General features: G+C 50.6%; 7 protein-coding genes across 9 annotated transcripts; 3 read left to right on the top strand and 4 right to left on the bottom strand.

Annotated features, from left to right (window-relative positions):
- Positions 1–102426: 102426 nt before the first annotated feature.
- CHMP4B (charged multivesicular body protein 4B) lies at positions 102427–126489 on the bottom strand. The gene is made up of 5 exons (XM_084217908.1): positions 126174–126489; positions 107330–107507; positions 106522–106636; positions 105900–106026; positions 102427–103251 (listed from the first exon to the last, which is right to left on the bottom strand). Exons 1-5 carry the CDS (start codon positions 126367–126369, stop codon positions 103184–103186), a joined length of 684 nt encoding a protein of 227 aa, XP_084074034.1. The 5' UTR covers positions 126370–126489; the 3' UTR covers positions 102427–103183.
- Positions 126490–131277: 4788 nt separating this feature from the next.
- On the bottom strand, positions 131278–151487 carry ZNF341 (zinc finger protein 341). The gene is made up of 15 exons (XM_084218004.1): positions 151449–151487; positions 147449–147559; positions 146190–146377; positions 145027–145179; positions 143888–144121; positions 142444–142639; positions 141842–141926; positions 140650–140840; positions 139566–139753; positions 138375–138583; positions 136094–136190; positions 135228–135360; positions 134329–134440; positions 133465–133535; positions 131278–132256 (listed from the first exon to the last, which is right to left on the bottom strand). Exons 1-15 carry the CDS (start codon positions 151477–151479, stop codon positions 131757–131759), a joined length of 2499 nt encoding a protein of 832 aa, XP_084074130.1. The 5' UTR covers positions 151480–151487; the 3' UTR covers positions 131278–131756.
- A 450-nt stretch (positions 151488–151937) lies between these two features.
- Positions 151938–159246, top strand: PXMP4 (peroxisomal membrane protein 4). The gene is made up of 4 exons (XM_084217862.1): positions 151938–152072; positions 152412–152474; positions 152990–153188; positions 154103–159246. Exons 1-4 carry the CDS (start codon positions 151942–151944, stop codon positions 154364–154366), a joined length of 657 nt encoding a protein of 218 aa, XP_084073988.1. The 5' UTR covers positions 151938–151941; the 3' UTR covers positions 154367–159246.
- A 5359-nt stretch (positions 159247–164605) lies between these two features.
- On the top strand, positions 164606–168194 carry E2F1 (E2F transcription factor 1; the record flags this gene model as incomplete). The annotated part of the gene is made up of 7 exons (XM_084217882.1): positions 164606–164800; positions 165482–165572; positions 166163–166382; positions 166724–166911; positions 166998–167107; positions 167192–167396; positions 167695–168194. 7 exons carry the CDS (start codon positions 164606–164608, stop codon positions 167943–167945), a joined length of 1260 nt encoding a protein of 419 aa, XP_084074008.1. The 3' UTR covers positions 167946–168194.
- A 7177-nt stretch (positions 168195–175371) lies between these two features.
- Positions 175372–205778, top strand: NECAB3 (N-terminal EF-hand calcium binding protein 3; the record flags this gene model as incomplete). The annotated part of the gene is made up of 13 exons (XM_084218061.1): positions 175372–175464; positions 180352–180376; positions 181174–181282; positions 187021–187046; positions 188042–188139; positions 200469–200605; positions 201170–201291; positions 201685–201764; positions 202248–202301; positions 203154–203266; positions 204685–204762; positions 204998–205089; positions 205750–205778. 13 exons carry the CDS (start codon positions 175372–175374, stop codon positions 205776–205778), a joined length of 1056 nt encoding a protein of 351 aa, XP_084074187.1.
- Positions 197570–198679, bottom strand: ACTL10 (actin like 10; the record flags this gene model as incomplete). The annotated part of the gene is made up of 1 exon (XM_084218031.1): positions 197570–198679. One exon carries the CDS (start codon positions 198677–198679, stop codon positions 197570–197572), a length of 1110 nt encoding a protein of 369 aa, XP_084074157.1.
- A 2072-nt stretch (positions 205779–207850) lies between the features above and the next one.
- CBFA2T2 (CBFA2/RUNX1 partner transcriptional co-repressor 2) lies at positions 207851–267219 on the bottom strand. 3 transcript variants are annotated; one of them, XM_084217930.1, is made up of 11 exons: positions 267166–267219; positions 224682–224825; positions 221364–221605; positions 219723–219812; positions 218821–219002; positions 217956–218209; positions 217204–217289; positions 215657–215852; positions 213355–213426; positions 212617–212807; positions 207851–210274 (listed from the first exon to the last, which is right to left on the bottom strand). In XM_084217930.1, the coding sequence occupies exons 1-11, from the start codon at positions 267191–267193 to the stop codon at positions 209987–209989; spliced, it is 1773 nt and encodes a 590-aa protein (XP_084074056.1). In that variant the 5' UTR covers positions 267194–267219; the 3' UTR covers positions 207851–209986. The 3 variants fall into 3 exon arrangements, with proteins under 3 accessions (XP_084074056.1, XP_084074057.1, XP_084074058.1); XM_084217931.1 differs by having other exon boundaries at positions 213355–213423; XM_084217932.1 differs by lacking the exon at positions 267166–267219 and adding an exon at positions 245770–245904.
- Positions 267220–284166: the final 16947 nt, after the last annotated feature.

Raw genomic sequence — 284166 nt, 5'->3', positions numbered from 1 at the left:
ACCTGAGACAGGAGAGGAAGAGAAAAAAGAGATGTGGGGGGACTCCATTGTCTCATTTCTCTTCACAGAGAAAAGCAAGGCACAACTTCCCAAGAAATTTCTGGGCTTCACATTCTCTGAACCTCAGAGAATGAAAAAACAATTTTTATCTCATTTCCTGCTCCTGTGTTGTTCACAAGTGGAATGCCTGGTGGAAGGTTGTTTACCTGAAGGGAATTGATAATTGGATTGTGGTGTGAGTGTTTTGATTCACTGACCAGTTGGATCCAGGTGTGTGTTGGGACTGTCACAGACAGTCAGGAGATGAGTGCAGTTGTGTGCAGAGTTGAGTGCTTTGCAGATTCAGATTAGATATAATGGAATGCAGTATAGAATAATATAGTATAATAAAGTAATTAATTAGCCCTCTGATAAGATGGAGTCCTCATCATCATTCTTCTCCTTCATTGGGGGCAAAAATATCTACTATACTCCAAGAGTGCAATGACATCTCCAAGGGACAGCACTGACATCCTGGGACAGGGGTGTAGATGGCCTTAGCAGCTGGTCTGCAGGCCAAACAACTGAGTTAGCAGAATAAGAAATTGATAAAATATGAGTTTATCCGCAGTAAAGAAGAAAGTAAGGCTGTTAGCATGGAAACCAATAAAATAGACACATAAGGGATGTTTGCAATTAGAGGATACGTGCCTTAGTGAGCAGCCTATGTGCCTAAATAATTTGTTGTAAACTCTTACCACTTAATTATTGATGTTAATTGCTTTGTACCAATAAAATAAAATATTGCTTTGTCCAGTGACTACAATGAGCTGTTTTGATGTAACTAATGACTGAAGATCACGCTTTGTTAAGGGTATAAAACTTAAGAACAATTTGTAATAAAGAGATGCCATTGTTGTCTGTGCACAAGTGTGTGTGTGTGTCGTGTGTCCATCTCAATAGTGACAGAGGGAGCTTGGGAGCATCCCAGCACTGCTCTGGCACAGCTGGGGGAGGACTGGGCAGGCTTGCAGAGAGAAAATCCAGGCACTCCCTTGCAGCCCTGTGTCGTGGTGTTGTGAGGTGAGATATGAGAATTTGACTCCAAGTTCTCAGAAGGCTGATGATTTATATTATATTATATTATATTATATTATATTATATTATATTATATTATATTATATTATATTATATTATATTATATTATATTATATTATATTATATTATATTATATTATATTATATTATATTATATTATATTACTATTCTAAAGAAAGAGAAAGGAGACATCAGAAGGCAAAAACAGGATTGATAATAAAAACCTGTGACTTCTCAGAGAGTCTGACACAGCTGGACTGGGATTGGTCATTAATTAAAACAATTCACATGCTGGGATAAACAATCTCCAAATCACATTCCAAAGCAGCAAAACAGGGAGGAGCTGAAGCTTCCCAGCTTCCCAGGAGAAAAAATCCTGGCACAGGGATTTTTCAGAAAATATCAGAGTGACAGCCCTGCTCTTCAGGATGGTCCAGCTGCAGCTCCATCCCCACTTTGTCTGTTGGGTTCTGGGGAAACACTTCCAACAAATAACAGGAATTGAGGCCACCCTCCTTGCAGGGACCCTGGGGACCTCCTTCTTCTCCTCTCTGAGCTCAGCTGGGGCCATGCCCTGTGCCAGAGCTGCCGTGGGCAGAGGGCTGGGGAAGCACAGGAAAGGAATTCTCTGGGTCCTGCTGGCAGCTCATCCCTTGGGTTCAGCCCCTTCCTCTGCAGCTTGGGCCCAGTTCTCATACACAGAAGCCTGAATTCTGTGCCCTGGCCTCTGCCACCCCTCAGTTTGAAGAGCATTTCATCTCAAATCTCAACTCTGTGATCTCACTCCCCATTCCCTCTTTGATCCTGCTGGCTCCCTGTTTCTTTCCCTAACACAGGAGCACATTTAGCAGCTCAGGAGGAGCTAATGGAAAGGTTTCTCTATCATTCTCAGAGCCATTAGTGCTCACATCTTCCCTCTCAGTAGGGCACATTTGTATGTTTAATTTAAGAAGGTTATCTGTCAAAAGTGATATCTCAAGGTAGCACTGAGCTGGATAAATATGTCAGAAACAATAGCTCGTGCTGAGAGGAACAAATGTTCAGAAAATTCATTCTTTGGAAGATCTCAGGACTGAGAAAATCAGGCCAGACTGGCACCTCTGCCTCAGAGCCACTCCCTGCTGCCCCCCATCCCCTCTGGCACCCTGAGAGCAGCGAGGGGCACAGGAAGCAGTGCCTGGGCAGGGCAGGGATCCCCCCTGGCACATGGACTCAGCTCTTGTAGGAAATGGTCAAGGGGAATGGGATTTACACAGAAAGGGTTGGGCTTGGCTTTAGAACCCAGGGATTGGGTCCTGGCAGTGGTGTTTGCTATCAAAGCTGTGCGGGCACCTCTGACAGGTACAGGTGGAGATATCTCCTAGTGATCAAGTGCACCAAAGATCAGGGAATCACAGAAGGTCCTGAGCTGGGAAGGACCCCCAGGATCACCCAGGGCAGCCCCAGCCCTGCCCAGACCCCCCAACAGCCCCACCCTGGGCACCCCTGGCAGCTCCTGGAGCTCCGGCAGCCTCGGGGCCGGGACCATTCCCTGGGGAGCCTGGGCAGTGCCAGCACCTCTGGGGAAGAACCTTCCCTGATCTCCAGCCTGAGCCTCCCTGGCACAGCTCCAGCCATGCCCTGGGTCCTGTCCCTGTCACAGAGAGCAGAGATCAGAACTGCCCCTCTGCTGACCCTCATGAGGAAATTGAAAACCCCAATGAGGTCTCCCCTCAGTCTCCTCTCCTCCAGGCTGAACAAACCAAGTGCTCCCCATAATGTTTCTCCTCCAGACCCTTCCCTGTCCTCGTGGCCTCATTTGGACACTCTCTTAGAGTTTAATGTCTTTTTTATGTTGTGTTGTCCCTGGAAATGTTCTGGTCCAAATTTGTGCCCAGACACAACCATTGTCTACTGGCCCAATGACTTCTGAGCCACAAAAAAAAGCCAAACAGTAAATCAGATGGACTTGTCCCAAAGAGAGAAACCAGGAACTGTGGCTGTCCCATGGCCACAGACAGTCTGGAGTCATGGAAAGCCCCCCACTCCCAGGAACTGACCCTGGCAGGACTGGTTTGCAGTGCTGCAAGCCCATGTTTTCCAGTAGCCATCCCACAGCTGCTTCATTCCATCCCTCTGCATCCATCCCATCCAGCTGCACCCATTCCATCCCTCTGCATCCATTCCTCCCTTCTACATCCATTCCTTTCCTCTGCATCCATTCCTTTCCTCTGCATCCATCCCATCCCTCTGCATCCATTCCATCCCTCTGCATCCATCCCATCCATCTGCATCCATCCCATTCAGCTGCATCCATCCCATCCCTCTGCATCCATTCCTCTGTATCCAATCCATCCCTCTGCATCCATTCCACCCATCTGCATCCATTCCATTCCTCTGCATCCATCCCACCCATCTGCATCCATCCCATCCTCTGCATCCATCCCATCCATCTGCACCATTCCTTCCCTCTGCATCCATCCCATCCCTCTGCATCCATCCCATCCTCTGCATCCATTCCATCCATCCCATCCCTCTGTACTCATCCCATCCACCCCATCCCCCTGCTCTGGGCTGCCTCAGCCCCTGGAGCTGTCTGGGTCCCACCTGCACTGCCCCCAGCAGAAGGTGGGTGCAGGCTCTGGAACTCCTCTGCATCCCCAGGTGTTACTGAACAGGAAGAACCAGCCCTGAGTGGCAGAGAGCTCTTCTGAAGTAGGAAACAGCAAGGAGAATGTGGAATTCTCTGGTGTTGATGTGAAAAAATTCCTCTCTAAAGCTGGCAAGAAAAGGGGACACGTCCTCCTCTTTAATCCCACCCTAAGACAGGGGAATTAAATACATCCACAGCAAATAAAGTAAGGGACAACAAGGCTGGCAGAGATGAGCAGCCCCTCCTGTTTCCAGGGCAGAGCATGACCCCTGTGAGCAGTGCTGAGCAGTGAATCCCACCCTGGGGAAAGCAGGAGCAGCCCCAGCCCCAGCACAGACAAAGCCAGTTTGGCTTTTGAAGATGAATCCCTTCATCCCAGAGGTGGGCAGGCTAATGACAAGAAATACCAGAGTTAAAGGAGGCAATCTCTTCAATCAGGTGAGTGATTAAAATCGGGCTTTGAAGAGCCCAAAGGTCCCCTCTGCTGCTGTCAAAAATGGAGAGGAAAAAAGGCAGCCCTGGGTAAGGCTGAGCTCTTCAAAGAGTTCCCAGCTGCTGGAGAGCTCTGCAGCCCCACTGCTCTGCAGGTGCCAAATCCACACCAGCCTCTTCCTGCCCTGACACAGCCTGGACACAGCACATTCACCAGCTGGAGGATGCTCCTGGGAGAGGCAAGCCCAGTGTGCAGGGGCAGAAATGTCTGTATGTCCTGCTTCCCCCCCTGAGAGCTTGGAGCTCCAAACCCACGTTTGGCTGCTGGTAAATGCTGGATTTGGGGGATCTAACACCAGATAAAAGATGCTGTAGGTGCATCAGGAAAGGCACTGCAGGCTGCATCAGATTCACTCAGGGCCACCCAGGGCACTTTTGTGCTGCTTTATCCCAGCCCAGTCACTCAGTGTGGCCATGCCTGTCCCCCTGGTGCCACATAATGGCTGATTTTGCCTTCCAGAGCTGCAGGAAGGTGGCCAGATGCTGCAAAGAGACTGGCATCAAGCTGGAGCTGCAGGAGGATGCTCAGGATTGGATTTCATGGATGGGGAGAGAGGCTCATCCAGCTGCAGCCACTGCAGGGCTCAGGAGGGAACAGCCTGCTCCTGGCAGGACCAGTGGTGGGGAAGGTGGAAATGTCCTCCAGGGGTGTCAGAATCTCTTTGTTCCTCCAGTGGGAGCTGGGATGATGTCCCAGGTTGTAAGATGTGTCTGGGGCTGTGTGTTCTGTCCCCACCTGTCAGAGCTGGGCAGCTCTCTGCTGTTCATGGGGCAGATTTCTTTATCTCTCCCACAGCCCATCCTCCCTCCAGCAGATCTTTTCTACCTGACCCACAGGGGGTCAGCTCCTATTCTGACTCTGGCAGTGCTTTGGTTTTCTCTTTTGTACTATTGCATTTGTGGTTTTAGTTTTCCTAATAAAGAACTGTTATTCCTGCTCCCATATCTTTGCCTGAGAGCCCCTTAATTTCAAAATTACAATAATTCAGAGGGAGGGGGCTTACATTTTCCATTTCAAAGCAGGCTCCTGTCTTCCTTAGCAGACACCTGTCCTTTCAAACCAAGACAGATGAGCAGTTAGGATCAATTTCCCATGATTAGGCAGGGCTTACATTTTGATTTTACAGAAGTGAAATAGCCCTAAGGTGGAAAAATGTTGTTATTCTGCCCCTGCATGTCCCTTTGCTCTCAGAGAGAGCTCAGCCTGATCCCTGGGCTGCCACAGGAAGGGTTTGTTGGTTCCAGTGCAGCTGCTGGAAGGGAGGTTCATCTACTGCTGGCAGCTGATGGAAAACTCCCAGATATTACTTCTGGGGAGACTTGCTGTAAATTTATGTCTTCTGTTATAAAACTCACATCTGCCAGGAATGCACAGCACAGGAAAGCAGTGTCAGCACACAAACAGAGTGGAAGGCATGAAATAATCAGTGCTCCTAACAACAGCTTTGGAAGTAGGAGATGGATTGGGCTCTGTCAGAGCCTGTCAAATACAACAGGATTCAAATAATTCCGAGCTGCAAGGGGCTGCCTCAGTCTGGGGATTGAAATGGCAACAATAATCTGGGCTGAAGGAAACCCTTGGCCAGCCCAAACCTTCCTCCATGCTCTCAGTTGCTTGCTGAATTTCACAGGGAGAAGTTCTTCCATGACTCCAAACCTTTTTAATTCTGCACACAAAAATAAAACCCATAAATAAGAATGAAAATTAAAACATTCCCTGACAGGACCATGGGCAGGGATGAGCTCCTTGGGAAGTGCTTAGGGATTTGCAGCTGCATGAGCAACCTGGGCTAGTGGAAGGTAGAAGCACCAAAATAAATGTTCTCTCTTTTGTTCTCTAATAATTCCCACTCTTTTATTTTCTCTTTTTTTGGCCATTTCTGATTTTTTCACAGAACCTCAAGGTGCCCACAGAAAGGAGTGGAATGAGATGGGCTTTAAGGTCCCTTCCAACCCAAACCATTCCATATTTCTATGATATAAAACTCCTATAAAACTCCAGGTACTTCTGTTCCTTTAACTGCATTTCCTTGTGACCCAAAGTTTCTCAGAGCAGCAAAGAAAAAGAAAAAAAGGGAGCTGGCTGCAAAGACTTGCAGGAAAACCTGGCTGACCAGGCAAGCAAATGCTGGATTAAGCCTAATATGGATAAATTCACATGGTGCATGTGCATGAGGATAAATGGGATGCTAATCAGCAATTCTGTATTTCCAACATTGGGCTCTGTGCATGCAGGATGGAATCTGTGAAAAACTCAGAAAGGGCCAAAAATAAGAGAAAGAAAAGAGTGGGAATTAGTAGGGAACAAAAGAGAGAAGATTTATTTTGGTGCTTTCTGCCACTGCATGAATTCATGGCTTCCCAGCATCTCCAGAGCTGGGCACAGTCTGGGCCCCCTGTTTGGAAAAGAGCAAAGTGGAAATGAAAGATGTCCAGGGGAAAGCAGCAAAAGTCATCAAAGCCATGAAACAGCTCCCAAATGAGAAGCAAGCAAACAGATGAGGACCTTTCAGGATGGGAAACAGAAAATTGGAACAGACAGGCACAGAAGATGGAATGAGACACAAAGACAGGAGGGAGGAAATGACTCACTGTGGTCTATTGGAATGCAAGAATTTGGGACCACAAAGTGGAATCAGTAATTGGAAGGTTCAAAATGGGCTTCAGGAGGCCCTCTTCACACATCCCAGAGCTCAAGGTTCAAAACAGGTCTCAAGAGGCTCTTTCCAAACATCCCAGAGCTCAGCTGGGGCTCTTTTCCCTGCAGGAACCTGCAGAGAGGACATTTGAGATGGGTTCAAAAAGCAGCTGGGCAAGTTCACAGAAGAAGAATCCACTGAAGGCCTTTAAATTCAACAAAAAGCTGAGCCAGTGGCTCGGGGAGAGCACGAGCTGCAGGTCCCAGGCTCTTGGGACAGGGATCAAAGGAGGCACCCCTGGATCTGCTCCCTCTCACTACTGGCAGAGGCAGACACAGCTCCCTGGGTTTTTGGTTCCATCTAACACAGCTGAGCTTAACTGAGAGAGCCCAGGAACAATCTCTGATGTTTAAAATCACTTTATTACAAATTCCTCTCCTTGTGCTCAGGTTTTAGGCTGGCACACATCCTCTGCTGTGCTCTCAGCAGGGATTTGAGCACGAGCAAGGCTGGAGGTTTGGGATGCAGGTGGGCAGGAGAGGTGGGGCACAGCTCTGGCTGTGGGGCAGCATCTCCCCTGCTGCTTCCCAAGAACTTCTCCAGCCCCCACGAGGAGCAGCTCAGCCATCCTCTGACCCTCTGAGCTGTAACCAACCTCTAGGGACAGGCAGTGACAGCTCAGTGTGGCAGGGTTTATCCTGCAGAGCAATGGCTCCTTGTTTCTCCCTGAAGAAACCCAACCTCAGCTTGGGGTTTTACATCCCCACAGGGTGAAGGGGGAGCAGGAGAGATGGGAAACAATAATTCATTTAAATACATGTTTGAATCAAAGCCTGTAAATTACCCTAAGTGATGTTTTAACAAGACACCATTGCAAGAGCTGAGCAATGTTTCTGTCATTACTCTGCGGTGTGGTTTTGTTTTTATTTAACAACCAAAATACAGGACTCAATTTACAGGGCTTTAGCCATGGTAGATGAATTTTTATGGGATAAATTCACACTCCAGCTTTGCTATCAGGTTGCAATACGAGGAGCTGGGCCTTTTTATTATTATTAGACCAGGCTGTCAAAAGCAGTTATACTGCTCTCCTAAAACTGGATGCAAAATCACTTGCTTCTGTGCAGCATCAATAAAAATGGGGCTTCTCTTACTGCTAGAGCTCAGTTTTTAATTTTATTTTATTTCTGTTGGGAAAGTTGGGATCACAGTCTCAGCTTCCCCTTCTTTCACCCAAACAAAGTCACTCCTGCAGAGGCTCTTCAGGCAGAGCAAAGTGGGGCTGGCTTTGCACAGAACCTGAGGAACCACAGAAATGGGGGGTGATGGAGCTCTCTGGCCCAAGATCCTTCTCCAGGCAGGATCAGAATCAACACCAGACCAGCTGAGGCACAACTTCACCCAGCTGAGCCTTAAAAACCTCCATGGACAGTGATCCTGTGGCCTCTCCAGGGTTTGTCCCAGGGCTGCACTCTCCTCACTGAAAAAAAAATGACTGAAAGTGAATTTGGGACAAAAAAAGTCAGCATCTTCTAATTAAATAATATTTCTAGTATTCCTAGCACCTCTCCTGGTGCAAAAACCAACTGGTTGTTGGACTTGACCTGTGAGGAGAAGAAATGCATAGAAAGAAGAAATAATGGAAGAAGGAATATTCACTTTGGTGTGTCAGTCAGCAAGTGGAAAGAAGGTGCCTGAAGCAGCTGGAGAGGTCTGAATGACCAGGCAAACTGGGGTTACTGAGTGGGAACTCAAACCTGCCCTAGAAAATTCCCATCAGCAGAAACTCGGTCTGGGCAGGGCAGCACAGAGGTCAGGAAACAAAGGAATGTTCAGTGCAAAGGTTTTCACCTCCTGCTTGCACAGACACCAGCCCAAAAGCAAGGGGCTCACCTTGAAATCAGAGTTAAAGGGCAGTGTGCAGTGCAGGCTGGCTGCAGAGTGAACAGCACCACAGCTGGCACATCCTGCTCCTCTGCACAAAACTGGCTTGGACCTGAGAATCACAGAATGGGCTGGGCTGGAAGGGACCCCAAAGCCCCCCTGCCTGTCCCATGGGCAGGGACAGTTTCACTATCCCAGCTGTCCAGCCTGGCCTTGGGCACTGCCAGGGATCCAGGGGCAGCCACAGCTGCTCTGGGCAACCTGTGCCAGGGCCTGCCCACCCTCACAGGGAACAATTCCTGCCCAATATCCCATCTTTTTCACCCTAAGGCCATTCCCCTTGTCCTGTCACTCCATGCCTTTGCACAAACTCCTTCTCCATCTACCCTAGCAAAGGCATTATCATTAATCAAATTAGGTGTAAGAACCTAAGTAAAAACATGCATAGCAATTTATGCAGATTGCTGTGTAAGCTCTTAAAATGCTGGGCTGAGGAAAAACCAAACCAACAACACCAACACAAAATAAAACCTGCAGCTTTCTTTGCTCTAATTAAATCCATCCTGCTCTGCCTGCAGGTGCACAGAGCCTCCTGTTCATCTCTTTCTGTGATCAGACCCCGTGCAAAATGACAAATTAATAACTTGAATAACAACAGTTCAACAGGAACAGCCTGATTACAAATCTTGATAGAAAGAGGCATTGTTGCAGGAGTGGTTTCTGTTTAAAATGCAGTAAATCAGATGTCTCTGAAGGGAGGAAAGTGCAGTTTAAAAACGTATTTAAATGAAGGAAAGGTAAATAGGGGAGGCAGTGCCCATTTCTCTTATTATATGAGCACAATCCAGCAACAGAAAAACCTCAGCAGAGGAGCTGCTTCAATTTACTGTTATCAGAGGGGATTAGAGCTGAAGATCCCTGATAACCACAAGAGCTTTCCTGTGTTATTAACTAAGCTTGGCAGTATTTTTCCTCCTTCAGAACACAAATGAAAAACCTCTTTATTTGCAATGCACATTGGACATTTCCTGCTTTAATGCAGCATTTCTCCACTGCAGTACCAGCAGGAACTTCGGCTCCCACTGTGCTGCTCAGGAGCCAAGTCCCACCTGGTGAGAAGCCAGGGAGTGGGGAGCTCTTCTCCTGGCCCAGGGCCTGAATTTCACCCCAAAGCCAAAGGATGCAGCCCTGACATTCCCAAATTCGTTCCTAGTGTGGAGCAAGGAGAAGAAATCTCTGTGGTCTGTGATGGAGTTAAGGAGGAGAGGCAGCCTCTCCCTGGCCAGCAATGCTTTAACTACAGAATAACAGAATTATTTGGGTTTGAAGGGACCTGAAAGACCAGCTCAGTCCAAGCCCTGCCACGGGCAGAAACAGCTGCTTTTGTAGGATAGCAGCTCCACAGCCAAGGAAAATGCTCCAAGGGGCGCAGCTGGAGCAGGAGCAAGGAGGTCCCATGTCAGGAGCATGGAGCAGAGCCCTCCCACCCTGCTCCAGCACCAGGAGCAGCTATGGCATTCACATTCTCTGAAAAATCCCTTCACCCTGGGTTTTTCTGCTGAGAAGACTCAGAGAAAAGGAAAACAATTGTGATCTCATTTGCTTCTCCTGTGTTGTGCTCACGTGTGGAATGTGTTTGGAGATTGTTCACCCACAGGTGATTGTTCCATTGGGTTCTGCTAGGAGTTGTTTTCACTCTTTGGCCACTCAGGGCCAAGCTGTGTCAGGGCTCTGGAGAGAGTCAGGAGTTTTCATTATTATCTTTGTAGCATTCACTAAGTATCCTTTCTGTATTCTTCAGTACAGTAGTATAGTATTCTTTAATATTATAAAGTATTATAAAGTAATAAATTATCCTTCTGAGAATATGGAGTCAGATTCACCATTCCTGCCTTCATCTGGGGGGAACCCAAACACAGTAAGGAGCCTCCAGGACTGAAGGTGCTGCCTGAGGGTGCAGCCCCTTCCTCAAGGCCAATGGCTGTCACAAGCCACTGGTCTGCTGGTGGGGGAACCACGATCTTCCAGAAGCTTCTCCAGCAACGGAGCTGCTTGGTGGCACGGGCACAGAGGCCAAGCAATGGTCAGTGTGAGGGTTTCCAGCTCCCTGCTTGCACAGCCACCAGCTCAAAAGCAAGGGACTCATCCTGAAATCAGAGTTAAAGGCCAATGTGCAGTGCAGGCTGGCTGCAGAGTGAACAGCACCAAAGCTGGCACATCCTGCTCCCCAACACAAAATGGAGGCAGTGTTCAGTGCAAAGGCTTCCAGCTCCCTGCTTGCACAGCCACCAGCCCAAAAGCAAGGGACACACACATAACCACCCCAACAAACACTTGTAGAATCACCCACGACAAAGAAGTGGGAAGGAGATTTGTGTGAAGTTCTGGGGAGAAGGTTTATTCCAGCCCTGCACAAATGAGTCCAGGAACAAAGACAGAAGAACAGTGGCGGATCCAGGTTTAAATATGGGGGGACAGGGCGGTGGAGCAGAGCACCAGGGCCAATGGGCTGAGGGCTCAGGGTGGTGCAGAGGCGGGACAAGGGGTGGCAGCCAATAGGGTGAAGGGGCAGGACACTGCAGCAATATGGGGCCAATGGGTAAGCAGGGGAGGAAGAATATTCTAGGGCATGTACATAAAAGGAAAAAGGGGCGGAGAGAGCAATGGCCCAACCAGGGAGGTAGAACTGGAGTATATTTGCATATACAACAAGGCATCCTGGGAGAGGCTCTGCTCAGTCGCCCTGGACAGGGCAGATTTCTCCAGCTTAGGGTCTGTCTGTCCCTCTAAGGGACCCAAAAGGACCTTTGTACTGTAGGCCCACCAGCCTCCCCAGCAGTCACCTCTGCATGCCTTGGGTGGATCTCGCTCTTGGGTTGCATGGCAGCCTGTGGATCTGGACCAGCACAAACCTGTTCCCACTGCCCTGTTCCCTGTCTGCTTTATCCCTTCCCTTCCTCCCACCTGAGGGGACTATGAGGAAAATCTTTGTGAAGGGCAGAAGCCTTTAAAGCTGCAAAAGCAATGAGACTCAGCATAGCTAAAATCTTTCTTTTCTCTGCCTTGCGCAGCCTGGATTGTCCCTTATCCCAAACATTTCCAGTGATGGGAAGAGCACAGACCTTGCTCAGCCTTTACTAAACGCTTACCCATGTCTTTGACAGGAGTCACCTGGCTATAAGGAAAAAGCTGTGGGAATCTGGAGTATGTCATGAGCTCTGCACACCAGAAAAGCATTAACTTTATGTAAGAGAACAAGAAAGACCCACGCCAGCCTTCCTAGTGCTCCACAGAGCCATGACAGTTTTCCACAGGGCTGGAAAAAGCCCTTTCCTTGATATGTCTTTGCCATTCAATGTAAAAGTTGAAACACCTCAGGGTGGTTCCCTGACTAAGAGGAGAGCAGGGAAGGGACTGACAGAAGAGGCAGAATTTCATGTTTTAAAGGTGAAAAAAGAGAATCACAGAACCCTGGAATGGGTTGGGTTGGAAAGGACCTTGAAGACTGTCTCACTGCTGTGTGCAGGAGAGCCATCCACTAGAGCAGGGTGCTCAGAGCCCCATCCAGCCTGGCCTTGGGCACTTCCAGAAGGAGATCAGCAGCTGTTTGGCAGAGGGGAGGGGGGATTAACAACTAATCAGCTCCCAGAAAGGTCAGAGCACAGCTGCTGCGCACACACCCACGGTCTGGAAGAGGGCACACACTGCCCAGAGAATGTTTGGGACAGACAGGGATGGACATGGAGCTGGAGGGATCCCTCCCTTCCCAACCCACCCCAGCATTAGCCCTGGCATTTGCTGTGGCTGCCATGTGCCATGACCCAACTGTCCTGAGCTCAGTGGACTGGGAAGCCCAACCTCAGGCTTGGAGAGGAGGGAAGATGGGGCAGGAAGAGGTGGATGGGGACCACCCCCACCAGGAGCCTCCTGGACAGTGCAAATGAACAGAAACAGATCCCCTTGGAGGCAAAAAAAGGCTGGGTCAGCCTCCCTCAAGGCTCTGCCCAACAGTTCCTGCCTAGGATGCTTCTTCATGGAACATCCGCTGTCCTCAGAGCAAGCCAGGTTCTTAATTAGTGAAGTGCTAATCAAGAGTGCAGGAGCAGGACATGTGTGGATGCAGCAGCCCAGGGAGGCCATGCAGGGCTGCTGGGGGAAGCTTTGCTCCAGAGCCAGCTTAATTTAGGAGCTGTGCAACAAAACAGTGGCATAAACAGGAGCTGGACACGAACAATTACCAGGAGCTCATTCCAGCAAAATGCAAAATACGGATTTTTTCCATCCCTTTTATGTCTCCATCTCTATTCCCACAGCAGCTCTATTTAAAAGATGGTGCTTGGCTACAGAACGTGGTGTTAAACAAGGCAATTTGCTGAAAGGCTCTTGCTCTGCTTCTGTGCCTGGGGCCTGGGATTTAGGGATGTGCCTGGCTCTGTCCTGAGCTGGGTTTGAGGGATCTGTCTGCACCTCCCCATGGTGAAGAGCCAGCCCCAGGTCAGACATGGCACTGGGACAGGGTGGTTCTCCACCATTTCCACATGTTTTCAGGTAATTTCAGATGGTTTCTTTTGTTTTCAGATTATCTTTCTCACTGTGGCAAATTTTTCCATGGGAGAAAATGGAGGGGCTGATGAGCCTGGGGTGCAGCCCACGTTCCTCCCCAGACCATGACTCCTGGCACTGTGTTCCTAAAAAGATTCATAGAAGCCTCTGGTCCTGGATCCAGGGGTTGTGAATTGAGCTTCATTTTTCTCATGTAACAGAGGCTGTAATTTGGGGATTTTCAGGGAAAGCCAACGTTTCAGAGGGAATGCAGCACTCAAGGAGGCAGATGATGATGGAAGGAGACCCAGCAGCCAGACACCAGGTCCCTCAGACCCATCCAGGGCACAGCCACCCAGGCTTGGAGCCACCCAAGCTGCAAGATTCCTGTCTGTCCTCCAGCACTGCAGTATCATTCCTGCAATTCTCTCAGGTGCAGGAACAAGCCCAGAGAGGCAAAGAAATAAATTCTGCAGACAGCTGAGGGGGGTTTAAGCTGTAGCATTAAAAATTTATCTCTCAGATTAATGCTCACCTGCTGTCCAGTCCTGTCCAGCCCCTTGGGTATCTCGTTCTCTTTTTAAAGGTCAATTTTATCCACAGGCCAGTCTGGAACAGGGTGTGTTCAGAGAGCTTAATTAGAGACGTGCTGCAGAGATGGTGAGAAAGAAACCCCTGGACAACACTGTCCTCGTGTCCCTAGGGCTCCAGCCTCTTTCCAGCCAGCCTCTCTTCTGCAGGAGCAGAGAGATGCTGCCTGAATTTGGGGAGAGATTGAACATCCTGAGCTGGACCCCCAGGATCCCCCAGGGCAGCCCCAGCCCTGCCCAGACCCCCCCACAGCCCCACCCTGGGCACCCCTGGCAGCGCTGTCCCAACGCTCCTGGAGCTCCGGCAGCCTCGGGGCCGGGACCATTCCCTGGGGAGCCTGGGCAGTGCCAGCACCCTCTGGGGAAGAACCTTCCCCTGATATCCTTTGGTTCCCCTTTGTTCCAGGAACTCCCACTCCACCAGCTTTTGGAAGGAACTTCCCAGACCTTCTAAAATCCTCTCTTTAAGGTACCAGCGGCCCCATGTCGAGGCTGCAGGTTGGAAGTATTTATAAATGTGGGATTCACATTCTCTCAACCTGAGAGAAGCAGTGAGAGACGCAGAGAAGAGAATGATCAAAACAGTTCTCATCTCATTTGCTGCTCCTGTGTTGTGCCAAAGCAGAATCAAGGTGGAGATGGTTTACCCAGAGTGATGGTGTTTGGTTTCCTTGGCCTGTCAGGGCCAAATGTGTGCAGACTGTGGTCAGCAGGCAGTCACGAGATTCTGGGCAGTGCAGTTGAGTGCTTGGCAGATTCAGTTTAGATGTAGTGTAATATAGTATAGAATAATATAGTATAATAAAGTAATTAATTAGCCTTCTGATAAGATGGAGTCCTCCTCATCTTGCTCCCTGCCATGGGGGCTGCTTTGATCCGATATTTAAACACTTAAAACACTCAAAAACCTTATTTAAACCACTTAAAGCACTTGAAAAGTGTTGCCTACAGGTCTCTATCAAGGTCCTGGATCCTCACTGGGAGAGCCAGAGCAGCCCCATCCCACCTGCCTGACCCCTCCCTCCCATGACTGAGCCTCAGCCCTTCACTCCAAAAAAACAAATTCCCATCTACCTCCAGATGTGCCTTTAAATTCCTATTCTGAGGCTGAGCACCAGCCCAAACCCCCATGGACCTGATGCCAAAGGCCTAGATGGAGGATGGAAAATTTTTCTGGGAAAAATGATTCCCTTGGAAAGCACCCCACCACATTTCACTGCTCCCAGCTGTGAGGCACCCAGCACTGCCCTGCAGGAGCCAGGAGCATCAGCACAGCCACGTATCCCAGCTGGTTTTCCATGGGAGAAATGCAGGGGGAGAAAGACAAGTGTACAACACCCTGCTGGCCTGGGAGCACTCCCCAGCTCCCTTCCCTGTGCTGCCCTTTCTCCCCTCCTGAGGGGCTCACGACCATCACCCAGTGCTCCTGGCCCTCAGGGTGAGTGGCCAGGCATGGAACAGAGGGGAAGAGGATGAGGAAGGCAGCAGCCAGGAGAGTTTGGGCAGGCAGAGCGAATTTCCATCTGCTGCCCAGTGCCCCCATCAGCACAGAGCCCTGGGGCCTGAGGCTTCCTTGAGCTTTGTGTCAAGGTTCTGACTCAGCCTCTCACCCCTGCTATGCCCTGGCTCTGGAATTCAATAATGTGCTTTTCAGGAGCTATAAAACTTGTGTTCCTGCCTGTTTTCCTGAAGTTTGAAATACCCACCTGAAATCTAATACAAGGGGGGAAATCTTATTTGTCTTGGTTTGGAAAGACAGGTGCCTGATAAAGAAGGCAGGAGCCTCCCCTGAAATGGAGAATGCAAACCCTCCCCACCCCTCCAAATTGCTATGAATTTTAAATTAAGGGGCTCTCAGGCAAAAAATATGGGAGCAGGAAATAGCAGTTCTTTAATAGGGAAGGGAAAAAATTAAAATTATAAAATACAACAATGCAATACACTGGAACAACACTGTTCTAGTTCTGACAGAGTCAGAACTCAACCTGACACCCTGTGGGCCAGGGTGTTGGTAGCAGTCCAGTTGGAAAAGGGGCTGCAGCCCTCCTGGAGTGTCAGAGGTGGTTCTGTTGGAGCAGGGGGGTCCTGTAGGAAAGGGGTGTATTCTTCCTCTGCAGATCCATGGGAGTAGAAGCAGCTGCTGTTCCTCTGGGGAGTCCAGTGGAGAAAGAGCTGCCTGGTGTGTCAGAATCTCCAGATTATATCTGGGTAGGAATGCTTGGCTCCTCCCTCTGGGCGGAGCATCTCACAATGGGATGCTGTAGTTCTTATCAGTCATGTGGTGACATTCAATAGCCCCTTATCAGCAGATGTCCCCCTGTTGATTATGATCACTCAGGAAGAGAGATAAGGAGAATTGCCCACTTGACACCAGACACCTGCCATACACATGGCAATAGAATACGTCTTGCCTTGCAATCTGGAACATTATTATGGAGCCACAATGTTGTAAATTGAGCAGGAATTCTCTTCCCCTCTCCCTGCTGAGCACGAGCTCTTTCATTCAGCCCAGCCTCCCAGCAAGGAGCTGGGAACAAACCCAGGAGAGGTAAATCACAGCAGGTCCCACAGAGCCTTGGAGAACAAGGACAGGAGGAGATTGTGCTGGTGTTTTGTTTGTCTTTGTGCTGCCACCCTGCTGATTTGTGTTCAGCCTGGATGGTCCCTGGGGGACCTGCCAGCTCAGGATTCTCTGTCCCCACAGTGAGTCCTGAGGGAATCATCAACTCCTGGGAGATTCTGGTTGGACAAGGGACCCCTCTGACCTTTTCCATGCTGTGTGCTGTCCCCCAGCTTCCTCTTTCCCCATTTCTTTGGATGGCAGTGGAAATCCCACTGTGGAGAGCGAATCCCCAAGGGCTGGGAGGGGGAAAAGCAGCAGCAAACCCAGGACACCCCTGCAGAGACCATAATTTCTGGAGACAGATGTGCCCATGTGGTGCTCCAAGTGCAGCAGAAATGACAGTATTACTTTATACCTGTGTATATGGAGATATTTGCTCACAGAAATATCACCCAGCTCCTTTATTCAGAGTCCAGGCCTGAGTTTTGTGTTCATATTCCCTGAAAAAAGCAGGGAAACGTCAACTTTTGGAAGAACATTGGAAGACTTCAAAGAAAATGATCCATTTTGAGATCCAGACGTGGACTTAGTGGAGCAAGACCAGAAAAGGGCCACAAACAATTCCCAGAGCAGGAAGGAATGTTAACAATCACCCAGACTTTTTAAATAACAAACATGACACAAACTGCTGGCAAAAACAAATACATGAGCAGAAAAAGTAGCCAAATTCATTAAATAAATTATCCATTACATTTTATTCCTCCTTCAGCTCTATTAATTGTTCCAGAACAACATCTATGCAGCCACAGATAAGGCTGAATTATAAATATTTGTCAAAAAGAAGTGAAAGAATGTAAGCCTCCTGCAAGTATTCAATCAGTGGAAGTAATCTATAAATACAGTGCTGTGTTGTATAATTACATTGATAAACTTAATGCAGCAGGCCAACAGCAAACACTCACAATTAGCTACTTATTTATAAATGAGCTAAGGATCAATAACCACTCATTGAGCTCAATGGGCAAAATATTCCAATTATTATTGCTGCTCTTAATCCGAGAGTTTGTACAACAACAGCAAATTCAGGTATTTCCTGATTTATTTTCTACCCACCAGAGATCTGCAGCATTGAGACAGAGGTGGTTTTATATTTATCAGCTCTCCATGGATTCTTCTCTGCATCAATTAGTTTGATTTTTGAACCAAGGTAAACTTTCTGCATCTGCTGCTTCTGCAGGAAGAGATTCCCAGCTGAAAGTGCCCACAGACCCTGAGGAGCCTCCTCTGGATCTTGGGTCTATCACCCAGGAGGAGATCCTGGGAGAGACAATAAAATTGCTTCCTTCCTCACCATCTACAATTGAGGATTTTACTGCCCTTTGTAGATTTTCGAGGCATTCATTTTCTCCAAAATAAGGAAAAAAAAAAAAAAGGCAAAACCCATCTCTAACAGACCATATTCCACCATGTGTCTCCTCATTCCAGCCTTTGGAGCAGCTTCCACCCATGTGGTGGTACTATTCTAAAAGGGGCAAAAATAGTAAAACTTTTGATTCTTAGATTCTAAAATTCTAAACGTTTAAAATTCTAAAGTTTAAAATTCTAAAGTTTAAAATCTAAAAATTCTAAAATTCTAAGGTTCTAAAAGCATTAAACTCACTAAAATTCTATATTTTACAGTACTTGGAGGCTGCTGTCTCTGTTAGGAGTGTCCATGGCAGGAATGCAAAATTCTAAGGTTCTAAAAGTATTAAACTCACTAAAATTCTGTATTTTACAGTACTTGGAGGCTGCTGTCTCTGTTAGGAGTGTCCATGGCAGGAATGCAAAATTCTAAGGTTCTAAAAGTATTAAACTCACTAAAATTCTGTATTTTACTGTACTTGGAGGCTGCTGTCTCTGTTAGGAGTGTGCATGGCAGGAATGCCTTGTTTGTTTCTGGGGTGGAAATGCCTTGTTTGTTTCTGGGGGTGGGAATGCCTTGTTTGTTTCTGGGGTGGGAATGCCTTTTTAGTTTCTGGGGGTGGGAATGCCTTGTTTCTGGGGGCGCTTCTGTTGAGTGCTGTTCTAGGTGCTCTCTCTGCAGCAAGGTTGGATCCCCTGGTTTTCCTTGGCAAGTGCAGATTCCCTGGATCTCCCAGTCCCAGCCTGGCAGGCAGCAGGATGTGTTTGCAGAGAATCTGAAGTGGCAGCTTAGCCACTCATCCGTGTGAAACATCCCTTCTCTTCCGGAGAAGAGCAGCCAGGGCTGTGCCCTTTGGTGTTCCCCAGTTTGCTCCCAGCACAAAGCCAAGGGTTCAGCAGCACCCCCAGCCCCAGCCCAGAGCTGGAGGCAGCTGAGGCAGGGGGGACAGGCAGGGGAATGTGCCTCAGGGATTGCTGAGGGTGCAGCATGACAGAAGGGTGGGTTTGGAAGGCTCCAGGATGTCCTGGTTTGGGGAAGTCAGGCAGGGTCCCACATCATGGATTAGCACCTCTGCAGGTAAGAGCCCTGCTGTGCTTCCATCACGGGTGTTTTCCCAGAACCTGCTGAGCCCTGGCACCCCTCAGCTGGCTGCCAGAGCTTTACAGGGGATTAAGGACCTGAGACAGCAGCAGCCCCAGCTGTGGGGAAAAACTGATCTGTGTCAGTTCTTTCCTTGGGGTCACCATTTGTGACGGTGCTCACAGGGGTCCCAGGATGAGGGAAGAGATGAGAATCTTGACTCCATGTTCAGAAGGCTGATTTATTATTTTATGATATATATTATATTAAAACTATACTAAAAGAATAGAAGGAAGGATTTAATCAGAAGGCTGGCTAAGAATAGAAAAGGAATGAATAACAAAGGCTCAGACTGACCAAGACAGTCTGGACAGCTGGACTGTGATTGGCCATTAATTGGAAACAACCACATGAGACCAATCCCAGATCCACCTGTTGCATCCCACAGCAGCAGACAATCATTGTTCACATTTTGTTCCTGAGGCCTCTCAGCTTCTCAGGAGGAAAAATCCTAAGGAAAGGATTTTTCATAAAACATGTCGGTGACACTGATCTGCTCCTCAAGTCCCAGCAGCTTCCTTCTCTGCAGAGCTTTAGGAATATCCAAAGGGAAAAATCCCTGAACACCCTGCTGATGGAGCAGAGACCACCCTGGGGTGAGCCCTCAGCACCCAGGCGCCTGCATGACTCTGCTCCCCTCAGCAGGAAACCAAGAAATCACCACAAGGAAATGGGGTTTTTTTTAAAAAATGTGCACACACATGATGTGCCTCAAAGCGAAGTCACTGGGCTGGGTTATGAAAGCTGGAGAACTGGCAGGAAAACAGTCACTGCTGTGGGGTCAGCAGGGTGTCACCCCAAAACTGGGACAGTTTCTGCACCAGTCACTGCTGCCCCAGCAGCCTTGTTCTGCACATCAGAAAGATCACAGGAGCAAAGAGTCCTTTAGGATGGAAAATCCTTCCAAGACCATCCAGTCCAACTGCTCCCCCAGCCCTGCCATGGCCACCAGTAACCCATGTCCCCAAGGGCCACATCTGTCACTGACATGTTTTATGAAAAATCCTTTCCTTAGGATTTTTCCTCCTGAGAAGCTGAGAGGCCTCAGGAACAAAATGTGAGCAATGATTGTCTGCTGCTGTGGGATGCAACAGGTGGATCTGGGATTGGTCTCATGGAGTTGTTTCCAATTAATGGCCAATCACAGTCCAGTTGTCTCAGACTGTTTCGATCAGTCTGAACCTTTGTTATTCATTCCTTTTCTATTCTTAGCCAGCCTTCTGATGGAATCCTTTCTTCTATTCTTTTAGTATAGTTTTAATATAATATATATCATAAAATAATAAATCAAGCCTTCTGAACATGGAGTCAACTTTCTCATCTCTTCCTTCATCCTGGGACCCCTGTGATCACCATCACACCACATCCAGAAGTTGTTTGAAGCCCTGCAGGGATGGTGACTCCACCACTGCCCTGTGAGGCTGTTCCAATGCCTGACCACCCGTTTGGATGAGATTTCTCTTAATATCCAATGTAAACCTTCTCTGGTGCGTCCTGAGGCCGTTTCCTCTTTCCCTGCCCCCAGACCCGAGTGTCCACCTGCATTTGCAGTGATGGTTCCTGACCAGCATCTCTGTTTCTGGTGGCTCTGACTTCCCTGCTGGCAAACAAAGCTGCTGACAGCGTGGGGAAGATTAAACCCCCACCAGAACTCCCCATCTTTTTAGATCCTGCTTGAAGCAGACCAGAGGCCACAGTGCCTCATGCAGAGCAGCTCCTCTTCCATGGCTCAAAGCCCCCTGACCTCCCCACGGGGTCTGGGACCTTTCACAAGGGTGGGTGGTGAAAGGACAAGGGGGGATGGTTTTAAACTAGAAGAGGAATGATTTGAAAGGTCCTCCTTGTGAGGGTGGGCAGGCCCTGGCACAGGTGTCCAGAGCAGCTGTGGCTGCCCCTGGATCCCTGGAAATGTCCAAGGACAGGCTGGACAGGGCTGGGATTATCAGAAAAGCAGGCAACCCCCAAGGAGGGGAGAAAGAGTGATGGATCTGACTCCATCTTATCAGAAGGCTAATTAATTACTTTATTATACTATATTACATTACATCTGAACTGAATCTGCCAAGCACTCAACTGCACTCCCTGCCCAGCATCTCGTGACTGTCAGTGACAGTCCCAACACACACCTGGATCCAGCTGGTCAGTAAATCAAAACACTCACACCACAATCCAATTATCAATTCCCTTCAGGTAAACAACCTTCCACCAGGCATTCCACTTGTGAACAACACAGGAGCAGCAAATGAGATAAGAATTGTTTTTTTCTTTCTCTGAGGTTCAGAGAATGTGAATCCCAGAAATTTCTTGGGGAGTTGGTCCTTGCTTTTCTCTGTGAAGAGAAATGTGGCTACACTTGGAGCACCCTGGGGCAGTGGAAGGTGTCCCTGTCCATGGCAGGGGTGGAACAAGGGCTGCTCTAAACCCCTTCCAAGCCAAACCATTCAGTGATTCCATGAAATTGTCCTTGTTCTCCCCTCACCATGGAGAGCAGGGCTTCCTGAGGGTCTGTGGCAGGTTGACCCTGGCTGACTGCCTGGTGCCCACTCAGTCACTCCATCACTCCCTTTCCCACTGGGACAGGGAGAGAATGAGATGGAGCACAAGCAGCAGGGTGAGATAAGGCAGGTTGAATTCAGTACAAGACAGAAATAAGCAGAGATTGGCATGCTAAAGAGGAAAAAGGTCAGTCTCTACTTCCAGCAGTGATATTCAGACTCTTCAGTGGCACTGGGTGCAATTCCAGGGTCTCCTGGCTGTGGGCAGAAACCTCCTGCCCATCCTTCATCCTGCTCTTTTTCCTTCCCATCCCAGCATGGACCAGGAAAGAGGGCAGAGACTTGCCAGGGAAGGGCTTGTGGCACCATCCCTTGGCCTCTTGGGGCTTTTTTCTTCTGAAAATGTGGGCACAGCCCTGGCTGGTGGGGCGGGAAGGCAGCTGGGGTCAGGCTCAGGCTCTCCAGGCTCCTCAGTGGGATGAAGGGAGGCAGCAGGACCAGCCTGGCACAGAATCCACTCCAGTGCTCCTGCGTCGTCTTGGGAGGAATTCACGGGTTGGTAACGGGCCCCAAGTGGGGAACAAGTGTCATTCCAGCTGTAATGGAAGTGCTTTAGTCCCCAAAAAACCCAGCCTGCCTTTAAAAAGAAGCATGAGATGGATTCATTCCAGGATTACTCAAATACCTTGCTTTGGGGGAATATCCTTCACTTCTCTTTTAACTTTAATATCACATTAGAGACTGCTGGCTGGGATGGTGGAGGCTGTATCCTGAATTCTTTATTGCCAGGCTCTGAGAGCTGGTGGAGTGTTTTGGATAATAGAAATGAATAATGTATCATGCACTCATTGCCTACCAGACTGATTTGTTTACTAATAATTTAGTTTAAAGTACATTATTGTTTTACTACTCACACACTGATTTACTTCCTAACATCGACTAAACAGATATCATTAAACAAGACTAATTTTTAACTCTAAAAAGATATTGTTTACAATTTGCTCCTTGGAAGGCAATTGGTCTCAGCTGCATAAACTTGTCTCCAGGATTATGTGTCCAAAGTGTTCTTTAAGCCATCTCTGGGACATTTCCAGACTTTGTGTGGTACCCAGGGTTCATTCCAGCCCTGGTTGCTCAGTTCCTCAGCAGAGGAACTCAGTAAAAGCAAGAGGAGCCCATCATTGCAGAGCTCTCCAAGCCACTGTCACAGGAGCAAGGCTGAGGCTCCATGGTGAGCTTTTCCCTGCAGTGACTCTGGTTCCTGGCAGGAGCAGCTCGTGCATCATTCCAGATCCCTGCCCACAGCTCTGCAGAGCCCCTCACACCTGGGACCTTCAGCAGCCTGAGCAACAGCTGCTGGGCTTGGGAAATGCAGGAGCAGAATCTTCTGAGGGGCTGGGAGCACAAACCCTGAGAGGAACCCCTGAGGGAGCTGGGGGTGCTCAGCCTGCAGAAAAGGAGACTCAGGGCTGCCCTCATCACTCTCACAGCTCCTGAAAGGTGCCTGTGCTCAGCTGGGCTGGGCTCTGTCTGCAGCAGCACTGACACAGCCAGAGCACACAGCCTCAGGCTGCACCAAGGGAAATACAGGCTGGAGATTGGGAAAAAGCTTTTCATGGAAAGGGTGATAAAGTTCTGGAATGTTCTGCCCGGGGAGGTGGTGCAGTCCCCATCCCTGGGTGTGTTTAACAAAGCCTGGATGTGGCACTGGGGGCCAGGGTTGAGTTGAGGGGTTGGGGCTGGGTTGGACTCGATGATCTTGAAGGTCTCTCCCAGCCCAGGGATTCTGTGATTCTGTGAGTTCTTCAGCCTTTGAAACCTTTCTCTCTAGCTCAGCCTGTGGAATAAATACAGAGGCTACAGCCAAAGGGATGGAATGAGGGTTAGGATTGTTGCTGATAACCCTGACACCTGTTTGCAGCCATTTCACTGCAGCTCAGCTGACTTGGTACTGATGCCATGAAGGAAAAGATCTCAGTCACAAGTTTCATTCCCTGTGGGACCAAGGGTGATAAATTCATCCCTGATCCTTGCAGTTATTCCATATTTTAGCTCCCCAACCTATGGAGAAAGGTGAATCAACTGGGGCTTCTCAGCATAAACCAGAGGAGACAGAAGAAGGGGAGGATGCAGAAGCACTCTTTAAAGATGCTGCAAAGAAAGAGAATGAGTGTTTTCCACTTGTGTGGATGGCATGAAACCATTCATTTCAAATACAGTATGAAATCCACTTTACTCACCAGGAACTTTAAGAAAATTGTTGCAGGCAGTAGAGGACTGCAGGAGATTGGTGCAAGCTCAGTGAATCCTTCATGGGAGGCTGCAAGGAGTGTCTGGAGCAGCATCTTTGGGGTGAGATGGGGCTGAAACCTGGCTCAGCTCCAGAATTCCCCACAGCCTTTTCCCAAGCTCCTGCATCCCTGGTTGGGGAGCCCAGTTCTGGATCTCTGGGGTGTGGGAGTGTCAGTGCCTCCAGAAACCTGGCTTCAAAAAGAAACAAATGCACTCTGAATTATTTGTACCTTCCATACTTACATTTGTGAATTCAAACTATGCTGGAAGAGGGTTCTGGAGGAACCCTCCAGAGGCTGGGGATGCTCAGCCTCCATCTGCTCCTACCTGAGCTCTGAGGGGGATTTGGAGAAGGGCTGGGGTCTGTGCAGTGTGGACAACATTCACTCAAGGTAAAGGGGTCAAAGGATGTTTGCTGGAGATGGAAAATTTCCTCTCTGTTGCTATAAGACATGAAATAAAATTATACACACGCTGGAACTTCTAAGGTAAAAAAGGGGAAGTTTATTTTCTGACTCCAACATTTATAGACTTTCAGAAAAGAATGCAAAACAATAATTATTTACATAAAAGTGTGTGAAAAATTGCATTACAAGGATGTAAACATCAGAAGGCTTAGAAGAACAGGGTGACACCTCTCAACTGTTAATTTGTGACAAAGAGGAGCTGAGGGGTTACAAACCCTCAGAATTGACTCCCCAGCCAGACTTTGCAAGTTCTCCAGAGAAAACTGGCACAAGGTGCTGGGCTACTGTGGTTATTAATTGTTGTGGTGTTGATGTGAGGGTCCCCAGGATGAGGTGAGAGATGAAAATTTGACTCCAAGTTCTCAGAAGGCTGATTTATTATTTTATGATATTATGTTATATTAAAAGAAAATTAGATACTAAAACTATACTAAAGAAAGAGAAAGGAGACATCAGAAAGGTAGAAAGGAAAGAATAATAAAATCTTGTGACTGACCAGAGTCCTGACACAGCTGGACTGGGATTGGTCATTAAGTAAAAACAATTCACATGGAACCAATCAAAGGTGCACCTGTTGGTGAACTCCAAACCACATTCCAGATGAGCAAAAATATGGAGAAGCTGAAGCTTCCCAGGAGAAGAAATCCTGGCGAAGGGATTTTTCATAAAAGATGACAGTGACAGGCTACAGAGAGCCCAGAGCAGGCAACCTTCTTTTAAGATTCCTGTTAGACTTGGAGGAGTTAACAGTGTCAGAGCAGAGGGGAGCATCCCAACATTGCTCTCAGGGATAAGAGCTGGGAAGAGATTGCAGAGCTTACAGGATGAGAAAGAAATTAAACCACAGCACACAAAACCCCAATATCCCCGCTGCAGGCTCATCCACTCAGTGAAACCAATCTAATTTGTTGGACTCTTTATTCCCAGAGCCTCCTGAGACCTTGGAGTAACAGAATGGAACTCCCTGGGGAGAAGAGAAAGTTTCCAGCCCGGAGGAGCAAAAGGGATGTCACATTTATTTAAAAAGAGAGAGGGGACAGTGACACAGGAGGGAATCCTGGGTGCCTGCAAGCCCTGCCAGGCAGATCCCAGAGGACAAGTGGGTTTTACTGAGCCAGCTCTGATACCACCAAAGGAGGAGCCCTGTGTGGTGGCAGTGGTGGGAAAGGTGTTGGTGCAAATGTGAAACAAGAGCTGGAGCAGCCATTCCCAACCTCTCCCTGATGGGCAGCACAGATCCCCTTTGGAGAGATCAGCTGTGGAGGAGAACAGCCCAGGGAACACAGAGCAAAGGGCTGGGCTGCTTCCTGAGCCATGGGGATAAAGGAGGGATGTGCTGGGAGTGAGGGGGGCAGGAGGGAGCAGCCTGGAGGAGGTGGAGTGCCTGGTTTTGCCTCTGTCAAGGTTGGGATTGGAGCCCTCAAGACAGTATTTTGTGTTCAGACTCAAGTGTTTATTATTTCTTGTCTATATCACAGACTTACAAGCCATGGGTTCTGCAGTATTTCACTAACAAGGTACAAAATAACTGTCTTTCTCTACAAGGTCTTTTAAGGCTAAATTATCCAATTAAGAAATGACACCTAAATTATTTTCACTTTTAACCCAATAACCAACCACCCATGGCCTGCAATGTGAACTTTTTTATCCAATTATACAAAACCACCCAAACCCATGGAGAAAAAGGTGAAGAAGAAGGAGAAGAACAACCAGCCACTGCCCCAAAACCTCCATCTTGCTTTATATATATTACTATATTCTAAACCCTTAAACTCTGAGTTTCCCACCCTGTGATATCACACACTTCTATTCAAACTCCACACCCACAATCCCAGTTCTGTCATTCCATTTTGGAAGCTTCTCCACAGCCTCAGGTCAATGCAGTGTTCTCCTGGAGGTGCCTGTCAGCGCAGAAAATCTGAAATTCTCAGCATCCAGGGCTCCAACAGTGCAGGAAGTCCCCCAGGCAGCAGAAGCATCCAGAAGTTTGCTTGTGGGCCAGCTGGTGTGGGAAAGCACTGAGAGAAAAACACTCCAGGCTATGAAAATGATTTCCTTAACCTGCTGAGACAACAGGCCTGCCATGGATCACAGGGAAGGGGCTGGCTGGGCAGCCAGGCACATTCCCATGGGCACTCCTGGGAGCTGCCATGGACATGCCCTCAGGGCACAGAAGGGATCACTGCCTGCCCTGCAGACTGTGACTGTACAGGGACAGGAGCTTCCAGGGGGTGGCCACAGCCCCAAAGTGATTATTCAGGATTTGTGACTGTCCTTTCTCAGAGCTCTGCACCCCTTCAGCTGCACCTGAATCCAACTCCACGTGTGCTGGAGATCCATGATCTCCCGTTCCAAGTCTAGCTCAGGTGAATTTTTGATATCTCACAGCCTCTCTTGCACCCCTGGTTCAGTGTCTGATCACCCTCAGCATGATTTTCTTTTCCCTTTCTATCTATAGACAATTCCCCCTGATCCCACTTGTGGACTCTGACCTCTCCCCCATGGACCTCTGGGAAGTGCCACCTCATCCCCCTCCTGTCAGGCCACTGCAGATTATGATGAGATCTCAGCTTCCTCTTTTCTTCTTCAGGCTGAACAGACACAGCCCCCTCAGCCTCTCCACCCCTGACCATTTTATTCTCCATGCCTGTTGTCCCAGATTGCAAGGCAAGATGTGTTCTCTTTACCATCTGTATGGCAGTTGTCTTCTGTAATTGAGCAGTTTTCTTATCTCTTCCACACCCACTCCTCCCTCAGGGACACCCCTGCTGATAACAGGCCATTGAATGTCCCTGCATGGCTGATAAGGACTACAGCATCCCATTGGCAGATGTGAGCCCAGAGGGAGGAGCCAAGCATTCCTACCCAGATATAATCTGGAGATTCTGGAACACCAGCACAGCCTCTCCACTGCATTCCCAGAGGAACAGCAGCTGCCTCTGCCCCTGGATCTTCAGAGGCAGACTGCACCTTTCTCCAGGATCCCTGCTCCAGCAGAACCACCCCTGGCACTGCAGGAGGGCTGCAGCCACAATTCCAATGGCCCTGCTGCCAGCACCCACAGGGTGTCAGGCTGTGTTCTGACTCTGGCAGTGTTGTTCCAGTGTACTGCATTGTTTATTTTATCCTTTATTTTCTTCCCTAATAAAGAACTGCTATTTCCTGTTGCCATATCTTTGCCTGAGAGCCTCTTAATTTAAAATTTATAGCAATTCCCCCTTAATTTAAAATTTATAGCAATTTGGAATGGGGGGATTTACATTTTCCATTTCAGGGGAGGCTCCTGCCTTCCTTAGCAGACACCTGGCTGTCCAAACCCAAGACACCTGTCCATTTTATTCTCCATCCCTGACCATTTTGATGGCTGGACCCCCCGAACTTGCACTGGGATCCAAGAGGGCAAGGATCCCTTTCCTTGCCATGCTGCCACCCTCACTAACTAACTCACTAGCTTTTGCAGGGCTCAGTGTCCCTTTATCCCTGACTTGTCCACCAGCAGCTCCAGCACCTTTTCCTGCAAATCTTTCCCTGGATCCAGCAGTGTCAGCTCCTGCTGTTCCTCCCAGGATTTTGCTTTTTTGTTAACTGACCTTTCTGATGCTCCCAGCAGCCCATTCCTACAGCTGGCCAGGTCCCCATGGCTAGTAGCCCTGTCCTCAGGCCCCCACCCATCCCCAAAATGTGGGGGAGCTGTTCCAAGGTCTGTGCTGCCAAGCTGAGAGGTTTTTATTCTGAAACAGCTACAAGAACATTGCTATGTTTCCATACAATTTAAAACAGAAACTAATAAGATTATTTTTAATTGAAATGGAGTCGGCATTCTGTGCTCCAAACTCTGCACAAACCAAAATTTCTGAAGCCTGACCTGTTGGTGTATCTAAATCTGCCTTCCCTCATTCAGACAGAGCTGCTCACATTAATACATTATTCAGTGGTTCAGTCCTTCTGTCCACGAGCCAAACCCATTTTTGCAAATGTATTCATTGCTCCCTCCTGTTTGTTGACTTGTTATGTGAAGGACATTCAGCCTGGGAGGAGGATTTAGGAACATTTTGCTTTGTTTGCCAAAGAGAGGGTGCAGATTTTACTCAGAGCCTGGCTGAGACACTCTGAGCTCAGTCCCACCCTGACATGAACCTGTCCCATGTCACTGCCAGGGAGGATTGAGCCCTGAGGAATTCCTGAGCTTGGCCTCAGCCCTTGTTGTCCATGTATTGGAGAAAATCTTGGATTGTGTTTCCATTATATTCACATCAGATTCCTTCATTTAGCCATTGAAGCATTTTACCCTTCCCTGGTTATCTGACTGTGATATTTGGGAAACTTTTGAAATGCTGCTTTTAAAATCTCGGGTCAGGAAATACCCAGGATTTACCCTCCCACAGAAAGATAAACGATAATGTGCAAAAAGAAAATAATCACATTTCCATTTAATAGAAATGTCCTTTCTGGATCCTCTGGGACATCTACAGCTCTGGGGGTATCTGGGCAGGCCTCCCTCCCCCTGGAGCCTCTGTCCCAAAGAACATCTGGATCCCACCTGTGGCAGCAGGGAGGGATGTGCACAGCCCCACACACCCCAGTCACTGTCCCCAGCAGAGAGGTGGCAGCAATTTGGCCTTGAGTTGTCGCTGGAGCTCTGCCCTCCCTCCTGCCTGGGGCTGCAAAAGCTCTCAGGTGAAAGATTTACAATGTTTTGGAGAGACAGGGTTATCCTTCACGAGACAGAAACAGTGACAAGCTGGGTTGTTTCATCTTCATTCCTCTCCTGAAATCCCTCTTGATTCATTACACTTTGTCCTTCCCGTTGCTGTAATGAAATAAAAATGTTTATGTTGATATATAAAGATAGCAACATTGATTTTCCTTTCTGCAGTAGATTTGATTACTATCAAGCTCCCAAAGCCTTCCCCGGGTCTTTCTTTATTTTATTGCAACACCTTTTCAAACTCACAGCTTTTTCCTAATTGTGTTTTGTGCTGAGAGAAGCATGTGGAAGGGCTGGAGAGGGAAGCAGGTGAGCTCTCAGAGGGGCCCTTTCCTGCATTAAGATGTTGAGGTGCTCTGATTTTACCAAGACGCTGCTCCGAAAATTCCATATTTGCAAAGACTGGAGATGAAATTATAAATATGAGACTGCGAGCAAAGTTATTTCAGATTTATTATTGCTGCTTCTGGATTTTCATTTCATCTCTGATCCCTGGGGGTTTTAGAGGTTTACCAATATTGTGACACTATTTGTATTCCTGTCTCAGTGCAGGATACCTGCAATGTGCTTGTAGGAAGGGATGAGCAGCTGTGGGGAAAATATCCAGGTGCCTTAAATATGATTAAAACCAGAGGAAGGTTTAAAGTTTAGACAGCATGTTCTGTGTTAAACCAGAAGAGGAAATTCCAGCCTGGAAATCTCTGGGAGGACATAGGATTTGATATTTGCAACTGAATTTTACACCTGGGTCTCTGGAGGTTCCTTCTTCACCCCCACTCTGTCCTGTGGCACAGGGACAGCAGAGGCTGAGGCTGTGCTGGTGCAATATTTCCAGTCCTGAAGAGGCAAAAAGCACTGGGAGCTCAAACAGAGCCTGTGCTGTTCCAGAGCAGGACACAGAAATCACCCCCAGGCTCCGGGACAATCTCCAGCACAGCTGCTCTGCTGCCAGGGCTAAGCTGGTCCTACAGCAAAGCCTGCCTTGTTAAGCTGCTTAGAGTTATTGATTACTGAGGCAGAATGTTCATTATTCTGGAATCCATGGAAAGGCTGCTTGTTTCCATTTTTTCCCAACGACCAGCATTCCCCAATTAATCTTGGCTTTGTTGTGAATGCAGGAAAGATTCCTCGTAACCACTGCAGGAATTGATTTTTGGGTTTCAGTGTGTTTCTGTTCAGCACAACTTCACCCTTTCCTTGTTTGCCTCAAAAAAAAAAAAAAAAAAAAAAAAAAAAGGGATGTGCATGAAGCTGGAGCAGGCTTTTCCCTCCAGGTGTTCATTTAGTGGTTTAAAGATCAGTTTCCCAACAGTGCCTGGAAGCACATGTTTGAATAAGGCTGGATTCAAAATGTTTGTGGGATTCAGCTGCTTCCTCAGTGAGCTTTCTTGGAAGATCCTGGATGAGCCTTCCCAATCCATCAGCACTGAATGTTAAATGTGCATTAATATGGGACTGATGGCCACACATCCTTCTTGGGAATCCTGTCATTCTTCCATGGCCCTACAGAAGCAATTCCACAAGTTTCTCCTAAAGTCCTTTTGTTTTCCAAAAAATCACTCACATTAAAATCAGTCACATGAAATCTCAGCATGCCAGCAGAAGTTTCAGAACATTTCCAAGAAGAGTCACTCTGCTGCTTCCCTGTAGCTCCTTCACAGCCTGGAAAGGTGCTGGGAGATCTCCACACAACCTTCTCTTCTCCAGGCTGAGCAGCCCCAGCTCTCCCAGCCTGTCTCCAGAGAGGGGTGCACACCTGAGGGAGGCTCTGAGCAGCCCCACACCTGCTGACAGGCAGGGTTTTCAGTACTGGGGTGTTGGGGAGATAAATGCTGGTGTCTCTTGGCTGTTTCTGCCTCTAAGACCCACTAAGGGTAGTGACAATCTGAAATTTCAACTCAAGAATTGCACCTTCACCAACCTAACCCTGAGCTACACACCCCTCTCAGTACTTCTTGTCTCCAGATGCAGCTGAATGCCCAGGAAACTCCTCCAGCATGAAACCCTTTGTTATTAGCCCAGGAGAGGCTGCTAATGGAGCATTGTTAGGGCCGTGTGAAAAATGCCTATTTTATGATTGGCTTTTCGCAAATATTAAAATGAATATTATATGTGTTTGTACTGGTTTAGGGCAAATTTAGGAGAAAACCTCCCTGAGAGCAAACCCACACAGTCCCTCCCCCCAATGGGTTGGGGAAGGATTCCTCAGAGAGAAGTGGAAAGAACCTGTTTATTGAACAGCACAGCACCCCCAGCACACACAGTGAACAATACCAGGTGACACCACCCTGTCACTGCTCTGAGAAAGGTGACAAATCCAGAAAGTCTCTCTGGGGGTGGTCGCTCTGTTATCAGTCCCTCCAGCACTGGGGCAGCTGCTGCAGCCACAAGGTGCAAACTCTTGGTGTGTCCCAGACCGGAGCAGGCTTGAGTGGCTCCAAGAAAGGGAAAGAAAAACACTCCAGGGAAAAAAATTGGACTGCTGAGCTAAACTATCTAATGAGCAGGAGCAAAAAGCAGAAGCAAAAAGCAAAAGCAGCACTGTGTACTGCCCTGTCTGTGTGTCCCACCAGCCATGGGGGAGCAGGCTGATAATAAAACTAAACTAAACTAAACTAAACTAAACTAAACTAAACTAAACTAAACTAAACTAAACTAAACTAAACTAAACTAAACTAAACTAAACTAAACTTTCCCTCTTCAGAGCCAGTCTTGAAGGCACAGAACAGAATATCCAGCATGAACAGAACACACAACTGGGGATACAAGCATCACAACGTCACCCTGGGACAGTGTTATATTGCAAAGTTTTGCTGTGTTAATTTTCTTAAGTAGTGTGTTAAATATAGTTTTAGGTTATAACACAATGTTAAAGTAGAAACTATGCTATGTGAGATACTTTTTTTAAGAGAGGACTTGCAGTGAGGTAGCAGCCACAGTACACCTATACCTTTCAGAGAAAAAGAATTTATTGCTCTCTCATCAAGTTCTTCCCACCTCACTCCTCCCTGAAGACACCGTCAGGATTCAGAGGAAGAAGCTGACACTTCCCAGACAAAATCCTCTGTTTGAATGAAATTTATGCATCATGGATGGGGTGTATGAATATGCAACAGGCTGTTGCTTTTAAGGGTTAATCCTTCGTTAATGTGGGTCCTTTTTTGGGCTTATTTTGCCCAGAAAAGGTACCTGGACTGTCCATAACTCTTTGTTTCTATTGTCTCATATTGTCCTAAATCCTAATTGTCCAAACTTTTATTACTCTAATTATATTACTATTTTTATAACCATTTTATCACTATTAAACTTTTTAAATTTTAAAAACAAGTGATTGGTGTTTTTCACAGGCTGCTTTTCATCCCCCACCACTCTGGCAGAGATGCTTTGGCTCACAGAATCCTGTGGTTTTCCTGGCTCTGGGTTGGGCACAAACCCCTCGCTAAGCTGAGAGATGTCTTTTCTGTAAAGTTAATTACTGTAGAAAATCCACCAATACAAAGGGCATAATGCAATTATTTGGAATTGATTTCTAATAAGCTTATGAATAGACACATGGGCAAGTTCAAGTTTGCTGAGGGAGTTTATAATAATAGCTGTCACATTCCCATTAGCTTCCATCCCAGGGGATTTCACAGCACTCTGCAAATCCTGAACTCACGTTCCTAAAGAGGAAGTGTTGCCCAACACTCACTTGCCTTTTCCTGCAAGGAATTAAATCTGCATTTAATTCCCCTTTTCACCACCAGCACAATCCTTCATGAGTCTTCCAAGAAAGCAGAGAAGAAAAAACCATGTGTTCCATCTGCAGGAGACTGGGAGGAGGCACCCAACGAGGACCAGCAGGGGCAGGAAGGTGCAAAACAAGGTGAGAGCCTGAGCTTTCACAAGGATGTCAGGGTTGCTGTTGGCCTTTCCTGTCCAGGGCAGCCTGGCCCTAGGAGAGATTTCATGACAAAATCTAAATAAAGCTGGCGCACCCAAGTGAAACTGAAGCATTCCTTCCCCCTACAATAAATATCTCCTCCCCTGTAAGGAACATGGAATCAGGGCTTTATTTATTTTTCCTTCTGAGATGAGCTTCACATAGGTTTGCAGACCAGGAAAAGCAGCATCAGCATAGAGAGGATTGTGCTGGAATAAATCCATTTTTTCATCTGGCATTCCCCACATTTATTTGGCCTCCTGTTCTAGACTTTTTTAGTTGTTTTTTTTTTTTTAAGAGTTGCAGTGGACATGAAATAAACCTGACCCTTTCTAATTTATATTCATCTCAGTTGATGCCATTTGCAGAAGAGTTTTCACTTTCTAAGCACACCAGATTATAATTAATAGACTAGATAATTGCACCATCAGGCCTGCCGTTTTGCATGAATGGGGATGTGTTACTTTAACATTTTAAAACTTCCCAGATTGTTTCAGACATATGGGGATTTTAGAATGTTTACTGTGCCAGGCTGCTAAAGGACCAGGCTTAACTGAAGTTATTGTAATCATGCCATTGTTTTCGAAAAACCCTGAAAAAAATAGACATTGTAAAGAAATATTGACAGCTGAAACAGATTCCAGGATGAGAACTGGGAAATTGCTCCATTAGAGCACGTGTGTATTACAACATTAGGCAATTATTGAATTAACAGATGGCAGAGGCTGCTCAGAGCCCAGCAAGTGGAGCCCAGCAGCAAGGGAGGAAGGGAAAGTCAGATGCTAATGCAGGCAGGAGCCTGAATAGCCCCTCAATCACTGGCCCCTGGGAATTGCAGGGGTTAAAGGGATGCCTTGGTCTCCCAGCAGCAATAAAGTGATGAATCACTCACTAATGGAAATCTGTGCCTTCCCCCAGTCCCCCTGTTTATGGCAAAGTGGTCCCCAGAAGGTGATTTCCCCTGGTTCCCCCAGCAGCAGAGGAAAAACAGTGAGCAAAGAGAGGGGAGGGCGAGAAGGCGAAGTCACAAAAGGGGATAACGTGGGATCTGGCCAGGTGTGAGTCTGGGAATGCTCACCTGGGACACAGCAGGGCCCAGGTCACCCCAACCCCTCTCCTGGAGGGATCCCAGCCCCAGCCTGCAGTGACACTGCCATCTCTGTTCCTTGGAATATTCCCCTTTCACTGCAGCAAAGAGTGTAAGGCTGGGGAGTTGCCACAAATCCCTGGAAGCAGGAGAAGCTTAAAACCTCCTGGGAATACCCTGTGGACACAATTCCTGGCCCTGTTATAAATACATATATTGTTGGCTTTTCACAAATATTGAGATAAATTCTATATGTATTATGTTTAAATAACTTTGGTTTTATTTCTACTGTGAAAAAAACTTAGACATAGTCACAGCTGATGGAGTTATCAGTGAACTGTTTGGTCAAGATAACATCCAGTGAACATATAATGAAGACCCTACTATTAATATACCAACTATCAGCAACTGCTGTCTAAAAAAAGTATAGACCAAAGCCCAAACGAGAAGAAAGAATAAAAGAAAGAATAATCTAATAAAGAAAACAGACCAAAACCACAGCCAAGAAACATGGATAATCTAAAGAGGCACACCCAAGGAAGGGCCATGCAAAATAGTTCCTAGAATATGTAAAGTAGTCTGTGGAAAAATATAAATATGCATGAGTCTATAAATATACAACAAGCTAATCTAATAGAAAAACTATTTAAGAAGTATCTACAAAGTTAACAGTGTGCTCTTAGCTGAATGCCAAGCACCTGGTGGTTTTAACCCTTTGCTTTATTTCTGTCTCCTACTGTCTTTTTTTTTTTAACTTTTGTCTTGGTTTGAAAAGACAGGTGCCTGCTAAGGAAGGCAGGAGCCTTCCCTGAAATGGAAAATGCAAACCCCAGCTGCTGTTCCTCTGGGAATCCAGTGGGAAGCTGTGCTGGTGTTCCAGAATCTCCAGATTATATCTGGGTAGGAATGCTTGGCTCCTCCCTCTGGCTCACATCTCCCAGTGGGATGCTGTAGCTCTTATCAGCCATGCAGGGACATTCAATAGCCTGTTATCAGCAGGGGTCCCCTCCTGAGGGAGGATTGGGTGTGGAAGAGATAAGGAGAATTGCCCACTTGACTAAAGACAACTGCCATACAGATGGCAAAGAGAATACATCTTGCCTTGAAATCTGGGACAACTTTTTAAATTTTACCAGAAAAGTAAACCTTGATTTTCACAGCCCTGCTCTGGACATGGAGGAGGTGGAGGAGGATTTTGAGCCTGGGCCCAGCCCTGTCCCCTCCAGGAGAGGAACTCTGCTCCTGCCTCTGCAGTTCCACGTGGGAAATGATTAAGTTTATATGCATTGATTGTTACAGTGACAGTGATAGTGCCTTGTGTACTTCACTGTACACAACAATTGATAAACAAGGCCATCAAAGAAGTTTTTTCTATCCGAGAGAGGGGGAAATGTGGGAAATGAATTTGTAGAGAATTCTCAAAGCCTGACAGAAGGGCCCACACAGTGTGCATCTGTATGCAAACTTTGAGATAAGAAATGCTGACTTAGAAATGCCATGGAATGGACAGACATTGTTGAGAGAGAAATGGATCTAGAAACAAGTTTCAAAAGTGGCCTTGCAAATAAGACTAAATACTTTGGAGAAATAGAACTATGAAAGATGCAGTGTAGTGGGACCCATGAGGGGGGATTTTACATGATTGGCTTTAAGGCATTTACAGCATGGTGTGGCTAAAGCTGACAGGCCAAGAAATGCTTTCAGTGTATTGTAATTAAGAAATAGTTGGCTTCTGATTGTGATGGTGCGAGTTATAACATCTGTATTGTCTCACCCTTCTCATGAAACTGAAAATGGAATAAAAGTTTTTAAAATACCTCTTTCACCCCATCTCTGGGTCAGGAAAGGGCTGAATCTGGCAGTTCCTCAGCTGGGAGGAGCTTTAGTACTTGTGAATTCCAACAGCAAAAGACTGAGAAAGGCTCCTTAGCCTGGAGGAAGGATCAGGAGCTTGGGAAGTGGCTTTGCCCAGGGAACAGTGAATTGTTTGTACAAAGCTTCACAGCTGGAAAAGTGGGATTTACCATGGAGGCACCCAGGGCCTCTCCTTGGGCTGCCTGTAACCACAGCACTGCCCTGGGCACGTGGCTCATCCCCTAAATCCCCTCAGGCAGCAAGAAAATTCAGATTGACACCAACTTCTTGAGCAGTTTATAACCCCAGGCCTCTACTTTCAGCATGAGAAGTTTTGCATTAAGTAGAAAAGTGTGCATTGAGCCACATGAAGTATTTAAGAGCTGGATTTTTGGGAGATGGACAGTGAGTGTTTTTTCAGCTCTCCCAAGCTCAACAGTTCCTTGAAAAAGTTTGGCTGTCACATGAAAAAAGAAATCAATCATTCACACCATTTTAGCAATTATCCCCCTTTTTAGATTTAATTTGTCAGAATTGGAACCCTGGAGTTCGATTCAAACCCAAAATAGATGTTACATTGTTCTGGACTTTTTAATATTTACTGATTTCAAATTCTATAAAATACAAGTAAAAGTCCTCTTTTTTGCCATTTTTTTCCCCCACTCCTGAAATGTCTGGTCTGCACACAGAGCTCCCCTGGATGGCAGCAGGGATTAAACATAACCTTTGCCTGCAGGAGCCTTTGGGTGTTAAGAAAATTAAAATTAAATTGACAATGGGGGGTTGCAGCCAGTCCAGCCTGACCCTCCCCTAGCACAGCCTCCTGTCATTAATATCTTATACCTACAATTAACTTTGATCTTTTGATTTAAAGATGAGCCACAGCTTGGCTTACAACTCAGAACTCTTTCCCTCTGCCAGGCAGGGCCTGGGGATGAATTATCTGTGAGGAAAACATGGAAAACAAAAACACTTTGGGGAGCCCAAATCCTGTTTGAGTGGTGCCATGGAAACTCAGGCATGCTGAGGGCCAGGTTCCCAAAGGGATGGGGGGTTCAGGGATGCAGATGGATGGGAGCAGAGGCACAGCAGGCAGGGAAAAGGATGGTTTAAAATGCAGATGCAACAGGAAGAGCTCAGCTGCAGCTCAGGGATCTCAGGCTGTGACCTGAGAGCTGTGGGCAGGGGACAGGGGTAGAGGGCCCTGAGCCAGGGCAGAGCAGTCCACAAGGCTCTTAAAAAATTACTGTCACCCACACAGCTGCACAACCCACAATTCCCAAGTGTTTGCTGCTCCACCCAAAGCTGAAGTAGAATCCACAGGTTGAAAATTCCTGGTCTGGCCCATTTGGAAGACCCAGACTCCAGCAAGAAGGGCAAAACAACCCTAATGATCCTTCTCCCCAAAGAAATTATTTATGCTTACAGAGAAAGTAGAAATTGAATTGGGCATTATGAAAAATTCTCTGTGTAGCTGCAACTACAACCCAGATAATTCATTTAGGCTAAATATACGGCTGTAATTGAAAAATCCAAATAAGGGATACATATGCATTGATCCATATGATTTAAATCAAGCTATAAAACATCAACATTATCCAGCAAAAGCTGCTGAGGAAACAGCAGCCAAGCAGAATATGAAATTCCAGGGAGACCATTGCACTGGTTGGGAGGAGGACTTAATTGATTTTGACAAAGAAACCTATTTGCTGTTTAATTGATTCCTACTCTAAATTCCTAGCACTTCCAGAGCTAGCAGAGAGAAGCAGCAGAATAGTGATTACCCAGAGCAAATTACAGCTGGCCAGGGCTGGAGTACTTCAGGTCTGGTAATTCTCTATTTACCAAATTACTGCTGTGGATTTTCAGAGAAACACTGAAATGAGCTCATAGAAGCACACAAATCAGCCCGAGTTACAGGAGGGTTGAAAGAGCTGCCCAGGCCCCAGCAGGACATGGGGAGAAGCAGTAAAATCCTCACTTTATCCCAAAAGTATCCCTGGACCTCTTTGGGGTAACAAGAGCTGTGTGTGCTGGGAAGGAAGGGCTCACAAATTGTGCCAGTGCTGTAAAATCCTCCTGCAATCCCTTCCCAGCTTTGACAGATTCCTGTGTGACACTTCTGCAGGAGCTGCCACCACCTGACTGAGCTCCAGGGTGTCCTCCCTGCTCAGCAGCCCCAGCAGTGGCAGCACATCTGGGTCCAGCTGTGCAACCTGCTCCTCTCACATCTCCAGTGCCTCCCCAGGCACTTCATGGGCACCACTGAGCCTCTGCCCTCCCACCAGGGATGGGAGGATGATTTTCTTCTCATCTTAAACCAGAGAAGCCACCCCTGCAAGTCAGGCACTGCCTCACACCCAGGTCACCACAGACAGTGAGGGTGTGAAGGTGCTCAGCAAAGTCATGGAAATGGGAAAAGGAGCTCAGAAATGGCTCAGGACCTCAAAAATGGGATAAGGGACAGAAATGGGAACAGGATCTCAACTCTGCTCTCAGAACAGCCTCAGGTTGTGCCAGGAGAGCTTTAGGCTGGAGACCTGGAAAAGCTTCTTCATGGAAAGCCTTGGAACCTTGGGACAGTGGTGGAGTCACCACCTGTGGAAGGTTCAAAAAGAAAAAAAAAGAGCAGATTTCACAGTCTGGGTTAGGAGATGGTGTTTGGTCAAAGGTGACTTGAGGGTCCTGAAAGTCATTTCCAACCTTACAGATGCTGTGACTTGCAGCATCACAGGGAATGCACAGCTGGACTCTGGGGGTGCAGAGCTGCCAAGCCCAGCTGCATGGGCCCTGTCCTCTGCTAATTCCAGCTGTGCCCAACGAGGATGCCCAGTTCCTCCTGCTGCTGCCAGCCCTGGAAGCACAAACCAGCACCCCAGGGCATCACCTCGCTGTTTATAACCCCCTGTTTCCCCAGGGCCTCCCTGACAGCGCCCAAGGGACTCAGGGCAGAGATTCCTCCCTTGAGAAATCCCCTCCCATCTCAGAGGCTCTCCCCCTCCCAGCTCACCCCTCTGTCACACAGGGCCAGGCAGAGCTGGGGTTGGCACCCACAGGGAAACAAAGGTCCATGGAAAGCCAGGATAGGAATGTGACAATCACAGCCTGGACAGAGAGAATAAACCACTGGCTTTGTTCCAAAATAATTAAAGGAAGCATGTTTGGAAGTGTTAAGAGGCAGGTTGGACCTAGGAAAATACTATTTTATTTTATTTTATTATTTGTTATATTACCTGGCAGGAGGGTGTAAGCAGAAAAGGGTCGTGTCACCATGATATTTTCTGAAAAATCTCTTCACCAGGATTTCTTCTGGGAAGCTGAGAAGCCTCAGAAAAGAATGAAAACAATAATGATCTGATTGCTTGGAATGTGGTCTGGAGATCATTTACCAGCATCTTTGATTGGTTCCATGTGAATTGTTTTTAATTAATGACCAATCACTATCAGCTGTGTCAGACTGAGGAGTCAGTCATGAGCTTTAATTATCATTCTTGTTTAGCCTTCTGATGTATCCTTTCTCTTTCTTTAGTGTAGTTTGGGCTGGAGCCCAGGCTGGCATGGCCAGTACCAGCTTGAGAAGGAGACAGGAGGTGGCAGGAGGCAGGGAGCACTCCTGCACCTTTTTTAGGTGGTTTCTATCTCTAGACCTGTCCCAAAGGGATGAGGGGACAGGGACAGGACCATGATAGCTGGGGTGATAACAGGGGTACAGAACTTCTCATATTCTTAGAACCCTCCCAATCCCTCAATCACCTCGCAGATAGAATGAAAGAGTGGATAGAACTTCCCAACCCCAAAATCCCCTTCAGTTTGCAGACAACAGAGCTTTTCCCCAACCTTATCCCAAAAGCCAACAGACCAAACTAACTCACACGTAACACCCGGAAAATATTTAAAAATCCAATGTAAAAAACCTTTAAATCCCCCTTAGAGAACCTTCCATTATTTCTAACAAGTGCATTAGAAACTTGGGAATAAACTTCGTTCTGATCATTGTTTAATCTGTGCCTGACCCCTCTGGGAAAGCAAAGGTTGTTCCACATCCTTCCAATCCCACAGGAAGCAGCACTCCAGGGCTTGTCCTGCTGTGTTCAAACACTGCACTGTGGGTTAGTCAGCAGCAGGTTTGTTCTAGGACTGAGAACAGTATGAGCAGGAAAGAAACAGAAATGTTAAAAAGTAAAACTAAAAGTCAAAAGCCAAGCAGAGCCTTACTTGAGGGTGGCCCTGGAGCTGCAGGGTTGTCCATCAAAATCCAGCGTGGGCACAAAGGGAGCTGGGAACAATTTAGCTCCCAGTGCTTTTAGGAAAGCACAGTAGGATCATCCTCTGCTGGGGATCAGTGAGGCAGGACACAGCCAACAGGAGACATCACAAGCAAAACTACTTCAAACTCCTAAAATGGCTTTTTTCTATTCCACAAAGTGGCACAGGTGCTCCCAATCCATCTCTCACAAGGTAAACATTGCATTTGGGCTGTAATTTGTTTATCAGATGTATTTCCAGCTGTAATTACCCCTTGGAGGCAGCTAAATGAGGATGGCATTTCAGGTGACCTTCAGCTCCCAGCTGCAGTCACCCTGGCAGGGAGGGATGGAGCAGGGAGGGGAGGCAGCACAGGGCTCCCCAGGTGAGAGCAGCCAGGTGTTCCTCCAGAATCAGCAGCTCCAGGCAGAGTGGGGTTTTAGGGAGGACAGCAGGCACAAACCCAAAATGCTGGATTTCTCTGCCAGGAAAAAGGCCACTGCAGTTTCCTCAGCTGGGAGTGTGGAATTTGCAGGCAACCCCAGCAAGGGAAGAGAGGTGAGAATCTTGACTCCATGTTTCAGAAGGCTGATTTATTATTTTATGATTTATATTATATTAAAAGAAAATTATATACTAAAACTATACTAAAGAAAGAGAAAAGAGATGTCAGAAGGCTAGCAAAGAATGCTAATAAAATCTTGTGACTAACCAGAGTCCCAACACAGCTGGACCACAATTGGTCATCAAGTAAAAACAATCCACATGAGACCAATCAAAGATGCACCTGTTGGTGAACCATCTCCAGACCACATCCCACAGCCACAGTTATTGTTTACATTTCTTTTCTGAGGCTTCTCAGCAGAAAATCCTGGCAAAAGGATTTTCATAAAATATCTCAGTGACAGGGAGAGCTCAGGATTTGTTTCCTTTTAGAAAATCCTGCAAAGCCAAAATGAACGACACTCACAGGCTGAGATGGTAAAAAAAGCCATGTTTATTTCCAGACCTTGATATTTACAGAATTCCAAAAGGGACCATGGATTGGAGGATGAAATTGCCACCTCTCCAACCACACTGGTCAGACCAACAGTCCATCAATTCTCTCCTCCTCCAGAAAGGAATGCAAAACAATCATTATTTATATGGAAAGTGCACGAGAAACTCCATTACAAAAATGTAACAACAGAATATTCACATTTAAAGTAACATCTTCTGTTGTTCTTAGAAGAACTTTAGAAGAACAGGATGACACAGGTGTGTGAGGAGGACACCACCCTGCAGGATGGTCCAGGCACTGTAAACTTTTTGGGGTGCCCTTGCAGAGGAATGGGGTTTTCCCCAACATTCCCTTGCCAAATAGCAGAGATGGTGTTTTGCCTTGCACTGAGACACCCAGTGAGTCACCTTGATAAGAGACACACACAGTTGCCCTTAAAACAACTGTACAAAAGGAATTTCCAGTTCCCTTCCATCTGGTTCCTCTCTTGCTCTCCAGTTTTCTGCACCTTGCCCCAGGTCAGCCCATCCCAGTCCATTCCCTGCTTCCTCAAACTCCCTGAATTCTCACCTTTAATCCCAATCAGTTTTGGGGGGTTTTCCACTGGTTTTCCATCCAACCCTCCTGGTGGCTCCTTCTCCAGGTCTCTCTGCTTTCCCACTCCACCTCACCCTTCCCAGCTGTTTCTGTCCCAGATAATCTCCTTACAGCCCCCTTGGCAGAGCCAGGCAGGACTCTGTACCTCCTGCAGTCCTGCACCAAACTCCTGCCACTGTGAAGCAAGATTAACAAAAACATGAATTATTAAAAAGTGAAATGCATGCAGAGAATGGCACAAAGCCAGCCCTGTCAGCATCCAGCAGGTCAGTCACCCCCTGGATCACCTCTCCTGCTGGAGAAGCCAAAACCATTGGAGGATCTGAGTAAATACAGGAATCAGAGGGACTCCAGGAAGTCAATGCTGCAAAGGAACTGCTCCTGCAAATGGACTTTCTGTTGGGAAGGATGAAAGTTTGACAAGGAAGTCTCACAGATATGTGTGCTTAGCAGAAAGATTTTTAAATGTGGAGGCTGATGAAGGAATAGAGATGGAAGCAAGTTTTGATATAGAAGAAAAGAATTACTGAGCCAGTCTTACTGGGTAACCAAGGAGGCAAAGGGTGTGTTAGTTAAAGGGGATTTTATGGCTTAGAGCAAAGGATAAACCCACCCCAAACAAGAAGATGTTTTTACCAAGCAGGAAGAGAGCACAGGCAAACAAGCCTGCCAATGTGGCAAGTAGAAACAAGGTCTCAGAATTTTCCACTGCAAGAAAACTGAATAACAACTTCTGGCTTACACTGTAATGTACTGACTTTAGTGATTGGAGAACAGTAACATGAATATGGTAATGAGAGCAGTTATGATAGGCTAGAGGTAATAGTCAAGGCATAGATTGGTTCTACTGTATTGAGATGCTCAGCAAAGAAAAGTCTATAATGCATTGTAACAAAACCAAAGGGTCTCCAGGCCTGCCTGCAGCTGGAGCTGACAGCTGTGGGCACAGCTCTGTCACCCACCACCCTGGGCTGCTGTAACTCTTGGATACAATAAACTGCATTTTGGAGAGCCCCTGGAGTCCCACATCCCTCATTTCAGCTCTTACAATTTTCCTTCCCCCGGGGCAGCTGCAGTGGCCAGAGGCAGCAGGGCAGGGCTGTGCTCTGCACCCCCAGCAGCAGCTGGGCTCTGTTCCTGCAGCCCAGCATCGACCAAGGCAGCAGCCTGTCAGTGCTGCAGGCACCAGGGGCTTCAACAAGCCCTGCCAAGATCGTTTGGAGCTGTCACAAGCTCACACTCACTTTGTAAAGCAGTCTGAAGCAGATTTATTGACCCCACACTGCAGGGGACTGGGGGAAGGAAAGCAAAGGGATGCTCCAAGTCCTGCCAGGACCTGCCATGAGCATCTGAGCAGGGGAAGAGCTGAATGCTGCTGGAAAAGCACTGGAATGCTTCACCAGGTGTCCCAGGGTGACATTATGATGCTTGTATCCCCAGTCATTGTTCTGTTCATGCTGGATATTCTGTTCTGTGCCTTCAAGACTGGCTCTGAAGAGGAAAAGTTTTGTTTTGTTTTATTATCAGCCTGCTCCCCATGGCTGGTGGGACACACAGATGAGGCAGTACACAGTGCTGCTTTTGCTTTTTGCTTTGCTCCTGCTTTTTGCTTCTGCTCATTAGATAGTTTAGCTCAGCAGTCCAATTTTTTTCCCTAGACTGTTTTTCTTTCCCTTTCTTGGAACCACTCAAGCCTGCTCTGGTCTGGGACACACCAAGAGTTTGCACCTTGTGGCTGCAGCAGCTGCCCCAGTGCTGGAGGGGCTGATAACAGAGCGACCACCCCCAGAGAGACTTTCTGGATTTGTCACCTTTCTCAGAGCAGTGACAGGGTGGTGTCACCTGGTATTGTTCATTGTGTGTGCTGGGGGTGCTGTGCTGTCCAATAAACAGGTTCTTTCCACTTCTCTCTGAGGAATCCTTCCCCAACCCATTGGGGGGAGGGCCCCCTTTCGAGGTTATCTCCCAAATTTGCCCTAAACTGGGACAAAATTTGGAGTCCCCAGGGCACTGCAGAGAGATGGCCCTGCAAGCACCTGTGGCCTCTTACACACACCTGTGTTCTCTGGGGCTCCCAAAGCCACTCTGACCTCACCTGGCCCCTGCAGGCTGCCACAGTCCAAAGAGCAGGGAGATGCCTCCAGGGCTTCCCCCAGTGCCCTCAACACTTGACTTCCTCGAATACAAGAGAAATGCAGCAGGAGAGGGAGGGGAGAGGGGAGGGGAGGAAAGCACAGACCCAGGTGAAACCCAGCAGAACAGAGCCCAGACCAGAGCAGTGCCCACAGTCTGATTTTGCTCCCACACTGACCAGCCACAGCAATTTCAACCCATCCCACTCCAAATTAATTCTATGAGCTCTGAACATCCTGAATTTTATGGGAATAAATCACACATGACCCCATTTTCTTCAGGGTGGAAAAAAACCCTCCTTTATTCACATAACTAATTTTTATCCAGTTTTATAGACCTTGTGTGTGACTACCATTGGTCAGGAGCTTTCTTGCCAATTATTAGTTAGTAACAAGTTGTTATTCTGTATTAATTGGTCCCTCAAACCCCAGAATTTACATGCAGGGAAAGTTGTTTGTGAGAGATAGTTTTACACCATTAGATAGAAAAATGAAAATTACTTTATACAGGTGCTGGTTGTTTTTCACCCAGGAATAGATTGTTATGTTAATGAACTGCTCACACCAGGATTGCTTTCACATGGGAGCCTGCAAAGGGCTACCTTGACAAGGCCAGCCACTGATTTCAGGACAGCAAACTTGATTTTATTATTTCTTTATGATTTTTCTACCTTATTGCAACAAATTTTTCCAATCACAAGACCTCGAGGTGACACAGGAATTGGAACCTGACCCTCAGCAGCCCTTCAAACCTGTTTTATACTCAGTGTATCTGCAGCAAGTAATAACACAGCTCTGGAGAAGGGATGACAATATCCAGGAGTGACAGGAAACATGGAAGGGAGAAGGGGAAATTGAGCTCCTTGAAGCAGCTACAGAGCTTTTACTTCCAGCACTTCCCTTTCCCAATCTGCTGCTTTAACCAAGCTGCTTGGGAAACTCTCCTTAGGCCATTCCCTCTGCCAGGTGGGAAAACATGGAAATAGGCTGGTGAATGCCTCCTAAGAAGTGTCAGCCCTAGCCAACAGCAGCACATTGAGTCCCTGACCCACAGCTTTGAGAACAGCAGGGAGGGAAGGAAGAACAGCAGCAGGACATGAATGTGAGAATGAAATTATTAAAATGTTACAAAAACTGGCAGAAGGATGTGGTGGCACCCACCAAAAGTGGAACAAGAAGCAAGTGCCCCTGTGAGGGCATTTAAAGTGTAAATCAGCCCAGAATGAGCTGGCACAGGGGAGGGTGGGACAATCACCAGGGCAATAATTAGCAGAATTAAGGAACGCTGCAGCATTCCCAGGGCTGCTGGGAGCAGAGCAGGTGCCTCAAGGCACAGCTTCCCTGCCAAGGTGTTTGCCTGGGGCTGTCACATCACCAACACATTTCTCACCTCCATCCAAAACTCCTCAAAATAAGCATGGAGACTCATCCAAGCTCGGAGACAATGAAGAACAACCTGGATGCTTTCCCAGAGCTCAGAGGAGCTTCAGCCTTAAACACAGCAGGGAGCCAGTCCATTCATCATTCCCAGCTTCCTCCCACCTTCATCCCCTGCTGCTTCTGCAGCATGGATGAGAGCAGATCAAATTTAAAAGTCAAACTCTTCCCATGTGCAGCTGCTCAGAGTTCTCCCTTCTGGCTGGGTGTAAGAAGTCTCCATGGCTGCCTGAATTTTTTGGATGTTAAACAGGAAAATGGGGAGAGGATTCCACTCCTCAAACAGTAGAACAGGGAGAGGCTTCCACTCCTCAAACTCTGCTTGAGAAGCCTCAAGCTTGAAAGCTCTCACTTCAAGCAGAGCTTTAGGAGCTGCCACAGGAAGGGCCTTTCAGCCCGTGGCAGCTCTTCTGCTACAGGCTCTGTAGCCCTTTTGGAGGCTTTTTTAGATTTACAGGTGCTGGGTTGTTCATCACCAGCTCCAGCACAGGGAGATTCCAGCCACACACAGAGTTCCCAGAGGATCCCACGAGCTGTGGGCTCAGGCAGCCAGGAATGTTCTCAGTAAATGGATTTCATGGCCATGCAAGAACACATCCCACTGATCCACAGGCAGGAGCAGCAGGATTTGCTGGGCTAAGCACTATGTGAGCATAGCTCAGATGTGCTGCACTGACAGATCAATATCAAGTGTGGGAATGCCCAGCCATTCCTTAAAATTCCCTTTTATAATCAGGCAAGTTTAAATTTCAAGCATTCCTAGGTGGTAAGGGACAATTTTGCTGTTGAGAGGAATGGCAGATTTGTCTTTCCAAACAAGCTGTGGGTTTGCTGGTAGATAAAACCAGCACTGAGAGAGAAAAACAATGGGAAGGATTCCACTGATTGATGAATGGAAAAAGATATTTGCCTTTACAAATAAACTGTAGGTTTGCTGATAAATGAAATTAAACATGGAAAGATGAGGAAACAATGAGGAAAACCCTTAAATTCCATAAGAATTAACAATCAAAAGGGAGGGTTATACATCAGAGGGAAATCTTTAGTATGAGGCGTTCTGGGAAGGCTGAACCTCTCAAGTACCTCAGCCATGGGGAAAGAGCAGCTCCTCCACGTACTCCTGGAGCACAGCCAGCTCCCTCTGGCTCCGGGTCAGGACACTGCTGGACAAATCCTGGAAGGAGTTTGGCTCTGAGAAAGCAGCATGCAGCTCCCTGGTGGCACCCAGAGCCTGCTGCAGCTGTTCTGCAGGGATGGCAGCCGCCAGCCCAGGGCAGGTGAGCTGCAGCTGCTGGCTGATCCTGACACTGCATCCCCTGGGGGCAGGCAGGAAGGACCATCAGGAATGAGTCTCTCAGAAATCCAGGGGATGCCCAGAGCCCTTGGCCTCCCTCCCAGGAGGTACCTCAGGCTCTGCAGGGCTTCCATCTCCACTCTCTTTCAGATACTTCCTGCTCCAGTCCAGACACATCTGCTGTAGTTTCTCCTGCCCCTACTGAAGTTTTTGATTAAATCCTTGCTTAAACGCCTCAGTCTGTGGCAGGGGAAGAGCAGAGAGGCAGGACAGACTGATCAGCTGGGGCACTGCAAAGCTCCTCAGCACAGCACAAGCTGCCAGAGCTCCAGGAGGGTTTGCACAGTGCTGCCAGGGATGCCCAGGGTGGAGTTGTTGGGGTTCCTGTGCAGGAGCTGGACTCCATAATCCTTGTGGGTACCTTCCAGCTGAGGATATTCCACAATCCAATGAAAGAAAAAAGGCATGTGTCTGGGTCAGCTGTTTGTCTGGATGGTTCGCTCCGATCGGGCTTCAAAGGACGAGGCTGGACTCTCAGGTTTTTGGTCTTCAAGGTTGTTTATTATTTCTTATCTACAAAGTTTTCTCTCTGCCCAGCTGGGATCTGACCAGCAAGGCAGCCAAAGGCACTCTGACTGCCCACGTGTCCTTTTTATAACAAAACCTACGTAAATCATATTTACCTTTTGTTCCCAATACTTTTCACCCTCGTTGGCAAGTGAACCTTCACCAAGAACCTATAAAAAATATCTGCATCACACAGAAAATGGAAGACATGAAGAAGGAAGAAGAACCACGAGACTGGCCCAAATTCCTCCATCTTGTCTCCATAACCCCCCTGTACCAAAACCTTAAAACCTGTGTTTTACCCTATAATTATATTATTTCTATACCATTTAAACCCCAGTGAGTCTCACATCCTCATATGCAGGTAGCACATCCCTAGAAGGGTCAAAGTTGAGCCACCAGGCACTTTTGGCAACATTCCAAGACCTCCGAGCCCCCCAAGGGTTCTCTGGGTAGCTCTGGACATCCGGAGCGATGTGCTGAATTCCCACAGGCACGGGAAGAGGCCAAACAGGCATTGGCTGCACCTTTTCCCCATAATCCCCCCAGTTTCAGCCAAGTTACAGCTTGGTTCTCACCTGGGTCTCCCTGCAGACAGAACCTCCTCAGGGGATGCTTGGTGTGGGTGGGGTGGGGTGTCTCTCTCTGCTGCTGGGACCACCCAAGGCAGGGGCAGGGACAGGGAGGTGCTGTGGGGTGGGAAGGGTCGCTCTAGGACACAAAATAAAACAAGGTGGACGCTGGACTTGCTGATGTAAAAAAGAGAGCATTTAATTTTTGACTCCAACATTTACAGAATTCTAAAAGTAACAGTGAATTGGAGGGTGGCAGTGCTACTTCTCCAACGACACCGGACAAACTAACAGTTGATCAAATTTCTCTTCTTTCATAAAAGAATACAAAACAATAAAATATTTACATAAAGTGTGTGAGAAAGTTCGTTACAAAAATGTAAACATCAGAAGGCTCAGAAAAACTTTAAAAAACAAAACAACAGGGAAGGGCACAAGCTGTGTGTGAATCCTGCACAGAAGTGATGGGAGGTGACTCCACAGGTCCTGGCAGCTGTTGGTGCTGGGGACATTGGTGACTCCAGCAACTGGGTCAGTCCCAGAGGTGCCAGCTCAGTCTGTGCTGGGAATTCCTCACCCTCCCTGTGCTGATGGCTGCACTGGTGTCTGAAGCCCACAGAACTCCTGTGGAAGAGCAGGAGCACAGCCTGTGGATGCTGTATCCATGACAACAGCTCCTTCCAGCTGACAGCAATTAGAGGTGGCCACTCCAGTGCTGATGGTGGGAATGGGGCTGGAGCACTGGGCTGGGCTTGGGGACTGTGGGACTGTTCCAGATTGCAAGGCAAGATGTATTCTATTGCCATCTGTATGGCAGCTGTCTTTTGTCAAGTGGGCAATCCTCCTTATCTCTCTTCCTGAGTGATCATAATCAACAGGGGCTGATAAGGGGCTATTGAATGTCACCACATGACTGATAAGAACTATAACATCCCATTGTGAGATGCTCCGCCCAGAGGGAGGAGCCAAGCATTCCTACCCAGATATAATCTGGAGATTCTGACACACCACACAGCTCTTCTCCACTGGATTCCCAGAGGAACAGCAGCTGCTTCTACTTTCACAGATCTGCAGAGGAAGAAGACACCCTTTTCCTACAGGACCCCCCTGCTCCAACAGAACCACCCCTGACACTCCAGGAGGACTGCAGCCCTTTTCCAACTGGACTGCTGCCAACACCCTGACCCACAGGGTGTCAGGTTGAGTTCTGACTCTGTCAGTGTTGTTCTAGTGTACTGCATTGGTTTATTTTATAATTTTATTTTTTTCCCTTCCCTATTAAAGAGCTGTTATTTCCTGCTCCCATATTTTTGCCTGAGAGCCCTTTATTTTAAAATTCATAGCAATTTGGAGGGGTGGGGAGGGTTTGCATTCTCCATTTCAGGGGAGGCTCCTGTCTCTTTTAGCAGGCACCTGGCTGTCCAAACCAAGACAGGGACTCCACCCTGCCAGCTGCCTGTGGGCTGACTTTGTCCGAGCCTGTTGGGTTTTGTGTCTCAGCTTTTAAACGCTGTCCATGATTTTGACCTTTTTCCACAACAGGCTTTGGCATCAGCTGGTGCAAAGTGCCAGCTGGGAGCTGGGGTTACTGAGCACGTCCTGCTCAACTCACAGCCCCCTCAGCCAGGGAAATAAGAGTTTCCCAGAGCAGATCTGGCCAGCAGAAGTTGCCAAAGCCTTGGGTTTGCTCCGCTCTGTGGTGTGGCAGAGTTCTTGTGCAGGAGCTGCACTCGAGGCGAGAGCAGGGCTGCCAGGTCAGGCTGGGCTCTGCTCTCCAGCCCATCCAGCCCCTCCTCCAGACACCTGGAGGAAACACATCCAGCAAGGGCATGGAACCTTCTGGAGTGGCTCCAGAGCAGGCACTGAGGTTATCAGAGGGATGGAGCAGATCTGCTCTGATGGAAAGGCTGAGAGAGCTGGGGTTGTTCAGCCTGGAAAAGAGAAGGCTCTGGAGTGATCTAATTCCAACCTTGCAGTGCCTGAAGGAGCCAACAGGAATGATGGAGAGAAACTCTTGACAAGGGCCTGGAGTGACAATAGAAGGAGGAATGGCTTCAGGCTTAGAGGGAGTGGGTTTGGATTGGATATTGGGAAGAAATTCTCTCCTGTGAGGGTGGTCAGGCCCTGGCACAGGGTGCCCAGAGCAGCTGTGGCTGCCCCTGGATCCCTGGAGGTGTCCAAGGCCAGGCTGGATGGGGCTGGGAGCAGCCTGGGACAGTGGAAGGTGTCCCTGCCATGGCAGGGGTGGCACTGGATGGGCTTTAAGGTCCTTCCAACCCATTCTGTGATGATTCTGTGATGAAATAGGCCCTGTCTTCCAGAAGGGGTCTTCCATCAGCACCCCTTGTATCTGGACCAGAACCTCCAAGCAGGCTGTGCCTCTGGACAGGTTCTGGCTGCAGCAGGTGAAGTGGGGCACCCATAGGAGACCCCCCACACCCCTCCAAGAGCATCCTTGGAGACTGATACCAGGCTCAGTGCCTGGATTTGGAGGGTTGGCATGGTCCACGTGCACAGAGGGAGTCACAAAGGAGAAGAGGAGCTCTGGGTGCCCCTCTGCCCCACAAGACACTTGCTTAGAGTGTCCTGGCCTCTTTCAGTCATCTCCATATCATGCCATCAGCAGGTGGCATGTATTTGAAGAGAGTTACCAGCAAACTGTCATAAACACCTCTCAGAAATATTATTTGAAGTCCTTTCCATAAAAAGAAACTGGAGTTTGATATATGTGCAGAGCACAAAGAATGGGCTCCAGCAGCACATTTTGAAAATCACTGCTTTAGGCAATCTCCTTAGCAGCTTGTTAGATGTTTTATAAGTGTCCTTCCCAGCTCCAAAAGAAATAATACCACTAATGATTGTGTCAGATACAAAATAATTTCACAGCCTTTTTTGTCTGCCAGCTTTCCAATTGCAATAAATCACGTGCCCTTCTGTGCAGCTGAAGGAATCCAAATCCCAAGGAGCAGGCAGCTTGGCTAGGAAAGAAAATAAAAATAGGAAGGACACCGGGGCCATTATTTTCCTGTATTAATTCCAGCAATACTTTGTTTGCTTTAGCAAGCCAGGCCTTGCTGAGCTGGGATTCTTGCTCAGCCTGGGATGAGCACTCCTGGGATCCCTTGGAAAGGGCTGGGATTAAACATGGAGAGACATAATGAGGGAATCTGCACAGCCCTGCATGTGTCACCAGCCTGCAGAGTGACTGGTGTCCCTGAGAGCATCCCAGCCCGCAGGGAGGCGTGGAGCTGTGCCAAGCCAGATCTCCTGTCATCCCAGGGAAGGGATGTGCAAGGCTGAGGAGCTGGACAGGGCTTTGAGCAGAGAACTGTGGGGAGCTGAAAGCTCCCTGCAAATCCCCCAGCGCCCAGGACATTGTTGTCTTGCTTTGAACAGACAGGTGTCTGCTAAGGGAGGCAGGAGCTTCTCTTGAAATGAAATATGCAAACCCTTTCCCTCCAAATTATTGTAATTTTGAAATTAAGGGGATCTCAGGCAAAGATATGGGAGTAGGAATAACAGTTCTTTATTAGGAAAATTAAAAATACAAATGCAATAGTACAAACCAGCCCTGCCAGAGTCAGGCAAGCGCTGTCCCCTGTGTGTCAGGGTGGGGGCACAGCCCCATCCCAGGGGGGCTCAGCCCTCCTGCAGTGCCAGCTGTGGTTCTGCTGCAGCAGGATCCTGCACAAGGGGGGAGTTTTCCTCTGCTGCTCCAGGGCTGCTGGAGATGGGCCTGCTCTCCCTCTGGGAATGCAGGGCAGGAGAAAGCTGCTCCTCTGGGAATGCAGGGGGCAAAGGCTGCTGTGCTGTTCCAGGGCAGATTGTATCCAGGTAGGAATGCTTGGCTCCTGCCCTGGGCGCAGCATCTCCCCATGGGATGATGGAATTGGATCAGCCCTGCAGGGACACTCAGTGGCCATGGACAGCAGAGATCTGCTGGAGGGAGGATGGGCTGTGGGAGAGATAAAGAAAACTGCCCCATGAACAGCAGAGAGCTGCCCAGCTCTGACAGGTGGGGACAGAACACACACAGACCTTACAACACAGGACACGGGGTAAGGCCAGAAGTTCTCTGCCCTGGTGCTCCAGAGGTCTGTGGAGCACTTGAGGAGAAGTTTTGTGTGTCCCTTGGCCCCACACTGTCCCCACACCCTGGGGCTGATGGAGCAGGTTTAGTCTCATGACAAATTCCATGTCCTGGCACTCTCTCCACCCAATCCTGCAGTGGCTGCTGCTCTCCCAGCTCACACAGTGATGTCTCCAGTACTTAGGATGCTTCCCCTGCCTGTCTCTCAGCCAGCTGCCCATTTCTTTAACATTTTGTAAGAATTTAATTACCTTTGAAACCTTTTCCGTGCTCTGTAAGACCTGATTGAAATTTAGTAATGGATGTAGAAAGCACAACTTAAACACCCAAAGGAGACAGTTCCTCCGCAGTGTGCAATAACATCTGATCCAGCTGAGCTTCATTCATCCACAGAAATTACAATTTTCCTTATTTGCTGATTGACAGAATTTTTAGAAATTTATTCCAGTCCTGCATGGCCTCTCATTTTCCACTGAAATTCCTGGAGTACCTGGCACCACCAGGGAGATGATCCCACTCAAGGTCTGCCAGGGACCCCTCTCTGGGCAGAGCAGCAGCCTCAGCTCATCACCTACAAAATAAAAAATATAACTCAAATGAGAAGGAAAAACTCAGAAAGCACATGATTAACCAAATTTTTGTGTGTGAGAGTGGATATTTATGTTTTTAATTGTAAAAGCTGTCCCTGAACTCCTGTGCTTTGCCCAGAGGTGAGTGGGTAACTCAGGTGTGATGATCTCCATCTCCCACCCATGGTGTTTCCACTGCTCTGCTCTGGGTTGGGCTCTTCTCTTGAATATTCCCCTGGCACAAGTGGTGCTAAACCCCCACAGAATCCCTGTTCCCTTCATCCATGGTCACTGTCTGGGGTGCCTCACACTGATCCCTCATGGGCCATGGATGGTAGGGGATGGTTCTTCCAGGCAGGAGAAAACCCCAGTAACTGCAGGAGGGGGATAAGAATGGTTGGGGCATTTGGGTGTTTTGAATCCTCCTATTTATTGTCCTTTTTTTGAAAATCACCTGACCGTTACCACCCTTTGAATTGTACTGATTTCAGAAAGAAGCCTCTCATCCCCATGGCTTGAGGCTTTCATGGGACAATGATGATGAAATGTGGAGCCCTGGAGGTCTGGAAACATCATTTCACAGGGGACAACCTGTGCTGTGCCCTTGGCAGGGAGGCACAGGATGGGAGTCATTAATTGTGTGGCTCCAGATGAAGGCTGACTGTCACATTTTATCTTCTTTTTCTACCTGGGTCAGAGTCAGGATTGAAAGTGCTCAAGATGATATTTCATGTTTGGACTCAGATGTTTATTAATTCTTATTTTTATTACAGCCTTACAAGCTGTGGGTTCTACAGCATTTCACTAACAAGGTACAAAATGGCCCCATTTCTATCTCTGTAAGGCCATTTAAGGATAAGCTGTCCAATTAAGAAATGACACCTAAATTATTTTCACTTTTAACCCAATAACTAATCACCCATGTCCCACAATGCAGACTTTTCTGTCCAATTACAAAATACCACCCAAACCCATGGAGAAGACGGAGAAGAAGAAGGAGCAACTGCCCTAAAACCTCTATCTTGCTTTATATACATTACTACATTCTAAACCCTTAAACTATAAGTCTTCCACCCTGTGATATCACACACTTCTATTCAAACTCCACACCCACAATCCCAGTTCTGTCATTCCATTTTGGAAGCTTCTCCACGGCCTCAGGTCAAATGCACTATTCTCTTGAGGGTCTGTGCCTAAAAACACAGAAAGTCTGAAATTCTCTGCACCCGGGGTTCCAACAGTTGAATTCCAGCTGCCCAACCCAAACCCTGAGGCTCTGAACTTCCACAGGACACCTGGAATGTGCTGTCACTTTCAAGTGCAGCTGGGAGATTCATTTCCCCGTGGTTCAATTTACAGTTTAATGACATTGGGGGTCAGGATGGATCACAGCCATCCCCTCTGCCCTGGGGCTGCAACTCCAATGCCAGGCTGAATTCCAGGAAGGTTTTGGGAATATCACAAATTTCAGGAAGGTTTTGGGAATATCACGAATTCCAGGAAGGTTTTGGCAATGTCACCTTGCTGAATTCCAGGAAGGTTTTGGGAATGTCAGGGCTGTGGAAGCAGCAGCCTGTGCACCAGCCCAGCTATTTTGCATTTGAATTTCAGACCTGGAGGCCTGAGGGCTAGAACAGTTTTAATGCTTGGTTCTGCAAATAAACATCCAATCGTATATGGCTACACGATGCCAGGCAGCCAAGATAATTTATAAACGTAGGAATATTATGGGATAACCCCAATGCAATCAAAGGTGACTTCCCTGTAACACTCACATATTGCTTTCCCATGTCCCAGCAGCTTTTTCATTGCTGTTTTTAGTGGCTTGCATTTTTGAAGGCAGAAGTTAAAGCTGTTACAGCTGACTTTGGAGCGATGCCTTCAGCTCCAAAGAGGGATTTTCCAGCAGCCCCATTTCCAAGCCAATGCTGCCATGGCTTCATGGCCATGCTGCCCCAGCATCCTGCAGGATGCTCTGGGAGGTGAAGGTGCATTTTCCTTGCTGTAAATCTCCTTTCTGAGTGCCTGGAGGCTCAGAGCTCCTGGCAGTGGTGAGCTGTGGCATTCATGTTCCCTGAACATGATTCCTTCACCCAGGGTTTTCCTCCTGGGAAGCTCAAAGGCAGCAAGAGGCCTCAGAGAAAAGGAAAACAATTCTGATCTCATTTGCTTCTCCTGTGTTGTGCTCACGTGTGGAATGTGTTTGGAGATTGTTCACCCACAGGTGATTGTTCCATTGGGTTCTGCTGGGAGTTGTTTTCACTCTTTGGCCACTCAGGGCCAAGCTCTGGACTCTGGAGAGAGTCACAAGTTTTCATTATTATCTTTGTAGCATTCACTAAGCATCCTTTCTGTATTCTTTAGTACAGTACAGTGTTCTTTAATATAATATAGAATCATAAAGTAATGAATCAGCCTTCTGAGAACATGGAGTCCTCCTCATCATTCCCTCCTTTGTCAGCATTTACAATAGGGAGCCATGGCCAGGAGCTCCTCTCCTGCTCAATGGGATTGCAGACTTTTCCAGAAATCCCTGTGTTCCAGGAAGGTGCTGGGGTTTTATCCCAGTGGTGCTCTGAAGGAGCCTTTGTTTGCATTATTATCCTGAGCAGTGGGATAGGACTGCCCTACTTTGCCTCCCACAAAAATAGCCCTGAAATAAGGTTTGATCTTTTTCCAGCCACAGAAATAATTGTGAGCTGTTTGCTTCCATGCTCTTCCCAGTCAGTTGTTGGAGCTATTCTAAAATTATTCTTTCAGTGCCTTTTTTTTCTGATGGGGTCACTGAGATTGCTGGTAAATCTCAATACACCTGTCAAAATACCTTTTTTCCCCCCACTAACAGAACACTTTGTATTCTATGTTGCAGCATTAGTGTATTTTAATATGTATCCCTTTCTTTTGCCATTCTCTAAAGTAGTTGGAAGATGCAATTTTCAAATCTTTTATTGTACAGCCTTTTATCAAACTGTCTCTATAGCTGCTGCTTTTTTTTTTTTTTAAATCAGATTTCTCTCTGATAGGATCAGATCTGAAATAATTTCTTACATTCCTTGCATTTCTCATTTCTAAAGCCAGGCATTGCTTTTTTTACACGGTTTCTGTGGGGCTTTTTGAGCCTTTTGTACTTCTTTTCTTCCCTTTTAATATTGATTCTAATGTTTGTCAGACCATTTTATTCCTGCCTTCTTTGTTCTCTGCTTTTTTGATTTTCCTGTTGGTGCTTCCCTATGAGTTTTATAACTAAATTTCTTTAATTTCCACTTGATCTCCTTTCTTTAAGTACTGTTGATATGGAAGAAAAGCAGAAAAAATGTGATAGATTTTCTGCTGGTTTGACATCTAATAAGAGGTGGGACAAAGCACACACTCCAGCTCCTCAGAAATCCTACAGGTTTCTTGTAATGGGAAGAGAATGTGTCTGAAAAATACAAGTGACGTCCAGGGAACATCATCAAGGTGTGGATCCAGTCAAGCAAAATTGGCACCATAAATAAATTGCTTTACAAAGTGCATCTCTGTTTCAGGAATCATAGAATCATGGAATGCCCTGAGCTGGAAGGAACCCACAGAAATCATCCAGTGCAACCCCTGTCCCTGCACAGACACCCCCACAATCCATCCCTTAGAGCATGGTCCAACAGGGAGAGAACTGGAGTGACTTCCAGCAGACTCTGATATATGGTGTATTTAGGTCTGGGTAGAGATGGATCTCTTCACTCCCTTCCCAGAAGAATTCAGCAAGAGGGATTTGTCACACAGCAGGCTGAAATTCCAACTCCAATAATAGACTCGCTGAAGAGTGATGTGAAAAATTAATGAGCAGTTTGGAAAAACTCAGTATCCAGCTGCTGAGGAAGGCTGGGCTGGCTCGTGCCCAGCTGCTGCTGTTTCCATCCCTCATGCTCTGCTTGTTCCTTCCCTTCCTTGCCACCCTCTTTGTTTTGGATCTTTTCTGCACGTCCCCATGCAGCCCAGCTGGGCTGGGGAGGGGAGAGCAGCCCAGGCTCATGGAGGGGCACTCCTAAACCATTCCTCCTTCCCTGTTTATCCATGAAATCTGCATGTGCAGCACTGAGGTGGAACTGAGAGTCTGGGCTGGGCTGTGCTGACACACACAAAGGTATCCTTGCCTCTAGGGGCACCATTTGTGTTTGGAGGTTTTTTCACAACTGCTGGGATTCGTTCCTTGAGCTTTTATTGCAGCATCAGCCTCATGACATGCTTAAGACAATAGGAAGATGGTAAAAGTTCATATATAACCAGGAGCAGCCAAAGATTTCTTTGTTACAGAGCATTTTAAAAACTCTCTAGCCAATAGCACATTGCTAAAGCTTACAGACAATTGTTTTAGCCAATTATTAAAAGCACATGTACACCTGCTGCACACAGTGCTTGCCTGTATGCCTTCTATTAACAATACAATATACCATTATTATACCATTACTATTATATTATTATTACCAATACCATTACCATTATAATATTATTATTATTATTATTGTTGTTGTTGTTATTATTATTATTATTATACACAATACTTCATTATTAAGCTTAAAATCTTCTACTATCTTGCTAAGCATGTTTTCCTGCAGTCTTAAGGTCTATTTAGCCAAGTCTAAAACTCAAAATATTGTTCCATGTCCTTGCTTGCTGTACTATTGTAACTTTTCTACTTTCAGACTTTGCAGCTGCAGCTAGTGCTACGTTTTCTGTTCTTTCTGTTCCTAAGGCCTGCTTTTACAGCTTTCTGAAAACCTTCTTACCTTTACTATTTCCCACAGGGTGATGCCCAAACCTTCCAGGCAGGGCAGGGCAGGCAGCAAGCAGAGAAATGTCAGGATACCATGAGCTGTTGGTGATAAATCCAGTCAGGAGTGGCAGAGCATGGCATGGGACAGTCCCAGCCATGCCAAGGGGTCAGCTGGGGACATGTCCCAGGGTGACTTTGTGATGCTTGTATCCCCAGCTGTGTGTTCTATTCATGCTGGATATTCTGTTCTGTGCCCTCAAGACTGGCTCTGAAGAGGGAAAGTTTTGTTTTGTTTTATTATCAGCCTGCTCCCCATGGCTGGTGGGACACACAGACAGGGCAGTACACAGTGCTGCTTTTGCTTTTTGCTTTGCTCCTGCTTTGCTCCTGCTTTTTGCTTCTGCTCATTAGATAGTTTAGCTCAGCAGTCCAAATTTCCCTGGACTGTTTTTCCTTTCCCTTTTTTGGAACCACTCAAGCCTGCTCTGGACTGAAACCTGGGACACACCAAGAGTTTGCACCTTGTGGCTGCAGCAGCTGCCCCAGTGCTGGAGGGACTGATAACAGAGCCACCACCCCCAGAGAGACTTTCTGGATTTGTCACCTTTCTCAGAGCAGTGACAAGGTGGTGTCACCTGGTATTGTTCATTGTGTGTGCTGGGGGTGCTGTGCTGTTCAATAAACAGGTTCTTTCCACTTCTCTCTGAGGAATCCTTCCCCAACCCATTGGGGGGAGGGACTGTGTGGGTTTGCTTTCTGGAGGGGCCCCTTAGGAGGGTTTCCCCAAATTTGCCCTAAACCAGGACAGGACATCAGCAGGTGAGAGGTGTGGGAGAGCTGACAGAGTAGGTGACAGCCTGGGAGTGCCCTGGAGGGACAGGGATGGCATGAGCTCACTCCAGAGTAGCAAAGCAAAAAGAGCTGCTCTCCTTGCAGTAGCTGCAGCCAGGAAAGGCATGGAATAGTATGGGAACAAATCACACAGACTCCATTTTCTTCATGATGGAAAAAAAACCTATTCTTTATTCACATAACTCCTTTTTATACAGTTTCACAGACCTTGTGTGTGAGTCCCATTGGTCAGGAGCTTTCTTGCCAATTACTTTATTAGTTAATAACCAGTTGTTTTCCTGTATTGACTGATCACTCAAACTCTCAGTGTGTATGTGCAGGGAAAGTAGTTTGTGAGAGATATTTTCATTTTTCTATCTAACAGTGTAAAAACAGTTTATACAGGTGCTGGTTGTTTTTCACCCAGGAATAGATTGTTATGTTAATGAACTGCTCACACCAGGATTGCTTTCACATGGGAACTTGCAAAGGGCTAGCTTGACAAGGCCAGGGACTGATTTTAGGAAAGCAGGCTTGATTTTATTAAGTCTCTCTTTATAATTTTTCTACCTTAGTGCAACAGAATAGTTTTCTTTTTTTTTTTTTCCAAAATACTGAACTTCCCCATCCTTCAGCAGCGTCTCCCCAGAGCCCCCTTGGCTCGAGAGCTGCTCATTTTAAACCATCCTCTCCTCCCTGTTAAGGGGAAAGTGCCAGGGCTCCCAAAGGAAAACTGAGCAGCAATACAACCTTTTAACAGGGCTGTTTTCTGTGTGAGGAAACCAAGCCAGCCACAGAGAAATTGTTCCCTGAGGATCAGGAATATCCTGAGTCCTTCTCTCCGTGTTTCCAAGAATCAACCCCTGCTGCTGATCAGGCACAGCCTCCATCCATTCCAGCTTTCTCATTCAAGAGCCTGCTTAAAAAAGTTATAACTTAGCTGCTGGGGCTGGAAGAAAGGAGGAAGTGACAGGAATGTGTCACACTTGGGAATTCTGCTGGAAGATGCCACTTGCAGACAGCCTCTTCTCCCAGACCTTGGCAAGCCTGGCCTGGCCCTCCCTGAGGACTCATCTAAAGGCAAGAACAAACACTGCACTCGACAATCCCAAGGGAGGAGAGGTTTCCACCACCTTCTCCTGCAACCTCCCCATTCTCTTTAGATGGAAGGAAAAGAATAAAAGGGGAAAAAAATGGATTTTATAAAATCATAGCATGACGTAGCTTTTTCGCTTGGGAGAGAATTTTAGATTTGGTTTCTTTTGCACATCTGCTCCCTTTGTTTAATTGCAAATAACAAACTGGGGCTTCCTTTAGGAAGCCTGGAGGTGACACGTGTCCCAGCTGTGCCAAACATCCATAAAATTTGGGTTTTACCAGAGGTTCCAGTGCCCAAACTGATGGGCAGTGAGACACACCCAGAGTCCTGCTAAGTCCTCACCCCCACATGAGCCTTTTCATCACCCAGGAGTCCAGGATTTCATTTTAAATCATTCTCATGGTTTGGATCAGCTGAGAGGCTGATGAACAGCCCAAAGCCAAAGCTGCCCACATTCTCCTTGCCCCAGCCCTGCTGCATCATGCTCAGAGCAATGATTTACTGAGGGGCAGCTGGCACGGGCCCAAGGAATGCTCTGAGCCCCAGCAGTGCCCAGGAAAACAAATCCTGGCAGAAAATTTATTTCCTTGCAGGCAGAAGAAGCTGGCCCAGAAGATTACAAGCAGGAGCTGCTCTGCAAGTCAGGAGCCATGAAGATATTCAGCCTGAGGAAATTAATGCAGGAGGGCTGCAGTTGTTCAGAGGAGGTTTGGTGAAGGTAAAACTAAGATAAAACAGAGATTTGCTGCTTCTTTCTACCAAACCTCCAGTGGTTGGTGTGTCTGCAAAGCCCTTGCTTTGGTTGAGTGGCACAGGAGCATTTTCCTTCTCTCAAGAGAGGGAGTACAGGAGAAAGAGGTGCTTGTGTGGCAAATCTTGAAATCTTGACATTTCCTGCCAAGCAGTGGATTGCCTGGGCGTCATAATGAAAATTAAAGTTAAAATGAATAAGAATAAGAATAAGAATAAGAATAAGAATAAGAATAAGAATAAGAATAAGAATAAGAATAAGAATAAGAATGGCTCCCTCCTTCTGCAGCAATGGCAGCACAGGTGCCCAAAACCTCGCTGGCCACAAGCTTCCCTGAACTTGGAGAACTGCTGAAGACTCTGAAAAGTCCCTCCACTCCAGACCCCTGCAGCCAAAAACAGCTTTAAGAAAGAAAGACAATAAAATTCCCTTTGAAAAGATCAAAGGGCAAAACGTCACTTAAAAATGCTCAAGGTATTTTAAGGCATTTTTCTTTTAAATCTTTTTTCTCACTCAAAACCATTCACTGAGCCTCACCCTGGGCTGTTCACGCCCTCAGAAACATGGTTTTAAGGCAAACACCCTGTTCATGGCAATGTTTCACCCAGCTCTTGTTTTATAACCAACCAAGCATCAAATTTAGAGATGCAGGAGGCACAAATATCCCTTATCCTGGTGCCAGGAGCTTGGAGCAAGAGCCCTGGGCTCTGCAGTCACTGCTGTGCCTGGAATTAGTGCAGGTTTGCAGGAGCAGGTTGACAGATGCCAGCCCCCCAAATGGCAGCTCTGTGTCTGTCCATGCACAATCCCATTTCTGAATCTCCAACCCCCAATCTCACAGCTCCGGGAGGTTTTGTTATCACATCTTGTCTTCACACTGAAGATCTCCAGGAGATAAGGGCTCAGATGCTGCTGATGTTGGACACCAGCACCATCTGCTCCCCGTCCTTATTCACTCTACATTAAAGACTGGAGAGCTCTCATGAAGGCAGAAGAAAGAAAAAATCATGGATATGTCATCTGGGATTCCTGCTGTTTGCTGGTAATTAAGTTTGTCACAATCTTGACAGAGCTGGGAACAATGGAGGGAATCAGAAAGAAAAGGCAGAGGGAGGGAAAATATAAAAGAGTCACTCTGGAGCTTTTTCCTTCTGATTCTGATGCCAAAGAAAATGATTAAAGGAAATAATGATATCTCATGGTGTTTGCTCTCCAGTTCCACTAGAGATAGGAATTCAGCCTAACAACTTGTCAATTTTTTCTGAAGCTCAGGTAATGTCATTCCAATATTTACTGGGCTGCATACTGGTTCCTGGGGTTTCTATCAACTCCAATCTAGGCCTTCCCTCTTTGTCACACCCCCTTTGTTGTTTTGTCCTAGTTTTAGCCTATCTTTTACTTTGGGGGAGCAAATAAAGCTGAGCCCAGCATGGCAGCAGTGCTGGGCTGAAGGGCACCTCAGCAGAAGGACCTGCCCATCCTCATCTTCCTGCAGGAAAAAGGGATCACTGGAATTCATTTTCATCTCTTGCTGTGCTCACTGCAGCTCATTTGGGTTGGGAAAAGCTTTTAGATCATCAGACAGTGTGCAAGGATGCAGGAGAAACAGGGGGTGCTGGCAGAGCTTCTTTTGGGTGGTGAACCCAAACCGAGGGGCTTTGCCCTGCAGCATCCACAGAGTGCTAGAAGGGCACTGCTTCTCCACTGGAGAGGAATTTCCAGGCTGGAAAGACACATTTCCAGGGAAAACAGCAGCCTTGGCACCAGGAGTAGAGGGTACAGGAATGTGGAGAGGTCATTGCAAACGATCCCCCCAAGCAGTTCTGGAGTTGGCCCCATCCCTGCTCTGTCACAGCCCAGCTCTGGGGCTGCTGCTGGCTCCTCTCTCCCCATGGGATCACTGGTGGGCCTGGAAAGGCTGAGTTCATGCTTGGATCAGATCTCAGATGTCTTTTCCAACCTAAAAATTTCTGTGATTCCTGCTTATTTTCCTTTGGTTTCCTAGACCGAATAATAATAATTTGCTCCTTAGTTAAAAATACAGAGCCTACCAAAATAACTGCAGGAAGTGGAAGTATTCTCTGGAGGAGAAATTCAGTCCATCTCACCTGTGTCCTCAGAGCAAAACTTTAGAGGCATTTCCTCTAAATTTAGAGGCATTTCCTGTGCATTCCCAACTTCATGGCCAGAGTTGAGGCTGGGTTTGAAAAATGTGGACAGCACAGGGCTGCTGCTGGGATGTGCATCTCATGCTGCCCCACCTCCTCCCAAACTGCTACATCTGCAGAGGGTTCTCAGAGTGGACTTAGCAGAGGGCCATGAAAACAGATTTATTTTAGAATATTTTCACTTGCCATTACAATTAATCACCAGAACCCAAGGAAAAGAAGAGCAGTTTATGAAAACATCAAGCAGGGAATGTGCCTGCAGGAACCTGACAAATGGGACAGCCACACAGAGAGATGGTTTAGAATAATCCATTTTCATGCCAGCTCCAGTAAAGAGAACAGGGAAAGACTGAGCAGCATCCTCCCCTCTGACAACCTCCAGAGCATAATTGTGGCCCTCATCTGAAACCTTGCAGTGGCTCCTCAGAGCATTTTTGAAAGACAAGACACCGTATTTCTCAAACTCTGTCTCAAGCAGGAAACTCAAAAGAGTTCCCTCTGCTGTGAAAAAATAAATGTTCCTCTATAAAAGAAGTAAACCCACATTTTTCAAACCCAGCCTCAACTCTGGCCATGAAGTTGGGAATACACAGATAATGCCATCTGAAGTTTTGCTCTGAGGCAGTGGTGAGATGGACTCAGTTTCTCCCCCTTTTCCTTGGGAATGCTTCCACTTCCTTCCACCACCTGCCAGGAAGCAACAGGCTCCTCTGGGGTGTCTCTTTGTAGGGTCGCCATCATTAGGATGTAAGAGAAGTGGGGAGTGGCCGTTTCTAACTCAGGCTGGGTGAAGTGTCCCAACCTCCAAGTTCCCTGTAAGGATGATAAAGAGAACAAAGAGGAAGAGAAGATCCTCTTCTACTGTCTTGGTTTGAACAGATGGGTGTCTGCTAAGGACAGCAGGAGCCTCCCCTGAAATGGAAAATGTAAACCCCCTCCCTCTGAATTGTTATAATTTTGAAATTAAGGGGCTCTCAGGCAAAGATATGGGAATAGGAATAACAGCTCTTTATCAGGAAAATTTAAAATACAAATGCAATAGTACAAACCAGCCCTGCCAGAGCCAGGCAGGCGCTGTCCCCTGTGTGTCAGGGTGGGGGCACAGCCCCATCCCAGGGGGGCTCAGCCCTCCTGCAGTGCCAGCTGTGGTTCTGCTGCAGCAGGATCCTGCACAAGGGGGGAGTTTTCCTCTGCAGCTCCAGGGCTGCTGGAGATGGGCCTGCTCTCCCTCTGGGAATGCAGGGCAGGAGAAAGCTGCTCCTCTGGGAATGCAGGGGGCAAAGGCTGCTGTGCTGTTCCAGGGCAGATTGTATCCAGGTAGGAATGCTTGGCTCCTGCCCTGGGCGCAGCATCTCCCCATGGGATGATGGAATTGGATCAGCCCTGCAGAGACACTCAGTGGCCATGGACAGCAGAGATCTGCTGGAGGGAGGATGGGCTGTGGGGGAGATAAAGAAAACTGCCCCATAAACAGCGGAGAACTGCCCAGCTCTGACAGATAGAACACACACAGACCTTACAACACAGGACATCCAGTGATCCCCACCTTTGGCTCTGTGCAGTGTCAGATACTCACAGCAGAGCAGATGGTTCAGTCCAACAGGAATTCCTTCACACTTTCACTGCACACACAAGAAATGTCTTTTGTGTCCATCCAAAACAATTTCTTTTTTGCGTCCTAGCAGCTGAGCTGTTAAAGCCAAAACAAACAAATGCCCAAAGTGCAGCCCTGCCTTGGGCAATCAGCTCCTGAATGCCCTGAAGGCAGGTGTTTGGGGAAGGCTGGGGGGGTTCTGGAGTTTGCCTCTCTGTGGGACAGAGGGATGGAGCTCCCATGTCCAGGCAGTTCAGGGGAGGATGATTCAGAGCCTCATGCCTCTTGTCCAGTCTCTGTGAGAGGCAGGGGAAAATCAGGCAGATTTCCTCCAAGATCTCATTCCAGCTTTCCAGGAAGCAGAGAGTTTTGTTTTCTTCTACTCTGCTTCTCCAAACCTGTGTGTCCCTTCATCTGCTCCACCCTCTGAGTGCACTCACAGCCAGGCCCAAATAATTAGAAGTGTTTTGTGGCTGGTAATGCAAAAGCTATGAAAGCTCACAGACATATTCTGTGGGGTTGGGGTCGGTTGGAAAGACAGAGAGAGTTTTGGAGGGTCTTTGCTCTCTTTGCTCTTCATCTGCCTCTGGTGACCAACCTGGACAGGTCTTCCTACAGCAACACCCCCCTGTGCCATTACAAGTCCCAGACAGAGCTACTGCTGGGGGAAGGAGGATCTCCATAACCATGAAGTGGAACATTCCTTTCATTCCTTTCATTGACCAGGAGCTCCACAGGTCACCATGAGGAAGTTCATAGCCAGATTCCACCAGGAGTCATTCATAACCAGGAAAAGGCACCCCTGGGACCCCCTGAATGAATTGTGCCTCCTGAATAGATCATTATCCAAAGCATGATGCCTTCTGAACATGCTCCTAGCAGGGAGGCTCCCATGGGACATGCATTTTAAGTGGATACAACAAAATCCTCTCCAGCATTCCCCAGCAAGGAATCCCTCAGCTGGAATCTGCAAAGGGAGGGAGCTCATCGCTCCAGTAGCTGAAATTTAATTTGACCTTAATAATTAAGCTTCCAAATAACAGCTTTCCCATGCCAGCTGAACCATTAAATTCCAGGAGTGGATACAAGCCTTTTTGCACTGAGTGGAGTTTACTCATGTGGAAATTTCCTGGTGCTTTGCTGGACTTGTTATTGATGTGAATTTTGTGGCACTGATTAAAAATGTTTCTTTTCCCTTTCAGACTACAATAGAATCTGTGTGTTGTTTGGTTGGGTGTTTTTAATCCACTTGGCACAAAGAAATTCCTCATTGTTTGAGCTGTGCCTCAGTGATGATGCACAGGAGGTGCAGTTGGAACTGGAGGCACTTCACAGCAGCCTCAGCTGGAGTCTGTGGGGCTGGTAAAAGTCAACAGTGGTGCCTCCAGAACCCCTCAGAGAGTCTTCTCCAGACCTGAGCCTCCTTCTCCAGGATGCACCAGCCAAGGAATGCAGTAGGACCACCGTGGCACCATCACTCCCTGATAGACTCAACCACAGGAAATTAAACCAGAGGGTCTGAAATACCAGATTTGCTCTTGTTCCTTGCTCTACTCAAATGGCAGTGGTTGCCCAACACAGCCAAACACCCTGAGGATGGCTCAGGAATCTTGGCAGCTTTGGAAAAAAACACTTTGCCATCACAGGTGTAAGGCCAGCAGGAAGGCTTCCCTCAAGCAGCTCCTCCTGGATTCCAACCACAGACCTCTTTTTAAATCTAAGTAATTTCAAAGGCACAAGCAAGACCTCTCTAGCTGCTCACACACCTAAATCTGAGTATCTTTACTCACGGAAAAAGTGCACTAATGAAATTGTAATGTATACGTTAATTAATGTACATATTTTCTCAGTAAATTTTGCACAGCTCTAAGTGGCCAAATAAATAATGAATGTCCTGGAATAATTTATGGGAGCTCTGTTTCTTACTGTACATGTTTTAATTACCAATATGGACGCATCTCAATGAATTATTGAAAGTCAAAGAATAAATAATATTAAAATTAAAAAGTACACGGGAAGCAAAGTTCAAATTGATATTTAATTCTACTAACATGCTGCAGTGTAATCCTTGCCCAGTAATTGGCAGCAGGAGAGAAATGTTCCTCCTGGCCAGCTTGAGCTCCATTTCTTCTGGGGGTTTTTGTGCCTCTCAGTGTTGAAATTGATCAGCTAAAGCTACAGAGATGCTTTTCATCATTGGGCCTTCAGAAGGAACTGTTAATTGCATTAATTATGTCCATTCTTCCCTGTGAGAGGGCTGGGGCCCTAGCACAGCTTTCCTGTGGCTGCCCCATCCCTGGAAGTGCCCAAGGCCAGGCTGAATGGGGCTTGGAGCACCCTGGGGTAGGGGAAGGTGTCCACGCTCCTGTGGTGCCCCAACACCAACTTAGAGCATTATCAGCAGCTTTTCACACTCACACAATCCTTCAGCAGAGAATTCACACCACTCAGGGGTTAATTAGTGAAGCTTTAAAATTCCCCTGTGGAGCTAGAAATTGGCACCTGACTTTTACACAGTCAGCCAAAGGCCAGGGATGTTCTGGGCCTCCAAATGCAGTTGTTGCACAATGTGAGCTGGTTTTGCAGCTGGGACCAGAGGTTAGGAACAGCTGGGGAAATGGCCAGTAATTAATGCTGCTGGTCATTAGCACACTTGATTGCTTGCTGCTTATGCACTGCAGAGTAATCCTGTGCAATCTGCTACAAACTGTGGGTTCCTCAAAGGTGCTGCTGTGGCCTTTGGAAGAACTGCCCTGGATGCTTTGCCCAGGGGATGTCTTAAAAATTTCAGCAGGAGCTGTGCCTAAAGGCCTCCATCAGGAGATGTTTGACACACACTGAGAGTGTTCCCTGAGTGGGCACTGAGTCAGTGCCCTCAGCCCAGCAGGAATCCTCCAGCCAAAACTGCTGCTGGCCTGCTCATCCTCCCCTCCCTCAGTGCCCCATGTGGGAACTCTGAATTCATTGCAATCCACTGCCTTTCCCTCCCCCAGCAACCCCATGGACTGGGTGGGGTGATGTGGCATTCACATTCTCTGGAAAAATCCCTTTGCCCAGAGTTTTTCTCCTGGGAAGCTGAGAAGCCTCAGAAAAAAGGAAAACAATTCTGATCTCATTTGCTTCTCCTGTGTTGTGCTCACGTGTGGAATGTGTTTGGAGATTGTTCACCCACAGGTGATTGTTCCATTGGGTTCTGCTGGGAGTTGTTTTCACTCTTTGGCCACTCAGGGCCAAGCTGTGTCAGGGCTCTGGAGAGAGTCAGGAGTTTTCATTATTATCTTTGTAGCATTCAGTAAGTATCCTTTCTGCATTCTTCGGTAGAATAGAATAGAATAGAATAGAATAGAATAGAATAGAATAGAATAGAATAGAATAGAATAGAATAGAATAGAATAGAATAGAATAGAATAGAATAGAATAGAATAGAATAGAATAGAATAGAATAGAATAGTAAATTAACCTTCTAAGAACATGGAGTCAGATTCATCATTCCTGCCTTCATCAGGACATTCCCAGCAAATACAATAGGGTGGTTCACCCCAGCCCCTCTGGCTGCTCAGTCACTCCTCCAGCAGTGGGACCAGGGAGAGAACTATGAGGTGAAAGCTGGAAAACCCTTGGGGTGGGATAAAAACAGTTTTATATGGGAAGCAAAAGCCATGCACAGAAGGAAAGCAAAAAAAATTAATTAATTCACTGCTTCCCAAGGTTGGGCACCTCCAGAAGAGCAGGGTCCCATCTCACAGTGACTTGGGAAGACAAAAACCATCACTCCAAATGTCCTTCACTTGCACTTTCTTTTCCCTCCTTTATATACAGAGCCCTAAGGTCTGGAATATCCCTGGGGTCACTTGTGGTCACCTGTCCTGGCTGTGTCACCTCCAGCCCTTCCCCAGCATGGCCAGAGGAGGAGCAAGAAAGGCCTTGGCTCTGTGCAATCCCTGCTCAGCAATAACAAAAATATCTATATATATACAGAATTTATATCTATATTCATATATATATATATATATATATAATTCTGTAAATATCTGTATTTACCTGCTCAGCAATAACAAAAATTCTGTATATACGCAGAATTATATATATATTTTTATATATATAATTCTGTAAATATCTGTATTATCAACCCTGTGTTCAGCAAAATCCAAACCCAGCCCCAAACCAGCCTCTGGGAAGGGAATTAACTCTACCCCAGCCCAAAGCAGCACCCTGTGGTACCCTGAATGACAGATTAACCCCCAAGATCCACCCTAGGTGGGATGCTCATGGTGACATTGCCTTCCCCACAGTCCAGCCAGGAAATGTCCCACTGGACAGTGCAGCCAAGGCTCATTTCCCTGTAAGGAGCTCCAGTGTCACATCCCACAGCTCCCCTGCTCCATGAGGAGCTCCAGTGCCACATCCTACACATCTCCTGCTCCATAAAAATCTCCATGCCACATCCCACAGCTCCCCTGCTGCATGAGGATCTCCATGCTACATCCCACACCTCTCCTGCTCCATGAGGAGCTCCATGCCACATCCCACAGCTCTTCTGCTCCACCAGGAGCTCCATGCCACATCCCACAGTTCCCCTGCTCCATGAGGAGCTCCAGTGCCACATCCCACACATCTCCTGCTCCATGAGGATCTCCATGCCACATCTCCCACATCTCCTGGTCCACCAGGATCTCCATGCCACATCCCACACCTCCCCTGCTCCAAGCCAAGCAGCCAGGCTGAGCTTGGGCTGAGGTGCCCAGCTGGCACAGCTCAGCTCTGCAGAGCAGCTCTTCCTATCAGGAGCTGATGGGTGATTTAGTCATTTATTGAGTTATTGGCACATGTGGAAAACAGATCAGTGAGCAGGTCCTGGCTTGGAAATGCCAAGTCCAGGTCCCTGCTTGTCTCTTGTGGCTGTAACCATGGGCATCAGGAGCTGCTTGCCCAGGATGAACTGGGGCACCAAGCCCAGTCCCCAGTGAGGGACAGAATTCCCTCTGCCTGCTCACAGAGCACAGGATGGGAGGCCCAACAGAAAAACACCAGGGAATGAGACAGACTGGAAGTGACATTCTTAAATGGTGTCACTTCCAATCTTTGCGCCTGCAGAATGAGAACTATTTTTAAGTTATGTTGGAGATTTGTTTTCAAGCTTTTTCAAGGTATATTAAGCATTTTCCTTTCTGAGATGTCACAGCTTGTGCTTTTGATCCTTTTTATGAGTTGCCTTTGCTTTTTTTCCTTTCTTCTTTCTCCTGTCATATCCCAAACATTCACCAATTTTCCCCACAAAGACAGTATCCACTTATGATTTTTTATAAAAGGGTTTTCTGTGGAAATTCTCAGTAAACAATTAATTCTTTGGCCAGCTCTACAAATGGAAAATACTTGATTGAAAAGCAGCAATATGTAGACATCTCCAACACAGACACACAAAATATCCTTAAGACAATTTTTTTTTCAAACAAAGATAAAATAAAATTGCCACTTGGAAATACACTGAAGGTAAAATCCACCCACAGAATAGGTTGGATTAGGAGGGACCTTAAAGCCCATTTTATTCCAACCCCCTGCCATTGCAGGGATACCTTCCACTGTCCCAGGGTGCTCCAAGCCATGCCCAGACCGGCCTTGGGCACTGCTAGGGATCCAGGGGCAGCCTCAGCTGCTCTGGGCACCCTGTGCCAGGACTGCCCACCCTCACAGGGAACAACTTCTTGTGTATTTCTAACCTAAATTTGCCCTCTTTCAGTTTGATCCCATCCCCCTTGTCCTGTCACTGAAGTTCCCAAGGAAGAGTCGCTCTCCTGCTTCCCTGTAGCTCCTTCACACCCTGGAAAGCTGCTCTGAGGTCTCCTCACAACCTTCTCTTCTCCAGGTTCAACCTTCCCAGCCTGTCCCCATGGACTGCTCCAGTCTCTTTGCCAACCTCTCCACCTGGTTCCTCACAGGACACAACCCATGGCATTGCTCAAGCTCAGCTCATGCACAAGATCCCAGCAGCCCTGACCAGGACAATCCCAGGCACTCCAATTTAGACCCAAAATGCTCAGGATGGTGAGGCTGAACATGAGCCAGCCCAGCCCACATCTCAGTCAATATCCATCATTTCATCCTGGGATGGATTCTTCTCTGCTGACATCCCCTTTTTCACGTGTCCACCTGCAGGACTGAGTGACTATTCCCTCCTGTGTGATTTCCTTTGCTTTCCCAGAGGGGAAGATGGAAAACCAAAGCCCTGGAGAAGAGAGAGATGGGAAATCATCCCCTTTTCACCACCTGGAAGCAACACAAAATTCTGCTGCTCCAAACAACATCTGGGGCTCTTTGCTAAAAAGGAGGTGCAGAACTCAGGGACTGTTCAGCTCCAGACCAAAAATAAAGTCCAGGAAGCAAGTCAGAGTCCTTGCCAGGCTGTCCCCTGCCCCTGGCCAGCCAGGTGACTGGCACTGAATACTGAACTAGAGCATCTCACAGGAACTTTGCCACAGAAATGATAAATCAAGCAGGTTTTTTCAAGTTCCACCTTATCACAGTCTCTCCTCCAGCACTTCCATGGGAAGGAATAATTATTTTGTGCTCACTGCATGTATAATGAATTTTCAGGCATACTTGTTTGATCTATAGCCTTGAAAATAAAAATCCCATTAGTCTAACAAGCTCACCAATTATTTCTTGGGATCACTGAGCCTATTCCTGCAGAGAAAGTTGCATAAAATTGAAAGCGAACAGGGAACAGTGCAATATGTTGTTTTACAGGGTAAAACATTCTAAAACAGTGTTTCACATCATGTTTGGGGGCAGAGGAAAGAGAATTGGAAAGAAGAGTGAGCTTGGGTCTGCCTTAGCTGGGTGGATTTACCTGGGCAGGGAAGAAACACATTTAAATTTGCCTGAATTTAGATATCAACTACTCATGTGTCTATGTCCAAGCTAGCTTTATGTTTTAAAAAAAGGCTTTTCCAGGACACACATTCTCACTTATTTTAGATATTGAAATCCAGAGTGCTGAATGGCACTCCAGAAAAGTTAATTTCTCTCTCTCAGCTCCAAAAAAAGCCTGATTAACTCACTCAGACACAGCTGCCTGCACTGAGATGCACAAAGTTGGGTGATGCAGATTTCCCCTCCCCACCCAATCACCCCCATGAGCTTCTGGGGGCTGTAGAGCCACCCAGAGCCACCCAGCCCAGCTCCCTCCAGACACCAATCTCCAAATTACTCCTGCTGCCCTCTGGGGTGACCACCCACCTCCTCTGCCTTGGCCAAAATAAAAAAATAATTCCAATTGCTCTCAGGAGCTGCCTGAGCTTCAGCTGGATGCTGGTGGCAAGCTGAACCCAGCACACACAGGGGTTCATTCACTGAAGGCAGCAAGAGGCCAAATCCAAGGCAAAGATTCCCAAGGAAGTCTGGAGCATGGAACAAGCTGGGGGTGGGCATGGACAGGACACAGATTCTGTGCCAAAGCATCAGTAAAAAATGTGTGTAGGAGCAAGATTTGGATGTAATCCTGATTTAAACCCCCAACAAGTGATTTATTGCTGGGGGTGTAAATCAGGATTACATCCAAATCTTGCTCCTACACACATTTGATAACTCCTGTATCTACACATTGAGGAAGGCACCAGGAAAGAGGCTGGATGTGGTTGTTCCTCTGTTGAGGTGGCTCCAGGGCTTTCATCAGCCCTTTCTGTGCCACTCTGAGTGTTGGAAGGAGGAGAATGTACCAGAATTCAAAGCACAACTTCATTCTTGCTTGCCCTTCAGGGATGTTGGGAGATGTTTTTTCTGTGGCTCTGGAGGGGCAGAGGAGTCTTGCAGCAGCAGCAACAGCAGGCAGTGATTAGAGAAATGCCTAAAATAGACACGTGTAACTCTGGCATTCCTGACTTCCAGCACTCCCCTCTGCACCCAGAGAGGTGGAAATGACTGCTCAAACACCCATGAAAATGACAAACTAGACAGACCATGAAAACAGAATTGTATTGTCCTGGGGGATGGGTCAGCAGCAAAAATGGACCTTCATGGACAGAAAGGAAGATGTGACTTAATCTAACAGGATAACTACGGTCCTAAAGAATGTGGGGATTGAGCATGAAGAGTTTTCAGGGTTCCACTGCACCACATTGAGACCAGGGTTGTCCCCAGATGCCAGCCCAGCCCTGGGAAGAGCCAGGGCCAGAGGCTGCAGGATCTTGTCCAGGCTCACCCAAACTGCTGCCTTCTGCTGTTACCCCCAGCACATCCCCTTTTCCCGTGCCTTGGAGCATCCACCTGTGTTCCTGCCTGTCCTGGATTGCCAAGCAAATTGTGTTCTCTTTGCCATTTGTATGGCAGCTGTCCTCTGTTCAGTGGGCAGTTTTCCTTATCTCTTCCACATCCAATCCTCCCTCAGGATGGGACACCTGCTGATAACAGGATATTGAATGTCCCTGCATGGCTGATAAGAGCTACAGCATCCCATTGGCAGATGTGAGCCCAGAGGGAGGAGCCAAGCATTCCTACCCAGATATAATCTGGAGATTCTGGAACACCAGCACAGCCTCTCCACTGCATTCCCAGAGGAACAGCAGCTGCCTCTGCCACTGGATCTTCAGAGGCAGACTGCACCTTTCTCCAGGATCCCTGCTCCAGCAGAACCACCCCTGGCACTGCAGGAGGGCTGAGCCACAATTCCAATGGCCCTGCTGCCAGCACCCACAGGGTGTCAGGCTGTGTTCTTACTCTCGCAGTGTTGTTCTAGTGTACTGCATTGTTTATTTTATCCTTTATTTTTTTCCCTGTTAAAGAACTGTTATTCCTGCTCCCATATTTTTTGCCTGAGAGCCCCTTAATTTAAAATTTATAGCAATTCAGAGGGAGGGGGCTTACATTTTCCATTTCAGGGGAGGCTCCTGCCTTCCTTAGCAGACACCTGTCTTTCCAAACCAAGACACTGCCCCTCATCCTGCGCCTCCCTGCAGCTCACAGCTGCTTGTAGCATCCCATGAAGCATCCCCAATGGACTTCTGCAGCTGCTCTTCTGTTCTTTGCAGCTTCAGGGGATCCAGGGGCAGCCACAGCTTCTCTGGACACCCTGTGTCAGGGCCTCACCTCCCTCACCTCCTGGGAGGCAGGAATTCCCTCCCAGTCTCCCATCCATCCCTGCCCTCTGGCAGTGGGAGCCATTCCCTGTGTCCTGTCCCTCCATCCCTTGTCCATAGTCCCTCTACAGCTCTCCTGGAGCCCCTTCAGGCACTGGAAGGAGCTCTGAGCTCTCCCTGAAGCCTTCTCTTAATTTCTGCTGGCCCAACCAGCTACTCTGCTCACTGAAACTCCCAGAGTTCCTGCTTGGTCTCCAAAAAATGTAGCTTTTCATCTTTCTTTCCCCTTTAAATGGCTGTTTATCATTTGCTCTCTATTAGGCTGTCTTCTGTCATCCAGCTTTATTCCTACCTGTGAGTCCAGTTGGGAATCTCCATATTTCCTCTTCCCACTCAAGACCAGAAAACCCCACCAAAACCAGAGAGCCCAGCCCAAGTCCCCTGAGCTCTGCAGCAGACTTGGTTTGACTGCCAAGGTGAGGCTGCTGAATTCTGCCTCTGTTCCAAATATATTATCCCAAACTCAAAAGGTTTCTTGCATAAAACATGAAAATCCAGAATGCCATCTGTGCAATATCATTGGGCTAATTAAGTTGATATTAAATACAATTTGTTTTACCCAACTCATACATTTTTAATTTTAAGCAAGTTACAGAATATTCTGGGTGAAACAAGTGTTACAAAAGCTGTTACTGGAAGCTCCAGCAGCTGAGCTGGAAACACCTGGACTGACCGTGAGGGGGAGAGTCTCAGCAGAAACCTCCAGGAGCTCCTGTTAGCAAAAGAAAAATGATGAAACATCCCTGGTGAAAGTGACCCTGCCCCCATGGGACTCTGGTAGGAAGAACCCTTTGCAGCCAAAAGAAAATTATATTTTTCCAGGAGCAGCCCCAGGGTCTGCCTGAGGGAAAGCTGCCTCTCAGCATCCCCACGAGCCTGTCCAGCCTCTGCCACTTTCTTGGGTGCAAAAAAAGAGTCCAAAAGTCTTGTCATGCACTCCAGAGACAGAGCAAGCAGCCCCTGGGCAGGTCACCCCAGCAGCTCTGCCCTGTGCCTTGTGAGGCTTCATGAGAAACACCTCCATGGGCTGCCCAGCCACCCTCAGCTCCATGGGGAAAGGTGCCACCCCTCCCATGCCCCCAGATCCATGCTGATCAGGGGGAATTCCCTGCCAGGGAGGCACCAAGGGATGGGTGGGAGCTGCTGTGCTGCCCTGCAGTGTGCCCAGCCTCTGCACAATTGTCTTAGGTTAGAAATGGGGCTGTGTATTCTATTTCTGTATCTGTCAGAGCTGGGCAGTTCTCCGCTGTTTATGGGGCAGTTTTCTTTATCTCCCCCACAGCCCATCCTCCCTCCAGCAGATCTCTGCTGTCCATGGCCACTGAGTGTCCCTGCAGGGCTGATCCAATTCCATCATCCCATGGGGAGATGCTGCGCCCAGGGCAGGAGCCAAGCATTCCTACCTGGATACAATCTGCCCTGGAACAGCACAGCAGCCTTTGCCCCCTGCATTCCCAGAGGAGCAGCTTTCTCCTGCCCTGCATTCCCAGAGGGAGAGCAGGCCCATCTCCAGCAGCCCTGGAGCTGCAGAGGAAAACTCCCCCCTTGTGCAGGATCCTGCTGCAGCAGAACCACAGCTGGCACTGCAGGAGGGCTGAGCCCCCATGGGATGGGGCTGTGCCCCCACCCTGACACACAGGGGACAGCGCCTGCCTGACTCTGGCAGGGCTGGTTTGTACTATTGCATTTGTATTTTAAATTTTCCTAGTAAAGAACTGTTATTCCTATTCCCATATCTTTGCTAGTGAGCACCTTAATTTCAAAATTGCAATAACTCATAGGGAGGGATATAGCTCCAGGGCACACAGCAGAGCACATGAAGCCACCGCAGATCCTTGGACATGGTGTCTGCCCAGCTCTGTCACATGGGATCGCCACTGCCAGGGCATGGAAGGACAGCAGGAAGGGTCCCTGCTCTTTGGCCACGTCCCCTGCAGTGCTGCATATTGGGGCAGAATGGCTGGGAAGGAACCTGGGCTGCTGGTCACCCCAGCTGAACACGAGCCCAGGTGGGCAAGGAGAACAATCCCAGCTTGTATCCTAAATTCAGTGACCAGGAACACTAGGACAGTGATTGTCCCCTCTGCTGGCACTGCTGGGGCACTTCGAGTGCTGTGTCCCATTCTGGGCTCCTCAGGGAAAGGCGCTGAGGGGCTGGAGCGTCCAGAGAAGGGAACAGAGCTGGGGAAGGGGCTGGAGCACCAGGAGGGGCTGAGGGAGCTGGGAAGGGGCTCAGCCTGGAGAAGAGGAGGCTCAGGGGTGACCCTGTGGCTCTGCACAGCTCCTGCCAGGAGGGGACAGCCAGGTGAGGGTTGGGCTCTGCTCCAGGGAACAGGGACAGGAGGAGAGGGAACAGCCTCAGGCTGGGCCAGGGTAGGCTTGGGTTGGACATCAGGAGGAATTTCTTCATGCAAAGGCTGGTTTAGCACTGGGAAGGGCTAGAAAAGACCTCCAAGATCATCAAGTCCAATCCTTCCCCAGCACCACCAAGCTGGCAGGGTATAACAGTGAGTCCAAAAGGAGGAATCTAATACAGAATAAAATTGCAAAAATGGTTGTCTCCAGTGGGATGTCTGGGATTCCAGGATGGGCTTTCAGGTTGGATATCTGGAAGGATTCCTTCCTGGAAAGGGTGGTCAGGCACTGGCATGTGCTGCCCAGGGAGGTGTGGGAGTCCCCATCCCTGGGGGTGTCCAAGGAAGGACTGGACATGGCACTCAGTGCTGGGGACAAGGTGGGGATCAGGCACAGCTTGGACTCTGTGACCTTGGAGTTCTTTTCCAACCCAAATGATCCTGGGATTCTGTGAGGGGGTGCTCACATCAGGTACCCCAAACATAACCAGTGCTGGCTTCACCTGTGCTTTCCCTCCCTCCCAACACACCTCTGCTCCCTGTGGCCCCTGGGAAGAGCAGGGATGTGCCTAAACCAGCAAATCCCAGCTGTTAAATGGATCTGGAGCATCAGAGAGGCAGCACAAAGAGAATCCCAAGTGCAGCCACTCCCAGCCATGTCTGCCAGGACTGCAGCTGGTGAGATGGGCACTCCTGGACACACAGCAGCCAGTGGGACCCTCCTCACCCCTCCATACATAACTCCAAGTTCTTGGTGTCAAAGTGCTTTATTTGCCATGGATGGAGGGGAAAAATGCAGGAGAAAAAAAATAAAAGCCAACCTGAGGAAGTCCAAGCAAGAGTTGAGCTCCCTGACTGAAGCTCAGGACATTCTTGTCCCTCGTAATTCTTCCCAAAACCTGCTGAGCCTTGAAAAGGACACTGAAATAGGCTTAATTTTGTGCACAAGTCTCTCACAGCCTCTCCAGTTTTATTGGATCAGCCATCAGGATGCCCACCAGGCTGAGTGAGAGCTCCTGCATTCCCTGGCACCCTGAATTCCAAGGCTAAAGCCAAAGAAAAGAAGCAGAGCAAATGCTGCTCCTTCCCCTTCCCACTCCCACCAGCTGGGCAAGGCAAACCATTCCTGCTGAAATACGATTCTGAATTGGAAAGGGCTCAAAGATTGATGTGTCTCCTGGATGAGAAAGCTGGCAAGAGGGGGAAATATTATTAAAAATGAAGTACATCAATCATTCCACAAATTATACTCCAATACATCCTTCAGGCAGGAAGGTCCCCTGCTTGGTGCCATATTCTCTTTCTTTGGGATTCTCTTCTTTAGGAAGCACGTGGATTGCAGCTGAGTGGATCATTTAAGTGGATCCTGCACATAACAGACAAAAAAACTGTGTGGGGCATGGTTTTGGGACCCAGGAAATCCTCTGACTGCCCTGGAGGACTTGAGACCCTGGCAAGAGGCTCAGAGACCTTGGCACGGAGTCACAGACACCTGTGCCTTTGATTTTAGCCCATGGAAACAATTCCCAACTCTGTGTGAGGAGTTACAAGCCACGAGGGTTTGAGTAGAATGACAGTGAATTTGTCACAGGGTGAAAAAGTAGAATTTTGGGGATTTAGAATGGGGGTTCAAGAGGCAAGATGGAGGAATCTGGGCATGTCCTGTCCTTCTTCTTCTTCTTCTTGTCCTCCATCTTCTGCTGGGATGGTGACACTTCTGGATTGGTTTAGAGACAGACTGTCTAACACAGGTGATGGTTATTGGAAAATTATTGTAAATAAAGTACAGGTGGTTCTTAGTATAAAAAGCCAACACCACCCCAAGGGCAGGGACTGTGCCACAACCCGACCTGCTGGACAGAGCTCAGCAGGTCAGAGAAAGAATGGAACAGATAAGAGAAAATAAACAACCTTGAAAAGCAGAGCTGAGGAACCCTGACTTCTTCTTTGGTCTTGGGGCTGGGAAAAAAGAGACTTTTTAATACCTCAGGAGCCATTTCAGCAACACCAAACCCAAGAGCATGGCTGTGTGGTGTTCTGGGAGGGATGGGAGCCATGATCCCAGCATCTCTGGGCTCCTCTCTGCAGCACAACACACTGAGAAGAGCAGCATGGGCTGCAAGCACTGGGAGGAACCCCTGAGCCATTTCCCTCCTCCTCCCTCCCTGCAGAGGATGTGCTTCCCTTCATCCCCTCAGTCCCAGGGCTTTTACTCCATTGTCATTCCTGCTCTTCAGCTGCATCCCAGTGCTTGTGTTTGTTTTTGACGTTGGGAATGAAAAATCAAAGCCTTCCTGGTGTTTCTGGGCTGGCTGCAAACCCCTCACAGGGATCAGCCAGGTCTGGCACAGCACCCTTGAATTAAGGATACAAACAAGATCTGTTATCACCTTGCTTTTCACATCCAGGTAACTTTTGCAGTTCTTCATTCTTTATTTAAAGGTGAAACTTCCTGTATTTTGTGTCTGCCTGAACTGTTAGAGAAGGAAAATGGTTTGAAGAACATATTATCTTCTTTGGGGTTTTGTTTGGAAACTGAAAGATGCTTTCCCCAGTGGTTTAAAAAGAAAATAACCACAGATGCATGTCACAGTCCTATTTTCTGGAAAATCCCTTTGCCCAGGATTTTCTCCTGGGAAGCTGAGGAGCCTCAGAGAAAAGGAAAACATGATCTTATTTGCTTCTCCTGAGTTGTGCTCATGTGTGGAATGTGTTTGGACATTGTTTACCAACAGATCATTGTTTCATTGTTTTCATGTGAATTGTTTTTACTTATTGGCCAATCAGGGCCAAGATGTGTCAGGGCTCTAGAGAGAGTCAGGAATTTTCATTATTATATTTTTAGCATTCAGTAAGTATCCTTTCTGTATTCTTTAGTATAGTTTAGTATTGTATTCTTTAATATAATATAGTATAATAAAATAATAAATTGGCCTTCTGAGAACATGGAGTCAGATTCATCATTCCTGCCTTCATCTGGGAACCCCGCAAATACAAGAGATGTGCTTTTCAGAGCTGGAATAACACATACAAAAAAAGAAAAAAAAAACCACAAAAGCTTGAAAGGTTAAGTTTCAGGCAAAACACTTGAAAATCAGATTAATAAATCAGGTAGCTTCAGGAGCAGGAGCAGCTGATCTCTGTCCCTTCAGTCAGCTTCTGTGTGATTGTCACCATGATATTTTCTGAAAAATCCTCTTTGCCCAGGATTTTCTCCTGGGAAGCTGAGAAGCCTCAGAGAGGAATGAAAACAATAATGATCTGATTGCTGCTCCTGTGTTTGCTGCTTTGGAACGTGGCTTGGACATTGTTTACCAACAGGTGAATGTTTGATTGGTTCCATGTGAATTGTTTTAATTTAATGACCAATCATGGTCCAGCTGTGTCAAGGCTCTGAGGAGTCACGGGTTTTTCTTTATCATTCTTGTTAAGCCTTCTGATGTATCCTTTCTCTTTCTTTAATATAGTTTTAGTATAGCATTCTTTAATATAATATCGTATCATAAAATAATAAATCAGCCTTCTGAGAACATGGAGTCAAATTCTCATCTCTCACCTTGTCCTGGGGACCTCACAAACACCATGTGATGGTTTTCTTTGCTTCTTTGTGTAGAGGAGCCAAACTAATTCCTTTCCCCTCCATTTCTCCTCTGGCACCAGTGAAAAATTTTCCCCCTCCCCTGCTGCTGGAGTGTTCTGCAGGAGGCTGCTGTGGCTGTGTCAGGGGCACATGCAGCCTGAGGGAGCTGAAAAGTGGGAGCCTGAGAAAGGAAGGAAGGAAGGTCTGCAGCCTCAGGCTGTGTGTAAAATACTCTAAAAACTGCCATGAAAACTGGTCATTCCCTCCTCTCCACCATTAAACACAGCAGATTTCTTTCAGGAATGAGGGTTCTGCCCTCAGCTCAGCCCCTGGGGACTCTCATCACCCACGGAGCCACTCTGAGCATGCAGAGGCCACTGGGACTCCATGGGATGAGGTTTGTGTGGATACAGACCCCAACATCAACCAGAGCTCCCTTCCTGGGCTCCATAAAGCAGATTTAGCTCCTAACCCATCTCTAAAATATCTGCTCCTCATAGCCAGATGAATAATGAACAAATATAAATCACAAGGAATTTATCTGATGATGGCAAGGAGAGAAAGGGATGAATAATTTATTTGATGGATATTATTCATCCATCCATGGAGCCAGCCAAGTAATGAAAACATTTATTCACAAATCACTCTGTTGACAATCGAAAACTTTGTACAAGAAGTAATTCATATGTAGGATTTGACTCCCTAACACCCAAAATAGAGAGCTGACCTTGCAGAGGAGCAAGAAGTGCCAGAGCTGGGTTTATCTTAGACCCATCTCATGCTTTCCATCTCTGGGACTATGGAAAACAGATATCCAGCTCTGAACTATGGAAAATCTGACTTTAACCCACAGTCACCACCAAAAATCATTAAAACATGGCATGTGACTCCCATGAAGGCAGAGATGCTCTTCCTACCAACCCAGCCCCATTCCAGAGTGCAGGAGCTCTCTCCATAAATAAACCACTAGAAGGGCCTAAAAATACCTTTTTTTTTTTCTTCCAGAGGACATTCAGCTGCTTTGCAAGCCTTGTGCAGTTTATTCCATTATCAGAATTCCTTCCTCCATCCCATCTTGGAGCTTCCAGACTGTTTAAATAACCCAAATGTGTCCATATTCCCTCTAAATAACACCAACAGCAGTCAAGCAAAGTTAGAGCTGCCACAGATGAAAACATGCTATTTATGGCCCCCTGAATTCCAGTCACTATTTTATGGCCTCAGCTCCTCTAAAAAGGATCACAAATCTACACAAAGTCCCCAAGTGTAGCTCTGTGCATTTGGGTCCTCCAAGATATTTAAAATCACATGAAGATGGACTGCTCCCTATTGACCATCCAACCAGAGAGGCACAGAAACACACTTTATTCCAACATGACTATGGAATAAATTGCCATCTGCTTCCAAGAAGGAGAAAAGGAAGAATTCCTACGGCCACAGCTCTGGAGCTGGTGAGCCAGAAAACTTGTCATGGTTCAATTAATCTCACAAAAAGAATCAAAATCACGGCTGCCTCTCTGAAATAGATGCAAATCTCTATTCCCCTCTGGTGAAGGAAGCAGGGCTGGCACTCGTGTCTGAGCAGGTTGCTGATGAGATTTTAGTGCTTGTGGGAGAGCACAGTGGCACAAGCCTGGGCATATGGCATTTGTAAGGCACTGTCTCCTCCCAGTGAGATGCTTAGTGCAGGAGATGTGGGAAGGAGAAGGAACAGAGAAGTTCAGGCAGGCTGAGCACATGGCTGGGAGCTCTTTGCAACAAAAGCCCTGGAGAAGACCTAAGTTTGGGGGGAGAAAGGTGGGAGGGATTAGAGGAGCCTGGGATGACTTAGGACACAAGGCTGGGCTTCACATCCAGTTGCCAGCAAAAGCTCAACAAAGGCACCTGTGTTCTCAGGTAAGAAACTGCTCTTGGAACCCCAGACTGGGTTGGGTTGGAAGGACTTTAAAGGTCACCCAGTGCTACCCCTGTCATGGGCAGGGACACCTTCCACTATCCCAGGTGCTCCAAGCCCCATCCAGCCTGGCCTTGGACACTTGCAAGGATCCAGGGGCAGCCACAGCTGCTCTGGGCACCCTGTGCCAGGACCTCCCCACCCAGAGTAAAAAATTTCTTCCCAATATCCAATCTAACCATTCCCCGTGTCCTGTCACTGTCTGCTCCTATGAAAAGCCCCTCTTCCTGTTTTTTATAACCCACTTCAGGCATGGGAAGGGGCTCTGAGGACCCCCAGAACCTTCTCTCCTCCAGGCTGAACATCCCCAGCTCTCCAGGTCTGTCTCTGCAAGTCAGAGGTGCTCCAGCCCTCCCCATCTCCACCAGCAGCAGGACCTCAGCCAAACTCCCAGCCCAGGCACAGGCACTCAGGTTTTGCTCCAGATTAAAGAATCCCTGTGGCTCCTCCTTCCCAGCACCCAAAAGGAGGTCACCCAGAGGGGCCATCCCCAGCCCTACTCAGAGCCAGCCCCAGGAGTGACCAGCCCTCACCCCAAGGAGCTGCTCCCTTCTCCCCCATCCTCAGCCAGGCCATAGTTCCCATGTTTCCATGAAAGTTTTCAGTGGCACAAAAAAAAAGCCACAAAATTAGCAAATTTTCACCTAAAAAATAACCCAGAGCTGGGCTTGGAGCCTTCCCTGGTAGCAGAGCTTTGGCTGAGATACAATTCCCTGCTCCCCACAGGAATAGCTGATCTCTTAGAGAGCAAAACCTGCTTTATCCTCTCCTATTCTCCTACTGAGGGGCCATACTGAATACCAGACACTCCTTCAACCAGAGAGATGCCCCATTCCAACAGCAGCTATCTGGGCAGTCTCTACAGCCCAACACCTTCATTTAATATACAATCCTTCCATTTCTTGAGGCCCTCAGTAGCACTGTACTCAAAGGAGCTACAAAAATAATCACAGTCAATGTTTTGGAGTCTTAACAGAGGCTATGGTACCATTTATAAATGGAATTTTTAATAAAACCACTCCTGTCTGGAGAGCAGGATCTCACTGAGAGCCGAAGAACTTCAGGAAGATTGAAAAGTTCCACCCCCAACCATTCACCTGCTGCACTTCCATTCATTTCCCCCTAATTACCAAACCCAGCACTTCCCATTAGCTCCAATCAAACCTCCAGAGGTGTCTACTAAGCCAGATTGAAGGGAAATTTGCACCACAAGAAAGTTTTATTTAAAGAAGCAGAGAAATCTCCTCCCTCAAGTAAATTCCTCCAGATTCAGCCAGCAGCAGGTGAGCTGAGGGCAAGATCTACCAGCCCTTCTCTGTCCTGATTCCCAGGAGGATGGGATGCTCTGCCTCTGGGCTGACCAAAGGAATGGAAGAGGAAAGGGGGAGTGCCCAGAGCAGGCAACGAAGCTGGAGAGGGGCTGGGAACACAAACCCTGAGAGGAACCCCTGAGGGAGCTGGGGGTGCTCAGCCTGCAGAAAAGGAGACTCAGGGCTGCCCTCATCACTCTCACAGCTCCTGAAAGGTGCCTGTGCTCAGCTGGGCTGGGCTCTGTCTGCAGCAGCACTGACACAACCAGAGCACACAGCCTCAGGCTGCACCAAGGGAAATACAGGCTGGAGATTGGGAAAAAGCTTTTCATGGAAAGGGTGATAAAGTTCTGGAATGTTCTGCCTGGGGAGGTGGTGGAGTCCCCATCCCTGGGTGTGTTTAACAAAGCCTGGATGTGGCACTGGGTGCTGTGTGGCATTCACATTCTCTGAAAAAATCCCATCACCCAGCGTTTTTCTCCTGGGAAGCTGAGAAGCCTCAGAGAAATGGAAAACAATTCTGATCTCATTTGCTTCTCCTGTGTTGTGCTCACATGTGGAATGTGTTTGGAGATTGTTCACCCACAGGTGATTGTTCCATTGGGTTCTGCTGGGAGTTGTTTTCACTCTTTGGCCAGTCAGGGCCAAGCTGTGTCAGGGCTCTGGAGAGAGTCACCAGTTTTCATTATTATCTTTGTAGCATTCAGTAAGTATCCTTTCTGTATTCTTTAGTACAGTATAGTATTCTTTAATATAATACAGTATCATAAAGTAATAAATTAACCTTCTGAGAAAATGGAATCAGATTAATCATCTCTCCCCTCGTCAGGGTTGCCTGCATTTACAATAGGGTGCCAGGCTTTAGCGGAGGTGTTGGGCTGGGTTGGACTCAATGATCTTGAAGGTCTCTTCCAACCTGGTCATTCTGGGAATTCTGTGGGAATTTTTTGTTTATGCAGGTAGCCAAACCAGCCTGGAGGCACCAAACAATATCAGCTAAAGGCATCCTGGGGGTTTTGCTGGATGGGCAGGGTGGTCAGTGATGTCCTGGTGCAGGTTACCTCCAACAGCTCCCTGTATCCAGGCACCTTGCAGTGCTGGGCAGGAGCAGGAGCTGGGCACTGAGGAGAGCCAGCTGTCCTGGAGCTCCATCTAGTGCAAGGTACACTGGCTTTATTCCACATTTGGGGAAGCTCTGGCTCCTGGAGTCACAGGATTTCCAGAAACTTGTGCTTCAGAGTCCCCCCATCAGTAAATGAGTCCATTTGCAGGTGTTGCTGCTGCAGGTGACACCATCAAAGCACAGTTCAAGTGCATTTACAAGGAGGAGGTAGTAAACAGGGATTCTCTGGTTTTTTAAATCCTCTGCATTTAGTTTCATTTTGACTTGGAGGTCGTTGGGGCTGCAAAAGGTGTTGCTCACAAGCACTGCAACATCTGAAAGAGCAGAGCAGCACCAGGGCTGGGGTGGCTGAAGCACAGCTCTGGTTTTCAGAAGGATTCAAGGATTCAGACTTCTCGCATCTTACACCTGCTCCATTGTCTCTGAAAGCCTCCACCACAGCAGAAATGCTTAGAGCCCCAAAAAAAGGTGATTTTCCCTGAAATTCTTGCTGGAAGCTGTCAGCAAACAGGGAACCGCACCATGAGCGTTAGAGGCTGAGCTCTTGGTTTTGCTTTAAGCACAAGTATCAAAATGGGGGAAGAAAAATAAAGAAGCCTTTTTGGAAAAATGGCAATGTTATTTTTCAAAGGACTAAAGGAAAAAGGGGGATGAGATCCTTCTCACTGCTTTTTCCCCAGATGCACTCAGCTGGACACAGAGACCAAGGACCTCTCTCCCCACTACTCTGTGCAAATCCTTTTCCTAAAGCCCCTCTGCCATCCATGCCCACCATAAAAGCCCCAAATCCCAATGTTTTCCCCTCCTCCTGCACAGTTGCTCTTCAGGGAAGCCAAGACTTTGCACATCATTATAATTTTAACCACCCCCAATATTCAGGGAGTTTCAGCTCCTGAGAGGGAGGGGAGATTTAAACAAAGGGAGATGTGTAAATACCTGAATAAAGACATGAATGATTAACAGAAATAACTGTTAATAACTGTTAATTGTTTCCATGCCACTTGCCAAGAAGCATTAAAGAGGCTACAAAGGATTTCCAGTTATTAACAGGTGAGGAGGCAGTGGTGTTAAATGAAGGTCACAGAGTGATTTATACAAAATGCTACAACACTTTTGCTCACTTTTTTATTAAATATCTCTGCAGTGGTATTCCCTGGGAACTCCTGCTTTACACACCTTACAACTGCTCAGCTTTCCATGGAATCACAGGATCATTAAGGTTGGAAAAGACCTCCAGGATCAAATCCAACTTTGACCCAAACACCACCATTCCCACTAAACTGTATTGCCACAAATACTTGTTTTTTGAACACTTCCAGGAAAGGTGACAACAAAATCTGTGGCCAAAATGTTTTGCAGCAAACAGTGGGATAACCCCCAATGCACAACTTCTACTGGAGAAATATCAGGGAAACTCCATGCTGTCAGGCTTGGGAGTTTGAAAACTCTCAAAACCAAGAAAGAAACCAAAGCACAAATGGTTTTTCTTTTATTCCTTGGAATAAAATACCTGTGCTTTCCTGTGCTGATTCCAGGGCTGGAGAGTGCCCTGCAGGATGGGCTCCAGCCAGACACAGTCCCCCATCCCAGGGGGATGCTCCATTTTCTGTCAGCCCATCAGCTGCTGGTTTCATTTGGCCTTGAGCTCCATATGCCTCACAAAACCCTCTTAAAACAACTTCCAGAAATGCTTTTATTCCAAGGATGTTCTGACTTGAATGCCTCTGATTCATCCCCCCCCTCTAAATGACCCTTTTACAGCACAGCCTGAGCAGCCAAAGGGAAGCAGAGTTGTTTTCTCCCTGCTATCACAATCAAGTTGTTTGGTATAAAATGTGGCTGAGAAGTGAATCCATAATGTTCCTGGCCATGTAAGGAAACAGCTATTACCAGGAGGAAAATGCAGGTAGTAACTCTGTGGGTTTTTCTCCACTGGAACTGTAATTAATGTGGAAGCTGTGCACTAAGTGCAGGGAGAAATACAGACTTCACAGCACTGAAAATGCATCTCATTAACACAGAAACTACTGTATCGTCCAAATGCATTATGTTCAGCAAGGAAAAGCTGTGTAATTGAATTCCCACCAAAGCACAGTTCATCTGCATCAAACAGCAGCGTGCTCATCCTGCAGCTCCTTCGGGCTGCTGCTGGAAATGAGGATTAATTAGGATACCTGCTCCTTACTCAGGGAGCAGGCACACACTCTGTGGTCAGGCTTGGGGCTGCAGTGAGAGGCTCTGCTCAAACCCCAGCCAGGCAGAGCAGGGTGACTCCAAAGATTTGTATCTTCTTGCACTCAGGATGCACCAAAGAATCAACATTCTTCTGTCCATGCAGAAAATGCTGGTAAAAAACCCTAACAATTCACAGGAAGGCACCTCTGCTGCATAAATACTTCAGTAATAATTAATAAGTGATTTATGGAATTGGTTTTGAATTATTCTAGGCTGGATTGGCTCGAGTGGCAGGCATGTGTATAAATCATTCTGTGCACAGCACCTCCCAATCCCAACATGCAGCTAATGAACCCTCTGGAGCTGAACATGCTCCTCCTAGGAAGAACCCACTGATCTGCAGCATTTTAATGAGTAAATTATTATTAATTTAAATAAATACATTAATAACTCCCAAATACAGCAGAGGGGAGAGTTTGGGAAGGGGTAGAAGGCATTCAGACAGAAACAGCAGAGATTTGGAGATTTGGAATGGGAAATCTGTGCTTTCACTGAGTAGTCTTTCAGTCAGGTCCTAGTGGGGGATCTGATTGAAATCCAGCTCTTTGCTACAGAACCCCTCATCCATGAGCCCTGGCACTGGGGTGTTTAAGGGCAGCAGGAGCTCATTAAATGCATTTTAGCTCATCATCATCATCATCATCATCATCATCATCATCATCATCATCATCATCATCATCATCATCATCATCATCATCATGCATTCTCCCTTTTCCTCTCCTGTCCCATGTCCACCAGAGCACACAGCTCTCCAGCATCCCACCAGCACAACTTCCAGGCTGAGAAAGCCCTGCAAAGCCAAACCCCAGAGTTGTTCTGGGCAGAGCATCTTGGGACAAAGCAGCACACAGGGAGGAGGTCACCCCATGTAGGTCACTCCACCTCATGCTGGGGTCCTGCTATAATTTTCCTCCACGTTCACCCCAGACTCTGACTCCCAGTCCCCCACAGTGAGAGGACTCAGCCCCCTCAGCATCCCCTTTGGGTGTCATTTTGGCCTGGAGGGGAGGCAGTGGGAGCAATCCATCACCTCAACCTTGGGAAGACCAGCAGGAATATAATTTTAAACTGCAACTTGGGTGAATTTTACCCACTCGAGGTGCCAGGTGTGAAAAACGCCAATCACCTGTTTTAAAATTTAAAAAGGTTAATAGTAATAAAATGGTTATAAAATAAAAATAGTAATACAAATTAGAGCAATAAGAATTTGGACAATCAGAATTAGGACAATAAAAGCAAAGAATTACAAATGTTTGGATGCTTTCCTCTTGAAAGCACACACGCTAACAAAGGATTAACCCTTAAAAGCAGTAGCATGTTGCATATTCATATATCTCACACATGATTCAAAAACTCTTTTCAAACAAAGGGTGTTCTCTGGTTATTGTCAACTTCTCCCCCTTAATCTTGTTGGCACCTCAGAGACGAGAAGGAGGTGGAAGGAGTTTGGTCTTTTCCAATAAGGGGGCAATAATTCTCTCTTTTGGGATCTCAGTGTCTTGTTGCTGTTATCTGTGCAAAGAATTTCTTGATTATCTCATCTCTTTCTTGAGCTAGTTAAAAAGTATTTTAGATAGCATAGTTTCTATTTTAACATTATGTTATAACCTAAAACTCTATTTAACACACTACTTAAGAGAATTAATACAGCATAACTTTCTAACATAATATTCATTTTAATATTTGCAAAAAAGCCAATCATATGATATGCATTTTTTACACCAGGGATGCTGAGCTCTGGCTCATTCTGGCTCCCTAAATATGTGGGACATGATCCCATCACTGCCAGGACCTCACTGTGCTCACCAGTGCCTCAGCTCCCATGCAGCCTGGCACACCCCATTACTTCCCATGCTTCAAATCCCATTATTCAGCTCAAACGAGGAAATAATTTTAATTAAGGAAATTAAAAATGTATTTGCGTTGGAATTTTAAGTAGGTGCTAATTGGAAGGCATGAGAAAGAGCCCTGAGGCCTGTTTGTGTCAGGAGCAGCAGGGGATGGGGAGGGAGGAGGGGAAGGGCCCTCTGCATCCCCTGGGGACAGCAGAGGGTCCCTGGGGAGCAGGGACAGGGCACAAAGGCAGGAGCAGCTGTGAGAAACAACTGCTCACTTTGAAAATTTAAAGAGGTTTATTAAACCTTGGCAAAAATACAACAAAGGACTCCATAAGGAAAAAGCTGCAGCTCTGGGAACTGCCCAGTTCATCTTCAAGGTGGAGCTCAGGCTCTGATACCCCTGGGGGCTGCACCAGCCAGCCCTGGCCCCTCCAAGCTCTGTCAGCCAGCTCTGCTTTGCCATTTCTCAGTGCAGACTGCTTTCTTGTCACTGGATTGGAGTCAGGTGTTGCCCTGCTCACCCCCTGAGCTTTTCCATTCCCACCTGCCCCATGCAAGGGGCACATGTGCACCCCTTCGTTTCACCTGTCCTGGACAGCCCCAGCTGTGTGATGGCAGCAGTACAGGGGGGAAAGGGAACTGTGGGGAGAACAGAGCACATCTAAATACAACAAAATTAACTCTTCATCATTAAAGCCTTTCTTAATATTCACACAATAGTTATCCCCTAATTGCCAGAGCCAATATCTCATTATCTATCTATAACACGGAGCCACCCCCAGCTAAGGAGGGCTCAGGCTGACTCCCCTCCTGAGGGAGGGTGGAGCCAGGGGCCAGCTGGGCTCAGCACGAAAGGAGCAGGCCTCGAGTTGCACCAGGGCAGCTTTAGGGATGTTAGGGAAAATCTCATCATGGGAAGGGCTGTCAAACATTGGCACGGCTGCCCAGGGCAGTGGTGGGGTCTCTGTCCCTGGAGGAATTTCAAACCCCTGTGGATTGATACTTGGGAACATGGTTTAGTGGTGGGCCTGGCAGTGCTGGGAGAACAGCTGGTAGTCAATGATCAGAGAGGGCTTTTCCAGCCTTAATGATTCTGCAGATCTATGAAAAGCAGAAAAGAAGGTGTTGGAAAGTCCTTCAGACAAGCTCTGAAGCCCTGAGGCCACAAGGAGGGATGAGAACATTCCCAAGGTGGCCCAGATCCCCATGGGCTGCAGAGGCCTCTCTTGTCCCCTGCATGGGCAGCCCCAGGGGCTGAGGTTCATCTGGAGGTGCCAGCTCCTGCTTCCATTCCCTCCTTCACTTGACATTGGCACAGCTGCCCAAGGCAGTGCTGGGAGAACAGCTGGTAGTCAATGATCAGAGAGGGCTTTTCCAGCCTTAATGATTTTGCAGATCTATGAAAAGCAGAAAAGAAGGTGTTGGAAAGTCCTTCCAAGAAGCTCTGAAGCCCTGAGGCCACAAGGAGGGATGAGAACATTCCCAAGGCGTCCCAGATCCCCATGGGCTGCAGAGGCCTCTTGTATCCTCATGTGGAGGTGCCAGGTCCTGCCTCCATTCCCTCCTTCACTTGTTGCTGGTCTCCAGCACCACAAGACTCCATCATCACTGTCCCAGCCTTTCCACAGGTGCCACCAACGCATGGGGAGCTCAGCTGAGTGACAGTGCCACGGGGAGGTGGCTTTTGGCCAGAAGGAAGGAGATGCTTCTCATTTTGTGTCCTTGCAGCAGAGACAGCCTAGAGAAGGCTGCCATGCAAAGCTCAGCTTAATGCAGCTGGGTGAGAGTCCTATCAAAAACAGCAGCTAATTAGTTAAGTAATACCCAGCGTTAGTGATGCTGCAGCTCTGCCATCACCCATGTATTTATAATAATAGTGTTCCCACTGTAATAGCATTAATCATCATGGATTTACTAAGAAATTAAGGGGGAAGGGATATTATCTCCCTCGGGAACAGTACTTGACAGCAGCCCTGCTTAGTGCGTGGATTTGGATTGCTTTAATTCTCAATGTCTCACTCATTAATCTGCTTTTCCAAGGGCCCCTCACAGCCACCCCTCTGGGAGTGCAAGCACAGGAGGAAGGAGGCAGGACAAGCAGAGCAAGGACAGGGGGGCTCAGGCAGAGCAGCCCCAGGGAATCCTGGCAGAGGCTCAGCACAGCACCAGGGTTTCCTCATGGGGTGTGAGGGCACGCTTCTCTCCTGCCTTGGTGGGCAGTGTCCACATCTTAGCATCATCTTTTTCCCCAGCCAATCTGCTGTTCTCAGCTCCATGCTTAAAAGACTCTTCTAGCTTTACCTGGGGAGCAAGGAATATTCAGCATCTCTTCCCAACGTTTATAATGAGCACTCAGAGGTTTTATAGAAGCTTTTTTTCCCATAAGCCTTTCTCCTCATCAGGCTTCTGGTGCAGGACACAACAGCAGCTTGTCTGGGCCAGGGAATGCAGTGAGACACCCACAAGGCTCAGGGCCACCACCCTCACCAGAACCCACCCATGATCAAGCACATTGAGCTTCCACCAGCAGCTCCTGTCTGATAAAAATGAAAGCCTGATGTATCTCCTAAAAGTCAAATGATCTGTATAAAATTAAATCCTGATCAAAATCAAAGCTTGATAAAAATTAAAGCTTGAAGTCCGAAGTGACCCAGTGATTTTTACCAGGAGTTCAGCTTTCCTTCATTAGTTTATGGTTGTATGTAAAGACAGACATTTTATCACAACTTGCATTAAACCCCTCTGATGCCTTGCCTGGGAGAGTGGAAATGGCCTGGAAGGTGTTCACCTGCCAGCAGGAAAACAAGCTGCAGGAAAAATGCTCCCAAACCTCGGAAAGCCCTGGAGCCCCCAGAGCTGGTGTCCCCTACACAGGCACCTGGCTGTCCCCAGTGCTGGCCTCCAAGGAAACCTGGGGCTTCCAGAGCTAATGAGTACCTGGATTTATTGTGCCTGTCCTGTGCATCACACAAAGGGCCTGAGGACACTGCGTTCATTTTTTCACCCCAAGTTCTTCATACACAAATAAACACATTTTCCCCTTTTCTTTGCCCATTTTTTTTTCTTTCTTTTTTCTACTTAAGGAGAGGGCTGGGCTGAGATTCATGAGTGCCCAGGGACACCCCCATGCCCTCCCCTAGCCAGACAGGCCATACTGAGGCCTCCCCAGGCCGTTCTCTCCTCCCAGCTGAGCAACCCCAACTCTCTCAGCCTTTCCTCAGAGCAGAGGGGTTCCAGCCCCTGCAGCATCTCTGGGGCCTCCTCTGCACTCCCTCCAACAGCTCCAGGTGCTTCCTGTGCTCACGACCCAAAGCTGGGCAGGGGTGAGCCCCGGAGGGGCTGCAGCTTCATGGGCACCAGCGGGGAATTTTGTGTTATCCCTAGAGAGGAACTAAGCACGCTTGGATGCTGAGGGATAACATGAAAGGAATGAATGTGCTGGGCAGTCCTGCTGCCAGCAGCAGTTCCTTGTGGGGGCTGAAGGGATCTGGCAGGGGCAGATCCTGGGGCTCCCCTTGTCACGGCTCCTAGTACGGAGCGGCTGCAATGGGTGGAAGGGCTGTGTGTGGGTCCATGCCCAGCTCAGCTCAGAGCTCCCTGTGCCATGGGTCCATACCCAGCTCAGAGCCCCCTGTGCTGTGGGTCCATGCCCAGCTCAGAGCCCCCTGTGCTGTGGGTCCATACCCAGCTCAGAGCCCCCTGTGCCGTGGGTCCATGCCCAGCTCAGAGCCCCCTGTGCTGTGACTCCAGGCCCAGCTCAGAACCCCCTGTGCCATGGGTCCATACCCAGCTCAGAGCTCCCTGTGCCATGGGTCCATGCCCAGCTCAGAGCTCCCTGTGCCGTGGGTCCATGCCCAGCTCAGAGCTCCCTGTGCCGTGGGTCCATGCCCAGCTCAGAGCTCCCTGTGCCGTGGGTCCATGCCCAGCTCAGAGCTCCCTGTTCCGTGGGTCCATGCCCAGCTCAGAGCTCCCTGTGCCGTGGGTCCATGCCCAGCTCAGAGCCCCCTGTGCTGTGACTCCAGGCCCAGCTCAGAGCTCCCTGTGCCGTGGGTCCATGCCCAGCTCAGAGCTCCCTGTGCCATGGCTCCATACCCAGCTCAGAGCCCCCTGTGCTGTGGGTCCATACCCAGCTCAGAGCCCCCTGTGCTGTGGGTCCATGCCCAGCTCAGAGCTCCCTGTGCCGTGGCTCCAGGCCCGGTTAGCTCAGCTATGCCTGGCCCCGCTCAGAGCTCCCTGTGCCATGAGTCCATGCCCAGCCCAGCTCAGAGCTCCCTGTGCTCCCACAAGCACAGGCTCCAAAGCAAACCCTGCCCATGGGGACACAGCAGCCATGCTGGTTCCCTGTAGCATCCTGGTGTGCCCACACAACCCAGATTGTCCCCAAGACTTCTGGAGCCTGAGCCCAAGCCAGAGGCCCCACTACTGAGCCTCCCTTCTGGCTCCAGCCCCTCGGGGTGCTGGGGAGCAGGGGCTGCCCACAGCCCAGCACAGCCTTGGTGGCACTGGGGACACTGAGGGAGGAACGGTGGCTGCAGCTCTGCAGGACCATGCAGGCTCAGCCCTGCTCCTTCATGGGCTCCCATGGGCCAGGGCCCGCTGGGGTTTTGCCCAGCAACTGCAGGGGCAGAGAGACATCTGTCAGGGGGACCCCCTGTGCACAGGGACCCCCAGCCCCTGGGTGTCTGTGCCAGCACCCCCAGGGACCTCCAGCCCCAGGAACCCAGAGAAAGTGGAAATCACAACTCTGCAAACACTCCTTGTGCCCAAAGCAAATGGAAAGAGAGCTGTGACAAACAAGGACAATGTATTTACAGAAGAGCAGCAACAACATCGAACTACAGAATGTATTTACAATACATTATAGGAATCTTTATAACAACAACAATCTAGGAAGTGTATTTACAGTAAAAGGATCTATATAGCAATCTAAGAAACGTATTTACAGAAGAACCTAACTACAGCTTATAGAACATATATACAGAAGGGACTGTGCCCATCATCTCTGTCAGTTCTGGAAGAGAGGGAAGCAGCACGGGGCCATTCCCTGCCCTGAGGGCAGTTCCCTGTGCCCCCAGGCTGGCACACGCTGGCACAGTGGGACTCTGCTGCCAGCCCCGAGCCCAGCTGGGCTGGGGCCGGGCCCCAGGCGCTGGACCGGGGCTGTGTGGCCCAAAGCAAGCACAGGGCAGGCCAGGTGGTGCTTGTGCCACCACAAGCCAGAGCCCCCCGGGCACCGTGTCCCTGAGCAGGGCCACCCAGCCCAGCCCCAGCCTGGCAGCAGGGGACCCACCCTGCCTGTGGGCAGGGCATGGCCAGCACCTGCTTGTGCTGCTGCTGGGGCTCCATCTTCAACCCAGGATCATGGGCTGTTCCTCATCTTCCTCATCAATTTCCATGTCCTCCATTTCTTCCTCCATATCAACCTCCATCATCTCCTCCAGCTCCTCTACCTCATCAACCTCCATCTCCTCTACAGTCTCTTCCACATCTACTTCCATACTCTCTTCACTATCCATAGCCACTTATATGTCCTCTTGGGTGTCTCCACCAGACTGTATCAGGAAGATGCCTCAGAGGGAGTCTCTGTTCCACACCAGCACACTTTGCTCCAGCCTGCCCAGGCGGTCAGGGGGTACCCCCCTCCCTGGAATGGCACTGTGTCTTCACTGGGACAGGAGTGCACATTTTTCATCAGTGATTTGCAGGAAATGAGCTTTGGAAGAGGCAGAGATTGAATTGTTCTGGGATGGGAAATGGTTCCGTTTTGGGAAAGGGAAGCCAAACAAACTGCTGCCCCACCGTGGTGTTCCCGTGGGCAGCTCATGGGGAGTGTCCAGGCTCTGCTGCAGGCAGGGCGTGGTGCTGGGAGCACAGCAGCAGGCCAGGCAAAGAGGGAGGTCAGCCCAATCCTTGGCTTTTGGCTTTTTTGCCTGCTCAAGGGTAAAGTCAAAAGACTTGATGTTTTCTGGGGCTGTGAGAGGCCGTGTCTTGGTGTGGACAGAGCAGCCTTTCCCTGGGACTTCTCTCTGAGTTCTGTCACACTGTTCCAGTGTTCCTTTGGTGGCCTCCAGCCTGGACTGCTCCCCACCCTCCCAAAGCTTCTCAGCAGCTCCTGGCTGGAAATGCCAGCAGCTGTCAAAGCCTCTACTCTGCAGGGCTGATTCCCTGGGGACTTTGTCGCATAGACGAGACCAGAGGAGCAGAGCAGAGTCAATGAGGGTCCTGCTTTACTCTCTCTCTCTCACGGTGGGGCACAGGGTATTTCTAAAGTCTTACTAACGAAACTGCAAACCCTGTGGAAGCTGCGGGCCGAGTGCCCCGGCGGGGTGGGAGCGGAGCAGCGGCAGCAGCAGGGGTTTGGTGCTGGAGCAGCCGGAGGTGCGGGGCCGGCCCGGCTGCGGATCCGCAGGCGGAGCGGGCAGGACGGGCCGGGGCAGGGGCCGTGGAGCGGAGCAGCCGAGGCAGGAGGGCGCCGGGTGCGCGGCCCGGGCTCTGCTCCCTGCAGCGAGGGCTGAGCGGGGCTGCAGGGAGGGCAGCGGCAGCGCAGCGGGCGGGCAGGGCCGGCAGGGCTGCGGCAGCCGCGGAGCCTCCAGCGGGGCCGAGCCGAGCCGCCGGGGATCCCCCGGAGCCTCCAGCGGGGCCGAGCCGAGCCCGCGGGGATCCCCCGGAACCTCCAGCGGGGCCGAGACCCTGGGGATCCGCCGGAACCTCCAGCGGGACAGAACCGAGTCCCCAGGGATCCCCCGGAGCCTCCAGCGGGGCCGAGCCGAGCCCCCGGGGATCCCCCGGAGCCTCCAGCGGGGCCGAGCCGAGCCCCCGGGGATCCCCCGGAGCCTCCAGCGGGGCCGAGCCGAGCCCCCGGGGATCCCCCGGAGCCTCCAGCGGGGCCGAGCCGAGCCCCCGGGGATCCCCCGGAGCCTCCAGCGGGGCCGAGCCGAGCCGAGCCCCCGGGGCTGTCCCCGGGGCAGTCCCCGGTGCGGCTCCGGGCAGAGGCTGCCGGGGAGCTCCTGCCTGCCCCGGGGGTGCGCCTGGGGAAAGCTGCCCGGGAAGGGGCCGAGTTCGGGCACTGCTGGGCCACCGGCTCGTTGCGGAGCGCTCTCGGCTGCTGCGGGAGCCCCAGCCCTGCCCTGCCACAGCGCACCCGCCGGGGCTCGGTGCCAGCACCCGGCGCTCCCACAGCGACCCTGCAGCCACCGCGGGCACCGGCACCCGCAGGGCCCAGAGCCCCCGGCCCTGCCCAGCACGGCCAGCGCTGGCCCCTCCACAGAAGTCCTAGGGCCACTCCACAGTGGGACACAGGGATTATAGAATGATCGAATCCTTGACTGGTTTGGCTCGGATGAGACCCTTAAGATCGTCCCATTCCATGCTGAGCGCCCTCCCTGCAGACCGGGTTGCTCAGGGTCCCATTCAGCCTGATGCTGAATGCTCCCAGGGATGGGGCATCCACAGTTTATGCCAATGTCTCACAGCCACACTGGAAAAAAATCATCTTCCTCCCCTCAGTTTTCATCTGTGCCCCCTTCTCCTCTCTCCACAGGCCCTGCTGAACCCTCTGTCCCCATCTTTCCTTTGGGCCTTTCCTCAGCTGCTGTGAGGCCTCCCAGGCTCTCTCACCTGGCCTTTGCTGGCATTCCTTTCTCAGAATCCACCTTCCTCCAAGAATCTTTATGGCTTTTCTCTCTGCTGTCCCAGGCTAAAATCACCCTTCCATCTCCACAGCAGCTCCTCTCCATGTTTCCATACCCATGCAATAACACAGCCCATCTCCACCAGGCTGCTGGGGGCTTAAATACAGAACTGCCTCCATAAATAAATTCCAAAGTAAGCCCTTAGTATGGTTCTGTCCTGGTTTTTTGGACATTGCTAGAAGAGAACATCACCTGTGGGTGAAGTTGGGATGGTTTGTGGGGTGTGGGGGCAGTGGGTGTCACAGAGGAGGACACCCCAATGGGTGGGAGCAGGTCACAGGTGGATTGAAGAAAGCTTTTAAAGGAATTTAAGGTGAAGACTAAATTGAGACCTTAAATTGAGAGTGAACATCAGGAGATGAAGCCTCAGCTGCAGGGTCAGTGTGTGTGCCCATGCTGAGAAGCTGATTGTGGATCAGGGGTGGGAGCAGTGGGACCTTCACCCTGCCTAAGCCAAAACCTTTGGCTCCAGCTGAAGGAACAGATTTGAGGCAGTTCATGCCCACAATGTCACCAAACCCCAGAGCCCCAGCAGGGACAGCCCCAGCCCCTCGCTGGCCGCACAGAAGGGCTGGGAACCCTGTCAGCACGTGTCCAGGAGAAGCTGCAGCGCTCCCTCAGTCTCTATCCCAGCGTTGCCATGGCTCTCCCTGAGCTGGAATTGCTGTTTGGTGGTTGATAAAACAAAAGCACCCCAAACTTTCCAAGGAAAAAGGTGAGCCCTGCTGAGGAGCTGAGTTAGGACCTCCTGACCTTGCAGAGGGGTGGTTTGGCAGGGGAGAATAACATCAGGTGAGGGGTGGAAGAAGTGGGTGAGGGAATATTTGTCACATTTTCTGATAGCAAATGTGTCCTGGAGGGTTTTGCAACTCCAGGACACTGGAGTGAGTCCCTGGGCACAGGGGATGCCCCCACAGCCACCCAGCACTGACAGCCCTGTTCTGGGCAGACATGTGGGAAGAGCATCCCCAAAAGCCCTCCCAGCAAATCACATGCACACACAGCTCCTCTCCCCTTGTCCTTTATTTTCCAGTTTAACTCTGCTCGTGTCCCTTGGCTCCTGGCCAGGGGATGTGGAGGGCACCAAGCTCCCTGCAAACAAAAGGAAGTTCTCCAGGACTGTGCTCACGAGATTATATCGGATTTGTCAATATTTGCTCAGGACTGAGGTGAAACTGAACTGAAGGAAGCTGAAGAATGATATCAGGTAATGGATTGGGAAGTGCTGTGACAGCCCATGGAGGCACCTACTGAGGCATCCCCAGCTGTTCAACTGAAAATGCTCTCTTTTTTTTCCCTTTTTCTTCCTCTTCTTTATATTTTAGCTGAATTTTAACTTTAATTTTGTAGTTTAACTTACATGCCAAGCAGAGCTGCTTCCTGTTGCAATAAAGAGGGTGTTTTGCATTTTATTTCTGTGTCATTGCTGGTCAGGTGGAGCTGATACCAAACCATCTGGCATAAGAGGACGAGAGCCAGGAGAGACCATGCCTGACCCCAGGGACTCTGGCACTGGGAATCACAGAATCCCTTAGGTTGGAAAAGACCTCCATGAACCCGGCCTTGCCAAACCCAGCCCTAGGCAGAAAGGCCCCTCCTCAATCTGTGTGAGCTGTCCCACACTCAGCATCAGCCCCAGCCTTGTTTGGATGCCCCAGCCCCGCTGCCCGTGGCAGCTCCCGGTGTCCCCTCCAGGGACAGGGGCGGGCTGGGCCGTCCCCTCCTGCCGGGGCTGAGGCACTGGGGGACCCCAGCATCTGTCGCCTTCTCCTCCCGCACCGGACCGTGTTCAACACCCTGAACTGCGCAGGGAGGGAAACCCATCCCGGCATTGCCCTCTGCTGGCAAATCCCTCTCGGATGAGCTTTTCCTCCGTTCTGAGTTCTCCCAAAATATCCTGGGGAGCCGCTGCGCTGGCTCTGGATGCACATCTGGGCACCCAGAGTATCCCCAAATCCCGGCTCAGCCAGAGGGACTGGGCGAGGAGGACCTTCCCTGGGGCTTGGAGCAGAGTCAGGAAAACAGCTGAGTGACCAGAAACAGGGACTGGAGCCCTTCAGGGCTGGACCTTCCCTTGGGGAAAAGAGAGCTGGAAATTAAAGTGGGGGAAAATGTTTTTATTAAAGGTGGCAGCCAGTGACGCCATCACAGCAGGGAAATTTAATTTGAAGAAGTTTCATGGTGCTCAGGTGAGAGACACAGAAAGTGGTTTGTTGGGAGATGGTTTTCCAGAGCAGTGGGAGGCTGGGTGATTGACACTGTTATTTAGGATGGGGGTGACCTTGTCAGGGTGGCCTCAGCAGGGTCACCTGTGCCCCATCCCCTTCGGCCCCCCATGAAGGTCGGGGGCTGGCAGAGCACCCCAGGTCAGCCCTGCACTCAGGACAAGCGGCTCGTGCCCAGGAGCTGGGGTTAGTGCCCCCCAAAGCTCAGGGGAAGAGCAGGAGGCTCTGCTGTGCCACCAGCTGTGCTGGTACCCCCACAGCAGGGAAGCATCCGGCTGTCCCACGTTTGTCTGTCTGTCCAGAAAGGCAGCTTTGCCTCCAAGTGTTCGAGTGAGAAATTGCAGGGACCGTCCCGAGCTCCGGCATGGCTTAGAGAGGGGTTTGTGTGTCACTGCAGCGGCTGGGGAGGGGGACACTGGGCAGGAATCCTTCCTGGGAGGGTGGGCAGGCCCTGGCACAGGGTGCCCAGAGCAGCTGTGGCTGCCCCTGGAAGGACAGGATGGACAGGGCTGGGAGCACCCTGGGATAGTGGAAGGTGTCCCTGCCATGGCAGGGGGTGGAATGGGATGGGATTGAAGGTCCCTTCCTAAACAAATCCGAGGATTCTGCAGGCACAGCAGAGAGGATGGGCCAAGGCAGGGCAAGCAGGACAAGATTTTAGGCTGTGTCTCTGCTGGACAGCCCAGTCTAAACCCCACTGGTGCCTGGGACATTTGGGATCCTGAAGCAAGGGTGCTGCCAAGCCAGCACCCTAGAAAGCCCCAGAAGCCTCAGTTCTACCTCATCCCAAAGCCATCTCCTCCCTAATGCCCACAGGGGAGTCCCAGGAGCTGCAGAGGTTTTGGAAAGCTCATTGTGGATGGGGAAGATCTGCCCAAGCCCTGCACTCATGTCCCTGTTCCTGCTGAGCAAACCCCTCTGAAACCTCCTCCCATCACACAGAGGGGGATGGAGCCAGAGCAGGGGAACAGTTCAGCAGAGGGAAGGAGAACACCAAGGATGGCAGGAGGACCCCAAGGACGGCAGGAGGACCCCAAGGACAGGAGGAGAACCCCAAGGATGGCAGGAGTACCCCAAAGAAAACGAGGAGGGTGACATGAGCCAGCCCCAGCCTCAGCTGGATCCACCCCTCCTTTAGTCCCAAGGGACAGCCAGCTCTGGCCACAGCTGACACAGAGGAGGTCACCAGGTTCCCACAGCACAGACAAGGAGAGGGAAACCTCTGATAATGCCCTAAAGCAGGGCCTCAAAACCCTGCCAGCTGAGCAGAGTGGGAGATGTCCAGCTGAGCTGAAGGTCTGGAGCCAGGGGAAGGAGGGAGGGAAGGAGGAAGGAAGGGATGGGGCTGGGCCACTGAGAGCCACAAGATTTGGAAAGCATCACTTTGATTTAATGGGCCTTGATGTTTGAAAATTAAGTTGAGAGCTCTTTTCTTTGCCACAGGGCTGAGCAGCCAGCAGGATTTAGAAGGGCAAGAGCTTTCCAGATGAGCCATGCAATTTTGTCATAAGAACCAAAATAAAGATAAAAATAATGAGCAGGGGAGGGAGGGAGCTGGGCTCACATACAAATGTGAACCTGAGGGTCCTCTCAGCAGCACCCTAATAAAGGGATTAACCTGTTCTATCAATTAGTGGTGTTACACTTCTCAGGTGGAAATAAACTCATCCTTACAGACTAATTCCATAAACACACTGCACTCAGGGCCTTCACTGAGCCCAGTGCTTTTAATGAAAGGAATGAGATTTAAACACAAATGAGATTTAAACACACATCTCTCTGCAAAGGGATTAGGGAAGAGTGGCCACTGCTGTTGGCATCTGTGGGGCTGGAGCCACATTGCCATAATAACTCAAAAGGCTGGGATGCAATGGGGGCACCCCAGAGTGGGGAGTGCATCCCAGGGGAGCTGTGGAGGGATGGAACCCCCGGGAGAACCCACAGCCAGTGCAGCCAAGGGGCTGCCCAGCCCTCTCTGCTGTTTGGGTGCCCTGAGCTGTCAAACCCTCACCTGGCAGTAGCAGCCCAGTGACAGAGGTGTCCCCAGCACCCCAGGATGTGGCCCTGGGGCTGTGCCTGGGGGTGGAGGAGCTGCAGCATCACCGGAGTGCCCTGTGGGATTTTGGGGTGGGGTTTAGCAGAGGGGGCAGGTCTGAGGTAGGGAGAGCAGGAGAGAAGCACAAGCAGCTTAGCCCAGGCTATGAGCTCCAGGCCACCAGGTGTGTCCCTCAGCCTCCCTCCAGAGCCAGCAAGGCACGGGCTCCCAGCTGCAGCTGGGGCACAGCACATCCCACATGGCACCCTGGCACCATCAGCCCTGCAGGACAGCCCAGCACTGGGACACCTGCAGGACTCCAGAGCCTGAGGGTCCAGTTAGGGCTGGGAAAACTGGGAGCAGATGGAACCAGGCAGTAACTTGGGTGAGACAGGGTGGGGCAGAGCCAGGGAGCTGGGATGTGCTGCTGTGAGAGCTGCAGCAGGACTGGGTTGGCAGTCAAACTGGCCCCAGAGCAGGAGCAGGTCCCACGGGTGAGATGTCACAGGAAGGGGGAATGTGACACACGGGGAAGGCACCTGATTTATGGCACTGGCAGCCAGCAGCTCTCACTCACAGGAAATGTCATGTCCTGATATTGCTCCAGGGGACACTTCCCTGCAGGCAGAGCACACAGGGACCTGATGGCATTGTATGGACAAGCTGTGCTGTCCCTCAAAAGCTTCAGTACCAAATTGTAGATGACAGATTTTAGTGAGGACATTGCCCTCAGTGCATGCTGAGAGGCTCCCTGGCATGCTCCTGTACCCACCTGCTTCCATGTGAGGCCAAAGGCTCTCCAGAGAGCTCTCAGCTCCTCAGAATCCCCTACTAACCCACTGCTAACCCACTGCCAACCCACTACTAACCCATCACTAACCCATACACACATTAACAACTCACCAGTGAAGCAGCTGAGCAGCAATTTGCCTTCCCAGTGGCTGATGGAGCCCCCCACCCCCTGCCTCTTCAACACTACACTGAAGTTCAATGTCTGTGCCTTAGAACAGTCCCAGAAGAGCAGGAAAGGCCCACAGGAGAGCCATTTATCCACCTGGGAAGGTAAAGATCCAGCTGGATCCAGTCTGACAGGGCAGTACTGGGCAGAGCTATGGATTCCCATTATTCCTGGAGGGAACAGTGCCCCAGCTGCTGCAGCCCCAGGGGTGATGTCTGCTCTGGTTTATTTATCCTCAGGTTTATATATCCTGGTTCATCCACCTCACCTCAGCCTCTCTGGCCCAGCTTTTCCAAGTGGTCTGTGAGTGTTCACCCTATTCCAGAGGTACAAACACAGATCTTCAGTGTCAGTGGGCTCTGAGCCTTGAGCAGCCACCAAGGAGAGATCTCATTCCTAATTCCCCTGACCCAAATGTGCAGCACAAATACAAAACCCTTCCCTGTCCCTCCCAGGGTTGTGCTTCCCTTGGATCCCAGTACAAATGCCATGTCCTGCCTTCTCCACCTGCACAACAGCCACTCTCTCTGTACTGAAAGCAGGGAAAAGCAGGGATGATGAAACCCTTCAGCCCAGTCTGTGTTTGCACAGAATCCCAGAATGGTTTGGGTTGGAAAGGGGCCTAAAGCCCATCCAGTGCCACCTCTGCCACAGCCAGGGACACCTTCCACTGTCCCAGGGTGCTCCAAGCCCTGTCCAGCCTGGCCTTGGACACTGCCTGGGATCCAGGGGCAGCCACAGCTTTTCACTCTGCTTTAAATGAATCATTCTCACACACCCATACAGCAGTGACAACCCTTTCCACTTTCCCCAGAGGAAAAACCAAGGTTTTTCCCTAAACTGAAAACACCTGGACCCCAGATTTCTGCTTGCCTCCCATAACAGCTCCACAAGAAAATAGTGGCACCGCTGAACTTGAGTTGTTGGGGACAAGTGAACTGAGCTGAGTTTCCCAGCAGGAACTGGAGTGGCTTTGCCAGGAAAAGGGACTGAGTGGCACCCAGCTGGCAGGCACAGCTGCTCCCTCCTGCACTGCCCCATGGTGCTCTGGGCAGGGAAGTTCTGCCCTCAGAACAAGGCAGAAAATGTTCCCTGTAAACATTCCAGCTGTTCACTAAGGCAGGGATAAGGAGTTCAGATACCCAAAGCAGAAAGGTGCTCAGTCCTCAGACATACTGTGAAACTGAAGGAATAAGAACCACCCCATCATGGATTAAAAGGATGAAGAAAGAAGAGGCTGCAGGGGCTGAGGTTGTCATCCCTCAGAGTAACCAGGAAGCCCAACACACACTCCCTGCTGCATCTCCCCTGCTGAGCAGAGCAGGCTCTGTGCTTGGGTACAGCTGAGTGAACAGCAAAGCTTAAAAATTAAATCTTAGAGGGACAGCTTAGTGCCTTATAGCTGACCAGTCCCTGAACAAGTACTAAAAAATTTACTGAAGAATTAAAATATATAAGAAAGCTTTTACAAAAAGCAACTAAACAAAAACAGAGTTTAATCAAATAACATATTAACACTTGTTAACTTTACTTACTTACTTTTACAATACAGCTATACCTATAAATCAACCAAAAAGAAATGTTTAAGTTACTTTAACCAAGTCAACACACTCAGACACCATATGTTTAACCAATTCAAAGACCAACTCTTTAGGACCTATTTAGTCAGTGTACCAGTGCCAACCAAGGAGGGGCCAATACCCAATGGTAACAATTATTAGCACAAAGCTGCCAATGAGACAAATCCCATAACCAATGCCAGGGGCATCACTGGCCCCTCTCTGGGCGGCTGCCTCTGCCACCCCCAGCTCCCAGCTTCCACATCAGGACACTGCACAGCAGGAATGGTGCTGATGGGCTGGGTTTTCCCCTCCCAGCTCCACCTGATTGCTCCTGTTGGGACATTTCACTGCATTTGAGATGCTCCCCTGTAATTCCTAGAATAAAAGAGAGCTGCTTTAACAACATCTCTTAGCACAGTGCACAGTAGAGGTGATTTCCATGATGAAAAACAAACCAAGGGCCCCAGCTCTGTCCCTAAACCTCTTGCTTTGAACTTCATTCAGCTGATTCCTTTTTGGTGTGGGGATTTTTACACAGAACAGAATCCCAGGATCACTGAGGTTGGGAAAGATCTCCAAAGTCACTGAGTCCAACCTGTGACTGATCCCCACCTTGTCACCAGCCCACAGCACTGAGTGCCACATCCAGCTGTTCCTTCAGTATCTCCAGGGATGGGGACTCCACCATTTTCCTGGGCAGCCCCTTCCAAAGCCTGACAAACCTTTCTTCCATGAAGAAATTCCTCCTGATGTCCAACCTGAACCTCCCTTGGCACAGCTTGAGGTTCTCTCCTCTTGTCCTGTCCCTTGTTCCCTGGGAGCAGAGCCCGACCACAGCTCAGCAGGCTTTAGAGTGGATGTCCCTCATGTAGAAAGAGGCCAAACTCCACCTAAAGCAGAGCCAGATCACTTAAACAGGACACAGAACTGACCACAGCAGCCACAGGTGAAAATTAATCGAGATATTTAATACAGTGCAATCCATAGTAGTTTCTTAATTAAAATAATTGTGTGCATGTATCTGAATGGGTTATCAATTATCACAAAAAAGCAATAAACATTGTAGTGCTGTGTAGAAAAATGTACAACTGAACTTGAAACCTTCCCTACTTCCAAGAGAGTGTGGATCAACTGCAGATCATTCTCAGCAATTAAAATGGGCACAGTGACTATGTCGTTGCAGTGACAGACACAGGGCTGGCCACACAGCAGTCAAGGGATATAAATAGACCTGGCAAAGAACTAAAAACCTAAAGCATTCTTGCACCTAAAACACAATAAAGAAGCCAATGGGGGCTTACGACTTTTCCTGGTTTTTAAATGCCTTACAAGACTCCTAGACACACTTAAACTGACTTAAAATTACAGAGTGTTTTGCAGCTTATTTCAATTCAATATATGGCCCAAATTGAAGATGAAGATCCAGCAGTGGCAGGAGCACAGTCCCAAAGCTGAGTGATTTTGCAAATACCTTTTCTACAGAAATTCAACCGTATCGACAGCAGGCAATTCCCCTGCTCCCCCTTCTCTCCTCTGGGCAGACTTTTTTCCATGCTATGCAGAAAACAGCAATGCAGTTCCCACTGCTCTGGGTTAAAATGAAAGATAAAGACATTTTGCTTATGCTTTCTCCTCAACAAAACACATTTGCACCCAGAATAGGTAACCAAAGTCTTTTTTCCAGCCAAGGGCTGCTGTGGTTACATGGTTCCTGCCCAAGCTTCCAGCTCTTTCATGTCATCATCCTCTTCTTCCTCTTTCTTCTTGGCTGCAAAAATCACAAAAGAGAACAAGTGAGTGGGAATCCTGACAGAACCCTCTGTGCCACTGACAAACCAGTAAATGAAGCACCTAAGGCCAGCTGTGCTCAAGAAATACATAAAACCTTTCTGAGCTGAAGTAAAAGGTGCTTTGCTGAAAAAGTCAGCATGGGCCAAACTTCCCGAGTGGAAGAAAACAACAGCTCCCACAGGAAGAAGGCAGTGGGCATGAAAGTTCAAGTGTGATATTTTTCCAAAATTTCCAAGCCTCTTTCAGAGGGATGCAGCTTCTTACAGAAACTCATCTGATGTCTCCAGTATGAATCTCTTCCCCATCCAAATGAAATTCCTTATTCCATCACTGAATACTGAGAATGCAAGAAAATGAGGTGTTTGGGTCAGGTACAGAATGTGGAGGGGCTGGAGAGCCCTGGGAACATCCCACTGCCCTCTCCTCCATCCTGGTTGTTCCAGGGCAGAAAATGCTGCTCTTTGTTATAACCTGACAAATTCAGTTTCATTAACTCAGCAAAAAAGGTTTGAACCCACAAATAGCGGCAATAATTTTGGAAAATGTAAAAAAAACCTTCAAAGAGTGAAACAATTCTTGGTCCAAGTGGTGTGTGTCATTCCAAAAGTAATGTTTACATCAGGAAAACTGAGTCAGCTCCAAGCTCCAGACCCCTCATTTGTACAAGGCTGGAATTTGGTTTTCTATATTAAGCTCCTCTAGCCTCCACTAAACAAAAACAGCTTCTGCCTGAATTTCTCCTGACACCACCAATAACAAAACTCCTCATTCAGGCTGATCTGATTAAAGCCAAAGTCCAGACTGCTCCTGAGAACTGGAAAAGCAGGAAAGCTCGTGGTAATCCTCTCTTCAATGTATTAAAAGGAGGTAACAGAGTCAACTCTACCTCAAAAAAGACACATTATTATTCCCAAAAAGACAATTACACATGAACCTGAATCACTAGGGACAGTATTCCCTTTGGAGGTCTGACCATGGTAATCACAAGCAAACTTTTAATCCCAGTGTTAAGTCAGTTTTAAGTGAAAAACAACTTAGGTTCAAAAAATAAACCCACACAAAATCCCCACTGACAGCAGAATCCAAATTTTTCCCAAGTGCCAGCCTTGGAGGCAGCTTTACTGAAGCAAAAAGTGCCACTTAAATACATTATTGTAATTAATGGAATTCTCATTTTCATCCAAAAGCAGCTTAGCATAAATCCTGTGAAACACAGAGCTTTATGCTTGCAGCTTTTACTACCAAACTTGTACATAATTTGTATTATTTTAGGGAGTTTCCCTAAGTTTTAGGCTGTGGAGCTCCTTAAATATATCCACAATTACAACATCTCTTACTTGTGTGCAACCACAAAATGCAAAGAGTAGATTTGGGTCCAAGACATTGTGTTTTAAGACTATTTAGAGAATAAACCTCATTAAACCAACCAGGCAATAAAAAGGCAATGCACTGGTTCATTTAAACTATTTCTCCTGAATCTGATAAAGTCTCAAGACTTCAGATATTCTGATAAAACTCCCTCCCCTCTCACCAACTCTGGTCAGCAGTTCTGCCTGGCAAAACACAACCAGGAACACACAAAATCAGTGGTGTCAGAATAAGGAACACACAAAATCAGTGGTGTCAGAATGAAAGCAGAATAACACACCAGGAGCAGTGGCACAAAGCAGAACCTGCTCAGGCAGTGCTGCTGCTTCCCACACCCATCCAAGCCTGGAAAGGCAGCAGGATGATTACAGACACACTGACCAACTGGCATTATTTGCATCCACTGCTTTTTTGGAGTTTTTTTCCTGTTCCAAGTAAGGACATGGAATAGAGCTGCAAAGTCTGTAAGTTATTCATCACAGTCAGGCAGATTCAGCAAAATGGGCTTGTAAAGTTTCATATCCCATTAGTGCTGCCAGAGGTGTCCCAGCTCAGCTGAATTCCATGGGGAATGTTCATACAAGAGCAACCAGTTCAAATTTAAGAGCAGCTTTGAAAACCCTCTGTGTAAATACAAACATTTCTTGTCCATCCTTCAGGTAAAATCCTCACACCAGCTAAAATTCCCTGGGTATGTGTGGGCTAGGACTGGGATGACCCTGACTTTGGGGCTGCCTGGGGGGACCCCAAGAGAGGATCCTCCCAAGGCCAGAAAAGCAGGGATCAAATGAAAACCCAAAGGAAACATGGATCCACAGGGGAATGTGAACCTGCCTGGGACTGGATGACCCTGGAGGTCTTTTCCAACTGCAATAATTTTATGAGTTAATTCACTCTGCCCTCCCTTTTACCACCTCAGGTGTCTTGTCAAGATTTCTTCCTTGTTGGCCCAGCAGCACCTGGACAAAGGCTCCCTTCTCCCACACCTCCACTGCACCCTGAACATCATCCAGAGTACCTGGATGAGCTGGAGCAGAAAACAGCAGCTGCTGTGACAGGGAGTGATTTTTGTGCTTCTTCTGAAAGGCAGGTGTCTCTCACAGAGAAATGGCACTGGGTGTGATTTGGGATTCAGAAAGCAATTCCAAGCAAAATATCTGTGCTGCCTGCAGCCAGATCTCCCAAATCCAAGGAGCTGGCAGATGAATAAGCACACTTTTAATGATGCAGGATGTTGTAGTAAAGCTTGATCCATACCTGGCTTGGAGGGTATTGATATTGAGGGCACGTTTGGTAGTGGTACTGTCTCCGGACCACTGATTTCCAGCAAGTTTTTGTCTAGTTCTTCTTGTTCTAGTTCCTCTAGCTCTGCCATGAGTTCATCCTAGGATTTCAAGGAGAAAAAAGAAGGAACTTTAGGTCATATTTATTACCAATCAGATATAGCTGATCATATTATTAAAGAAAACAGCCCAAATGCACAGGGTCAGAGCAAAGTGAGGAGATGAGGAGTCTGATTTTGATGTGATTCCTGTACTTCATCTCTTGGAGGGAAAGCAGAGGAGGGAAGGAGAAATCCAAGTCCAAATATTCTCAGGTAAAGCCATCCAGACCATTCTGAGCATAAAGTCCAGGTCACAGTCTGCAGAAGAGATTTCAGAGCCCAGTCCTGCAGCCAGGCACACAGAACATGCAGATCTCCAGAGAAAGATCTCCTGGGGGACACAATTCCTGCAGGGATTTCAAAGCCATGCAGGTGTGGTGCTCAGGTTAGTGATGGGACTGGCAGTGCTGGGCCAGTGGTTGGACTCCCTGATCTTCCCAACCCAGAGGATTCCATGACTCACTGGTACAAACAGAAGCAAATTAAAAGCCATACCTCATCAAATTCCTCCCCAAATCCTACTGGCTTGGAGATGGCTGTAGAGATCTCATCTGCCAGCTCTTGCTGTTCTGCAATGTCCTGCATTAATTCATCTACTTTATCAATGTCCCTGGAAAAGAAAGGAAAGAATTCAGTATCAGCAGGCACCTTCCCAATCAACACTGCCTTTCCTGGCTTCTGCAGAAATGCCCCACCCCAGTGACATTTCCAAGGCCCTTTCCCAAAATACACTTTGCATGCAAGTCTGGGTTTTATCCCCCTGGTCTCAACACAATTAGAGATGCATTTTTAACTCTTCCTTGTAAGCTTAGCTCCCAGCAGTTATACAGACACCAGGGAGAGCATTTGTTCTGCATCACTGATATTATTAATAATTAGCTCTCTTCCCTGATTCAGCATTATTACATCCATAATATTTACTTGTGAGCAAGCACAATATTCCCATTATGCAGTTTTACCTTTAATTATTGCTACATACACCAACTCCACTGCAGAAAAACAAGTTTTAAGACCTCCCTTGAGGCTTAAAATTCTTGCTGTTACAAGATGGATCTGTAACTGCTGCAGGCTCCCTTTTCCTTTAGACCACACTAGTGCTACCCAACTTTTGGATAAATATAGAAAATCAAACAGTAGTAAACTGAGGAAGCATCATATTTGTGTGTTTTGTTCAATTTTAGTTTAAGTGAGAGCCTTTCACAAGAGGGTTTTGCTGCTCCAGCTCCACCTTTGGCGTGGAACAGCAGATCTGACAAATGCCACACTACAGATCCCGTGGGAGATGCAGGAGGGAGTGACTTACATGTTGTCATGAGCAGCTTTCATAGCCTTAGCAGCAAACCCCATGTTCTTGAGCACTTCAGTGTTGGTGTTGGCATTCTCCAGGGCTTCCCTCTGGAATTCAATTGTTGATAACGTGCCATCTATCTGTGCCAGCTGCTTCTCATACCTCTTCTTGCGCTTCAGGGCCTGCAGGGCAGCTGCACAGCAAAGGACAGGGTGGCACTGGTGAGCTTTGTGCCCAAAACAGCCACTCACACTCTGCACCAAGTGCCACTCAGCACAGAGAAATGTTTAGCAGGTTCTAGTGTTTGTTGCCTACACAGATCAACTGTGCTGCCCAACCCTTGATTTGCCTCCTTCTACAGAGGTGTTCAGAGGTGGTTGCTGCCCTGTGGCTGTCACCTGTCACCTGTCACAGCAGGATGCCAGCCCAGACTCACTCCCAACACACCATGCTACCACAAACAGAAAGCTTCAATATCCAGGCTCATCCACCAAAACCAGCTTTGTTCACCCTCCCCCCATCACAGGAAGGCAGCACTGCTGGTGCAGCTCCTGCCAGATGAGGTTTTTGTGCTGCTGCAGATCCCCCCTCCTGCTGAACCCCTGTTCAAATCCAAGGAGAAATGTTCCCTCAGCTTTGCACTTACATGTGAAATACACATTCTAAAAATGTTGGTATTTATGTATGTTCTGTGTCACTCCTCCTAGAAGGCATTTACACAGCAGCCTGAGCTGAGAGAAGCCCTCACTGAAGGTGGTTTGATCAATTTGCTGCTTGTGAGCACTGGCACAACGTGGGCTGTGCAGGAGGAGCCCCCCCAGGACAGCTCCCACCCCTGGGGACCAGCGTGGGAGGACTGGTCCAACCTGCTCTCCCCACCCAGGGAGCAGCCAGCAGGTGACAGCAGCCCACAGGCAGCTCTTCCCAAGACACCTGGGCAGAAACCATGGCCATGGCCATTCCTGAGACAGACAGGTGTGAAAAACACGTTCACTCTCTTGTAAAAATGTAAGAAGTTTAATAAAGGACTTAAAAAAAAGCTTAAAGAAGTTTAATAGGAGATAAAGATTAGAAAGGAAAGATTATTACAGCTGGGTGTGTCTTGGCACTCAGCTAAGAGCACATTTGCTATTTTTGGAAACACTATACACTATTATTGCTGCATTTTGTTTGTTATATATTTATTAACAATGTTTGTTACACATTTATTAACAATGATGCATAGTAAACTTTTTTCTTCAAATTAGTTTTGAAGTGTTTAGTATGGTCCTTTTTCAGATTTGTTTTTTTTTTAGAGCATTGTTGTATTCTCTGGCTGTGGTTTTAGTCTATTCTTATTATAACTTAGTTTTGGGCTTTGGTCTATATTGTCTTTAGAGGGTGAGTGTTGATAGCTGGTATATCTGTAGTAGGTGTCTTCTTCATATGTTTACTGGATGTTATTTAAATAGGTATTTTAACATAAGCATACTTTTATCAGCTATTTCACTACTATACCTAAGCTTAGTTCTCAACAGAAATAAAAACTGTATCTTTATAGCAAAGTTACTTTAACACCACACATATAAAATCCATTTTAATACCTGCAAAAAGCTAGTATTATAATATGTATGTGTAACCCACAGAGAGCTGTACCAGAGGAGCTCAGTGCCACAGCCCTGGCAGTGTCCAAGGCCAGGCTGGGCAGGGCTCAGAGTAACAAACACCTGGTGGCACATGGAGTAAGGCACAAGTACAGCTTCCCCTGATGGCAGTGCCCTTCCCTCCCTGCTCTGGACTCACCTGTCCTCTCCAGGACAGCCCTGCTCATACCCTGACCCTCACCTGGGCCCCAAGCTGCTGCTCCAGCAAGCTCAGCCACACACACCCTTCATTTCCTCTTCAGGGCTTTGATCTCTCAGAGTGTCACAGCAGAAGCCACTTCATGTGACACAGGACTGGCTCTGCCAAATACCAGGCTTGGCCCTCCCAAAAGCTCAGTCCCACACACCAGGAATGGTGGCAAATAAAAGCTTTACATCTTTACATCTCTGAGAGAGATGCTTTCCTGCTTTCCAGAGCAGGAAATCCTGACAAGAGACAGCTTCCCTGATCTCCCCTTGCAGAGAGAGGGCTGCTAACTCAGGGATGTGATGAATGTGTTTATAAAGTGCCTGCTCTCCCAACAGCTGATGGAGCCCACAGGCACCCCAGGTGTTCTGGCAGATGCCATCCTGAGATGTTGACAGTCAAAGTCCTAAACAGAGCTTCAGTCTGCAACTGGTTATGAATATGCATATGCATATGAATATGCACTTGGTTCATTTCAAATTAACTGATGTGTTAAAGAACAATAAAAAAAAAGCACTTTTTTATAGGAAGGCCCAGCTAAGGATGCCAAGCACATGAAGCAGCTCAGGATTATTCAGGAGAAGCCAGTACAAACACCTCACCTGCTCCAAGAAAAGCCAAGGCACCAAAACAAGCCTCTGCACTTTCTCTCCAGTGGCCAGTAAATCTGCCCAGTGTAACATCCACGTGTGTGACAGGACTGGGAACAGGGGGTTTTCAAAGGACAACGTTTGATCTGCAGAATGAGGCAGAGCACAAACATCCCAAACATTCCAGCTTTATGCCAGATCATCAAGTGATGAGTAACACATTGCTGGGATATTTAGGCTGCTTCATTCTGCACGGATGGTTTAATTAAGGATATAAGAAGTTTTCTTATTCAAAAAGATAAAAACTGTTAATAGCTGTGTTTATATAGTGACAGATGCTGGGGAAATACCCAACAAGGGGATGTGAGAATTTTGTGCCTCATGGAGAACTACTAGCAAAACCACAGATTTGAAGCATTATATAACATGATACAAAGCCAAGTAAAGTGCTACAATTTCTGTACAGCTCCCCACTCCAGCTTTCTCTGGGAACAATTAGAATTTGTTTGCAGTTCATGCTGTGTTTAAAACAAGCTGCTCAGACACCAAACACTACAGAGATCACCACAAGATCTTATCAGGATTGTTGGGAAACTCTGTCCCTCCCATTCCCACCCACACCTCTTGTACACCAGAACTGCACTGCCCTTAAACTGCACATGGATTTGTGTGGTATTTTCTGTTTCCCACCCCTTCAGACCAAGGAAAATACTTATTTTCTCCTCCCTAAGGCCAAAGATCAGGAACCTACTGAAATCTTATGAACAGTCAGAGTAACATGTTTTTTGTCAAGTTTTTATTAAAGTCAAAGCTATAAAAACTTAATCTGAAGGGAATTACATTGGCTCTTTTTCTCAAAGAAAAAAAAACTTTTTCCAAAATCAGAAATAAGTTTAAGTGTTGGAACCCAGGTTGCTGAGAATTTTAGACTTTCTGAGCTGACAGGCACTGACCCCCAAGAGAACACTGCATCTGACCTGAAACCGTAGAGAAAACTTCCAAAATTAAATACAGAATTAAGATCATGAGTGGGTAGTTTGAATAGAAGTGTGTAATATAACATAGTAGAAAACTAAAAAGTTTCAAGAATATAGTAATATATATAAAACAAGACAGAAGTTTTAGGGCAAAGACTAGTCCTTCTTCTTTATCTTCTTCATAAATTTGAGTAGTATTATATAAGTAAATAAAAAAATCCACATTGCAAGCCACAAATAATTAGTTATTAAGTTAAAAGTAAAATTATTTTAAGTGTCATTTCTTAAACAGTTTATCCTTAAAAGACCTTATAGGGAGAGACATACATCTCCATTTTTAACTTATTAGAATTAAGCACTACAAAACTCATGACTTGTAAGATTGTAATATGAATAAGAACTAGTAAACATCTAAGTCAAAAAAAAAAAAAACCTTCTCACACATTTAACCAAAAAAAAAAAACCTCCCAAAAATTCATTAAATAAGCACCAAAGACAGTGGGGTACAAGTGTCCTGTAGCATTGTGCACATGCAAGAATTGGGTGTGTCTGAAATCAGAGTGGGACAGGGCCTCCCTGTGCCCTTCTCAAAGGCTGCTATCACATCCAGCAGCCATGGCAGAGGCTCTCCTCAGCACCCACACCCCAAATGATGCCTTTACTGTTTCCAAGGCACTAATTAGAGGCAGAAATGCAGTGTACAGCCAGCTTTAATTGCTGTGGAGCTGCTTCAGCAGCACCTGTGACCATACACTAGGTTAAAATCATTTATCCTTGGCCAGCCAGAGTTCACTCATGCCCTAGAACGTGTTGTAGAGATCACCCAGCAGAGTTTTGTAGAAACAGCTGATCTCAGCTTTCCAGCAGTGAGACTAACTCCTTATCTTGGAGCCAAAAGCCATGAAGGATTTCCAGGGCCAGCCTCTCCCAGCAGCTCGAGCACAGGGCCTGATATGCAGAGTCCAGCTGGGCTGAACTCCCTCTGCAATATCCCTGGGACACAAAAACCAGCACCAAATATCCCTGGGACACAAAAACCAGCACCAAATATCCCTGGGACACAAAAACCAGCACCAAATATCCCTGGGACACAAAAACCAGCACCAAATATCCCTGGGACACAAAAACCAGCACCAAATATCCCTGGGACACAAAAACCAGCACCATGAGGACCATGAAGCTTACAAAAACTTACTCTGCTAACACCCAGCAATGCTTGCTTTTACAAAATACAGGAGTAAAAGGTTTGTTCATCAGCATAAAGCAGATAAATAATTTTATACCCTGGGTTCCCCAAAAATCTCTTCTTCTGCCACAGCTTAATGGCTGAACTCATTCTGCAATATCCCCCCAACATAAAAACCAGCACCATGAGGACCATGGAGCTTACAAAAACTTACTCTGCTAACACCTAACAACGCTGCTTTTACAAAACATAGGAGTAAAAGGTTTGTTCATCAGCATAAAGCAGACTGCAATGATAATTTTATACTCTGGGTTCCCCAAAAAGCTCCTCTTCTGCCACATCTTAAGGGCTGAACTCACTCTGCAATATCCCTGGGACATAAAAACCAGCACCATGAGGACCATGGAGCTTACAAAACCTTACTCTGCTAACACCCAGCAATACTCCTTTTACAAAATACAGGAGTAAAAGGTTTGTTCATCAGTATAAAGCAGGCTGCAACGATTAATTTTATACTCTGGGTTCCCCAAAAAGCTCTTCTTCTGCCATGGCTCAATGGCTGAACCCACTCTGGAATATCCCCCTGACATAAAAACCAGCTGCTGTAAGAGGGGATTTAACAACCCTCAACGCCAGCAAAAATATCTGATCATTCCATGGGCAGTTTTCACAAGATAAGAGCAAGAAATTGCCAATAAAGAGTGTTTTCCACACCTTCTCCTTACCAGGCACACTGGTGTTTTAACTTGTAAATCCAATGTGCAGCATGAATTGCAAGCACTTAAAAGATCCTCTAAAAAAAAAAACAATCAACAAATAACAAACTTTAGCTGTACTTTATCTGAATTGTTAAAAAAAGCTTTCAGAAAATACATATGACTGAGGGAAAAGCAGTTAGATATATTTGTATATAATTATTATTATAATTGAATTAAAGGTAATATATTTAATACTACCTGGGTGACTTCTGCCATCCATCAGGAGACAGTGAGTAGGTTCAAAATGCCCTTTTCCATATGACATTTTGATATATTAATTATCTTTATTATCAGCTGTGACAAGGATGTTGGAACCAATTTTTACTCATAAAGATTAAAATGATTGCCCCACAGAGCCCTGACCAGTTAAAATGGGTATCAATAGTTTATTACCTCTTTTTCATTGGCAAAGGAATGTAAAATTTCTCTGTGTTAATGAGCATCAGACTGTGATCTCTGCAGTTCCTTTTCACAGAGAAATTCTGACAAAGAAAACACCACATCCAAGAGAGGAATAAAACTGCAGCTGAGTCCAGTGAGATCTGGGCTGGCTGTTTCAATTTCTTGAATGTAAGACCTGCATAAAACTACATTCAAAGAACATTTTCTAAGCTTTTTAACACTTAAAAACCTATTCCTTCCTCTGATTTTTAATTTGGTTTGGGGTTTTTTTGGGGGATGATTGACTGGTTGGGTTTTTTTATTTCCAGTCTTTGATTGAACTATAAAATACTGTTTTAATTGTCTATTTATTTGAATTTCTGTGATAAATACTGTTTTAATTGTCTATTTGTTTGAATTTCTGTGGTATCCCCCCCTGCTGTTTGACCATGGTGATTCCCAAGACTCCAGGGTTTCACTGGGATGTCACCATGAGAGGTGACACCAGTGAGAAGCAGAACTCGTGTCACTGTTTTCAGTCACTCCTCCTGACTGATCAACAACCAGAATTGAAAAGAGCAGAATGACTCAGCCAGACTCTCCTCCTCTGTCAGCAGATCAGTCAGAAAAACATGACTGCTCACCCAGATAATTTCACTTTGTCCTCCAGAAATGCTATCTGTAAGAATTTGATGTATTTTTAATTATTTTAACCCATGTACAGGCAAATTATTATTATTATTAAATGAACTGTTGTAAGTCTGTTGATTTTCTTTGCAATATTTACAGCAGTTTGTTAGTCAAATGAGATGAATGTTCACTGTGATAAACAGCTTCCAGGATAATAAAAATATAATTTTACTACATGGGATTGCACTCAGAGAGGGAAAATTGACTATGAATGTCAGTGGTTTTGTTAAAAATCAACAGCCCTCCTGCAAATAAATATTCCTTACACACTGGAAGGACAGGCAGTGTTTCTGGGATATTTATGTACACAGCAATGCTGTGGAATTAATGCTTTTAAATATTAAAAAAGAGTAGAGCAGCAGATAAAAACCTGGAAAAACAAGGCTTCCTTACAAAACTGCAACTTCAAGTTTTGCTGGCAAAACACATTTCAGCTCAAGAGGAGCAAAGAGCACTGGGAAGAGAAGTCAGGAGTGTCACTGAATTCAAAAATACACCTGACCAAGGTGGAAGTTTGATGATGCCACAGGATTTGTCCCCACACAGTGCAGGTGTCTCCTTCCTCTGCAAAACCCTCCCAAAACTCACACTGACACCTGAAATAGGAGTTTAAATTTTAGTCTAAAATAGAGAGGCTTCTCCTCCAGGGGAAGACACTGCAGTTAATAGCTCTGATTATTCCAGCTGAGGGAAAAAATAACTTCATCTCACAGCTAATTCTTGCATTCTCTCTGGCAGAAATGGCAGCAGCAGAGATGCCAGGGCACAGGGACAGCAGCAATTTTAATATGGCATTAGAGAGTTCCACAGCAGCCTCAGAAAATAATGTGCACCAAATTTCAGCCACACCAAAATAATAAAGAATGCAAGAGCTGCAGAGAAGCTGCCCAAATTGGGGTGCCTTGGCCCCCTGAGCTGCAAGCCCAGGCACTAAATAGGATTGAGATAATCAACTTAATAGTGGAAGAGAATTTTGCATGTTACCCTGTGCATCCATCTGTAATTTGCTCTGCAGAAAGAAGCAGCTTTATTTTTGCTGCTTCTGAAAATCCTATTTCATCTTCCTGGCACTTGCCTTGGCAGCAAATTTCATCAGGAACAACAACCTGGCTGTCCTTGGGATGGGATAAACAAGGGCCACTGAGAGGTGGAAGCAGGAACTGCCTGCCTTGCCTGCAGTGAGGAGCTTTATCCTGGGCAGCAACTGCTCATCTCTCACTGCTGGGACCCAGCAAACTGCCCACAGATCTCCAAAAAAACCCTAAAAAGGGAACTTAAAACCATTGACAAGTTATCCCCCAATAACAGATACATGTGTCTGTGAGCAGATAAAAGGACTGGTGACTACAGACTGATGAAAGTCTGAGTTTTGCCTTGAATAAGAACCTTTCTGCAGAGGTTTGATGGCTCCAGGAGCTGTTACACCACATGTTGGTTCAATAGAGAGGCATCCAGGCCATACACAGGATGGCTCATCCCAGGTGAGTCTCAGAACACAAAATGTCAGAGCTCCAAACATCCAGGTGTGATTAAAGATACAAAAAGGACAGATGTGATTTTAAGGCCCAAAGAGCCAGGTGTGATTTTAAGACCCAAAGAGCCAGGTGTGATTTAAGGTTCAAGCACCCAGGTGTGATTTTAAGGTTCAAAGAGGCAGGTGTGATTTTAAGACCCAAACAGCCAGGTGTGATTTTAAGGTCCAAACAGGCAGGTGTGATTTTAAGGTTCAAGCAGCCAGGTGTGATTTTAAACACTGTGGTCCAAGTGGCTGGGACACAGAGGTACCAAAGGATGGTTATAAATAAATATATTTATGATCCTGTGCACAGCAGTAGGAGCTCCTTTCCTGTGAGATGACCTCCTGAGAGATCTGCTGTCTCAGGGATGTGTTCAGCTCTAAAAGCCATGATCCACATTTGTCCCTGATGCCAGGGCCTGTCTCAGCAGTCTCCTGTGCTTTTCCTTTGGTGCACTTTTAGCAGAGAATCGTGGGCAGAGTTAAGGCTTGGTCCTTCCCTTGTCTTTCTCTGCCTGTTTATTAAATCTCTAATAAAGTTTCCAAACCCTGCCCTCAAAGGAAGGCAACTATTCCCAGCTCAGAAACTGAGACTGATTAAAACTACCTCAATAAAACACCCAAACTCAGGCAGAGAATAAAAGGTTTTTGCTTTTTAAAATACAAGATTACAACTTCCTCTTGAGCAAAGCAGTGCCAGAACATTTAGTCTAGTGTGCAAGAGATGAAACAAAACAATAAACACTCCTTCTCTAAAAATCTATAAATGTACAAAAGAAAAAAGCCAAAGAGATAAAGAAAAAAGCATCTGTAGAGCAGCAGTCAGGGCTGTGATACAGCAACACCCAAACACAAGCAGAAGCAGCACCTTCACACCTCCCTGGCTCTGTCACAGCATCACCTCAGCCCCTGGACTGCTGTTCCACAGCTCACAGGGGCTCCTGCAGCCTTGCAAGGTGATTCCTCTCTCCTTTGAATGTCAAGGCAACACTGCTCTGGTCAATAATCCTCTGTAGAATAATCTCCAGGCAAGTCTGAGATAGTTTCGTTCAAAAAAAAAAAGCAAAAAGGAAAAAAAGTCATTAAAAAAAAGTCATCAAAAAAAATGTCATCTACAGTGAGCCTTGAAGTTCAAATGAGAAAACCAGGAATGAGAAATTCCAGTTACAGAGACAGCTTTGTTCTACCCAGGAGCTGGAAGGAGTCTAAGAAATGCTGGTTCAGCCAAAACCATCCAGGCCTGAAGCTTCAAACCATTCCCTGAAATCTGAAATCTGATCCAGGCTCTGGAAGCAAAGCCTGCTCTGCATTTCCCATTTCCCAGTGTCTCACTCCTCAGGGTCCTGCATGCCTCTGGATGATGGCAGGGGATTGCAAAATTAAGGAATTTCTAAATTAAATGATGTATTTTCTAAGGCTGCCTGAGTAAATTATCCTCTCCTACTCTTTCCAACTGCCACTAACTTTGCACCTTCTTTGATACACACATAAAATTCTGGTGTGAAATGAGGTAATTATTCAGTATTCAGCCAAAGTTTAAACTTTCAGGCTGACAAATGTATGTTCCCTAAGGTGTCCCTGAGATTCTCACAGCCTGCAAATACTCTTTATGGATTTTCTATTTTATTTTGTAGCTGCTGAAGGTACTTTGTTAAAGAGAATTCCAGTGAAAACTCAGAATCTTCCATTGAATCCCTGCCAGAAATGCATCAGGTTCAGCTTTGCAGGAATAGCTCTTAAGTATCTCAAAATGCTGCTTTCTCATAGGGAAAAACAAACAAACAAACAACCCAGTTCCCTAAGCTGAACAGTGTTTCTGTAATTAATTCACAAACTGAGCAGATCCTACCCTGAAGTGGCACGCTTCAAGACCTTTTCTTGCTGGGGAATTCAAAGAGTGGCTGCCTGGGAATCCATCAGGCATTTTCCAGCCTTGGACCATTATTATTAGAGCCTTGCCAAGTCTAAAAATTTCGTTGATGCTGTCATAATATTTAGCATTTTTCATAACAGCCTGACTTCCCCAGATGAGATATTCTGGGATGTGAAAAAGCACTTTTTTTGTGAATGCTGAGATTCCAACACTGACTATGGGGGGAAAGCTGAGAACACAAACCTTTAGAAAGCCAAAAGTTATAAAGCAAATAAGACAAACCATATTTATTTTTAAAAAGTTTGTACTTCTTGACTCAACCTCCAAACACTCCAGCAGCAACACTGCAGTACTTTTTTGAGGTTGAATTACAGTTTTGAATGGCAATTCCATGCTCTAAGGCTGGGATCAGCTCCAGAGCCAGGCTCAGCAATAAACTCTGCTCCTGCTGATGGGGCTGCCAGGGATGCAGTCCCAAAAAAGCCTTTCTGCCTCTCACTGTACCCCAGGACATGCAGAGCTCACCATGGAGAGCCCCAAGGCAGTTTCAGGAGGTAAAATCATCACCCTTACTGGAGATGCAGTTCCCAGGGAGCCCACGATGAAGTTTGCTTTCTATTAATTTGTTTTATTTCATAACCAACCAAAATCACCTCCAAATGTTTCAATACCACTGATTCCTGTCACTCTGCCATTTCTCTTCTCAGTTCCACAACATCTGAGCAACCTCTGTGCACAGAGTCCCTAAATTTAGATGAAATCCTGCCAGGCCATGAGGAGCACACACAGTGTGGATGTTTGGTGACACTTACACCCCACCACAGGAGCACCACAGCCCTGGCTTGCTGCACATCTCAGGAAATGATACTGATCACATCCCAGAGATGTGATGTGATACTGGTTATTTGAACACCTCCAAACTACAAAGGGCTTTCTGTTTGAGCTGGAGATGCAAATTACTATTAACATGTTTTCTAAAAATTGGAAAATTCGAACTTATCAAGGAGCAGTTCAAAAAATTAAAAACATACAGTGCCTCTTGTGTTTTGAGGGGCTAATGTCTTTCTTTTGTTTTCCAACATTGAAATAAGACAACTAACACAGTAAAATAAGAAGCTTAGAATAGGTTAGAATAAGTAACACATGTGAAAATAAATTATTATTAATGTCTAAAATATTGTACTATCACCGAACTTCCATCATTCACTGCCACCAGTCAAGAGCTGCAAGACAACAGCTGCCCACAGAATTATCCTATAACTGTGTTAGCTCCTAGAAACTGCTAATTGAGAAGGTTTCATCTCTACAGGGAAGCCACAGCAGAGCTTTTCCAACTGGACTTCCACCTGGAAGGACATCATGGACAGAACTGTTACTGCCTTTGCCACAGCCTGGCACTGAGCTTCACACTCTGCTCTTCTGTGTCCCACCAGTGCTGGGCCACTGTGGCCATTCCACTGCCCTTGGTAGTGGCCACAAGGAAGGTTCCATGGAATGCAAGTGGTTTGGGTTGGAAGGGACTGTAAAGCCCACCTAGTGCCACCCCTGCCATGGCAGGGACACCTTCCACCATCCCAGGGTGCTCCCAGCCCTGTCCAGCCTGGCTTTGGGCACTGCCAGGGATCCAGGGGCAGCCCCAGCTGCTCTGGGCACCCTGTGCCAGGGCCTGCCCACCCTCACAGTGAACAATCCCTTCCCAATGTCCCACTCTGTCAGTGTGAAACCATTCCTGGTTACCCTGCCATCCAGGACCTTGTCCCCAGTCCCTCTCCAGCTCTCCTGGAGCTCCTTTAGGCCGTGGAAGGGGCTCTGAGCTCCCCTTAGAGATCTCACCTGTCAAGGTGAACACCCCCAGCTCCAGCCCTTCCTTCAGGAACTGGATCCCTGCTCCAAGACTCTGGGGGATGATTCAGTGTGGGAACTCAGCACATCGCTACTGATGCCCAGAGCACCCTTGGGGGGCTCAGGAGTCTTGGAATGTTGCCAAAAGTACCTGGTGGCTCAATTTTGACCCTTCGAGAGATGTACCACCTGTATATGGGGATATGAGAATCACTGGGGTTTAAAGAGTAGAAATAGTATGATTACAGGGCAAAACACAGATTTTAAGATTTTGGTACAGGGGGGTTATGGAGACAAGATGGAGGGAGTTGGGCCTGCCTCATGGTTCTTCTTCATGTCTTCCATTTTCTGTGTGACACAGATATTTTTGATAGGTTCTTAGTAAAGGTACACTTGGTAATAAAAATGATAAGTATTGGGGACAAAAGGTAAATATGATTTACGTAGGTTTTGTTATAAAAAGACACGACTGCCCTGTGGGCAGTCAGAGTGCCTTTGGCTGCCTTGCTGGTCAGACCCCGGATGGGCAGAAAGAAAAATTTGTAGATAAGAAATAATAAACAACCTTGAAGACCAAATCTGAGAGTCCAGCCTCATCCTTTGAAGCCTGGTAGGAGCGAACCCATCTCACCCTTGTCTGGGCAGAGACAGACAAACAGCCGGCCCAGACAGTTCAGAGCAGAAACCTCCTGATCACCAGCTCTGCTGCAGCCTTGGGCTGTCTCAGGGAAAGGCAAAAGCCTGACAGCATTGATGCCTGGCCTGCTCTGGATTCTCCAACTGCATCCTGTTTGTTTCACGCACTTTGTGCCAGGAGTTGCAGTTTGTTGAACACCTGACTGCAAACTTGATGGGAAGTCAAGGATGAGACTGCTCCAGCTTTTAGTTTTGCAAAAGTAATCCATTTGTAAGCAGTGGGAGTAAATGACAAGATTTTACTTTAAACCCCAGTCACATCCACACTTTGCTGGCTGCAAAAGTCAGGCCACGACCTGCTGCTCACACCACAGCCCAAACTCTCTGGGACAAACATCACATACCCAAAAACCAGAAATGGCAATGTAATTTTGGGAGCAATAACAGATTGACAGGGAGACCTGAATGATACAAATGCAAAGCCCAACAGCATCCCAGTCCAGACAAACTCTCCACAACTCAGCACAAGTCTAAGTAAAAGAGGATTAAAACAAATTGATGATTTGCATCATCTGCAAATTATAGGTTTTGAATTAGCCTAGGAGCAGGATTCAATAATTAGACCTGGAGTTTAATGAGATATAGAATCCAACATCTAATATATTTTGAGAGAAAAAGTAATAAACACAAAGTTAGTAGCTGCAAACATGCCAGGTTTCCCTCTTGACAGGGTACAGGAACAGAGGAAGGATGTATTGCATCAAATACAGTTACCAAATCATGCATTTCAGAATCACGGGGTTTGGAGCTTTTTTTAATGCCACTTTTTAAAGGAATTTTTAAAAAGGTGTTTGTGAATCCCACCACAGCTCCCAAACTGTTTTATACCTGAAAGTGTTGTCTCCAAAAATCCCTGCTAAACATAGGTAGAGTAGAATGCAAAGGAGAAGATCTAATTAAAAAGAGCAATTATCACTTTTCCCAAGGCAGGTGGTGAATGCCCCTCTCATTAACCTCGGGGGAAGATGAAGGACTCAGGTCTGCACTGAAGCCCGGGGTTATGGAGAAGCACCTGGAACTCAAACATCAATTTTCCATTAGACTGTGACTTAAAACACAGAGAGGGCAGGCTGAGGGCCTGAAGATGGGCTGGAAGTCCTGCAGGCCTCCCTGCACAGCACCTGATGATTCATGGAAACAAATCCAGGGCACATTTGATTCTGAGAGGAGAATCACTTCTGCTGGCAAGCAGAAGCTTTAAGGCATGCTCCCAAACCTGTCTGAGGCCTCAGACACACTCACAGGGTTTCACCCTCTGAATCCCTGCCCGTGCCCAGAGCTGAGGCTGCAGCTTCCCCTGCCTCACTGGCAGCTTTGAAGCACCCAGCCTTGCACACAGAACCACCCTGGCCCTCCTCACTGCTGCCATGAGCTCATCAATGAGCCCTGTGTCCCTCACACCTTATCACAGGTACTGTGATAACAGAGCTGCCCTCTGAGCAGGGACTGCTGCCAGGAGAGGCAGAACTGCCCTCCTTCCCATCCAATTCCTGCCTCCCTCTCCCAGCTCCAGCAATTGTGTGGTTAAGTGTGGAAAACAACTTTCCTCTTTTTTTTTTTTGTAAGAGTTGGGTTTTGTCTGGCTCAGCAAGTTAATCCAAGTCATGGCCTGCCCACACAAACAGCAAGAGCAGCACGGAGGAACAGGCAGGGCCACTCCTGGAGCAGCCTCACTCAGCCAGTCCCAGCTGGACATTCCAGGCAGCTTCCCAGACAGGGGCAGCTCTGGCACCAGAACCCTCCAGCTGCAGGGAAATAACATCAACAGACTGATGGAGCAGCTTAAAAAAGGTAAAGGGATGTAAGCAGTTCATTTCCATCCCAAACCATCACCTGAGGCAGCACCAGAGCCCCAGGTGGGCCCAAAGTCAGGACTTCAGCCAAGCCCAACCTCCTGGTTTGTTTGGTTTTGGTGCTGGGTGGAGAACAGGAGTGTTCTCTCTCCAGGAAAAGCCTGAATTATACAGCAGGAATCTAGCAGTGGGTTTGCATCTATTTCGTGTACTTAGTGCTGGGGAAAAACCCAACACTCTATTTATGCACAGTGAAAAGAAAAACTTTGACATCAGGAAAGAAAAATGCTCACTAACAGAAACCTGAGCAGAGGGAAAATCCATGAAATGTCACTCTCCTGCTAAAGCCTGAATATATTTTGGCACAAAATTTGTTTTTCACCCATTCCACCGTTTGTAGCCCTAGTGTTAACTAACAGAAAGGTAAGGTCAGCAGCAGGCAGGTAAAAACTGCATCCACTCACCCTGGATCTGAACCTGAGCAAGCTGCTTTAACACTGGCACTCAAAAACAGCACTGAGCTTCCCTCCCTCCTGTAATCTTCACACGGAGACATAACTTGAGCTTTGAGCTTCGGGTTCCAGGAGAAACAGACTGTAGAATTGTTATACCTGAGGTAGTCAGAGCTCAAGGTATTAACCCCTTGTTGTTTATATGCCTGTGCTATTCATGATGCTTGTATCCCCAGTCATTGTTCTGTTCATGCTGGATATTCTGTTCCGTGCCTTCAAGACTGGCTCTGAAGAGGGAAAGTTTTGTTTTGTTTTATTATCAGCCTGCTCCCCCATGGCTGGTGGGACACACAGACAGGGCAGTACACAGTGCTGCTTTTGCTTTTTGCTTGGCTTTTGCTTTGCTCTTGCTTTTGCTTCTGCTCATTAGTTACTTTAGCTCAGCAGTCCAAATTTTCCCTGGAGTGTTTTTCTTTCCCTTTCTTGGAACCACTCAAGCCTGCTCTGGTCTGGGACACACCAAGAGTTTGCACCTTGTGGCTGCAGCAGCTGCCCCAGTGCTGGAGGGACTGATACCAGAGCGACCACCCCCAGAGAGACTTTCTGGATTTGTCATCTTTCTCAGAGCAGTGACAGGGTGGTGTCACCTGGTATTGTTCACTGTGTGTGCTGGGGGTGCTGTGCTGTTCAATAAACAGGTTCTTTCCACTTCTCTCTGAAGAATCCTTCCCCAACCCATTGGGGGGAGGGACTCTGTGGGTTTGCTCTCTGGAGGGGCCCCCTTCGGAGGGTTTCTCCCAAATTTGCCCTAAACCAGGACACTCTGGCAGCTCAGCTTTGCATGATCAGCCACAGGAACAGAAACACCAGAGCAGCAGAGATTAGGATCAGCTTCAACTCCCCTAAAACTGAACCCAGAACCCCAGAGCTCCAGAACCGTTGGAGTAGATGGAGCAGTTTAGTTTGTATCACGAGGTCTGAGCGCTGAGAAAACAGCCCAGATGAAACAACGGCACGGACAAACTGGAGCGGAATAAAAGGAGGCAGCAGCAGCACAGGGCTCCCAGAGCATCAGGCTCACAGCTGCACTCTGCTTTTGTTAGAGCAAAGTTGATTTTCAGGGCAGATATAAAATGAGTGAGATACTGGCTAAGCAGTGCTCAAATTATTCAGCACTGCTGCTGCTTCCAGAAATTCATTGAGGAGTAAAACACTACTCATGAGGTAGAGCTGAAGTGTGGGAGGGTTCCTCAGAGGGGTGGGGACAAAGCCCAGAACGCTGTTTTCAAAAGATTGAACGTTTCCATGAGAACACAAAGCACAAGCATAACCCAAGTTCCTCCCGGAAGAGGGAAGAGTAACTTGCCTGTTTTCAAACAACCCTTCCAATGATGATCAATCTTGGTAGTTTTTCATCCCATGCACAAAGCACAGCAAGCACATTAAAGCCATCACTGCTGCTCTCCCCAGCACACTCAGAACTTTTCATACAAGTTGAAAGCCTCCCATTCCAAGAAACAACACAGACTGAGGAAATCTATACTACAAAGTTCCTTATTATAACCTCAGAATGTCCTGAGTTGTTTGGTTACACAGCCTGGATACCCTAAATACAGATTACGATAAATACACACACAAAATAAATTCATAAATTAACAAAACCCTGCATATGCTTGGGGCAGGCACAGGACCCAGAGGCATCTAAGTTTCTTAGATTAAGCTTTCCTAAGCCTCCAGAAGTGCAGCAGGAATGAGTGAATGAGCCTTTGGAAAACGGCTCACTTGGCACCTGAACAATCACCCAGTGTGCTGGGGAGCTGAGAATGTTTCCTTTTGTTTCCTCAAGTGTTCCAGACACCCGGCTTTCCTCTGGGACAAGAAAAACGCTATTCCAGGTTTTCCCAAGGTGGCTTTAAGCTTCCAGGTAAGCTCCCTGCCCCACTCTATCACCTTCTTTTGGCTGTCCCACAGCAGCTTCCGGGACCATCAGCAGGACTGCACAGCTGAGATCACAAATGTGCAGCATCCACAGGAGATCCTCCAGGAGCAGCAGGGATTCCAGGGTGAAGTGATTAAATCTTGGAGACTAAGCCTAAGGATTCTTCAAATTTAATTTTCTAAAAGTTGATCCAACACTTAAAATAATCTCTAGCTAATTATCTTTTGTTCAATTTTACTTGAAAGCATTTTAACTATACCAAAGTATTTCCATTAAAATGACAGACTTTCACATATAAAACCAATATATTTTTATATTCAGTTAAAATATGGATTTAAGTGACTTGCATCAAAATTGCATAGATTGTGGATTATAAACCAGCCTGAAGTCAGAGAAAAATCCAGTATCTGGATATCAAAAAATGCAATTTGTAGGAGCTCAGATGATGACTGTCAACTTGAACTCAGAAAAACTGAGTGTGTGCTGAGGGGAATTCACTTCCCAGCAAGCCTTAACTCCCAGCCCAGTAAGAACAGTTGGCCTCTCAGTTCCAGAAATGGAAAAAGAGCAGCTTCGTTTTCCAGCAGAAACCCATCCCTGCCCTTCTCCTATTCACAGCTCCTTAATTACTCCTCAGGCTCCTGTGCTACTGCAAGCCCTCAATTACTGTGAGCCAGAACCCCGCCGTGAATGGGCAGGTTCTCCTCCTTCCTCCACCTCCAAGGAAATTTAATCCCTCCCCTGGCCAGGTTCTGAAGGGCAGCAGACAGAGAGATGCCTTTACAGCAGAGAGACAAAGCTGAACAGAGAATTTATCAGTTCAAGAGGCACAGTGTGACCCAGAAGATGAAGAAACTTCAGAGACACATTTTAGTTCTCATTCTAAGCTCATCACCACAAAAACCACAGCGAGCCCAGGCTCACTTCTTAGAATTGCTGCAGTGCATTTGATTTAGAACTGACTTGGTAAAACCTCAAGTCAGGCTCTGCTGAGGTCTCTGATGATCCCTGAGCCCTGGTGCACTGGCTCCATCCACGTCATCCACACAACAGGGAAGTTCTGGAGTCTGCAAGGAGCTAAAAGTGCTGACTGAAGGAGGGACATGAAACTCCTGAGGGTAATTACTGCAAATTAGCCCTTGCCAGACGTGTGTTTGCAGCTCCCTGTGCCACAGGCAGGGCCACTCCTGCTCCTGCACAGAGAGGGCAACAACCTCCACACAGAAATCAGGATGTGCTTTCCTGGAAACTTTTACTGACCGAGCTAAAACAAGGAAGAAGTTTGTTTTCAGAGCACTGGAATACGTAATGTGACAACTGCCTTATCTCCAGACCCATCAAGCACTGCCTGGAAAGCCAAGTTCCACCTGGGAAACACAATTCCATTAATTAGCTTTAGGAGTGTGTGTGGAAGAGCCTCTTGGAGGAGGCTGAACATTGGGAATAAATCCCAGAACAAACACTGCTTCCAAAAGTATGAGTATTTCCATGAGAACACAAAACAAAGCACAAGCATAACCCAAGTTATTCCCAGAAGAGAGAACATTAACTATTAAATCTATGTTTATTTTCATCAGCTCTTACCAAAAGTTCTGAGCATGTTGGGGAGATCAGGAGTGTTTGTGTGGTTGTTGTCTGTGGGACATTAACTTGCCTATTTTATAGAAACCCTTTTAATGCTGGCCAGTTTTCTCCCTGGAAATTCTTCATCCCAACAAGGAACAACAACCAACACACACATTCAGGCTGTAACTCCTGCCCTCCCCAGCACGCTCAGAACTTTTGGTAAGATGTAAATAAACATAGATAGTAAAGACTTTTGTGGGTTGGAATTAAAACCACCAGCAGGGCAAATCAAGTCCTGATGGCAGAGTGCCGCCCTGCTCTTCCCTTCTCAGGGATATTTCTCTGAGTTCTCCCCAGAGTGAGGGGCAGGGGACCACGGAGGAGCCGAGCACTATCGCGACATGGGGGTCACGAGGGAGTGACGCGGCTCCGACACGGGGCAGCCCCGGGGGAAGGGAAGAGAAGGGAAGGGAAGGGAAGGGAAGGGAAGGGAAGGGAAGGGAAGGGAAGGGAAGGGAAGGGAAGGGAAGGGGTGTCCTCCCCTCAGAGTGAGGAAACCCGGCTGGGGCGGGAACCAGCACGGCCGGGAAGGGCGGCACGGCCGCGGAGAGGTGGGATACCGGCAGCAGGTACAAAATAAACGCACTACGGTGTAAAAATAAAGGCTCCAGGTATAAAACACAGCCGCGCAGACGCCAGCGCGCTGGCCAAGGCCCTCCCGACCTGTTGCCCGGGTTCGGCGCGGCCCGGCCCGCCCCCCCCCCGCTCACCGCGCTTGTTTTTGGTGCCGTGCTTGCGGGCGGCCGCCAGCTCCTGCTCGATCTTCTTTTCCAGGAACTCCTGCTTCTTGCTCAGCATCTCCTCCGTGTCGCGGAGCCGCTGGATCGCCTCCTGCGGGGACGGGCCCTTCCCGCCGCCCTTCCCGCCGGCGCCCGTCCCGAACAGCTTCCCCAGGAGCCCCGACATGGCTGCGCGGGGCCGGGCCGAGGCCGTGCAGCTGCGGTACCCGCTCCCCTTGCTCCGCTCCCCGCACACACCGACCCGAGGCCCGAGGCCGCCGCCGTCGCCCGACTCCGCCCGCTCGCCTCGCCCCGCCGCCCCCGCACCGCCTACAACTCCCGGCGTGCCTTGCGCCGTAGCGCCGCGCGCGCTGGCGGGCTCTGCGCGCGAGGGATGCCGGGAGATTGAGGCGCGGCCGCAGCGAGGCGCGGGGCACTCCGGGAAGTCGGTGACGGAAGAGTGACGTCACGTGCGGTGCCGGGCGGGGAAGGCGGGGCCGGGCTGGGGCCGGGAGGGAGCGGAGGGCGGCCGCCCCTGGAGCGGCTCCGGCGGGCAGAGCCCGGGCCCAGGGGCCCACCAGGGCACGGCCCAGGGAGCCGCGGGTGAAGCGTCCCAGAGTCACTGGAGTTGGAAAAGCCCGGCAGGGTCCCTGAGGGGTTAACCTGGGCCCGATCCACACCGTGTCCCCAGCCCAGAGCGCTGGTGCCACGTCCAGGCCTTCCTTGGCCACTTCCAGGGACGGGAACTCCGAACCTCCCTGGGCAGCCCCTGACAATGCCTGATGTTAAGAACGGGCTACTAACTATTTAACAACCGTTTCTAACCTATTTTTAACACCCGGCAACTTTTTCCATCAATAAATGCTTCATAATACCCACCCTGCCCCTCCCCTGGCCCAGCCTGAGGCCGTTCCCCTTCCTCCTGTCCCTGTTCCCTGGGGGCACAGCCGGATCCCCCCGGCTGGCCCCTCCTGTCAGGAGCTGTAAGGTCTCCTCCAGGCTGAGCCCCTTTCCCAGCTGCTCCCGGTGCTCCATTCCCTTCCCTGGACACGCCTGAAGTGCCCAAGAAGTGCCCACGGGAGCCTGCCCAGGAGCAGAGCTGGGAGCAGAGCCCCGTGTCAGTGCCCATCCCCTCCTCCTCCAGCACCCATCCCCGCCCCGGGGTGACTCCCCTCTATGTACCCCTCAAGCCTGATAGTTATTCTTTCAAACTTCCTTCTCTGACTGTACAGAGGCAAGTCTTTAAATCCACAAGCAGGGATGTTCAGTGGGTGGTGACTCACTGTGAGCTCATTTCCTGGACACCTGAGGCACATGCTCTGAGCTGTGGGGGCAGCATGGACGTCAGTCTATGATGTAATCCATAATTTCACAGGACATTGGATATCAGTCCATGATGTAATCCATCATTTCACAGTACCTATGGACAAAATCCCATTAGGAAATCGAGTCTTGAGTCCCTCAGCCTGGTAACAACTGGATACCTTTGACTTTCCTTTAGTTGTGCTTGGGCTCAACCACCTGTAAAAGTGATAAACCCCCCACCCCCATCTCCAGGCACAGCAGGGTTGTGACAACTGATAATTATTAACAGACAATGATAATGTTTGTCACTGGAAATCACCTGAGAAAATTAATCACTGCCTTCAAGCAGGGCTGGGATATCAGACACCACATAGAAAAGAGGAAAAATGACCCAAACAAATGCTTGTGGGGTAAAAGAGCTTTTTTGTGCCCTGAGAAAGAGGGAAAAGCACTGCTCTAGGAAACACAAAGAACATCCTACGGAGCAGGTGGGAGTTGAGCAACAGAGCCTGTAATGGCTCCTGCCCTATTCCACTTCCCTGACACTGCAGGTGGGTGGGAAAGGCAAACAGAAAAAATCACTGAGGTTGATGGAAACACTGCCAGGGCAGGAAAGCTCCAGCTGACAGCACTGGAGGCTGAGGAGAACAGGGGAGGAAGGGTTTTTACATGTCCTTTGCTTCCTCCCACACAAGTGTCTGCTGTCACTGAGCACCACCGACCTTTGCTCTGATCCATTTCTCCCTGGGCATGGCTCTGGTTCTGGGGTTCTCCTGGGAACTTCCAGAAAATGCTTCCAAAAGGTGCTTCTGGAGCTGAGTTTGTGAAGAAAACAGCAGTACCTAGGACACAGGGAGAAAACCAGTGCCCTGAGCACCTCTGACCCACCCCAGCCTGTGGGCAAGGCTCTGCCAGGGAAACAGAAACAGAGGGAATTTGGGCAGAAATCTTCCCTGCAGCAAATGGAAGAGCTTGTACACATCTGAGTTTGCAGGAGCTGAGGCAGCTGGACAAGAGCAGGGCAGGGAGGACAATCACTCCAAGGTTTACTCCAAGAGGACTGTCATTTTGCTCAGGATAAAACTTGTTCTGGTTCAACACTGCCCCATATGCAAACACCTACCAAACACCCAGGGTGGCATCTCTGGGCCCTGGTGTCCCACAGTCATGTCAGGGGAAGTCCCCAGCCTTGTATCCCTCAGCACTCACACACATGGCAGCTGGGTGGCCCTGCTCCCATTGCCAGTGCAGCCAGCTGGGTTCCAGCATCCCACTGAGCTGGGGGAAAGCAGCATTTGGGAAGGGCAGGCCAGGTCTCCAGACAGATCCTTCCCCTAAAGCCAGTGCATCCTGTGGCAGTGGAAAAGCAGAGGCTGAGGGCAGTACAGGGAGAAGGAGCCTGGCAGGGCACTGGAGCAGGCAGCAGCACCCCTGCCTGCTCCCTGGCCTGCCTGGGCTCCAGACCCACCCCTGCACAAGGGGAATTTTCAGTTTCTGGGTTTGGTGCTCCCATGCTGGCTTTGGGACTCCTGCTTAGGAAATCAGAGAAGCAAAGAGGACAACAAATGTCCCAGCCCAGACAGGGCTTGTGAGCTGAAGGAGCTGCACCCACACACCCCAAAATAGACCTGAGTGCATAGGCCACATAATGACACTGACAGCGTGGGACAGAGGGGAGGGAAATAGGAAAAGTATATTTAGCTGACTACTTCCTGATCCTGTTCCCCTCCTGGGAGAGCAGAGTAAAACAAACACTGTGGGTAAATAAACTGCCCTTCAAAGCAGACAGGAGCTTTCACAGAAGCACAGGCACACCTAAGGAGGAAGGACCACCTGGAAGTCCCCAGACCAGTCAGCTCATGCCAAGCACATCCACCCAGGGCAGGATGATCTGTGTAAATTGGTAATGAGCTCTCAGGACCTCTCTGCAGCCTCCTTCCTTATACTGAGTCAGATCATGGAATCAGAGTGGTTTGGGTTGGAAGGGACCCCAAAAATTGTCTCATCCCACCCCCTGCCATGGGCAGGGACACCTTCCTCTGTCCCAGGCTGCTCTAAGCCCTGTCCATCCTGGCCTGGGACACTTTCAGGGATCCAGGGGCAGCCACAGCTGCTCTGAGCACCCTGTGCCAGGGCCTCAGCACTCTCACAGGGTGAGAATAGGAAGAATTTCTTCCTAATATCACATTTAATTCTTCCATCAGCTTGAGGCCATTCCCCCTTGTCCTGTCACTCCAGGCCCTTGTGAAAAGTCCCTCTCCAGCTTCTCATAAGCCCCTTTAAGTACTGGAAGTTGCCATGTTTCAACATGTCCCTGTCACCTCTGTTCCCATCCCCGTGCACCTCTGGAGCCTGGCTCCACCTTCTCCACCCCCTTCTATGAGGCAGGGGCAAGACTTCTCCTTAGCCTCATGTAAATCCCCAACAAGCCCTTCTCCCAGCCTCCCCTGGAAGTCCTGAGCTCCATTTCCTCCCACCCACCAACAGCTGGAGGTGCACAAACACCACCAAAAAAGTGAAACAAGCAGAAAGTTAGGAAGTGGGTGAGCAAAGTGAACTGGTGGCAGACCCATGCAGACTGGAACTGTGTGACAGTGTCCCAGGAGTGACAGTGTAAGCCATCATTACACAGAGCACTCAGGGAGCACAGTGTACAGCTCTCTGCAAGCTGCTGGGTTTGAGATTTTAAGAATTAAGGAAGGAGACAAGAAGAACACCTCGAGGTCAGACAATGGGTTGGATCAGACCAGTCAGACCAGTAATGCTGGGCTGATTGCTGCAGTGGCCAGAACAGCCACAGAGTCCCAGACACAGCCAGGATTTCCATAGTCAGGACTGACTGAACCCTGCCAGGACTGGGTAAACCCTGCAGCACCTCTGGATAAACAGAATGCAGCACTTTGCAGCCACAGGCACCTCAGCAGCACATCACACAAACTCACTGGAAAAGCTCAGCTTTGCTTGCCCTACCCTTGGAGCAGGGAGAAAGCGTGGGAGAGCAGAGCATGGGGACACACATCCCAGCAGGGATGAGCAGGTCCGGGTGCAGATCCTAAAGCCAGAGAGCATCCTGTGGCAGTGGAAAAGCAGAAGCTGAGGGCAGTACAGGGGGAGGGAGCCTAGTAGGGCACTGGAGCAGGCAGCAGCACCCCTGCCTGCTCCCTGGCCTGCCTGCGCTCCAGACCCACCCCTGGGAATGGAATTCCCACAATGGGAATTTTCAGTTTCTGGGTTTGGTGCTCCCATGCTGGCTTTAGGACTCCTGCTTAGGAAATCAGAAAAGCCAAAAGGACAACCAGTGTCCCAGTGACACCAGACTTCCTTGCTGCTGAACCACACCAACTCCCTACTGAAACTGCTGACAAGCACTGAGCTGAGGGAACGCAGAGGCTGGGAAGCAGCTGCCAGAGCTTCTCTGCAGCACCTGGCCCAGAGCTGACACTGGAACATTGCCTCCTGGAAGCATCACAGGTTTCCTGTGTGACCTGGCCAGGTCACCTCACCCAGCCCTTAGTGAACAGAGGGGTCACATTGAACTGTTCCCAGGGATTGACTCATTGATGTCTAAGGCGCTCAGAAATCCCTGCATCTGGGGAAAAACCATGAACAAACACTGTGCAGAGAACAGCACCCAGACAGAAGAGCCCCCCCCGCCCCCCCCCCCCACAGATTCCCACACACTGACTCCACAGGTGAGGTCCAGGGTGTTTATAACTTGTAGTACAGACACGGTGATCTTTCTACTGAGACAGACAGAGAGAAGATACCAGACAGAAGTCTATCAGGGTATTTCTGAACAGTGTTCCCAAAGGATCTCAGGATGAACTTGCTTCCACTAGGAAGGATGTTTGCTCTCAGAAGGGCCACCCAAATACTGGGCAATACAGTTTTTAGGCCAGAAAAACCACAGATGGGACAGGCTGTGATTTGCAAAGCCACCTGATTTCAGCAGCTCTGTTTGTTGCAAGTTTGCATGGTCCTTCTTCTTCCCTGATTCAGGGATCTTTGTCTTTCTTGCCCTAAGCTGACCCGTGGTACAGAGGGACAAGAAATAATGGAGCCACCCTCTTCAGCGCCTTGTAGGCATCAGCAGCCTCCAAGCAGTCCTCTGCCCAAGGATGGGAAGAACCGGTGGAGATGGAAGCCATTCCCTCCCATATCCATCTACCTCCCCAGAAGAGCTTTGGTCTTTTCCACAGGGATAAGATTGAGCACCGAGTCGGACAGTGCCAGCAGCAGCCCCCAGCCACACAGTGGCTGCGGGCGTTGTCACTCGGAGGTCTGGATGTACACAGGCACAGCCAGCATGGTGCAGGGCCCGTCTGAGGCCGTCTGCAGCTCTGCCAGGGCCAGGTTGGAGGCCATGCTGTTGGGCTGCCCAGGGACCAGCTCGGGCTCCGCAGCTCCTGACCCGCCAACCACGATGGACAGGACGGCGTCCGACTCCTGGAAGGGCTCCTTGGTGGGGCCCCCCTCGGGGGAGCTGCCCCCGGCAGCGCCGTCCTTGAGCTCCGGCAGCCCCAGCGCCAGCCCCGCCTTGCGCCCCCGTGCCACCCGCTTCTTCTGGGCCTTCCTGAGCTGGAGCTCCTTGTCCTTGGGCGAGCCCAGGCGGCACTTGTGGTCCCTCATGTACTTGTGGCGCGTGAAGCCCTTGCTGCACGTGGGGCAGCGGTATTTGTAGTTGCCGGTGTGCGAGCGCTGGTGCTCCACCATGTGGGCGCGGCGGCTGAAGGACTTGTTACAGTACTGGCACTTGTGGATCTTCATCCCTGCACACAGAGGGAGCTGAGTTAGACACAGCCATCCCACTAGAGAGAGCGGGACAGCTTCAACCTCCTCCTCAAAGGAGGTGCTCCCTGACCAAAGGCAGGAGACATGGTGCCACACACAGTAAAGGGTGGTGGCTACAGCTTCAATGTCTGTGTTTAACCATAACCACTTATGACTTTGTAAAGTCATAAAATATCCTGAGGTGGAAGGGACCCACAGGATCACCCAGGGTAGCTCCTGGCCCTGCCCAGACATCTTAACAATCCCACCCTGAGCATCCCTGGCAGCGCTGTCCCAACGCTCCTGGAGCTCTGGCAGCCTTGGGGCTGTGCCCTGGGCAGTGCCCAACACCCTCTGGGGACAGAACCTTTCCCCGATCGCCAGCCTGAGCCTCCCTGGCACAGCTCCAGCCATTCCCTGGGTCCTGTCACTGTCACAGAGAGCAGAGATCAGTACCTGTCCCTTCACTACCCCTCAGGAAGAAGCTGCAGACTGCAAATAAATATTCTTGCCTCAAGTAAGAGCATTAAAATAGCACCAGAAAAACATGTCAAGTTAATTGTGATGAAAATGCAAAACAATCTTGAAGTATTGGTTTTTTCAAATGTATTTAGTAAATAAAGAAATTTTCACTTTTTTTCCTCTGCAAAATATGAGAATGTACAGTCTGAAAGAGCCCATGACTGCACTATCAGCCCATCCCATCAGATCCCACTCTGCAGGGCTTTGGACACAAGGAAAGATGTCCAGTCTTACCCTGAGATAAAAGTCTGATTGTCCCCCCTGGGGTGTAGGAATAAATAATGGGAAAAAATTATTTGTCTTTATTAGAATTGGGAGCATCATTTTTAGAACACAAGAAGGGAATCAAATCCCATGAGATTTTCTTTTGCATGTGAGATGGGGCTAGGGAGGAATGGACAGAGCACTCTGGATATCCACTTGATAGCAAGCAGACCAAATAATCCAGTTCATTCCTGAGTCTCATCAGCAGGCCCTGCCTACAGATTATATTGTCTTAGAAACCTGCCCAAAGTTTAGACATTATTCTGAAGAGACACCCACTTAAACAGGCCTGCAGCAAAACAGAGAGAAAAAAATTGAAAGCTAGTAAATGATTCTTATTTCTCAGGCTTAGTCCTTCTGTCTGTCACATGCTCCTACAACACTACAGGGAATCCCAGTGACTGCATTCCCAACCACTCACCTGAATGGGACAGAATGTGAGCCTTCAGCTTGTCAGGCCTGTTGAACTCTTTATTGCAGCCTGTGTGGCTTCTGCAACAACAACAGATACTGGTGAGATGGGGGAACCAGCTGAGGAGCAATGCATAGACAGATCCCAGATCATAAAGACATCCATGACCCTTCTCCTTAGCAGCACCTAGATGTTTTTCTTGGTGCAGCCTCAGCAGGAGTTCCACTATTTCAGCCTTTCTGGGGAGGGGCAAGGACAAACAGGCTGCCACAGGGACATGTGGCTTTTCCTAAACTACACATGGTCTGTGTCTCACTTTGAATGCTCCAAAGTGCAGCAGGTTCAAGGTCCCAGCTGGAGACAGAAGCATTTTGGAAGGAGGTATGAGGTTGGTTGGAGCAGGGAGAAGCCAGCCAGCCTGGGCTATCTCAGAAAGTCCATGGCTGTGCCATGGCTTTGAGACTGCACCTTCCAAAACTCAGTTCCCTCTGGCCTGTACAACATGTCCTATGTTGTCACATGCTTTTGGATGTGACAAAATCACGTCACATGATTTTGTGACAGTGAGTGAGAGGTCATCACCCAGGGAACCTCTGTAGTCAAATAATGCTCCTTCTCCCTCTAGTGCTCCCCCAAGCCTCCCATGAAGGTAGCAGTTATTTTACAGGGCTGATAAAGCAATGAAATGTGGCCCTGCAGGAAGTCAGTAACAAAGAACTGGGACTCTCGGGTCCCCAGTTCAACAGCACACAGCATTCCAACCTCCCCAGGCAGCCTGGGAGGTGCCACAGTGTCCCCTAGGACACCTGCAGGACACATTCCCCCCTCCCCACCCTGTACAGATATGCTGTCATGTTCAGACACACTACATACGAGAAGGGACATTTGTATTTCTTGAAGGGCTCGTGGATGAGCATGTGGCGCTTGAGCTTGTCCTTGCGATTGAACGCTGCGTCACACACCGAGCACTTGAAGGGCTTCTCACCTGGGGAGGAACAGACCAGGCCTCAGGGACACTGCAGCCACACAGGCATGCTCCTGGTGGCCATGGACAGGCCACCAGGCCAGCTGTGCCACACTACAAACTTCCCTGCCCTATGGATAAATCACACAGAATTTGGTTGGAAAAGACCATTGAAATCATTGAGTTCAACCTATAATCTAACATTACCATGTCAACTAGACCATGGCACTGAGTGCCACATGCAGGCTTTTCTCAAACACCTCCAGTGATGGTGACCCCACCACTTCCCCGAGCAGCCCATTCCAGTGCCCAATCACCCTTCTGTGAAATTCTTCCGGATGTCCAGCCTAAACTTCCAGCCTAAACTTCCCCTGGTCAAACTGGCACAGCTTTATCCTGTGTCCTCCTGTCCTGTTGCTGGTTGCCTGGGAAAAGAGACCAACCCCTACCTGGCTACAGCTTCCTGTCAGGGAGTTGTAAACAGTGATAAGGTCTCCCTTGAGGCTCTTTTTCTCCAGGCCAAACAACACCAACTCCCTCAGCCACTTCTCAATAAAATAAGAAAATGGATGGGCACAACCCATGCTACACTCTGCTCCAGGCTCCTTAGCTCTGCCACCACAGCAAGTGGGGAAGCCACCTGTGTTCCCCATTTCTAACGAGTGCAGAGCTGGACACCAGGCTGAACCAAACCCATGGATCTGAAACCACATTACTACAAATGACTCTGTCATTCCTGCTACCAGGGCACAGGGCAGCTGTGGCTGTGGCACAGAGGTGGGGAGCCCTGGGAGCAGGGGAGCCATACCCGAGTGGATGTGGGCGTGCAGCTTGAGGTAGTGCTCCCGCCGGAAGAACTTCTTGCAGATCTGGCACTTGAACTTGCTGCCCCCGCCGTGCGTGGGGATGTGGCGGCGCAGGTACCGCTCGCAGGGGAACACCTGCAACACAAACAGCTCAGAGGGGAACACCTGCAACACACACACACAGCTCAGGGGGACACCTGTACCACAAACACACAAAACCACAGCTCAGAGCTGGCACCACGCACAGGACATCACGGAGCTGGCACGAGGGGTGTAGCCGGAATAGAAAATGTAAGAATCATGGAATGGTTTGGGCTGGAGGGGACCTTATAGATCAACCAGTCCTGCTGCTGTAAGCAGGGACACCTTCCACTATCCCAGGTGGCTCCAAGCCCTGTCCAACCTGGCCTTGGACACTTCCAGGGATGGGGCAGCCACAGCTGCACTGGGTAACCTGAGCAAGAAGCTCAGTCACTGCTTTCCCAGGAAGGATGCACTGTGAAAACCTTCAGGATTGTATAATGAAAGTATAGATAGGGCTTTAAAAACAAGCCAACAAAAATTCAAAACAGAAAAAGTGCCAAAACTTTCTTAAGAAACACATAAGCTGAAACCTTGCTGTCAATTATGTAATGCTGTGCTGAGGACCAGCATCTCAGAAGGATGCCCAGTCTCCCACCGAAGCCAGCAGTAGGATGAGCTGGGCAGGATCCCCAGCAATTCCTGCCTTCCCCACAGAGTTAACTTCACTTTCTGCTTCATCATAATCTGTTATCCAAGGCTCCTACTCATGGAGCTGAGGGTTCCTGTCCCCCTCAGAGCCCCTGCCAGGTGTTCAGGCCTGGCTCAGGCTGTGGTCAGCACTCACCTTCTGGCAGTGAGGGCAGGGGAAGTTGTGCGTTGCTGTCTGCAGATGGTGCTCCAGGGCTTCTGGGGTGGAGTATTTATTGACACACTTCACACACCTGCATGTGGAGAGAAAGGACAGAGCCTGTGAGCAAGGCTACTGCAGCACACCCCACACCACAGACACACCTGCCCAGCCCAGCCACCTTCCAGGGTGCTCTTTGACAGGATTGATACAGAAAAGAACCACTCAGGTGCTCTAAAACCTCAGCAACCCACATGCCAGTTCACACTCACACTTAGCAGCCTTCAGAGAGGGAGATGCTGGAAAACTGGGTGGAGAAGCCTTTAAATACTAGAGCACTTGCCACAGGCTGCCATGGGAGCACCCAGACTTGAGCACATATTCCACACTGCTTCCTTATGGAGACAAGCCTTAGATAAGGACTTCACTTTACTCAAATACCTCCTTCCATCTTCACTGCTTGAAAACATCAGCCCCCAGAGAAGAAGCTGAGAGTGGGCACACAGCATGGCAGGGGTCACACATCCTGGCAGTGTTTCTGGGGCTCTGCCAAAGCTGATTGACAGCAGGCACTGGGGACAGGCACCATCAGCAGTGAGGACAGAGGCACTCACACTCTGCTCCTGCTGTGAAACCCTTTTTCCCTAGGTCAGACTAAAACCTCCTCAAGCTCAAGCAGGGCTCTGAACTCAGGGATCTCCACTATCAAGCTGCAGAACAAAGCTCTGTACTGCAAGGATAACTAGAAACCATGGTCTAGGCAAGAATTAGCAGATATTTATTCCATGAAGTTCCTAAGTGACTCCAGTATCACCTGGGCTTCCTACTCTCTCTGAACATTTCCATGGGCATTCCAAAAGCTATGTGGAGCTCTTTGTAGAACTCCTCACACTTTCTCTCCACAGGAGTAGAAAAGCTTTCCAAGAAACAGACCTTTTTGCAGCAAAGGGTAGGAAACTTTTTTCTGGGCATGGCATCTACAACTGTTCCAGACTGCAAGGCAATTTGTATTCTATTGACATCTGTATGGCAGTTGTCTTAGTCAAGTGGGCAGTTTGCCTTATCTCTTCCACAATCACTCCTCCCTCAGGAGGGGACCCCTGCTGATAACAGGATATTGAATGTCCCTGCATGGCTGATAAGAGCTACAGCATCCCACTGGGAGATGTGAGCCCAGAGGGAGGAGCCAAGCATTCCTACCCAGATATAATCTGGAGATTCTGGAACACCAGCACAGCCTCTCCACTGCATTCCCAGAGGAACAGCAGCTGCCTCTGCCCCTGGATCTTCAGAGGCAGACTGCACCTTTCTCCAGGATCCCTGCTCCAGCAGAACCACCCCTGGCACTGCAGGAGGGCTGCAGCCACAATTCCAATGGCCCTGCTGCCAGCACCCTGACCCACAGGGTGTCAGGCTGTGTTCTGACTCTGGCAGAGTTGTTCCAGTGTATTGCATTGTTTTATTTTATCCTTTTTTTTTTCCCTTCCCTAATAAAGAACTGTTATTTCCTGCTCCCATATCTTTTGCCTGAGAGCCCCTTAATTTAAAATTCATAGCAATTCGGAGGGGTGGGGAGGGTTTGCATTCTCCATTTCAGGGGAGGCTCCTGTCTTCCTCAGCAGGCACCTGGCTGTCCAAACCAAGACGACAACCCACAATCCCTCACAATCCCTTTGCTGCAGGTGAAGAATCACAGGAAACAGGCTGGGAAGGGCTTCCCAGGCTCTCTGACCCAGCCCAGGGCAGATTCAGCTGTGTGTATTTGTTCTGGTTTAGGGTCCTGGTTCCCTGGAATCTTCATTGCCCTAGCCAGCAAAGACTAACTAAAAGCAAAGGAAAGCTCTCTCACTGTCCACAGACAACACTGTCCAGGAGAAGGATTGTGGGGGAGTGAGTGCAGCTTCTGAAAACAAACTGTGCACCACTTCTCTCCCCCTCCCTTCACTGTCAGAACCAGACTTAAAGGTGCAAAATTTATTTCTGCAATTCAGCATCATAAAGTCACCCCAGTACACCATCTCACTCTTGACTGATCATCAGAGGAGTTGCAGTGACAGGATCTTCCCACATAAGCAATCCCAGCTTTTCACTGTCATTCAGCCTCCCTACATTCACGGTGCTTGGCCTTTGCAGTCTGGTGGAGGGAACCCCCCCATGTGCCACCTGGGTGTCCAAAAGCTCGCTGGACACAGGGCCCCCTGTCCCCTCTAAGGTCCCACCAAGCATGCTCTGCACCCACTCACTCCTACAAGCCTTGTGAGCAGCGATTGTACTGTACTTGTACACGGCCATGTCCTTCTTGGGGCTGTGCTGGGGCAGCAGGCTGTGTGAGTACTGGTGCACACCCAGCTCGTACAGCGAGGGGAAGTCCTTGCTGCAGAGGTGGCAGCGGTAACTCAGCTCCTCCTGGTGGCTCTTGATGTGCTCAAGGAAGGACTCCAGCTTCTGGAAGGTCTGGGCACAGGTCTTCACCACACATTTGTACACCTGGGAGAAGGGAGAGCAACTGGAGAGGCTCACCATGGAAACAGGCAGGGAAAGCCCTTTGCCAACAGGCAGAACTGCCTTCCTTTCTAGAAAGAAGCACAGACTGTCAGGGTACACCCCTGAGAAAGCAAGGTGGGACAAAATGGTGCTGATGTGAGATCCTGAAAGCACTCGAGTGGATGGGACCATAACACCCCAAAGTGATTGTCCCAGGACCCAAGAGCTGCCACTTACACTGAAAACTTTGGACTTTACAGAATCATAAAGGTTGGAAAAGACCTCCAAGGTCATCGAGTCCAATCTTTTGACAGAACACCACCTTGTTAACTAAACCATAGCAAGTGCCAAGTGCAGTCAGTTACTGTGTTACACTTCCAGGGGAGGATGACTGCACCAGTTCTGTGGACAGCCCATTCCAATGCCTGACAACCCTCTCAGTAAAGCAATTCCTCCTGATGTCCAACTTGAGCCACCTCTGGAACAGCTTGAGGCTGTTTCCTCTTGTCCTCTCCCTCGTGGGAACAGAGCCTGACTCCCCCCTGGCTGCAGCCACCTGTCAGGAGTTGTGGAGAATGAGAAGGTCCCTTGTGAGCCTCCTTTTCTCCAGGCTGAGCCTCCCCAGCTCCCTCAGCCCCTCCTCCTCTGCCTTACTCTCAAGAACCCTCCCCAGCTCTGCTGCCCTTCGGTAGGCAGGCTCCAGCACCTCCATGTCTTTCTGGAAGTGAAGGGCCCAGAACTGGACACACTTCACTTCTTTGCTTCCTCTCTAGCCACCCAAACCTGCTTGGCTGAATTTCTCACTCAGTTTTCAAAGGAGTTTTCAAAGCCACCCAGCCACACAGCTACAACCCTGAGAGCAGAGCTGCATGTGAAGAACTAGCAGCTCTACAGACCAAAAGGCTCAGGTCAAACCCTGATAACAGGTGCATTATATGGAGCCAATCCCAATATTGCCACCCACCCAGGCATCCTCTGTCCCTACCTGCTCATTCTTGTGCTGTGTCATGTGGGATTTGAGCTGGAAGTAGGTGTTGAACTTGCTGGGGCAGAACTGGCACTGGTAAGAGCTGTCAATGAGCACAACCTGCTTGGCCTCCAGCTTGGCCGCCTCGCTCTCCTCCAAGGGGCTCAGCTCCTGGGCCGGGGGCACCGCGTTCCTGGGGGGCAAACCTGGAGAGAGGGAGAGTCCCAGCCTGCCATGAGACAGCTCTGAAAGCTGCTCTGCAAGCACCCTGCTGCCAGCACACACCAGGCCAGGCCCTTCCTCCCTTTCAAAGATCAAATCAATCTCACTAACAGGGTTGTTTAAAATTTGTAGACATATTAAGGGCTTTGACCACTCCATCTTCCCCTCCCTAGCCCATTCTCTTTTTCCAGGGATCTAACTGTGTTCTGTGGAGCAGTCAGAGAACAGGCCTCCACCAGTGAACCAGAGCCAGATCTATTCCCACCACTGGCAGGAGACAGGAGGTAAGATCCAGCCTGTGGTTCACAGCCCATGATGCATACAGAGCTCCAAGTTGTCCCTTGTCCTAGACATGACATTGCCACTGCATTCCCTCCCCTGCCAAGTCTGAGGCCACCAGACAAAGGGCATCCAGACACCAGCAAGGAGCTCTTCTCTGCCTCAAGCATTTACAGGTAGCCACTGTGGGCAGACCCAGCCTGGGCATGACCTGCACAGTGCAAAGCCAGAGCAGTGGGCTATCCTAAACCAGCAGCTGTGTGTCCCCTAGGCCAGAGCTGCCAGGTGTGTCTTGTGCATTGCCAGGGCTGTACTGCCAGGGAGTGAGAAGGGGAAGACACCTGGCCCTGTTTATGCACATACTGGGACAGAGCGTGGAGCCACTGTCTCCAGCAGCACCTGAACCCACCACAGGGGTATGAAATGATGCAGCTTCCAGCTGGAGCTGAGCAAATGCCACTCTTAGTGTGAGATGCTAAACACTACCAAGGAATGCAGACAGCACACACAGCTCCCCTCCCTCCCTGTGTGGAGGTGCAGAGACCTGCAGCCTCCTCACACCAGTGCTCTGCCCCACACACACCATCCTCAGGCACCACACCTGTGTTCTCCTCATCCTCAGGCTGGCTGGGGTTCAGGGCCATGACCTGCACAGTGATGGAGTTGCGGGAGATGGTGCAGCCCAGCCCTGGAGGCCACACCTTATGGGTCTGCATGTGCTTCTTCACGTTGGACTTCTGGGCAAAGGCACGGCCACACACGATGCACTGGAAGGGCTTCTCACCTGTGTGACTGAAGGAGAAGGCAGCAGGTCAGCAGCTGGTGGAGACAGGAAGCAGCCCCCAGGCAGGGCCTGTGGGGGGGACAAGGACAGTGCTGGGCACTAGGTCTGGCAGGTCACACCTAGACCCACCAAACAAGGCTTTGAGACCTGATTCACCAGAGGAGGTGCATTGTGAGAGGCCTGGGGAAATGAGGCTGGTGCAGACAAAACACCTGTGCTCTGGGAATGACAGGGGATCAAAGGAAGAAGCAGGAGAGCAAAACAGCTCTGCAGCAACATCAGGGTCCCTGCACAGACCTTGGGGACCTCATCACTTTCTCAAGGGTACAAGCCTTTCCTTCCTTGTCACCCTTCTCCCTCCTGCACTCATCTTTTCTAGCTTGCAGCCCCCAGATCTGCCTGAATGTGCTCTCTGCTGCCCATAGCAAAAAGGTCTTTCTACTCTGCCCTTTTGCTTCAAGAGAAAGTAAGAGTCCAGGCTAGGAAGAGGTGCAAAAACCCCCACTTGTTCCTTCTCATCTGTTCTGAGTCCAGATGACTCCACTGGGGGAAAAACTCTGCAGATTTCAGCTTTCTCCCGCCAGGGAAAAACTCTCTGATTAGAGCTCCCTGTATAGAAACTGAGCTTGGCTTACACTTTGCTAACAGCAGCAAACAGGAAGGCTGCAGCTTGCTAGGGAGGGAAAGGAAAGGAAAGGGCAGAGGCAAGCAGTGGGAATGCTGCTATTCCAGTGATCAGGTGACAAGAAGTTTTGCAGTCAAGGTCTCATCAGCAAGGAAAATGAGCCTCCAATCCCAGCTCATAATCAGCATGAAGATTACATCCACAATACAGCCTTCACTCCAGTCACTGAGGAAGAGGTATCCTGGGGTGAGAAGAAGGAAGAATCCCTCCCATTGCAGCACAGATTCTGGGACAAAGCAAACTGGGCTGCACAGACTCCCTCAGCAGAGCTGTGCCCTGCTCCAGCCCAGTCACTCTGCTGTGTGCAGGGCAGGGCACTGTTACCTCCTGATGTGCTGCTGCAGGTCAAAGTTCTTGGTAAAGGCCTTGTCACAGTATGTGCATTTCAGCTTGGGGGACTTGGGCTTGCCTGAAAGGAAGAACACACACAAGAATGAGATCATGTGGCACAGCCCTGTCCCCACAGTGTCACAGGGCCCTCACCCCAAGACATGACTGCTCAGGACCAAGAACAAAGAGCTTATAGGAAGATAAGATCTGCCTGGCCAGACTGGGGAGTGGTTATGGGAACAAACATTCATTAATACAGCCTGAGACAACTCTACAAATCCTGAGTAGTGTAGTCTGCTGAGGCAGGGCATCCCCCCCTCAGGCAACAACCACTGCCTTCCAGGAACCTTTCCAGCTACCAAGCACCAACCTTAAAGGTGCTCTGGGCAATGGGAAAAGACATAGCATGAGTGAGAGAAGGGCCTCAGCTCTGTCTCTGCTATGAACCCCCCAGATCATCCACCAAGTTCATGCAAGGCCTTGTGTTCTCCTTCCAGAGCTGCACAGCCAATGCCACCCTTCAGGAAGCCCATGGCTCAGCAGCCCAGCTGGGACAAACCCAGGGACCCTCAGGGCAGGTGCTGGAAGGGACTCACCTTCCTGCAGCCCACTCTCGTTCTTGCAGCGGCGAGTTTTGGCAGCAGCAGGGGAATCAAAGCCAACCACAGAGCCTCCTCCTGCACTGCTCAGGGGGGTGGGAGCACTGGTGCTCTTGGCCTTGAACCCCTGCTTCCCAGGGCTGTACACGGGGGGAGAGGGGTACACTGGGCTTTCCACACACTGGCTTGGTACCTGTGAGAGGGCAGTTCATCAGTGGAACAGGTTTGCTACAGAGCCTAACTTCTATCAACATACCATGCCCTAACTTCCATCAACACCCACACCAGGCTGCAATTGGGTTGACTTTTCTTCTGACAAACTGGATCAAATTTCTGGTTCACCAGGCAAACAATGTCTCTCTAACTAAAACTGACACCCTACACAATGTGAAACTCTCCTGCTGAACATCAAAAGCATCCAGAAGTTATTACAGCAGGAACAGGGCAGCAAAGAAACACTCTGAGGGAGCTGTCTTTGAGCCCCATCTATGTCCCATGCCTGGAAGAGGTTCTTATCCCTCTGGAGCAGGATTCAGAAGGATCACTGCTGACCCTGTGGGTTCACACCAGTCCTGAAGCAGGGATCTCCAGGTCCTGCTGCCTGTCGTGGCAGGACTGCAGAAGGGAAGGAAGGCATAAGGAAACTCCAGGTGCCAAAGCACAGCTGTTTATGTCAGCATCAGGATTAGGAAAGAACACTTAAGAGACAGAGTAATCAGTCTGGGATGATAGTTTAAAGGCATTTCTGCTGACCACTCTGATAAATTAACACAGACTATTTATCCAATATCCCCATCCATTCCTGTCCACTGCCACTTCCAGATCAGATTCCAGTTACACAGGTAAGGATGCCAAACCTCAGCCACACCCAGCAGCTCCTGTTGTGAAGGGCAGTGTAAATGTAGAGACTGCAAACAGTTTATCCACCAGTAAAACCACACCTTGCCTGTGCCATTCTTTAGCAAAAGCCGCCTTGACAAGCTCATTGAGATTTAGACTGGATTTTTCTCTCCACATAAGCTGAAGTGTGCAGTGTGATGCTCTGTGCTTCTATAGAAGGTGAGGCCCTCACCTCTGCTCCCTCTCACTCCCAGCATATGCAGGTATCCCTCGGCCAGAAACAAATGTTCAGGTCTCCTAAGCCTGTGCCAGCCCTCTGTCTCTCTTAGCTGTTTCTCCTGTTCTCAGAATCCTCACCATCTCACTGATCTCCTGTTTGCTGCCTTCTCCCAGAGAAAATAATTGTTGCCAAATAACCTAGCCCATCTTCCCACACTGTAACTCCACATTCCTCAAGGCCAGATTGAATGGGGCTTGGAGCAATCTGGTCCAGTGGGAGGTGTCCATCCCAAAGGCAGGGGATGAGCTCTAAGGTCCCTTCCAACACAACCCATTCTGTGATTCTCTGAAGACAGATCCTTAGGAGCAGCCCTGGCCTTACCTCCATGGGTGGGTAGGGCTGCATGCCCAGGGTCTGGATCTCCACGGTGCTGGACGCTGCCATGGGAGCAGGGCCACTGTACACCTCCACCACGCCGCTGCCGCCGCCGGGCTGCCCGGGAGCCGCCAGGCTCGGTGGGGGAGGAGGAGGCTGCGGAGGGGGAGGCGGCGGGGGCGGGGGCGGCGGAGGGGGCTGGGACAGGTAGCCAGCCCCGGCGTGCATACTCATGCTGCTCTGCAACCAGAGAGACACGACACGTTGGAAATGCAGCAGCCAGGAGCTGAGGGGCTGCTCCCTCACACACGTTCCCCATCCCAATCTGCCTGCAGGAACAGCAGGGATGTCTTGGCACACCACAGCACATCCAACCGGCAGGTGGGACCACACTGTGCTGGAGCCCTGGAATGACCTGCAGGTACACACTGCCTCCTCCACAACCCATGCCTCAAGCCCCACTGCTTTTATTGATTTGTTTTTAAAGCTTTTAATCCTTCTGGTTACAAGGAATGTTTTCAGAGCATGGAGAGCGTCTACAGCCCGGCCAGTCTGGGGACAGCCCAAACAAAGCTCCCAGGAGGAGAGGAATCCATGGAGAAAGCTGACAAGGGCACTGGAAGCCAATCATGATATGGGGGCTCAAAAAAAGCTGGAGAGACCACATTACAAAGATCTGAGCATCCAGCAACAAACAGGTTTGTGAGCAACACCAAGCTGTGTGGTGCAGTCAAAACACTGGAGGGAAGGAATGGGCATCCAGAGGGATCTGGACAGGCTTGAGAGGTGTGTCTGTGTGCACTTCAGGGAGTTCAACCAGACCAAATGCAAAGTGCTGCACCCGGGTCAGGGCAATCCCAAACACAGATGGGCAGTGAATGGATTGAGGGCAGCCCTGAGGGAAAGGACTTGGGAGTGTTGGTGCATGAGCAGCCCAGCATGACCCAGCTGTGGGCACTGGCAGCCCTGAAAGCCAACCAGGTCCTGGGAGGCATCCTCAGCAGTGTGGGCAGTATCCCTGGAAGTGGTCAAAGCCAGGCTGGACAGAGCAACCTGGTCTAGTGGAAGGTGTCACTGCCATGGCCAAGGGGCTGGAATTGGGTGAGCTTTACCCATGACTCCCTGGATCCACACGTGCCCCTTACCTGCACCGGGGGCTGCACAGCTGGCATGGGCTGGTCCAAGGAGGTGAAAGCAGACATGGCTGACATCAGCACCTCGTCACTGACCAAGATGTTCCCCTGCACCAGGGTCTGAATCAAAGGTGATGGGGGAACTGTGATGTACGTAGAGATTTGCTGAAAGAAAAGAAAGATACACTGTTAACCAGCAACAGGACAAAACCATACCCAAAAAACAATGACACTGCTTTTTCCTGAGCCTCAGGGTCTCTGCTTTCACCGCCTCTGGTCAGCAGTGAGCCACAGTAATTATCTGCAGCTTCCTGCTGAGTCCATGGGAGTTTTTAGCTCCACAAATGTTCTTCAGAAAGGAGGAAAAAAATATCACAGTGGCTCAGAAAGTGGCCATTGGTGCAAATAAAATCAGGGGTTATTAAACAAGATCTGCAGGACAAACTGTTCACGGACACGTTCAGACCTCTACTGGGTGCTTGCTCCAGCAAGGGAAGGTGGAAAACTCAGGGAGGCTGCTCTGGCTCAGATGGTGAATGTCAGGCTCATCTCTTCAGACTGGACTCAGGTTATAGCAGGGGAAGGAGGCTGTTGAATTTCTTGGCAGTAAATAACCTGTGTTTACAGCCCTGTGAAGAAGCACCATCCACTGGGACTACATTAACTTGCAAAAACAGTTGGTTTGAAAGCACTTTGGAAGCCACAATTGCAGGCACATTACATGTCATGCACCAGGGACTCCCACTGGAGGATTCTCCAGGGAATGAGAATTACTCCAGAGGGGATATTCCCACAACAGTCATCACACCACATTACATGGGCTTATTTGCAAGAGTGAGAGAGAAGGGATGCAGGGACAAAGCTGCTGCACTTCCACCCACGAGCCAGACCACAGCCCAGGGGACAGCAAGAGCACTGTGAGAGTGAACCCAGGCTTGTAACCAGGCTCTGACACTGGGGCTGTTCAGCAGAGCCAAGGTCTGGCTGCAGCACAGACAGAACACGAAACCCCTTCTGTCCTGTCCTGAAAAAAGGCTGTCAGACACTTCTGCTGGAGGACACCTCACTGCAGAGGGCCCCATGAGGTGAAAAGCCAACAAAGGGACAAAACTGAGCCTCCTAGTCATGAGACACCACTGGATCTTCACCCCCAGCCCCAAATCCCAGCGCGGTACCTGGCGGGCAGCACTGGGAGCCTGCTGCACCGAGGTGATGGATGGGGTGTACACGCTGTTGGTGGCCAGAGATACTGAGGAGAGGGATGGGGCACTGCCCTGGCACTGCTCTCTCTTGTGAGTCATGAAGGCAGGCAGGGAGTTGAACTGCTTCTTACACTTCCCACACAGGAATACGTCTTCATCATCTGCAATGAAGAAGAGCAGAGCTTCAGGCCTTCTCCTGCTCTCTGCAGTGCTCCACCCAGCACCCACCTTTGGATCTCAGCTCCTCAAGGACATCCTTGTCAGGAGAGAGCAGCTGCAAGGGTCAAGCTGTCCCTCCTCCCCAAACTCTCCCTAAAACCAAGTGATATAACTGAGCCCATCTTAGCCCTGCTCCCACACACAAACCCCACTGTGTCCCTGGGACACACTAATCCCACTGTCTGTCTTCTCATCGCAAATACAGGAACAACCAACCTTGCTCCTGTAGCACCTCTGTTTTTAGTCTAAGCAGTCCCTTCCAAAGCATCAGCATTATGCTGGCTGAGACATTTTGTTACTCAGACTGCACAAAGCACAAGAAATACCTTGGATTAGGGCACAGAGTCACTGTCAGCTTGTGTCCTAACACCCCTCCACAACACTGCTGGGTTTTGGCACCTATGCCTGACATTAGAAGCAGAAAGAAGACAACCCAGTTACATGTCCCAGCTGAAATCTGCAGCGTTAGCAAACCACACACCATTTGCACTCCATCAAGGCAGACTCACAAGGCTGTTCCCTGTCTGAGTCACAGCCTGAAGTTGACCTTTTTTTGGGGGACACAGACTGTAACTCCTTGGGGAATAACTCTCCATCCACCCAGCAAATTGTAGTCCAGCACTGTGAGGGTTCACATGCACATAAATGACCAGTTCCCATAGTCATTCACACAGAGATGTTCCAGGACTAGAGCACTTGAGCATCTCTAGAGGAGGAGGAGTGGATATTAAACAAAAAACATGAACAGTAACAGGAACTAGATGTGAGGACAGTGGCTTCTCCCTCCCTTTGTGTCTTTACTGGAAGCTCATGGTCAAGTCTGTTGCCATGACTGTCTCCAAAAACATCACTGCTCGCTTAGGCACTTGTCCCTTCCTCCTGCTCACTCTGGTCCTGCTGAGGGCTCACAACGCTCACGGCAGTACCCCACACACCCCAGCTGTTCTGCCAGCTGCAGGGGAGATGTGCAGCCCTCCTGCCCTGTCCTCTGTCCCAGTGCCAGCAGGACTCACCCATGGGCTGGATGGCAGCGGAGGAGTTGACATTGGGAGCAGACGGGTCTGTGACACCTCCTTGCCCATCCAGTAAGGACTGCACAGCCAGCACTGTCTGATTATCCATCCCTGAAAGGAGACATAAGCATGGATATGAACTGAACACAGCCACACAGGGGTGTTTGGGCACTGGAAGCTCATTCCTGAAACACCCTCCAGCTGCTGCTCCCTCCTCCCTGAGCCACTCTTACCTTCTCACCCTCTACTCCACAGCACCAACTCCCACACAACAGCAACACTCCCACCTGTCTTCAGAACTGCTTTGGTGCAAAAAGAGAAAGGAAGAAGGGCAGGGAAAGCCAAAAGGTTTGGTTTCAGGCCACTAGCTGCAGAGAGGAAGGATGCTTATAACCCTGGGTATGAAAAGAGCTGAGAATATCACAGGGAGTGTGGGGATGTCACAGGGCAGAAGCCTGGGTGGAACTGCCCGGGGATGCAGCACAGACACTGAGCTCGGGGCAGACAAAATCCTTGTGTGCAGCTGCTCTCCCAGCAGCAGTGTCACAAATGCCTCCCTGCTTCCAAGGCCAGCATTCCCAGATCTGATCAGACACAGGGCACACATACCCAGTCAGATTTGTTGTTAGAATCAGCTTACTTGCTTTGGCACAAACATTTTTCACTACAGCTAAAACATTTTCAAATATTCCAGATAAATACAGGAGATTGGGACTGCTCATCTAGGGAGACAACCCGGCCAGCAGCACGGGATTGTGGATTAAGCATGACACACTCTATTTAGAAATTGAATGTAAAGACACAAAGGACAACCTGATTTTGGGAGAAAAAGAGCAAAAATGGGTGATTTTTACCACTCCTTCCTATCACTCTTATGACACAGAACTAACAAAGGAAGCAAATGGCACAGCAAGGTTGTATGCTAGATCCTGTTGGTTCAGAGAGAGAAGAAAGCTGGGGGGTTCTTAGGCGGTTTTTCACTTCCAGATCTTTGCAAAACGAAATTGCAAAGCTCTGAACTCAGAACTGCCACAGGAAAGGAAAATCAATCAGTCTGATCACTCCTAAGCAGTGAGGTGAGGACTGTGCTGAGATGAGGGGAGGCTGCTCAGCAGACAGCAGCAGGAAAGACAGTGAAGCACCATAGCAGATCACAGCATAAGGGACCAGCACAGCAGGAGCATCCACCATCCCAAGTTCCTCTCCCAAAATTTCTCCTGAACAACTGGAATGTTACCTTCATGGTGGGGAGTACCCATATAAACGACTGCCTTTTAAAGATACCCTAAATACTCATTTCTCCTGTATGTCACATTAAGATTCTGTGAACACCTTTTTCATCCTTTCTCTGAGGAGATGCTGCAACCCCTGCTCGTGTCCCTGGGAGAGAGCAGAGCACCATCCTCCAAGGGCACAAGCAGCTGCTGGAAGGCAGCAGATCCCAGTATATCACACACTCCCATCAAATTCCCACCATGCCTATGGGAAGCTTTTCACACAGATCACAGAGACACAGCAAAGCTGCAGGTCCAGTTCAGCAAGCCTCGATTTGCAGGGAGAGCTGGAGGCAGCCCTGCAGCTCAGCCCCGCTGGCAGAACACTGCTGGGAGGATCTCCTCACTCCAGCCAAAGCCCTGCTCAAAATACACCTCCCCCTGCACAAAGAACTTCTGCTCAACTGCAAAGGGAGCACTGCAGCCTTCTGATGGCACAGCCAAAGCACAGAGTGGCATGGAGCAGCGCTTCTCCAGCAAAAATAAGCTAGGAGGAAAAAACCAATCAAAAATCCAGGTGAAGTATGTATGGGGATAATTATGACTGCACAAACAGTACCACTCTTGATATGCCTGGCACTGGGCAACTGGGTTTCCTTCTAGCCCAGAGTCAGATCTTCCAAGGAAAAAAGCCAAACAACTGCCTTGATGCCAAGAGGAGGAAGAAGCTTCAGGAGAGGCCAAGACCTGAACACAATGATGCAGCAACATCGTCAGTGTTGCACTCAGCCTCTTGATGGAGAGAAATGGCCCAGGACAACAGAAGCATTTATCTGGCAATTCAGAGCCCCTGCACTTCACTGAGGAACTGCACACTACCACACTTCCCAGAGGGACACCCCTGAGAACGTGGCTTGCAACTCATGAAGACAAGCTGGCAGTTACTTGGTTACACGGATGCCAGTCACAGCCATGCACAGACTCCAGGAGAAAGCTCTGGATCAATCCTGCCCTGCCTACAGCCAGCACCAGCCTGCAGGATGCTCTTCAGCCATAGAACTGAAAAATCCCAGCTCCCTCTCTCCTGGCAGCAGAAGGAGCTGGGGTGCCCAGAGCCTGGCAAAACTAAAGGGAATTGGGGAAGCCAAGATAAAAGCACATGACTACTGATCTGTGCTTTTTTTCTTCCCTTTCAAATTTCTGTCAGCTGGAGATGAAGCAGGATTGACCATGTCACCCAGGTGCTAATTTGCCCCTGTGATAAAGCTTTTTCCTGACAGGAGCACCAGATGCTTTAGTGACAGGTGAAAATCCACCTGTGCCCTGCAGCACCCTGAGACCAGGCTGCTCTAAGAATGCCAAGTCACCATCGACTTGTAATCCAATTAACAAGACAAAACAAACAGGCTCAGGCACTAAAAGCTGCCAATTGCTGCGGGCTTAAAAAACCCCCACTCTTTTTCAATTTGCTAAAAAGCTTTGCTCTCCTGAATGCTGAAGGGAAACTAAAACAATGAGGAGCTGATTGCAGAGAGGAAATAGGGACCTGATTCTACACGGGGGTGCTGGCAAATGCACCAAGTGACCTGACAAAATCGAGAAAAAAATATTTATTCTCTGTGCCTCTCTCTGCTGCAGTCACAGGCAATATTCAAAAGCACAGGTAACAATCCCGATGTCACACCTTCCAGGCAGTGGTATCATGTAAAGGAAAATACATCTGTAATCCAATTTATGAAATCAATACCTAAGAAATAGTTTCTCTCCAAAGAAAGTAGCCCCTAGCCCAATGTCAGACTGCCACAGCTTGGCACCTCACCCTCAGATGGCACCTGGCTGTAACAGTGTTCCAACACTAAAGTGAGGTGCATCTGAGCACAACCTGTTCACCCACACAACAGGCACTGCCCAGGCAGTGCCGAAGAGCACAGTCACGCCTCAAAATACACATGCAAGGGCCATCACCCACCCAGGCACTATCCCTGGGGCTGGCACAGAGCATGGCACAGCAGGGGGACCAGCACTGTGAGCCCTGGGGCACTGAGAGGATGGGAGACCCCAGCATGCAGGGACACGGGAGGTGCAGGGGTGGTGAGAATGCCCTGGGCATTGGTGGTGCTGCTTCTTGGGCACAGAGACAGGGGTGAGGGGAATGCCCCGGTGGGCACAGGAGCAGGGAAGGGGTGACAGGGGCTACAGCAACCCGGACAGGATGGGGATGGAGTGTCCAGGAGCACCAGGGGCAGAAAGGGGATGGAATATCCAGGAGCAGCAGGCATAGGGACAGGGTGGGGATGAGGCGCCGCAGAGCAGCAGGCAGAGGCAGGGAAGGCATGGGATGCCTTGGAGCGTCGGGCACTGGCACAGGGTAGGGATGCGGTGCACCGAGCACAGGACCCGCGGTTAACGAGGGCTGCCCGGTGCACAGGGCACTGCGCGGGGCGGTGCGGGGATGCCGCGGCGCACAGGCAGGAGGTGGCACAGGGCCGGGGACGGAGGTGACAGTGGCGCCGCAGGGAGCCGCGGACGGCGTGGCGAGCCGCGGGCTGCGGCGGGGGCTGCCGGCGGGGGCTGCAGCGGAGGAGCAGCGCGGGAGATCAGCCCGGGGCTCCCGAGAGCGCCACACGCCGCGCCGGGCCGGGCCTCACGGGGCGGCCCCGCGGCGGCCCCTGGACCCGCGCGGCGGCGGCGCTGGACAGGGGGAGCTCGGAGGAGCGGGGGTCGCGCACCCCGGCTGTCGCCGCGGCCCGGGAGGTCCCGGCGCGGCCCCGGTCTGGCCCCGTTACCTTCCAGCGCCTCGAAGATCGCCTGCGCCATCTTGGAGCGGCGGCGGCAGCAGCGCCGCCAGGGGGCGCCCGCCGCCCGCTACGGGCCCACAGCGCGGCAGAGGTGGGGGAGGCCCCGGGGGCGGGGGGAAGGGGTCGTGTTCAACTTGGGGCGCGGCGGAGCGGCACTGAGACAGCCCGCGCAGACCGGGCAGGGACCGCCCGGTGGCCGCCCCTGCCCTGTTTGGGCTTCCGGCGCGGCCGCGGCGGCCACGACCCCCGGCCCATGACCGGGCTGTGCCGTGCCGGGCTCACAGCGGCGCCCGCCGCCCTCACGGAGCGGGTGGGCGGGACGCCTTGCTCAGCCCCCATTGGCTGCAGGATAGGCTCTCCACACCAATGAGATAGTGAGGTGGTGCTACTTATTGGCCGAGAACCATGATTGACAGGAGTGCGGACGTATGGGAGCGGCGGGCGGGGCGACGCCCCCGGAAGCGGCGTGCGGCGGGGCGCCATGGCCGGCGGGGCCATGGCGGATGGCGGGGATTCGTTTCGCGCTTTGCTCCGCGCCGCCAACGCGCTCCTGCAGCAGCGCCGCTACCACGCTGCGCTCGCCGTCATCAAGGGCTTCCGCAACGGCGCCGTGTGAGTGCCGGGGCCGGGCCGCGGGGTCTCCATCCCTCCCGGCCGGTGGGGAGGCCGGGGTGCTGTGAGGGGGAGACGGTTCCGCCTCCCTCAGCCACAGTCGGGCTGGGCTGGGCTGGGCTGGGTTTAGGGTCCCCTTCCTTCGTGCCGGGCTCGCTGAGGTGCGTGTGCTATTCTGCCTCCGGCTGGGCTCCTCCCGGTTTGCTGTGCTGCTGCTGGGCTGGCTTAAAAGTAATAGATATTTGGCTAAACAAGGTTTTTTTGTCTGTTGGTAGACTAGAAATAGGGTAATTTCATAATATAAAACGAACTCTATGAAATATTTGTTGACCTTTGCAGTTATGGAGCCAAAATCCGTGCCCCACACGCCCTGGTGATGACTTTCCTGTTCAAGAGTGGAAGGTATGAATGCTAAATCTGTGTTTTTGTGTTACTGCTTAGAATGTTTTCATCACAGCTGTCCCTTTTCCATGTGTCTAGGGGGTTTAAAAATTAGAAAAGTGTGTGAGCCATGGTCGAGTCTTGTCCTGATAGTGAAACACACACAAATATATATAATTGGGGGATTGAATCACAACTGGAATGGTTGATGAGGACAGAGGGGGAATTAGCAGATGCCAACAGCAATGTTCTGTTCTGTGTTGAAATATGGGAACCCAGGCTATAGCAGTGCACGTTGTGCCTTTCCCTGAGTGCCAGAGGTTTGTATTTAGCAATAAAATGTTTTAAAAGGGCTGTTTGAGTAGTGAGAAAATGAAACACATTCTGGGTAGGGCTGTGCTCTGATGAGGGAATTTCTCCTTCCCAAGACATTGCTGGGGTGCCCAAACCATCAGTGTGGGTGGGGGGTGCAGTGCCCAGGCTGAGTGAGTGCAGGATCTTGCCTTTTCTCTCCTGTAATTGTTTCTTTCCCTCAGTTTCAGGGAGAAGCTGAAGTCCATTGCCCAGGCCACGTACGCTCACTCCCGGAACCTGGCCTGCTTTGTGTTCACCTACAAGGGGCTCCTGGCAGCTCAGTCCCGGCTGCAGGGGAAAAAAATCCCATTCCATTCCTTCCTTGCAGCCTGCATTGGGGGCTGGCTGGTGTTTGGTGACAACAATCCCATCAATAGCCAGGTAAAGTTACTTGCTGAAAGTTTCTCTGGTCAGGAAAAACAACAAGTGTGCCAGGAACTGTGTGGGGGCTCCTGTTTCTGGTGGTTCTGACCACAGAGCATTGCTCTTTTATCATGTTCTCTGCACAAATTGCTGTTTTGACTGCTCTGCACTCAAGTCCCAGCTGTGGTTGTGTTTTTCCATGAGCAGTGTGGGCAGTTGGAGTGCTGAAAGCCCAGGTTTGCCTCCAGGGCTGCACTGAGTTTGTAGGAAGGCAGTCAGGTAACCCAGAGCTGTGGGGTTATCCCACCTGTCACCTGAGCTGTGGTCACTACCTGTGTGTTCCTGCTCTGGCCATCACAGGGTTAAACTCCTCACCAGAAGTGTTGTGAGCGTAGAACTTGATCAGATAGAGCTGGACTGAGCTAAACTGGTTAAGCTGACTGCTAAACTGGTTAAACTGACAGCTGGCTAAACTGACCACTAAACTGACTGGTTAAACTGATGGAAGCTGCTCAGGGTTGTTTGATTGAAAGCTGGTTGTTAACACACAGTCACAAACCAAGGAGTAAAAACACAGAGTTACAGATTAATCCCAAGTGCTGAACTTAAGCCAGGCCTGGTGTTAGGCTGTGTCCAGACTCCTGAGCTCACAGCTGCTCTGGGACTCTTCTATCAGCTCCGTCTGAGGTGGCATGAGCTTGGCAGAGACAGAAGTTGTGCAACTGCCCAGCAGTGCTGCATGAAATGCAGCCTGGTGATTGCCAAATCCCAGCAGCAGGCCTTGCAGGAGACACTGATAGGGGAAAGGACAGCCTGTTGGCTTTGAAGTGGGGCAGTTGTTCCTGTCCCTCCTGGCTGGGTTGTCACTTCTGAGCCCATGCAGGTGGCTGAGCTCAGCACTCACCCTGCTCCCTGGCTGTCTCCTCCTGCAGATCATCATGTACCTGCTGTCCCGCATCCTGTTCGGTCTGTCCCGGCTGGCTGTGGAAAAGGGCTACATCCCACAGCCCAAGCAGGATCCCTTCCCTCTCCTGGCTGCCCTGGTGTGGGGCACAGTCCTGTGGCTCTTTGAATACCACAAGGAGACTCTGCAGCCCTCCCTGCAGTCCTCCATGACCTACCTGTACGAGGACAGTGAGGTGTGGCACGACGTGTCTGACTTCCTCATTTACAACAAAAGGACAGACAGCAAGTAGGTGCTTCACTCTAAACCACCTTGGAATGGGATGGGACCTCCCAGCTGCTGGGGGTAAAGGTTATTCTGTTGCTTTTGACCTATGATTTTTAAAAATTAACATATATCAAGCAGAATTGGCTCTTGTCTGCAGGCCAGAATGTTCTGAGCAGTCTTTTGGCTCCTTTTAGAGCAAGCACACGTCCCACAGAAACTTGTTGCAGTCTGTTTTTAAGAAGCCTTATTTTCCCTACAAGTGTGGCATTGGGGTTTGCTCTTTAAAAACTAAATGTATTTATAAAATGACAGCCTGACACTAAGTGGAGAGTACAAAAACATGTTCTAGGGCTCATCTGAATGTTTACAAGTGGTTTTTTTGGTGCTCGCTGTGGTGTGATTGAGGGTGAAGGGAGTGGGGAACCTGCTGAGCTCTGAGAGCAGGGCCATCATTTCTCCATTGCTGTGGATGGCTGGGAATTCTGTGTAAACTATTATAAGGATAGTTAGGTGCTCCTTGAGAGAGTTCCTTCGCAGTTTTCCCTCAGGGAGACAATAAAATGTGTGAGAACAGAACTGTTAGGATTGTCTTGTACCAGCCTGGTAAATCAGGCTTGGAATGACTATTTTTGCTTGGTTTCTTTCCTGCACTTGGGCTGAATCTGTGCCTCTATAAAGTGCACTAATGAATACCCTGTAATTATTTTAAACTTGTTTGTAAAGCTTTTAAAAGCTGCTTGAACTAAATACCAAAAACGGTTACACAATTTGGGCTCCTCTATGACCAGGCCTCAGATCTCATGCTGGGGATTTTGTGTGTCTAAGGGAGCAACATTTCCCAAGCACTTTTATTTTGGTGGAGCATGACAAGGGTTTCTCTGAGGTCCACAGTATGCCCTCCACAGCAGTGGAAAGTGTTGGCTGTTACCAGATTTGAATCTCATTTTGTACCTGTAGTTTGTGCAGGGTTAGTGGATTAATTTAATGGATTAATTTATTAATTATCTTCCTCTCAAAAACACTCTGCTGAGCCCCAGGACAGACAGCCTACCCTGGGTTATGGCAGAAGATAGCTGAGAAAGCACAAAACCTGGTTTAATTAATCAATTAATAAATTCAAACTCCTCATAGTGCAAAGCCTTATAACACTACACAGTTCACTCAATGATGTGCATTGAAATAATTCCTGGTTTGATGTGGTAATATTTCCAAGAGAATCACTAAATTCCCTGCTCCCTTTTGGCTCAGTTGGGACTGTTTGGTTCACTTTCCCTGTATCCACCTGCTTTTCCCTGACCTGCCCATGGCATTTCATAATCCTGCTGATGCTCTCTTCATCATCTTTGGAACTCTTTACCCTCCAGGCTCTGGCAGTTTCTCCTCATCAATGGTACAGCTGAAACGGTACATTTAACTTCAGGGAGCTTCTGATTAAAAAAAAAAAAAAAAAAAAAAAAAAACCCAAAAAAACAAACTCAGTTTCTTCTTAAGTCATTTTTCCTTGTCCTCCTAAACTCCTTTATTACTGTTGCACATGTTTGGAGTGCTGCTTTACTCTTTATTTTCCCATTTTTCTTTGTCCATGCAAATCCATGATGTACATGGTGCCCAAAAACCAAGATACTTCTTTGTTATAATAACTTTCTATGATCCCTTCAACTTCTAATTTCATTGCTAACTTCTAATTAACTGCTGTTACAGTCTGGACTAAATAATTGAATTGGAATCCATCAGATCCCATGAAAGCTGTAAAATTAGGAATTTGGTTTATTTCTTTTGGTTAAATATTTTTCTCTGTATAGAGAAACATAAAGATTCAATACAGAAAAACTGCTGAAGCTACAGGTGAGGTCTGATTCCCTTTATAAACATCTTTCTTTCCATTACTGCTGGGTGCTGGAAGCATCACAATTTTTCTGTCAGAAGCCTCAGTATTGTTCCAACTAAGAGCATTGATATTCTGCTAAAATTGCTGAATTCCTGCAAGCTTTGATGGGATTTCAGAAAGCTGACAGCTGTGGGTTGGGAATTGCTCCCTAAAACTATTAAACTCACAAATCCTTGACCATGTGTAATTATTGCAGCAAAAGATGCTGTGGGCTGGTTGTGTGAGCTGGGTGTCTCTGAGAAGGTTTTGAGCTGTTGAATTTGTAGCTTGTGGTTCCCTTAGAGGTGGAATAACCTTCCTCTGCTGGGCATTGTACCACTGTGGCTGCTGGTGAAGCAGAGAAGGACAAGTGGCCTTTCCTGACCTTCTCACACTGCTCTCTGTCCTCTCCAGAAGATAAATCCCAGCCAAAACCCAATGTCTCAATCAGCCTGGCAGCAGTGACCATGACTTCTCCTTGGTTCAAAACTCCCTTTTTCTCTTGGGAATCTGTCCCTTTCTAAGAAAGCCATGCCAGAGCCTGCAGCCATCTGCAGTGGAGCTGCAGGGGGCAGCTGCCATCCCTGGAAGGCCACCTCCTGACCTTTTCACACTGCTCTGTGTCCTCTCTAGAAAATAAATCCCAGCCAAAAACCAATGTCTCAATCAGCCTGGCAGCAGTACCATGACTTCTCCTTGGTTCAGAATTTTCTTTTTCTCTTGGGAATCTCTCTGTTTCTAAGGAAGCCATGGCTGAGCTGCAGGGGGCAGCTGCCATCCCTGGATCCCAGCTCCTCCCGGGAGCACAGCCCCTGGGGCTCTGCTGACCGTTGGTTTTCCTGCTGGGCTGGGGCAGGACGTTAAGCTGCAAGTCACTGCTTTCCCCAGGGAAGTAATTGGGACAGCTCCTTAATGACATCAGCCCCCCTGGCTGTTCCTGGGAGCAGATAGCTGGGGATGAGCCCCTTCTGCTGCCAAGGTGTTGGAACAATGCAGGCGTGTCGTGGGGAAGTGAACTAGAAGTAATTTGTCTGAGTCAGACTTTTGGGATATGTAAGTGACACTCCCTGCCCTCCCCCAGGGCATTGTGTGGGGAATGGAGTGACCTGTTTGGGTTCCCTTTTTATTAGCATTAAAAGCAAAGGAAATAAAGAGACAGTTGGGAAGCCACCTGCGTATGGCCAAGTGCTTAAGGATCACAAAGAAGGGTCATTTTCTCCCCCAGCCCTGACTGGTTTTGAATTTTAAGATGAGCATGGGGTTGTTTGTCTACAGCAACTTTATTTTCCCCCATGTTATTTTATACTTGACACCTGACTGATGCTGAGTGTCTCTAAAGAGGAGCAGAGTGTCTCTATCTTTGCTCAGTTTGTCAAAAGCAAGGAACACTGGATAAAATTGAAGTGTTTAAAATTATGCTTCTTCCCTCAGATTTTAAGCCTCTCTTAGAGGCAGTTTTAAAGGTTAATGAATCAAACTGATCAAAAGTTTTCAGCAATCCTGAGCTTTTCAAGCAGACTGACTATCCTGGGCTATTAATCATTTATTTTATGAAGGAACAAAGCAGGCTCAGAGTTATTTACTGCTGCTGCCTGCTGCCCTGGCATACCCACTGTGCTTCCCTTCCCTTTGGAGGACAGCTTGTGTGCTGGGCTGGCTCTGGGGATGGCTGGAGAACCCTTTCCGGGACAATTGCATTATTTAACAAAGGTGAAAATGAGACAGCTGCCTGACATTTGGGTTAGGGAAGCTTTTCTGGGCTGTGTTTGATGCTGGCAGGGAAGGAGAGGGTGTTTCTGAGAGCAGAACCTGTGTTTGGCCATTCAGTGCTGCAGAGGAGGGCTCGAGGAGGCTGGGGCTGCTGGGGGGTGTGACCCTGTGTCTGTAATGGGACAGTGCATTTGTCCTGGCCACCATCCCTGTGTCTGTGCAATAAGCAGAGAACTGGCCCTGTTCAGGGCATTTGTCAGAGAATTGTGGGATGATTCAGGTTGGATGGGACCTTAAAAACCATCCCACCCCCTGCCAAGGGCAGGGACACCTTCCTCTATCCCAGGAGGCTCCAAGCCCATCCAGCCTGGCCTTGGACACTGCCAGGGATGGAGCAGCCACAGCTGTGCCAGGGTGGGGAGGGTGCAGAGCAGCTTTGATGTTGGTGCTGTGAGACTTCCTGCCCTGCTAGAGTAGGTCAAACTCTGCTTTACACCCAGCTGGGCGTGGGTGGAAGAGCAGAGATGATCCCTGGCTGCTGAAGGAGCCCCAAAGCAGGGCCCCCCTGTGCAGAGTGAGCTCTGCAGCCAGCTGGGAGCTGCCTGCATGGTGCTGCTGGAGCCACCAGAACCCTGTGCAGATCCCTCACTAGGAGAAGCTGCTGGGAAGCTCCAACTCATTTTCCCTGCATCAGCACAAAGGTGACCTTTGGATAATACCCTGAGCTGTGTGCTGCTCCCTGTTTGTCAGGCTGTGTTTGTCTCCCTGGCTCATGGCAGCCTGAAGCTGAATGTGTTTTCTGATGCTGCTTTTGAAACCAAACAGATAAGGGAGGAGGGAAAATAAGGCATCATGTCTGTCTGCCACTGTTAATATTTTGGGGTGTTAATCTGGAGTTTTCAACCTGTGTGTTCCTATCAGATTGGTGGAGGAGGTAACTTCTTCCTTTACTTAGAAGACTTTTCATGTCTCTGGTGGTGAGGAGGGAGAAAAACAAACTAAAAGCTCTATAATACAGGTGTTATTACCTCTGCATTTGAGATATATTTTGTATTCATAATTACTGTGTAATCCAGGCCTTGATTTTCTGACAGCATAGAATAAAATAAAGAACATAAACTCAGGTAACTTATGTGACACTGAGCAGAATGCTTGTAGAAATATCTTGGATTTTGTGTTTAAAACAATAAAAAGAGAGGGCAGGGGGTTGTTGATGTGGCTCTGTCCACTATGAATCACCTTCTTGTGGCCATTATTTCTGTATAATCACTCTTTGAATATTACAATACTGTGCTTTGTCTACAAATAAAAATCCTAATTTTTTGTCTTTTTTTACTGTCATCATTTTTAAGCTAAAATCTGTGAAGCAATGCTTGATTATTGCACATCTGTAGTTCTGGATGTAGAGAAGCCATGCACAAGGTGCAGTTTTGGCATGGTTTGGGTTCTGGTGTTACCAGCTTGGAAAAAACAGCCAGTGCTTCTTTGACCCCACCACCAAATTTAATTCCTGCAGGGGTAAGGATGCCAGCTGCAGAAACAAATTGGGATGGCTTTTTGGTTTTTAATTGTGACAAATAGAGAAAATAAGGATGTCTAGGGATGGTTTTGCTGCCTCTTCCAAGGTAAAAGTTCAGAGGGAATGTGCTGTAGAGGTGACTGCTGTGGTAGTGGGATGAAGCACTTGCTGAGTGTCTGTAAGACCAAACCTCCAGCTTTGTGACTGTTGGAATGCTGGAGTGTCCAGCCTGGGTCATGAGAAGCCAAATGAACACCCCCAAACTGATGCCAGTGCTACCTTCAAGTGGTTTTTTCCTCCTCACAGAGCATCATTCCCTGTCTGAGCCCTTGTTCTGTTCCAGGTGAAGCTCTGGGTGACCTGTAGGTTTTGTTCTGATAAAAGCAAAAGTGTTCCAACACTTGTGCTACGTTTTGGGTTCTCAGTGCCAGTGACCATGCGGTGGGAAGTGAACCTGGACTGGCTGGAGACGCTAAGTAGAGGCAGAAGCCAGAGCCTGGCATATTCCCAAATCACTCCTGGATAAGCCCCAGGCTCCCCAGAAACACTTCAGCCTCTGCTCTTCCATGGGGTTTGAGTGGAGGAAATGGAAGAGCCTTGTGGAATGGAGTGGCTTTCAGTGTTTGTGGCTCATAGGATGAGACAAGGCTGCCCTGGCTGGGTGTGGAGCAGAGCAGGAGGGGAGAGGGCTCTGTGCCCATGGCTTCCCTGAGAGACACTGCATGACATGAGCTTTAAAAACAGATGCCACCACAGAAGAGGAGGAGATGGCACTGCTGAGTCTGGTGTGCCCAGCATCCAAAAGCGGAGCTGACCTGGTGTCCTGTGAGAAGGGCTGTGTCATCTTCTGAAAAAGATGCAAGGGAACAGGCACTGCCTGGCTTTTGGGACTGAGATCTGAGAGGAAACACTTAATCCAGGGCTGCTCCCTTCTGCCACAAGCCAGCTTTAGACATAGTTTATGCTTCCAGAAAATTGCTTTGGTTTGCACAGAACAAGAGTGATGGCTCAGGTGGCAGAGGTGAGGGACTGCAGAACTGGGCTTTCCCCAGCTGCCTCTTGCCACCACAGGCAGATTGTGCCACACTGCCAACTCACCATCTTGTGAAGAAACTGGTGACCTGGGAACAGGGGCATTGGCAGGAGACCCCAGGGAAGTCCTGCTCTCCTTCCATGTGCCAGCTCAGCACACTCTGTCAGGACTCAGGACATTCCCCTGGCTGCCCTGAGTCCAGACCCTGGCAGGGGGCTCAGAGACCTTGGCACGGAGTCACAGACACCTGTGCCTTTGATTTTAGCCCATGGAAACAATTCCCAACTCTGTGTGAGGAGTTACAAGCCACAAGAGTTTGAGTAGAATGACAGTGCATTTGTCACAGGGTGAAAAAGTGGAATTTGGGGGATTTAGAATGGGGGTTCAAGAGGCAAGAGGGAAGAATCTGGGCATGTCTTTCTTCTTCTTCTTCTTCTTCTTGTCCTCCATCTTCTGGGTGATGGTGACACTTCTGGATTGGTTTAGAGTAGAGACAGACTGTCTAACATAGGTGATGGGTACTGGAAAATTGTAAATAAAGTACATGTAGTTCTTAGTATAAAAAGCCAACACCACCCCAAGGGCAGGGACTGTGCCACAACCCGACCTGCTGGACAGATCTCAGCAGGTCAGAGAAAGAATGGAACAGATAAGAGAAAATAAACAACCTTGAAAAGCAGAACCGACGAATCTCGACTTCTTCTTCGGTCATGGGGCTGGAAAAAAAAGACTTTCTGATACCTCAGGGTCATCTCAATCACATAAACCCAAGAACATTCCACGTGGGACCTGCTGGAGGCAGGAGTGAATGGCAGGGACAGTAACTGTGCTCCTGGGCCACAACCTGCTGCTCTTAACTGAGCCGAGGGCTGCGGGATTGCATCCTGCCAGCTCTCCTCCCCCCTGCTCCCGCTGCCAGGTGATTTTCTGGCGCAGGTACCAGCTGTGCTCCAGCTGCAGACTTTTCCCAGCACACACCCCTCGCTCTGAGTCTATCCCACAGTGCCAAACCCACCCAAACTCCCGCGGGCTGAATCCTGCTGGGGCACGGAGTGTCTGAGCAGCCTTCCCGGTGCTCTCCAGGCCGAGCAGGGCTGTGCAGACAGGGCTTTATCTGGGAGCAGCACCTGCCGCACAGCTAATCTTGGGAGCACGTCTGCACTCCTTAGCGGGGCTGCACTTGTGCAGGAGACAGAATTCATCTGCTTCCCCTCATCCACATGCAAGGAAAGGCCCTGCCCGCCCTTCTCCCACCCGCGTTCGCCTTTCATTTGTCTCCACAGCCGGCCCTTTTCGCGCCGCCGGCGCTGAAAGCCTCGGAGAAGCGGCAGCGCAGCCTCCGGGAGAGGGGGCAGAGCCTGCTCCCCCCGAAAAGCTCCTGCATGAATTAGGGGGGGTGAAGGCAGCCTTTGTGAGCCGAGCGGGAGCAGCTGGTGCAGCAGCTGTGTCCCAAACCCTGCCTCATCCCAGGAAACGCCGGGCTGGGGCTCCCCAGGGATGGGGAGAGCACCGCCAGCCATGCGCTCCTGCCCGGCTGCTGGGGTTGCCTTCTCCCCCTTCCCCAGATGGAAGAAGCATTAACTGTGTGCAAACATCTGGTCTAACTGTTGCTTATGCTTCGTAGTAATGATGATATTGCAGTGGAAGGGCTCTGGAGAGTGGGGCCTGGAATATTAGAAGGGCCAAGTGTTAATTAACTGTATTAATTTCCTTTAAGCAAGGCAGCGTTTCTATTTGCTCTCTGCTGATGAAGAAATGAGGCACAGCGAGTTGATTTGATTGGTCACGGATGTGCACCATGTTCCTGCTGTATTTAAGGATGGAGGGATCCAGGGAAATCACAGGCCCTGCTCCACGTTGGCCATTCCCCAGGGGAATTGCAGCCACTGCCAAAATATCCAGCATAAAATCCTTTAAAGCCAGAAACCTGTTAGGCCAGCACAGGGGCACTGCATGTCAGGATCTGCTCCACAGCAGAGGAGTTAACTCATCCCTGCAAATGCCTCCTGCATCCCACGCACTGCTGGGAAAAACAGCCCTTCTGCACAGCCCTCCTTCTGCACAGCCCTCCTTCTGCACAGCCCTTCTCCTGCACAGCCCTTCTTCTGCACAGCCCTTCTCCTGCACAGCCCTTCTCCTGCACAGCCCTTCTCCTGCACAGCCCTCCTTCTGCACAGCCCTTCTCCTGCACAGCCCTTCTCCTGCACAGCCCTTCTCCTGCACAGCCCTGCTCCTGCACAGCCCTTCTTCTGCACAGCCCTGCTCCTGCACAGCCCTTCTGCATCCCGGGCAGGTCAGGCTTGGCAGCAGGGCTGGGGCAGGAGCCAGCGCTGGCTCCCAGCCCTGCCTGGCAGCAGCAGCGGGCTGAGGGCCACTGTGCTCCACCACGGACCCCTGGGGACACGTGGGGCAGTTCCTGGGGGGCACAAAGGGGTGAAACCCTGGGCTCGGCTCAGCAGGGGTTTGGGTGCCTGGATCAGACCCCGCTCCACACTTTCCTCACGAGCTTCCCCATGTCTAGGCCCTGCAAAAGGCCTAATCTTTAAATGCTTTTGTTTTTTATTAGCAGGATGTACTTTTTTCCTTTTTAATTTCGCTTCCTCATGCAGCAGGAGGTTATCAGTGTCCTGCAGGCAGGAGATAGTGGCGCTGGGAGCCGCCTGTCCCGTGTCTCTTGGGCGGACTCTCATCTCTCTCAGCATATGGGGCCACTCCCGGCTCCGTCTGCCGTCCTTGTGTCCCTGCCTCTCCCCTGCCACACGGTCCCACGGCCGGAGATAGCGCCTGGCACGGTCAAGTGCAGGTTGTGTTGCCGGCAGAGCTTTTCCTCTGCCCTCTGAGGGGTTATCAGGCAGTCCTGAAGGAGCTGCCGAGATCCGCAGCTGTTTGGTGTTTGGAAACACAGAATGCCGTGAATCACCGGCCGAACGGATGGAGCAGATTGCAACATCCCACAGCCTCCGTGCGCGCTGGACCCCTGGAGCAGCCTGAGCCTGAAACCTCCAGACTTGCCCGACAGCCTCACCCATGGTCTCGGGGCTGCTTTGAACAAGGGAGCTCTGAACTGAGCCCTTCATCGCTCCAGCACTTCTAGACAAAAATCCTGCAGACGCCTGGCCCCGCAGTACAGAACTGCCGCCCCAGCACGGCGGAGCAGCACTGATGTCCCCAAAGCAAGGCATTGCTGCTGGGCCAGCTGCCACCCCCGGGCAAGGGGAACACACGGGGGGAGCCTGGGACACCCCGCAGAGCGCAAAGCCACCCTCTTCCCCACCAGTGACACCCGTGCGGGGGCGGAGTGCGCGCAGGGCAGGGGAGCGCGCTGGACTTTGCTCGTGGGTGCGTGGCCCGTCCTCCCGGGCCGGCCGGAGCGGGGAGCGGCTGCGCCCATCACCCCGGCGGGGCTGAGCCCGGGCCGGGAGCCTTGAACTCCCCACGGAGGGGAAAACCGGGAGCTGGGGCCGGGTCGGAGCGAGGAATCCGCGGTGGCACACGGGACGGGACACCCCCGAGGGGGACACAAACAGGGACACGGGAGGGGACACCCCTATGGGGGACACAGAAATACGGGAGGGGACACCCCCGGGGGGGACACAAACAAGGACACGGGAGGGGACACCCCCGGGGGGGACACAAACAGGGACACGGGAGGGGGCCCCCCCCGGGGGGACACAAACAGGGACACGGGAGGGGACACCGCCGGGGGGACACACACACAGCGCGCCGCACCCACGCGGCGCCCCCGCCGCGTCCCAGAGCCGCACTCCCATTGGCCGCCGCCCCGGCGCGGCGTAGCTGATTGGCCGCCTGTCAGCGCGGCCCCCGCCCGCCAATGGCCGCGCGGCACCGCCCGCCTCCCCGCGTGTGCCGGCCAATAGCAGCGCGCCCTCGCCTCCCCGCCGCGGCGGACGCAGCCAATGGGCGGGCAGCGGGGCGGCTCGCGCCGCTTTTCGCGGCAAAAAGGATTTGGCGCGCAAAGGCGCGCGGGGCCGGCGCGCCGAACAATCCGGCGGCGGGCGCACCGGAGCCGGAGCTGGAGCGCAGCGGCCCCGCGCCCGCCATGGGCCGCGCCCCTGTCCGCGCCCTGCCCGCTGCGCCGCCCGCCGCACCGGCGGCACCGGCTGCCATGTGAGCCATGGCGGCGGCGGGCGGCGCGGCGGGGCTGGCGGCGCTGCTGGGCAGCGCCTCCCCGCACCTCCTGATCGTCTCCGCCGCCGCCGAGGAGCCCGCGGGCGGCGGCCACCCCGATACCGACCTCCTGCTCTTCGCCACGCCGCAGCCCGCCCGCCCCGGCGCCGCGCCCAGACGGCCCGCGCTGGGCCGCCCGCCGGTAACCCCCGCGAGCGGGATGGGGAGGGGGCGGGGGCCGGGCGGGGGCTCCGGGGACCGGCGGGCCCGGGCTGTGTTCCGAGCTGTGCAGTATTGGGCCGCGAACCGGCCGTGTACCGACCGGGCCGTATACCCGACCGGGCTACAAGGAGCCGGGCTGTACAATGGGCCCGGCTGAATACCGGGCCGTGCTTTGTAGCGAGCCGGGCCGTACAGCGAGCCGTGCTGTATACCGGACAGGGCTCCGTACCGGGCCGGGCCGTACTGCTCCCTGCTGTGCCCCGTGCTGTGCCATATGCCGTGCCCTGCTCCGTGTCAGCCCGTGCCCGGTGCTCCCGGCTGTGCCAGGCGCTACGGCCGGGCCGTGCCACGCAGCACCTGCCGGGCCGGCCCTGCCCCGCCGCCGCTCCGGAAGCCGCAGGCCCGGGCGCTGGGCCGTGCTTTGCCTCCCCACCCACGGCCCACGCCGGCTTTGGGGCGCTCCCCGCAGCGTGGCAGGGCCCCCGCGGTGGGGACAACCCCCCATCCTCACCGGAGTGTGTGACAGCTCCTGTCACCCCCTTGCTGCCGGGATCTGGGGTGTCCGTACCCCACGGTGCTGGGGGGGGGTTGCTCACAGGCGCCCTTCATCAGCAGGGGAGCCTGGGGGAGGCTGTGCCCGCGCTGACCCCGTCCCTTGCAGGTGAAGAGGAAGCTGAACTTGGAGACGGATCACCAGTACATAGCGGAGAGTTTGCCAGTGAGCCGGGGCAAGGCCAGGAACCCTGCTAAAGGTATCAGCTCCACTCCCCCTGCCCCCCTTTGCCAGCCCAGCTCAGAGCAGAGCTCCAGCAGCCCCACTCTGCTCCCCCAGGCTCATCCCTGGCAGGTTCTTCCCGGCCCTTTGTGTCGGTCTGCGTGGGCTGTCCCTGGGGCTGGCCTGCCTCTGTCCACTCTCCACACTCACTGCTGTGCCCTGTGCTGGTGGCACAGTTGTCCTGCCCTTCTGCTGGGCACCACGCTGGCTCTGTCCCTCCCTGTGGGGTGGAGCTGTAGGTGCCAGCATGGTGTCAGTGCAGTGTCCCAGATGGACCTGCTGCTATGTCCCCCTGAGCCCTGCCTGGCGCTCGGTGTCTCAGTCGCAGCTGTGGTCACAACAGAGCACAGGTGTCACAGCCTGTGCCAGGTGCTGCAACATTCTTCCTGCAGGGGATTTGGGCACCTCACCACATTGCCCTGACAAAACTGATTGGGTTTGGGGTGCCAGACCTGGTCACTAGTCCACAAGCTACCTGCAAGCAGGTGGCAGGAGTTTTGTGACCTTTCAGTTTCAGCTCTGGCTTTCCCTTGTGGCTGAATGACACTTGTCCTCTGCATCTGGCAGGGGCAAAGTCTCCTGGAGAGAAGTCCCGGTATGAAACCTCCCTGAACCTCACCACCAAGCGCTTCCTGGAGCTGCTGAGCCAGTCCCCAGATGGTGTGGTGGACCTCAACTGGGCGGCCGAGGTGCTGAAGGTGCAGAAGAGGCGCATCTACGACATCACCAATGTCTTGGAGGGCATACAGCTCATCACCAAGAAGTCCAAGAACCACATCCAGTGGCTGTATGTCCCTGGGCTCATGGGGCTGTTCCTGGGGGAGGTGGAGGGGGGGAAGCTGTCTGGGTGGAGGACAGTCTTACTTGGGTGGAGAATTTCAGGGTGGGGTCACCAGAGCTGCTGCTGCCGGCCAAGTGGTGGCCCCTTGTGGGGAGGGCTGTGCTCAGTGCAGGAGGCTCCTGCGAGTCCCCCGGGGATCCCCAAGTCACCCAGGGGAGTGGGGGGGGGGGTGCATCCAGCCTTGGGGAGCGCTCTGCTGCAAACTCCCTGCAGGGCTGGGTCCCTGGCTGTGGGGAGGGGCACAGAAGCTGTGGGGGCTGGCTCCTGATGGACACGGTGCTCCCCAGGGGCAGCCAGGCCACCGTGGGAGCGCCAGGCCGGCACCGGCTGCTGGAGAAGGAGCTGCGGGAGCTGCAGGCGGCCGAGCGGCAGCTGGATGACCTCATCCAGATGTGCACGGTGCAGCTGCGCCTGCTCACCGAGGACCCCGCCAACCAGCAATATCCTTTGGTTCTGGGGCGGGGCTGGCTGGGTGGTGGCTGTGGTTGAGCCCCGGTGGCACAGGCAGGCTGTTTCTCAGCCCACATCCCCGTGTCCCTTCCTTGACCCGCCCCACCGCAGCCTATGTGACCTGCCAGGACCTCCGCAGCATCGTGGACCCCGCGGAGCAAATGGTGATGGTTATCAAAGCCCCCCCAGAGACCCAGCTGCAGGTGTCAGACCCAGCAGAGGTGAGTTGGGGTCACGCTCTGCTCCTCCTGTGCCCTCCCTGGGCATCCATGTGCCACCTTGTCTCACTCCTGTCCCCTCCCCAGGCATTCCAGGTCTCCATGCGAAGCACTCAGGGCCCCATCGATGTGTTCCTCTGCCCCGAGGACAGCTCGGGGGTCTGCAGCCCTGTCAAGAGCCCCTTCAAAGCCCCTGCTGAGGACTCTTCTCCCAGCCATTCACAGCCCAGAGCCTCCCTGCTCCTGCATCCTGCCCAGGATGTGAACATGCCACTGCTCCCTGGAGAGCAAGGTGGGCCTGGGGACACGAGGGGGCTCAGGGACACGAGGGAGCTGGGGACATGAGGGGCCCAGTGAAATGGGGGAGCTGGGGACACAAAGAGGCTGGGGACACGAGGGAGGAGCTGGTGGGATGTCACAGTGGCTCTCATCAGCCCCTCTGAAGTGGCACAAGCAAGGAGCTGGGATGCTGCTCAGGCACCCCAGCAAGGCAGGGAGGTGGGAAGGCAGGATCTCCATAGCCAAAAACGCTTTTTTGGGGGTTTCTTTGGAGAGTATGATGGGATTTACAGCTGTTCCCATCCCCGCAGAAGCGCTGCTGCCAGGGCCGAGCGCGCTGCCCGGCAAGAGCCCGGAGGAGGAGGTGAGCCTGTCGCCCCTGGCCTCCATGGACATGCTGCTGGAGCAGAGCAGGGAGGACCTGGCAGGTTTCCTGGGCGATGAGTTCATCAACCTGTCGCCGCCGCAGGCGCAGGACTATCACTTCGGGCTGGAGGAGGGCGAGGGCATCAGCGAGCTCTTCGACTGCAACTTTGGGGACTTCACCCCCTTGGACTTCTGAGGCTGTGCCCGCCTGGTGCTTGGGGGAGCTGCCAGGGGAGGGGGCAGCCCGGGCAGGGCAGGGCAGCCCCTCTGGCTCTGGCGCTCCCTGTTCCTCCCCCACCCCTTTTTGCAATATTTTCTCGTTATCCCTCCAGCCCGGTGGCATCCCCAGCTCCAGCCCCACGAGGAGGATGCCAGGGTGGGGTTCCCATCCTGGGGACTCCCCTGTAGGGCCCTGATCAGGGGCACTGCCCAGGGCAGAGCCGCTGCCCCCCAGGAGCCCGTTCCAGAGCTTTAAGCAGTCCTGTGTATAGATTAATGATTTGATTAATTTATTATTGTCCCCTGGGGACAGCGTTTCATTTCCGTGGGGGTTTGGGGGGGCTGTACAGCAGAGTGGGGGTGCTGAGAGTTTTTGTTGTGCTGGGAGGGGGTGGTGGAGGTGTGGGGGGTGCTGGCTTAGGGCTGTCCCCCCACGTGGGGGCTGCCCACAGCCTGGCTGAGCGTGGGGTATTTATTTATTATTTATGGCGTGTGGAGCTCTCCCAGGACGTGGAGGGGGCAGGAGGGAGCGGGAGGACGGTGCTGGTGGGACATGGAGGGTGCCACCAGGGTCTCAGCAGCACATCCTGGCTTTGCTTGTGTCCAGAAGGGGGCTGCAAGGCCACGGCTGTGGCAGGTGGCAGCAGGGATGGGGCTGGGGGAGGCTGGTGGCCCTGGGACCGTGTGCTTGTCCCCTCAGGGGACACACGGCTGTCCAGGGGGAGCGTCTCTGCAGGTGAGCACCCAACGCTGTCTCCAGGCTTTCCTTCTCCTCCCTGTGCAGCCCTTCAGCCTTTTGGCTCTGGCTCCCCATCCCCAGGCCGCTAGGGCCGGGAGAGGAGGGGAGGGGGATCCTGTGGTCCCCCTGGGCCGAGCTGGAGACGCACTTTCACTTTTACTGCCATTTAACAAGCTTGTGTTCCTCTGAGCTTTGTGTTTAATAAAGGTTTCTACTGACTTTGCCCTTTGGCTGTGCTCAGGTGCCTGGGGGTGGGAGGGGTGGTGGGGACCTCAGCTGAGAAACTGAGAGGTTTGGGGTTATTTTGTGCTCTGTTGTCCACTTTGAACTTGAAATCCATGACCAGGTGTGTCCATACCTGGGGCTGCCAGAGGTGCTTTGGTGCTTGGTGGCACACAGGGTGGTATCTGGGTCTGATCCTGCCCTCCCTGCTCCTCCAAAGAGGCTGTGCTGCAGGAGGGTGGGGTGATGGCTCTGGATGGGGCTTGCTTTCCTTTCAGCAGCCCCTGTCCCCACTTGGCTCCTCTCCTGCCTGGTTCCCTCCCCTCCTTCCCCCAGGTTTTGGGGCAGCATTTTCCTGACTGTGGCTGCAGCATGGGGCCGGTGTGAAGCCACTCCATCCACTGAGTTCCAGCTTTCCCCACTCACCCAGCTCTTGGTGCTGCCTCAAGCACCTGCTGGCACCAGTTTCTGGCCCAAAGTTCGAGGTCCCCGTGTCCTTGCTGGCTGGGGACACCGTCTGCCAGCAGCAGCCCTGCCCCTGCCTGCCCTGATTCCCCCTGCAGCACACCAGGACTGAGGAGCACTGGGGACCCCCAGGGAGGGGTGCTTGGGGCTCCCAGGGGCTCCCTGGCAGCCAGGATGGGGCTCAGGGGTTCCCTAGTGGCAGCCAGGGCTGTGCTACTTCCTGCCCGTGTTTGTGCACTTTCTCCCCTCCTCCTGCCCGGCCTCCTGCCTGGTTTTCCTTTAAACAGCCTGATAAATATTTCACCTGAGCACGTTGTGTAAACTCCCCCTGCTCCTGCAGCAGCAGGCAATGGGATCCCAGGCTCAGGGCAGGCTGCTGGGTGGCACAGAGAGCCTGCCTGCCATCCTGCCTGCATCCCTGTGCCTCTCTTCCCACCCCTGAGGCGCTCCCTGGCTGGCTCTGCTGCCCCTGGATTGTTCTCACAGCTGCACACATGTGGATGCAGGGTGCAGGTGTGGGGTGCCAGCCCCCAGAGCTCTGCACACCATTCCCTTTCCAGCTTCCCCAGTGTCCAAATCACAGCAGCAGGGCCAGCCAGGGCCCTGCCATCCCCAATGCCCAGCAGGGCAGTGTCACACACAGGCTGTGGTGAGTGACTACACCCACATTTCACAGAGAAAAGCAAGGCACAACTTCACAAGAATATTTCTGAGATTTACATTCTCTGAACCGCAAAGGAAGAAAAAACAATTCTTATCTCATTTACTGCTCCTGTGCATTGTGAAAAATTGTTTACCTAAAGAGAATTAGTAATTAAATTCTAGTTAAGTACTTTAATTCATTAACCAAATAAATGTCAAAATTGTCAGCTGACAGTCACAAAATTCTAAACAGTTAAGTACAATTAAGTGCTTGCACAAATTCAGTTAAAATATAGTATAATATAATATAATATAATATAATATAATATAATATAATATAATATAATATAATATAATATAATATAATATAATATAATATAATATAATATAATATAATATAATATAATATAATATAATATAGTAGAATAGTATAGTAATAGAATAATATATATATAGCAATAGAATAATATATATATAGCAATAGAATAATATAGTATACAGAATAATATAGTATAATAAAGTAATTAATTAGCCTTCTGATAAAATGGAGTTCTCCTCATCGTTTCTCCCTGCCCCAGGGATTGTGCTGAATACTGTAGGTGACCCCTGTGCCTGGGTGGGAAGAGCTGAGTTTGTCACCCTGCCACCCCTTCAAATGGGGCTTTTTCACACAGTGACACTGGGACAGTCTTGCTGCTGCTCTGACCCAACAGAGCCAGAGCAGGACCAGGTGGGAGGGCACAGACCCTGCCTGCTGTGTGCTCCATTGCTGGCCTGGTGTTTGTCCCCTGAGCTGGCAGGTGCTGGAGGTTTTATGAGTTACTGCAGGGTGCCCAGCCCAGCCATGCGCCAGCTCCTCCCCAGCCATCCCTCCTCCATCTCCTCTGCTTAGTCCCGTGGTGGTGATGGTGATGGTGTTGGTGATGGTGGTGGTGATGGTGATGGTGATCTGCAGTGCTGCAAGGAGAGACCCCGGTGTTGGGGAAGATGAAACAGGAAAGCCCTATAAATATTGCCTGGCAAAAGATTTTGAGAATATGGAAACTGTAAGGGAGATTGAAATGAAAGCAAGCTTTGAGATCCCTTAGTTACTGAACAACTGGAAAACAATGGTGTGGCCAGCTGAAGGCAATCCCCTTTGGATCAGACAACCCCCTCTGCTTGCAGACAGCTCCAAGGGGCAGAGCAGACCCCACTGGCTTGGCAGAAGGGGCCCAAAGAGGAGTTTTTAGGGTTTAAAATGTAACACAGCATGGTGATGTAATGATTCTTATAGGCTGTATGTGAATGCTGTAGGATTTGTATCTTGTACTAGACTGGTTGGTGAGAATTAGAATATTCACACAGAAGAAGATTTATGGCATTGTAACGGGAACCTCGTGCTCTCGCTCTCTTACCCTCTCATCCTCTCTCTCTCTTTCCCATTCTCTTTACCTCTCTCTCCCTCTTTGGGGTCTGCTCTAAGCTGTGCCTGGCAGCTCCCAGGAGGTCCCTGCCCCCAGCCCCTGTGCAATAAACCCCAAGTTCCTGACCAGGCTTCAGAGATCTCTCGTGTCCGTCTGTCCTGACCGTCCTACCCCCTGCTGCTCCTACAGCCCAGCACAGGCAATGGTTTTTGTGGGAGCCAGAGGACACAGGGAGAGGGGGAGGACTTGCACTGCCATCCTCAGCTCCACAGGGCTGTCCCACAGCCAGGAGCACAGCTCTGCCTCTTTCCCCCTAGAGAAGGCAAAGTGTCACAGACAGATTTTATGAAAAAACCTTTTGTTAGGATCTTTTCTCCTGAGAAGCTGAGAAGCTTCACCTTCTCCATGTTTTGCTGCTTTGGAATGTGATCTGGAGAATTCTTTACCCAGCATGTGAAATTGTTTTTACATGATGACCAATGACAGCCACCTGTGTCGAGGCTGTGAGCAGTCACAAGATTTTGTTATCATTCCATTCTATTCCTTTCAAGCCTTCTGACGAAATCCTTTCTTCTATTCTTTTAGTATAGCTATAATCTATAATTTTCTTTTAATAATATATATATCATAAAATAATCAATCAGCCTTCTGAAACATGGAGACAAGATTCTCATCTCTTCCCTCGTCCTGGGACCCCTGCAAAGCTCTCTGATGGCATCACCATCACGCTGCCCTCCCAGGGAACCTCCTGGCACTGCCACCCCTGGAGGCAGCCAGGCAGGGACAGGGCTGTGTCCCACTGCAGCAGCACTGCCCAGCCCTGGGGCTGCACTGCCAGCTCCGCGTGAGCCACATAAAAATAACCACCGTGCCTCCCAGGATGATTCATGATGCAGCTGAAGGGCTTCCCTCTGGTATTTCGGGTGCCTGGAGAGGGAGCTGATGGCAGCAGAGCACATGGCAGCGTTGGGGAGCGGCCCCAGGCAGTGCCTGTTTGATTTATCTGCTGCAGAGCTGCTTTTCTCTGCCAGGTGAAGGCAGCAGGGCAGGGGATGGGCACCTTGCACTCATCCTGCCTGCTCCTGGGCTCTCAGCTCACTGCCAGGAGTGTCACCCCACAGGGACCATGTCTGCCCAGCCTGGGCTGCTCTTGGGCTGGAAAATGCTGGGCAGGATCTGGCACGGTGCTGAGCCCAGGCAGCCCCGGGGTGTCCTGCCCTGTGCTGTAGGGTTGGGATCTGGGGGGGTCAGGAGAGCTCCACAGTGGGGTGAGCTCTGGGACAGGCTGGCAGCGGCATCAGGTGCCCCCCATAAGGGTTTGAACCTTTAAGCTAATCCCCCTCAGAGGGTCCTAGAGGGGTTTGGGGTCTCTGTAGGCAGGGGTGTCCTGTCCCACCTCTGCATCCCACCCTTCCCTATTTCCACTTCCAAAAACCTCTCCTGTTTCCTCCTCGAGGAGGGAGCTCAGGGAGCTGAAGAGCAGCATTGTTTATTTCTGGGATGCTGATGAGTGGCTGCTCCCTTTAATTCCCCCCCCCCCTTGAGGTGCTGGGGAGCAGAGCAGAGCCCTGGTGTCCCCCACAGCCGGGGCCATGTCCCCCTTCCCTGCCGTGGCTTTCTGGGAGTTGGGAGCACCTCTCACCTCCTGCCATCAGCAGCTGGCCTGAACTTCATCCCCACTGCCAGGCTGCTCCTTCCCACATGGAAACTCATGCTGACTCCCAGGGATGGTCCCACTGGGCACCAAGTGTGGATTTTTGGGACAGATGGGAGTGTGGGAAGCCCTTCCAAGGGCGGGATTTTGATCCAGGACCATCACCCAAGCCCCTTCCATGCTCCCTGGCAAGGTGAGCCCCTGTCCCTGCTGCACCTCTGTTCTGTTCCTGCTCCTTTTTCAGTTGGATTTGATGAAGGCCACGCTCAGCACTCCAGCCCTTGGAGCTCCCTGCCTCCCTGGGGACAGGGACAGCCCCGTGCCAAGGGCAGTGAGTGCACGTGCACCCTGGAGCCCTTGGACGCCCCTGCCAGGGCCCAGCTGTGCTTTTTCCACCTCTTTTGCTTTGCACACACCTGGAACAGCTGGGAGATGGTAAAAATAGCTGTGGTGCTGTGGGCTCAGCTTGGAGCACGCTGTCCCAGGGGGAGCAGAGGTGAGCGAGCTCCACGTGCTGCAGTCGGTCACGTTGGGCTGGGCCAGGAGCTTGGGTCTGAGACCAGGCTTAAGCAGAGCTGAGCTCAGCAGTCAGGATGGCCTGGAGAGCTCCATGGGAAAGCAGAGGTGGTGCTGAGGGAGGCAAAGCCTGCCTGGGATTCTGTAAAATCCAAGCAAAACAGGTTCATGCTCCTTTCTCAGGAAGTGAAATCCTGGAATGGAGGCACAAGCCCCCAAGCGCCCGTGCTAGGCAAGGGATGGGGACAGCTCCTGCTCCTGCTCCTCATCATGTCCCCCAGCCTGCTGGGGCAGGAGGGGTTCACACCTCTGGAGGTACTGGGATCCTGGCAGCTGCTCCAGAGGGAAGCAGCTCAGAGCAAAGGCTGCCTGGCACACTGGAGGAGCTGGCACCACCAGGAACTCATTTGGAACCACCCTGGGATTCAGGGGACCACTCCAGGGCCACCAAGACCACAGTGGGACCACCTGTGGTCAAACTGGGGCCAATCCAGGAAACCAGGACTTTCCAAGTGCCATCAGTGTCCATGTTGGGACCACCTGTGGTCAAACTGGGACCAACTGGGACAATCAGGGCTATCCCAAAGCCAATAGCAACCACACTGGGACCACCTGTGGACAACCTGTGACCAACTGGAGCCACAGTGGGACAACCAAAACTATGCTAGTACCAGGCATGACCACACTATGACCACCAATGGTCAAACTGGGGCAGCCCCAGGGCCATCTGGGGCAACCAGAGCTACCCTGGGGGCAAGAGCAACCACACTGGGACCATCCATGGCTCAGCTGGGACCAACTGGGGCCACATTGGTGTGATCAGAACTACAGTGAGGCCAACAGCAACCACACTGGGACCACCCATGGTCAAACTGGGACCACCTGGGGCCTCCCTTAGGGCTATGGTGGGGTCAGCAACGACCACACTGGGACCATCCATCACCAGACTAGAGCCAGCCCAGGGCCAGCTGAGGCAACCAGGGCTACAGTGGGGCCAACAGTGACAACACCGAGACCACCTGTGGCCACACTGGGATCAGCTGGGGCAACCAGGGCTGCCGTGGGGCCAGCACTGGGACACTCAGGGCCGGTGACACAGGCCAGCAGTGGGAGCCCACCGGGCTGTTCTGGTCCAAGCGAGACCGCCCCATCGGCCAGCGGGCACCGGGACCCAGCGCGGCCCCGCCCCTCTCCGCTCCGCCGAGCCCATTGGTGGTTATTGATGTCAATCACAGCTCGTGGCCAGTCGGATGGCGGCAGGGGCGGGCTCTCCGCGGAGCCAAAGTTGGCTGGGGCGGCGGAGCCGCTCGGCTGAGTCGGGATCGGCGGGGCGCGACCTGCGCACGGACCGAGCCGAGCCGGACTGAGCCAACCGAGCCGAGCCACCCTGCCGAACGGAAGAGAGCCGAACCCGTCTCTACAGCACCGAACAGAACCGAAGCCGTCTCTCCGGCACGCAGCTGATCCCTAAGGCTCGGAACCAGACCCATCCCTCCCGCACCGAGGCCGTTCTTTCCGCACCCAGCCCATCTTTACGGTACCGCACCGAGCCGTGCCCTACGGCACCGCACCGAACCCATCCGTACAGCAGCGCCCCTGCCCTGCGGCACCGCATCCCAGGGCACCGCACCGAACCCGTGCCCTGCGGCACCGCACCGCATCCCAGGGCACCGCACCGCGCCCTAAGGCGCTGCACCCTCCGGCTCCGCTCCCCGCGGCCCCGCGCCCCGGTGCCCGCAGCACCGCGCCCGGCGGGACCATGATGTCGTGTGCCGAGCTGCTGGCCGTGTGCCTGCTCTCCGCAGATCGCGGCCCCAAGCCCCACCGCCAGCCGCTGCCCATCTTCCACGACGTGAGTACCGCGGGCGGGACCCCCGCAGCCCTGCCCGGCCCCGGGCTCGCCGTGCCCCCCTCGGGGAGCCGCCGCACGGCTGGCGTCGGGGTGAGGCTCCTTCCCGGAGGAACCGGCCCGAGGGATGCGCCCGTGCCAGCCCGGAGCTGTGCATGGTCGTGATGGCTTCAGTAATGATGTCGTGTCCTTCTGCTGAATGCTGGGCCTCTGGTGGCTGCGAACAGCCCACGCCTCATCCAGAGCTGGCTGTCATGACTCCCGGAGCGGGAGCTGTGTGGCAGGAACGCCGTGGAAGGTTCCCTGGAGCTGTTCACAGCCACGGGATCCAGCAGAGCGTTGCCTGCGGCAGCCCCCGGGTGCAGCCCCTGTCCCTGCCCCTTCCCGCTCCGGGATTGCGGAGGAGGATGCTCCGTGCGGGTTGGAGGTTGCCTCGGCATCCTGGCGGCTGTGGGTGGCACGGGGGAGTTGGAAATGCAGGTGGTGTCTCTGTGTTCGGGGATGCTGGCACGGTTCCTCCTGTCACACCGCGTCCCCTCTTGTGACAGGGGCCGGGGCTCCGGGGGAGGCGGCTGCCTGCCGGCCATGTGCCAGGGCCGGTGGCACAGCCCTGGCCAGAGCCACCCCTGGAGCACCTCCGCGGGGCTCGGCCCTCCTGCTCCTGCCCAAATCTCCCTGGTGACAGAGCCCTGGCACTGCCGAGTGTCCGGCACCGCTGCGCTCCGAGTCACCCTGTGGACCGGAGACATGCGGGGACAGAGGTGCTGCCCCTGCCCTGCCGCAGGGAGGAGGAGGAGAAAGCCAGCGAGGGTTAAGGATGAGGTGCCCGGGCACCCGCGCAGCCCAGGTCAGTGCCAGCTGTCACGTCCCAGCTGTCATCTCCGTCCTGACCCGCTCCAGGTTCCCCCCCGTGCCCCAGCCCATCCCAGAGGAGGGGAACGGCAGATCCCGGGCAGCACTTTGGGAAGGTGAATGCCCCGTCGGGTCCAGTCCAAACCTCCTGGCACGGCCAGGGAGGCGCCGGGAAGCGCGGCCGTGGTGCCGCTCAGCTGCCAGCTGCGGTCAGGGTCTCTGTCCTGCCTGGGGGGCTCGGGCTGCCAGGCTCCGCAGCCAGCATCATTAACCGCGCTAATTACTTGGCTGAGGGAAGGTGGGCAGGAGGGGGCGGGTGGTGACAGCTGTGTTCCAGTTCAGCTCCTCAGGGCACTCGTTGAGTCGCACATCCATCCCTCAGGGTGTCATTAAAGCAATTAAAATGGGAAATGTTAACAACGCTAGCAGCTGCTTTCCGGGTTCTGACGCCTTCTCTTCCTCTACCCTCTGACTCCTTTGCTCCCACCTTTGCTCCGGAGCTCGGCAGGGTGAGTTTAATCGCTGCACCTTTGGGTCTGGGCACTTGGCCGGTGCCCAGCTGCCCCCAGGCTGGTCGGGGTGAGCATCCCCTTGCAGCAGGGCAGGAGCCCCGCCTGCCTCCCGGCAGCGCTGCCCACCACACATCCCGGTGGCTGCTGCTCCGCTGGGACCCGCCAGCACATCCCCTGCCTTTGGGAGAAGTGAGGAGGAGGAGGAGGAGGAGGAGGGCTTTGCCCGAGACGCTTCGCTGCAGGCGCGGTGCTAACCGCAGTGCTGCCATGGCCCTGTGCAGCATCTCCAGCTCAGGGAGATTGGTCCCTCAGGCTCGGGGCTTGCTCTGTCCCCTCCCGGCACACGGGAGCTTCGGGAAGGACGGCGCTCTGGTGCCTGGCCGCAGCCTGCCTCAGCCTGCCGCGGGTCGATGTCGCATTGTCCCCAGGGCAGCTGTCCCCTCCCCGGACCTGCAGGCAGGGAGAAATCCTGTAATCTCCTCCCTGTCTGGGGTACGTGTGGGGCTCATCCCATAAATAAATGCCGTTCCAGTGCCTCTTCCCTCGGTCCCATGAGGCTGCGGCTGCTTGGGCACAAGCCCAAGGGCTGAGGGAAGCATCCCAGGCTCCAGCAGTGCCCCCGTGCCTCTGGGGCTGCACCCTGAGGCAAGAGGGGGATTCCTTGTAGGGCCCTGATCCCACTCCCAGCCTGGCTTTGTATCACCTTCCCCTGGCTTTGTCCAGGGTGCTGTCCTCGCTGGGGACAGCCCTCAGTGCTGAGCCTGTGCCGGTGCCCAGCACTGGCCCCGTGGAGCGTGGAAGGGCTCTGTGCTGCTTGGGCTGGGCTGGAGCTGCTCCTGGGCTCGGGCAGGGGCAGGCTGGCTGCAGGCAGAGCCGTGCCAGGGACTCTGCAGCAGATGTGGCCTTGCCCTGGGGGCTCTCACAGCTCCTGCCTGTGCCACGTTCCTTTGGAGCTCCAGGCAGCACTGGCTCGTGTAACTCACTGAGCCTCGTGAGCAGGCATCCACTCTGTGTGCTCAGGCTCCTGCTGAAGCCAGGATGGGCTCAGCCCACATTAGAGACCTCCTCAGCCCCAGGGCATCTCCCCTGAAGTTGTGCTCTCTCTCTGAGCCCGCAGAGAAACCCTGCTGAGCAAGGCCAGCCCGTGAGTGGGAAATGTTTGCCCTCGCTCGAAGCGCCTGGGTGACGTTTGGCTGTCTCTGGGATGAGCTCGGTGGCCTCTGTGACACCTGGAGCCACAGAGGTGTCACTACACGAGCCATGTGTCCCTCTGATGGCACAGAGCTCTGCAGGATGAAGCTTCTCCCTTGATGGAGAGTCCATGGCAGGGTGGGACCCACGGGTGTGCCATTCACATTCTCTGAAAAAATCCCCTCACCCAGGGCTTTTCTCCTGGGAAGCTGAGAAGCCTCAGAGAAAAGGAAAACAATTCTGATCTCATTTGCTTCTCCTGTGTTGTGCTCACGTGTGGAATGTGTTTGGAGATTGTTCACCCACAGGTGATTGTTCCATTGGGTTCTGCTGGGAGTTGTTTTCACTCTTTGGCCACTCAGGGCCAAGCTGTGTCAGGGCTCTGGAGAGAGTCACCAGTTTTCATTATTATCTTTTAACATTCAGTAAGTATCCTTTCTGTATTCTTTAGTACAGTATAGTGTTCTTTAATATAATACAGTATCATAAAGTAATAAATTATCTTTCTGACAACATGGAGTCAGATTCACCATTCCTGCCTTTGTTGGGGCATCCCTGCAAATACAATACCACGGGTGCTGCCCCTGCATCTGTGAGACACCACAAGGAACCCGTTGGCCTGGAGAAAGCTTTGCTCTAAAGCCCAGAGAAATCAGCAGTGTTTGGGAGCTGCAGGTTCCCATCTCAGCTCCACAGAGTGTGCTGTGTGCTGCTCAGGGAGTGCCCAGCCCCTTTCCTGGCTGGCTGGGATCCCAGGGGATGGTTGGTTCCCTGATGCTGTCAGCCCAAGGCAGCCCCAGCTCCTCAGCTTGGGGCGGGAGGAGCTCGCTGTGCTCACAGGAGCATCCTCCAAGGAGCTGTCCCTGCTCCTGGTCCTGGCCCTGGGGCAGGAACCAGGGAGCTCCAGCCCTAGAAAAGCCTGTGCCCAGCTGCAAGCCAGAGGCTCAGGGTTTCCCTGGGCAGCTCCTACTTTGCCTCAGGTTCTCAGGGGGATGTCAGGGCCTGGGAACACAGAGCTGGCGTGGTACCGCTGCCTGTGCAGCCACTGGGGCTGCTTGGGCAAGAATAGAAAAGTTCTGTCTCCTTTCCTGGCCCTTTTTTCTTTCCTAATCTTTCTTCAGACCTGCAGATTTCTTCATCAGCCAGTATAGTAAATCAAGGCAACCCCGATGAAGGGGAGGAATGATGAGGAGGACTCCATTGATATCAGAAGGCTAATTAATTACTTTATTATACCCTATTATTCTATATTATATTACACTGAATCTGTACAAGCACTCAACTGCACTCCCTGCCCAGCATCTCGTGACTGTCAGTGACAGTCCCAACACACACCTGGGTCCAACTGGTCAGTGAATCAAAACATTCACACCAGAATCCAATTATCAATTCCCTTCAGGTAAACAACCTTCCACCAGGCATTCCACTTGTGAACAACACAGGAGCAGTAAATGAGATAAGAATTGTTTTTTCTTTCCCTGAGGTTCCTCGCTGTGATTCCCAGAAATGTCCTTGGGAAGTTGTGCCTTCCTTTTCTCTGAGAAGAGAAATGCAGCCACAAGCCAGGATGATATAAAGCACAGTTTCCACATAGACAATTTTCTCTTGTTGGCTCCATTAGGATATGCTGGACAAAATCTTGTACATTTTGGTCTGGGAAAACATTGCCAGGCTTCAGAAGTGATGCTGTTCCTCTCTAGAGTCAGCCCCAACAATTCCTGGTGAATCAGATCCCAGCAGGGCTGAGCAGCCCCAGCTTTCTCCTGGGTCATGGGAGAAGCCTCATGGTTGGGAATTGAGACCCTGAACTGGAGCAGCTCTCCAGCTGTGCTCTGTGGCAGAAGCAGTTACAGATTAATTAATTCATTAATGATTAATTGCAGTGAGTGTGCCTGCTGAGGTGCTGTGGGAAGGGCTGTGCTGAGGGGTGGTTACAAAGCTGCTCCTCCGTGCAGGTGCTGGAGTGCTGGTGATGCACAAAGTGCTTCCTTACAGACTGGGTTTGTTCCTAATGTTCTTTCCTTTAAATGGACTGAAAAATTAAACAGTTGCCATCACAAGGATGGAGTCTGCTTTGCCTCTGTGTTCTCTAAAGGTGCTTGCTGTGAGTGCTGGGCTCACTCAGCCAAGAGCTCTGTGCATTAGAGGCAAGAAATGGCTTTAATCCTTGGCAAAGGGGAATTTCCCAGAGCAGCCTGTGCAGTCCCAACAGCTGGGGCTTCTCCCTGAGCTCCTGGAGGTGATTTTCCGTGGTGCTGGGTGCTGCCTGGCTCACTGTTCAGCTGCCCTTCTGTCCCTGCTGCCACGCTGAGCCCTGTTGTGTTTTGTCTTGCAGATTTTCCGGCGAGCCGACAAGAACGGTGAGTGCTTTGTTCCTGCTGCTGCCTCCCCCTCCCTGCCTGGCTCCTTCCCACTGGGAGGTTTGGCTGGAAGAGGGAGGGTGGAAAATGCTTTTCTGTTTCACCTGGATCCCAGAGCTTGCCCAGGAGCTGGGGAATGGGCTCCCCCAATTCCCCATTTGTGCACCACACAGGACACAGCCCCTTGCAAGCCCTTCCCCTGCCCGGGGGCTGTCACAGGATTGGTTCTGGCTCTGTGCTCAATCCAGGGTTTTACAGGTGCTTCTGGTCTGGTGATCCTGTTTTTGAGTGCCCCTGGAGCCCCTGGCATTTGGGAGTTAGGCTCTGCTACCCAGTTTTTAATCCAGCACCCATAAACCAAAAAGCCCAAAATCACAAATGGTTTCCCTGAGCCTTCCCATACTCTCTTGGGCTCTTTTCCTTCATGGTAGTTTAGGAGATGCTTTTCTTGCAGATCACAATGCAGTCCAGGAGCTGTAGTCCTCTACAGAGAGGAAGGAAAAAGCTCTTGAGTCCACAGAGAGCACTTTCTTTCCATGAAGATCTGATGCTGCCCTCAGTGTGCTGTTTGTTCTTGGACAGGGCCACGCCTTTCTGAGAATACCTTTAGGAAAGGGCTGAAATTCCCACCTGCAATTCCAGCAGCACCCAGTGTTTTTGTTGGGCTGCTGGGCCAGGCTCTCAGGGAGATTTGTGCTGTAATTATCATGCAGAACACGCCCAGCCCCGTCCCACGCAGGGCTGGGATGCTGCTTTCCACAGATATATAATTATTCTTCCCTTTTCTTTGAATGCAGATGATGGGAAGCTGTCATTTGAGGAGTTCAAGAACTATTTCTCTGATGGCATCCTGAGCTCGGAGGAGCTGTGGGAGTTGTTCAGTGGCATTGACAGGCGTCACTCAGAGTGAGTACCACGGTGGTGGCACTGAGGAGATGCAGGAGAAGCTAAAACTGCCTGACTGGAGGTGGAGGAGGTTGGGAGGCGGGTGTGATAAATAGTCAGGGTGAGACAAACCCACCTCTTGCCACAGGCAGGTGTTCAGAGCCACTGAACGCCAGCAGCCGGCCCTGGGAGTGCTGAGAGCAGCCAGACATTTTGAAAGCAGCCATGCATTTCCTGCAGCTCCAGAGGGTGAGCAGGCACTGAAAATGCCATTCTTGTGGTTTGGAAAATGTGCTCCAGGAATAGCCAGCCCGTGGAGCAGGCTGTGTGCCTGCAGGATCCTGTGCTGCCGTGGGGACACACAAAGTCACAGACTCTGCCACTGCTGACTCAGGAACTGCTTGGCACTTATGTAAGAGCTGAATTCCACCACAAGTGGGCCTGGTGTGTGTAACAGGGAATTTAGGGCAGCTACTTGTAAAAAAGAAGCCCCACAGATCAGGAGAAGGAATTGTGTTTAGCTCTGGTCTCCTAACAGGGAATTTAGGGCAGCTACTTGTAAAAGAAAAACCCCACAGATCAGGAGAAGGAATTGTGTTTAGCTCTGGTCTCTGTGTGAGTGGTGCTGTCCAGAGGGCTCAGCTGGGATTCTCATCTCAGCTTTTTGGGTATTTTTGGCCTTGCTGGGGTCTCTGTGCCCAGCTGGGTGCTGTGGGTGAGTCTGTCCTGGCTCTGGGAGGAGCTGGGTGCTGCTGAACTGCATGGCTGGGCTCTGTCCACACGTTGGGGTGCTGCTGGGGGACAAGGGGCTGCAGCTTCCCCCCAGTCTGGGGGGCAGGTTTGGCTCCCCCTGCACCTCTGACACCCTTGAGCAGGGCACAGGTCCCTGCCAGGTGAGGAAATTTGGGGCAGCCTGGTCTGCACACGCTGGTCCCAGGGCAGTGGCACAGAGGGCCCTTGTCACACTGAGATGCCAACAGCCACCAAATGCCACCAACAGCAGGCACCCAGTGTCATCACCCACCCAGGACTGGGGCAGGGGGAATGGTGGACTCCCAGTGCTGGTGGAGCTGGGTTTGGTTCCCACTGCAGGGGTGGGAAGCAGGAGATGCCTCCTGAAAACCTCTCTGCCTCTGGGCTGTGATCCCAGGAAGCTGCAGTGAGTGTTCCCTTTCCTCTGGAAATGCTCCTTTCCTCTTGCTCCATTTTGGGGTGATCTCAGAGCCACAACAGCTCTGGCAAACACAGGGTGCAGCAAAAGCTGTGTCCAGGGAAATACAGGTTGGATATTGGGAAAAAGTTTTTCATGGAAAGGGTGATAAAGTTCTGGAATGGCTGCCCGGGGCGGTGGTGGAGTCCCCATCCCTGGGTGTGTTTAACAAAGCCTGGATGTGGCACTGGGGGCCAGGGTTGAGTTGAGGGGTTGGGGCTGGGTTGGACTCGTTGATCTTGAAGGTCTCTCCCAACCTGGCCATTCTGTGATTCTGTGAAGCTGGGAGCTTTAACCCAGCTCAAAACTGAGCAGGGAAGGTCTCCTGCCTTCAGGTGAGGTTTGTTCCATCTGTCTGGAGCAGCTGAGGAGGCCTGACCGGGCTGTGCTGCCCGGGGAGCTGTGGCTGCAGCAGTGCCCCACACTCGTTACCTAACGAGGGCAGCTGTGACAGCACTGAGCTGGTGACATCTGTCAGCAGGGTGTGAGCCTTGGGTCTTTGTTCCCTTCCTGCCACCAAGAGCAGAAGGGACCCTCACACAGAGTTGTTTGCAAATTCCTGCAAATGTAGGAAATGTGGGGTTTGGGGTGTGCAGGATTTGGTGTCATATGAGGGTTGTGCTGGTGTCCTGCTGTCCCCATGGTGGCTTGGACAGCCCTTCTCCCCTGGCCTTGTTCCTTGCACTGTTAGGAACTTAATATTTCAGTGAGCTGGCCGAAATTTGCTGTCAGATTGAGGAGTATTACCAAGCTGGGAAGTAGCTCCAAGCTCTCCAAGCAGATCTGCTGTGCTGCTTTTGTGTCCTGAAGTTTTAGTGATGATGGGAAAGTTTCACCCTCCATCCAACAGGTGGATTTGGTGCTGTGTTTGTCATGTCCAGGCTGGAATTTGTGTTTCCTCATCCCTGCCAGGCTGACCTGGGGAGGGGCAGTAACAGAGACCTCCATGCCCAGACCCCTCCTGACCCCCACCCACCCTGGAACCTGCAGCTGCAGGGCCCCAGAGCTGGCAGCTGGGAACATGAATATTTCAGAGGTCTCCCCCATTTCTTGTTGTCCTTGCAGAGAGCCCCATGCTCTCCTCTGTCCCCCTGCCACCCCTCTGGCTCTCAGGTGGGACACTGGGCCTGTGTCTCACACACCTCTGCTGGGATCACTTCAGAGCCTACATCTCCACACCAGGCTGGTTTTTTTCTGCATTTCAGAAAATGGTTCCATAAAGTGTCCTGTTACAGTGTCCCCTCACTTGAATTCTGTGACATTTCAAAGTTTCTGTTGAAGCCAAATTCAGCTCTGGGTGGCAGCTGGTACAACAGCAGGTCCATGGCTTTGTGTGGCTGGTCCAGAGCTCCACAGCAGCTCTGGCAGTGGCACAGTGAGGTTCATCTTCCTGGAGAAAGGCATTTCCACCTTCTGAAATGTCTGAGTGAGGAGAGATTGAGGTTTTTGGAAATACGAGAGCTCCATAGCTACATCAAGAATTGCAGGGGTTGGATGCCTGCCCTGTGAAACCTGCCCAGGGAAGTGTGTTTGGATTTTACCTGTCCTTCTGTCCTGTACCTGCTGGGGAAATGTAGGAAAATAAGGTCTGGAAAATGCATCTTTCCATGAGGGTGTTCAGGAATTGGGTGCAGATTGCTCAGAGCCTTTGACCTGGAGCCACAAGGGATGGAAGTGCTGACCTGGTGCCTCTTAAAATCTTCTGGTGGAAATAACCTCAAGCCTGTGATAGTGGGGAAGAAGGGATTTGTGTGGATTCCCTCTTCTCTCTTCACTCAGAGACTGCAGCATCTGCCAGCCCCAGATGATGGAGAGTGACTGAAGCAGTCTGTGTCACACAAAAAGGGTTTGGAAAGCAGATCTGTGATGACAGTGGAGATTCCCAACATGATAAATGATAAAAATTAAAAAAAAAAAAACTCGTCTGCTTTTCTGCAGCTGATTGCTGTTTTCTTGCATAAATTCCAGGCACATTCTGACAAAATCCCAACAGCATAATGATGACAAGCTCCTCCATCATCAGTTCAGGCTTAATTACAGTTAATCAGTGGTTTGAGCACAGTCAAAATACAGCTATGGGAGATGTGGAGAGCCTCGGGATGAGTGCTTTGGAGGCAGAGGATGGCTCTTCTCCTGGAGTGGGAACGGCAGAGAGGGAAGCCTGCTGCCCCTGGCAGCCCTGCAGAATGGGTCAGCATTTGGTGTGCTCATCCTCGGGGTGAGCTCCACCCTGCTTTTGCTGGGAATTAGTGCTGGCAGCGCGAGAATGGCCCCAGCAGCCCCGGGGTTTGCCTGCTGTGCTCTGTCCTGCCCTGCCTGTGCCCGGGGGCTGCTGCAGCCTCTGGGACACGGCAGAGGTTCCCCTGCAGGGCTGCTGGTGCAACAGGCTGCAGATCTTCCCCTGGGCAGCTCCCAGAGGGATTTCTGCCACGAGACGTTGATTGGGTCAATGTGCAGTGGTTTAGTGATTGATTAGTTAACATTTCTTTTTAAGCAGCAAGCAGCCAAGATATGAAGAGTTATTAATAACCTTGGAAGCCGCAGGGTGGGAGTTGAGGGCAGCTCCTTGTCACACCCTGCTGGAGCTGGGATGGCAGTGACTCGAGCTGGTGGCTCCTTGCTCCTGCTGAAACCAGTCCCAGTCACTGGGACCGGTGCAAATGCCTGGATCATGTGTGCACAAAGTGCCCACGTCCCCTCTGTGGTGATTTGTACCCCTGTCTCAGGTGGGAGCCGGGGTTTCCCTGCAGTGCCAGCGCTGGGGTGCAGCTCTGACAGCATGCTGCAGTGCCAGGGCTCTTGCAGCACTGCAGCAGCTCTGCAGGCTCCAGGCAGCTGCCAGAAATAAAAGGGAAAACTTCAGAAGGAGCAAACGCTTTTCCCAGTGCACACTGGTGCCCCAAACCCCTGTATCTGTGTCAGGCAGAGCTGCCCAGAGATGGGATCAGCAAAGTTGGGCAGAGTGGAGGTGGCAGAGAGAGGGGCTGTGGCTTTTCAGGTTTATCTGGATCGAGTCTCAAGGGAAACATGATTTTTTTTCTCCACTTTACAAAGTGCCTGCAGTGCCTGGTCAGTGCGCAGAGCCCTGCCTAAATCAGCTGCTGTGTGTTTAAAATAGCTGAGCTGAATGCCAGCCTCACCCTGCCCCAGGTGCAGTCCCAGAGCAGCCTGCAGCCCCCTGCTCTGGCTCTGCCACCCCTCACACCAAAATATTGCCCTGCTTTGGACCACTGCCCACTGTTAAAGGGCTCTGAGTGGAGCCCAGGAGAAAAGGAGAGACAGAAACAGCCTTTGGTGTCTCAGGAAAAGCTGTAGGGAGATTTTTGCTTTAATTCTTTCACCTTAAATGGCATTTTGGACACTTCTCTGATTTTACATGGGGGTGTTTTTGTCCCTTTGCCCTGTGAGCAGTGTCAGGGGGGGACAGGGTGATGTGGCCGTGGTTTCCCACCCCTGGGCAGCAGAACTGCAGCATTCCCTGTGCTGGGAGCCTGGCAAACTCCAGGTACTGCCACGTCCCCCATGTGTGACAGCACTTAAACACTTACAAAACACTTGAAAAGCTCTCTTTGGGGCTCTCTTCCACTTTCTCAATCAGGATTAAAATTGGTTGTAATCATTTGGGGGATTTTGAGGCAGCAGGCAGCCTGGAGCAGAGGCTGATTTGAATAAATGCCACGCTGGGTTCTGTCCCTGCAGGCTCTGGGCATGGAGAGCAGCTCTGCCTCCGTGCCTTTGGCCACCTGAGCACATCCTGCAGCACCATGCACACCCATCCCAGAAGCTGGGGCTGGTTTTGAGCATTGGCCTCCTCCCTCCCCACCCCAGCAGCCTCAGGAGGGACCTGCCCAAGCCCTGCAGGGATGCCAGGGGGGATTGTGCTCTCTGTTAGTGAAAAGGGATGGGGTCTGGCCCCTGCCTCCAGGATTTTGGAGCCAGATCCCTGCTTTCATGGCCTTCAGGGCAGGAACAACTGCTCTGGAGGGCTGGGAAGTCACCCAGCCCCTGGGACCCGCAGACAGCCCCACAGCAGCTGGGCTCTGAGGGAGGAGGAGGAGCAGCTGGAGAGATCTGGCCACAGGGAGGGCCTGGGCTGAGTCAGGGATGAGCAAGCAGGGAGCCCTGGCTGGATGTTTCCCACCTTTGGGGGAAGAGGCTGGGTTGCAGAAGCAGCTCCAGGCTCAGAAATGGAGCTGCCAACCCAGCCAGGGCTGTGGGCACCTCCATCCCAACCCACTCTGCTGTCACAGGTGCTCTCCCAGCACACTCCAGCTCCAGGAGATGGTGGGGGAGCAGATTTCCCTGCTCCTTCAGCCCCTGGGTGCTGCAGGGGCTGGGAAGGGCTCCTGAGCTGCTGGCTCTGAACCTGTGCAGCTCCTTATTTTGCAGCTTGTGAAATTACATGAACATGAAAATGCAGCTTGTGAAATTACATGAACATGAAAATCCACCAGGACTCAAGACAAGCCCCCAGACCCCTGCTCACCCCCCACTGTTCCCCCCACACCAGCCCCACTATCTAACAGGAGCTTTTCTGTGTTTCTTGCAGCAACGTGGACACGGAGAAGTTGTGTGGTAAGTCAGGGATGTTCCTGCCCTGGAGAGCTTCCCCTCCCCAGGGTGTGTGGTGGGGTTTGTGTGTGTCTGACCTGGGCTGGACTGGGTGGCTTGAAGGTCCCTGTGGGTGGATCCCAGCGCAGAGGGGCTTTTCCCAAGGGGAGAGGTGTCTTGGTTTGGAAAGCCAGGTGTCTGCTAAGGAAGGCAGGAGCCTCCCCTGAAATGGAAAATACAAAACCCCTCCCTCTGAATTGTTATAATTTTGAAATTAAGGGGCTCTCAGGCAAAGATGTGGGAATAGGAATAACAGTTCTTTATTAGGAAAATTTAAAATACAAATGCAATAGTACAAACCAACCCTGCCAGAGTCAGGCAGGCGCTGTCCCCTGTGTGTCAGGGTGGGGGCACAGCCCCATCCCAGGGGGGCTCAGCCCTCCTGCAGTGCCAGCTGTGGCTCTGCTGCAGCAGGATCCTGCACAAGGGGGGAGTTTTCCTCTGCAGCTCCAGGGCTGCTGGAGATGGGCCTGCTCTCCCTCTGGGAATGCAGGGCAGGAGAAAGCTGCTCCTCTGGGAATGCAGGGGGCAAAGGCTGCTGTGCTGTTCCAGGGCAGATTGTATCCAGGTAGGAATGCTTGGCTCCTGCCCTGGGCGCAGCATCTCCCCATGGGATGATGGAATTGGATCAGCCCTGCAGGGACACTCAGTGGCCATGGACAGCAGAGATCTGCTGGAGGGAGGATGGGCTGTGGGAGAGATAAAGAAAACTGCCCCATGGACAGCAGAGAGCTGCCCAGCTCTGACAGGTGGGAAATAGGATACACAGCCCTGAACCATATTTTACAACCCAGAACAACAGGGAAGGACTTTCCATTTCAGTCCACGTGGGGGAATGATTCTGAAAAGGGAAGTGAATTCTCCCCTTGCAGCTCTGGGCTGAGTGTGGGGAGCAGGAGCAGGGGAGGCAGAGGTGGAGGTGCTCAGGAGCCTGACCATGGTGTTCTGTCCTGCTGCAGATTATTTCTCAGCATACCTGGGGGAATACAGGAATGTTCTCTCTGCCCTGGAAACGCTCAACGCTGCGGTGCTGGCAGCCATGGACAAAACCAAGCTGGTAAGGAAGGCACAGGGGAGGGCAGCTGGGTGGGAAACTGGAGCTGTGGTGAGCTCAGCTGCTTCTTACTGTGGAATTTGGGGGTTGGAGGCAGCAAACCCCTCAAATCAGGGGTGTCTGTGTGTGCATGTGCAGGCACACAGCCTGGTATCAGTGGATGGTGTTTGCTCCTCCCTTTCCCAAAAGCATCTTCTGAGAAAGCTGCTCAGGCAAGTGTGACAGTGCTCACAGGGGTCCCAGGATGAGGGAAGAGACCAGAATCTTGACTCCATGTTCAGAAGGCTGATTTATTATTTTATGATATATATTATATTAAACTATACTAAAAGAATAGAAGGAAGGATTTCATCAGGAGGCAGCTGAGAATAGAAAAGGAATGAATAACAAAGGCTCAGACTGACTGAGACAGTCTGGACAGCTGGACTGTGATTGGCCATTAATTAGAAACAACCACATGAGACCAATCCCAGATCCACCTGTTGCATCCCACAGCAGCAGACAATCATTGCTCACATTTTGTTCCTGAGGCCTCTCAGCTTCTCAGGAGGAAAAATCCTAAGGAAAGGATTCTTCATAAAATGTGTCTGACAGGCAAGTACAGACAGCCACTCAATCCACGCTCTCAGCACAGCTAGGTCAGCAAAAAGAGGTGGAAAGGGTCTCTGGGTAGAGTTCCAGCAAGGTTTGTTGTAGAGTCACACTGAAGGAATCCAGGGACAGGGCAAACAGTGAGTGTCCTTGGTTAATTATGGGGTCAGGAACCAATGATTTGGGGGGCACAGGGACAGTACAAAAGGCAGTGATCTATGAGGAAAGGACAGATTAACATAGCTGCAGGAGAAGCCCTTTCAACTCACCGTAAGGTGAGGCACTCTCGAAGCCTCTGGTGAATCTTCCAGTGCAACATCCTAGAAGTTTCCTTAATAGGCTCAAAGGTGTTCACAGAGAAGGGTAAATTCAAAACTTTTGTGCTGTGAGATCTTATCTGTGTTCTGGGGACATCATTTATGCTCTGGGGACATCATCCCCCCTTGCAGGGCTCTGGCAGTGCCTGTTCCAGCAGCTCCCTGCAGTGTCCTGCCCACAGACACTTTCAGGGAGCATCACTGAGAGCCTGTGTCGGGTTCTGAGCTGGACCAAAGTGTTTCCCCCCAGCAGTGGGGCTCCAAACGAGCCCTGCAGGGCTGATGGTGCTCGGGATGGAGCCCAGCCTGGGCAGTGCTGCAGAAGGGGGACAGGAGCAGAGCTGCAGTTCCTGCTCTCCCAGCCTGGTACAGGGCTCATTCCTGCCCCTCTCCCTGCAGTCTGTGCTGATGGAAGCAGTTTGGAGGCTGCTGATTAGGGCAAGCTCTGAGCCCCAGCTGTGCTGGGCAGCCTCGGGGTAAGGTCAGTGGGGAAAGGCAGCACTGGAAGGGCCCTGCCCAGGGACCAGCAGCTCCTTCTGCACCTCAGATGTGTCAGAGGGTTCAGCAGCGTGCTTGGGCTGCTGCTGAGCCAGGGGAGCACCCTCCCTTTGAAGCAGGTGAGGGCCATCATCCATGTGAATGCTCCTCTGAGCTCTTGGTCACACAGACAAGAAAAGGGGACCAGCCCCCCACTCACCAGAGTGGTGTTTGTGCCTCTGTAGTGTCTGGCCCTCTCTGGGCTTTCCTCTGGCCAAACCCAGCCTGAGTTTGTCCTGTGTGCCTGAGTTACTGCAGTGTCTGATGCAGCCCTTTTCTGAGCCAGAGATGGGGCAATGAGAGGTGTTTTCAAACCTACCTGTGGAAATCTCATGCCGGGAGAGGGAATCTCCTGAAAATGCATTTTCTCATTGGTTCAGGTCCCTGGCCCCACTCCCAGTTATTAAATACAAGTCCAGAGGGAGAGGAGGAATCCTTTCCAGAGAGCTGTGCTTTATTTCAGTGCCTTTCTGCTCTGGTTTTTTGGGTAATGAATGTGTACAGTCAAGTATTTCTCCAAAGGGCAGCACAGTCTCTCTGCCCCCCAGTACTGCTGTGAGGCATTCACTCCCTCCAAAGCCCCTGTGCCACTGCTGTTCCCTGGAAAAGAGAAGCAGGTTTTTCCTGCTGAAGCAAATTTTGCTGGACTCGTTTCTCCACCTGTTTGGATGTGCCTGGAGCCAGGGCAGTGCAGTGTGCCCAGCACTGCTCCCACCCAGGAGGGGTCTGTGCTGATCAGGGGCTCTGAGCCCAGCCCTGATGTGCCCAGTGATCCTGATCCTCCTGGGATCCCCTCCCTGCACTGCTGTGCTGGGCTCTGCTCTGGGCAGGAGCCCTGGGATGGATGGCTGCCACTGCTGGAGGCTGCAGAGATGATCAATGCTGCACTCCTACCTGCTGGCACTGAGAGTGTTCCCACATTTGTATTTCCAGACTCCAGCTTGAGTTGTGATGGGATTTGTGGGCTGGATTTTAGCAAAGCTCACACCTCTGTGAGCCAGGGCAGAGAATGTCCCACATGACACTGCCCCTCAATGCTTCTGGTTCAAACACCTCTCTGAGCACCCTCCTGCAAGAACCAGATGAACTTTGACCCCAGGGAGCTGCTTGAGCACTGAGAAAACTGGAATGTTGGAACCCTGCGTGCTGAGAATTTCAGGCTTTCTGTGCTGACAGGCACTGACCCCCAAGAGAACACTGCATTTGAACTGAGGCCATGGAGAAGGCTTCCAAAATTAAATAATAGAACTAAGATTATGAGTGTGTAATTTAAATAGAAGTGTGTAATATCACATAGTAGAAAACTTACAATTTAAGGATTTAGAATATAAACTACATATAATATATTAAAATATATAATATAAAAATAGATAACATATATAGAATATATAAGTTATATTTATAAATATTAAAATATATAGAATAAATATATATATTTATATGAATTTATTCTAGACTATAAATATTTTATATATGTATATATAAAACAAGATAGTTGTTTTATGGCAGAAGGTCTCCTTCTCTTCACCTAATTCTTCATGAGTTTGCGTAGAATTGTGTAATGGGATTAAAAAATCCATATTACAAGCCACAAGTAGTTAATTATTAAAAGTAAAAATAATTGAAGTGTCATTTCTTAATGAAACAGTTTATCCTTTAAAAACCTTGTAGAGAGAGAGATTCAGCTCCATTTTCAGTTTATCAAAGTACTATAGAATTCATAATTTGTGAAACTCTAATATAGATAAGAAGTAATAAACACCTAAGTCCAAACAAGAAATGCCATCTCACGCATTTAACCCCAACCTTCACAAAAAGGAAGCCAAGACTCCTCAGTGGGAGAGCCCTGCTGAAGGATCTGCAGGCTCCTGCCAGGCTGTGCTCAGGAGGACTTGGCCTGACTCTGGAGCAGCAGTGAGGTCCAGGCTGGAAGGGAGGAGGAGAAGGAGGAGATCTCTGGTTTGAGCTGTGTCCCAGCACAGCATCTCTTGGCTAAGGCATGATGCAGCTCCAGCTGCTCAGCCCTGCATCCTCCAGGGACACAGGTGGAAATGTGGAATGTTGGATTTGTGGGGTGCCCTGATGAAGGCAGGAATGAGGAATCTGACTCCATGTTCTCAGAAGGATAATTTATTACTTTATGACACTATATTATATTAAACAACACTATACTGTACTAAAGAATACAGAGAGGATACTTAGTGAATGCCACAAAGATAATAATGAAAACTGGTGACTCTCTCCAGAGCTTGGCCCTGAGTGGCCAAAGAGTGAAAACAACTCCCAGCAGAACCCAATGGAACAATCACCTGTGGGTGAACAATCTCCAAACACATTCCACACGTGAGCACAACACAGGAGAAGCAAATGAGATCAGAATTGTTTTCCTTTTCTCTGAGGCTTCTCAGCTTCCCAGGAGGAAAACCCTGGGCAAAGGGATTTTTCAGAGAATGTGAATGCCACAGTGGAATGAGCAGGAAAACGCCCAGGCAGTCTGTGGGGACTGCTCAGACAATGCCAGTGAGCTCCAGGAGGGGAATCAGGAAATGGAGGCTCAGAGGGAATGTGCCATGGGGTATTTCGGAGCTGTGGTTTGAGGCAGTGCTGCCAAAATCCTTCTTGGGATGGAATGTTCCCAGCTCTGTGAGTGTCCCTGTGGGCCTGGACACCTGGCTTGGGTCGCTGGGCTGTGTCCCAGCTGTCCCCTGGCTGGCAGGCTCCTCCATCTCCTTGTCAGGAGGAACCCTGGGACAAAGTGTGAGAAGTGCAAGCTGGGTTTGTCCTGGGTGCCTGCAGCTACTGCAGTGTCAGATCAGACCCTTACCTGACCCACTGATGGGGCAACTGAGAGCTGTTTTCAAAACTTTTATTCCATTTTCAGTCTCATGTGAAGGGTGAGACAATACAGATGTTATAATTCACATTGTCACAATCAGAAGCCAATATTTCCTAATTACAAAACACTGTGAGCATTGCTTGGCCTATCAGCTTTAGCTAACATTTTAAAAACTTTTTAAAACTTATACTATACTTCACACCTATATATCTATATATCTATATATCTATATACCTATATACCTATATATCTATAGATAGATATATATATATGTGTGTGTGTATATATATGTATATATATGTGTGTATATATATAAAATAAATATGTATATATAACATATATATACTATATATATGTTATATATTATATATATACACTATTTACAGGGTATATATATAGCATATATAATAATAGACTACATTATTATATAGTAGAATAATATATATTTTATATATAATAGATAAATATGATATATAGTAATATATAGTATGTATTTTATATATACTATATAAAATTTATACTATATATATGTTAATATATATAGTTTTATATATATACAAAGTATATACTTACATACTTTATACTTATGCTATACTTATACTTTTAAAAACATTTTTAGTTTCATTTCTCTCTCAACACAACAATATCTATCTTATTCTATGATGTTTCTAAGTTAACATTTCTTATCTCAACGTTTGCATACAAATTTGCACTATGAACCTTCTGTCAGATTTTAAGAATTTTCTATAAATCCCACACTGCTGGAAGCTCTGTGTGTGTGTGAGCAGCAAACCTGCTCCTGGTTGTTTTTATGGATCTACAGGAGGAAACCAAACCATTAGGGGTTCCCATGCCTGCATCCTCCCTCACTGGGCTGCTAGGAACATGCTGAAGAAAATTTGCCTTGTCAAGAAAAGAGGATTTTTTCCTTCACATTCTGTCATTCCCACTTATTTGTAAAATATAACTTGGTAGCTGTGCTGTGGTGTGCTAATTACACCTTATTTTGTGGCTGAACTTCATGTTTGCAATATAATTGTGTAGGGGTAGGAGGTGAACAGTGGAAATAGCTCAGGAAACAGCCTGATGTTTCTCACAGGGGGTCTGGATGCTGAAATCTTTCCATTCTCCAGTGTGCAAACATTGCAAACCCTCACATAAATTCCTCTCCTAGCCAGGCAGCCTCATTGACCCTTGAACAGGAATTATGTGGCCACCCATTCCATTCTGTCCTGAGCTTAACTATCATCATAAGAAATCAATAAAACCCCTCAAAAGCAGAATTATAGCAGCTCTTGCCAACTTGGTGATTTTCAGCTGGGTAAACAGAGCTGAAATACCAGTGCAGGACCAAAATTCCTTGTCTTGAGCTTGCTGAGTTATTTCCTTTGTGACTCCCAGCCACAGGGCTTTGCCATGAGCAGAAAATGCTGTGCTTGGTGGGTTTATTGAACCTCTGATCACAGAGGGTTTGACCTTTGTGCAGCATCTGATGAGAGGATTTTGGGGTTTTTTCCCCAAAAATGAGGAGTGCGATGGGGGCCGGACTTTGGGTTCTTTCTCTCCCCTGGCACGAAATTTTCCCAAATTGCTGCTGAAAGGTGGAGCAGCCTTTGGAGCTCTCCTGGGGGATGGTTATTTCCATCCTGTCTCCAGCACGTTCCCCTGGGTGTGCTGTGTTTGATGAGGCAGGAGGCAGCTGGCACTGCTGCCATGTCCCCGTGGGACCCTCCGCAGCCCTGTCCCCTCCTGGCACAGCGTGCCCTGGGCTGTCACCCCACTCTGCTGCCTGTGCCTGGCTGTTTGGGGCTGTCAGGAAAATTCATCCACAAACATCAGAGGTTTATGTCCAAAAAGGAGACAGAGGAGTCCTGTAACTGTATTCCAATAAAGGGAGAGGCCATGGGGCATTCCCCTGGGGTCTCTCCAATTTTTGGAGGACTCAGCCTCCTTTTTATCCCAATTTCCCAGCCACATTTCCCTTCTCTCTTTCCCCATAGCTGAGGTACTTGGGAGGTACAGCCTTCCCAGAACACCTGATACCAAAGATTTCCCTCTGATGTATAACCCTCCCTTTTAATTTTTAATTCTTACAGAATTTAGGGGTTTTTCTTCTCCATTGTTTCTTTCAATATCTAATTTCATTTATCAGCAAACCTACAGTTTATTTGTAAAGGCAAATATCTTTTTCCATTCATCAGTCAGTGGAATCCTTCCCATTGTTTCTTTTATCTCCCAGTGCTGGTTTTATCTACCAGCAGACCCACAGCTGGTTTGGAAAGACAAATCTGCCATTCCTCTCAGGGTGTCAGAACTGCCCTGGGTGAGCTGTGGGGCTCGGGGCAGGTGAAATGTGGTGTTGGTGAGAGCAGCTCTGCCCCTGCCATTAAACTCCATCCATGGGGGATGTGGGGCTTAGGGCGTTCAGGGTGGGAGCTGAGAGGATGGGGAGTGCTGGGGGACAGGGTTGGTGCTTCTCCCAGAACCTGGCCCTGGGAAGGTGCCAGATTATGCTCATTTCTGACCCAGAGATGGGGCAACTGAGAGGTGTTTTAAAAACTTTCATTCTATTTTTAACAATACAATAACAATGTTATACTCTAACAGTAAAATTTTGTACTGAGTTTCAGTACCAAAAAATTTCCATAATTAAATGTTACTTCCCATCATTCTATATACAGAAACTCAGGTTTGTAGTACAATTATACTACCACAGTACCCCCTAAAAATAAAATTGCTGACCTAAATAAATTCCCACAGGAAGGTGGGAGTGATGTGCTTGGGGAGAAGCCTCCAAGCCCCAGGCCAGGGGAAGTGTTTGTGTGCCCAGGCTGTGGCAGGGCTGGAAGGACACCTCAGAGATGGGAGCAGACCTCATTTGGCTGATGCTGGGGGAAGGGCCCTGGGTGGTGCCAGAGGGATGACAGGACTTGGATTTGGATTTTGGGCAGTGAAACTGATGCCTTGTGAAGGCTGCCCTAGAATAGACCTGGACAGAGCTAAAGAATAAAGCAGGGATTTATCCAAAGGATCTCCTCCATGGACCCACCTTGGGCAGCACCAGAGCCCAGCCAGGGCTGCACCCAAGATGAACCAAAATGGCCCCAAAATGCCCGGCCGGGCACGGGGTCTCTCCCTGGGATCAGCTCTGCTCCATTTGCACCTTGCAGTTCATTGTCCCATCCCAGCTTTAGCCCCTGCAGTCCCACCCTGCTTGTTTTTCTCTCTCCAGCCCACGGGGTTTGTGCTCCTGGGCTGAGATTTGGGTCATTTGTCCTTGATGCCCAGCTGGAGCAGGAATTGTTTTGTCTCCCTGCTCTGTGCACAGAGCTCACCATCCCCTCATGAAGCCCAGACCCACACACTAAAGCAGAACAGAATCTGAAAAATAGAAAAGCTAAACCTGAGGCATGAGAACAGACTGTGCAGGGCTATGTGGTGGGAGAATAATGTTCCTGCTGTGCCTCACTGGGGACTCACTCCCTCCAGGTGTGTCCTGGGGAGGTTGGAGTGTCTCTTGTTCCCCTTCAAGCAGGGATGAGTCCAGGCTGGCAGGAGCTGGGCAGGCACAGAGAGGCAGTGCTGGCAGGGCTTTCAGTGCCTGCACACCCTGGGATGAGGAGGGGAAGGGTGGGCAGGGATCCCCAGCCCTGGGCTCTCCCTTCCTGGGGCTGTGGGCACGGAAGGCTTTGTGGGAACACGTGGGATACTTGGCTGGGAGATGAGAGCTGCACCTCAGTTTGTTGTGGCTGCATCTTGTCAGTGTGGCTGCCATCCTCCCTCTGAGGCAGGAAAATGAGATTCATTTTCCAGCAGGGATGAAACCCCCATCCCCCTGGCCCATGGTGCTGGGGGTGCTGGGACCATCCTTTGCTGACTCCAGCATGAGCCCAGAGCCTGGGGGATGAGCATCCATCCTCTCCCTTCCCTTCCCATCCAGCCACAGCTGTGCCCAGTCAGACACAGCTCCTGGACTGGCACAGAGCACCCAGAGAACCACGAGGGGCTCAGGACCCTCCCCTCTGCTCCCTTTCTTTGACACCAGCAGTGGAAGGGTTACAACGAAATCCTTCTGTGCAGAGCTTCTGGAATTCCAGATCCTCATTGTGCTGGAGAGAAACACAGCAGGAATTGGAAATATTTGACCCCAGTAATGGGGTGGCATTGCTGAACATTATTTTGGACATGGTTCATGGGGCCTGGGGGGGTGAGGGCAGCTCTGGGTGCTGCAGCCTTGGGGTCACACGAGGACACCACAGGGAGGGCAGGGATGCTGCTCCAGCCTTGTCTTGTTGAGGAAAGGGGTGGACCTCTCCTGGTGGATGCTCCTGGGGAGCAGCCAGCCCTCCTGCATCACGTGGAGGCTCCTTCCTCACCCTCCCTCTGCTGCTCCTGTCTCTCTCAGAGCTCACGGTGCCATCCTGCAGTTTCTGTGTCCCTTGAGGAGCTGGCACGGGGCTGGCCATGGGGACAGCAGTCTGCTGTGACAGCTGGGCTGTGCTCCCCAGCTGCTGCCTTCACAACCTCTGATCCCTTTCTGATCATCTGCCCAGCTGAGTCAGTTCAGCCAAGCACAGCCAGGTGAGGAAATGCCTGCCCAGGGAGCTGAATCGGCTCCCTGAAGCACCAAACGACCTTCAGACCAAAATTAAAGGGGTGAAAGCAGTTCCCTGCTTTTCAGCTCAACTTCCTCAGCCAGTGCTGACCTGTTCCAGTGCCAGGTGAGGAATCACCTCCTGCAGGAAGTGGCTGCAGGGCAGGTGCTGTGTGGACCTTGCCCTCCTCAGCTCCTTCCTCCCACACCTGTGGCTCCCCTTAGGGGTCCTGCAGTGCTGACAGCTGGAGAAGGTCCCTTCCTCATCCTGGCAGCTGCATTTCCAGTTGGGAAATGCAGCCTGGAGCATTAGGATTGCCTGAATGCCCCCAAACCAGGCAGTCAGCGTGGCCTGGATCCCCAGCATGAGCCCCAGTTGTTGTCCACCCCGATATGAAAGAACCTGGAGTGGCAGTGAAAAGCACTTTGCTTCTTTTGGGGCGCTTTAATTGACTTTGCACCCCTGCAGCAGCACAGGAGCCACTCGGGCACCGCTGCTGCAGCTGCCCCTGGGGCAGGGCAGTGTTTCAGTGACACAGTGGGATGGCTGCCACCTCTCTACTGGAATTTCGTGTGCACGTACGCGGCCCCGTGCTCCTGGTACTCGCCCCTTGTCATCCAGGCCTGCTGGAAGGAGGTGAGCGAGGCTGCCATGGAGCCCCCAGCCCAGGCTGCCGTGCCCCTCCTGGGGCTGGCCAGCACCTCGATGTGCACACCTGCTCCTTGGAAAAGGAGGTTCAGCTCCAAGCACATCCTCTCAGGAAAGCCAGGGAACAAGGAGGAGCCTCCTGAGAGCACGATGTTGCCCAGCACGTGTCTCCTGGCCTGCTCGGGCACCGTCTGCAGGCTCTGCCAGGCCAGCTGGTGCAGCCCGGGGCAGCCGAGCTGCAGCAGCTGGGGCCGGAACAGCGGCTCCGGGCAGCAGAAGCGCTCCTTGCCCAGGGTGATCCAGCGCCCGTCAGGGGTCTGGAATCTGGCTGGGGAATGGGATCCCTCCTCCTGGAGGTCTCCCTCGTAGTCCAAGGACACGTAGCAGCATTGCTCCTTCAGCTGGGTCAGCACCTTCTTGGTCAGGGCCTGCAGCGCCGAGGGCTCTACGTGGCTCTGCAGCAGCAGCCCCTGCAGGTGCCTGGACAGGTGGTCCCCGGCCACCCCCAGGCTGCGGGTGCCCTTCCTCAGGGTCTGGCCCCCCCAGACGGAGGTGACGTGGGACAGGGCTGCCCCGGCCTCCACGGCCAGCCCGGTGACCCTGCCGTGGGCGCAGAGCGACAGGAAGCCGCTGTTGGCCAGGTGCAGCGCGGGCACCCCCAGGCCCTCGAACAGCACCTCGGCCGCCTTGGCCCTGTGGGCGGCGGGGCAGGACGGGGACTCGGCCAGGAGCACCGGGTGCTCCTCCGGGGACACTTTGAGGCAGCAGCACAGCAGGTGGCTCCACAGGGTGTTCATGGCGTCCCAGTCCTCAACGAGGCCGTGCTGGAGCGGGCAGCGGCGCGGGGCCGCGGCCGAGCAGCGCGGGCTGGCCGTGCCCGGGCAGGGCTGCCGGGCGGCGCCCACACCGCAGGGCTGCAGCAGCGCTGTCCTCAGCACGCACTGCGGCTGCTCCTGCCCCGCCAGGCCGCCCCGCGTCAGGCGGCTGCCGCTGTCGATGACCACCGCGGGCTTCGGCATGGCTGGCGCTCCGCAGGGATGCCGGGCACGGAGGAGCAGCCTGCAGCGGGACAGGAGGGGTCTGGTGAGGGCAAAGCAGGCTCAGGTGCCTGCTCTGCCCCGCTGGGGGACAGCAGTGACTGCTCTGGAAGTGGCTGGGTTTGCGCCTCCTCGCTCCCTGTCTCGCTGAGCATCCCTCCTTGGGTACCTTGTCTCCATCCCCCGAGGTTTTCTGGCAGGGCAAGGACAGAATTTCAGGTGGTTTAAAGGAAGCAAGGGAACACTGGACAGGAAAGTCGAGTGGTTGGACCAAATCCTGGGCTGTATCAGAAGGAGAGGGGCCAGAAGGTCAAAGGAGATGACTCCTCTCATCTACTCTGCTCATTTGAGACCCCATTTGGAATACTGGGCACAGTTCTGGTGTCTCCAGCATAAGAAGGACATGGAACTGCTGGAGCAATTCCAGAGGAGGCCACAGAGTTTCTGTGGGCACTGGAGCACCTCCCCTCTGGAGACAGGCTGAGAAAGTTGGGGCTGTTGAGGCTGGAGAAGAGAAGGATGTGTGGAGGCCTCCCAGCACCTTCCCAGAGTGTGAAGGAGCTCAGGGAAGCGGGAGGGGACTCTTTGCCAGGAACTGTGGTGACAGGACAAGGGGGAATGGGATCAAACTGAAAGAGGGGAAATTTAGGTTGGGTATTAAATGCATGAAGTTCTTTACTGTGAGGGTGGGCAGGCCCTGGCACAGGGTGCCCAGAGCAGCTGGGGCTGCCCCTGGATCCCTGGCAGTGCCCAAGGCCAGGCTGGATGGGGCTTGGAATACCCTGGGACAGTGGAAGGTGTCCCTGCCCATGGCAGGGGGGGATTGGAACTAGATGATCTCTGAGGGCAATTCCAATTCCCTAAAATGCTATGATTCTGTAAATGCTGCTGCCAGCAGAGCCCATAGCACGCAGAGAGGAGCTGTGATCCCAGCTGACAGAGAAAGACAGGAGTTTGGGGTGCCTCCGTGTGTGCCCAGGCCCTTCCCTGGCTCTCTGTGCCTCCCAGACCTGCTCCTGTGGCATGGCGTGCCTCTTGACCCGGTCTTTGGGCACTCTCCAGGCCAGGTGAGCCCTTTGTTCTCCCCAAAGCTTCTCACGTGCCCCTCTGGTTTTACACCACCCATCAGAGATTCATCAGGGAGTGTCTCATGGAAGCAGACAGGCTGGCACTGTTTCCCTGGGCAGACAGGGCACAAAGCCATCCCTGCCTGGGCCTGCCAGTGGTGGGGGGGTCCCTGGAGGCACTGCCAGCACCCAGGGGGCCACCACAGGCTGCCAGCCGTGTCCCCAAGCCCTGCAGGACCCAGGGGGCCACCACAGGCTGCCAGCCGTGTCCCCAAGCCCTGCAGGAGCAGAGCAGTGTGTGAGCAGGGGGCACAGGGGATGCTGTGCCAGCCCTGGGGCTCTCCCTGGGGCTGGGGGCTGTCCCTGAGAGTGACCTTGACCTTGTGGCTTGTGTCCATCTGCCTCCTCCACGGCTCCAGGAGCTGGCAGTGCTGGGCCAGGGCTGGCAGGGCTGGGCTGTGGGTGCTGGGCAGGAGTGCCCATGGAACCATGGCTGCATGCCCTGCTGTGATCTCACAGTGATGCACCCCGAGGTTCTTCTGCCCCTCAGTGACACTTCTGCCCCCAAGTGTCACTTTGGCTGATAATTAAAATTCGATTGAAACTCACCCCTTTTGGTTTATTTAAGGGACAGCCCCTTCCAGGTGTGGCTCTGCTGCTCCTGCACAGGGGCAGATCTGACAGGTCCTGTCCCCTCTGCCCAGAGGTACGAGACAGCCTCCAAGATGGAGCAGTTCCTGACGCGGTTCCTGCTGCGGGAAACCATGCACCAGCTGCAGTCCCTGCAGGCGTCCCTCGAGTGCGCCGTGGACACCGTGGAGGAGCAGGCGGGACGGGAGAGGTACTGGGGTGGGATGGGATGGGATGGGAGAGGTACCGGGGTGGGATGGGGGAGGAGAGGTACCGGGGTGGGATGGGGGAGGTACCGGGGTGGGATGGGGGAGGTACTGGGATGGGATGGGGGAGGTACCGGGGTGGGATGGGGGAGGAGAGGTACCGGGATGGGATGGGGGAGGTACCGGGTGGGACCGGAGAGGAACCGGGTGGGACTAGAGAGGAGAGGTGCCGGGATGGGACACAAGAGGTACCGGGGTGAGATGGGAAAAGTACCGGGGTGGGACGGGAGAGGTACCAGGGTGGGAGAGGTACCGGGTGGGACAGCAGAGGTTCTGGGGTGGGACAGGAGAGGAGAGGTATTGGGGTAGGATGGGAAAGGTACTGGGGTGGGAAAGGAGCAGTACTGGGGTGGACACAAGAGGTACCGGGTGGGACATGCCCAGCCCCGTCCCCAGCCCAGCTCCTCACCAGGAGGGACAGCCAGGAGCTCTTTCCCAGCCCAGTGCGGAGCTGACACCTCTAGGAATGGCTTCAACCTCTCCTTTTGGTTTTTTTGTTTCAATTCCAGAAAAGAGATTAAGAAGTCGGAGACTTTGGTTGGCCTGAGGTCAGGGAGGCGGTGTGGGCGCAGGGGACAGAAGAACGTCTGTCTGTCCCCAACAGACCCCTACTCTGGCATGCTGACAACAGGTACCTGCAGTTCCTCAGTTCTTTGTGTCCTGCTGGAGCCTGGAGGGGGTGTGGGACCAGAATCACAATAAGGTGGGAAAAGATGTCCAAGATTGAGTCCAACCATTCCCCCAGCACTGCCAAGGCCACCTCTAACCCATGTCCCCAAGTGCCACATCTCCAGCAGCACTGGGCAGTGAGGGCTCCTCCAGGATGGAGCCTGGAGCATCTCACCCAGGTGCCAGCTGGAGCTTCTGGGGGATGTTGTATCTCTTGGACAGTAGAAAAACATCAAGTGTTTTGGATTAAATCTGAGGTTTAGAAGATTTTGTGGGGTTTGGGTCTTGAGCAAGCTTTGGCCAAGACAAAGCTGAGCTTGTTTTGGGTGACACCACTGTGCCCTTTGCCCTGCAGGTGTTTGTGTCGAGGACAACAGCCAGTGGATGGCTCAGATCAACAGGCTCCAGCAGCTCATCGAGAAGCTGGAGTGCAAGGTGTGTGCCCAGGGGGTGCTGGGGCTGCCCCACACCTTGGCACAGCCACCCCAGTGCTGGGACCCCCTCCCGTGCCAGCACCCCCCTCTTCAGCCCTGGCATTGTCACAGAGCTGCCCCAGCCCTGCATCCCCTTCCCCCAGCTCTGCTGACCCTGTCCTGGCTTCCTGGGGTGCTGAGGGCTCCCCCAGGCCCCACTGACCCCACAGGTGTGCAGGGCACAGCCCTGCCCTCCCCAGGTGCCACAGGGAGTGTCCCTGGGGCGGTCCCTAGCTGTCCCCAACTTGGTGCTGCTCCTGCTGCAAAGCTCCTCCGGTGACTCTTGTTTTTCCTGGTAACTCTGGTTTATCCCAGTAACTCTGGTTTTACCCACAGTGATTCTGGTTTTACCCAATAACTCTGGTTTTACCCAGTAACTGTGGTTTATCCCAATAACTCTGGTTTATCCCAGTGACTCTGGTTTTTTTCCCTGGTGCTAACACAGAGCCCACGCCTGGAGCCACTGAAAGAGGAAGCCATGTGCAAGGGACAGGATGCAGTAAGTCCCTGTCCCTGTCCCTGTCATTTCCCTGTCCCTATGTCCCATTGCTGTCTGTGTCCCTGTCCCTGTGTCCCTGTCCCTGTCCCCATCCCCGTCCCTGTCCCTGCCTGTGTCCCTGTCCCCATCCCTGTCCCTATCCCTGTCCCTGTCTCTGTCCCCATCCCTGTCCCCATCCCCATCCCTGTCATTTCCCTGTCCCTGTCTATGTCCCATCCCTGTCTGTGTCCCTGTCCCTGCCCCATCCCTGTCCCTGTCCCATCCCCATCCCTGTCCCCATCCCTGTCCCCATCCCTGTCCCTATCCCTGTCCCTGCCCTGTCCCCATCCCCATCCCCATCCCCATCCCCATCCCCATCCCCATCCCCATCCCCATCCCCATCCCCATCCCCATCCCTATCCCTGCCCCGTCCCTGTCCCTGTCCCCTGGTGTGCAGTGACCCCTCTCACACGCTGCCTAGCCTGGCAGCTCTGCTGTCACCCGCTGATGGAGCAGGCTGGGCTCCCTGGCTGGGACAATCCAGGGGACAAATGCAGCTCCCTCGTGTCCCTGCCAGCCCCGGGCAGTGCCCAGTGCCAGCCCAGAGGATGGCACCGTCTGCCTGTGAGAGCCCAGATCCCCAGGGCTGCTCGGAGCGCCCACAGAGCCGGGAGGGGGGGTCCCCAAGCCCCTTTCCGTGGGGGATCTGCAGCAGGACCCCCGGGGATGGAGCATCTCCTGCGGGGCCAGCCTGCCCAGGTGGGCAGCAGCCCTTGGTGTCCCCGCTGTCCCTGTGGGTGGCACAGGATGGCAGCAGGGGGGAGCAGGGTGGGCAGGAGGGGACAGTCCCTGACGCCGCGCTGTCCCCGGCAGCACATCCTGGTGGCCAAGAGGCAGATCTCGGTGGCCACGAGCAGCATCGAGGAGTTCCGGCAGGCGTTCCGCTCCTACACCGAGGGCACGGCCGGCCACAGCAGCTGCCTGCAGTGAGTGGGCTCTTTGCTTTGGGGCTGTTTCTGGGGTGCTTTGGGGGTTTCCCGCCCAGAACTGGGGGTTTTAGCACCCTCGGGGGACACAAGGGTTTGTGTGGGGTGTTTGGTGTGCTGGCCAGGGCGAGGCTGGGCTGGGACCCGGCAGGCAGTGTGCCCCCAGTGCCATCCCAAGAACCAGTGCCCAGTGAGGAGTGGGGCTTTGTGCCAGCTGGAGTGGCTGTGGTGTGTTCCTGTGAGCGAATGCAGGAGCTCCTCCAGTGCTGAAGGACTCAGAAGCAGTGGGAAGGTCAAGGGCAGGGCTCCAGCAGGGCTCTGATTGATGGAGAGCCTGTGGGAAGCTGCCACGAGCACCTGAAGCTGCCCCTGGGTGAGGCCAAGGCTGCCCCAGAGCCCTGCTGTGCCTGCAGGGCCATGGCAGTGCCAGCCTGGCCCTGATGGCACAGCTGCTCCCTCCCCCTGTCCCACGGGACACTCCAGGCTGCCTCCAGCAGGGAATGTTCCTGCTGTTCCCCTTTCGAGTGTCCTTTCTGAGCTCTTCACTTTCAACAGCGCAAATTCACATTTTCAGTCCAAACAAAAGGAAGATGCTCGCTGTGACACGTGTGGTGGAGAGAATGGGAAGCTTTTTGTTTGGAATTGATGGGCTTTTTTCTCATCAGGGTTATTTGTGGAGGCAGCAGGGTGGTGTTGTGTGGGCTGGCTCTCCGTGTGAGCACAAAGCTGGAGCTGAGCCTGGGGACGCTCCGTGGGGCTGCAGGAGATAACAGAGCCCCGTGTGGAGCAGGGCACACGGCCCCAGAGCTGCTGGGTGACGTTTTGTGCTGTCCCCCCGGGGCTTGTCCCCCTCCAGCAGCTGCAGGAAAGGCTTGGCCTCAGCTGGAATTGCTGCTGCTGCAGCCCAGCACAGCTGCTTCCCCTGGCCCTGCACCCTCCCAGCGCTGCAGTGAGCCCTGGCTGCCTCCCCCCAGCAGCCCCAGCCTCTCCTGGGCACGAGGGAATGGGGGAATTATCACTCTGGGGGCAGAGAGCTGGGGGTCTGTGCAGTGAGCTCAGCTCCTGCCCCCGTGCCTCACTTTCCCCTGGGTGAAGGGTGACACCCACCCACTCCAAGGGACTGGCAGAGCTGTGGCAGTGCTGGGGAGGAGTAAGAAATAATAAAGCACAGAAGGTGCTGGCTCCTGGGCAGCAGCAAAGAGCAGTGTGAGAGCTGTAAAGCTCCTCTGGCACCTGGACACAGGAGCTGTGGAGCAGGATTTGGGTTTGGGATCCTCTGGAGCTGTGAATGCACCCAGACTGTGCTTTGGGAGCCCCGTGGGGAGAGTGCCAGGCTGCTGGGGCACACATGGCCATGGCAGGGCCGTGCCAGGGCCGTGCCAGCCTGCCCAGGGCTCAGGGTCACTCTGTCCCCACAGTGTCTCTGCCTGCAAGCTGACTGACGAGGCCTGCTTCATCCTGTACGAGTTCTGGCAGGACGTGACCTCGTGGAGAAGGTGGGACAGTGCCCAGGTGTGGGGCTGGGGGCTCACAGGGGGTGCCCACTGCTCCCTTCCCTTGCCCAGCCTGTCCCCCTGCCCTGGGGCCAGCTGCAGCTCCCAGGGCTGAGCACCCCCATAAAGGGTTTGGGGAGCAGGGGCTGGTTCTGGGGGTGCAGAAGCTGCCCTGTCCCTGTGTGTGGGCACAGGGCCCTGGCACCACGTGCCCCTGACCCTCCACCCTCTTTGACAGCCATTTGCAGTCCAGCTGCAGCAAGACTTTCCAGCAGTCCATCCTCAGCCTGCTGGAGTCCCCGGAGCTGCTGACCACCATGCTGTTCCCAGGTGAGGCTGCCTCAGTCCTGCTCTGGGTGTGCTGCACAGGGCAGGAGCAGGGCAGGAGGGGGCACTGGGGCTCCCTTCAGAGCAGAAAATGCATTTGGGGTGACATAAATGAGGTTTTTCAAGCCTCAGGATGAGATCTGTTGTCTCCAGCAGGCTTGGCTGTGTGAGCTGGGGTCTGTCCCCTGCCCAAGGTTGGGGACAGCCAGGAGCAGGGACACTGCTCAGGTAGCAGATAAGCTGAGTCCTGGTGCCTCATTTTGTGTTTCCCCTGAGCCCTGAACCTGCTCTGCAAAGTGCTGCTGCTCCCAGCTCAGTGCCAGGGGTTCCAGGGAACATGCCATTCCAGGGTACCCGTGGAAGTGGGACCTGGAACCAAATTCAGCCCCAGTTTGTTTTCAGGGTCTTGCAAAATACTAGTCCATAAAACATGGATTAATTTGGACTGAACCCTGCTGCTCCTGAGTTGCCAGTGCCACTGACACAGTCTCAGTGCTCTCCTGCACAGTTCCAGGGGCTCCCCCCTCTCCAGGCTCCCTGCCCAGGGTGGGGGTGGGTGCTTCAGAACCAAAGACCTGCAGGGTCAGGTCCCCCATCTCTGCCCCCCCAAATCCCCATCCCCAGTTTCACACTGCCCTCAGCTCCCTTTCCCTCTCTTCCCAGCTTCCTGGTGGATCATGAACAACAACTGACCCGAGGCAGTGTCTCCAGGACACCTTCAGCATGCGGGAGGACGTGGAGCCCTGGGCACAGCTTTGTCACCTTTGTCACCTCCCTGTCCCTCCATTCCCTCCTGTGGCCAGCGGGGGCTGCCTGCCCTCGGCCCTGCCGGTGTTTTGCTCCTTTGCTCTTTTCATGTTAATTTATTTATTTATTTCTCCTGCTCCTAAGCCACTGTCTGAGCTGCCTGGTGGGGCTGTGGGTAGGGTGGCAGCCTGGCCCCTGGGGGAGCACTGGGCTGGTGCTGCATCCCAGGAGCCTTCAGCCCCTCTTGCACTCAGCTCCTCTTCCTCCTGGCTCTGAGGCTGCTCAGGGATGGGCAGGGGACACGGCACTGGCCAGCTGTGACATCCAGCCCAGGGAGCCAGGTGGCCTGATATGGATTGTCAAGAGTGTTTTATGGGGAAAAAATATTTCATGAAGTACTTCTGGCAAGGTGTACCTGATCGTGCCCTGCCACGCTGGCAGCATGTGGCTCTGAGGCTGGCTTTGTGCCCCAGCAGCTGAAGCTGTCCCCAGCACACCCCACTGCCAGGGAAGGCCAGAGAGGCTCCAGTCCCTGCTGCTGCCTCAGCTCCCATAACCCAGCCTTGGCACCGGGCAGTGGGGCCAGGAGCTGGAGCTGAGCCAGTGGGGAGGGCTCTGGGGTGGGGGGAAGGCTGGAAACACTGGGGGTTTCCTTGGTGCTGCTGCAGCAGCAGATCCTCTGCTGAGCTGGGAAAAAACGCATTGTCACAGCCAGTGTGGAGGGAGTGGGAGGGCACAGGGGGTAGGAGAGACACCAGCCACCCATCCTGGCCTGGAGAACATCATCCTTGTACCCCTGCCTGTCCTCAGCAGCAGTGTGGCACCAGGGGTGCCTGCACCCCCAGTCCTCACTCACCCAGGACCTGCTACCACCCCCAAGGTCTTCTCCCCCTCCCTGTGGGTGCTGCTCCAGCAGAACCACTGTTTGTTTCTGTCCCAGTGCCTGGGTGCAGGCAGGAAAAGCTGTGCCTGAAGGGGCAGTGGGTGCAGCTCCCTCCTGGGGACCCCCAGACACACTGTGCTGGGTGGCTCTGACCCAGGGGGTGGCAGCACAGCCAGGGCCACAGGGTTTTAGGGTGCTTGTTCTGCTCCAGCAGAAGCTGCCTGGGTTTGGGTGCCAGGGGCTGACCTGGCTGATGCCAGGAGGAACCTGCAGAGATCAGAGCAGCTCCTGCTTGGAGGGACAGCAGCTGCTGCTGCCAGCCCAGCCCAGCCCAGCACCCAAACACAAACGCCCCTCCTGGGGATGGGGGCAGAGCCTGGCCCTGTCCCCATCCCCCAGCACCTTGCTGTCTCCCTGATTATCAATCCCTGCTGCTTCCCCTGGCCAAGGCCAGGATTTGCTGGGACCACAGGGCAGCAGGAGTGGCTCAGCCCAGCTGCAGGGCCACATTGCTGCCCTGGGAGTGACAAACAAGGGCTGCAGGGATGTGCTGGAGCCACAGCAGCACCATCAGGAAGGGACAGGCTGGGGTGGGTCAGAGAGGGACAGCCACAGGGGCAGAGCTGCAGCAGGCACTGGTTTGGGATTCCTGAGCCCCCTCCCCAGCCCCATATGGGGTTCACCCTCAGTTTTGGGTTTTTTTCACCACTGGATTAATGTTTGCAGCAGCCTGGAGACCAAAATCCTCTGTTTAAACCAAGGTGTGGGCAGGGGGCATCCCTGGGGAGCACAGGGCTGGCAGTGGCAGCCAGCTGAGACAGCACCCTGCAGGCTGCTCTGTGCTCACATAAAAAAAGAACATTTAAAAAAAGCTCAGAAAACAACACACTGAACTATAAACTCAAAGAAATCACTGAGGATAGGGCTGAACTTAGCTCTGCCTGCACTTGCTCTCAGGCTTTGCCCACAGCAACACCACCACAGAGGAGGCAATTTTTGTCCCTAAAAGTCCAAGGTGTGGCAACATTCCCCAAAAACCCCATGAACTGCCTGAGCCCTGCTGAAAACCTCTGCCCCTTCCCAGAGAGAAGGGGAGCTGGAGGATGAATATAGTCTTTTTATTGACTACTTTTGAGTAGAACAAACTAAATACATCTGTAACAGTTTGGGTTCCTTTATACAGGACATTAAATAAGTTATGCACAGGAATGAAGTAACAAATTTCTATTACAGAATTAAATGTCAAAAAAAAAAAAAATAGAAACCTTAACCCAATGTCTTCCCACACCCCAAGTTCACATTTATCATTCCATCTTTTAAAAAAACAACAAAAAAGAAAAGAAGCAATCATTCTAATCATGACTGTTAGTATTTCATTCATTTACACTGGGGTTAATTTTAATACACAGCCATCAAAGTTGCATGAGAATTATGGAAGACAATCTATTTACAAGCAATTCCTTCCAGCCCTGCCCTGCTCCCCCTTCCCAGCCCAGCCTGGCACTGCCACCACTCACCCACAGCGTGAGGCTGGGGTTGCAGGTGAGGAGGGGACTCACAACCACCTGGGATTGCCCTGAGGCTGTTCCAAAAGTGTCCCTTAGGGCAGAAGTCCCTTCCTGACAGCCCCAGGATGGGATGCTGCAGGTCAGGGTAGCTCCAGTGCCACCCCACTGGGAGCTGCCTCAATGCCAGTGTGCTCCAGCACCAACTCCTGGGGACACAGGGGAGCCATCCCCAGGGCCACCGGAGCTGTGGGATTCACTTCAACACCAGGAGACCTCGTGGCTTTTTAACAAAACCTTGCAGACCAGCTCCATGCCACCAGAGCAGCTTCCCAAGGGGCCAGGGCTGGAGCAGCAGGTTCCCTGCTCACCCCTGTGACAACTGGAGTTGAAATTGAAAAAGTGATCAGAAATAATTAGGGAATTATTTGCCTCATTGGGCTCCAGCCCAGCAGTGGCACACACACAGTCCCAAACGTGGCTCTGCTGAAGAGAAGGATTTCTGGAGCCCCTGGGGGAGGTGGGAGCAGCTCCTGGAGGGCACATCCCCTCCCTGCCACGGGCTGTGCCACTGCCACCCTGTGTGACACTCCTGGCCAGCCCTGCTGCAGGGCTGTGCTGTCACAGCCTGCACTGCCCTGGGTCCTCCCAGTTCCCTTTTCCACCCCACAGCAGGGACTTTGTGATGGACAGAGCTCCCCAGGCTGGCCCCCTTCCCCAGGGGATCCTCTGGTTTTGGGATCATCTGATCCTGGAGTTTCAGGACAATCTCTGAAGGTGGATGCACATCCCTGGGCATCTCTGGATGCAGCACTGCAGGAATCCCCTGGAGCAGGGGATAAAAATCCACACAGGACACCCAGTCCTGCCTTTTAGGAGTGTGAGTGGAGAGCACAGGCTGTAAACAACCCCTCGCACCAGTGAGGATCCCTGGGCTCAACAACAACAGCAGGAACTCACAAACCAGCAGCTTCCAGGCAGTGAAAAAACCAAAACAACGGCCCCCAGGTGGAAAGGGCACCTGCACCCAGCCCAGATCTGCTGTGCACGTGTTCCCCCAGCACAGACCCCACCCAGGAAACACCCAACTGTCTGTTTCACCACAGACTGGGATGAAATCCAGGCCATCCAGCAGTGCCTCCTTGCCACTGCCTCTCATTTCAGAGCAGACAAATCCCCTCCTCCCTCTCTGCAACCCTCAGCTGCCAGCCTGGAGGCAGGAGAAGTGGGCTCAGCTTTTGCCATTGCACAGAGGATGAGATGCTCCCGCTGGGAAATTGGCTCTGGTCTGTTCACAGCAAGGACCGGCCCACACAGCCACCTGAGGCACAGCTGCCTGGGAGCAGGGAACAAACACGGATGTGATGGAGGAAAGGTGGCAGAAGGAGGCAGTGGTGGCTCTGACACCTTGGGAAGTGAGCTGAGCATGCCACAAGGACAGGGCTCCCTGCCTGGGCACCATACTTTCAGCACCTCTGGCGTGTGCCAGCACTCTCCCCCCAGTCCAGGTCCCCCGAGCAGGTGCCCAGTGTCCCCCAGGTCCTGGCACTGCTCTGGTGTCCCCCTGAGAGGAGCAGGGAGACGCTGCAGGCGAGGCTCAGCCCAGTTCACGAGCCACAAAAAAAAGGCGGGACGAGAGGGCAAGGCCGGAGTGTTGGTGCCCCGATGTGTCAAATATGTCAAGCGATAACAGTTGCTGCAGGGGCTTTTTCAGCTGAAAAACCCCCGGGGAACTCATCCAGGGGAGCGAAGCCAAGCCTCCCTCCTAGAGCCCGCTGGTGTCTATGGCTGTCACGGACGCCGGCGTGGAGGAGCGCGAGGTGGTGGCCGAGCTCTTCTCCAGGGCTGGGCTGGGGATGCCCTCGAGGCTCTTGGCTGCTGCTGCCACCCGGCCCGTGGGCAGTGCCAGGGGCTTGCTCTGGCCGTGCAGGCCTTGCCCACAGATGCGGTGGTGCCTCTCCCAGTCCTTGTGCTGGCAGAAGGAGCCGCAGTAGCGGGCGATGTTGCAGCCGCTGCACGTCTCGCTGGCCTTGCGGCCGCAGTTCCAGCAGCTCTGCAAGACCAAAGACACTGTGCTTGAAAGGGGGTTAGCTTCCCTAGGAGCTGCAGGATGGTGCTGACTCAGCTCTGGAGGGGACTGTTCATCCCTTCCGGCCCAGATTTGAGAATATGAAAATGAGCAATCCATTAATTCCTGCTATTTTCCCAGCTCTTTGCCAACGGTTCTAACCCCCACTGCTCTTTGCCCACAGCCGCTGTCTCACTGCTCCAGGCACATCCTCTCCCCTAGACCCACCCGAATGCAGAGAGGAAACAGCAGGACTGAAAAACACGCTGCAGATGCTGCTATTGGGCCTTTTTATTTCCTGTTTTAAGCAGCTCTATTTTGGTCTCCCTCGCAGCCAAGCCCTCTCCGCGGGGATCTCTGTGCCGCTGCACAGCCCCATTTGCTCCCCACCCTGCCTCGCTGCACAAGAGGTTGGAGCAGGCCAATTTGGAAAAGCAAATGCTCATTTGAAAGCCTCCCAGCCAGGTGGAAGCACTGCCAGAGCCTGAGTTTCAGGCTGGAAGTGGAGCAAAGCCCCTCTGGCCGCAGGGAGAGGTGTCAGCTGGTGGCTCCCGCGTGCCATCGCTTCCCTCGGAGCGCGGGGCAAGGGGCCAGCGCCAGAGCGAGGGCTGCAGCTGCTCTGGGGAGGGGAGGGACAGCAGAGCAGCTTCCCTGCAGCTGGGGCAGGGCGTAGCAAACACACACTGGGGAGGGAAGCTCAGCTGTGGGAACGCAGCTTCTGTCAGAGCTGGCCTTTGTGGGGACACGGCTGCTGTGACCACCACCACCCACAGAGCTGTGGGAGCGGGGTGCTGGGAGGTGCTGGGCTCTAGCAGGCAGCTCTGCTGTGGGGAAGGGCTGTGAGAATCCCACTGCCAGGCTCAGCACTGGAGCCTCCAGCTCACAGTGGTGATTTATGGGCTGGCAGTGAAGCACCTGACTGGTTCACTTTGGAGTGAGCTGCTCCAGAGCCTCTGTGCCCCCAGGGGTCCTCCACCTTCCAGGAGAAGCAGGACTTGAGACCAAAAAGCCCCCACCACAGGCTGTGGTAGTTCATGGAAAACTGGGTCACTGCTTTGCAGCTGTTTACACTTCAAGTGTTTTTCAACTGTGTTGCAAAGGTTACAAGATGTGCCAGAACACAGGACAGCTTTTAGACAAGGGCTCTAGGGCTTGCACAGGGGTGCTCAGCAGCTCCCAAGGTCCCAGACTGCTCCTCAGCACAGCTGGAGGAGGAGGACACTCCTCTGCTATTTGCCTATGGAGAAATCACTACTTGCCTCATTCCTTCCATGGCTTCCTGAGCAGTTCCACCCACTCCCATCATGCGACTGGTGTGTTCAACCCTCAGCAATTTCACTGGGAATTGCAGTATGGACATAATTCTCTGGAATAGCACCTAGTAATTCCATGGTTCTGGCCATGCTTCCCGAGCCCCAGTTGAGCTGAAAGCCACCAGGAGGTTTGGAGCTGCTGCCCCCACATCCCAGCAGACATGAACAGCATGGTCCCATCAGATTTCTGCTCAGCAGACGCAAACCCTTTGCTCTCATACGTGCAGAGAAATTAAAATAGGGAGCAAAGCCCACATGGATGGGGTGTGGTGGTGCAGGAAGGAGCCATGTGATTCCCCTTTGCCCAAAATCTCAAAAGCTCTACCAAGTGAACTTCCTGTTAAGCAGCAGGGAGGGTGATTGATGATTGAAGAGTAGAAAGAGATTCTCTGAGGCACCCATTCAGCACATGGCACTGGCTATGACAAACCAAGATCCATCCCTTCTTATTCAACGTGCAGGTGTGGCACAGACCACCAGAAATGTGCAAGGGCTTTTCCTGCAGCCCAGCTTCTCCCCTGCCCTATTTTTAAGCCCACAAACAGTAATTTCTTTTTTACAAAGATCAAGTACTCCACCACAGTTTCTGAGCTAAACTGCTGCATGCACCAGCATCCTTTTCTCTTTACTTCTACACCTCTTTCAATCCCACAAAATCCCTACTCATTACACTGAGTCCAGCTCAGGGTGCCCAGTGGCTGCACACACATGTGTCCACAGACATTGCTCAGGCTGATTCCAGGCCAGCAAAACCTAAAAAGTGTTTCTGATTATATTGGTGCATCGTTTAGTTATTGATTGGAGAGAGACTTCTAAAAGGAAAAAGTGTTGAAGACTGGAGTTTGGAGCACCCTGGTCTAGTGGAAGGTGTCCCTGCTCGTGGCAGGGGCTTGGAGTGAGATGATCTTTGAGGTCTCTTCCAACCCAACCCATGGTGTGATCTTTGATTCCGTGAAAAGGCTGGGGGGGACCTGCAGGTTTGACCTGGAGACTCTGCAGCCTTGGCAAGCTCACCTCAGTGGACTCCTCCTGCTCGTTGATGACGAGGAAGGCATCCTCGGTGGCCTGGCGCTTGGCGTCGGCGATAGTCTGCTCCATGCGCGCCCGCTCCGACGCGATCATCTCAAAGGCCTTCTGCTCCGCCTCGGCCACCGCCTTCTGCACCTCCGACATGGCCTGCCGCTTCACCTCGTTCACAGCTTCTTCTGGAAGGAAAGAGCAGCCTCACCCACCTACCCTGGCACTGAGGGGAGCCTCCCAGGGAAACACAGCTCCAGTGCGTTCCCAGCTCCAGCTGTGCGTTCCCAGCACCAGCATCCAACGTGCAGCAAGGCCAGGCTCAGCGCCACGGGATCTCCGTGGCATCACAGAGGAGCAGAGCCCTTTGGGAAAGCCAGGGTGGGGATGATGGCAGCCAGATGTGCACATCCTGGGGTGTTGCTGCAGCTGGGCTCCTGCTGTTTCTGCACAGCAAATCCCAGTTTTGTGTTTAGCCTGGTGATCCAGCAGGATCCCGGCTGCGCTCACCACGAACACTCACCGGCTTTTTTCCAAATCTCCTCCATGACAGCCATGGCATCCCCATGGCATCACAGAGGAGCAGAGCCCTTTGAGAAAGCCAGGGTGGGGATGATGGCAGCCAGATGTGCACATCCTGGGGCATTGCTGCAACTGGGCTCCTGCTGTTTCTGCACAGCAAACCCCCAGCATGTGTGCTTTGTGTTTACCCCGGGCGATCCCACGAACACTCACCGGCTTTTTTCCAAATCTCCTCCGTGACGTAGCCCGTCCCCGACCTGCTGTTGAACTCCCTCAGGGAATCTGCTGGAGTAAGGGACACAGGGAAAGGTTGGCAAAGCCTCATCCCACCCAGCTGCCACTCAAGTGCCCAGTGGTAGCCAGGACATCATGGGGCAGGGAAGGATTGACCAGCTAAAACTCCAAGCAGAAGATTCCTACGGTTAAAGCCACTCCTCAAACACTCAGATGATAAATTACAAGATTTAATTAGCACCTTGCATAATTTATGACACTGTATAACCTATCTCCTGGTACTCTAAAACAACAGGCAATGCTTACAAATGTATGTTATCCAACTTCTGCACTGTCCAAGGGCTGTGAGCATCAATCTGTACACCAGCAGATTACATTAAGCACAGCACTTCCCAATCCCAGGGCAATTCAAAGGCTTGAACTGATGGACAAACTGTCCTCCAAGACACCTGGAGATGCTGCTTGATGCTTAACTGAACCTTCTCACAAGAGCAACAGAGCTTGAAAATTATCCCTAGGTCCCAAAAGGGGAGAAAGCAACAGCTTTCCAAATTTACATAAAAATTTTTAATTATATCACCTTTAACAGCATAGGGCTGGAAGTGTATTAGTCATGATATACTTAAATATAGAAGGGCTAAAAGCTGGCTGTGCTCCCCAGGATGTCACATACACCCACTGCTCCTCAGGCTTGGTGGCAACTGGAGCCAGGGGCACTTGGATTCCTTGCAGGAGCATTCACTCTATATTTTGTATACAAACAAGCAGAATATACATCAAATTGACATTTATTCTTGCTAGAAGAGATCCCTTTTTATTACAATCAGAGGGTTTTTCCCCCAGAACTTGAATTGCAGTGGGTTTGTTTGGATGGAAATCAGAATTACATTGAAATAAATCAGCATTTTAGACTTGTTTTTTCTATAGGGTCGAACCCCTGCATACTGGATGGGGAACCCAGTCAGTTTGGATAAAGTTGACTCATGATACAAAAACAGAATTAGTAACACAGGTAGCTATTTACACTTAAAAAAGCCTTTGGTATTTTTAGAATAAATAGACCTCGACATTTGAAATCCTTCAGGCAAGAGGGGATGGAAGGGGGAGAGTGGTGGAGACTAACACCCCCTCCCTGCCTCTTCACCCCCAGCTTTGGACCAACTTTGGCCAGCAGTGACAAGGAAAGCATGAGCAATGGTGCCTTTAGACACTGACAAAAACTGCTTCCTGTGTCACCTCTCTTCAAATCCTTGAAAAAAACATTAAGCACTGTGTGGATGTGACAGCCTGGGGTTTTTTTGGTAGTTTTTTTTTTTCAGAAGGCAAAATGGCAAAAGCCCTGTTTATTTCATCCTCTCTTCTTTTATACCTTAGTTTGCTACAGGTGCACCTGATTGGTCATTTAATCAATACATTTCACATGATTGTCTAATTAACATGACACCCATTTGTAAACAACCTTAAGAAAAAAACCAGCAAAACAGATTGTTAAAAAACACCACCTGCAGATTGTGTTAGTATTTGACTATCATTATTCATCTCCAGCTCCCTAAAGTTTCCCAGACCAATTCATGGGAAAACTTATCCAGCTTTCTCTCTTTCTGACCAGGCTGTTATTGTATTTGTTGTGAAGTGCCCCAATGAAGGCAGGAATGGTGAATCTAATTCCACGTTCTCAGAAGGATAATTTATTCCTTTATGAAACTATATTATATTAAAGAATACTATACTGTACTAAAGAATACAGAAAGGATACTTATTGAATGCTAGAATGATAATAATGAAAACTGGTGACTCTCTCCAGAGCCCTGACACAGCTTGGCCCTGATTGGGCAAAGAGTGAAAACAACTCCCAGCAGAACCCAATGGAACAATCTCCAAATACATTCCACATGTGAGCACAACACAGGAGAAGCAAATGAGATCAGAATTGTTTTCCTTTTCTCTGAGGCTTCTCAGCTTCCAAGGAGAAAAGCCCTGGGTGAGGGGATTTTTTCAGAGAATGTGAATGCCACACCCATGGGTCCCACCCTGCCATGGACTCTCCATCAAGGGAGAAGCTTCATCCTGCAGAGCTCTGTGCCATCAGAGGGGCCCATGGCTCGTGTAGTGACACCTCTGTGGCTCCAGCTGTCACAGAGGCCACCGAGCTCATCCCAGAGACAGCCAAACGTCACCCAGGCGCTTCGAGCGAGGCAAACCCAGGCTGTGCCACCCACAGCAGTGCCTAACCAAAGCCATGCCATGACTGGCACCATGCCCTCCCTCCCTGCCCGCTCACCGCTGCCCGTGGAGTCGGCGCTGGCGGGGCTGTGCTGGCGGCTCAGCAGCTCGGTGCCCGCCTTGCGCGGCTCGGCCGTCTCGGAGCAGCGCCGCTTCCAGTAGTTGAGCTCCTCCCTGTCGGCCTCCTGGCAGCGCCGCAGCACCGCCATGGAGCGCCGCGTCTTCTCCACCATCTCCATGATGCAGTTCAGGGCCTGGGGAGGGGGAAAGGGTCTCAGTTGTTATAGGAGACCTTAAAATGGAAATAAGCCCAGAAGTTTCTCTCCTCGATGAGGTGGAAAAGGCATCTCAGAGGATCTCGGGGACTTCACCTCAAACTTAAGGATAGCTAACTGGACAGGAGCCAGAAAGTCCCACCTGGGCAATTTACTAGGAAAAGAAGAGAACAAAGAAACTAATTGCTTTTGTGAGGTGTTTTACCAGGGGCAGGAGGGCCTCTTGCACCTGGATCGTTTTTTCTCTGTAAAGAGTTTTGTTATTTTGCCTTTTATTAAAACTTTTTCATTTCCAACACTGCCACAAAAGCCATCCTGCTGATTTTATGCCTTCTAAGGTAGCTGAGCTATCTTGGGTGTGAAATAGACCTCCAAGAGTTTATGAGACCCGGCTCGAAGAGAATCATATTTCAATCATCACAGGTTTCACCGTGGAGGGACCATCCCAGGCAGATGAGACAGGAGCAAGGTGGTTTTCCAGGATTTGGGATGGTGTCATGCCCAAGGATACAGCACTAGGTAGGGTCATCACAAGAGGTAGCTCAACACCTCCAGGACATGCTCCTAAAGTGGAGAGGAAAACCCCACCACTTTCCTACAGGATTAGGGATGGTTATGCTGGTGTCAGTGCTCCAGAGTCACAGTCTAACTCCAAATATTCAACTACTGGGCACCCCAACACCATTCCCTCAAAAAAACCCATTAGCTTTAAACCATGAGGTTTCCCTGCATTTATGATCAAAGCTGAATTTTAATCCCATTTCTCTGACAGAAACAGCAGTGAAGTGCTTGGAGGAGCTGCCTTGCTCAGAAGGAAAAAGCTCAGCATAAAATCTGCCAGAAGCACCAGGTCTTGCTGTTGGTGCTTTTTTTGGTCCATAAAAGGCTGGCACCTCAGGGAAAAAAAGTCTTAAAATACAATAATGATAGGTTTACTCATTTTGTAAGTCCAGATCCTGACTGCACTTAGTGCATCTGTGCTGGCCAGGGCTGGGGAAGAAAAGATCCCAGTGGGGATAGGCTGGGGTTGGTTGTTCAGCCAGCCACAGCAGCACCAGGCCATGCTCTGCAGGAGAAGCTCTCCAGCTCTAGACACTTCATCCACACCCATTTTACTTTCCACTGACCACGGGCAGAGGAAACCTGCCAAGAAAGTGCTACAGCTCCTCTCAGCCCTCCCCACCATCCACCTGCTTGTGGTGGCTTCTTCCTCCACCAGCCACCAGGAGAGCCTGGATACGGTATCAACAAGGAAATCACCAACTGGAGCAGGTGGAACACTGGGTTGCTGCTTCCCACAGAGCTTCCCACAGCCCCTGCAGTTCCTTACGTGATCGAGATGCTTCCACTCATCTGCCCACTCCCTCTCTGTCAGGCGGTGATCCACCAGCTCGTCCTGGTAGCCTCCATTCAACCCTGCAACAAAACACAGCCACAGAGGGATTAGATGGGCCAGTGGAGAGAGAAGTGGCCCCAAAACAAGAAGAAAGAGCTCTATTTCCAGCTCCACATAGCTGAGATTTTAAAACACATCTCCAGGTGGCAGCTCTACAGGGGTAATTCCATGCTGGTGCTTTTTTATCCCTGTCTGCTTCACTGTCTGGGAAGTGCTACAATCCACTTGTGGCTCCAGCTCTGACCTGCTTGTGGAGCTGGTTCTCCTGTTATAAACCCACAGCAGCTCAGAGCCTGTGATTCAGGCTGTTGTGTTGGAAAAACATCGTGCACCATCCACACATCCCTTGGAGAAACAGGGCAGGGGTTCAATCCCTACTCTCCTGCTTTGGAGATCTTGGAAAAGTTAATTTCTATTTCTCTGCCCTCTCTTCCTGCCTGCGGAGTTGGCTACACTCAACTCACACAGAAAGTCCTTCCTCCTTACCCTCAGTGACTCCAGCCTTCATATAGGGAAATACAAGCTCTCAATCCTCCTGTTTGCAGCTTCCCATGGGGAGCTGTTTCCTCTGAACTCACTGCAAAGACTCAGCTGTGAGGAAATGCCCAGCATCAGCCATCTTTGGGTACAAGTAGCCAAGCAAAGACCCACACCAAAGCTCAACCAGGAACCCTCCAGGCTCTCACCAAGCCCACCGTGCCTGTCCCGGATCTCTCTGTGCTCCAACATCTTGCTGGGGTCCCTGTAGAGGTGGGAGGTGGCAATATCTTCCAAGGTGTAGTGCTGGAGGGGTGGTGGGGTGGGGTGGAACTGCCCGCTGGGGTTCATCAGAGGGATGGTGAGGGCAGGGCTGTGCCGGGGTGCGGGGCTGATGGTGCAAACTCTCTTGGCTGGAGGCTCTGTCGGCAGTGGCTCCCTCTCAAAGCTGCTGTCTTCCCTCCTGCAATCACACCAGCAGAGACAGGCATTCCTTAGCATCCCATACATGTACTCAGAAAGACGCAGATTTGGAATCAGAAGGGTTTGGGCAGCAAGGATTTTACCACGGGGTAAATGCAGAGAGCTCAAACAAATGCGCTCAATTTGTGAGGCGATGCACAAAGTGACCCCGTCAAAGAAAAGGGTTCAGGATGCCTGAGTGCTGTGATTCATCTCTCTGAGCATGACCAAATTAAAATTTCACAGTTTTTATAAATTTGAGGCATGCTCCACATAATTGCATAACAACTTTTATCTTGGAATAAAACGTGGTGAAAATGAAGCACATCCTTCCCAGCCCTGCCAATGCCTCCGCTCCTTGCCTTGCGGGTGGGAAACTGCTCAGCTCTCTGGCTCGGGCTTTTCAGTGCTACCCTAAAGTCCCTCTGGGACACACTCTGCCTGAAAGAGGAATCCAACCCAAATTCATTGGGCAGTCATTGAAGTCTTAGAACAGAATTGTTGTTGGGTGTGATAAGATCCTGGATGCTGCTTAAAGCTTTGTCAGCAGCAAAGATAAAACAAAAGTCACGACTTCAGCGACTGAGCAGAGTGACAAAAGCTGTTAGTCACCTGTCTGGACTGTGCCTCTTGCCATTGCCATTGACCTCGATGAGCAGCTCGGAGGAGTCAGCGGGAGACGTGGTGTTGGTGTTGAGCAGGATGTGCTCGTGCTGTGCCAGGTACTGGGAGGGCGTTTGCTTGGCAGCGCGGGCACAGTGCAGCAGCTCCCGCTGCAGCAGAGGGAGGTTGGCCTGGAAAACAAGCACAGGGCTGGATTACAGCAGGGCAGGGCTTTCCAGCTGTTCCAAAAGGTTTGCCTTTCATTAATAGCTCAGAGCAGTAACACCTGTGACCCATGACCCCCACTCAGGATCCCCCAGCTCCTGGTGTCTGCACTATCAGATTTAGCTGTACTTTCCCAGGAGCCTGATGCTGGTGGACCCAAAATCCAAGAGTTACAGCATGCTTCCAGCATCTAGTTACCTAGAGGGGCTGGGGAATCCCCATCCCTGGAAGTGCTCAAGGCAAAGTTGGACAGGGCTTGGAGCAACCAGGTCTGGTGGAAGGTGTCCCTGCCCATGGCAGGGGGCTGGAATGAGATGAGCTTTAAATGTCCCTTCCAACCCAAACCATCCTGTGATTCTGTGATTCAACCATCCCAGACAGACTCCGTGTGCCAGCACTTCAAACATTCTAGATCTGAACATTTGCAAATAAGATTATAGGCTCAGAAGCTGCCACATGGAGCTTGGTTTGCCTCCTTTATCTCCAGCACACAAGCAGACATATGTGGCACACAGCACAACGTCAGCCAGTCCCACACGGCCAGCGCTACGCTCTGTGCAGTCTGTCTTGGGCTCCAGCAGAACTGCTGTGGTGCTTGCAAGGAGAGCTTTCCCAGCAATGTCACAGTGCCAAGAGGCACAGGCAGGCACACAGAGTGTCAGCAAGCCCCAGCAGCTCCCTGTCACCTTCAGGAAGGGGATCACAAATGGCCGCAGGGGGAAGTTGGTCGCCTCTTGCAGCTTGCAGTGAAATTCCTCGATTGTCACCGTTGAGTTCTGAGAAAAGAAATTAAGAAATGAAATGGCAATTTGTTCTTATTTTTAGACATGTGGGAAATGGCTCCAAATGAACAGAACTGGGAGGGAGACAGCATCTGCTGCTCCAGGACTGACAGTGTTTGCATTGGATCCTGCTGGATGCAGCCAGCAAGGCTCAGGCCAGAGAAGCAGGAATGCTGCACTAGGAGAGGGGTAGGAACTGCCTGGCTCAGCACTCCCCCAGCTCCAGAGTGGGAGGCAGAGGCTGACTCCAGGGCAGCAGGACCCAGCTGGCATCTACTACATGCTGGGGCAGGCTGTGGAGAGTCAGACTTTGATCCCAGCTGCTCAGAACTGCACACCTTCCTCCCCTTCAGTTCTCCTCATCTAACCTATCCATGGAGTCTCAGCAGCCTTCTGTTCACTGTAGTCCCCTCCTGGTCCAGCCCTGCCTCCCCTGGGGCTGCTCAGGCTGGGGAATGCCTGGGACAGCAGCATTTGATAATCTCCATATACAAAATTCACCCCTACAGCAACAAGCACGATCTGGGGTGAGAACAACAGCCAAAGGGACCCAGACAGCTTCTCCTTCCCTCCCCAAAAGGGTAGGCTAAGGTGCTACCCTACATCCACAGAATTAAATATGCTATATAAATGCAGCAGCAGCATTTTACATCCAGTGCTTAAGCCCTGGGAGTGACCCAGAGGACATGGACAGACTCAGGTTTGCCTTAGAAGCAGAAATGCTCCAGGCTGCTGCAGTCTACCTCCCTTTGGTGCCTGCTGAGCCTCAAAAGAAAATGTGCCAAAAAGCAGAGATCAGTGCAGGAGCTCCACGGGACCACAGCTGCCCAGGGCTCCAGGGCCTCAGTCCAAGGTCACAGAATGGGTTGGGCTGGAAGTGTCCTTAAAGGCCATCTCATTCCACCCCTGCCATGGCAGGGACACCTCCCACTGTCCCAGGCTGCTCCCAGCCCTGTCCAGCCTGGCCTTGGGCACTGCCAGGGATCAGGGGCAGCCACAGCTGCTCTGGGCACCCTGTGCCAGGGCCTCTGCACCCTCCCAGGGAAGAATTTCTTCCTAACATTCAATCCAAACCTCCTCTTTTTCAGTTTGCAGCCATTCCTTCTTGTCCTGTCACTCCATGCCTTTGTAAAGCATGTGCAGTGTCATGTCTAATGCACTGGAGAGCATTTCTCCCAGTTATTCAGTATAAATGCAAACACTGGATACAATTCTGCAGCAAGACCCGTTCATTTGGGTTTGAAGGGTGTTCTCATGGCAGGAGTTAGGAATGAGAAGATCTTTAAGGTCCCAAATCAAACCATTCTGTGATTCCATGATTTACATAAAAGCTTTGTCCAATTCCTTTCAGCTTTCCTTAAATTTAGCTGCCCACAATTGTGTGCCTAAGCCACTGGACCAACAGCTTTTTAAAACACAGCAAAGAAAAAATAAATCATTCATTCTCTCAGGAAGCACAAAGAGTCTTGCTCAGCAAAGATGCAAACAGACAACACAGTGTGCCAGGACCTGGGAGAAGCCAGCCTGGGATGGTGCAGGACTTACCACGAGCGCCAGAACGAGGGTCCGGACCTTCTCCCCGATCTCTGGTGAGATGTCATTGCCAAACTGCTGCAGGGTGGTGAGGAAACGCTTCAGCTTGCTCAGCTGCCGGGCTCCACACGTGGCTGGGAGCTGCTGGTTGGTCAGTGAGGAGGAGGAGGATGAGGAAGGGCCGTTGCTGAACCTCTGGGGTGGGGATGGGGCCCCGTTCAGTGTCGGGGGGGAATGGTTTATCCCGTTGGGCACTGCAAAGGGGAGACAGAAGCCATGCTGAGCAGCAGGTAGGCACATCCCTGTGGCCTGGTGCTGAAGTGGATCCATCCTCCAGCCAGGAGGCTCCTGCTGTTGCTGAGAGGCAGCTCAGATAGCTCCACCTCACCCAAGGAGGGCTGGCAGAGCCTGCCCTGTGCCTGTCATCCCTCCCTGGGGATTTACAGGGAGTTTCACAAACACAGTTGTTTTTTTCCAACCTGGTCCCATCTGCAACTTTGCCTCCTGTACGTGGTGAGCATGTCAAAACAGACTGAAGGGCTGGAAGTTTGGGAACTCAGCAAGGGATTAGGATAAATTGTTGACATCCCCATGCTGTGGTTGTGCAATGTCAAGCCCTGTCTGATGAGCAGCTGTGCGCTGGGGCCCCAGTTTGGTATAAACCCAGAATTTCAGAGTGAAAAGCACATCATTGGAAAGAGAGTCATAGCTGATCCACGGGGTTTATCCTTAAAAACCCAGCCCTGAGTCCCTTATGATTTAAGTGCTGACAAGGGGGCCACAAGGTATAAAAGCCATTGCAAGTGATGGTGTTCAGAGAAGCCGTGAAACCACCTGGCAGAGCTGCCTGTGGGAGGAGCAGAAACTTGTGAGAAAAGATGCCAAAATTTCTGCTGCAGCTTCACGAGGATCATACCAAATCCTGATGAACGCAGTGAGGGGTTTTTCAGAGAAAACAGTAGGTACTTGAACAGTTAAACCACTCTGGGGCATGCCAGGGTCGAAGGCTGGAAGGGTTTCACACACCTGGACCTTCGTGGTGAGCACAGGAGGGAAACTTAACCAAAGTCAGTTAAGATGCAAGGAAAGATAAAGCTACAGAGATCAACAAAGGTCGTTCCTGCCAACCAAGGGGTGACAGCCCTCCCAGACAGATGATGAGATGAAGGTGAAGGCCAGCACTGAGAGGATGGAGGTACAAAGGCAATGTGAGCTCATGCCTTTTGTTATGGAGCAAAGCCACCTGAAAAGCTCCTGTTTTTCACACACGCACTCCCAAAGCAGCAAAGCAACATAGACATCAGGGTGTACAGGTACAGCTCCACAGAGTACACCAGAGCTGTGTGAAAGGCAAGGCCTTTCTGGTAATTACTCATAAAGGCCTTTATTTCACTATAAAAGGGTTACAGACAGGGTGAAGCTGCCAAGAGAAGCTCCTCTCAAACAGCAAAGGCTGTGCAGCTCCGTGCTCTCCGGCGGCCGCAGCTGAGGCGCTTTCCCCCTTCTCTGTTTCACTTCCTCTTATTCTTTCAGATGAAAGCCTGGGGAGAGCAACGGGCTCTATTTATACCTCAGGAGAAAGAGGGGCTGTGAGACACCCCTGGGGCTATGGGGGACCCTCGGGAGAGGCTGCCAAGGAGGGAGCAGAGGATGCTGGTGGACGGGGGATGCCGTTAGACACGGCCCCCTAACCGCGCTCTGTGTTTCTGGGCTCAGCCCTCCTGACCCTCTGCCAACGGCACCACCACAGGGCAGCTGGCACTCATCTGGTCCTGCACATCACCAGGACCTGCTCCACCACAGACCACACAGCAGGGGCTGGCATCTTGACTTCCAGGTGAGAGCACAGCGCTGCAGCAAGCGAGGCAGCGTACCAAGACCAGTGGGATTGCTGGTTTGGGGACAGCAGGGTGATAAAATTCCTGGGAACAAAGTTCTCATCTAAGGCTACTCTTAAATTCTGCCAAAAGTCCTACACAGTCAAAGGTTTTGCTGCTTCTCCAACCCTGTGTTAGTGATCCAAAGGCAGGCATGGCTTTGTTCCAACTGCTCCACCTCACCTGCCCAAGCCAGGGCAGGTCACACCCCCACTGAGTGACCAAGACCCTCTGGTGCAACTGAGAAATGAAAAAGCAAGAATGAACTTCACCATAGGTCACATCTCTCATGTGTCTTGGAAAGAGGCAATTAAGTCATCTGCAATCAGCAGATTCAGGCTTCTTGGCCCTTAACAGCGTGCCAAGCATCCTCATTGGAAAAATTAATTTCTGTCACTTTGCTAATGGTCTTTTTCTGCCTGAGCAAAAGGAGAGCCATTAAAAACGCCTGAGCACATAAAGATGGGGACAATGTGTCTGGCGGGATAACCCAGTGATTAGTGCTGCTGCCAGCACATCACAGTGTGTCCTCCAGGAGGCTGGGCTGGAAATCTCCAAATCCCAGTGCCAGCATGGAACTCTGAGATAGCCCAGACACTGTCATGGACAGCACAGCAACACAGAACCAGCTAGGGAACACTCTGTGCAGGCAAAAGGGGTGAGGAGAGCATGGAAAATATGTACATGCCATGTGTGGGGGTCAGATAACTCCATGCCCAACAAAGTAAAGCAGCTTTGCTCCGGAACAATGCTTTTAAAAAGACATTAAATGGCTTAAATGTTGGCTAAAGAAAGAAAAAAAGATCCTTTCTAGGCTGTAAGAAAAGGCTGAAGGTCCTTTCCATCCATGGAGTCACCTCTGAGCAACACTCAGCTAGAAGAAGTGGGTGCAAGGCTGTGCTACAGCTAGGCAGGATCAGGACTGACTGTGGCTTAATAGGAAAGATTATAAAGAGAAGATGGAAAAAAGAGAATCTGGATGGACAGCAAGGAATTTTCAAGGCTGGGAAATTAAAAAAATGAAAAACTTTCTAATCTCAGCTGCAGGAATGCTGCCTGCAAAGTGAGATACAGCAGAGTGGGAATTAACTCCTCCAAAAGATAAAGAGGAAAGCCCAGCTCTTGGCTCGCTTGAAGCTGACCTGATAAAAGATTCAATTTCTTAAGGAGTTTATGGCGGAAATCAAGGCTGTACCTGCAAAGAGAAAGACTCAAGGCAGCACCAGGAGCAAAGCAAGAGCAGGCAGGGAGGCAAAGGGGGATTACACAGCCTGTTTTATGGCCTGCATGCACTACAGAACTGCAGGAAAGCCCTGGTCCCCCCTCCGGCACAGCCAGGCAGCATCACCCGCCGTGCCCTGGCTGATGGCTGGGACATCCCAGTGAGTTCTAGGAGCAGAGCCTTCCCTGCTGGCTGGAGCTGGTCCAGGACAAGCAGCAATACCGGGCTTACGTGCAGTCGGAGTGAAGGACACGGGCCGGGGGCCGCCGGCGTTGACGGGGGGCAGCGGCGGCATGTTGGGAGGAGAGGACCTGGACTGTATCTTCACTTCCACGGGCGATCCGGGCATCACTGGCACCCTCTTCTCACCAGCAACTGTACCAAGAGAAGGTGGCAAGGCTTAGTGACAGTCACTGACACGCATTTCCCCGCCCAGCACGCCGGGAACAGTTGCAAGGGTGAAGATAAGAGCTGGGGGAAGTCACGCCAGGCTCCCACGCTGCTCTGGAGGACCCAGAGCTGGGGACAGGCACCAGGGGTCATGTCTGTGGTGTCTGTGCTCGCCATCCCAGTCTCCTGACTCCATCTCCTCACCCCTCATGCCCAAAGCTGCTGTTCAAAGTGCTTCTGTTGATTTGCTTTGCCCCTATTTAAGATGTCTCTGGTACACACCTTGCTGAGCCTTTCCAGAGGAATCACAACCTCTGGGAGCCATGCAAGCAGTAACCTGGACTTGGGCTGTGCCAGAAGTGACCAAAATGGGCCTGGGGTTGTAGAGATGAGCTGACATCAGCCACTCACAGCCCCACTCCTGTGTGCAGTCTCTGGTGTCTAATCTATGGCCAGCTCAAACTGCCGCTTCCTTTGCAGCCTTGAGGGGAACAGTGTGACCACTCTCCCAGCTCCAGTGGCTGGGATCAGCTTCACAAAACAAAAAGAAAGAAACATCCTAATGTAATAGGGGGATGTTTTTGTTTTTTTTGAGAGGGGTGTTTTGGGGTATTTTTGGCTTTTAAAATGCAGACAATTCATCAGACAAAGCCTAAGAATCTCCAAAGCGCAGCTCCCGTGGCAGCCAGTCCCAATCCAAGGGTGCTCCATATTGCACTGCCAGCATCTCCAGCGTCCATGACCCCACAGAAATCACCCCTCTGAGATGATGGTCCCCACTCTCTGCTCTTCAAGCTGGCCCTCCCCTCGCTCAATTAACTCACTAACGAGATGTGAGCAGCTTGTCCCACCCAGGAACACGGCCAGGTCTCCAGCACGTCCAGCTGCACCCCAGCTCAGGCTGAGAGGGAGCTCAACCCAACTTCCACCTCTCCAGTGATGCAAGCTGGGCTTGGGACCATTACCATGTAATTTGTTATCCACAGCTCTTACCAATATCTGTCAGCTGCAAGAAACTCAGTTTTTGAGCCCAGGCAAACAATTAAATGCTGCATTCCCATAGAGCGCTGAATAGGTGGCAAAATTCTGCACTGAAATACAACCCAAACCTGCTACTTCTCAACTCCCAACAACAAAAACGCTGCTTTTGAGAGCAGAGAAAACACAAACTGGCACCTGAGCCCTCATGCTGCTGCCTGGGATCTGCTCTGTCAGCCCCAGCACCTGCTCTGCTACAGAGCTGCCTCATTTATTTTCCTTATGGCAAGTCATGGGGAATGCCAGCGAGGTAACAAATGAATTTTGTTATTCCCAGCATTTCTTTCTGCTGTTTGCAGGAAAGGGGAGCAGGGATGATACACACTGAAAATCCATGTTTTCCTGCCCTGTCAGTACAGGTGGAATAACTTGGGTTGGAATTGCTACAAAACCCAGATCTCAGAACATTTGTGTCTTCATTTATCTAAACCTGCTTTCAAGAAAAGGAAAAAATTCTAGGCTTTGCTTTCATGAAGTGGGGAGATATTGAAGCCATGGGCAACTACTATTGATTTTAACTTATAAAGACTACATTAATCCCACATTGCACACTACTGTACATGTGGCCCAGCTTCCATACAATTGAACCCTGATGTGCAGACCCTCCCTGTCATTCCCATGCATGAATATGATATTCAGATGAAAATCCATGCATTCATGTAGGAACATGACATTATTTATACATGTAGGCACCTATTCCAGCAGGTGAGTTTATCAGCAAGAGCAGAGAAAACATCGTGACTTTCTTTCCTCTCTCAATAAATGCAGCAAAACAGTGAAATTTTGTACACAGAGTTAGGGTTATTTCTACCACAAAAAGTCTGAGTTCCCTCACTCAGGCAAGGAAGGGACACATTGCTAAATGACCCAAATTATTCAATCAAAACAGCACTAATTGTGCCTCTCCAGCACTCGGTGTCAGCTGCCCAATGACCATCCAGGGTCCCACTGTCACCCACCTGCCTCCTCCTCTTCTCCCTCTTCCCATGAAACCCCCTTTCCCAGGTGTACATGGCCATAGTCTGCAGAGCATGAAATCCTTAACTCTTCTCCTATTCCTTCCTAAAATTTTCCTAGGGCACATTAAGAAAGCAGAACTAATTTGGTTAATTTACAGAGAAGGAGATAAATTTTGCATGGAATTTATAACTCCAAAATAAAACCAGCTACTGTGTCAGACACCAAAACTGAAGCCCACAAGAAGCCAACACCTTCCTTTCCAAGCCCACTCCAACAGACAAGAAGCAAACAGGATTGTTAAATTTAAAAGCTTCCTGCTAATGACCTGGGGCATCTATAAATGCAGATAAAAAACATCTTTCTGAAGCTCTCCTTTTTTAGCCTAAACATGTCCATTTAATGAGAATCATCTGAGCAAACCAGGCTGTGACCAAGGGCATGAGTCAGCCTTGAGTTGACCTGGGGCTAAAACAGAGCCAGTGAGCTGCTCCCTGGAGAAAGGCTGCCTTCCTGGTCTCATTCTTTCACTTCTATCACTCAGAAATATTTACTGGCTCACCAAGAGCAGCTTTTCAGTGCTGCCTCCATTTGCACAGGGAGGATGCAGAGATGCTCCTCAAAATGTGTGCAAGTCACTCAGCTGTGTCACTCACCTAAAGAGTCAAATGCCATCACAGACTTTGGATGATACTCTAACAGGAATAATTGTTGTCAATGACTGAATGCTCCGAGCACTAGAGCAAGACACCTGCCCAAACTGGAAACATTGCACTGCTCTCCTTCAAAAATTCCTCCTTCCAAACCTTACCTGGATCAGAAACACAAATGCTGTTGTTACATCTCAAGCAGTGCCTGCAGGAGCAGGCCAGACATTTTTATGGCACAACACTTTGGCTGTCAAGCTGCCAAATGCCCAAAGTTTGCAGCAACACGAGCTCAGCTCTGCACCAGGACCTGCCCAAGGTGACCAGGGACAGAGGCGGCAGCCACATGGACACTGGGTGGGAGAGCTGTCTTCCCAGCCTCAGACACACTGGAATTCCCCATGGGAAGAGGACTCAGAGAAAACAAAACCCAATGAAGTGCTGTTTCAGTCCTGGCTCCATGCAGGAATTCTATCTCCTCCCAGCAGTGGTGGGTTTGCAGCGTGGATTTCGCAGCTCTCAGCCAGGCACGGGCAGCTGCAGCACAGAGCAGCCTGTGCTCCTGCCCTAGATATTCCTGTGCCCCATTTAAGGAGCCCAGGTGTGCAAGAGACCAAAAAGCCCCAGAGCTGTGAGTACACCTGGAGCCCTCCCTCTGTCCCTCCCTGACAAGCTGCAAGGCCCTGGGTTCATCTGGCTCCGCTCTGGCTGTCGGTGTGCAGCAGATTTCCTTCGCTGCTCCAGTTGCCATCCTGGCGTAACAAATTAAAAAGGAACATATGTCAGGATTAAGTGCAGCTGATGATTTTTCTTTCTGGAGAGGAGAAAGAGCTAAGTGAGACAATGAGACAAGACACTAAGAAAAAATCTGGGGTCTCAAGTGATGCTCAGAGAGGTCCCACTCCTGCATTCCCAGCTCTCCCAGCACATTTCAGAGGGGCAGTTTCAACACCAGTTCCTGACAGATCTCATCCTATTTATTTTCTTTAAAGAAATCTTCCACCTATGGTGTTTAGTACAAAGAGTGTTGCTGTGACAGGTAACCTCAGCATTTACTTGCACTATAAACTGTAAAAAGAAGCTGCTTTATTAATCTCTTCATGCCTGTGGGCTTGAGAAAAGGGAAAAGGCAGAAGAAAAAAACCAGCAACAAGTTAGGAAGTAGCTCAACTACACTGGAATTTAAATTAATCCCTAAATTCCTTTGGCAATTAGAGATAAACTAAGTGATGAAAAAGAAGTAAAAACAGTGCATGAGGAGAACTGTATGTTACCTTCCCCCAAAAAACAAGATTAGGAACTGGAGAAGAGTGACAGTGAGGCAGACAGACACGAATGGTCCCCTCCTCATCCTCTTCCCAAAGCTCAAAATATAATTCAAGGCAGTATCAGGAGGTGCTCCACTCTGCTCAAGAGAAAGCCTTGATCTAGATTCCCAGGCAGAGCCATGGATTTGCTGAGACCAAGGGAAGAGAGGAAGAGCCACTGCCACAGAGCAGAAAATGGGGATGCTTTATATGAATTTACACTGCAGTGTCTGCATGGGCACAATTTAATTTAATCCAGTCACCTCCCTGGGAGCACATTCCTGATGCACAGGTAGGATTCCCCTTGATTCCATGGCAGGAGAGTTAAGGAGGAAGGATGAACTGTGGAGTGATTTTGGAGCTGTCATTTGTAAATAAACTGCAAAGAGTCAGAACTGTGTCTCACCAAGCCATGTGCCAGACTCGAGTTCTCCAGCTTTCTGAAGAAGTCAAACCATGAAATATCTTGGAAGAAATAAGAGAAAACTACATTAAGGATGAGACAGCCCTGCAACACTAGCAGCTATGCCCAGGTAAGGGTTTGCTTTTCCCTTTGGCAGCTTGCAGGACAGAGAACAGGCTCAAAATCAAACCTTGTCAACAAAGCTTTTATCACTAAGTGGTTATATTGCAAACTTGTAAATAAACAAAGGTGCTTTTTGAGTAAAAGGCTGTGTACAAGGCTTTGCCTGGTGGTTCAGTCTCAGGAGGGAAAGCATGTAATTATTTCAGACAGAAAGAAGAAGTTTAATCAAAGCAGATATTTTCAACTTTCAACTTTCATCTGGAACAGGCAGAACACATTCATAAACTAAAAAGCCTCTCCTCACCCCAAAAAGTTAAATGCCCCAAATTCACACCTGCCTCTTGAGAGCAAGGGACTGGAGAACTGTCCCAGTAACAACAGCCAAAGTCAGGTCCAGCAGGAGAAATTCTTATTCCAGAGCCAGTGGATAAACAGACACCCCAAAGGGGATCCAGCCCATCCCAAAACATCCCTCAAAGCAAGGAGATCAGCCTCACCTCTCTTTCCACTGGCCCTGCCACCTCAGGTGAGCACTCAGGCTAGAGGCATGAATTACAGACCACCTGCAAGTCAGCAAGATGAGCCCTTCCTACAAACAGTCCTTGGAACTTCTTCCCCCACTGTTTATATGGATTTAGATAGAGCAATGCCAAACTTGGCTAAATGGATAGAGAGGCCACTGGAAAGAGGGAAAAGGAGGAGAGACAGACCTTTAACAGCCCCCTCTGACCCAAACTATTCTATAACTCTGCAAGTAGCTCCATGTGTCATGCTGGAGGGCAGGCCAGGGACTGCCCCAGCCCAGCCCTGACGTCCCCAGTGAGGAGGATGTGCTGCAGTTGGCTCGTCACAGGGTCCCTGTTGATCATCTGAATGCAGACGAGAGGCAGCATCAGTGTAACCTGACCTGATAATGTAAATAGGGTGAAATGAAATATGGTTCGCCACCTCCCCAGCTTTGGCGAATGTTTATTTTGAATAACATGCTTATCTGCTCCAACTGCTCACCATCTGTTTTCAGTCTCCACCAAGCTAATATTTTTCACATTTAGGAACTGAGAAATGGGAAGAATTACATTTAAATTTTATTAACATCTTTCCTCCGCTCCAAGGTTGCCTTTCCCTCCCCTTGATGGCTCTAAGCCATCTGTAGAGCACCTTTGCAGTTCTCCAAGGCATGCAGATGAGAGGTGATCTACATGCAAAGCAAGAGCATCATTACTCAGGCTTCCAGAAGATGCCATTTACTGCTTCTCCACCGCAATTCCCTCCCTCACCTGCTTCCAGACAGCTTCCCCCAAGCTCAAACTCCAATCACATCATCAAGGGAAAAGTAATATTTTATCTTTTTGCAGCATTGCTGCATGAAAGAGCGATGGAGGGGGAAGATAAGCATCAGGAACAAGGCAGCCAATACAGCAGCTTTCAGAAAAAAAGGATGGTTGGGTCTGTCCCAGTTTGGAGGAGAGTGAGACACTGGAAGGTCTGTAGTCAAGATGACTTCTCTCTACAAATATTGGCACTTATTTACTTGTGGGGTGGTTTCTAGAGGTCTTTCTTTGCTTGAACCAACAAAAGGTGATTTACAAGCAGCACCGGGGGACACGAGTGTGTGGCATAACCAGGTCACCAGCAAGGGCTGGTCACACAAGGTCCCTGTCCATCCTCCTCCCTCCATGCCATGCAGTTGGCCAAGATGCTACTGGAGCAGCAGTGCCAGTGGGTAACTCATGTCCCTGTACAGATATTTCCTCCCCTCCATGTGATCAGCCTATTTTTACCCTGTTTAGCTCGGGTTTATGGCACATCCCAGCTCCTGAGCTGTAAGATGCTGTGGGAGTGGAGAGGGCTCGGCACCTCTCAGGAGAGCCTTGCATCACACAGGAGGGAGCTGCTGAGCCTGGGATAGGCATTTTATAAATCAAAAATAAACGCGTGTATCTCCATTGCCATCTAGTCCTCTCCCACACACAGCTGTTTCACTTTAAATCTCAATTCAATGTGAAACTCAGATAGAAGAACTTGAAAGAGCAAAGTATGTTATCGTTCACAAGCAGTCCAGAAAGCAGTTAATAAGGGAAATAAGATTAATAATTTATTCCTGAAGGCAGACTGCAGATCTTTATCCATCTTGCCCTTCAGTGATTTTTATAAAATCCTATTAATGTGCCTGGCTCTAGGAACTCAGCAGTAGCACAGGTTGGATTTGGGGCAGTTCCCAGGCAGACAAGGCGGCGGCAGCTCCAGCTCTGCCTGTGCCATGGCCATGTCAGACCCAGCAGCACAAACCTGCCTGCAGGGCATTCCTGCCTCCTGAGCCTTCCTCTGAGGCCACAGACTCAGAACCAAACCCTGGATGTGGGATTCACCCCACAAACTATCACATTCAACACTCCCCACAGCTGTTGTACATCAAGCCCCCAAACTCATCTTGCTTCTAGAAGAACACAAACCACCCTGTTGTGCTAATCCCCACTCTCCTGCTCTCTTTCCAAGAAGGAGGCAGGGAATAGTTACCCTGACAGCCATTTCCACCCAGGAGCTGTGGCTGCTCTAGCCACCACCACAGCCATTCCCTTCCCACACCATTAACATCCCTACAAATAAATTTCAGGGACCCAAGTTCATCCCTTGATGTCCCTGGCAGCAGCTTTTGCTCATCACTGTCTCGAAGGGATGCTGTGAGCTCTGCCAAGGAGCCCAAGGTGCCCTGGGGCATGGAACCCTCCTCATCCTCACCAGCTGATTGCTCTGCCCTCATCAGAGACACCCACCCCAGAGGGAGGCATACACTCCTGGAATATAGCCCAGGAGAAAACATGCCTGGAAACCAAGGCCTGCATTGCAGTTTTAGGATTGGAAGCACTTTGGGGGTTGAGGGGAGCGATGCAGCCTCCCCAGACCACCCCTCTGGCTGTGTTATAACCTGGGACAGGGCACTCGTTCAGCAAAGCCAGAGTTTCTCACTAATTCATTTGCTTAGATACTGTTAAGTATTTGGGGAATTTTTCATTAATTCCTTGTTCCATTTAAAATTACAGAATCAAGACTATTTTTTTTTTTAAATCACCCACTCCCATAACAATATTAAGCAATATTTCCTCCTCCGCACTATTTACTCCTTGGGCTAAAGCACTCGGAATGAAAAATGAAAGCAGTTACAGATATCAAACAGGCAATTATCACAATCATGGCAAAAAATGAGTTCTTAAAAGTCTCAGCCTGCTGCACTGCTCTCCAAAGCCTCCGACTCCGAGCGGAACGACGGTGGCGGGAGCAAAGTTTCCAGATGGGAACATCTGTGTCTCATTTGCCTCAGGGAAGAAAACACCAGGAAGATTAACGGCTCCCGAGGCTGGTGGAGCCCAGACACAACACGTACAGAAGGGATACCACGGAGAAAGGCTCGGAGCAACAGCCTGCTAGCAAAGATTGGGTGGTTTTATTTAATGATTATTTTGTGGTGCTTTTACACGTGGGGATATGAGATGTCAGGGTAAAAGAGAGCTTGGGTTTTGATTATTGTAAATGTTGTGTAAAGTGAAAGCAAGGATTGAGTTAATTATGCTTGTATTAAAAAAACCCCAAAAAACAGCACTTTTACCATCTCAGCTATTTTTAGATGGAAAAATTAATTTTAAGAGTTGGCTTTAAGGGGTTACACTCCTAAAAAGTCTGAAATTGCTCCCTGCCCAGAGCATCAAGGCCATGGATTCACCTCTCTGGGGTCCAGTGAACACCAAGTTTACACCAGAGAGTAAGAAGAGATCCAACAAGTGGGTAACTCATGGTTGAATGATCAAGTCTCCCCGGGCAATGGCAGTAAAAACCTGTTTCCCTTTGGAGCATTCCTTAAATTCTGCCACAGTTTAGGGACCACATTTCCGAAGGTGGGCAGGCCAATAATCCACAGGTTATACAGAAGAACAACCGAGCACTGTAATTTGGAGAGTGCAAATCTGTTTTTCATTCTGCCTAGGCTAAACACCATGGAGTAAATAAAGCTGGAACTTTTGTACCTGTAAAATTTTGGGAGGTCCAAAAGAGGGGAAACACAGTGAAACAAGCTCTAAGTTTAGAAAGCATTTTCCACCTTAACGGAGGCTTCGAGACAGCCTTTAGGACATGATTTTATCTAGCCCTCATAAATCCTTTTAGAACTTGGACTGCTGGCTATTTAACAAGCAGCTCCACCCTTCTCCTGCTCTCCAGATGAAACACATTCACACTGGGCTCCATTTCGTTCCCTCCTTCTCCAACCCAGCAGTACCAGCAAAGCAGCAGAGCCTGGGGAACCGTGGTTAATTGGCATCCTCTAATTACTAATTAGCTCCAAGGGGCTCTCTGCAGCTCCAAACAGTCAATGGGAATGCATCCACTGATTTAAACAGGCTTGGGAAAAGCAGAGCTGCTGGAGCAGGCTCTGAGGAGTGACCCAAGGAACTGCACAGGGAACCCACAGCTCCCCAAGGAGGATCCAGCATGGGGCCACCACCACTGCAGCCCTTGCTGGGCTTCTCAGGGACAGCTCTGGAGGAGCCTCAGGGAGGGTTACAGGGTTCTCTCCTCCTAAGGGAGCATTCCCAGGGGGTTCTGGCTGCTCTGCAGCTTCTTCTGCACAAGCACCTCTCACACAGATGCTGCAATTAGAGGTGTCCGAGCAGTGTTTGTGGTTTAAAAATCCATCATGAGAGATTTAAGGCACAAATTCATGCCACCATCACCCCACAAACTCCATTTAGGACCCTGAGCCTCCTCACTGCACGACTTTACCAAAAGAGCTGAGGAGAGGGCAATGTGCACAGAGCAGAGCCCAGCAGGAGCTCTGCCCACCAGTGCAGCGAGGCCACAGCTCCCACTCTGCAGCACTGCCCTGCTCCTGCTGAGCTGCCCCAGGAAATCCAGGGGAGCACTGCAGGCATTCCCATGGCTTCCCCAGGACAACCCCTTCCCAAGGGAATCCTGCAGCTTCTGCACTTTGACTCTGGTTCATCCCAAAAGTGATGGTCACCAAGTGAGCGAGCCTCCCTTTTCACTGCCTGGTGTTTTATGTCCCAGCTCTCAGTTTCAGTAGGAAAAGTTGTGGAAAAGGAGGACATTTTCTGGCCAATTCCACAAGAAATTGAGGAGGTGCTGAGAAGGATGCTGTTTCTGGGTCAGCACAGTGAGCCCCTTTGCTGAAGGCTTCCCACCACAGTCCCACTCTGCTCACTGCAGGATGAATCCCTGCCTCTCCAAGGATAATAATTCTGGAAGTTTCCTCTGAGAGAAGCATCTCATTGAGCAGAGGGCACTGCACTGCCTGGTGCATTTTTAACCCCAGGCAGTTGAGGGATGGTGTGATACCCCTTATCACAGTGCCAGGTGAGCTCAGATCCCAATCCCACAGCTCCTGGCACTTCAGATCCTGCCCACCTCTGTGCCTCTGCTCCCAGTTAGCTGCTGGGAATAAGTTTGGCCACACACAGGACAAGTTCCTGTAGGGATCAGCATGGTCTGTACAAAAGCTCCCACAGATTGTTATGAGGGCAGCTAGGTTTACTCCAGTTTTTTGACATCAGAGACCCCAAAAATCCTTCAGCCACAGCAGCTCCTTCAGGAGAGACAGCCTTGTCTGTGCCAACATGTCCTTTCTCCAGGATCCCTGAGATCCACAGTGATCCTGCCTTGCTGGGTACAGCAAACACAGGCACTGTCCATGACTTGGACAGGTCCCCATCCCACACTGGCACACCCCAGGGATCTGCACAGCAGGGCAGAGACAGCCTGGAGCACCTTGGAATTCAAACAACACAAGGAAAAAGGGGAACTGCCTGAAAAATCATTAAATCTTTCAAAATAAAAGGATGAAATCAAACCCACCTTAAAATCACCCAGTGACTGAAGATTTGGGAGCTTTAAAAGTGATTACTAAAGACATACAGGAAGAGTTTAAAGTCAAGCTTTAAAACCATTTAAGAAGACATCCCTCTTGCTGTCTTCCATCTTCCAAATGCTGCTGCTTGATGGTTTGGTCTCCAACACTATAAATGAACCTTAAAACCAGCACTGACCTCAGAAAACAACCAGTACTGAGTAAATCTGGATTTCTTAGAGCATCATGAATATCACTGAGCACAGAGATCTGGGCTAAGGAGGACAGGAACAGCAGCTCTGGGGTTTAAGAGTAGGGGTATCCAGTGAGTAGAGAGTACTCCACATGAGTAAAACACAAACTGGGATAAAAAAGTCTCTGCATACCAGGCAGACACAAAACACCAGTGCTACCAGCTCAAGCACCACTACCAATAACTGTAAATAACAGCAATTAAAAAAAAAGCAAGGTCACTTCTGAAAGAAGTGAGATCTCGAGGCAGAAAACCACATTTAATCCATAACAACCAACGTGACCGCAGAGAGGCACAAATAATACCAAGGACACCCAAAGCTATTACAAAAGCTTATATTAAACTAGGAAAAAAATCCCAAAACTAACAACAAACCTGTTTGTTAAGCACAGACCAGGTACAAATCCTGACCATCTGGAGAAGGAAGCAGTCCAGAAACTCTTAGTCAGATGGACCAGTTTAGATGAAAACAATGGTCATTTCAGCAAAAACAAAACAGAAACCAAATCCAGTGCAAAACAAACCACTAACCAAGTTCTACCACAAACCCAAAATGAAGCAATCAAGGAAGGATACAGAAAAACATCCCCCTTGGGTCCCTGAAGTCATAGCATTTCCAAATATAAAGCAGACTCTCGCACAGAGTCTCCCTTCTCCAGATGGAGGCTGAAGAGCAGGAGCTCATCCCTGCCAGCCAGCCCAGGGCTAAAGCTCCACCAGGCTTTATCCAAAACTGGGTAAGTTGTCCAAGAAATCAAGGAGGAACTTGGGAAAGATCTGAGAAATCTCTTTCATCCTCACTATTTACAAGTGCCAGAGGGGACTCCATCCCTCTGTCAGTGTCTGCAGCGAAGGGTCACAGCAGGGACAGACTCTGCTCTGTGGGGACAAGAGGAATGGGCAGGCACTGATGCTCAGGAAGTTACACCTGAATGTGAAATGTGTGGGATTGCCCAGGGAGGGCAAATATCTCCCTCACTGGAGGTGTTCCAGAACTGTCTGGACACAGCCTTGTGCCACATGCTCAGGGATGACACACCCTGAGCTTGTGTGACCAGGAGTGTCTCTTGTCCCACAGCCAGGCTGGCTTTCCCAGGCAGCCCTGGCACTGCTGCCCACACCAACACCCCTCTGAGTGCCCTGCTGACATTGCTAAGGTAGCCAAGCCTCACTAATGGTTCCCCAGCTCCCTGGCTCTGTGGAGAGCTCACTTCATTCACTTGGGTGCTAAGTGCATTCAGTGCTGCCCAGCTAATAGTCCCTGGCACACACAGGAGCCCTGCCAAGATGACAATTCTGCCTCTTAAAAACACTCCTCACACCACTACACAAATGGCTCTTCCTCTGTGCCCCAAGCCTGACCAGCCTGCAGGAAATTTCCACATCCCCTGGAGCTGGAAGCACAGGAAGAACACACTTAAGATGTGTTTTGGAGGGGTGTAGGGGCCTTACACACCCGGAGCCCCATGAGACAGCATCTTCTGCAGAGTCCAGGCACAGAGAGATCAGGATAGACAGAAGAACCATCAAAGTTCAGTGTTTAGAATCATGGAATGGTTTGGGTTGGAAGGGACCTTGAAGCCCATTCAGTTCCAAACCCCTGAACACCTTCCACCAGACCAGGTTACTCCAAGCCCTGTCCAACTGGAACATGAACACTGCCAGGGATGGGGGACCCACAACTTCTTGGTCTGTTCAGGGAATGATCCCAGCAGAGATGGAGGCACAGCAGTGACTGTTTCTGTGTGCCTCCTTCCCCTCCCTCTCGTGGGCAGCAGAGGTGGAGAGTTTCCATGGATAACCTCTGGAGATTCAGTGATGCACAGGGACTGGAGAGGGAAGGCTGGCTCAGCTGCTGCTGCACTCACTTTCAACCCATCAGACAGCAACACAGCACAGACAAGACTTCCCAATTCATCATTCTTAGGGTTGTTCTCAAGTAGTTACCAGTACCCTGCATTAACCTGCTCCCTATCAACTGGAGCACAGGGGAAAGACAACCAAAAAGCTCAAAATTGCGAGACCAGGGCAAAAAAAAATCCAGCAAACACCCAAGTTTGTTCTCAACTGCCATTTTCCTTCCCTGGTCACAGCAAAGCCTGTGACACTGTGCCTATAAATTTCCTCTAATGATGCAGTAGTGAGGCAGAGCCCCATCTGTGCCTGGGCACAGGTGAGACTTTTCACTATCGTGTAAGTGCAGGCTGCCTTTCAATTACACTCACCAGCCCATTAGGCAAATTAGATTTGCATATGAGAGGATAACTAGAAAGTCAAGAAATAGGCCCTGAAGGAAAATACATTCTATAAGCTACATGTCCCTGGGAAGATGAGGACAGGGAGTTTGCTGTCCAACCCTTTAGGGCTACTTTAGGTTTTCATGGTGCTCAGGTTTCTCTCAGTTCTGGCATGGGTTTGAGGACAGCCTCTCCACCAGGCAGAACTGGAGCCAGACAAAGACATCTGTGTTCCCTGTGTCCCCACCTCCCTAAAAAGATGCCCATTTCTGCAGGGAAATGCATCATTTGCAGGTTCTGCCTTGCAGTATGCTGGAGAGGAGATTAAAATACTACTGGTGTGAGAGAATTTCAATTGATCCCACCTGGCTTTCAATAATATATCACTGAAGTACAGAATTATTTCCAGTACCCTAAGAAGGTCCAGAGGGACATGATACCCAGTGGTATGGCATTACACAGGTGTCCCATGTCACTGAGGACACTCATGTGGACTAAACAGTTCTGCTCAGGTGATTCGGAAGAATTCATCCGCCTGCACGCACTTGTTTTTTTTTTTCCTGGTGAGTGTATGCAAAACAGAGACAACCTAGCTCATCTCCCAGAATCCAGATGGCACTTGCAAACCTTGTCTGTGTATCAAATGTTGTTTTTTAGATCAAGTGTCCCTGGTTGACAACACAGAACTTCACGATGCTATCTTTAGAGAGGCTTCTCTGCAAAGAAACACCCTTGGAGCATACGTTGCAGGAATATGCTAATGTGGCAGGGTGTTTTCAGTGGCCACAAATGGATCTGTTCCTGGGAGCTCAGACACCCCACAACAAGCTGAGACTGGCTGGGGATGAAGGGTCACCCAGCTCCCATGGAAAAGATGCACCAACAAGTTAAAAATTGCAGAGAAAGGTTAAGTTACACCACTGGAGAGAGGCAGCGTGAGCTCACAGCAAGTGCACTCGCACACAAGTGATGATTATCAAAAAACCCTACTAAATGAGTGAGGGCAGCTCAAAAGAGACAGCAAAATCTGAAACTTTCCATTCCTTGACTTCTCCTACAAGTTTAGAGTCTTACCCTATTTCCTGTTCAGCTAACTGCAAGGATCTTACAAAAACCCAGTGATTTTTCTTCCTCAAGGTCTTCACTTCCTCCTCCACATCTCATGCAAAGATAAAAGCAGCACATGCAAAATAAGTTGTTTAAAACCAGCCCATTAATAAAGAACAAAACTCTACAAAACTTGCAGTTTAACATATTCCTGAGATGGTCATGTTAGCTTCAATGAAAAAAAAAAAAGTAGCATTTGTTAAAAGAAAACACCAGCACCCCCCAAAAAACCCACCCTGAGTCGTTTTCTAATCTCCTCAGCTCCAAGAACAAGAATCATCACCTGCATGTGAAAAAGCATGAAAAAACCCTGACTTATACACACTCCCCACTAAGCAGCAAAATGGCCTAACAAAAACCAAGAAAAAACAAAGAAAGCTGCAGAAACAGGTTATGGCACAGCTCAGCCCTGGGATCAGAAGGTGACACCAACAGCACTGAGGTGGCAGAAATAACCCCTCATGCCCGCTGCTGAAAAGAACATTTCAGAACAGTGACATCAGGTAAAGCAGCAGCTTTTGAAAAAAGAAAGTGATCCAGGAGGTAGCTCCTTCCATATTGCAGGCGCTCACAGTAAACACCATATGGCCTGTTAATTTAATTAGGGAGAAGAAACCCCCTAAGTTTGAGATTTGACTTTGAAGGGTTTAAAACAAGTCTGAGGAAAATCACTCGAGATATTCCATGAGGTTGCCTTGCCTCCTTCATCCACCTTCTGACCTGCTGTACCTGGTGGCTCTCCCCAGGCTGCACAGCACCCCTAAGAGCTGGAATTTTTTTAGAAGTCCACCACCTTCCCCACCACTGCACCTGAACAGATACCTCCCAGGAAGATCTGGGTGGTCACTGCCAGGCAGCCAAGCCAGGAGAGGTCTGGATCAGGAAGGAGGGACATGCAGTAAATAAACCAAGTACTTCAGCTGAACAATATTCTCAGATAGCAAGCAGAATTTTAATTTTAAATCCTCATAATTTACCTTGGCAGGTCCCACCTGTCAAAGACAGGATGCAGCTCGTGCTGAAGGTCAGCCTGACAAATGGTGGAGCACCAATGCTGAGACACAAAGCCTTAGGGCAAGTCCACTCCCCATCCATAAGTAAGTTTGCATCTGTAATCTTGAGATCAACCAACCAAGCTCCAGCTGTCCCTAAAGACTTTTGTATCTGAGCAAAATCCCAGTGCAGCGACTCTCTCTGCTGAATAAAATGTCATTCTCCATTATGGATATATCTTCCATGTCTCTGGGAGCAGAGAGGGGCATTTCTAGGATCATTTCCAGCTAGAGGTTTGCTTTCCTGCATCTGTACCACGATGGGACACTGCAGCACCCCTGCCAGGTCTCTGCACAAACTGCTCAGTGCATCACCAGCAGGAACAAGAGAGATCCCATGGAAGTGGCTGCTGGGACACCATCAAGAATGCAAAGCCACAAAAGGTGATGATTCCCTGAAGAATGGCCTCCCAAGCTGGAACAGGCTCTGGTAGGGTCACACCTCCAGCAGCCCCTGAGGCCCAGGCAGCAGCAGGAACATCTCCATGGTGCTCCAAGGACCACCATCCACTCAAGAGCTGCCCTGGCAGGAGCCTCCAGCACAAACCCCACCAGCACAGCCTTTGGGGGTCCCAGCTGGGTGAGGGAAACCCAGCATTTCTCAGAGAGGAGTGAGTGACCAACCTCAGGCCTGGGACAGGGCTTTGGCTCCCAGCCTGAAGGGCAGGGGCGCAGAGGGAAGCTCTGCCTGGTGCCTCCAGGATGGGCACAGAGAGCTTTGCCTGATGCCTCCAGCATGGGTGCAGAGGGCAGCTCTGCTTGGTGCCTCCAGGATGGGCACAGAGGGAAGCTCTGCCTGGTGCCCTCAGCATGGGCGCAGAGGGCAGCTCTGCCTGGTGCCCTCAGCATGGGCACAGAGGGAAGCTCTGCCTGGTGCCCCCCAGGATGGGCACAGAGGGAAGCTCTGCCTGGTGCCCCCAGCATGGGCACAGAGGGAAGCTCTGCCTGGTGCCCTCAGCATGGGCACAGAGGGAAGCTCTGCCTGGTGCCTCCAGCAGGGGCATGAGCTGCCACACACCTCTTCTCCTGCCTGGCACAAAGTGGGTCAGGGCTGCGTGGGCTGATGGCACGTCACAGGATGTGACCCACCTGTGCTCCCACAGTGCCTCTGAAGAGCAGGGGCATTTCCCAGGTAGGGCAGCAAGGGATGCTCCCTCCCTCCCTCCTCCTCTTGCCAACTGCAGCCCATCTTGTCTTGAGGAAAACCCAGGATGCTCCATGCCAGCACTACTGTAGAGGATATTTTAGGAGGTTTGGACTTTCATGGAACCTGCTGCCCTGTAGATAAATAGTACCAGGAGAAAAATCACATTGCTTCTAGAAATTTGTAACCTCAGTTGGCATGGAGTTTCTCCTTGGCTCCTCTCAACAGCTGACTACACTCAGAAATTAACATTCCACTTGTTTAATTGTGTTTTCCTTTTCTATCCAGACCCAGGCTGGGATCTGTGTGTCCCTGTAATAGGTGTGTCACAGCAGTATGCCAGAGTTCCCCATTTTCTAGTTAAAAAAAAACAAAACAAAACAAAAGCCAAAAAACAAGCCCAAACCCAGATAACAAAACATCTAAAGCCCAGCAGACTTCCTCCTGCTAGCAAGAAAACCTCCTCTCAGGACACTGCAAAGATTTAATTTACTACCAATTGCCCTCTGGTTATTTTACATTTATGGGGTGGGGGCTGAAGAAAGGAAGAAAGCAGAGAGGGTGTAATTAGCTTTGCTTGTAAAATGTTCATCCCAGTTGTAACAGCAACTGGAGCCTATCGGGGGCTTAATAGATTTCAGGGTTTTGTTGAAGCTGAAGGGTCTGTGTAGGGTAGGGGGAAAAGCTGGAAATAAAAAAAAAAGGGGAAAAATATTAAAAAAAAAATCAATAAGTGGATCCTACATCTTGCCACAGCCCCATATGGAAGTAATCAAGCACAAGGGTGGCAGCTGGGGCCAATAACAGTCACCTGCAGTTGAGGGACGTGGGGGTTTGGGATGGGTTTTTAATGCTAATTTCCTGGAGGAACAATGCGGGAGCGGGCGCGGAGCGGCTGAATGGGGAGCAGCGGAACAATGGCTGCACCTGGCGCTGCGGGCAGCGCACGGAGCGGCAGCGCCCGGCACATCTGTTCGCACAATGCCGCTCCCCCTGCAACAGGTCCGAGCTGCAGCCCTCCTCATCCTCCCTCCGCCACCGTTAGCCACACTTTTGGGGCTTTCCAGGTTTTTTTTTTTTTTTTTGGTGAAAGAGATGGTTGCACAGCATCCCGCCGGCAGGTTGCGGCATCCCGCTACCACAGACGAGGAGAGGAAGGAAAACTGATTCGTGGCTTTGAAGATGTGCAAGTGTTGGTTCTAAGTGGTCTTCTGGCCACCTGTGACTGTCCTCCTTCAATAGCCCAAGTGGTGCTGCAGCCAGCAGAGATGGGAATCCCGCGGCCGGCAGCGCGCCGAGGAAATTCAATACACATTATTCTAAAACCTTCAGCTTAGCTTATAAAATGCCACTGCCCAGCCTAATAAAAGGCATGATAGTTACACTCTAAAATGCTTTGAAACCTCTGAAATCGCTATTGTCCTGTTGGACATAAGCTGCTGACACACAAAGCCGTGCTAAGGTCAAGGTCCTGCCTCAGAAAATTGCTTGCAGACCCAGGAACTGAACCCAAGCCTCTCCGTGCTGCACTTTTACTGTGGGATCACTGCTCACCATTTCTTCCTGGCTGCTGCTCCTGCTCTAAACAAAGGTTTTTCCAGCCATTCCCTGAACGCTGCATGAATTAAGGCAGTCTCCATCATAAAAATAAAAGTTGAACAGACTCCCAGAGACCTGCAGTGACGCTGCCCCCGGGGACTGCTCTGGAGTGTCTGTCGAAACACATTTCATACCTAGCTCCTAACAAGCAATCAGATATGGAAATAGTCACTAGATAAAGGCAAGCTTACAATCCAGCCCAGAACAAGTATGGATAAGCCAGCTCTTATAATGGGAAAAAACCCAACAGGCAACAGATTATGACCATCTTCTGCTCAGATTTAAAAACTAGCCAGCATTGACTTAAATCTGCTGCATGTGCCCAAGTCCTCAAATGACTGTGTTCAGCTCTCCAGCTATACTATAAACATCACACATACACGTCAAACAAATCGTGTTTTTTGTCCAAACCTTAAAAAAACAGATCTGGAAAAAACAAGAGGCCACCTGGCTCCCCCATCCCATCCCATAACCGTGGGAGAGCGCTGCCTCCTGCTAAATGCTGCTGCTGGTTACTGCATTTATGGGTCAATTTGGGGACTGGAGGGCTGATTGACTTGAAAACTCAGCTCCTGCAGTCAAACCACACAAACCTGTCAAACCAGTAATAACCTCTACAAGCCAAACTCCACCGTGGGTGATGCAAGACAAAGCTCTGTGAAGCAGCAGTAAAATCATTTGGGACTCTCACTCAATGCGACAGGGGAGGCAGCATTAAGTGAAACCCCACTCACCTGGGGACCCTGGTCCTCTAAGACTGAGAAGAATAAACCAGAAAAAAAACCCCAAACCCAACAGCCTGACCCAGGATTCATGTGAGCAAAGCTCCCTTTGCTTTGGCGGGTTTAAACAAGCCTCTGCAACACCAGCAGATGCAAGTTGCAAAAATAGCAGCATGTTGGAAGTAAGCAGGGGCTGTGGCTCCAGTCCCTGGGCAGAGCAGAGCCTGGCTTGGCATTTTCACTATTAAATGGAGTTTCTGCTCTTTTCCTGGGGGCATTCCCTGTGTAATAGAGTTCTCAGATTAACGATTTATTCTCCTTGCCTTTAGCAATTCTGCTCCTTCCTCAAGCCCTTCAAATCCTTCCCTTGGCTTAGCTGCACTTTCCTGTTGGCAGTATTTGCTGAAACTGCCTTTGCTTTACTCCTTTTTCCTTGTTTCCCACACTGCAGTCTCTGAGTTTTGCATTATTTGTGTGTTTCTCTAACTGCTCCATGTGCTGGGCTACCTGGCTGTGAAAGGCACACAGTCATTTAGGTGAAGCCTAGGTAGTTCCAAAAATCAGACAGAACATCTTTTCCATATTAATAGTGATAATTATGTCATCCAGCAGACAATAGCAGGGGGGAAAAAAGTGTCTTCACCTGGATGTTCTGCACCATTTCTATAAAATTATTAGGTCTGGTGACAGAGTTTCAAGCCACCCACTTCCCTGAAATACAACCACCTCTCTCATCTAAGCACTAGGCTCATCAGGCACCCTAAATCCTTTTTAAAAATAAAGAAAAAGAAAGTTTCCTGAAGAGCTTGAGAAAGATTCTACTAAATTAGTTGTTTAATGGCCAAATCGTGCTGCCCTGATGCCGGCACAACTTCCGTTTGCTTAATCAGGGCTCGACCCGCAAGGAGACCGCAGCAGCAGCTGCTCCAACACCCTGCACTGCCTTCACAAACTCGGGAAGTCTCCAGGAGAGCTGCAGCAGAGGAGCACTGCTCTCTGCTCCCAGATATCAGCACACCCTGTATGGCTTTGCTGAACAGTTTTGGGGTTTCAAACTCCTTTGTGCTGGTGCACTTTGAGACATTGAAGAGCGCACACTCCTTCTGCCTCCTCTCCAGGGACACACAGGAGGTGTTTGGTGTGTCTCTAGAAGCAGAATTATAATGTACAGTATTTTTAAAAGCCTCTACCAAATGCTTACATGCTGCAAAAGAAGGAAAACCTTAGGGTGGCCCATGGAGTGGCCAAACTGACCGAGTACAGAGCTGCAGCCCAAGCATGCTGCCAGGGAGCCCAGCCAGACTCTCCCTCAGGAAACCCCATCATTTGGCATGTTTAAAGCTAACCCGGACAAAGCAACACCAAAGGGAATCATCCTGCACCAGGCAGCCCAGCAAATATTCCTCTCTCTTTTTCCAGCCTGACAGTCAGGGATGCTCAGCCACATTTCAGCTCTCCAAACTTTGAATGCCAATTTTGGTGCATCTCCTGTGGCTGGGCAGGATTTCTCCAGCACATAAAATGGACTGAGTATCATTGCACAGGAGCTGAGTGGTGTAGGGAGCAGAAAAAGCTAATAATATCTGGGGGAGCAGCTTAAACATGCAACAGAGGGATCTCTACAACAAGCTACAGCAGAGAGTCAGAGGAGTAATTTCAACTGCTGAACCTTCCCAAAAGACAAGGAGGAGGCAAAAGGGCAGGCTTAAACTAAATATGCAAGATCCAGGGATTACAATAGAAAATACAGCCTGTCTACAGCCCAACAGTGAAAATATATAGGGGAGGTGTGTTCTGATAATCACAAGATTGATCTGGGAGATTTAGATGCTGGGAGCATCAGTTGCTGCTCAAGGAGTGCAAAGACAAAAAGGGAGCAGCCTCTGACACAATGCAGAGAAGCCCTGAAAACACGGGGGAAATTAAGGAAATTTGGGAGCCAATGGAAGAAATCCACCTCTGCAGTTTACACCATCCCCCCTCCCCAGCTTTAATACCAGCATGCAGAAACCAGAGTAAAGCCTAGGCACAGCAGAAAAACACGTTCTGCTAAAACACACAAACCCCTTCCTGCATTGCCATTTCCCCAGAAAACACCAAATCCCAGCCCTCTGCTCATGGAGGTGGGGTGGGGGGGAAAGAAAAAAAAAATATAACTATTCCATAGCAACCCAGAACGAGCTGTACCGCAGCTCTCCTCAGAGAGAGTTTAGTGTTTTTTCAGCTGCAGAATCCTCGCATGCAGCCGCTTGGGCTATTGAAGTTTTCCCCAGCACTGCAGAGGACCGAGGCAAGGCTGGCAGAGCGCTGCGGCCGCCGCTCCCCGCCTCTGCCCGTACCTGCTGCCGAGCCCGAGGCTCTCCCCAGCCCGCCTGCACGAGCCAAGGCGCTCCCCAAGCCTCGCAGGGCTCAGCATCCCCCCGAGCATCCCCCGGCGCCCCGGGTACGCCGAGCGCTGCTTAAAAATAATCCCGTTCCTTGCTTACCCTAGCCAGCGAGGTTGCAAGGATCCAGCTGCTGTGCAATACACCTCGTTTCTTTCAAATAGGAAGAAAAGCGCTCTTCCTCCTCCTCCTCCTCCGCCCGTGATCTTCGAGCGCAGCCGGAGCCCAGCCTGCCTTCTCCTTTCATTAGCTGGACATGTGTCAGGTCCCGCACATCTGCGATTTCTCACTGCCTGGAGCCGCCTGTCCGATTCCAGGGAAACACAGATGGATCCCAGATGGGAAGGTCCTGCCAAACAGACCAGCTCTCCACCTTGCCAGAATACCCAGCTTAGAGGCACACACCCTCGGCTCGCTGCCTGCTCCCTGCCTGCGCCGCGCTGCTGCCAGGCTGCTCGCCAGCTGATGTCACCAGGCACACACCTACCAGCGCCTCGCCGCCCGCCTGACATTAACTTGTTAAATACACGGAATTTGTTTATGGCCGGCAGGAACAGCGAGGCAGCGGCGGGAGCAGAAGCAGCTCCGCCGCCCCCCTCCCCAAAGCCGCCTTGTGCGGCACCGGGGGCACGGCAGCCTCTGCCTCGGGTTTGGAAACCGGGATGAGCTCTTGGGTAAAGCGACGGATTAATTTTCCGAAGGTTTCCCCATGCACGTAAATCTTCGCTGCAAACTACTCCCCCCGTCCCCAGCAAGCCCAGTGCCAGAGTTTGCGGCGCTGGAAAACTGGCATGTGTTAGCAATTAGAAGCAACAACAAGATAACAAGATACTGATGTTGCAAGGGTACCAAACGCGGACTGGAAAATTCAAAGGAAGAGCAATTAAATGTGTAACATACTACCCGGCTCGAAGAGGAAGTGTTAAAGGAAAATGTAAATCCGAAATGTTTTATACCGGGAGTAAACTCCACCAGAGATCTCAGAGCGCTGAGGGAGGCCCGGAGCAGGAACCCACTGGGCACGACCACATTTGACCATTTCCCCCCTCCCATTAATGCACAGCCGTGGCTGCTGTGACACCTACAAACCCCCTGGTAATCCTGACAGGCTCTCCCCGAGGTGCGGCGTGAACAACAGATATTAACTGGAGGCCCCTGACTAATCCCATCAGCCCGGCACCATTCACCGCCAGCCCGGCGCTGGGCAAACACGGCTTTACACAACAGCATTCCTGGCCACGTCCCTGCCTGCCGGGGACTGCCCCGAGCAGGGGCAACCACCCCTCCAGAGTGCCCAAACCGCCCTGCTCCACACCAGCCCACTGCCAGCTCCCCTCAGACTGCCCCAGGAGGAGAAGCAATGCTTGCATTTTGCCTGCAGACCGTGCACAGGAACATTTTACAGCCCAGGAGGAGAAGCAATGCTTGCATTTTGCCTGCAGACCGCGCACAGGCACATTTTAAGATCTCAGAAGGGATCCACTGCTCCAGTCCTTACAGCTTAGCAGGTTCAGGTCTTGATCCTTTCCAAATCTCTGCAGTCAACAACACCTCTCTCTCCAGCTACTTTTTTAGAGAACCAGGGACCTCATTACTTCCCCAGCCAGCAAACTAAGAGCCTGACACTGCTCAAGCTGGGGGATGCTGCTTTTTCACAAGTCCAAAAATCATACATGCCAAATTCTCCACAGTTGGTGTAGGCATGACAGGATAGTTACTTGCTCACAGGCAGCAAAATGCTCCTTTTTATGAAATTCCCAGGGCTCTGGCAGGCTACTGCTAACTGCTATGCCCATAAACCTTCTGGAGGTACTGCCCCCCAGCATCTCACCTAACCCTTCACCCTGGCTTCTCTGCTGCTTTTTCCTAATTAGTTTAAGGTACCTCTGCTTCCCTTTGGGAGGGGGATAAGGCTGTAAAGGGAGAAAAGTGCTTTAAAGGAAGCATTGAAAAGCATTCTGCAAGCAGGCACAGCATGAGTCCATGAACACAGGGGGCAGGATCCCCTGCAGAGGACAGGCCTCCCGGTACAGGCAGGATGCTGTGTGATAATGGGGGGGCAATTTGGGCAGGAGATTTTTGGGCTGTTGTAGGAGAACATGAAGCTGCTGCTTCCCTAGCTGGGCCAACACATCACTGTGAGAAGAGCAGCCTGGCTGCAGGCAGAGGGGCACAGGTTTGCAGCAGCTCTCCCTCCTGCAAACCTCACCCAAGAGCAGCAATTCCACATGCTTCAGTTAAGAAAAAAAGAAGTGAATCACATTCAAGTATCAGCACACAAACACCTGGAGCATCCCATGAGATGAAGCTCAGGCAGCAAAACAGGTTGGGAACAGGCAGATCCAACAGTGCCTCCCAGCACCCCAGTCCCCACTGGAGGGGCTGCTGGCAAGGCACATCAATAAAACATTCAGGTTCAGAAAGTTCAGCTCGCTGGGGCTTCTGACACTTCTGATGGAGGTTGCGCAAAATAGCGAAGCTCTCAATATTTCATAAGCTGAGATGGAAAAACCATCTCTAAATTACACAGACAATGAAGGGAGGCACAACTCAAGCAGCTCCACCAACACCAGAACTAATAAAGTTATTTTCCTATGGACTTGCATCTCATGGTTGGCTCCCTGGCACCTCACGCTGTGAGGTCCCCAACAGGAGCCAGCCCCGGCCGGGTCGTGGCGACAGCGGTGGCTCTCATGTGGATTCTCTGATGTCTTCCAAGAAGCAAGCTCATGTTGCAGCTCTGTCCCCAGTGGAGATGGTACCAGGCAGATGGATGCAGCCCTGTGCTCCCAGTGTTAAGAATCCAGCATCAGACACTGCTGTTCCCTGTGCTGCCCTGTCCCACCATCCCCAGCAGCCCAAAAGCTGACTTTGGTCTGAGTGTGACAGAGGGGGGGATGCTCTGTGATGAACAGCAGATGCTCAAGAGATGCCACCTGGGATCTGTCAGGTCTTTGGGTCAAAGCCATAAGAGAATTACACTCAGAAGACACAGGGGGCATCCTGGGGTTGGGATAAAGGAGCTTTATGTGAAATAGGTAACCAGCATGAGGTGTTCCCTTGCCTGCTTTTTTAACCATATTTCAGGTTAAGGACCTGAACAGCTTGTAACACTTCATACAAACAAAAGCTGTCCACAAATGTGACAACTGGGTTCTAACTACCCTTTGTCAACCACAGCTAAATAAATCTCTTCAATGTTTTTACAACCTAAAGCACTTTGAAATGACAAGAACTCAGGTCACTGCAAGTATTTTAAGTATAGTTACAACGACTTTATAAACCTTTATGAAAAGGCACATAACTCTTTGTCACTGTGTTCACAGTCCAGAAACCCCACCATCCTCAGGGAAGACATCCCCCCTTCTTGCTAGGGAGGCAGGAATAAGCCAGGCCTCATAGCTCACCATTAGAGTAAGAAAGACACATGTGGGATTTTGGGTTCTCCAGGTAGAAAAACTATGGACACCAGGGTGCTCTGAGTGGAAGCCATTGCCAAACCCTCTTTGAAAGGCTCGTGGATCATGTCTTACATATGATCCTCAGCTCACCCAAACCATGACCTATCCCTAAGCTTATCCCTGAGCTCACCACTGGCAGAGGCAGGCCTGGGAGGTGTAGGATCACAAAATCCCAGAGTGGTTTGGGTTGGAAGGGACTTTACAGCTAATCCCATCCCACCCCCTGCCATGGGCAGGGATACCTTCCACTGTCCCAGCCTGCTCCAAGCCCTGTCCAGCCTGGCCTTGGGCACTGCCAGGGCCCCAGGTTGCTCCAACCCCCATTCAACCTAGGATGGGGAGTCCATCCACATGTCATCTACTCACCCCTCTCACTGTTCCCAAGAGGCTTGGCTGCTCCTAAATATGCATTAAAGCAGATTTTGTAGCCCAGACATCACCAGCACAGTGGAAGGAAGCAGAAGTGCAGGCAGCATGGGGAGAACTTCTTTCCCCAGCTCATCATGCTAATCTGCTTCTGCTTTCTTCTCCTGGGAATGTTCCATGGAAAGAACGATGCAAGCAAACTTTGAACACTGGGAGCTATTGATACCTGCTGCTCAGTGTGGTTTCTGAGGAAAGCAAGGAAATCTGAAGAATTTTTCCAGTTTGCAATGGAATTTTTATGCCCATCGCAGCCCATTGCCACAGCGAGCACAAGAGACCCAAACTGCTTCTGATTTCTCAGCTATTCCACAGATAGTTCATGATGTGCCTCAGATTTATTTTTTGCCTGCTGTGTTCTTACCTCAGAAAGAAGCTTCACTTGAATTCAAGGCAACCCTGGAAAGCCTTTGCCTTTTTAAGCTGACCACTTTCCATCGCACAGAAAAATAAATCCAAATGCACTGAGGCAGCCAAAGCCATTTATCAGGCTAAGTAGAAACCGTAAATTCATGCTAACTGGAATCTGATGGAAACCAATTGGGATCCTCCTCCTCCTCCAGGCTCAGGTCTGGCAGGAAAGTCAAACATTTTATTGCCTTCTTTATGCCTTACAAGACAGTGGAGCCAAGAAGGGACTGCTCCCTTTGAAGCAATGCTGGTGGGGTTGCAAGGGACACTCAGTGACTTGAGTTCAAGCTCAACCCCCGAAACAGAGACTAGACCTCTCCATTCCTGGCAAATTTATCACATTTAACAAACATCCTCTTTTCAATACATCCATTATTTGAATTAGCACATGGCAGATTATGTTAACAAGCTTAATTTGTCACAGAATCATGGAGAAAGGTTTGGGTTGGAAGGGATCTTAAAGCTCATCTCCTTCCACTCCCTGCCATCACCTTCCACTGTCCCAGGCTGCTCCCAGCCCCATCCAGTCTGGCCTTGGGCACTTCCAGGGATCCAGGGGCAGCCACAGCTGCTCTGGGCACCCTGTGCCAGGGCCTGCCCACCCTCACAGGGAACAATTCCATCCTAAAATCCTGTCTAACCCTGCTAAGGCACACCCAGATCTTCCAGATCCTGGTCCCAAGTCCCTCTCCAGCTCTCTTGGAGCCCTGTTAGGCACTGGAAAGGGCTCTAAGGTCTCCCTGGAACTTTCTCTCCTCCAGGCTGGACATCCCCAGCCTTTCCCCAGAGCAGAAAAGCTCCAGCCCTCAACAAAATCCAAATCAAATCACATTGCCTCCTTCAGGAGTGAACACGAGCAGTGTTTGGCTTTTGTGCCATTTTAATCCTCCCCATAGAGGGGGAAAACCACATTAAAAGTTGGCCTTAACTGAGCTGGAAGAGTTTAACACCAGAACATCCACAATCAGACACTGCCAAAAAAATCCCCAAAACAATCAGGGAGAGGCAAAGATGAACAAGGAATTAAACATAACCTGAGGAAGTTATTGAAACTACCCCTGGCCATCCATTAAGGGAGGGGACACACATCACCTAAGCACATGATGCTTTATTCCTGTGGCCACATATGTAAAGAAAAAACATGCAGGAACCAATGTCCTATGCAAAAATATCCCCTCCAAAACAACAAACCAATTTCTAACTCTAACATCCTTGCTCTGATTAGAAATCCAAGCTTCTGTAGCTGTCACGGGTATTTAAACCAAACACAGAAATATGGAAAAAATGAGTAATCCTATTTGGAGAGAGAGTAAAATCCAGCCTGCAGAGGATTAATTCTAGTCCAACAGCCCTGCAGCTTGACAGTATTTTCCAGATCAATAACAGTGCCATTTGATTACAGAGATTTGTTCAAATACATACATCCACTCCCCTCCAATTGTCATTTCAGTGATTCTCAACTTCAGTTGCCCAACACCCAGACCAGGAGCTTTCCTGGCACTGGAAGCTCTGTGGAGGCAGCTCTGCTGAAGCTCTCAGCCACTTCTCCCCTACTTTAGAAAACACAATTTCCTCTCCACATCTGACAGTTTTGCCCCACTCCTTTCAGGACCATCCTCTTTGGCACCTGTTTATGGTGCAGACAAGCTTTGGAAGCCGAAATCCTCCCTTTTTCAGGTGAGGTGGTGGCTTTGAGAGCTGTGTCCTGGATCAGGTACTCTACTCCAGGCTCCCAGTGCTCTCACCACCAGATGTGGAAGACCATTTACAATTAAGAAAGCACAGGTTAAAGCCCAACAAAGCAGGACAATTTGGGGTTTTTCCCTCATCCCAGGCATCACTGTGAGCAATAAAATGCAGGTGATGGATCCCAACCCCCTTCCCTACATCCCGGTTTGCTTCCAGCACCTCCCTCCACTGGTGCCTTCTCTGCCACAAGCTCTGGCTCTTCCCCTGAAAATGGCTTTTCCTTTATCTCAGGCTCTTTTAACAGAAAGAGCTTTTCCTTCTTTATCTCAGGCTTTTTTTCTCCCCCCAATTTCACCCTGAGCTTCCCTCTGCTCCAGGCCCTTATCTGTGAGGGCTACTGGGGCTCTGCTCCTTTCCCAGTGCTTCAGAGGAGGAAAGTGGTACCTCCCCACCACACAGCCACCCAAGGAGGGTTCTTTTCTCAATAATTAGTTGTCACTAACCTGGTAACCTTGATTAAAAATATCCCAAATCCCATCTCCCTTCAAAAAGAAAAAAAAATCCCAAGCTGTTTTGTTCATTACACCTAGCAAACCACCAGCTGTGCATTTTAAGCAAGGCTCCCCAGTAGCATCCCAGTTTAGCACCGAGCAGGGTTCCCTTCCTTCCAGCCTCAACCAATCACAAAAACCACATTTCAAACGTGGTTTTTTGCTAGTTTTTCCTCCGTTTACTTTTCCCCCATTTTTCTTTGCCAGCTCCCTTCTCCCGCTGACCCTTTAGACCTAACAAACGCTGCCTCTGGGGGGAGCAAAAAGAAGAAAGAGCCCAGCGCAGCCCTTTGCGCCTGGCCCGGCATTCCAGCGCTGCGCTCCCGGCTCCACAAAGTCTGATTTAGGAGCACTGCTGGGAGCTATTAGTTTACGAAAGGCCCAGCACGCCCACCCAGGCTCAGGGGCGGCGAGAGGCTCCCCTTTCACCGCTGCCATGTGCCTCCCATCCCGGCCGCAGCGCTCGGCAGGGCACGGAGCCAAGGCAGAGCCAGCCCGGCCGGCGGGCGGGGAGCTCAGGGGACAGGGCTGGACACCGGCCACAGCACAGGAGCTTCATTCATGGGATGCTTATTAGAGAGTCCAGCCTCCATCCAGGCTCTTCTTTTATCACACACAAAATCACAGAATAATGAGGCTGGAAGAGACCTCTAAGATCATCGAGTCCACCCTAACACCTCAACTAGACTATGGCACCAAGTGCCATGTCCAGGCTTTATTTTTAAACACATCCAGAGATGCTGATTCTACCACCTCCCCCTGAAGAGCATTCCAGTACTTTATTATTCTTTTGGTAAAAAATTTATTCCTAATATCCAACCTACACCTTCCCTGACATAGCCTGAGACTGTGTCCTCTTGTTCTGTCAGTGCTGCCCGGTGGAAGAGACCGACCCCACCTGTCTACAGCCTCCTCCTCCTTGCCACGTCCTGTAACCACTTCTTGCTTTCTGTACCCTTTTTGTTTCCACTACCAGGCTTTTAATCTCTTTTTTACCATATTTTTGCTTCCCTTCTCCACTCTCTGCTTCCACCATCTCCAGGCTCCTCATCTGCCTCAGCAGCCCCAACAGCTGATCCTGAAGATCGTCACTGTCCTCCCAACAACTGAGCAAACTCAGCCACCTGCCCAGGTGTGTGCTACCTGTTACCCTCCCAGAATTAAAGAATGCATCAGCCTCCCAAAAATGTGTGCCATGGGGAATTTAATGGTGTGCTCTGCCAACAGCTGCCAGATTTTGGCCAGCTCATTACCCCAAAATGCCTGGTGTGGAGGTAAGACAGAGTTAACTCCCCAAAACTGAAGATCAGCTCGGTGGTGGGAGAGGGAGTGAGAAAGGAAAGGGGAAAACAAGCAAATAAAGCATCATTTTGGAGTCATCAGGGTTTTCACATTCTCCAACTGGCTTCTATTAGCATTGCATCTGTTTGGGTGCCTGAAGGAGGAAAAAAAAAAATCAAAGGAAGGACTCATTTCCAGAGGTACAGAGCAATCAGCAGGTTCTCTGTGCTCTGGAGTGTTTGGATGCAGCTCAAGGAGGACCAGGCACAGTGAACAAGGACCTGAAATTTTATTACCTTCCCCTTCTGCCGGAAGCAGAGCCTATTTGCAGATTTACAGCTCGTGTCAACAGGAAGTTCGTGTTTACAAGTCTCCTGGAAAAAAAGCCAGCATTCCTGTCCTGCACCACAGCCTGGTGGGAATGCTGCCTCGTGGGGGAGTGCTCAGATGGGTATGGGAGACAGGAATGAGCTTTGGCCATGTAAAACATACAAAACAAATAGATAAAGCTATGAAAAAAAAAAATTGAAGACCAGAAGGAGAACAGTAATTCAGCAAGTTGGTGGAAAACGCACAGCAAGACAGCACAGCCGTGTCTGGAAAAATACTTTTGTAGCATCTGGGATTCACACTTCAAAGAAGCAGAAGAATTTTAAGAGGATGAAAAGCTATATTCAGGCTAACATGAATTTTTCTCTTCTGGCCTAACTCTTCTGTCATTCCCATTACACTGTTCCTCCAGGAGTCACAGCCAAGCTCAGCTGGTCACACTGGGGTGGGCCCTCCACTCCCAGTAAAGGCATTAATGGGACCACAGTGTCTTTGGTGGTGCTGCTGGATCCACCAGGACCTGCCAGGATCCATCCATCCCCAGATGGAGCTGAGGACATTGTTTATTGCCTTCACAAACTGGAGCCCTGGGCCTGAACAGCCCTATCTTGTGAAACCTGGATTTAAAATCTTCCCCTTTCATATGGATATTTAAAAAAAAAAAAATCAAACAAAAAAAACCCCACCAAAACCCAAAACTGAAACCAAACAAAAAAACCCCAATATTTGTTCCAAAATTACACAAAACAAGAGGACATGAGGACAGCCAAAGGTCAAGCAGCCAGAGCTCTACCAGGATGCCAAAGACCCAAATATTTATTTAGGCCACGCTGTACAGTTTAGCAAAGACAGCTATGGAGTGCTTAGGGTGCTATCTGATCTCCTGAGAGAGAACACACTGCTCCCAAGGAAAGTTTCTGTCTCAACAGATGGACATTTTCCAACAGAAGGATGATGCAGTCACAAGATCCCTCTGTCACAAACTCATTCAACAACACACAACAGGTACAGAAAACCAAGTCTCAAAAAGCCACACTCAGCTTCTCCTTAGACAAAGGGCTGGAGAAAACCAAGCTGACAAAGCACTCAACCCACTCAGCCTTACCAACTTCCAGGATTTAACATGCAGAACCTTGAAACAACTGAGCTGAAGAGGAAACTCAGAACTGGTGCAGGCATCAGGTCCTTCCAACACCACCACAGCTTTCCCCAGCATAGATTTAGGGTGACCCCCCTCACCCAGAGCTGCATGTCTCCACTCATTCCCTGGGTATTTGAGCTCTTTTCACACCAGCCAGCAGCACTAAGAACAAAATTCCCAGTAGAATCAGAGAGATGGGGAGGAGAGTATCATGCAAAAGTCCCAAAACTTATTTTTCCACCCTGAGTCCTTATCAGGAAACCATTAGTGAGGAGCTGCCTGCCCTAGATCCAAACATTTCACATCCAGGTGTCACCAGCCCTGTGCAGGAGGATGGAAGCTCAAAAGGAAGATTTTGCAATAGGCTGAAATGAGCATTTGCTGAAAGCATCCCATCAAAGCAGGTAGGTGGCTTCTACCCCACACCCTGGACATACTTGTTCAGACAACTTCAAGAGCCAGAAGAACCTAAACATCTGTATGGTGAAGTTAATTTCCATGCACAGAGAGGAAAAAACCAAGAAAATAATTACCTTCAATCCAAACCCCAGGTTTACTAAACTTGAAAATTCAAAAATCATCAAAATCTTCATTTTCTACACCATGAGTTACACTAAGAAAACAAAACTCAGGGAGAAGAAAAAGACACAACTTAAAAAAAAAAAAAAAAAAACAAAACAATAAAAACCTGGAGCAGGAGATAAAAAAGAGGGATTCATCAACAAAGCTCCTGTAAAGTGGGGTTGATGGCAAAGGCAGTTGAACTGCAGCATTCTGGGAAGAGCTAATTTGATTTGGCTGTGACTACTGGGGGGGAAAAACCCAACAAAACTAAAGCAGCTCAAACACATTCACTTCCTCTTCATTTGATTAACGCTACCCAGGGCTGTGGCCAAGGTGAAGCTGAGTTTATTGCCCTGAGCCTGCTCTAGGGTGTGCTCTGCCCAGGTGAGCCAGCCCCTCCCAGGGCTGCTCTTAACTTCTCCCAGCTGTGTTTTCCCCATGCCCCAAACGTCTCCACCTGGTTCTGCAGCTGCAGCCGAAGGCAAACACCTGGTGAGGCACAGCCCTGCCCTGCTTGCAGGGGGAGATCACAGTTACAGCAGCTCCTGCCCTATTTAAGGCCTTATCAGGGTTTTAAGTGCTGTGTTTGTGATTAATAATCTGCTCCCCTTGAGCCCAGGGAACCTGAAAAGCTCAGCTGGGCAGCTTTGCACTGACCAGCCACCAAAAACCTCCTGAAGAAGTGGAAAGGAGTGCTAAATCCTACTCAGAGTAGACCACCACTGGAAGCTCCACTGACTGTACCTCTACAACAGCTGCATTTCTCACACACCAGCTTTGGGCTGCACCAACCCAACCAGCACAGGAGCTTGGATGTGTCCAGGTCCTTGATGGGCTCCAGGCTGACAGGAGGCTCCCCTCGGACAGAGGAAGGAAGACCCTTGTCCTGTTCACTGCTGGTGTCTGACCTGGCAAATATTTGGAAATTCCCTTCTCTAGAAAAACATTTGACAAATACTCATCCTGTAGGGAATGTCATGATGAGCAGAGCAAGAGAAGTACTAGGACTGTTTTCTAAGGGATGTTTACAGCAGTCACATCAAGTAACACCCCCTTTCAAGTCAATTCTGCAGTCTGAGCAGGCTTTCAGTCCAACAGTTCATTCTTGTTGGAGACTCCTTACAACTAAGCAGCAGTGTCATACAACTACCTGATCAGCAGTGCTGCTTCAGCATTTCTTTGCACCATTTTCTTCCAAGTTCTTGCTCAGTGATGACAATATTTATATTAAGAACACAAGGATATATAAGACTACACACTGGAGAGGCAGACAGTGCATTAAAAAAAACCCCAAACCCACTTCCCAACAGACTGCAGACATTTATGGTCACCAAAGAACCAGCAAAAGAAGCTGTTTGTTACTTAGCAGTAATTTGCAAGTGATCTGAGCTGAATTCAGCATTGTAGTCACACAGGAAAAAAAAAAAACAAAACACATGAGAAATGCTCAAGGCCAGGATGGAATGGGCTCTCAGCAACCTGGGACAGGGGAAGGTGTCCCTGCCCAAGCAGGGGTCTGGAACAGGATGCTCTTTAAGGTCCCTTCCAATCAAACTATTCTGGGAGTCTATGTAATAAAATGTTGGGGGAAAAAGAGATAATTTAAGGGTTAAATTAAATCTTGCAAGGCCAAAGTGACAGGAATCAGTTCCAGAAAGCCTGCAGGGTCAACTTGTATCGACTGTAGAAGATCCTTGCGCAAATTAAAAGGTTTCCCTGCCTGTTTGTTTCGGCATATGGAAAAGCTGCAAATTCACTCCCTGAGGTTTGCACTGAGGAGGCTGTTAAATGCCAGGAGGAGTCTCAGGACTGGGATATTTGGATGCTAAGGAGTGCTGGAGGTGCAGCCTGCTGCCATTCTCCCACGTGCTCAGGAGTCAAGTCAAATCAAGCCGACATTTGTAAAAGCCCCTCTCGGGCCCCGTTTCCAAACACCTGCATCCCTGGGCCCCCCTGCTCTCTTGTTCCTCAGTGCATCTCACTATGAAAATGCAGAGTGCCTGTCTTCCTCACCCATGCAGAACAGCTAATCCCAGCAGGATAATCCTGCTTTAATGAGAAAACTATAGGACCTTTGATAAAGCATATAAATCTTATAAAAGCCCTACTACAACATTCCTTAGTCTCTGGGACTGGATGACCGACCTCTAAAATGAATTTTGCATGTGGCTGTCTCAAAGCTGTGGAAGGTAACACGTGGCAGGGAGAGCAAACTGCTCCCTCTTGCTTGCAAGACACCATAAAATCTTTAACAGTGCTGGAGGCAAATTTCCCATGCCTCTGGACATGTGTGCCTCTCCATCAACAAAATACCTCATCCTCTGCCTGCCACAGGAGCCAGAGGACGCTGTCATCTCTCCCACTCCTTTCCTCCAGCTCACAGCACACTTCCCCAAATGGGAATGGCCATGATGTAGCTGACCTGCCCCAAGTCAGGGGCTCCAAAGGTCCAGTAATTTCCTGCAGCCCAACAAAGAGCTGGGAGATGGCAGGAACTGTGTCTTGGGCTGCAGCACAGCTGCTGAGCTCCAAGATAAACCTCAGAGCCTCTGCCAAACTGGGAATCTGTGTCAGGTTTTGTATGACCAAAAAAAAGATTTGAGAACAATTCCTCATTACAACTTAGGTGTAGAAATCCACAGACACTTTTTTCTGACCTCACAAGACCTTGCCCCAGCTCCAGAGAAGAGCCCAATGAATTGACATTTCAACACTTTCTTTTCCCCTCAAGTACAAACACACAACTGCTGAGAAAAAGCAGTGATGCTCTGACCTGACACGACCAGTCGTGTTGAGGGATAATTCCTGTGCTGTATCAGTGACTGGAATTACCAGGGCTTTGCCAACAATTTAATGAGATGGAAACTCGTGCTCCCACTGCCAGAATTTGTTTGTCAGGCCATAAACTATTTAGATGCCCTGAATATTTTGCTCCTGTGTTATAAAACAGGTGTGAAGAGGTGCATCTCCATCCACAGAGCTGCAGCTTGGAGCAGCACAGCCTTTTGGACAGATCTAAACTCCTGGTGTGCTGCATGTGCTCAGGGAGAGCGGTCCCCTGGCTTTCCCTTCACCAGAAGAGGTTCTCATAGCCCGGATGGGGACGGGGTCACACCTGCCCAGAGCCCACCTGAAGCTGGACCAGCTCTGAGTGGTGCTGCCACGTTCTCCAGAACTTCCTGGGTCACCTCAGACCAGCAGGAGCAGCAGCATGACAGTAAAAATGCAGTGCTGGAGGAAACTGAGGCAATCCTTACACATGCACAAGGGAAAAGGGGGAGATTCTGTGCCAACCAAACTGTCTTGTTTGGTACCTGTGAGACTGAAGGCAAGAATTCCTGCATGGATCAGATCCTGGTCTTTGGTGCTCTACTGTCCTTACACGACCAGGAAAGTCCTCAGCACTGATGGAGGATCAAGATGTGGTAAATAATGTTCAGAAGCAGTGGCTGAGCCTACAAATGTTTTTTTTTCTGAGCATATTTTACCACAAAAACATAACAAATTTAATTCCATTAGTTTTATCTCAAACTCAGCTTTCTTAATTAGAGGTACAGGGCTCAAGGGAAACTGCTGTAATTATTAAATGGGAAATAAAATCTGATGAACACAGTAACTGCAGTGATTGGAAACTTAAATAAAACTGGTAGAGGACGAATCAAGAAATATCTAAAAAGCACCTGCTCAACAGTTTGTGTGCTCTAATAGTTATTTACCTATTCACATGCACAAAGAGGTTTTATTCTCCCTCTTGCTAAAATCATTACCACACAGGGGAAAAAAAAAATTCAAATTTCAAGAAGAAAACAGTCAGACAAGCACCTGGGAATGTTTTTGGAGTACTACTTCTAGGCACTCAGCATGCCTAGATAAAGAGGGAAAACCAAGCTTTCATGGAAAAAAATCATACCCTGGGGAGATAAAAGGACACCACAGTGTATTGTGGAATGTGGAAACTCAGGTGGGCCAAGGGCAGTAATCTGAAGGCAGGTGTTCTGCAGCAGAGGGGTGAATGGATGCAGGTGATGCACCCACAATTCCAGTGTGAGCTGATTTGCAGTCACTGATAGGGGAGCCACAAGAACAAGGCACTGCCTGTGTGACACAGCTCCTGCCCCGTGCTGCTCCAGGAGTGGCAGTGCCTCTCTGGAAGAACATTCCTGAGGACACACACTTGCTTTCCCAGCACCACTGAAGTACAGCGTGTCCCGTTACTCACCACGGAAGGTGATCCATCAGCATCTGTAGTGTGAAGAGGAAGGCAAACAGCAGAAGGAAAGCAAAGTGCTAGAAAGAATTCCTGGCTAGAATTTGCTGCTTTAAATCTTCCCATGAACGCGGGCTGTGAGCTGCAGAACGACACACTCGCACCGGGAAAGCAAAATGGGTACAAGGCTCCCATCCAACTCGGGTTTAATGGCAGAGAAGATAGATCTGCTCTTTGAGAAAAATCCCAATTGTTGATTTCTATTTTGTCTGGCGATGGAGTACAGTATTCCTCCTTCCTTCCTGCCAAAAGTGGTGGAAGTACGATGTGCTTTAAAGTAATTACAGCAGCTCATCCCAGAAGTGGCTGCATTTCAAACGAGGCAGGAGATGCACAAGTGGGGAGTGGCTGCTCCCAGCTGAATGTTGAACCTGCCTTCAGACGTGGGGATGAAAAGGTTCTCTCCAAAACAAACCAAATTTGCTTCTGATACCTGCCCAATTTGTTCCTTTCTGGTCTGCCTAACTCTGCTGCACCTCCATGGATGGCTGGAAAACCCAGGGCAGCATGGCCCAATGTACAACCTGTGGGCAGGACATGCTCAGCTAGATCCAAGTTTTTGTGAACTGGTATCCCTCTGACTCCTCAGCAGAACTTGCAAACATTTGGCTGTGCCAACCCTGCACCCCTCTAAACACTGCAGTATTTGGAAGTGTGCAGTATTTTCGTTATTGGTAGAACAGCCATAATTATCCAAATAAAACTATTACTATACTGGGCCTTTGATCATAAATAGAACTTAATGGATTTTATTACATCCCAGGAAGCGAGAGCTACAGAAAGAAAAGTATTGCTAAATGTGCTTTGCTACTACCTATCAATTTCTCCTAAACACTGAGCACTTAAGAAATACCCAAAGAAACACACTGCTCCTACTGCATAACCATTGCAAGTTCCCCTCCGAGCTCTTCCCCTTTAGCCAGCTCGCAGGGGACATTTCAGCAGCTGAAAATTAAAGGGTCACAATATTGAGCCTTCAGGTATCAAGTTCACAATGGAAATAGCAGCTGACACAGAAAGGGCTCTGCTGAGCACGGCGGTGATAATTCTGTTGCCTCGGAGCTGGAAGCAGCTCACTTACACAAAGTTTGTTATTTAACTCAGCGAGGAACGAAATAAAATGCCACAGCCATGGATTTATTCCTTACACAGCCCCTTTCAAATCATACTCCACACCAGAGACGTGCTAGCAGTGAGTCTTTAGCTGCTGTATCCTCTCAAATCCAAATAACTCCCTGTCAAATGCCGGGGAAGGCAGTGATGGCCTCAGCAAGGCTGTTTGTCCTGCAAAGCTCTGCAAACTCTTATTCTGGAGCCCATCTTCCAGAAAACTTCACAGGAGCCAAACACCACTAGATGCCATGGGTCTGTGAGCAAGTGCCAACAAATCCAGGATGTCCGACAGCCGCCATGGAGAAGGGCAGGAACAAGGAGGACTTCAGTGGGGCAGCCAGATATGCCAGCTTCCCACTTGCCCTGCTGACATAATGCAGGAAAAGCCATCTTGCCACCCCCGGGGACTCCCCACCTGGCCCCGCTCCGCGGTGACAGCCCAGGCCTGCTGCTATCTCCCAAACAGATGCATTTATTCTCCTGAGAGCCTCCCACGTCTTATCTAGCTGGCAGTTTCCAAACGTCGAGCGCCAAGTCCAGCTAAAACCACTTTAAGCTCTTTTAGGCAACAATTCCTGAAAGCGTTTTGGCAGGGGAGCGAGGGAGGCGGGGTCCCCCTGCGTTGTCCTGCCGGGATGGGCACGGAAAGCAACCCCTGCACCCCACTCTGGAGATGCTGTAAACAGGACCTGGCACGGGAATGGATGTATAGTTTACAGAGATGCTTTGCTTCAAGCAAATTTGCCTCTCAACACATGGCCAAACTCTCACGCAATAAATTAACTATTTGGCAGCCACCGAACCAGCGCTGGAGCCAAACCAATTAGGGTTTAATGTGATCCCAATTTCCTATTTCTGAGACGGGGGTCGGGGAGGCGGGGGAAGAAGGGGGAAGAGGAGGGAGGGAGAGCAAAGTAAATCCCCTCCTGGTTTATAAATCCTTGCCAATCATCCCAGATAAACCTGTCACCCACAGCTCTAAATCTGTATTTGCACTTGCGTGCTCCGAGGGACGCGGTGGGAAAAGGCGCGTCGGACGCAGCCAGCCTGACTCCCGACATGTGTTTTCCATACTTGGGAAATTCAATCATTTAAAAAATATTTACCAAGCTTTGTCTTTAATTAGAAAAACATGACGACGGATAAGGCGAGTTATTGTTTCTAAGCTAGAAATGTCAGAGATCCTCATGATGTCAGAGGATAAACCCCATCAGCGACCCGCGGACCCGCTGCCAGGGCTGCAAATGTTTCGAGGGATTTTTTTCATCTCCCCTCAAAGTTCAGCGCTTTCCAGTCACAATTCATCGGTGGCTTCTTGGCCCTCAACAAAGCTAATCCTGAAGGAGGAGGAGGAGATGGAGGGAAGGCTCCTGCAGCAGATCTGCCAGACGGGTGTTTTCATGCAAACGAGCTCGCACAACGGGGGAGGAACAGAGGAACATTTGACTTCTTTGTGTTTTAACATCCTGGCTCTGGTACCTACCCTGCACAACTACCTGCCCTCAACTAAGATAAGCAAATTAATCTCATCTGCACCTGGAAGTGCCGCAGGCTGAGCTGTCCCCATACTCTGAAAAAGTGTTAAATTAAGTTTCTGCTTAGCCAAGACCCAGGGAAGTGCTCGCTCTCAGGAATACAGCCACAAAGTACTGCAGGCCACAATACCCACCTAAGGAAAGGAAGCTGCCTGTGCTCCAAGCAGACAACCAGGGGCTCTGCCTGCCTAGGACTCTGTGCGACCCTACAGCTGTACCCCACACTACAGCCACTGTTCCACCTCTGTTTGATCCAACACCTGCAGCCAGATCCGGAGAGGCTCCGCATGCACAGCTTTAAAGTAGAAAGCAAATATTTGTTTTTTGCCAACAAACAAAAGATAGCCGGAATGCAATGAGCTGTCAGGCCCATTTGTGTGCTCACCACTGCTGTTAAGGCGACTGAAGAGTCTCTGCTGATCAGGTGGGGGTCAGGAAGGGTCCCTGGACTGGCTCCTCAGCGCTGCCAGCCTGCTGTGTGCCACCAGCCCAGTCCCACCAGTGCCAGCAACTCGACCCAGCCACCCCCTCCCCAGCCCACTCCCACACACCCTAAGCACGTACAGCCTCCTTATTTTATCTCCTTTAGGGCTTTATCCCTCTTTTTCCTCCTCCTCCTGTTGCCTCCTGGCAGAAAAGGCGGGATCAAACACACACAAAGGCCAGGTGGGAGCGTGTCAGGTGACAGATTTGGAGAAACTTCCTGCTGCAGCAACCAGGTGCACTGCTAGGAAGTGAAAGCCAACTCCCAAGAGATCATGAGGATTAAAAAGTACAGATAAGCAGGGAGAAGCTGGTATTGATGCAAACAAACTGGTGTGTCTATCAAGTCCAATCTTACAGCAATAAGTCTGGAAGCATTCACAAAGTATTTGTCTGATTATTTTATATCCACAGGCAAAAAAAGGCAAATCCTGCATTTTCCTGTAATGTACCTGTAATGAGAGAATTCTGTAATATTTTTCAAATATTTTTAGTGAGCTTTGAAGTGTCACCTATGGCCCTAAAGCCAAGTCAAGAGCATGCCACGTATCTTGTGAAAACACCCTTGCAACCCAAGGCTGAGGGCTATGAGCAATGACTACCTTAAATACCAACATAAATCTACACTGGAGAAAATCCCTGCCTGAACAGTCTGATCCTTTAAATTATCCCAAGTGTGCAAAGCATGTCATTGAGGAAAATGTGCAGAATTTGACCTCGAAGTAAGAGTACCAGAAAAGCTGTTACCTGTAGAAGTTAGTAGTGCTCTCTCATGAAATGAAGTAAAGAATATTTTAATTGACTTCCAAGGACAGGGTTGATTAACCCAGAGTGCACAAACACAGCCAAAATGATGTCCAGGATACATCTGTAGCTGAAGCAAACAAGGGAGTGCACACACTGAGGATGTGCCACAAAGAGATGGGAAGGTGACAGGGACACAGGAGAAGCTTTAAGCCCCAGACACTGGTTGGACAAATGCCCTCAAGAAGGTGGTTTTCTGTAAGAGTTCCAGGTAAATTGACAACCTGGGTGGAAACCCTTCCCCTGGGACTTTTTACATCAGAGAGGGAGAGGTGGATTCACTTCTCACCTTTCTGGGTACTACAGCAACCTCCTCCTTCTGAAGGGGAAGAGTTCACCTCTGATTGTTGCCAGCAAGAGGGAAACCTGAGCAGTTCCCCCCTTCTCCAGTGGCTCATGGCAGCCTCTCGAGGTGCCTGTGACTCCTTGGCAGCTCAGGATGATGGAAAGCACTCTGCTCACTGTTCCACTCCAGTCCTGCTTCCAAGAGAGCCAACTCCACAAGCCCTTCCCCAAGTACAAGCACTTTTCAATCCTCAGAGTGGCAGCAAATAAAAAAACTCTTCTTCTGTTCTCTGACTGCTTTAAAACTTCAATTTATTTCACTCTCCTGAACACTGGCACACAGGAAGAGGAACACCTCAAACCTTTCATTTTACATCATATGAAAATCAAGACTAAGTCCCTGAATGATGCATTTCAATTTCTGGCCATTAGAAATATCCATGTAAGAAGAGCATATTCATGAGAATCAGTATATGCCTTAAATGAACATGGAACATCCCAAAGTTTCAAAGCAGTCTCACATTTCTTCTTTCCTACCTCACTGTTAGTTTCACACTGAGCACTGATCCACTTCCCTGTAACACACACCCAAAGAAATCAAGCAACCTCCTGACATTGCCAGGATCTCTAAAAATCAGAAATCATTGGGCTATGCAGATGATTAGATTTATAAAAATTATGAATCTACAGCAGATGATTCACTTTTTTGATAAACCCCAACAGTGTTCTTGGGCTGACACTGGGCCCAAGAACTGACTGATGTCTCATGCAAGTGTTTACACTCTTCAATAGCTGGCACTAACAGGGCATCCTCACCTGATCTATCCACAAAGGTCCTGATAACTGCAGCACATATCTATGTGCTTATCTTTATAAAGCAGCTGCAGGGCTCACCAGGCTTATCCTTAGCATTCCCCAATGGATGCTGGGCCACAGACACATTAAACTGAATAAAAAGCTACACTTTATCTCCCACTGACCCACTCCAAGCATTCCAGGTGCCCTCACCCTCTCCTGCCAGGGGCCTTGCTGTCCCTGCTGCCAGAGGGTCAGTGATTGTTTGCTCAGTTCTGTCAGCAGGACCCAGATAAAAAGCCCTAATCACAGAATAACAGACTGGTTTGGGCTGCAAAGAACCTGAAAGATCCCCTTGTTCCACCCCCTGCCATGGGCAGGGACTGCTTCCACTAGCCCAGAGTGTTCCCAGCCCTGTCCAGCCTGGCCTTGGACATTCCAGGGATCCAGGGGCAGCCACAGCTGCTCTGGACATCCTGTGCCAGGGCCTCAGCACCCTCACAGGGAGGAACTTCTTCCTAATTTCAGACATGCTTTAATATTGCAAAACTCAATAACCACATAGACATCCATACATTCCTGCCAGGATCCAATAAAATATTCAAACAACTTGTCCCGTGTTGCAGAAAGTGTCCCAGCTGAGAGGAACCGGTTTCGCGTACCCACCCTGAAGCCATGATGGAGGCACAAGATCCCTGTCTCCCTTAGGTTCAAATATTTTTAGCAGGATTTCAAAGGTCTGACTCTCCTCCCTGTGCTCAGTCTGAGGGAAGCAGGGGGGGAATGTGACCAGCCTCTGCACACACCACTGAGCTGCACCACGAGCAGACACACTGGGTGAGATTTGTTTCATCCAGCTCCTCACTGCCAAAGCCTAAGCCAGGCTCTCCTGGACTCCCCTTGCAGTCAATGAAAAAGCCCAGGCACCTCCAGTGAGGAATTTGTCTCATTCAGAGAGAGAGAGGTGTCCAAGACTGGAGAGATGAATCACCCTCAGCAGCGCCTGCTTCTCCGATGTGACTACAAAGGGAGCTTGGGGAAAGGAGACCGGGCACAGACTTTGGACAGCAGGGTTAAAGCACACGATCTCAGCCGAGCTCCTTCTGTGGGGCCTTTTCTTCAGAGCTGACAAGATGAAGGTCAGGAGCCAGGTGCCCAGGCTCTCCAAAGCCACGTGGACGTGGACACGGCTCTGCCACCACGGCGCTCTCCAGGCACCTGGGACACTGGCTGGCTAAACTCCACACGCCTCCACAGACTCATATTTCCCACTGCCTTAAGGGGTAACAGCCTCACCCCATCCTCTCCACACATTCTGCACTAAGCAGTACCATAAAGTATAAAACCAACTTCTGTCACTTGGTAATTCCTTCTCCATATCGGGAATGCAGCTTTCAGAGTGGTTTCCACATTAGCATCAGCATCTATCTTTACACTGCTTCCCTATGAGCAATCACACTTCATTTTAAGATTCCTGAATTTCCTGAGCTTTGGGATGTGCTTTTAACTGTTTTTCTCCCTTTCCTGAGCAATGGCTTAGCCACTGAGTCACCTTGAGGCCGTGATCCAGCCCATGTGTGATGGCCATTGCACACACAGACATCCCGGCTCCATCCAGCACCTCACTCCCCATCCAGGATGGCTCAATTTCCATCCCACTTGTGGACAAACAAGCACAGGCCACAAAAACTCTCAGGAAGCTGAAACACGGTGAGAGGCACCACGTGCTCTCCTGCCAACTTCAAAGCTTCCAGAGGCCACAACACTTCTGGCAACAAACCCGCGATTTTGGGGAAATTGACACAAATGGAGCAGAAGATCCCCACCGTCCCAGCTCCACGGAGGAGAGGGGCTGCTGCGAGCAGGATGTACGCGCACAGCACTCGCACACCCGGGCGGCAGATCGCTGTGTGCCCGCAGTTTGCAGCAGGGCAAACACTCGTGCCCAGCTCCGCCGCGGTTATTTCACTGTGGGTGTTTCCAAAAGTGTCCCAGACACCTCTCGGAGGTGTTCCGGTGCTGGGCTGGCAATGCGGGCAGTGCCAGGAGGGTGCAAAGCCCGCTTTGGCCGCAGCACCGCGGTCGGGCACTGCCGGCCCCAGCCCTGCTGAGGGGCTGCACCCCTTGTTCCGAAACCCCTCCGGCCTGGAAATCCCGCACCAACCCGGGCACTGCGGGCTGGGCTTAGCGGCTGGGGGTCCCCAGGCCCACACTGCGGGGCAATGAACCCGCACGCTGAGAAACACGCATTAATCAGAGGTGCAATTACAGCTGCGATACAAAGCGCGGATCCCCTTCCCCCGGCCCGCTCCCCTCGGCCCAGCTTGGCGCTGCGTCCCGCCCGTGCCCCGCTCCCGGCTCTTACACTGGCAGCTTCCCGGGATCCCCACCATGGCCCGGATCCTCGGCGCCTCCTGCCCGGCCCGGCCCGGCCCTCGCCGTGACGAGAGCGGGGGCGCGGCTTCCCCCGGCCCGCCCCGAGCCGGGCAGGAGGGGCCGAGCGGAGGGCAGGGGGCTCTGAGGAGGGCAGGAGAGGCTGAACGGAGGGCAGGGGGCTTTGAGGAGGGCAGGGGGCTTTGAGGAGGGCAGGAGAGGCTGAACGGAGGGCAGGGGGCTCTGAGGAGGGCAGGAGGGGCCGAGCGGAGGGCAAGAAGGGCTCTGAGGAGGGCAGGAGGGGCCGAGCGGAGGGCAAGAAGGGCTCTGAGGAGGGCAGGAGGGGCCGGGCGGAGGGCAAGAAGGGCTCTGAGGAGGGCAGGAGGGGCCGGGCGGAGAGCAGGTGGCTCTGAGGAGGGCAGGGTGCTCTGAGGAGGCCAGGAGGGGCCGAGCGGAGGGCAGGGGGCTCTGAGGAGGGCAGGAGGGGCCGAGCGGAGGGCAGGGTGCTCTGAGGAGGCCAGGAGGGGCCGAGCGGAGGGCAGGGGGCTCTGAGGAGGGCAGAGGGGGCCGAGCGGAGGACAGGGGGCTCGGAGGAGGGCAAGAAGGGCTCTGTGGAGGGCAGGAGGGGCTTTGAGAAGGGCAGGGGGCTCTGAGGAGGGCAGGGGGCTCTGAGGAGGGCAGGAGGGGCCGAGCGGAGGACAGGGGGCTCTGAGGAGGGCAGGAGGGGCCGAGCGGAGGGCAAGAAGGGCTCTGAGGAGGGCAAGAGGGGCCGAGCGGAGGGCAGGGGGCTCTGAGGAGGGCAGGAGGGGCTTTGAGAAGGGCAGGGGGCTCTGAGGAGGGCAGGAGGGGCCGAGCGGAGGGCAAGAAGGGCTCTGAGGAGGGCAGGAGGGGCTCTGAGGAGGGCAGGAGGGGCTTTGAGAAGGGCAGGGGGCTTTGAGAAGGGCAGGGGGCTCTGAGGAGGGCAGGAGGGGCCGAGCGAAGGGCAGGGGGCTCTGAGGAGAGCTGGAGGGGCCGAGCGGAGGGCAGGGGGCTCTGAGGAGAGCAGGAGGGGCTTTGAGAAGGGCAGGGGGCTCTGAGGAGGCCAGGAGGGGCTGAGCGGAGGGCAGGGGGCTGTGCGGGGATTGGGGTGCGATACAGCCGGGCGTGGGGTGTAACCTTCACAGAGCCGACGGGCCGCATGCCCACCTCCCCAGAGCCCTCCGGCTCCCCTCAAGGTGTGACAGTACCTGTACACAACCCCAAAGGTGTTACAATTCATGTATACACATCCCCAAAAGTGCTACAGTACCTCTATGCCCCCAAAAGATGTTAAAATTCCTGTAAACACATCCCCAAAGGTGCTAGCATAACTGTACACCCCCAAAAGATGTTAAAATTCTTGTATATATGTGCCCAAAAGTGCTACAGTACCTGTACACCCCCAAAAGATGTTAAAATTCCTCTATATGTGTCTCCAAAGGTGCTACAATACCTGTACCAGCCCAAAGGTGTTAAAATTCCTGTATACACGTCCCCAAAGGTGCTACAATACCTGTATGCCCCCAGAAGACGTTAAAATTCCTGTATACACATTCCCAAAGGTGCTACAGTACCTCTACACCCCCAAAAGATGTTGAAAGACCTTTATGTACATCCCCGAAGCTGTTACAATACCTGTACGCCCCTAGAAGATTTAAAATTCCTGTACACATAACCCCAAAGGTGCTACAATACCTCTACATCCCCAAAAGATTTAAAATTCCTATCTACACATCCCTAAAAGTGCTACAATACTTGTACACCCCCAAAGGTGTTACAATTCCCGAACACACATCCCCAAAGGTGCTACAATACCTCTACACCCTCAAAAGATGTTAAAATTTCTATACACCCCCAAAAGAAATTAAATGACGTTTACACACATCCCCAAAGCTGTTACAACACCTGTACACCCCTAAAAGATGTTAAAATACCTGCACACACATTCCCAAAGATGCTAAAATCCCTGTACACCCCCAAAAGATGCTAAAATTCCTCTACATACATCCCCAAAAGTGCTACAATACCTGTACATCCCCAAAAGATGTTAAAATTCCTGTACACACATCCCCAAAGGTGCTAAAATAACTGTACACCCCCAAAAGACGTTAAAATTCCTCTACACAACCCCCAAAGATTTACAATACCTGTGCCCCACAAAGTGCTACAGTACCTGAGGACAGACAGGTTTGTCCCCAGCCCCTCAGGTGTGTCGTAGCACAACGTCCCTGGCTGGGTAATAATTAGCATTGACTCCATGATTGCAGAAGGCTGATTAATCAATAATTTATTATACTATATATATTGAGAAACCCATTGCCTTACAGACAGTCCAATATAGATTTGTCCTAATTGGTCTTTGAAATCCAAACACCATCACCATTCGCTAATTAAGCAATCACCCTTTGATAAACAAATCTCCATAACACATTCTATATGTTCACAACACCAGGTGCAGCAAGTGGAGATAAGAATTGTTTCTCATTCTTTTCTCTGATCTTCTCACAGCCTTCCCCAGGACAATGCCTGGGAAAGTTGTGTGTCTGTGGCTCTCTATGGAGAGAGCAGCTGCCACAAGGTGTTGTTACCAAAGTGGTTTTTGTCTCTCCAGGCACTTCCCATATCCCAAGTCCAGCTCTAAACCACATCCACAGCGTGTCCCAGGGAGTCTTGCTGCAGTCAGACATCCTTGGCAAAGGTGAGATGTGTTCCACTCCTACAAGCCAAAGCTTTCACTGCGTGGATAGCTCAAAACCTGGAAATGCCAGAGTCTGGGATGACGAGTTTCACTATTCAGAGATTCCTATTCAGGGTTTGTCAAGGCTGCAGCTTCATGGAATCCTGGAATATCCTGCTCTGGGAGGGACCCCCAGGATCCCCCAGGGCAGTCCCAGCCCTGCCCAGACCCCCCAACAGCCCCACCCTGGGCACCCCTGGCAGCGCTGTCCCAACGCTCCTGGAGCTCCGGCAGCCTCGGGGCCGGGACCATTCCCTGGGGAGCCTGGGCAGTGCCAGCACCTCTGGGGAAGAACCTTTTGAAGTCAAATCAGCATCTGAAAATGAAGCACAGCTTTGCTCCCATCCTGGAGGGATTTGCCATTTTAGGTGTTCTCTGGGAAGCTGAAAATATGCCAACTAGGTCAGGAATGCCCCAAAAAACTTGGGAGTAGCTGTAGGAGGAAGATATGTGCCTGCAAATTGGGCTATATCCTTCCCAGCAATAAAATATGTATGTGGTCTTGGAAGCAGGGACCCAGTCTCCTGCCCTAGGGAGATGTCCTCACCAGTTACCAAGTCATGCTGGTACCAGTGTAGCTATGGATGCCCTGCTTCAGCCTAGGAAGAGCTCTCTCCAGTGAAAGAGAGCTCTTGGGATGTGGCAGGAGATCCAGCCTGGCTGCCCATGCCCTCAAGTCACTGCCTGTATAATCAAGGCGTTGAGATATGTGAGCCCTCCTCGGGGACAAAAGGGCACATGGGTCAGGACTGCTGTTTGCAGCAGGACCATGCTCCCAGCTCCCAGCAGACTGGTTTGACCTGCCCCAGCTCTGGGCTGGTGGTTGCTGGCAGCAGCCCCTGGCCAGCCCAGCCCAGCCCTGCAGCTCAGCAGTGTTTCACCCCGATGCTCAGCGAGCCACAGGCTCCGTTGGATTTTGCTGGCCAGGAACAGACATCTCTTGGGCCCAGCTGTCCCGGGATGGAGCAGATCCAAATTTGCACTAGAACAACAGGACCATCCATCCAGTCCCATTGTCCTGGTTTTAACTTTGTGGCTTTGCCTCCTCCCCAGCCCCTCTCTGCCAGAGCCCGCATCCCCCGCGCCGCTCTTATCTCCTGCCGTGCTGGCTGCAGCTTGGCTCTGGCCTGTGTTTGCCACCACTTCACTCCTGTGTCATCTACAGCCTCGCTGGAGCCAGCTTGACACCGGTCAAGCAGAAAGGGCCATTGTGTGGGGTGCTGATAAGGGCTTTGTTTTTATTTAGCTGCTCTTTAAAGCCTGTGAAGCTCCTTGGAGAGTGACAGGCCGGGCTCCTTCAGAGCCCACCAAGATGGGAGCAGCTTCCCAAGGCATCTGAATGTGCCAGATGCCTGGCATCTCCCTGAGGCTCACCCAGGCTGGAGTCCTCTTTGTGCTGATGGACCTGCTGTGGTGACAGTGTGGGGCTGTTGCTGCCCTGCTCTGTGTCCCATCCCTCCAGAGCACCACAACCCTGAGAGACAAGCCCTGGTGTGAAGTGTCACTGCTCAGCTTGAGGAGAGGGTGATGAGGACTGGGAGAGCAAAGCAGAGCACTGGGATGTGCTGGGGAAAGCTTTGAAGGAGCAGAAAATATATTTTCATCTTTCTTTCTCTTCCACAGCTTTGGTGAAGCCATGGAGGGCACAGGGCAGCTCCATGACAGCGTCTGCATTGCCGCTTGGTTTCTAAAGATGGAACAGCTTATTTGGAAACCCCAGAGAGGAGAAGATTGTCTAAATAATACCCCTGGAATACCAGGAAAAGTTACACACAAAGCTTGGTCTGGCAGGCCTCAATGCAAATGAAGGGTGTAGCTGCTCAGGACAGCAGTTTTGGGGACATTTCCATAGATTTATGTGACTTCCCCACAGAAGCAGGATCATGGTTGAAATGAGGCCATCCTGATGTCCTCCAGCAAGTGTTTTCTAGGGAGAGGAAGTGGTGTGAGCAGGGAATGGGATCTCTGTGCTCTTTCTCAGATCTGAGACAAGTGGTGCCAGGTTGTAGCCTCACATTTCTCTTCACAGAGAAAAGCAAGGCACAATTCTTCTTAAGAATAATTTTGGGATTCACATTGTCTGAACCTCAGAGAAAGAAAACACAATTCTTATCATTTGCTGTGCCTGTGTTTGTGCCAAAGTAGAATGCAACATGGAGATTGTTTACCCACAGTGATCGTTTGTTTCCTTGGTCCATCAGGGCCAGGTGTGTGTGTGTTGGGACTGCTGGGGACAGTCATAAGATTCAGGGCAGTGTGGGAGTTGTGTGCAGGGTTGAGTGCTTGGCAGATTCAGTTTCAGATGTACAGAATAATATAGTATAATAAAGTCATTAATTAGCCTTCTGATATCCATGGAGTCAGATGCATCATTCTCCCCCTCGGTGGGGCCATCTCAGCATTGCAATACCAGGTCATGGGTGAGATGTGGGCATGGCCTTGCAGGGAGGATGATCTCCAGAGCCTGATGGTCTGGGGATCTGCCCCCTGTGAGCAAGGGGGGTATATCACATGGAGATCCCCTCTGCCACAGCCTGCCCTGCAGAGAGCTCTCCCTCTCCATCTCCACCTCCCCAGATTTTAAGCCGTGCAGAGAGCTGAGCTTGTCTCGTGCTCCGTGGAAGGAAAAACAGCCATCAAATGAAGGTGTCAGATGCAATTTTTCCTCTGCTGGTACATTGGTAGACAGAGCAGGGTTTATTTGCTCCAAGAGAAAAAACCCCACCCAGGCTTTATGAGTCTGGATTTCTGTGCTGTGTCCAACTGAGCAACACCTGTTCACTCAGCTGATGCTGCTGTATGTCCTTGAAATAGGCTGGTGGATGAGAGAAGAGACTCTACAGGAATGTGGACTTCATTTGGAACCCTTTTCTTTTTATCACTTGAACACATCATGTATTTGGGACAAGAAAAAGACTTAGCCCAGTGCAGTGGGTGGAGACACACATGCTGGAGAGGTAGATATATAATAATATATATTTCTCAGTATTTATATACATCTTTCACACCCCAGTGAGCAGCCACAGTTTTGCAAACAGCATTTTTAGGACTATAAATACACAGCCACTATACAGGGTGTGTATCTATGGCCAGAAAAACACCAAAATATTCATACATGCCTTCCAAAAGTCAAAAGGTGCTCCCCCCCTCTTTAGAACATTGAATTGGATCTCAGGCAGTCAGGTCACAGACACTTTTTCCATGGTGAATTCTCTATCAGGTGCACAGGGAATGGTGCTTGCTGTATGACTGCTCTGGTTATTTGCTGCCACCCCACAGCTCAGCTCGTGCTATGCTGAGTGAGCTGTGCTTTGAGGATGGGCTTTTTTCAGTTCTGTTTGCCGTCCTGCCGCATCCTTACCCTGCCTGAGCACTGATGTGAAGCACCATTCTGGGTTTGGTCTCCCATCCTTCAGCTCATGGAGGAGTTCTACCAAAGGGAACAGCATGGACAGGAGGGACATGGAGCTGTTGGAGTGAGTCCAGAGGAATGATCAGATCCAGACCAAGGTGATCAGAGGGATGGAGCAGCTCTGCTGTGAGGAAAGGCTGAGAGAGCTGGGATTGTTCAGCCTGGAAAAGAGAGGCTTCAGAGCGAGCTAATTGTGTCCTTTCAGTACCTGAAGGGAGCCTGCAAGAAAGATGAAGAGAGACTGTTTACAAGGGCTTGGAGTGACAGGACAATGAGGAATGACTTCAAACTGAAAGAGAATAGGTTTAGACTGAGATATTGGGAAAAGATTCTTCCCTGTGAGGGTGGGCACGCCCTGGCACAGGGTGCCCAGAGAAGCTGGGGCTGCCCCTGGATGCCTGAAGTGTCCAAAGCCAGGCTGGAGAGGGCTTGGGGCACCCTGGGACAGTGAAAGGTGTCCCTGCCCATGATGAGAATGAGATGATCTTTAAGGTCCCTCCAACCCAAACTTACTGTGATTCTCTCATTCTATGAGACCTCATAACCTGGCATCCCCCCTGAATAAAACCAGCATGACAGAGGGGGCTGCAGGCTGCTGAGCTGGAGGGAGGGAAGGTCTCAGCTGATGGCTGTGGCCCTGGGTAGAAGAAGCTCTGTCAGGCAAAGATGTATGGCCAGCCTTGCTCCCCACAGCCTTGTCCTGCCTCTTTCTCACCCCATTTCTGCCCCCTCCCAGCTCCCACACCAGCTCTGTCCTTCCAGTTCCTCTACAGTGAGGGCAGATCTGTGGCAAAGATTAATGTCTGTGATCAGAGAACAGCAAACACAAAAGCAAGAGGGAACGTTGTTTGGAAATATCTCATCTCATAGGTATTTGTAGCTCTAAAATGCTGAAAAAAAAGGTCATTATTGTCATAGAAATGAGTGAGAAATGAGATAAAGGATTTCTCTCACAGGGCAGGCCAGAGCACCCTGCCTGCTTCCTTCGCTGGGAGCTGATTTTCCAAACAAGGAAAAGAGAAAGTTCAGTGCAGACATCATTAACAGGGTGAGAACTGAGTGAAAGGAGAGCGAGGCAGATGGTGCCAGAAGGGAGGCCTGGACTTTCCCAAGGTCAGTCCTGGTGTCTGGTCAGTGTTTCTCCTGGCACAGTGTGAGTGGTCAGCATTGCCAGGAGAGGCAGTGTGTCCAGGGAGAGGGATGGGATCTCATTGAGCAAAAACTTCTGGAGGAGGGGATGGGTGGGATGAGACCTGTTCAGCAGGTGGGAGGCAGAGCACACAGCGGCTGTCGAGCCCAAACAAGCAATAATTCTGTGATAAAATCTTGGGACATTATTTATCATGCTGGTCCCTTTCTTCAAACACCAATGTTTGAGCATGAGGGTGTCCAGCCCAGCTCAGAAGCTGTAATCCTGTCCCTGAAACAATCTCGCATCTTCCTCGTTTGTATATTCAAGCTGATGGGTGCTTGCTGCAGCCATAAAGAGGCTGATACTCTTTTGAATATCTTATTTGTTTTCCAGAGGCCATCTGGCTGCATTTCTTCATTGTTTGAGAAAGCAGTGACACTGTCAGTGCTGCATTACCCAAAAAATGCCCTGTGCTGGGAGAGTGAGTGACTGGAGAGGCAGAAAAGGGACGTGTGAGCACTCAGCAGTAGCAGCTGTGTATCAGGGCTGTGCATGACTCTGTGAGATCTCTCAGCATCTCACTGAGAGAAGCAAACTCACTGCTCAGGACCGCAGGAGCCAGCCAGCAGCTCTTGTGCCATGTCATCAACTCCTGTGCCATGCCATCAGCTCCTCTGCGATGTCACCAACTGGCCAGGCACCCCCCAGCTTGTGCAGCTCAGGGTTTCAGCTCTGGGGGTCCCACCCAGTGCAAGCAAACTGGGATGGCTGCTGGGATCCACAGATCTGCTCCCAAGGGAGCAGTGAGGGAGCTCAGTGCCAGGCAGGATCAGGCCAAGGTGATCAGACTCCAGTGCCTGACAAGAGCTGAGGAAAGACCAGCCCTCACACTGGTTTGGACTTGTCAGAGGATGATTCCCTGGTTGCCTTGCTTTTTGGTGTCTGGAGGCAGGGACACCACCCAGCCTTGGGGACACAAACCCACAGTGTGTTTTGGTGTCATTCACAAACCTGCAGCCACAAAACATCTCAAACTTCTAACTTTGCAGCCTCAACCCAGCCCCTTGTCACACTCGGAGCAGCCCTGAGCCGAGCCCTGCCTGGCCGTGCAGGCTGCCTGCCATCTGGCACAAGCAGGGCCAAGGAGAGTTAAATAAATGTTAAATACACACTAATGCCATGTGACACCAGCAAAAGGCAGTGAGTTCGAGCTGCAAGAGTCTGCTTATGTAAACAGCATCCTGAAATTAATATTTACCTTTTAAAACAAACAGATATTTGGGGTGTTTCACAGCCTTTCTGCCTAGCAGATGCCAAGAACAACAGCTTGGTACTGCAGGGAATTGGCTTGACAGCTCAGGGGACAGTAAACTCCCCACCAGTCTCCAGACTGCGAGGTCAGAGCCAGTCCCTCTCTTTTCAGGCAGATAAATTCACACAAGTGCCAGATTAATCTTTGCTCAGGGGCTGCGACCTCTAATGAGGAGTGGGAGCCACCCCGACGTCGCAGGCGGGGAGCGGGATTGGAGCAGCAGATGGGCTGGGGATGAAGGGTTTGGGGATGCTCAGAGCAGTCCCTTGTCCACAGGGGCCCTGAGCAGGCAGAAGGGCAGTCCCGTGGTGCTCCTTGGGTGGCAGCATCGCCACCAGCCTGGCTGCTGTGCTCCCCTTCCAGCCAGACCTGCACCTGTGGGTAAATCCCATCGTTTCCCTAAGGAGTGATGGTTTTGCAAATCACCACCACAGCTCCTTTCAGAGCACAGCCAGGCTTGGGGATGTTGCTCACACAGCCTGGCTTCTGCTGCTCCTCCATGAAGGCATTGTGGCCATGCCCATCCCTCATGCGAGCACCCAGCACTTTTTGGGATTCGCTCTGTTATTTTAAAACATTTTTTATCATTTTCCAGCAACAGGATGTGAGAGGCCACAGCCACAGAGCAAAAGTCAGCTGCCACTGTGGAGGTGTTTGGCAGTAAACAAAATGAGTAGAGGCTGGGGTAGGAGCCTGATTTTAGGTTTAATAGGATATTTTTTGTAGATGTCTGAAGCAGAAGGAATCTTTGGTGCATTTTGCAGCTCATGACTCCTACCATCATCCCCTGTTGGATTTTATTTGAGCTCTCTGCTCCTAATGCCCCTTCATCCCTGGCACTGTGCTTCCACCCTCTTCCTCCCAGCTCAGGATGGCTCTTCCCTCTTGGCTATGGTGCTGATCCCCTCACAATCCTGCCTTTGGCTCTGGGTAAACTTTTCCCAGAGGATTTTGGGGTAGTGTGGCTGTGAAGGGTCCATGCCCACAGCCACCATGTGCCTGTCCTGGTGCTCAGCTGGCTCCTACTTTGGATTTTCAACTCCCTCCAGCAGATTCTTGGGGATTTTTCAACCTCCCATGGAAGGGGAGAAAGGAGACATGGGATAGTGATGAGCCAGGGATGCATAGGGCTCGGAGCAGAGCTGGCAATCCCAAATCCATCCCTCCAGGAGCACACAGATCCCACAAACATTGAGGGACACAGGGCTGCCACCCGCTGTGGGGTGACAAAATGACAGCACTTTTGGGGGACCTTCCCTGCCAGGCAAGGCAAAGCAAACCCAGTGACAGTGCGTGGGTGGGAGGATGTGGGGAGGCTCTGTCACCCCTGTCAAACAAAAACCAGCAGCGACACCAGCCTGGCTGCCGTGGGGCCCTGCCACGGGGACTGATCAAACAGATGACCCCCCAAAAGTGACAGCAAGGCAAGCTGAGCTCACAGAACCACACGAAGTTTAGGGTGCTCGGGTGCCAGGGAGGAGCTGCAGCCAGCCTGGGGTGTTCAGCCTTTATGGAGTGGCTGTGCTGGAAAAACGAGTGTGTTTGTGTACGGTTCGAGCTGAATACCTCTTTCTTTTGAAACCTAATCCTCTTTGCATTGGAACTGCTGACAGTGCTTGTCAGGGCTTGCAGGGGCGGTGATTTAAAAGGTGATAGCAGAGGTAAGAAAACCATCAGCGCCGCTGAAGTCACACGGGAGCTGCAGCTCAGCGCTGGGCAGCGGGGCTGGCGATGCCACCAAGGAGCTCGGACAGCCCCACCCCGGCAGGAAGGGCCTGGGCTGCTCCCCACTTCTGTCCTGGTTTAGGGCAAATTTGGGAGAAACCCTCCCAAGGGCCCCCCTCCAGAAAGCAAACCCACACAGTCCCTCCCCCCAATGGGTTGGGGAAGGATTCCTCAGAGAGAAGTGGAAAGAACCTGTTTATTGAACAGCACAGCACCCCCAGCACACACAATGAACAATACCAGGTGACACCACCCTGTCACTGCTCTGAGAAAGGTGACAAATCCAGAAAGTCTCTCTGGGGTGGTGGCTCTGTTATCAGTCCCTCCAGCCCTGGGGCAGCTGCTGCAGCCACAAGGTGCAAACTCTTGGTGTGTCCCAGACCGGAGCAGGCTTGAGTGGCTCCAAGAAAGGGAAAGGAAAAACACTCCAGGGAAAAAAATTGGACTGCTGAGCTAAACTAACTAATGAGCAGGAGCAAAAAGCAGGAGCAAAGCAGGAACAAGAGCAAAGCAAAAAGCAAAAGCAGCACTGTGTACTGCCCTGTCTGTGTGTCCCACCAGCCATGGGGAGCAGGCTGATAATAAAACAAAACAAAACTTTCCCTCTTCAGAGCCAGTCTTGAGGGCACAGAACAGAATATCCAGCATGAACAGAACACACAACTGGGGATACAAGCATCACAACGTCACCCTGGGACACCTTCCTACAATCAGCTCAGTTTGCTGATGAGGTCAGGCAAAGTTGAGCTGGAGAAAGAGGGGGAGTTTTTCTACTGAGTGACAGCTTCAGGCTAAATCTGGGAGGATGTGATCGGGTTGCTGGCAGGTCTGTGGGGACATGGGGACAGGACACCATGGGTGGGTTTGGGGAGTGCCATCAGCCCACCTGCTTCCCAGGTCCAGCTCCAAAGGGGGTGTCCAAAACACTCTTGTATCTGCACCACAACTCAACACCCCTTTACAAATAAATTAAAACTCAATTATGATGTTTGGTGCATGGTAATGGGGTGTCAATTTTCCCTAAGTAGTGGCTGATATATATAAAACAGACCTGTAATCTCTGCTATTAAAATGAATGGCTAAATTGCATTTTACATGAAACCCTAAAAAACAAGGCTGCAAATAGGCAGATTCAAATACTCCTCTCTGAACTGGAAAAAAATAAATACTGAAGTTTTAAGGAGGAGCCATGCCCCATATAAACAGGGCTGTTTTCAGAAGTGGCAGGGAGCAGGACTCCATATTTCTTCAGGGAATTAACCACAGAGCTTGGTTAGGGGTGATGGATTAGAAGAAGGTTTCCTACCTGCTGATTTTGACCATGGACTTCAGTCACTTTGCCCTGCCTGTGACCAGCTTCTCCAAGGGTTTTTTGTGAGCATGTGTGCACCCTGGGGTTTCCAAGGAATAATTTTATACTACAGAAGAAGAATACAAAAGAAACCTTTATATATAGGAATATAAAACATTTAAATATGAATAAATAATTTATGTAGAATATATAGAATATAGATATAGATTAGATATAGATTAGATATGGATATGGATATGGATATGGATATGGATATGGAATAGATATAGATATAGATATAGATATAGATATAGATATAGATATAGATATAGATATAGATATAGATATAGATATAGATATAGATATAGATATAGATATAGATATGAGAGATTTAATTTCTTTTCCAAACCAAACCAGAGAGCAGCCCTTCTGTTACAGGTAGTGAGGGCTGAAAAGGATGGAGCTGAGGGAGGGGTTTAGCTGAGGGTGATGAGTTGGATATGATCCCCCCCAGGCCATTCCCTTGCACCTCCAGCACCTCTGCCCACCCTTCCCTGTGCCCCGGGCCCAGGAGGGCACAGGGCAGCTGCTGTCCTGGCTGGGGGCTTCCTAGGGCACCTGCAGTCTCTCTGTGCAGCCAGAAGGAGCAGTGGGAGCATTTCCAGGCTGCAGAGATGCCCTGCAGAGGGACATGGCAGCTCGGGGATGCTCTGCCCAGCACTTGGCACGTGCCCTGGCCACAGCTCCAGACCTGGCCTCCTTCCCACAGAGATGGCTTTCCTAGAAAGCTCTGCCTGCTGCCGTGCCCTGGACCCCTCACCAGAGATGCCATCAGCCTGAAGGCGAGCAGGAGGGAGCCCAGCAGTGCCAGGACTCCTTCCATCCCTGCCCAGGGGCTGATGATCTCAAAATAAGACCTGCTGGAGCACGCAGCTGTGCTCGGGTTTGAGTGTGGATGGACACGTGGGTGTTCCCATCCTGCTCTGCAACATCACCTGGCACTGCCAAAGGACTTCAGGTGGTGAGGAAATATGCACCACACAGTTTGGTTATCACTTTTTTAATAGTTTTGGGGGTAAAATATAATCCTTTTTAAACAGCTTTTAGGGTAAAAAAATAATCCAGGACCGCTCAGGAATTAACAGTAGTTGAAATAGCTGAGCCTTGAAGGCAGCCTTCCTCCCAGCCTTCTCTCCCAGCCTTCTCTCCCAGCCTTCTCTCCCAGCCTTCTCCTGCCCTGGCTCCTCTGGGCTGAGGCTCAGTGCCCCAGGCTGCCAGGCCATGTGGCACAGGGCGGCTTCAGCTGGAGCAAGGGGACATTCCAGCTGGGCAATGTCCTGTGTTAATTTGGATGGAAGTTCATTTTGGAAAAGAGGAGGGAACAAGTGTGTGACATTTTCGTTCCAAACTCAGGCTTCGCTTTATGTGCTCAACCGTGGAGTTGGAAATCAGCAGAAATTGAAATAATGAATTTCACTGTTACTGACTTTAAAAAAAAAAAAATCCATTAACTGGCAAATTCTGAAATGTCATGATTTTTCCGGCTGTTCAGCACAAAAACCAATCTGGAAGTGTCAGTATCTGAGCCCCCAGCAGCCCTGTGGTCCTGACTGGCTCCAGAGGCTCCAGTGGATCTTGTTGGGTCCCGTTTGCTTTGGCTTTGCAGGGAGGCCCCTTGGCTGCACCCCACATCTTTAGCAGAAGGACATCAGCCTTGCTGCCATCTCCCAGTGGCACCTGGGCCTCTGCCCATAGCACCAGGAGGGTGAGGGGGTGTTTTTGGAAGTCCTGGCTGGACCACCCTGGTGGATCAGCGATGCAGTACCTGCCCCAGGATTGTGCCTTTCCCGGCCAGAGCCGGACCCAGGGGCTGCCCAGGGTGTGCTGGGAGCAGCCAGCTCCACCCAGGAGTGGTGGGGAGCACAAAGCCCATATCAGCAATGATTTCCTGACAAACAGTGCGGCTCATTGTCTGTTCTCATTTATAAACTGCTCCACACCAGCCATCTGATATCCATTATTACAATTACAAACAACCCACAGTAACTCTCCAGCTGGTCAGCTCCATCCTAACAGCACTGCAGCCATTCAAGGATGCCATATGGTACCAGAGTTTCCAAAGCAGCATTGTCAATCAGCCTTATTAATTTCTGAGTTCATTTCTTTTCCTTTTAGGGATATATTTTTTCCTTTCTTTCTATATAAGACAGAGACACTTCTCTGGCCTCAATTTGGAATATGCAGCTTGACAGAATAATTGTAACATCTACATCTCTGAGGCAGCTGGCAGGGAAAGGAAGAGCCTGAACTCTGTGAGCAGCCCCCCGAGTACTGGTGCTCATGCAAGACCTCCAAGTGTCTCTTCCCATCTATACCCCAGTGCGTGCCACGAGAATATTAAAAACCCATTAGATCCGGAGTGCCGGACATGGCTGGCTCTTTACTGCAGATGGAGGCTTGCTAATGGCCATTTCCCTTCGATCTCTGAGTCTCTTTGAGCTATATTTATTTTTTCCCCAACATTTTGGAGCCTATGGGTGGTGTCATTGAAGATGCTGAGATGCTGCCGGCTCTGCTTGTGCCCATCCTGTGGTGAGCAGGAGTTTGAGAGAATCCCAAGGTGATTCCCAACTGGATGGACTCTTCCTTTGAGGTGATTTCTGGGTGATTTCTGGTGATTTTGTGCCTGGCCACTTCCGTGTGGCACCACTGTATCTGTCACAGCATCACTGTGCACAGCACTGAGGGAAAGGGCTGTGCTGGATGTGCCATTCCCAGCCCTGCAAACAATCCAGGCACTGCCCCACTGCCCCACTGCCCCACTGCTGGGCTTTAATTTTTGCTTTGCTTTTGTATTTTTAAGCAAAATCAGCCATCACCCAGAGAGGGTTTCTTTCCTCACTCAAGGCAGCAGGATTTTGTGGCTCTGAAGTGCTCAGTTCCAGCTAAAGTTCAGCACCTGAGCTCCAGCAGGATTTTCCTTCCTTGGGGGGGGGATAGAGGTGATGGGATGAGTAGAGATGGAGACCTTTCAGGATGAGCCATGAGCACCCTCAAAATGCTCCTGTGAAAATATCTCTGCACACTTCCATGTTTTTTCTTTCCCCATCTGACTGTGTGGTGTTCACAGCTGGAGCAAAATCTTCCTGCCAGGGTGTGGGTGCCTCCAGCAGCACCCCAAACATGCTGGGCTGTGGGTACCCACACCTGGCAGAGCTGCTCAGTGCAGGATTTCACTCCTGGCAGTGATAATCACCAGGGAAGAGGAATGAGGGAAGAGGAATCAGGCAGTGAAGAGAGAGGAAGGTGCAGTGGCTCCTTGTGCTGTGGCGGGTGAGAGCAGCAGGTTTTGGGGCCATGCATTATGCAGATCATGGGGGATTATGCAAAATCCCTTTGTTCATCCTCCCTGTCAAGGGCAAAGAGCTCTGTGGGGCCAGGACAGTTTGGGGGGAACATCTGCAGCCGCACAGATGGTGACACCGGGGCTCCAGCCACTGGAGGAGGACATCCCCTGACTCCCTGTCCCACAGTCCCTACGGGTGTTTCCTCATTACTGTTAGCTCTTGGGAGCCCAGTGAGGATCCAGCAGCAAGCCAGAGCTCAGCCCAGCTGTGCCAGGGCCTTGGCTCCTTCCCAGAGCTGTGGGCAGTGCCCACCTGCAGAAGGGAGCACAGGGAATGTGTCAGGCCTCTGGAGCAGCCAGCATCCCTTCAGTGACAGCTGTGCCAGTGCAGCATCACCACTGCAGTGCCTTCACCCAGGGGAAGTGCAGGTTATGGTGCTCCTCTGACCTGTGGTGAGGGCTGGGAGCCCCTTTGACACAGTTATCCCTTACTGCCATCATTTTTGTCTGATGCAGGGCACACACTTTGAAAGGTACACTGAACAGGGTGGATTGTTTGATTTATCTACAATAACAAAATAACTTTTTTTTGGTTTCACACTTGTTTGGTTCCCAGCAAAGTCCCTGTTCCCATGGGTCTCTTCAGCCATGGTTTGGTGCCCAGCTCGCACTCCCTTGGGGACACACAGGCATGAGGTGCTGTCCCAGAGAGCAGGGGAGGTTGTGTCTGCATGGATGAATTCCCACCCCCAGCTGTGCCCTGATCTCACCTGATGCAGCTCGTGGCGCTGCTGTGATGGGGCAGGAGCCTGAGGCCCTGCTGGTACCTGTGGTACCCACATGGGCTGGGTTTATGTTGAGTTTCCATCTGGCTTTTCCATACCCTTAGGCTCTCTCCAGTGTGCAGGGGAAGGTTTCACAGCCCTCTTTACAAGGACACTCAGTCAAAGTTCACTCTGCTGCTAGGAGTTTGGCTCTGTCATTTCCCTGCATTTTCACCAGGACTGTACATCCCAGCCTTTGAACCCAGCTCCCCTCCCTGGCCAGGTGTTGGGGCCTTTCCAGGAGCGCTGGAAGGCTGGGGTTGGAAGGTGTTGATCCCCAGCAGCGATAGGCAGGACCCCTCTCCCCACTCCCACCATCCAGGATTGTTCCCCCTGAGCTTCTCTTCCCCTCTCAGCATCTCCCCACAGGACACACAGACCTCCTTTTCCTTTGAGCTTCTGAATTTGTGACATTTTGCTTGAATTTCCCCCTCTTCCCCCTCTGGCTCTCAGTGAACCACACCATCCTTTCTGCAGAAGCCTCCTTGCTTGCTCTGAGTCTCTCTTGCCGTGGCCATGGGGATGTTGGACCCTCCTGGCTCAGCCCCTGCCCTGTCCCTCCTGCTAAAGTGGCACAGATGATTCTGTCCCTCACGATGTGACAGTCACACTTACAGAGCCTGGCTGTGGGCAGCTCCATTGTTTCCTCAGATTCTCTGTGACACTTGTCCAGAGGAGTCCTCGTGCCTGTGACACTTCCCACAGGCTGGGAATGCATTGGGAGAGCCTCTGGGATCTCCTGTGTCCCCCTAGCCCACTGCTGTGGGGCCATGTGCTGCCCTGTGACAGTCCCACAGCAGAGTGCCACTGCTCCAGGGTTGGCTTTTCCTTCTTCCCCATCCCTGATGCAATCCTGCCGTTATCCCTTTGCTCCCCAAAATGTGTCCAGTTGCTGAACCTCTTCTCTTTCATGACTCTGCCCAGCACTGAGGCTCCAGGATCTACACTTGCTTTTGCTTGAAGGTTGTTTGGGATATTTTTCCCCCCACATTTTTTTTTTCTGTGGGATTTTGCTGTTTTCTCAGCATTCTTCAATTATGATTTCACATACCTCCAGGAGCTGACTCACTGCTGACACCATCTTTTCTAAGGATCTGAGGGAAAGCCAAGCCAACGTGACTGACTGGTTTCATTCCTTGGTTCCTTCTGCTCTAGCCCTTCCTGACAGGCATGTTTCCCTGTGTGCCAGTGCTTCC

Source organism: Fringilla coelebs, assembly GCF_963513975.1.
Source record: "Fringilla coelebs genome assembly, chromosome: 18".
In the NCBI taxonomy this organism is placed as follows: domain Eukaryota; kingdom Metazoa; phylum Chordata; class Aves; order Passeriformes; family Fringillidae; genus Fringilla; species Fringilla coelebs.
This window is presented reverse-complemented; position numbering and strand designations above follow the sequence as displayed.

Excerpts from the sequence above, each read along its gene's own strand:
- CHMP4B (XM_084217908.1), bottom strand. The coding sequence starts at position 126,369 with ATGTCGGGGCTCCTGGGGAAGCTGTTCGGGACGGGCGCCGGCGGGAAG. Across the intron at positions 107,508-126,173 it reads CGGCACCAAAAACAAGCGCG|CTGCCCTGCAGGCCCTGAAG; the intron begins GTGAGCGGGGGG and ends TTTGCTGTGCAG. Across the intron at positions 103,252-105,899 it reads ATCAATACCCTCCAAGCCAG|CCAAGAAGAAAGAGGAAGAA; the intron begins GTATGGATCAAG and ends TGATTTTTGCAG.
- ZNF341 (XM_084218004.1), bottom strand. The coding sequence starts at position 151,479 with ATGGCGCAGGCGATCTTCGAGGCGCTGGAAG. Across the intron at positions 146,378-147,448 it reads CGCTGCCATCCAGCCCATGG|ATGATGAAGACGTATTCCTG; the intron begins GTGAGTCCTGCT and ends TCTTCATTGCAG. Across the intron at positions 140,841-141,841 it reads CTGCAGCAGCACATCAGGAG|TCACACAGGTGAGAAGCCCT; the intron begins GTAACAGTGCCC and ends CTTCTCCTTCAG.
- PXMP4 (XM_084217862.1), top strand. The coding sequence starts at position 151,942 with ATGGCCGGCGGGGCCATGGCGGATGGCGGGGATTCGTTTCGCGCTTTG. Across the intron at positions 152,073-152,411 it reads GGCTTCCGCAACGGCGCCGT|TTATGGAGCCAAAATCCGTG; the intron begins GTGAGTGCCGGG and ends TGACCTTTGCAG. Across the intron at positions 153,189-154,102 it reads ACAATCCCATCAATAGCCAG|ATCATCATGTACCTGCTGTC; the intron begins GTAAAGTTACTT and ends CTCCTCCTGCAG.
- CBFA2T2 (XM_084217930.1), bottom strand. The coding sequence starts at position 267,193 with ATGGTGGGGATCCCGGGAAGCTGCCAGT. Across the intron at positions 219,003-219,722 it reads TTGTGATCCCCTTCCTGAAG|GCCAACCTCCCTCTGCTGCA; the intron begins GTGACAGGGAGC and ends CTTGTTTTCCAG. Across the intron at positions 212,808-213,354 it reads GGAGATTTGGAAAAAAGCCG|AAGAAGCTGTGAACGAGGTG; the intron begins GTGAGTGTTCGT and ends CTTTCCTTCCAG.